The sequence below is a fragment of the Xyrauchen texanus genome, chromosome 25 (genome assembly GCF_025860055.1).
Source record: "Xyrauchen texanus isolate HMW12.3.18 chromosome 25, RBS_HiC_50CHRs, whole genome shotgun sequence".
Taxonomy (NCBI): Eukaryota; Metazoa; Chordata; class Actinopteri; order Cypriniformes; family Catostomidae; genus Xyrauchen; species Xyrauchen texanus.
In genome coordinates, this window is record NC_068300.1 from 25,762,411 (window position 1) to 26,050,768 (window position 288,358).

General features: G+C 38.8%; 13 protein-coding genes and 4 non-coding genes across 21 annotated transcripts in view; 9 read left to right on the forward strand and 8 right to left on the reverse strand.

Annotated features, from left to right (window-relative positions):
- LOC127619378 (kelch domain-containing protein 8B-like) overlaps positions 1-22,228 on the forward strand; it is a 169,979-nt gene extending 147,751 nt beyond the window's left edge. Inside the window, exons 4-5 of the mRNA XM_052092277.1 lie at positions 2,976-3,077; positions 15,672-22,228. Coding sequence (XP_051948237.1) covers positions 2,976-3,077; positions 15,672-15,868 — 299 coding nt within the window. The 3' untranslated portion in view covers positions 15,869-22,228. The remainder of the gene's footprint in view (positions 1-2,975; positions 3,078-15,671) is intronic.
- A 4,387-nt stretch (positions 22,229-26,615) lies between these two features.
- On the forward strand, positions 26,616-29,054 carry LOC127619226 (guanylyl cyclase-activating protein 2-like). Its single transcript, XM_052092042.1, is given in 5 exon segments — positions 26,616-26,816; positions 27,819-27,841; positions 27,843-27,966; positions 28,255-28,369; positions 28,561-29,054. Coding segments are annotated over 5 exon segments (591 nt in total). The 3' UTR covers positions 28,689-29,054.
- A 4,321-nt stretch (positions 29,055-33,375) lies between these two features.
- Positions 33,376-37,552, forward strand: oard1 (O-acyl-ADP-ribose deacylase 1). Of its 3 annotated transcripts, none has more exons than XM_052091465.1 (6): positions 33,376-33,515; positions 34,786-34,846; positions 35,309-35,477; positions 35,572-35,630; positions 36,781-36,893; positions 37,149-37,552. In XM_052091465.1, the coding sequence occupies exons 2-6, from the start codon at positions 34,802-34,804 to the stop codon at positions 37,249-37,251; spliced, it is 489 nt and encodes a 162-aa protein (XP_051947425.1). In that variant the 5' UTR covers positions 33,376-33,515; positions 34,786-34,801; the 3' UTR covers positions 37,252-37,552. The 3 variants fall into 3 exon arrangements, with proteins under 3 accessions (XP_051947425.1, XP_051947424.1, XP_051947426.1); XM_052091464.1 differs by lacking the exon at positions 33,376-33,515 and adding an exon at positions 33,522-34,021; XM_052091466.1 differs by lacking the exon at positions 33,376-33,515 and having other exon boundaries at positions 33,522-34,846.
- Positions 37,553-37,563: 11 nt separating this feature from the next.
- Positions 37,564-40,752, reverse strand: apobec2b (apolipoprotein B mRNA editing enzyme, catalytic polypeptide-like 2b). The gene is made up of 2 exons (XM_052091468.1): positions 40,387-40,752; positions 37,564-38,805 (listed from the first exon to the last, which is right to left on the reverse strand). The coding sequence occupies exons 1-2, from the start codon at positions 40,662-40,664 to the stop codon at positions 38,271-38,273; spliced, it is 813 nt and encodes a 270-aa protein (XP_051947428.1). The 5' UTR covers positions 40,665-40,752; the 3' UTR covers positions 37,564-38,270.
- A 2,419-nt stretch (positions 40,753-43,171) lies between these two features.
- On the reverse strand, positions 43,172-46,585 carry LOC127619244 (zinc finger BED domain-containing protein 4-like). The gene is made up of 2 exons (XM_052092075.1): positions 46,174-46,585; positions 43,172-45,894 (listed from the first exon to the last, which is right to left on the reverse strand). The coding sequence occupies exons 1-2, from the start codon at positions 46,321-46,323 to the stop codon at positions 44,152-44,154; spliced, it is 1,893 nt and encodes a 630-aa protein (XP_051948035.1). The 5' UTR covers positions 46,324-46,585; the 3' UTR covers positions 43,172-44,151.
- Positions 46,586-47,932: 1,347 nt separating this feature from the next.
- LOC127619197 (coiled-coil domain-containing protein 115-like) lies at positions 47,933-51,482 on the reverse strand. The gene is made up of 5 exons (XM_052092002.1): positions 51,235-51,482; positions 51,006-51,109; positions 50,812-50,915; positions 50,452-50,649; positions 47,933-48,274 (listed from the first exon to the last, which is right to left on the reverse strand). The coding sequence occupies exons 1-5, from the start codon at positions 51,340-51,342 to the stop codon at positions 48,141-48,143; spliced, it is 648 nt and encodes a 215-aa protein (XP_051947962.1). The 5' UTR covers positions 51,343-51,482; the 3' UTR covers positions 47,933-48,140.
- A 1,324-nt stretch (positions 51,483-52,806) lies between these two features.
- Positions 52,807-52,878, reverse strand: trnae-uuc (transfer RNA glutamic acid (anticodon UUC)). The gene has a single exon. It is a non-coding gene; the product is annotated as a tRNA-Glu (tRNA).
- A 383-nt stretch (positions 52,879-53,261) lies between these two features.
- trnah-gug (transfer RNA histidin (anticodon GUG)) lies at positions 53,262-53,333 on the forward strand. The gene has a single exon. It is a non-coding gene; the product is annotated as a tRNA-His (tRNA).
- An 11,377-nt stretch (positions 53,334-64,710) lies between these two features.
- trnan-guu (transfer RNA asparagine (anticodon GUU)) lies at positions 64,711-64,784 on the reverse strand. The gene has a single exon. It is a non-coding gene; the product is annotated as a tRNA-Asn (tRNA).
- Positions 64,785-65,296: 512 nt separating this feature from the next.
- On the reverse strand, positions 65,297-65,370 carry trnan-guu (transfer RNA asparagine (anticodon GUU)). Its single transcript has one exon. It is a non-coding gene; the product is annotated as a tRNA-Asn (tRNA).
- A 9,333-nt stretch (positions 65,371-74,703) lies between these two features.
- Positions 74,704-80,717, reverse strand: fkbpl (FKBP prolyl isomerase like). The gene is made up of 3 exons (XM_052092013.1): positions 80,666-80,717; positions 79,881-80,306; positions 74,704-75,758 (listed from the first exon to the last, which is right to left on the reverse strand). The coding sequence occupies exons 2-3, from the start codon at positions 80,283-80,285 to the stop codon at positions 75,021-75,023; spliced, it is 1,143 nt and encodes a 380-aa protein (XP_051947973.1). The 5' UTR covers positions 80,286-80,306; positions 80,666-80,717; the 3' UTR covers positions 74,704-75,020.
- Positions 80,718-84,675: 3,958 nt separating this feature from the next.
- pard6b (par-6 partitioning defective 6 homolog beta (C. elegans)) lies at positions 84,676-123,429 on the forward strand. The gene is made up of 3 exons (XM_052092180.1): positions 84,676-85,008; positions 89,721-89,943; positions 120,340-123,429. The coding sequence occupies exons 1-3, from the start codon at positions 84,946-84,948 to the stop codon at positions 121,212-121,214; spliced, it is 1,161 nt and encodes a 386-aa protein (XP_051948140.1). The 5' UTR covers positions 84,676-84,945; the 3' UTR covers positions 121,215-123,429.
- Positions 123,430-126,107: 2,678 nt separating this feature from the next.
- arfgef2 (ADP-ribosylation factor guanine nucleotide-exchange factor 2 (brefeldin A-inhibited)) lies at positions 126,108-165,205 on the forward strand. Its single transcript, XM_052091354.1, has 39 exons — positions 126,108-126,428; positions 128,992-129,022; positions 130,013-130,136; positions 131,061-131,207; positions 132,222-132,401; positions 134,129-134,429; positions 134,733-134,888; positions 135,330-135,448; positions 135,603-135,736; positions 136,126-136,360; positions 136,514-136,613; positions 136,735-136,874; positions 138,623-138,731; positions 138,916-139,105; positions 140,498-140,609; positions 140,729-140,934; positions 141,021-141,105; positions 141,623-141,794; positions 142,239-142,390; positions 142,677-142,805; positions 145,165-145,323; positions 146,929-147,076; positions 147,198-147,294; positions 147,394-147,434; positions 148,705-148,874; positions 151,252-151,403; positions 151,579-151,751; positions 151,841-152,001; positions 152,089-152,219; positions 152,323-152,452; positions 152,642-152,777; positions 153,002-153,140; positions 156,021-156,078; positions 156,206-156,320; positions 158,841-158,980; positions 159,622-159,793; positions 159,922-160,060; positions 161,513-161,630; positions 163,369-165,205. The coding sequence occupies exons 1-39, from the start codon at positions 126,263-126,265 to the stop codon at positions 163,531-163,533; spliced, it is 5,532 nt and encodes a 1,843-aa protein (XP_051947314.1). The 5' UTR covers positions 126,108-126,262; the 3' UTR covers positions 163,534-165,205.
- A 1,832-nt stretch (positions 165,206-167,037) lies between these two features.
- bcl2l1 (BCL2 like 1) lies at positions 167,038-206,310 on the forward strand. Its single transcript, XM_052091291.1, is given in 4 exon segments — positions 167,038-167,196; positions 169,211-169,919; positions 205,803-205,919; positions 205,921-206,310. Coding segments are annotated over 3 exon segments (741 nt in total). The 5' UTR covers positions 167,038-167,196; positions 169,211-169,337; the 3' UTR covers positions 205,963-206,310.
- Positions 206,311-210,067: 3,757 nt separating this feature from the next.
- LOC127618698 (cytochrome c oxidase subunit 4 isoform 2, mitochondrial) lies at positions 210,068-217,889 on the reverse strand. Of its 2 annotated transcripts, none has more exons than XM_052091293.1 (5): positions 217,773-217,889; positions 216,362-216,461; positions 211,433-211,597; positions 210,823-210,954; positions 210,068-210,448 (listed from the first exon to the last, which is right to left on the reverse strand). In XM_052091293.1, the coding sequence occupies exons 2-5, from the start codon at positions 216,459-216,461 to the stop codon at positions 210,315-210,317; spliced, it is 531 nt and encodes a 176-aa protein (XP_051947253.1). In that variant the 5' UTR covers positions 217,773-217,889; the 3' UTR covers positions 210,068-210,314. The 2 variants fall into 2 exon arrangements, with proteins under 2 accessions (XP_051947253.1, XP_051947252.1); XM_052091292.1 differs by having other exon boundaries at positions 217,693-217,841.
- Positions 217,890-255,293: 37,404 nt separating this feature from the next.
- LOC127618877 (protein FAM110B-like) lies at positions 255,294-284,723 on the forward strand. Of its 2 annotated transcripts, XM_052091549.1 has the most exons (3): positions 255,294-255,432; positions 255,841-255,957; positions 281,144-284,723. In XM_052091549.1, the coding sequence occupies exon 3, from the start codon at positions 281,624-281,626 to the stop codon at positions 282,965-282,967; it is 1,344 nt and encodes a 447-aa protein (XP_051947509.1). In that variant the 5' UTR covers positions 255,294-255,432; positions 255,841-255,957; positions 281,144-281,623; the 3' UTR covers positions 282,968-284,723. The 2 variants fall into 2 exon arrangements, with proteins under 2 accessions (XP_051947509.1, XP_051947508.1); XM_052091548.1 differs by lacking the exons at positions 255,294-255,432; positions 255,841-255,957 and adding an exon at positions 273,167-273,278.
- Positions 283,274-288,358, forward strand: part of nsfl1c (NSFL1 (p97) cofactor (p47)) — a 39,925-nt gene continuing 34,840 nt past the window's right edge. The window contains exon 1 of the mRNA XM_052090862.1: positions 283,274-283,338. Coding sequence (XP_051946822.1) covers positions 283,274-283,338 — 65 coding nt within the window. The remainder of the gene's footprint in view (positions 283,339-288,358) is intronic.

Below are 288,358 nucleotides of genomic sequence, written 5' to 3' on the forward strand. Positions count from 1 at the left end.
GCCCAAACATTGCTATGTCAGCATGGGGAAAATGTGAAATATTACAGATGCTACCGATTATTTGCATAGGTCTCACATCCCACAATAAAAAAAAATATTTCTCATAATATGACCCCTTTAAAGTGTTAAATCCTCACAGACAAAGTTAAACATGGTTAAAGACTGTGACTGTGCTGGACAGACCTCAGATCAGCTCCACAGATCGTGCCTGCAGTCAGGCGCCTTGAATTGGTTTACTGAGTATTCCTCATCCTCTTGATGAACAAATCACCTGATTCCTTGAAGAGCGCTATTAGTTCAGGGAAAGGACAGGTAGGAGTGGGCGGCTGAGGACACAGTGGGCTATAGAGTGTTTTCAATAGAGCGTATTTGAGAAGCTGTCGCTCCTTTATGTAAGGGCAACAGGAAGGAGAAAAGACTGGATGAAATGAAAGATGGTGAATAGCCTAAAGAATAGCTGAAAGTCTTGGCAGGTGGCTTGAAGGTTACCAGGGAGAAAGGAAATTTAGAGAACGGTTTTGAAGTGCACAAAAAATCTAAACATCAGGGAAGGAGACAGAGTGAGTGAGTGAAGAAGACATTTATTTGAACGTCTTAAGAAAAGTGATGGCATAAATTTCAAACAACAGAGGAATGTTTTGATAGTGCCACAGTGAATTTTCCTTTTTGTGTGAACAATCCCTTGAAGAAAACTGGTCTCAGAACAATTTGAAAACCCCTTTAATTGTATCCTCTGTATAAAGCCTCCAAAGCATTTTCCATTTTTCAGACTCAGTGTGAATGTCTTAATATTTGCTTTTTATTGCAGTATTTGCACTGGTGGTGTTTCTTGTCCCTTGGGATTTGTATCATGTTAGTGAATATATTTCCAAAAATATGATTGTTGAGTGTCAACGTCATTTTGGTTTGTGTTGGATGTTAATGCTGCGTTTAGTTCAAAGTCAGATGTGGGAAATTCCAACTTGGTATCTGTGATCTGAATAAAGGCTTTCTATTGACTGAAGATGACATATATGCAAACAAAACTGCTATTTTCATGTTAGTATTGCAGTTGTTCGATCGTCACCAGAGATGTCTCCTAGAAACCAAACTGATAAACTGTGCTGCAATACTAGCATTTGTTGTACAGGTGTACGATTATCAAGAGACCGTTTAATTTACCATATTTTACATTTATGCATTTGGTAGACGCTTTGATCCAAAGCAAATTTCAGTGAACTTATTACAGGGACAATCCCCCCACAGCAACCTAAAGTTAGGTGCCTTGCTCAAGGACACAATGTTGGTGGCTGCCATCATTGTTTTAACACCTGTCTCTACAAAAGTTTGCTAAACAGGTATTTTATGATGTAATGTAGGATCCTTGACTCATTGAATGATATTATATAATAAAAATGAATGTTTATCATAAACTTTGTACATATCCCTGCGTGCCACCAGGTTTGCGTGATGCCACGCACCTGCATCTCGGCGAAATCGGAGTTGAAGATCTCCGCACAAGTTTCCAAGTTGGAAGTCTGACATCAAGGAGCATTCCATTGCACTTTTCCTGATAGGAAATTGGAAATTCCAACTTTGCGAGTTGAATGGAACCTAGTCTTGACTACGGCAAAGGTCTGGGGTTTTTCGCTGCTTACACAGGCAATGAACCACTCACTAAGGCTGGAAAAGTCATCTGACATGTTAAGCGACCAATCGCAGTCGGGTTTGTCATTACGTGATGTTAAGGTGCGGTGTTATCAGCAACGTCTCATACCATAATAAAAGATTGGCATTATAATTTATATATATAATGGTGTGCGAGTCTCTGCAAGCAATTTCACAGAAAACATGAGAAATAGTGGACAATTTGTAGAGCGTGTAAGTACAGCACAGAAAACCTCATCACAGAGTATTTCACAGATATAAATAAGTAAACAAGGCAGAATATGCAGCTCTGCTCACGGATATCCACTGTACTTTCTGCCACGTGCCTCAAACCAAACGCTGAAAATCTTTAAAATAGTTGATGTCACTAACCTAGCAAACTTGGGCAAATTCTGTGATTATTTAGTCCTCAAAAGCGCTTATTGTATCAACACAGAACCTTTTGAACTCGACTCATGCTTCCGGAAATCCTGTAGATCTCAGCCAATCAGAGTGGACTGGCTGGACTGAGAACACGTTTCCAATTTTGTGTACTATAAGCATCAGCAAGATGTCGTCCTCTATTGTTGAGAATACAAGCTCACAGCTTGTTACACTTACAACAAATTTAACCATGGAAGTGGTATAAATTAAGTTGCCTTAACATTATTAAAATGATGACTTTGACAAATGTTTATCCAGTAGATGTGACAAAATGTATTTAAGTTTATACAATAAGACTTTACTGATAAGTTAAATGAGGTGTGTTAGTTAGACAGTGTTGGTTAGACATGGAAAACATGTACTTTTGGTGTCCCTTTATGGAATAGGGTTTGGAAACACAAGAATTGTCAACTAGTCATTCAGGCAGCCCATCAACTAGTCTGTTTTGAAAATAGGTGTTTTTGCAGATCCCTAGTTTGGACTGCATGTTTATTGGTCAGGTCTCAGAGACTGGCAAAGCAGGCATCTTAGAGCACTCATACAGTCTTTTCTGAGCTGTTTGTTCTTTAATAAAATTGTTTATCAGTCCATCTGTATTGCTCAGAGCAGATCAACTGAGTGTGAGTGAGGCTGATCTCTCTCTGACTCCTTTTGGTGGATGCTTGTTTTATTTTATTGCAGTCAGATTTGTCCAGTCCCCACATGCTGCCAAATGAAGACAAATGACCATGAGCAACACGACCCGTTTGGTAAAACTACGTAGAGTGAATCAGACAAATTTGGTTTATACAGATAAGTTTACAGAGAAAAGTAGCACGTTTTTCTGTTGACCCTTAAGCCTACATATGATTTTGACTTCTTCTCTGACCTTTGACCTCTCATCTATGTTTGTAACCTTTGTATAGGTGTATGGCTGAAGGCCACACGGAGCTGTCGCATGCGAGAAAAGCGAGCAGATTTCGTAGCTGGCTGTCTCGGTGGAAGGGTCATCGCTGCAGGGGGACTTGGTAAGTAACTACCGACAAGACAATGTTGAATAGATTATGCAAATGTTGTAGGTTCAACTGAGCTTAGAAAAGCAGGAAAAATGCAGTGCAAGGATTGTCATTTTTCATAACAACCTGCGGCAAAGACTGCTTTGTAATAAAATGGCATATAAAGCAAGTATATTCATTATGTCAGCTCTTTATGTGCAGCATGAGTAAGTGTTGTGCGTTAATGTCACCTAGCAACAAGAATCTACCACACTGAACACAATAATTACAAACCACTTCTGAAAAACTTTGTGAACTCTGTGACCCTACTTGAAGCAATAGGATTAATTGGTGTTGATTTTTTTTCCCGCTATATTGCAAAGGAAGTACAGTACATGAGCATTTCCTAAACATGTCTCTTATGCATAATGTTTCATTCCTAAGCAGAATTCAAATTTAATAGGAAAGCTGTAGAAACACAGTTAAAGGGAAAGTTCACCCAAAAATGAAAATTCTGTCATAAATTACTCACCCTCATGTTTTTCCAAACCCGTATGACATTCTTTCTTACATAGAACACAAAAAGAGGTGTTAGGCAGAACGTTAGCCTCAGTCACCATTCACTTTTAATTTATTTCCTAAAAACTCCTTTCATGCTCCACAAAAAAAAGCCTCAGTCACTAATTGTATAGAAAAGAGCAAACAGTGCATTCTTCAGAATTTTCTTTTTGTGTTCCGTGGAGAAAATAAAAGTCATACAGGTTTAGAACAACATGAGGCTGAGTAAGTAATAGTATAGTTTTGGGTGAATTATTCCTTTAACTTCATTTTAAACTACTTGTGGTATTACCCAACAACAGTCTATTCCCAAGAGTGGCATACAGTGTGAACTAAATTATTTGTTCATTTGGGTTTTTACACTCCAGTGAAGACACGATTGGTAAAGGCTCTGAATATCTGGCTCAAACATCCCTTATTTCATTCAAGTCTGTTTGTCTGTGGCTGCATTACTAGAGAGAGAGAGAGAGAGAGAGATTCCTTTAATAAATGTCAGCTCAGAGTGGGCGAAAAATGTCTTCGTCTTCCCAAAAAATTATATTTAGGGCAAAGCGTTGCAGATTATACATGGCACATTTTCACTTAATCTTTTCCCTATAAATGTCTAGAAATAGAATTCATTTCAAGCATCATATGAGTCAATGGAGGATTGTGATATGTGTGTGTTCTTGGGCTCTTTATTATTCATAGAGTGTGAGAACTGAGGGCAGGTACATTTAAGCCCCTCACCTGCTCTCTCTCTCTATCCTCTCTTAGTTGTTGTTACCTCGTTTTACCCTGTCTCCCCCTCTGGTCTTGTATACTTGCTCGTTCAAGTGTGTTTCATCCTTCCCCTGTTTTTAGTGTCGCTGCGGTTGCTGTTCACTTTCCTGCGTCTTTTTATCTGTTGTAGATCTACCATTTATTGCTCTGCTCCAAAACCTAGTGAGCTTGCTGCTTATGGAGGCATTCTAAAGGGATAGTTCCCTCCAAAATAAATACAAATATGTCATCATTTACTCACCCTCATGTTGTTCCAACCCCATATGACATTCTTCTGTGAAACACAAGAGATTTTTGGCGGAATGACAGCCTCAGTCATCATTCATGTTTACTGAATGGGAGAAGAAATGCATCACATTTACACTGTTATACAAGCTGTACACTCACTACTTAACATTGTAGCAAAGTGTCATTTCTTCAGTGTTGTCTCATGAAAATATATAATCAAATATTTACAAAAATGTGATGGGTGTACTCACTTTTGTGTGATACTGTTATATGACGTCTTTGAGGAACTTCCCCTTGGGAGTTGAAGAGAGGAATTAAATAATTTTTTTACAGCTTAAAAGAAAACATTTAGAAATGCTTTGTTTGAAAAAGCATAAATCCAATTAATACAGTATTACTTTGATGGTTTGTCAATGTTTTTATGTGGTTTGGTTATTTTGTACAAGAATAAAGGATGTTTATATGAGAAATGCTAACCAATGTAGCCTTACAAATAGTATACTGTATACATAGACAGTAGGCAGAAAGCTCATTAGGTTTTGGAACAGAACTTTTGTGTCTCTTTCATTAGTGGTTCACTTTTCTCCTCTCCTTTTTCTTGTATTCTTCTGTTAAACTGGCATGTTTGACCCTCATGACAATGACATAGCTAGACGAGCTACTTCGTTCCCTCATGCTCCTCATGTCTGTCCAGAATTAATGGCTGCTATTAGATCCACATAGGAGATGATGTTCTGTAAATTGCTCTCCCCATGATTCATTCCTGTATCATCTATGGCCTCTGCTCAATTATGACCATAGATAGTCATTGGTTCCTGGATTACTGCAGTTTTAGTGTCAAGAAAATATTAAATGAAAATTATTCCCATGGGGAAATGTATTAGGAGGTAATTAGGGTTAATTTACAGCTGCTTTACTTGTCATATTCGACTGATTCCATGTTACTGTTTTGCTGCTAACTATAAATTATGTTTATTCGTATCTTCTTAAACTACACTACAAGAATACTAAGAGGGAATATGAAGCTTGCTTTGTATTTTATTCTTCAGTAAATCTTACAGGTAATTACTTTGGTTTTGGTTGACGGTTGCCAGTTATGTTTGGTTTAGATTATTTTGCAATCGGTTGCCCAGGAGCGTTGAATATAAAGCTGTATGTAAAGATTTAACATTTACATTTTGTGTTATGATTTAGATTTATGTTTTATGTACAGTATTTAGAGACTGCTACTGAAAATGCTTCTGTTTTGAATTCTTTGCTTACTTAATTAAAAAAATATATATATTATTATGAATTACATGACAAATTGACAAGTTGGATTGAAAAATGTACATGAATTTTAGAATATCTTAGTATTTTGTATCTCCCCCTTTTGCTTAAAACACAGTTGAGCTGATATGGACACAACATGTTTGTGGAAAACCTTGATGATCCATGTTATCGTTGCATGATTTAAGAATCTTGCATCTTGTGTGCGTAACTCTTGTGCCGTGTTCCTTTTGTTCTAACACCTTTTGTGTTTCCAGTCAAAAATGACCGGCCCACTGTAATTTTTTTATAAATCTCTCATATTGCATATCACAAGGTATTGCATTAGATCTTTATAGCAACTTTTTAGTACTCATTTTTTCTACATATTTTTTTTAAAAAAAGATATTTTTTATTAATAGAAAGATTCATTGAACTGAGCTCATACTGGGGTGAGGGGCAATCCCTGCGGAAAACGCAAAATATATAATAATTACATAAATAAATTAATAACCATTTGCTTGATCAGAACAAAATAGGTATCATTTTAATTCTGGACTTTACAATGCATATAGCTGATCCTACTAGTGTGAGGACATTTATTTAGGTTACACACTAGTATTTACGAGGGTTTTATGCTATAAATGTGGTTTATGAGGACACCCCTAGTGTCCCTGTAAAATAAACGGCTTAAAAAACATAAACAATGTTTCGTTTTGTTTTTAAGTAAAAATACCAAAAGGTTTTTGTGAGTGTTAGGTTTAGGGTTATGGTATAGAATCTATAGTTTGTACAGTATAAAAATCTTTGTCTATGGAGAGTCCTCATAAGGATAGCCGCACCAACGTGTGTGTGTGTGTGTGTGTGTGTCGTGTGCGTGCGTGCGTGCGTGTGTGTTTGGATGGTTTATGAGGAATGTTTTTAGGTTACAAACTGGTAATTACAAGGGTATTACGCTATTAATGTGGTTTATGAGGATATTTCTAGTGTCCCCATAATTCAAATATCTTAAAATTACATATTAAACTATATATTTTTTCAATTGTAAAAATGCTGTTTTTGTGAGGTTTAGGGGTAGGGTTAGGGTTTTGGAACAGAACCTATAGTTTGTGCTGTATAAAATAATTATTTAAACATATTTGTGTGAACATATGTGTGCCTGAGGATTCATAGCAATGTGCAGGACATCTCCATGCACAGTGCAATGTGCCACTTTTGATTACATCAAGTGGATTCACCCAAGTGTTTATTCTACCAGGATATTATGATAACAATAGTCACCACACCAGCCTGTCCATATCATCTGCACTTCAATTTGAGTAACCATGGAAACTTAGTGGCAGGTACTGCATGATGATTTAGGTCTCACCACCAAAGGCAAGTGAGAGATAAGACTTTGCCCATTCTAACTGACCTGAGGGAATATGAGAAAATCTTCCCTCACTGCAACTGTACACTGTAAAAAAAAAAAACGATAAATTTAAGTAAAACATCCTTATTAAAAATAAATGCAAAAACAATATATTTACTGAAATTTTTATTAATGGTTTTACAGAGAAACACCATTATTTTACAGGTATTTCTTGATTTATTATGATCAAACACCTTCAATTAAGAGTTTACACATGCTAAAGATTGTAAAAAAAATTGGAAGACAAAATAAACATTCTCTAAAAATTCTGTATAAAACAGATTAAAATCATCTCAAACTTGACTGGCAGTGTTTGTGTTTAGATTAAAACCTGTTCAGTTTTTATAGAATTACAGTCAGTACAAACCTTAAATGAAATACAACATGAGAGGGGGTCGAATACTTATTTACCTCATTAAAATGCAATTCAATTTATAACATTTTTGACATGCGTTTTTCTGGATTTTTGTTGTTGTTATTCCGTCTCTCACTGTTCAAATTAACCTACCATTAAAATTATAGACTGATCATTTCTTTGTCAGTGGCAATGTACAAAAACACTTTCGTGTTTAGAGAAGGACGAATGCTGCATATGACCCCAAGAACACCATCCCCACCTTCAAATATAGAGGTGGAAACATTATGCTTTGGGGGTGTTTTTCTGCTAAGGGGACAGCACAACTTCACCGCATCAAAGGGACGATGGACGGGGCCATGTACTGTCAAATCTTGGGTGAGAACCTCCTTCCCTCAGCCAGGGCATTGAAAATGGATGGGTATTCCAGCATGACAATGACCCAAAACGCACGGCCAAGACAACAAAGGAGTGGCTCAGGAAGAAGCACAATAAGGTCCTGGAGTGGCCTAGCCAGTCTCCAGACCTTAATCCCATAGAAAATCTGTGGAGGGAGCTGAAGGTTCGAGTTGCCAAATGTCAGCCTCGAAACCTTAATGACTTGGAGAAGATCTGCAAAGAGGAGTGGGACAAAATCCCTCCTGAGATGTGTGCAAACCTGGTGGCCAACTACAAGAAACATCTGGCCTCTGTGATTGCCAACAAGGGTTTTGCCACCAAGTACTAAGTCAAGTTTTGCAGAGGGGTCAAATACTTATTTCCCTCATTAAAATGCAAATTTTTGACATGTGTTTTTCTGTCTCTCACTGTTCAAATTAAACTACCATTAAAATTATAGACTGATCATTTGTTTGTCAGTGGGCAAACTTACAAAATCAGCAGAGGATCAAATACTTTTTTCCCTCACTGTAATTCCCATATTTCCATTTATGTTATTCCATAGTTTTGATGACTTTACTATTATTCTAAAATGTGAAGAAAAAATTATAATAAAGAATGAATGTATTTAAAAACTTTTGACCGGTAGTGTATTTGATCAGATTTAGGCCAAATATAACTTCTCTCCAAGACAAGTACAAGCCATAGCATATATTTCTTTCTCGTAATTTTATCATCCATTGGTGCCACGTTATGTCAAGTGTTTTATCAAGTCTATTTTAATTCAAGCCACATGATAAGATGCACGGATTGACGATCTCAGATGCAGAGGCAACTAAGGTTCGTCCTCCGCCACCCGGATTGTGGGGAGTCACTATGCCACCACAACGACTTAGAGCGCATTGGGCATTCCAAATTGGGTAGAAAAAGTGGAGAAAATAAAAAAATTTAATAAAAAAGAATGATGGGAGGCCACTGTGCTCTTGGGAACCTTCAATGCAGCAGAATTGTTTCAGTTCAAAGACTGCTCCAACCTTGCACGCTTGCAAATTGTAAGGTTGACCGTTTTGTCGATTATAAGCAGGAGTGACAGTGTTAGAGACGGAAAATAACACCATTTGCATTTCGGATTAATGGGATTATGAAGGTTTATACATGTGTAACATCGTAAGTTCAGTAAGAATGCACATCCCTGCACACACTCACACTAAACTCAAGCGTCAGCTGCTAAAGGACGGATGCACACGAGAGAGAGAGAGAGAGAGGGAGATGATTTTGACTCTGATTATGATTTAAGCGTCTGTATTCACGGTCCAAAATGTAAGATCTCAGCAAACAAAATTTAAGCCTTCTTGAAAATTTAGTTAAGATATTTAAGACTTTTACAAAGATATTTTACTTTTAAGAAATTTAAGACTTTTTAAGGACCCGCGGATACCCTGCAAATCATGTCCATTGAATTACATTTGCCACAGGTGAAATCAAATCTAAGTGTAAAACATCTCAAAGATGATCCAGAGAAATGGGATGCACCTGAGCTAAATTTCAAGTGTTAAAGCTAAGGGCCTGAATACTTATCTCAGTGTGATATTTTCTTTTTAATAAAGTAACTACAAATCTGTTTTTTTTGTTAGTCATTATGGGGTATGAAGTGTAGACTGATTTGAAGAAAAAATAATAATGTAAAAGTGTTTAGAATAAGGCTGCAATGTAATAAATATGGAAAAAATGAAGGGGCCTGAATACTTTCTGAATGCACAGTATGCTTGTATATGTATTCATGTGTATGCATGAATGTTGCTGTTTATAATTACATTTTTGCTGTTTTACTTTGCAGTTTTTATGTAAAGCACTTTGGACTACTTTTGTATGAGATGGTGCTATACAAATGAAAATTAATTAAATTGGAACTTGGTTTCATGATCCAAATTAGAAAGAACAATTCCAATCTCTGTATGTCTTACCTCTGTTTGCTTACCTGTCCCTGGGTTTAATTCTGTACCCCACCATCCGGTGATATATTGTCACTCCTGGTTCTTCAGCCTTCTCATGATCTCACAGGTGATGCACTGCTGTGGTCATTTGCTGTGTGAAGTACAGTTGGACACAGTGAAGAATATTGTCATTTATATCTCAGATTACCTTGGAATATTGTACATTAATTAATCACTTCCATTTTGTTGAGGGATCAACAACTGCACACCACTCCTTTGATATACATATATTTATTTCTAGTCCAATAAATACGACAGTACTCCTCAAGAGATCTGTATAGTGTGTAAAGTCATAGTTCAGTAATGACAACTTTTAGAAAGATTTAGCGTTAATGTGGATATGACAAATTAACCCTTTTCACTGACCTGTTATGACACGTTTCCGCCTTTAACAACGTAAATTTAGCTAACGTTTTTATTTTTATTTTAGTGTACATTTATAACATTGTCCTTTGTATTATATTCCCCTGAAATCTGTTTTTTTATCAGTTAATATAGCTGTGATGAGGCTTCTAACACGGCTCCAGTTAGAAATGTGGCCTGTTTTTCTCTTCTTATTGCTGTTATCCAGCACTGTCTATTTTTGTCTTCTTTTGTAAAGCTGTAAAAGTGCATTTGTTGATTTTTCTTTTCTTTCTTTCTTTCTTTTTTTTTTTCAAAAATGTTATTTACTGTGGTCCCCCATTCACAGCCATTCTAGTTTAACCAGCTATGATGACTTCCGCTTCACGAACGTGTACGTGTGAAAAGGGTCCATTGATAGGATATTGGTCTTGGCAGACTAGATCTGCTATGCTACTGCTGCTAGAACATACACAGACATATGAATCAAGCATATATGGCATACTGCTGCACAATTTGACATAAATACAATCCCCATGTAGCAAATCTAGACAAGTGGAGCTGGGGAGGTGGGGGTTTTTAGAGAATACTCTTGCAGCACACTGCAGTAAAACCAGCTTACTTGCAAACTGAGCAAACTTAAATGTTATGCAAAGAGAGAGAGTACGCACTTGATTTGCTACCCGATTACACGTCAGAAATTGTACTTCTTTCATCATTTATTCACCATTATGTTGTTCCAAATCCATACAACTTTCAAAACTAAAGGAAATGTTAAACTGAGGCAGTCAGTACCTAATCATCTGCCTTTTGTGTTTCAAAAACAATTAAAGGAACGACTTGTGTTTGTGTGAAATATCCTTTTAAGCCAGGACTGTTTTCTAACTTACAAAGCTTTTATTTATTTGTTTATTTTTGCAACATTAGAGGAACATTTTCTGTTGAGGCATAAGCCACAGAATCTGTGTAACATAATTTGAAGAAATCTGCATGGTGCCACCTGTTCAAACCTGCTTTAGTCCCAAAAATCACCAGGTGGCAAGTGCTTCATCTGCAAGAAATAGCCGCAGTGTGTGTGTGTGTGTGTTGTGAGATTAAGAGAGCTGCGGTTGAGAGCATGTCGTGTTGTTTGGAGAGGCTGTTTAATGATATGACTATGCTCTCTGCTCACCTGCCAGTAAATCCAGCTCATATTTTCACACTGTGAAACCTTCAAACTCGTCCAAAATATTTAATCCTTCGTGTGCTGCTGAAAATATTTGATCGTGACTTTGACATTTGTCGGCTGGGAGATGAAGATCGTTTTGGTTTGTTTGAGGCGTAATTAACTGCAATTAAATTTATTTAAATATTTAAATGTCAATTGAAAAGAAAAAAATAATATTTCCTGGTGTATATCAAGATAAGCCATTGTTAAATTTTCATGCAATTGTCATACTGTCACGTTCCTCTGTCTACCCTGTGTTCTGTGTCTCACTATTCACGTTCATGTCATGTTTCCTTGTCTGCTCCGTGTTTTCCATTTGACCCGTCACCGTTCACGCTCCATGTCATGTTTTTCTTGTTGTCCGCCCCGTGTTTCACTGTCCTTGTCTAAAACTACATTTCCCACCATCCACCTGCCATCAGCACTGCCATTTTGGTTCATTGTTCTCACCTGTGTCTAATCCAGTCATCACTCCCTGTGTATTTAAGCCCTGCTTTTTGTTCACTCCCTGTTGATTGTTGAATGTTCATGTCTGGTTTCTTGTTGTGCATTTGCCCTTGTTTCCTGCCCTTCGTGTTCATTCTTCCAGCTGTGTGTTCGTTTGTGTTTAGTTAAGTTTTTCCCATCGTGGACTGTTCTTTTGTTCTTGTGTTTGTTTATTTTGCTAGTTTGTTAATAAAACCTGCTTTTGGATCCGCAACCCCTGTCTGCCTTCTCCTGCATTCGTCACAGAACAATCGACAACCTATGGATCCAGCGGTCATACGAGCTAGACGCCGCCTGCTCGATTTAAGGCAAGAGGACCGCCCAATCGAAGACCACATTCGGGACTTTCTCCGTCTGGCGTGCGCCGCAGCCTTTCCGGACTCAGCCTTGGTGGTCTTCTTTAGGGACAACTTGGACCCATCGCTGAAGGAGCGGCTGCCACAGGCGACGCATGGCTGGATACTCCGCGACTTCCTGGTGGCGACCCTGCGGGTGTGCGACTCACCGCTCTCTGTGGGCGTTGCTGAGAAGGACCCTACCTAACCATCCACAGGGGAGTCTCTTCAGCCACCCCGGCGTCCCCTGTAACACCAGTTCCACCTGTCAGCGAACTGACCCCTGTGCCAGTCGCGCTCCCAGAACCCCCATGGTCCACTTCGTCTGCCCGGAGGAGGGAGAGAAGACGGGCCTCTGCCTCCCGGTACACGCCTGCCCCGGTCTTCCTGCCAGAGCCACTAGGCCCCGATGTCCCTGAGCCAGCGCCTGTAGCCTCTACCGTCCCAGAGCCAGCGCCTGTAGCCTCTACCGTCCCAGAGCCAGCGCCTGTAGCCTCTACCGTCCCAGAGCCAGCGCCAGCAGCCATGACCGTCCCAGAGCCAGCGCCAGCAGCCATGACCGTCCCTGAGCCAGCGCCAGCAGCCATGACCGTCCCTGAGCCAGCGCCAGCAGCCATGACCGTCCCTGAGCCAGCGCCAGCAGCCATGACCGTCCCTGAGCCAGCGCCAGCAGCCATGACCGTCCCTGAGCCAGCGCCAGCAGCCATGACCGTCCCAGAGCCAGCGCCAGCAGCCATGACCGTCCCTGAGCCAGCGCCAGCAGCCATGACCGTCCCTGAGCCAGCGCCAGCAGTCATGACCGTCCAAGAGCCAGCGCCAGCAGCCATGACCGTCCAAGGGCCAACACCTCCCGAGCTTTCCAGAGCTCCACCTCCCGAGCTTTCCAGAGCTCCGCCTTCCGAGCCTCCCGAGCTTTCCAGAGCTCCGCCTTCCGAGCCTCCCGAGTTTCCAGAGCTCCGCCTCCCGAGCTTTCCAGAGCTCCGCCTCCCGAGCTTTCCAGAGCTCCGCCTCCCGAGCCTTCCAGGGCTCCGCCTTCCAAGCCTCCCGAGCCTTCCAGGGCTCCGCCTCTGGAGCCTCTCGAGCCTTCCAGGGCTCCGCCCCCCGAGCTTCCTACGGCTCCGTCTCCCGAGCCTCCTACGGCTCTGCTCTCAGAGACCCCAGAGCCTTCTAGGGCTCCGCATCTGAAATCTCCTATGGCCAATCCTCCTCCCAGGCCCTTGCCCCACGGCCATCTCCTAGGCCACCAAAACCGGCCTCTGTCCTGTGGCCACCTCCCAGGTCCCCTGAACCGGCCCTTGCCCCACGGCCATCTCCTAGGCCACCAAAACCGGCCTCTGTCCTGTGGCCACCTCCCAGGTCCCCTGAACCGGCCCTTGCCCCACGGCCATCTCCTAGGCCACCAAAACCGGCCTCTGTCCTGTGGCCACCTCCCAGGTCCCCTGAACCGGCCCTTGGCCCACGGCCATCTCCCAGGCCACCAAAGCCGGCCTCTGTCCTGTGGCCTCCTCCCAGGCCCCCTGAACCGGCCCTTGCCTTATGGCCAGCCCCCGGGCCATCTAAACCTGTCGCTGCCCGGTCAACACCTCCCACACCACCGAAACCTGTCCCTGCCCGGTCGATACCTCCCTGGCCCCCTAAACCTGTCCCTTTGTGCCCCCAGGGACTGCCTAATTGCCCCCGTGGACTGTCTCATTTCCCTTTGTGCCCCCGTGGACTGTCTCATTTCCCCTTGTGCCCCCATGGACTACCTAATTGCCCCTTTTACCCCCATGGACAGCCTAATTGTCCCTTGTGCCTCCTTGGATGGTCTCTGTGTCCCTTGTGCTCCCTTTCATCTGTCTGTTTTCCCCCCCCGGTCTACCCCCTCACTCCTTGGTAATTTTTTGTTTTTGGTATTTCTGTCTTATTGGTTAGGACCGTCTGGAATCCGGTCCTTTTGAGGGGGGGTTATGTCACGTTCCTCTGTCTACCCTGTGTTCTGTGTCTCACTATTCACTTTCATGTCATGTTTCCTTGTCTGCTCCGTGTTTTCCATTTGACCCGTCACCGTTCACGCTCCATGTCACGTTTTCCTTGTTGTCCGCCACGTGTTTCACTGTCCTTGTCTAAAACTACATTTCCGACCATCCACCTGCCATCAGCACTGCCATTTTGGTTCATTGTTCTCACCTGTGTCTAATCCAGTCATCACTCCCTGTGTATTTAAGCCCTGCTTTTTGTTCACTCCCTGTCGATTGTTGAATGTTCATGTCTGGTTTCTTGTTGTGCATTTGCCCTTGTTTCCTGCCCTTCGTGTTCATTCTTCCAGCTGTGTGTTCATTTGTGTTTAGTTAAGTTTTTCCCATCGTGGACTGTTCTTTTGTTCTTGTGTTTGTTTATTTTGCTAGTTTGTTAATAAAACCTGCTTTTGGATCCGCAACCCCTGTCTGCCTTCTCCTGCATTCGTCACACATACATTCATAACAGAGGCAGGGGAGGAAATAATTGACAGTAGAGACATAAAAAATATGAGATCAAATAGTTTGTAAAGCACACTTTTTTTTAAGTAACACTGTTCAACATCAAATGACTTCATACATTTTGATTGTCAATCTGAGTATAGTTAAGTCACAACTGTCTGTCACAGGACAGATCATAGTCTAAGATTTCAGTCATAACACAATATTAATAAAATTTGTAGTTACTGCATTTGCCTTTGCATGGCAGTACATTATTGTGTTATAAACATATAAACTTGATACTTTGATGTGACTTGGAATGAACAAATAGTATGTTACTATAATTTCTAAATATTAGGCTATTGTATTGTTTGCTTGTTGATTGTCCCAAATGTATGTTAAAATGGTCTTCCATATCCCCTTGCTAATTGCTAAACTTTCAAGCAGAAAGAAATATTTATAGTAGAACAGTATATTTGATAAATATGTAAAATAATGAACACTTACATGAGTTGAAGATGCATATCAGTCTTGGACGAAAAAGCTGCTTTATTTTCCACACCTTCATGTTGAGATTATATGACCAGCCAAATATTTGTTGCTTTATCTCAGTGATCGCACACTTTCACTCCCAGAATAAATCAATCATGGCTAACTGCAAATAGGGCATTTTTACAATGTCATCAGTAACTGAGAACTTCGTTATTTGTGTGATTCATCATTTACACAAATTTGACTGAGTGCACCCTTAACTCAGAAACTGTGTTAACATCAACATGTTTTGAGAACTCATCTGTATCAATCTTAAGTCCATTTCTATGTTTTTGTCTGCTCTTAGTTGTAGAAATCCTTTTGATTTGTTCTGTTTTGGTTTGTTGCTGTCAGGTAACCAACCATCCCCGCTGACTTCAGTGGAGAGTTATAACCAGCTGAAGAGAAGATGGGAGGCCGTGGCCCCGTTACCCACCCCTCGCTGCTCCTGTGCCTCCATTCAGATGCCGAACATGCTGTTCCTCATCGGAGGGGTCTCCCAAGGTCCGAGCAACGCTGTAGAAGCCCTCTGTCTCAAAGAAACTGTCTGACACATACACACTTCAATGAACAAATACATCACATCATCCTCACATTTTGTACTGTTCAGAGCACATGCTCTGCAAGCACACAGACAGACAAACAAGACAAGCTGACCTGTATGTCTCTTGGACATATTCACAGACTTTTCCTACAGAGATGCATCAGCTTTATACTTCGAATAGTGGAGAAAGTCTACAGGAGCTTGGACAGGAGACTCTTGATTGGAGATCTAAGACGAGCAAAAAAAAATATATATATATAATTAATCTAACTGTATTAACATACAGTATATATACAATTAATTAATATTTATTTATATATACCATAATAAATATAGTGGCCAAAAATGCATTTGGACACTTACAGTAAACCAGACTTAAAATACCTCAATGTCATTGCATTAGATAACAAATTATCAGAGCAAGCGGCCAATGAATGATGTATGCATTTTTTTTATGTTAGTCATTTTTGCTATTACTTTTAACTGACTGGTGTCAATGTGATTTTTTGTTCACATAATGGAGTAGTTCATTACATTGATAATGGATCCAGTAATGCTTGACAACCAGAAGTCTCCAAATAATTTTGAACAATATATTGTTTTGTAATTTAAAAGCTGACAAACGTAATTTTTGCTTGAGGAGTATTTGTTTGTTTGTTTTATAATGCAAAGGCATTCATACATTTTTAAGTGTGGCTAAAGTGTCCAATGAATTTTTGGCTCCACTGTGCAGTATATAGATGTGCAAACCTTCACAAACAGGCAAACACACAACCCTCCAGACGCCTTTGAAATGTTCAATATATTTCTGTATCCAAGCAGGGTAATTTTCTGGCAAACTAAAGAGGAACTTAGGGCCATATCCACCAAGCTGCCACAGCACCGGTCTGAGGTAGCATGTTTAGCACTTTTTGCATTGTAGACAAACAGAGGATGTGCTGTGTGAGAATTTAGATATAGGAGGATGCCTTTGTGTGTGTGTGTGTGTGTGTGTGTGTGTGTGTGTGTGTGTGTGTGTGTGTGTGTGTGTGTGTGTGTGTGTGTGTGTGTGTATGTATGTATGTATGTATGTATGTATGTATGTATGTATGTTTTTGTACCTTCACAGCCATGCACATGTGAAATTTAGAGTTTTTATGAGTGAAGAGAGCACTCTTATCCAACTTGTCTTATGACAAGTCTAAATAATAGCATGAGATGGCAAAATTGTTTACGAGTTGGCTCATACAAAAACATACAACTTTTTTTATTTAAAAATTAATAAAGAAACAAATGATTTTATGGCAATCTTTCCTAAGTTTAACCCCTAACCTAAACCTATAACCATAAAGCCTAATCCCCAAATTGAGTGCACCACGAAAGAAATAAAACATCAGGTGTTGAACGAGACAATGGAAGCATATTAAAGGTTATTGGCATCAGTATTTTTTATTGCATAAATAAACATAAAAATGAGTAACCATATTTGTTCACATACATTTCTATCTTCTAATAAAGTATTCGATAGGAGGCTAGCTAAAATGAAATGCCTGTTTGTTGATTTGCTGGTCTCGATGGGAATAAAAGTAATATCTTTTCGTACAAGCCATATCGTATGATTTCGCCATCTCATTTGAATTATTACACCAAACTATGTTGTCTTATCTCACTAATGCCTACACTGTAGCATGAGACAGCAAAGATGAAAAACTACATGGATTATCTTGCCAGTCAAAGGAAAGTTATGGGTAAAACACAAAATTAGCCACAGATGCTTTTAATTACCACAGACAATAATTTTTACTTCTCAAAAAAAATAGGTCAAAATGATTTACAGTAATGTACATACAATAGAAGTTCATGGGGGAGCCAAAATGTGCAGTTTGTATTTTTGTTACATTGCTAATATAATTTTTTCTGGACAAAAATGTTATTTGGGCTATAAAGTTGTCTTTGTTGTCTCTCTATAAATTTGCACAGACATGGTTATTATGCGATTTTATCATAATCTTGTGGATAAACTAACAGTCTGTGTTTTAATGTTTATTTTGGTGTAATACCTTCCCCATAGACTTCCAGATGAAGTACATTACTCTAAACTTCATTTAAAAAAAATTGAGGGATAGGTCTGAATGTTTTTCTGTAGTAATCGACAGCATGCCAGAGAACTTGCTTTTAAACCTTACTTTAAACACATATACAATGGTTTCTTATACCAATGAAGATTGTAAAAGGGGGGATGTCTGACAAAGTACGTTCTTTTCTAAAAGTACACTGTGGAAAGCCTTGACACTAAATTATTGCCATTTTGTAAATACTTTCAACTAAGTCAACTAAGCAAATTTTCAACATCGTTAAGCACGTTACAAGCACTGTAATTGTGTTTTACCCTGCAGCTCTAATTCAAATGATGCTGTGAGTAGTTGGACAGACAAGTGATGGTTTTCTGCCTTTTGGGGTCATATTTAATTGGAAGCTAATTCTTCAGGGAAAGACCTAATTAAATCTAGCCATTGTAGTTGCAATACAAGCCTCACAGACACATGTTAACTCTTTTTGAGTGACCCATTTACTGGATGAGATCTCAGAGGACATGGAGGAGGACAGAGGACTTTTTGATGAGATAAAACCCCTGACGCGGACTTCATATGCCTCATTCTTGGTTCACTGGTGCCCTGTGGAGTCCTGTATTCCTTCCACTGATGATCTGACATCTGAGTATCGGGTCACCGAGCTCATTTATCATGCGGAAAATAGAACTTGTGCATGTCAGGAATTTGGGTGACAGGTTTGGGTGCAATAAAACCAGGCGCATCTCACCATTTGAGGGTCAATATGGCTTTGATTTATCTGGTATGTGTGTACAATGGGTTTCAAAAGTCTCAGTCAGCTATTTTGCTTTTTATAGTTTAATAGCATTTTTCATTACACAAGATCAGCATAACAAATATGCTTATTTGATTAGTTTTTTTTTTTTTTCTCGTTTTTGTTTTTGTTTTTGACACCATTATGCTTCTTGCTTTATTAAATAATAATAATAATTAAAAAAAATCCTAAAACTGTCTGTTTATTTCCAGGTTTAATAAAGATTTTGAATTCTAGATTTTCAATCTGGGTGCAGACTTTTGAAACCCTAAAGAGAAGGGTTGTGACCCACAAACGATGTTTCGGTGACCCTTCATTATGAGCCGATGTAATGCCTGAGGGTGAAATAAGATGTTCATATTTGAAACCTTTGTGCAAGTGCATATGGCTGTTTGTTTATATGTGTCTTTGTTTGGTTTGGTTGTGTGGATTGGTTTTGAATGCTCTGTCTGTGTATGACAAAAGCATCCAATATTAAATATGACACATGCCTGCTCACAAATATGAGGATAAAAGGAACAAACACATACAATCCAAACACACACTCGCTTAACAAGCCTTTTTTTATTTCGATTTGCACCTCCCTAATGACTGTGATATTGTGCTTGCTGCCGGCGGTCTTGTGCAACATGTCACAGTGGAAATACAAACTATTGATGGACGAATATTTCTGGCTGTATGGAACCATGACAGTCACGCCTTCTCTGAGACAACAACAGAGGACTGGAAGATTTGTAACAACCCCAGAAGATGAGCAATTATTTTTATTATTTTATTTTTGTCACTGGTGTTGGATTACGCTCTGCTGCAGACGAGCTCAAAGAGTGTTAATTTTCACTTAAAAAAAACGTACGTTTCATGTGAGGTTAAATTTCACCATGGTTCACATTTGAAACGCTCTCAAAGCAAGGCAGGGTCGGCGATGTGTGAATAGATGATCTGAGGGAAAGAGATAATGCTGAAAGAAATATACCTCTATTTTTTCTTTTCTACAAATTCTGCAACAAGAAACATGACTCATCTTGGAGAGTATTTTTGGTTTTGTCCCTTTTTTTTCATCATTACTATTATAAAGTCACTGTTGTAAGATGTTAAAGGGAAGTTCAAATTGTGTCATTTACACAACCTGATGACTTTCTCCTGAGGAACACAAAAGGAGATGTTATGCTGAATGTTAGGGACTGACAGCCTCAGTCACCTGTCAGTTTCATTGTATGGCAAAAGATGCAATGAGAGTGAGTGGTGACTGAGGCTAATACACTGCTTAACATCTCTTGTGTTTCACAGAAGTAAGTAAGCCTTTGGAGTTTGGAACAACATGAGGGTAAGTAAATGATGACAGACTTTTTATTTTGGGATTTTGAATTAGAGGCTTCACATATTCACAAAATATTTTACTCTCATTTTTTATTTCAGAGGGTAAGCGAATGCTGTTCAAACCTCGACAAAGTGCTTTTAATTACTTTAGACATTATACCAATTCTTTGACTTAGTTTTTTTTTACACAATCATATTCAAATGCATTTGTCTTTTGCCCTTATTCGTATGTAAATCACTTCAGACTAAACACCGTGTAATGATCACCTAAACTCTAAGTAGCAGTTGTTTTGCTGTGAATTTTCAAGTTTTTCCATGTTATGAATATACTGTGGTGAATTTCGAGTCCGAGTCGGTGAACTAATGCAGCTTCTCCAGTGTCTTGTGGGTTTACCTGTGTGTTTTTGTTCATTTGTGAGGTGACAGGTTATACAAGGAGCTGATGGTCTGTTGTTTCTTTATGATGTTGTGCTGTCATATAGTGGTGTAATAGTGGTAGCTGATGGCCTCTGACAGTCTTCAACATGCAGTGCTGACACTCTGGGCATATGTAATCTCCATAGAAAATCAATGAAAATCCACATTATCTCGTTGCATAATCTCTAATCTGAAGATGGATAAATCTTGACTTTAGCCCTAAACAGAAAATACCATTTTAGTTCATGTTTTTTCAGCTATGAAATATTGCAACCCTTTTGGCATTAAGGATTGTTCCACACTGAGGTAGATGAGCAGAGACACACAGACAGCCCAGGGGAACTAACAAAGTCCCATGAGATTACAGTGCATCCATCTACACAGCGAAAGCTATTTAACTCTCTGCACTGTTGTCAACCATGCACTAAATCAATTTCTGTTGTAACACTTTGAAAAAGCAGGTAACTGTTATCCACATTCTTTATTCTATGATTGTTTGAAGAACTAAGGGACTATAGATCTGTTGGTTTATGAGTAATGTAGTCATGTACCTCTGTAAGCTGAGACAACATTCTGAGGCTATTAATGGCTGTTAATTGAAACTTTGTATAAAATAGATAACATTTGAAGCATTGTGTAGAAAATAGGCAAAGGTTTCTTCAGAAATGGCCTGCAACTTTTGTTGCAGATATCTCTTTGAAATATCTTAAAGGTGCTGTAAGCGATTTTAGCCTTTTTGCTAGCTTTCACCATTTTGCTAACTTAAAATACACATGCTCTCTCCAAAACACTGCCCTCCAAAGATGCGTTCACAAAACCACCACAAAATGATTGATGGGCAGGGAGTGTTTCTGATTGGCTAGTTTTACGATTGGCAAAAAAAAAAACGTAATTTTTGCTGTTTACATACCCTATGGCTTTCACAGAGACAGTTGTGATTTCCGTGATATCAGTCAGGTAGTTTGGACTTTTTATTTGTTGTATTACAGGTAAATAACTTAAAGCACCTTTAAAGTTGCCGTCAAGATGAAGGACAGATAGCAATATATAAAAACGCACCAGAATAGCTTAAAAGGGATAGTTAACCCAAAAATCCAAACCATCCCTTGACTCATCTCATGACTTTCGTTCTTCAACAAAACACAAATAAATATTTTTTAGAAGAATATTTCAGCTCTGTAGGTCCAAATGATGCAAGTGAATGGTGATCAGACCTTTGTAGCTCCAAAAAACACACAAAGGAAACTATATTCAGAAAGAATATGTTAGATTTGGGTGATAAATAGATCAAAATTTAAGTCATTTTTTACTCTAAATCTCCACTTTCACTTTTACATATGAAAGCCACATGTGGTGCCTTTAGTTATACTTTCACATGTGAAAGTGGAGATTTGGAGTAAAAAAAGGACTGATCACCATTCTCTTGCATTATATGGACCTACAGAGCTAATATATTTGTTTAAATATCTTTGTGTTCTAAAGAAGAAAGAAAGTCATACACATCTGGGATGCCATGAAGGTGAGTAAATAATGAGAGAATTTTCATTTTTGGGTGAACTATCCCTTTAACTTTGGTGGAGTGAAATCTGTGGCACTTGTTATACCCCCTATTGTATGTTAGCAGAGAGAACTTCACTTGAACCTGGCTAGATAGGTTAACATGCTCTGGATTTATATCTGAATTGTCTTGAAACGTGTTGACACACAATAGCAAGTCCAGTTCATTAGTTCAGTGCCTATATATGTGAGGTAGTGCCTCTACTACGATTTCTGTAATAAACACTTTGAACCTTGTGATCCTGTGTGATTCCATGTCTCTCTTTCTCGAACTTCGGTGTAACTGGTGGGCTGTGATTTTGTTTTTAACAGAACAAAGACAAATAAACAGCATTGGGGAGTACTGGAATACAAGTACATTTACATTTATGCATTTGGCAGACGCTTTTATCCAAAGCGACTTACAGAGCATTTATTACAGGGACAATCCCCCCGGAGCAACCTGGAGTTAAGTGCCTTGCTCAAGGACACAATGGTGGTGGCTGTAGCCAGCAACCTTCTGATTACCAGTTATGTGCTTTAGCCCACTGCGCCACCATCACTCCATAAGTAACAGGATGAAGTATTTAAAATACAAAATATTAGTAACTGTATTCCACTACAGAGTACAGTTACACTCAAAAAGTACTTTGATTACTGAAGAGATTACTTTGCTTGTTATTGTCATTAGTTTAATTAATAATTGATTTAGTTCACTTTTTTTTACTTTTTATGCATTTGGCAGACGCTTTTATCCAAAGCGACTTACAGAGACCTTATTACAAGGACAATCCCCCTGGAGCAACCTGAAGTTAAGTGCCTTGCTCAAGGACACAATGGTGGTGGCTATGGGGCTCGAACCAGCATCCTTCTGATTACCAGATTACCAGTTATGGTGCTTAGACCACTACACCACCACCACTCCATTTCAGACGGAAAACATTTAAACATGTCAATAATGCAATCTGAGAAGCATTTGAACAGCGGTGAAACACTTTATTATGATGCATTACATTCATGCGAGCTGACAGAGGTCGCTCTCACACTGTTATGAGTGAAAATGTGGATACGAAATCATTGAGGATTTAAGGCATGTTTTCTACAGCTTAACAGAAAACATTTATAAATATCAATTCAATAAATATACAATTAAAGGGATACTGGATATGCTTTGAGAAAATCTGCTAGTGCTGAAGAAGTAATCCAAAGTATTTAGAAAACTTTACTAACCTAGAGTAATCTAAAGAAATACGTTACAAATAACATTTTACATGTCGAGGAGAGTGGGGTAATATGAGCCGATTTATACCTGTGTTGTCTCTTGTTCAAGGAAAAATTAAACCGAGGTCAAATAAAAAGTGCTACCTTTAATTCAAGGTTAGGGGTTAGGTTATGATATTATGAAAATTAATCTGTGACAGAGAACCACAAAAAACTGGCCTTGAAAAAATGAGATCCGTTTGGGTCAAATTACAAATTGTTAGGGGTAAGTTGCTCCAGGTCAGAGGGAGCCATCTGGGGGCAAGTTGACCAATTTAATTTTTCCAGTGATACACTGAATCGAATTCCACAAATTATTTTTATCTATAATTTCTCATATATACTCTATTTATCCAAAAATAAAAATCTAATGTGATAAGGATCATTATTATTACTTTTATTTTATTATTGGAGCAAGATGTGCCTTCATAAATAAGACTCTTGTTAGCCACAAGGAGGAATGAATGAGGTGTTTATTCCTACAAAATAGGCAACTTCTGAATTTAAACAAATTATCTGAGCTATTATAAACTATATTTTGTGTGTAAATCAACCATCGTTAAGTCTTCAAACTAAAACCAGAAGAACATGATCAACCGACCAATCACAGTGTGAAATTGTAGCCTCTGTTACAGTGTCACCTAGAGGAATCTGTTAGTACTGCACTCTTTTCCCACCCTAATGGGGCTAACTAAAGGACTTTGTTTCCAACTAAATTGAATTTGTGCTTCCTCCTGTTATTCTTGTTTATCATTACATCTTCGAAGACTATATTTGTATCATAATAATACATTTAGTGTCATATCAAATTAGAGCACTGATGAGTGATTGTATATATTTATCATGTGTCTCCTGCATCACAAACAAAAATCTGCACTGTTCAGCTGTCCATTAAAACTGAAGATATTAAAATCCACTACCCACTTATGACTGGAAATTATTCATTAGGCCCGTTCAGGGGCAGAGCACTTATTTCCCCATCAGTCAATCCTGATTAGTGCCTCGTTTGCAGTTAAAATGACACTAAAATACACAGAATCATTTTCAGCTCTAATTGGTTTTTAAATGCATTGTAATTACATTTCAGGGAAAGATTTGTTTGTGCATGGCAAACATTTTGTGCATGACACAAAAGCAAAATACATGCAAATGATTGCTTAAATGAATAATAGTGCTAATATAAATTATTTGCTGCTGAAAACATTTTGCATTGCAAATACTAAAGTTGTGTACAAGTCTTCAGTAAATGCTATTGTATTGGGTTTTAATCAAATAAGGACATTAATTAATTGTGCAACGAATGGCCTTGATACCTTACGTAGTCAGCACATTGGAAAAGGTATTTAAAGAGCACAGACTAAACACTTGTACACTGTACTGTGTGTGCACACACTATACACACACTAACACACTTTTGAGTGGAATACACTTCAACACAATTGAGTCCGTCTCATTGTCACTTATTGTCAATCAGCACACTACACAAGCACTTTGAGCACTAGCCAGGCAATTTTCCACTGTTTAAAATATTTAAATGAATAATCATAATCAGTGACACTGATTGCATTCCTATATTAATATATCCTGTGTAATCCATTGTCATTGAGGTAGATAATGGATGGAGAACTTGTATCTTATTACACAACTGTCAACATCATAGCCTTGCAAACACAAACTGTAGGTCACTAACAGGGTCAAACTCATCACTGTAGCGTGTACAGTAGATTTTGTTTGCTGTGATACAACCTATAGTGTACTGTTTCCAGCTACCTCAGATAAGTGTGTTTCTCAAAGGGCAAAATAGTGACTGTGAACAGGATCTTGATCTATTTCTGGGTCATAGGAAGAGAATAAATAGGAAGAGCAGAGGGCAGAATGGATTATGACTTACAGTCAGGTCCATAAATATTGGGACATCGACACAATTCTAATCTTTTTGGCTCTATACACCACCACAATGGATTTGAAATGAAACGAACAAGATGTGCTTTAACTGCAGACTTTCAGCTTTAATTTGAGGGTATTTACTTCCAAATCAGGTGAAGTCTGGAACGCATAGACATCACCAGACGCTGGGTTTCATCCCTGATGATGCTCTGCCAGGCCTCTACTGCAACTGTCTTCAGTTCCTGCTTGTTCTTGGGCATTTTCCCTTCAGTTTTGTCTTCAGGAAGTGAAATGCATGCTCAATCGGATTCAGGATTCAGGTGATTGACTTGGCCATTGCATAACATTCCACTTCTTTCCCTTAAAAAACTCTTTGGTTGCTTTCGCAGTATGCTTCGGGTCATTGTCCATCTGTACTGTGAAGCGCCGTCCAATGAGTTCTGAAGCATTTGGTTGAATATAAGCAGATAATATTGCCCGAAACACTTCAGAATTCATCCTGCTGCTTTTGTCAGCAGTTGCATCATCAGTAAATACAAGAGAACCAGTTCCATTTGCAGCCATACATGCCCACGCCACGACACTACCACCACCATGCTTCACTGATGAGGTGGTATGCTTTGGATCATGAGCAGTTCCTTTCCTTCTCCATACTCTTCTCTTCCCATCACTCTGGTTCAAGTTGATCTTTGTCTCATCTGTCCATAGGATGTTGTTCCAGAACTGTGAAGGCTTTTCACTGATAGTGACCGCTCTTTGGATCTCATATTGAGAGTTGACAGCAACAGATTCCAAATGCAAATAGCACACATGAAATGAACTCTGGACCTTTTATCTGCTCCTTGTAAATGGGATAATGAGGGAATAACACACAGCTGGCCATGGAACAGCTGAGCAGCCAATTGTCCCATTACTTTTGGTCCCTTAAAAAGTGGGAGGCACATATACAAACTGTTGTAATTCCTACACCGTTCACATGATTTGGAAGTAAATACCCTCAAATTAAAGCTGAAAGTCTGCAGTTAAAGTTTAACAGTGTGAAAATAGTAAATGAGACATGATTAATTCACTGACATGTTCATCCATTTGAGATCCATGGGGAGCCCTTGATCCAGAGCGCTCAATGTTCTAAATGATGAATAATAGCAAAGCTTCTCTTGATCTTGTTTCAAGCTAGACGTGGATTGATATGAATAATCCAGCAGTCATGTGAATTCTGAGCCAGCTGGGCATCTGTGTTGAAAGGTCGTGGTTACTTTCACAGTTTGGTTAACACTAAAAATGTCAGCTTGAGAGGTGTGAAGGTACAAATGTGTATCCCTTTTAAAAAATAGTAAAATAATTGATGTTCAAAATGTCTGAATTTGATTTAGTATTGTATCATCAGTTTTATTGGAATGATTGGATCAAGGATAACTCCAGGGAAGTGTGGCTACCAGATGTGATCATGGACATTTTGTTGAAAGGCTAAGCTTTTGTTGTTCATTGACATGATGGGTCAGTGGCTGAGTGATGACTCTGATGATGAGGAGATTGATGTTGCTGAACTTCAGGAGTGGTATAAGAAGTTTGTGGTGGAATGCCCAAGTGGAAAACTCTTCATGCATGAGTTCAAGAGCTTCTTTGGTGTTACTGGCAACCAGGAAGCAGCGGATTACATAGAAAACATGTTCCAAGCTTTTGACCAAAATGGGGTAAGTGATTCAATTTCAGTTTCCCTGCCAAAAAACTCTAGATGTAGGCCTGTTTTTAACAATGCAGACTGTGTATAAAATACTTAAGTATCAGCTTAAGGAAGTTGTTTTTTGTTTATTCTTAAACTGTTCAACACCTTTTTCAGGTTCAATACAAGTTGAGCACAATCGACAGCATTTGTTGCATATATATTGATTACCACAAAGATGACGTAACCTTGCAAACACAAAAACCCTAAAACGACTGTAAAAACAATGATTTAAAGAACTTTACATCTCAAATAATACACAGGTTTTAACAGAAGAATTAATGCAAGTGCTTTTATAAAATTATAAGCTTCACATTTCTGTGTTTAAACTCTCAAAAAATTGGCCCCATTCACTTTCATTGTGAGTAACTCACATGTAACAACCATTTTTGGATTATTTATATATATATATATAAAACCTTTTTTTTTTTTTTTACCCTTTGGTAATCACTATTTTGCCACAAATGTTGTCCATTACAATTAACTTGTATTGAAACCAGAATATTCCTTTTTTTTCTGTACAAACGTTAAAAAGACTTTCACACATGAACATTAAAAAATGTAAAAACCAGTCACTTCACATTTATGCATTTAGGCACACAAAGTGTCTCAAATATGTATAGACAACAATTGTAGGTGCAGATCTGTGTGGGAAAAAGCCCCCCAAAACTCTTTTTAATGTTTGTAACGTTGTTGTAACAGATATTGATGTACAAAGAAAATATCATATTTCTACAAACTTTACTTGTACTGAAAATTTCCACATTACTCCCCACTTTCAAACTTTCACTTTTCAAAGATATTTCCACAGCGATGGAAACAATAAGACCTGACAATGAGATTTGTTACAATTTTCAGATTTAGGAAAGAAAATTGCCTCTTTGTCACTGCAAAAGGCTAGACCTTTGTTTTGGTAGGTCATTTTCTGGACAAAATTCCACTTTCATGTCTCATTTCCTTTCATGGTCCACAGGACAATACTATTGATTTTCTGGAATGTTGCAGCCTTGAATCTAGTGCTGTGAGGAAACCTTGAGTACAAACTGAAATGGACTTTTAAAATGTACAACAAGGACGGGAGTGGCTGTATCGACAAAACTGAGCTAAAGGAGATTGTGGAGGTATTTATCCCTGATGTCCTTTCCATTTAACATCCAGGTCAGACAATTATAAGACTTGCTCAAACATTGGTAGGATAATAGAAGGGGATGAGGAAATTAATAAAAATGCACATTTGTTCTGCACGTATGGTCTTAACTGGGCATTGAGAACAAATGCCATCTTGATTGTAATCTGAATACATATTAAAAGGATAGAAACTATAACTAAGCCACTCATGACTAAACATTAAACACTGTCTGTCTGTTCTATATTTGGCACACTGCGTAAAATTTACCTTAATTTTACAGTCAATTTACCGACTAAAGAAAGCTTGCCATGGTGACCTTGATGAAGAGTGTAACCTCCTGACCCCAGATCAGGTGGTGGACCGAATATTTGAGCTAATGGATGAGAATGGAGATTGTAAAACTTATATTGTTATGATTCATCAGTTATGCAGGTTAACAATTACTGAATGGTAAAAAAAGTTCCCAGAATTAGTCCTTTGTTAAAACCTGCATTCATTTAAAGTTTATCAATATACCCATATTTGTTTTACTGGACTGTGAAAGTGCTTTTCTTTCTGCTCAAATTTACATTTATTGTGTCCACAGGGGAGTTGTCTCTGGATGAGTTCATTGACGGGGCACGGCGGGACAAATGGGTCATGAAGATGCTGCAAATGGACGTTAACCCCAGAGACTGGATCAATGAACAGCGACGCTGCAGCGCCAACTTCTGAAGTCCATGTTACCCAAAGCAAACCCTTAACATGCTGGAAACCTTCCCCTTAATTATGAATAGTTTCTCAAAATGTTAGTCCTGGTAATAAAAGTGAACATTAACCCATCAGCTCTCTACGCCCAAGTGTAGAGAGGGATCTCTAGAGAAAAGAGAAATGACCTCTGGCAATATATTCTTCTTTTCTCATATATTCCCCATTGTATCTCTCCCTTGTCTCTGTTTTGAAAGCAACATTTATTTTATTTAAATGTATATGTTCATGTTCATGTTTTATTTATTATTTCTCTCATATTTGTTGTTATGAACTGTCCCTTTGATGATTGAATAAGTGATTGTGGACTCTATTGTTACTGTTACACTGTGGATGAGGTGGTTTTAAGTTTTATTGTCTGTCACATATTACAAAATAAAGAAAAAATAGCAGCCACTGACATCAATTGGACATATCTGAAGTTTGTAAATATATGAATATTGCAATATTTATTCAGATAAAAACACTTCAATCATATATTAAATGTGCTGTGCTATATTCATTAATTTATTTTCTTTTTTCTTTTATACAAGATCAAACTAAATAGGATTAAAAAAAAATTTAATTATTGATTGGCTGATAATGATGATAAAGAAGGTATTACAAAAACATAAATTATATCCATATCAGATAATCGCCCAGCCTATTAAGGTATATTTTTAACAGTGCTTTAGTTTGATTAACATTATAAAACCACTAATATTTCAAAAGGGCCTTTAAAAATCATGAGATTTTAAATCAAAATGTAAGCACCCTTACCATGTGGTTATTGCTGTCCTCTCACTGCAAATAACTTTAAGACTCAAAAAAGTGTTTTTTTACCCTTAAAGTTATAGTTCACCCAAAAATAAAAATTCTCTCATCATTTACTCACCACCATGCCATCCCAGATGTGAATTTCTTTCTTCTGCTGAACACAAATGAAGCAAATTAATGTTGACCAAAACATTGAAGCTCCAAAAAGCACATACAATGCAGCATAAATTAATCCATATGTCTCCAGTGGTTTAATAAATTTCTTCTGAAGCTATGCAATCACTTTGGGTGAGAAAAATATCAGTATTTAAGTTCTTTTTAAAATGAATCTCCATGTTCACATTCTGAAAGTGAAAGTAAAAGTGGATATTTAGAGCAAAAAAAGGACTTAAATATTAACCTGTTACTCACCCAATGTAATTGCATCGCTTCAGAAGACATGTATTAAACCACTGGAGACATATGGATTAATGTATGCTGCATTTTATGTGCTCTGTGGAGCTTCACAAATCTTTGTTTGTGTTCAGCAGAAGAAGAAAAAAAGTGAAACACATCTGGGATAGCCTGAAATTGAGTAAATGAAGAGAATATTTTCATTTGTGGGTGAACTAACACCTCTAGCACAACTAACACCACTAATCACTAACACCACTGATATTAAACATTTCTTTGAAATCTGAATAACAAATATTTACTGCATTTAAGACATTCTTAATTGTATCTCATTTATAAGATATAGAATACTTTTTAATGTATATATTACATACACCAGGGACATATGCAAGGATCCTTTTTGTGGACTTCAGTTTGGCTTTTAACACCATCATCCCAGCTATACTCCAGAACAAATTACACCAACTCTCTGTTCCCACATCTATCTGTCAGTGGATCACCAGCTTTCTGATGGACACACAGCAGCTAGTGAAACATGGGAAATTCACTTACAGCACCTGTACAATCAGCACTGGTTTCTCCCACGGATGTGTGCTCTCCCCACTGCTCTTCTCCCTCTACACCATTATAAACAGCACTGTGGAAGCAGTGGAGATGATTATGGACTTTAGGAGGATCATCCCAACACTGACCCCCCTCACCATTATAAACAGCACTGTGGCAGCAGTGAAGTCATTCAGGTTCCTGGGCACTACCATCTCACAGGACCTGAAGTGGGAGACCCACATTGACTCCATTGTGAAAAAGGCACAGAGTTTGTACTTCCTTCACCAGCTGAGGAAGTTCAACCTGCCACAGGTGCTGCTGATACAATTCTACTCAGCAGTCATTGAGTCTGTCCTCTGCACTTCAATAACTGTCTGGTTTGATTCAGCTACGAAATCAGACATCAGAAGACAAAAGGACAATTTGGACTGCTGAGAGGATTATTGGTTGCCCCCTGCCCTCCCTTCAAGAACTATACACTTCCAGATTGAGGAAAAAGACTTGAAGAATCACTCTGGACCCCACTCACCCTGCCCACTACCTTTCTGAACTGTTGCCTTCTGGCCGACGCTTCAGATCTCTGAGCACCAGAACCGTCAGACACAGGAACAGTTTTTTCCCTTGAACAGATCCATCTCATGAACAGATAGAATTGCCCCATTGAGCAACAATTATGTGCAATACACAGCTTAATCTATATATATTTATCCAACACCATACCACACCTTTTCCGCCATTACATTCCCTTGCATCTGTACAATAACAGATTTGTATTTGTATATATACACACCAAGACAAATGCCTTGTATGTGTAAGCAGAATGACCCTTGAATGTAGATTTATTAATGTATAACTTAAAAAACTCTTAAATAAATGTACAAATACAGAAGTTTCAGAAGGTAATTGACATTTAAATATGTTCTTTGTTTAGATTGAAAGAAAAAATTCTGTTCAATACAAGTTGAGCTCGATCGACTGATTGATTACCACAAAAATTAATTTTCAAAAGTAACAGTGATGCACTTGCAATAGAAGTAAATGGGACCAATTTGTAAACATTAAAATACTCACAGTTTCAAAAGTATAGCCACAAGATGTTGCGTTAATGTGATTTTATTGTGTTAAAGTCACTTTCTAGCCTTTTCTGTGGAAAGTTATAACCAATTTTACAATTTAGTTGCCATGACGACATAAACCCTAAAAAACGACTTTAAGCTCAAATAACAAGCCCTATATGAGTTTTCACAGAATAATTAATTTAAGTAGCTACTTATATACGTCAGATATTTTATTAAAACCCTCCCCAAAATGTATTTAATTTTTTTAATAATTTTTGTGTTAATCAACAATACAGGTGAAACACGAAAAATTAGAATATCGTGCTTAAAAGGTGAAACTAATATATTATATAGACTCATTACAAGCAAAGTAAGATATTTCAAGCCTTTATTTTATATAATTTTGATGATAATGGCTTACAGCTTATGAAAACCCCAAATTCAGAATCTCAGAAAATTAGAATATTGTGAAAAGGTTCAGTATTGTAGGCTCAAAGTGTCACACTCTAATCAGCTAAACACCTGCAAAGGGTTCCTGAGCCTTTAAATGGTCTCTCAGTCTGGTTCAGTTGAATTCACAATCATGGGGAAGACTGCTGACCTGACAGTTGTGCAGAAAACCATCATTGACACCCTCCACAAGGAGGGAAAGCCTCAAAAGGTAATTGCAAAAGAAGTTGGATGTTCTCAAAGTGCTGTATCAAAGCACATTAATAGAAAGTTAAGTGGAAGGGAAAAGTGTGGAAGAAAAAGGTGCACAAGCAGCAGGGATGACCGTAGCCTGGAGAGGATTGTCAGGAAAAGGCCATTCAAATGTGTGGGGAGCTTCACAAGGAGTGGACTGAGGCTGGAGTTACTGCATCAAGAGCCACCACACACAGACGGGTCCTGGACATGGGCTTCAAATGTCAAACGTCTTACCTGGGCTAAAGAAAAAAGAACTGGTCTGTTGCTCAGTGGTCCAAAGTCCTCTTTTCTGATGAGAGCAAATTTTGCATCTCATTTGGAAACCAAGGTCCCAGAGTCTGGAGGAAGAATGGAGAGGCACACAATCCAAGATGCTTGAAGTCCAGTGTGAAGTTTCCACAGTCTGTGTTGGTTTGGGGAGCCATGTCATCAGCTGGTGTTGGTCCACTGTGCTTTATTAAGTCCAGAGTCAACGCAGCCATCTACCGGGACATTTTAGAGCACTTCATGCTTCCTTCAGCAGACAAGCTTTATGGAGATGCTGACTTCATTTTCCAGCAGGACTTGGCACCTGCCCACACTGCCAAAAGTACCAAAACCTGGTTCAATGACCATGGTATTACTGTGCTTGATTGGCCAGCAAACTCGCCTGACCTGAACCCCATAGAGAATCTATGGGGCATTGCCAAGAGAAAGATGAGAGACATGAGACCAAACAATGTAGAAGAGCTGAAATCCGCTATTGAAGCATCTTGGTCTTCCATAACACCTCAGCAGTGCCACAGGCTGATAGCATCCATGCCACGCCGCACTGAGGCAGTAATTAATGCAAAAGGGGCCCAAACCAAGTACTGAGTACATATGCATGATTATACTTTTCAGAGGGCTGACATTTCTGTATTTAAAATCTTTTTTTTATTATTGATTTCATGTAATATTCTAATTTTCTGAGATTCTGAATTTGGGGTTTTCATAAGCTGTAAGCCATAATCATCAAAATTATATCAAATAAAGTCTTGAAATATCTTACTTTGCTTGTAATGAGTCTATATAATATATTAGTTTCACCTTTTAAGTTGAATTATTGAATTAATGAACTTTTGCACGATATTCTAATTTTTCGAGTTTCACCTGTATGCCACAAATTCTGTTGAGTGAGCTCAACTTTGAGTATTGAACCGGAATATAAACTTCACAAGGTTGCTCTTGCACACCCGAACTCTAGATGGCAGTCATACCTTCCAATAAACGAGGACTCAACGTGAAAAAGAAACCTACTAACGTCTGATCTTCTTGCTATTTTATTTACTGTTATTTAATCAAACTAAAGGAACATTTCGACCTCACTGGTATGGTAAGTTTTAGACAACCATCTCCAAACAGCAGCTAACGTAACCAGTCAAGGAATGATAGCATTAGCAAACATCTTAACCCGTGTAAATATTTTGTAGCCGTTTGCTTTACTATCAGTAGTTATTTTAACCAACACGCGTGGGTCCCCAGTATGAAAGCTCCGCAACAACCGATGTCACGCGCATATATATATATATATATATATATATATATATATATATATATATACACACACACACACACACACACACACGCACGCACGCACGCACGCACGCACACAGGCCTTCCGAACATGTTTCGCCCACGCGCGCTCATAGATACGTGCGAATGGATGTGTTGGGGGCGTTCATACCGAATGAGTTTTTGTCCGCGTCTGCTCTGTTTTTCCATTGTTTTCGTTTGTAAACACGCGCTGGACGAACGTCCATACCTGCTGTACTGCGTTTCAGTGTCTCACGGGACCGCCACGTTTTTAGACACTGCATCAAATGTAAACAAGAACTTCAGGTCTCAAAAACGCTGTTTCATTCTTTGCGTATTGACTGTTTTTAGCGCATGTGTCAAATATTGAATGTTCTGAACAAGTTCACAATAGGTTGCAAAGAGGTGACTGTTACAATGTTTACATTTATTAAAGGCTGTTTGCACTAAGCAAAGTTTCAGCGCTTTCTGCAATGTTTTCCCCCTTCTGCTCTAGTGTGCTGAGGGGTCGCCATGCTTTGTGTGTTTACTGTTGCAATACTGTACAGAATGTTGCCAACGATGCTAACATAAAATACAGCCTTTTGCAACATGGTGAACAATACACTGCAGTGTAAGAATATAAGCTCCTTGTGAAAGTAAATGTTGTTTTATCACTGTTCTGCGGAAAACATGCATTAATAACTTTTTAACTAGATTTTTATATTTCAGAAAACATTTTGAATGTACTTTGCTACAATGGCTGATAGGATGAATTTTCAATAATTATTTAAAATCAATTATATGGTTTTTTTTAAGCAAATATTTTCAAAATGGGGCCCTGTGATGATCAGTTGCTTGTGGCCTCAGTAATCATAAACACCTGTTTACTATAACCTATATTTTATAATTAATGATTAAAACACGATCATTATAAGCTGTACAGGGGATGCCAGGGTTTTTTGTCACTCGAAGAAAGTGTCATAAGTGCTATGTTTCAGTAAATATTAGGTGTTATGTCTTTGTGTCATTTTGGAGTTTGCTCTTTATGACATGTCTGTCTGGTATTGATCAACATTAACTCACCACAGTGAAGTCTCAGCTCCAATGTCAAAGGGATCTGAAGTTTGTGCCGATGGAGACCAGAGAGATGTAAGCACGTCTTTATTTGAGTAATTATACTTTTTAGAATTCACAGTAACAATTTACAATAGGGTTCCATTCGTTAACATTAGTTAATGCATTAGGTATCATGAACTAATAAAGAACAATATATTGTTTACAGCATTTATTAATGTTTGTTATTGTAATTTAATATAAAAAAAAAAACATTTTAGTTAATGTTAGTTCATAGTGCATTAACTACTCCACATATACAACTTTTGATGTAAAAATATATATATATATATTTTTTTTATATGGAACCTTATTGTAAAGTGTTACCAAATCATTTTCTTACGCTTTTACTTTTGTTAAAAAATTTATATAAAGATTGGCATCAGATTTCTAACAGAGACATTATTGGAAAGAGTTCATCAAATTTCCTTAAAAGATTATATAAATGAGAAATGAATTATTTGTTTGCATTGATCTTACTCATACTGTATATTACAGCTCCCATGCAGCTCAGGATGGGAGCTGCAACACATAAGAGGAGATTTGTTCACCTGTCCAGCCACAGATGCCCTGGCACACTGCATCAGTGAAGACTGCCACATGGGAGCAGGTGTCGCTGTGCTCTTCAAGAAGAAATTCGGTGGAACTGAGGAGCTTCTGGCTCAGAGTGAGTGGGCATTATCATTATGACTAAGAACTCAAAGCACACTATTTTTAACCAGCAAGTTTATTCTTCATTGTCTTTTCCTTTTTTTAAACAGTGAAGCGGCAAGGCCAGTGTGCTGTTCTTAAAAGATCTGGTCGTTTCGTATACTACCTGGTAAGATGACTTTTAGCATTATTTATTACTGCTCTGTTTTATGGCAAGCCGCATTTACTTTTAATCATTCGCAGGATATTAATTATTGATATCAGCAGTTACATTTGCACAAGTAAAAATGTCATTCTTGATATAAATAATAAAATAACTTGCAGAAATACACATTCTTGATATCAAAATTGTAATTTCAACTATTAACAACTGTAATTCTTGATATCTGTAACTGCATTTACACTAGTACAATTTCACAATGATCTGTCATCCACTTCAATTCAAAATGCAATTATGGATTTCTATAATTTATTTCTTATTAATTCCAGTTTTACATATCAGCAATGGACTTCTTACGAGTAAAAATTATAATTTTTTTAAATCAATTAAATGGTTACAAGTGTCCATTCTTGATATTAAGAACTGAATTGCAACTAGTCAAAATTCTTATTTTTGATATCAGTAATTTGGTTTTCACTAGTAGCAATGTTCTTTTCTGATCTCTGTAATATGATTGTAATTTGTAAAAAAGCCTTTTAGATATCTTTAATTGCTCTCCAATTTATTGATATCCAAACTCTATTTCCAGATATCTGAAATACTAAATCGAATATGTTTAAATACATTTACAGAGATCTGAAATTGGCATTTTCCCTAGTTGTAGATCAGTTTTTGATATCAATAATGGACATTTTACAATGGACAAATTAATGTGAAATTGGAATTTCAACTAGTAAGAAATATATACCGGTAGGTACATTTTAAGATAAATTTTAGATATCCGTAATTGTGTTTTTAATTGAAGTTGATGACATATCATTGGGAAATTCTACTAGTGAAAATGTAGTTAGAGATATCAAAAATTACTGTTTTTTTCTGGTTGAAATTATCAAAATTTTATCAAGAATCTGCATTTCTGCGAGTGATGTAATTTTTTATATCAAGAATTAACGTTTGCGTTTTTACTAGTAGTAATTTTATTCCTGATATCAAGAATTTGCATTTTAATTAGTCAAAATTGAATTGTTGAAATCAATAATGAATAACTTGCGAATGATTAAAAGTCAGTTGGGCTTGCTTTAAGATATGAGATTTTCTGCTCAGTTTTCTACAGATATTTGTTGAGCACAACTAATCTATTTTCATTTTCCTGCATTAGATCACAAAGAAAAAGTACTACCAAAAGCCCACCTATGACATTCTTAGAGCGAGCCTTGTGTCTATGAGAGAACACTGCCTGGCCAATGGTGTTACCAGAATATCCATGCCTCGGTAAACAGACATGTTTAATAATAAGGCATTGTTTTATTATATTTTTCAGTTTTTAAAGTAGATTTGGCTTTTAGTTTGCTGTGTCAAACTTACATACTGATTTAGGATATGATTCCAAATCAATTACTTTAAGCATAGAAGAAAAATATCACTTTTGCCAATGCTCAAAAATAGCTTTATCATTTAGAAAGAATTATGATAAACCTTTTATTTAATGAATAGACTGCAGTAACTTATCTGATTTTGTTTTGCTAGGATTGGCTGTGGGCTGGATAAACTAAAGTGGGAAAACGTGTCTTCCATTATTACAGAAGTCTTCCGGAACACAAAAACCTGCATCACTGTGTATTCGATCTAGACTATAGCAAGTCTGAAATTCACATTAATTGTTCTCAAACAATGGTTAAAAGGGACTCTCTTATTCCAATGGAATTTCACTTTTTTGTGTGTAGCTGGTTCCTTAGTCTTTTTGGAACCGGTTATAAGCTCTTAAAATTTTAAATAAAAGTTCAAACACTGTCCTAGAAATGTACACTCAAGATATGACCAATATTACAATCAATTGTTTTTTCCTGTTCCATGTTGTGTATGGATGTTTTTTCACAACTAGAGGGTGTGTTTTGATTTGTTTGAATCTTAAAATGAAGAAATTGTTTGATAAAATGTCACTGTCTACTTTAGTATTTATTTCATTACAGTATTACCAATGAAACAATATTGTAAAAAAATTTTAAAGTGCTATTTCATTAATATTATTCTTGTAAATATCACTTTATTAATTAGTAACTTTTATATCTTAGATTAAATCCATCTTAACTTATATTAAATTCACCACAGAAATGGCTGAGACTAATACCCGAACTTCATACTGGGATCTTTATGCCATGCTAGGAAATAGTCATATTTTACAAAGAGACTATTCAGTATGATGTATATTTAAAAAAATCATTTTGAATAGACAAAAACATTTAAACACAATAATTATAGCAGGCTATATTTGGGTTGCAAAATAACCAAATGAAAACCAGTTTTGAATATATACTTATTCCAACATTTGTGCTGAATTATTTCAATAATGATAACTTGTTGCATGCTTGCATTTAAGACTACACCCATATGTTTGGCCAGTTATTTGCAGAAAATGATCTGCAGTAAAATAAAAATAGGTTTTCCCATATATTTGAAACACCCACGTAATAAGTTCAAGTCTAAAATCCAAGCAAGAAAATCAAACGTGTGATGTCACACGACAAACTTTGACGAAACAGAAAGAAGACACTGCTATAGTTGCAGGGTGATTTTAATAATTTTCTTAAGGCTGTGGCCAGACTGTATTGACAGTATCAATCAATAGCCCGCAGCAATTCCTTACCTACCCTACTTAAGAATACCACACAGCTTCTCATCATAATATTCATAGTTTTCTTGACAGTCCTCCCAGGCTATAAAGTTATCTGCTTCGTTCTCTACAAAAGCAGACCAAACATAGGCAAAATCCAAAGGTCTCATCATGCGTAGTTTACACCCCGCCCTAACTAGTGCCTGTAGTCCAGTTTGTATCTCTGGCTCCTCCCACTGGAAGAGGCGGGAACAGTGGATACTCAGGCGCATCGTTTTGCGCGATCGCAAGATCTCTACAAGCTTAGCAGCACAAGTTGCACATGGACTTGAAGAAGTATACCAGGTTACTGTGTAGCAAAGTGACTTGTCATAAAAGGCTAGCACCTGTTGAAAGAAGACTTCTTCAGCGTGTGAGCCTGAATGCTCATCCTCTAGGTAACCACGTAGGCCATCTGCCTCTGTAGTGCCTCCTTGTATGTCTACCTGGTAGCACAGGAAGGTCTTGTTGCGCCCTGAAGAATATTCCACATTTTTAAATTGAAATTTAAAGAAGTTGGGGTTCATTCTGTCTCTGTGGGAAGAAAGAGGGATCATTACCCCTTTATCGTATAAGACAATTTGCTACCCAAAAACACAACGTGCGTAATATCAAGATGATGAAATCGAACTTTACAAGTTGAGCTCAATCGACAGCATTTGTAGCATGATGTTGGTCACCGCAAAAAAAATATGTATAACTCGTTCCTCATTTGTAAAAAAAAAAAAAAAATGGAGGATACAGTGAGGCACTTACAATGCAAGTGAATGGGGCCAATTTATGGTTAGTTTAAAGGCATAAATTTGAAGCGGATTACTTTATACAAGCACTTACATTAATTCTTCTGTTAAAACTCATGTATTATTTGAGCTGTAACGTTTAAATCGTAATTTCTATGGTCATTTTAAAATGTTAGGGTTTACACTATGTTGTCATGGCAACAAAGTTGCAAAATTGGATATAACTTTACACAGAAAGGGTTACAAAGTGATTTTAACACACTAAAATCATGTTTTAACATGCATATTGTTTATGTCTTGTGTCTATACTAAAAAGTGAGTATTTTAACATGACACACTGGAACCCTGATTGTTGAAGGAGGGGCAAGTCAATATTTCTTTTTGTATTAATCAACATTATGCTTCAAATTATTTAGATTGAGCTCAATTTATTGAACCTGGAATATTTCTATAATCAGATTAAGTGAAAGTATAATTAAAAACTTTAATGCATTAGCTTCCTTCAAAGCAGATTGTAGGCCTCTACAGCAACACGAAATGAGTTACAGACCTCCATTACAAAGATAAAAGAAGCGCATGGGTCAACACTCACAAACATAATATGCTTTTTTGAATCTGGCTTGTTCTGAGGTCTTGCTTGAAATAAATTCCTAAAATATCTTAAGAGTTTGCCCAAAAGCATATGAGAGACTCGGCAATGAGTTTAAAACATCGCTTCATGACAAAGAAGGAAAAATTAAGGTGATGAGTAGCCTACACAAAAATCCTTAAAAATGCCATTCAAAAAGGGCACTGAAATTTTAGCCAAAACAAAGCATAATCGCAGTGGATTGGCTTAACATTTTCTAGGTTATTATGTCCTGGATTGGTTCTGTCCATGTAAAAGTTAACTGAAGAACTGCTGTTCACAAAATGTTCCTGTCAACATTTGTGCAGTTTTGCCAACATCAGGATGTTTACATCTGATGGAGACAAATAGACTCTGTAACTGTCAAGAATTATTTTTGGAGTGATGAATGCTCACTGGAAAACCTATTTTCTATTTTAAAGTTTTAATTGATTTATTAACATTTCTGATGTTTTTCTTTAAATTATTTTGCAATAAGGTGTAAATAAATCTTTAAATATGTCACGATTTCATGCTGTAACAATAACATGTTTAAAGGTCCAAGAGGTGAATTCTTACAGTCAGCGTAAACGAGTGTCCAAAATGATTTGTTTATTCACAATACTGTTAGGTTTCTTTTAGATGATAAGTAATATTATTTACACATGTATGCTGTTTTTAATTTTAAAGATCAAGATATTTCTGTTCTCGTAGACTGATTTAAAAGCATAAGATCCAGTTTGTATTAATGAGAGATCTTTGACTTACCCTACAATGATCTCAAATGGAGGTAGCTCAATAGGCTCCAGCTGAAATTCCTCATCTTTGACAGGACCCTGGGCTCCTTCTTCTATCTCCCCATTTCCCTGAGGCTTATCGATACTGTTTTGCTGGTTTTCTGCAGTCTTTGACTTGATCTTCTCATCCTTATCTTTGTCCTTTTCTTTCTCCTTCTCAGGTTTACTTTCTGTTTTCTCCATTTTCTTCTCTTTCCTTTTAATCAGACCTCCTTTGCTGGGGGTCCTGCTGTCCTTTTTGTCTGCCATGACAAAGCTGTGCGATGAACTGGGTCTGTTTGTCAGTGAGTATGTTAGGGGTGCTGTTGATTTTGTATGTGAGTGAAAGAGATGACAGCTTGAATATGTTCCTGTTTGACAGTTAAAGATGACGATAAAGATAGATAACAGGAGCTGGACAGAGAACATGTGAGGGGGGTGCAGGACAGCTGCTCTCTCTTGTTACCATGCTATAAAAAGGCCCAAGGATAACGAAGAGCCATTGTTTAAACAAGTCACTGTGCAATTTCATTAAAGGTATAGTTCAGCCAAAAATTTAAATTACATCATTCACTCATCTGCCTGTTGTTCCAAACCTGTATGAGTTTTGTGGAGCAGCCTCAGTTGCTACTCACTTTCATTGTATGAAGAAGGAAAAAAAGGTTGCAATGAAAGTGAATGGTGTCTGAGGCTAACATTCTGCCTTTTATCTAATTTGGGTTCCATGGATGAAAGGACTTCATACAGGATTGGAACAACATGAGAATGAGTAAACGTTATATAATTTTCATTTTTGGGTAAACTATTCCTTTACTACCATTTACTTCTTGCTCTGTTTCAAATTAAGAAGATTGGCGCTGCATGGCACACAATGACACACTCATCTAGGTATTTCCCTCTCCTTTAGATAGGGATATTATTGCAGTTTACACACCAACAAAAGACAGATTATTAATAACTGTAGTTTGGCACATAGTGTATGCCACAGATCAGTCCAGGGTCTTGTTGCCCTCACAACAAGGTCATCTAAAGGTCAACATAACACTGGCCAGTCCTGTAGAAATCAAATTCATAACTCAGTCTTTTCTTTTGCACTCACTGACTCATTAAAGGAATAGTTCAACCAAAAATGTATATGATCTCATTATTTACTCACCTCATTCCATCCCAGATGTGTACGACTTTCTTCAGCAGAACACAAACAAAGATTTTTAGAAGAATATCTCAGGTCTGTATGTCCATACAATGCAAGTGAATGGTCACCAGAACTTTGAAGCCCCAAAATGCAGATAAAGCAAGTGTAAATGTAACCCATAAGACTCCAGTGGTTAAATCTATGTCTTTAGAATTTATATGATTTCATTTGTGAGAAACAGATAACGCTTTTTTTTTTTTTACTATATATGCACTCCCTGCACAGTAGGTGGATATATGCATTAAGAATGCAAATCGTCAAAAACAGTGGAGAAAGTAGAGATTGATAGTAAAAAAGGACTTAAATATTGTTCTTAAGACATATATTAAACTACTGGACATCTGGAATGGCATGTGTGTGAGTAAATTTCATTTTTGGGTGAACTATCCCTTTAACCACATGTGTAGTTATTATTTATTATCTCGGCAACCTTTACAGGTAAAATTACCAGGGCATTTACTTTAAGATGCATATATAAGATGCTGTTGTATGAAAATGGAGTGAAAACACTAGGTATCAAGCCTTAAAAAGCTAGCAGCAATACTTAGTGACACATTACTTATGAATTGTTTAAATATAGATCTGAGTGTGTAAGCAGTTTGGCCCTTGTGGAGTATGCATCAACTTGTAAAAGTGGACTTATGTTAAGTACAATACAACTGTATTTGCCCTCCTCTGACAGAAAGCCAAACTGATAACTATTTGGCTTAGTTATAATGATAATGGCCTTACTGGACATTGTAGCCAGCCTGGTGATTGTCTCAAAAATTAATTACTGTAAGAAGGCATATTCCTGATAAAATAGTTACAATTTCATTTCAGACTGATTGGGTTTTTAATTGCCAGTTCTAAATGCAATTTTTGTGTCAAATACAACTAACCATTTTTTCCTCACACAAACACACCCCCTCCTTAAAAACATCACATCCACAGCATCTGCTTGACAGGCATCAATTGTTGGCATAGAAACTGTAATTGCAGGCATTGGATTGCAATTTCTTTGTAAGGTTTGGTAAGGAGGGAGCATAACAATGAGGAAATGAAATGGCAAGCGGAGGGATTGCTATTGCTGTTTTAATATGGCTGAGCCATTCCCGCTGGGATGTTGAAAATAAAATGTCAAATGGACTTTGCTTTTCCATTTGAAATTTGGCAGACGTTGTATATTATGTGTGCACAAAAAGAAAATGCAATTGCAAATACAATGTCACCTAGATTAGAATATGATACAGAGTAGGAAACTGAAATTAGGATTGCCAGCCTCCGATGCACACACACGCTCACAAATGTTCATTACTGTGCTGCCTGTCCTTCCTTACACATAAATCTGCTTGAGACTGAGTTTATTGATTGAATGTCCTTTTTGCTATCATCTTCACCACATGATCAGAATACAGGCACATTTAAAATCTACTTGGCTTGGAACAAGCGCACACTGCTTATAACTATAAATGGATACACACTGATAGTAGTGGAATTATTGTAATATAAAAACAGTGAGATTGCTTGAACCCCTTGGGATATATTGTATGACCCAGCATTTCAGTTACGACAAAGGACAAAACATAAGGTTTGCTAACAAACACTTTTTACTGAAATGGAAAAGTCTATCTTTTTCCACACAAAAACAAAAAGTCCCACATCAACTACTGTATATATTCAAAAAAAAAAAAAACATTTTGATTGCTCTCCATTCAGCCCTCCGAGCTGGGAGAGACTGCAGTCCACCATCAGCTTTCTCCAATTCCCCACAGTCCTGAAATGTAATTATTTTCAATTACAGGGCCTGCTGCAGGCTTTCTTGCAGGCACGATTTAGGAACCCACACAAAATGCTTGTAAGCCATATTGTAACTCTATTTGACCAATTCATCTTTTTAATGATTACAAAGCATACCTTTATCCAAATGTTTAATAATGTTTAGTGGAATATTTTCCATTCGTTTTCTGACACATTTTAAGAAAGCATTTTGTTGCAAGAACGTTTTTTCTTGAATTATATAACATGTTGATTGCAAATGAGTTCATATGAAAATATTTAACAATTAATGATGGATATAGAGCATTGTGCACTGTACTTATTAGACTCTGTTGTGTTTAAGTATATATTGGGGTTAAAAATGAATACACAGAACAAGGTGTTTTATGTCTTTTGAGTACATAAGAACTCCGTAACAAAGGCAGTTAATAGGGTAACACTTTATAACAATCTTTATTAAAATATATCATACTTTCATAAATATGTGAATGTACATGAACTAGTGATCTGATAAACATCAAATAATATTTGCTAACGTATTAATAAAGGTTATTATAAAATGTGCTACCCATAATAGAATATAATTTAAATTAAGCCTAGCCTATTCTAGAATCAAACTATTCACTAATCATTTATAAAATAATGATTTGCTGACAATACAGATATTTTGTTACTTTTTAATTCTACAGTATTTGTACTGACAAATATATCAGGCACAATCCCCATTTAGGATTTGAGGTGTTTGGTTTTATATTAGTAAAAAGAAAGAAGGTAATAACAATTGCTGTAAAGCTTTCTTTGCAGCTAGGACCAAAGTATCCTATAGTTAGCCTTTAAATAAATCAGTGTGTCCAAGTTTTTTGGCAGAAGTCGACATTGCTCTGGTGCGAGGGTCTTGCTAACCAGGTTGAATATTTTATCCACTGCTGTGGTTGTTGCTGGTACAGTAAACACTTTCTTGGCCACTTGTGAAAGCAAAGGGAAATCTATGGACTTGCGTTTCCAGTATTGTAATGGATCCTCATCTGTTGGTTCTTCATGGAGATATGCAGACAGCTCCTGCTCCACAGTCTTGGCATGAGTAGATGGCCTCTGCTTAATGAATGAGAAAAGCTTGCAACGTTTGGATGGAGATGACTGAGCCTCTGAGTGATGTTCTAGTGGACTCAATGGCCGGATATGCTTTCCAACCTCTTCCAGCAACACCTGTTTGTGCCAGTCACTGTCACTGCTCCAGGAGAGCTTAAACTGTGGGTCCAGGGTTGTGGCTGTTACATATAGAGGGTCCTCAAGAATGCCAGTGAGTCTGTGGTCCAGAGCTTGAGACAATCCCATCACAATCCCTGAGCAATGGTGAGTTATGACCTCTGCCAGATGCTTGCGAAGACCTAATATGCAAGGCAGGGCTAGGCTGATGGACACGTGCTTGTCTCCCTGGACCATGTCTGAGGCCTCTTCAAAAGGCTCCAAAAGCTCAACCAGCTCCCGCAGTACAGCTTTTTCTAAGTTACCGAGGACTAAGTCATTTCGGTCCACAATGTCTTCAAGGAAATACATTGACTCTATCATCTGACGCAAAATTTTTAACTGCACATTCCAGTTCTTGTCTGAAGATTCTTGCTCATTTGTAGAGGCGCTACTAAAGCCAAACACATGGACAAGTTTTTCAGGAGCCACTGTAGCAATTATATAGTTGTACAGATGGGCTGCTTTGCTTAAAGGAACTGATATCTGAGGGGAAGCACAAACTCCTTCCTTAACACATTGATCTAGTAATTGAGCAAAGCAGTCAATCCTACTTTGACCAAGACACTGATCTAAAGACTTGTGATTCTCATTGCCCCCAATAGCCTTATCTCCTCCTGCAACTGTCTCTTCGCTACCATCGCTACCATCTTCTTCCTCACCATTCCCAATGAGATGGAACCCAGGAAGTTGAAAGGCAGATCTGTCTGCACAAGGCAATGGGTCAGCAACAACTCTGAACACCTTCCCAGAAATGTCATGGGATTCTGAGATCTCATCAAACTCTGTGAGCATTTGCTGGGGGTTTCGGTGGTCCGGAAGAGGTAAACATGCCAAAAGAGCGGATCTAATATGCCAATCTGCATTTATAAAATGGCAAGTCACTCCAAGATACCCAGCACTAACAGTGCTGCTTCTCCACATGTCAAGGGCCATACTGCAGGACTCTGCCCCTTTTAGAGCCTGCTTGGCGGCTAGCTGCACTTGAGAGACATAGGCTGGCAGAAGCTGCTGTTGGACATAATGGCATGGTACTGGAATGTATCGGGGCTCCAGGAGCTGAAGCAACTCACAGAAGCCCTCATATTCCACAATCTGCGCTGGCTGCAGGTCTCGGATGATCATCTTGGCAATGGCCTCAGAGATGAGCAACTGGCGAGGGTCACTATAGTCAAATTTGCTCATCCCAGCACCATTTTGAGAGATCACTCGGCCACCTGCAGGGCCAGCACATGTCTGCATTGCCTCCTTTTTTACATCTTTCTTCCTCACAAACTCATCATACATGGCCTGATGTTTGCGCTGTGAATGTGAAACACACTGATTATTCAGTAGAAATACATATAGAAACATATATAGACTTTCAATACCATAAGAATACAAAGAGCATTGAATATAAACTAAATGTTCATGTTGATTATAATACAGATAAAATATTTACCTATAAAGAATATATTATCACACAAAGAAAATAATATGGCTGATTATTTATCACATTTCCACGTCATATTCTTAAATTGGATCAAAAGCCCATTTTACGTTTTGATTGGCTTTCATTCAGACCAACAAATTAACCCTTACCTTTAGATGAGTAACAAAGTTAGAAGTAACAGTCCGTTTAGCCTGAATCCTGGTGCCACAAGCTTTGCAGTTTGATTCAATCTTGCCATTCTCCCCCTCACAGACGATATTGAAGTAATCCAGAATAGAGACCCTAGATTTTGACGCCATCGGTGATTTTCAAATCTCCCACGTCAGATGCAATAATACGTGAGAATAACACACTAAAATGAAAACGATTAGATGTCCCCTTTGTTTCCCAAAATATCAGTCTTGCTTGTGCGATTCTAATAGCACTATCTCTGTATGGCGATAACAGGGTCGTTATCTAACGTGATTTTGGTTGCATCGTCCCGTCATCATGTCAAAATACATTCTTCGCTAGAAGCACTAACACACACACACAAACGTCCGTCAAACCTGTGTAAACCCACAAACGATACGTTGGTCCCAGTATGAGCTCCGACTGTAAACATAACCCTATCCGCTAGGAGCTCTATTTCAATGAACACCAGGAAGTAGGCAGCGAACGGGGAATTTATTTATTTACGCTTCTTGCCTGTTTGTGTGTTTTGTTATTATTTACGAACAGGCAATACACGTAGGCTAATCTAATAGCATAATAAAGGAAAGCGCTAGTATTTCCTTTTACAAAAGAGTAGTAACGTATAATTTAAGCAATGATGTGTGCTATTTCATGTTAAGAAGAATACTGATAAACTGTAATGTTTGTGGCTCAAACAGGCGAGAACGCGCCCCACGCTTATTGCTCGTGCACATATTTCTCAAGTTTTTCTTTTCATGTTTTAGTATTCTTTGTCAACAATAGTTTTTTGTAGGTAGACGAAAATCACATTGTTTAAATTTAAACAAAGCATGGCTCAGAGTGTTGTAGTGTGGCTTACAAAAATAAAATAATAATAATAATTATGGAAAAGCAAGTTGACCGCATTTTCAATAACTTGGCAGGTGTGACCCATTAAGACATAAGACTAAGACATATTGCCTCCTATATTTTGAGATTACTCACTGACATGCTTCACAACTGCAAATATGACTGGAGGGGTATTTATATTAAAGGGATAGTTCACCCTAAAATGAAAATTCTCTCATCATTTACTCACCCTCATGCCATCCCAGATGTGTATGAATTTCTTCTTCTGCTGAACAAAAGCAAATATTTTTAGAAGAATATTTCAGTTCTGTAGGTCCATATGATGCAAGTGAATGGTGGCCAGAACTTAGAAGCTCCAAAAATCACATGAAGGCAGCATAAAAGTAATCCATGCAACTTCACTTTCAGATGTAAAAGTTGAAATGTATAGTAAAAAAAAATATATATATATATCTCACCCACACCTATCATATCACTTCTGAAAATATGGATATAAACACTGGAGTCATGTAGATTACTTTTACGGTTTCTTTGTGCTTTTTTGAGCTTCAAAGTTCTGTTCACCATTCACTAGCATTGAAAGGACCTACAGACCTGAGATATTTGTCTAAAAATCTTTGTTGTGTTCTGCTTGAGAAAGTCGTTCACATCTGGGATGGCATGAGGGTGAGTAAATTATGAGATTTGTTTTTATTTTTGGGAGAACTATCCCTTTAAAGGTTTAGATTATTCTCAGAGCAGTTTCTCAAAAAATACTGTACGAAAACAAATAACATTTATGTTTTAAATTTTTTCTTTTTTTTTTGTAGGGTTAGTCTAATGTCAACTGCATTCATGCTCAGATTTCACAATAGCAAATAGTCAAAATGACAACATGACTCATCAATCAACAATATTTTATAAGGAAAACAACATTATCTTTTTATACAAGTTAACAGTGATTTGATCGTTGTTTGGCATATGCCAAACACATTATTCAATTTGCATTTATAACAGATACATTTATTCCAGTGACAAGGAATACAGGCCCATTTTATGGTACATATAAATAAAGATTTAATAGAAGAAATAAATGAATTAATGAATAAGGTCACTATTTTTCTTTTACTATGTCCGGTTGAGTGTTCTCTGTCTTCTGTTGTTTCTCCTTCATCTGGGCCTGCATTTCTTTCCTTGTAGCCACTATTGCACTCTGCAGGGATCCAATCTCTGCTGAGAGAGAAATGACTGTGGGAAAAGGAGTGACACATAGTTAAATTGGTGATAAAGTGTTTCCACTGTTAAATTAATCCATAATGCAAACACATTCTGGGTTCTTACAGGTTTTTGTTTAATTCGCTTTATAACTATTTTCACAAGTGGTAAAGTCTTGGTACTAATATCACAACAGATCATCAAAAATGCATTTTTTTTTTTTTTTTTCAAACATTGCAGCATATTTTTATTGTATCAACATCTTAATTTCATTTTCAAAACAGGTTAAAAAACATAATGAATCTTACAATTTTGCCAATTTCATAAATGTAACCACTATTGTTTAAAGTACTGCATGTACCATATATAGTCAAAGTGTGTGTGAGTTTTGCAATTTGTCAACATGGAGCTGTTGAAAAATTGCTGTTAATATTACAGATATTATTAATTTACAGCAATGTCAATTTGGTAGGCCTATTTTCTAATGTGACTTTGCAGTACTTTAACATTTTGTTTATTCAACAACATTTAGGTCAATTTTGAAACCTGTATCTTACATTATTTGCTACTGAATTAACTGATTTCAAAAATAACTAAATTGAAAGAAGATTTTGGTGATTAAACCAAATGTTCTCATTACATGTCACAATAACTTTATGTTAAGAAACAACAATTACGTGAAAAGAAACGTGTATAATCCTAACGAAAGCATGATAGCAGTTTTTGAATGAATAACTATAGCTTTGTTACAAGTTTGATCAATTTGGTGTTTTGTACTAAGAATTTTGAAAATTAACCACTTCCATGTGAAAATACAAAAGTACCAATGCGATTTTTATATATATACACACACACACACACACACACACACACACACACACACACACACACACACACACACACACACACACACACACAAACACAAACACAAACACACACACACACACACACACACAACACACACACACACACACAGGCATAAGAAAAAACAAATACATTTCATTGATTCTTAAGATAAGGGACATGTCTTGCATACAAAAGTCACCTTTATTTTAAAAATCAAGAAATTCATAACAAAAAAAATACTGGAAAAGCTAAACCTAAAGGAAATGTGTATACTCGACATTTTTTTTACTTATATTTAAAAACATTCAAATGTTTTTTTTAAATGCATACTCTACTTGGAAGCACTTGCAAATTAACCTGTCCTCAGTAAGTGGTCACAATGTTAAACGGCTAAACAAAGAGTTTCAACCAATTCATACATGTACACATAAAATGAAAGGTAGGGATCTGTAAGATATCAAACAATATTTTCCATAAAAAAACTGCCTATCAAAGTTGTGTCCTCACTTTGCGTCAACTACGTAAGATTTTTTTTAATCCTGAATAAATCCCCTTTCCCACTTCCTGCTCATGGTGGATGCAACAGTAGGACACATGGTCTGGTACATTTGACATTTTTCATATTTTAAACAAACAATGTATAAGTCTCTGCGGTCACAGCTTCAACTTGTCACCTACGTCATTCTCATTATTATAATTTCTGTTAAAATTGTGGAATACATTTTGGCATTTCGTTTATAGAGGCATCTTCAACTGGGGGGAAAATGGCTACAGTGTACAACACATGGTTAAGATGGAAAAATATATATATATATATATTTTTTTAACTCTGTCAGAATTATCAGAATATTATTAAAACTGAAAAAAAAGGAAAAATAATTGAATGTATTTTATCCCTTAACTCCTTTACTGAACAATATTATGAGATAATTAAAGACTTTACACTTGTTGGATGAATCAAATTAAAATAGCATGCTTTTTGGTGTGTCAGACAGAGTTGACAAATGACAGTAAGAAGCAAGTTAAAGAGTAGTAGTTAAAGGAAAGTAGTTAAAAAAAAAAAAAAAACATGTTCGCTTACATCGTTTGTTAGAGGAGACCTTTGTCTACAAATGAATCCATTTCAAATTAATTTAGTATTAAAAAATAAAAAGTCTTTATCTCAAGAACTAGTAATTTACATTTAGTCAATAAGCAGATGCTTTTATCCAAATTTAACTTAAACAGAACAGATTCAGATTGAACACTCCAAATATAAGCCACACATTCAATGCACATCACAACAGTATGATTTGCTTGTATACAAAAGGATTTATGTTTAACAATATGCCACTTATAGTATAGCAGAAGAAAGCAATATTTACCCTCTTTAAAGGCAGTTTGAGCTTGTTTAAGATTCTGTGGTACAAGGATGCCAAACCATTTTAATGGATCTCTGTGCTCTGGAGTGGATGACTCTGCCTTTATTTTTATTTGATTGTCTGTCTCCTGTGGTTCGATAGAGGGATCTTCATCTTTACTCTCTTTTTGTTTGACATTTGTTCGCCTCCTAAGACCTGAAACTTAAAAAAAAATAAAAAATAATTACCAAAAAATAAATATATATATATGTTTTTTGTTTGTTGTTTTTTTTAACAGTGCAGTATTATCAGACCACAATGTAAACAACAGTCAGCACAAAGGAGCAGATTCCAACTTCATTAATTACAGGAAGTCAGTCATACCTTCCTCTTTCGCTCCAATGTCTTCTATGGGGTTATTTTTCAGCTCTTCTGTTTTATTTTCACTTCTCTCACATTTAAACTCAGCTTTCCCACTCTCCAACAAGCTGATATTAAGGCAAAACATGGATCTGAATAAATAACCAATACTTAAAAACAAGAAAATGACATTTATTTGCATATGATGACATACAAACCTGACATTAACATGAACAAGCGGTTCCATCACACTAGCGTACTGGAGAGCGGATACTTGCTTATTTCCCATCGAGTAACGTGCCTTGGCAATAGAAAACCATCCCTATTGAACAGAATTCAACACTGTTTTAATCTTCAAATGTTATATGTTAGTCGAAACGACAAATAGGCTTTCGTTCCCAATATTAATCACAACACAACCTTGTCAAATGTAATTATGTGTTTCACCTCTTCTATAAGGGAATTCAGTTTATCTCGTTTCTCCTCCAAAGCCTCGAGCTGGTCCATGAAAAGCAACAACTGCTCATCCAAACGAAGTTTTTCATCAACCCGCATTTCTGCTGTTTTGTCTGACTATACACGATTGAACAGCGCTGAAAGAAAATTAATGACTTTTGAAATGCACTTTTATTTTAACAGAGATTGTTTTGCTAGAATGCTTTCAAATCAGTCGTCGGATCCTTACCGGTCATGTGACAACCAGAATTTGACAAAAAGGTCACATGACATAGGAAGTCCAATGTTTTGTTACGTAGAAATCAGAGCCCTTCTACAAAAAATATAAAAACAACAAAAAATAGCATAACGCGGCGGTCCCATAAACATTCAATGAGCGGCACACTAGCGAGGAGGCAAGAGGCCGTTTTTTCAATGTATGTCAATGGACACACCTTCAGTGTGCTGAATAACTGGTTTTATGAGGAAACCTCATTTAATTAATTGACAGATAACATTCAACAGGTTGTACACTAAACAATGATTTTGGGACAAAAAATATTTGGAGTTTACTCCGATAAAATTGCTGTTTTATAAGAGAAAACACTGACAATTTTGCGACAGGTGTCAGTTTACGGCTCTCCCCATTCATATGTATGGTATACGCAAACGGCGATTTAATGTCGTAACACACAAGTTGAACGTTACACTCCTAAATAGAGCCGCGAAGGATTTTCTTTCAAGAAATATTCCGGGTTCAGTACAAGTTGAGCTCAATCGACAGTATTTGTATATTTGTATAGCATAATGTTGGTTACCACGAAAGTTAATTCCGACAAGGTTCCTCCTTTTCTTAAAAAAAAAAAAGATTGCAGTGAAGCAATGGAAGTGAATGGGGCCAATTTTTGAAGGGATTAAACACAGAAATGCGAAGCTCACACTGTTCACACTTTACACACGTCTTGGGTCTATACTTTTGAAACTGAGTATTTTAACGTTAAGAAATTGGGCCCATTCACTTCCATTGTAAGTGCTTCACTAGAACCTCGATTTTTGCTTTTATGAAGAAGAAGAAGAAGAAGAAAGGGATAACAAATGATGAGCAAGTCTAAATAAATGTTTTGGGCAATCAACATAATGTCACAAATGCTGTCGACTGAGCTAAACTTGTATTGAGCATGAAATATATATTTATATTCAAAATATCAGCAACAGGTAGCTGGTTGCAGTTGACTTAACGGCCAAAGGTGTCATTAATAGGGTTTCTGAATCTTACGCACTGGCCTTTAAGTAAACAAAATGATCTCTGTTAAATTGCAGAATATCTTTGTTAAATCAGTTTTTTGATGACTAAATCATTATGCAAGCACACATTTAACGTTCGAATTGTGTTGTTAAAAATAATTTATTGTGTGACAAAGGTTGTGCTTAATGAACTCCAAATGCCTCTCTAATGCAAATAAAAGGTGTTTTTAGTGTTCTAATGTGCCATTTTCAAGAAAGGGATATTTCTAACAGATACAGCATTATCCGATTATTTTTTAATCATCAAAACAAAATATATGGGGAAAAAAAAAACCACACTTCCCATACCGGGAGTCGAACCCGGGCCGCCTGGGTGAAAACCAGGAATCCTAACCGCTAGACCATATGGGAGCTATGCGTTTCAATTAAAGTACATGGTTTTTAAAAAGGTATGGAATTATTGCATGTAATTAAAAAATATATATTTTTTGTCGTTATTCACATTTGTAGTAATGTATCCATCGCTCTAATGTACGATTACTCCTTAAGCACAATGTTGAACATTCACTTTATTTTACTTTCTCTAGATACCCTGAAAATGATAATAAAACGTATTACTAGCATGCACATTGCATGATAACTAGATAACTGAATAAAAGTAAAGTTAAGAACAGGCAATGCAAGTTAGTACGCATCATCAAAATACAGAAAATCCGACTATATAAAACAAATCGTATGGTGACACAGTATTTATGCCCAATTCCACATCATGACAACAACGCCTCTAGTAGCTCGCCGTGATCGTATAGTGGTTAGTACTCTGCGTTGTGGCCGCAGCAACCCCGGTTCGAATCCGGGTCACGGCAGGGATAAATCCCTATCACGGCAAAGAGGCAAATTTTTATTTTTGCATTGTTAGCTTGGATGTTTTAGATGATACAGTACATAAACTCAACAAAATGTTTTGTCTATTTCACCCACGGAGCTCTATAATATCGCTTTCACCCAAGTATCCCTGTTAAATGGCAGCATCCCGCACATTTCTTCCCTGAAGTTCATAATGAAAACTATTCAAGTCCTGGCGCGCGACCTTATATGACGCGCTCGCGCAGTGACGCCATCCTCTTTAATGTGGATAATTTCTTATATGCCCAATTACCCCCTGTGGAGGAGGCGGTAGCGGCACACCTCTGCCCAGCGAGTAACATGTACATCCTTCCAAACCGTGTCGACAAATGTCCACACTGGCGGGAAAAGCTTACTCAGCAGCAGAACAAGCTGGATCAGCACTCCACACAATGGCGGCGCTCCAGGGCAGAAATGAGTGATAAAGATAAAGCCACTCTTATAGATGCTCTTGTGTCTCCAGCCGGCCTTTTTGGCGGCTCTATGAATAAGTTTGCTGAGCGTTATGTCGCGATTCAGCAGCAGTCACAGGCTATGAGACACTTTATGCCCACATGGAGTATATCACAGCCGGTTCGCCCTCGCTCTGTTTCGAGTCAGCGCGCGACTAAAAGCCTCACAGGCACCTGCGTATCATTACGCGCAGCAAAGCGCTCCTGACGGGCAATAGCAGTTGAAGCGGGAAGCAGAGCCCACGATTCCCTCCGGGTCTGCTTCAAAAAAGGCTCGATTGGAGAGACACAAAACACTGTTCCCCATCTCCCCACTTTTGTTGGTCGGGAAAGGGATATTGTTTTTCAAAATGTTGTTTCTGTGTCTTGCACTCAAATAAATGCAAAAATAAAAATGCAATAAGTGCAAAAAAGAATACAGCATTCGTTGCAAACGCACGAGATGCTCACACTTTCTCAATAAACAGCCCCCTTTTCCTCTTCAAAGCACACACATTATGCGCAACTGCTTCCCTAGAGTGAGCGTCGCATCATATCATACAGTGAGCAAACCAAACTGCCCTCTGTCCCACTATGCGGATGCGTGGCGATCCCTAACGGGTATTTCAGAATGGGTGCAAAAACGATCGAACAAGGATATACGATCCTTATTTGCACACCGGCCACCCCGTTTCAACGGCGTTCTGTCTTCCACGGTTTCGTCCGATGAAGCGCCAGTGTTACGAGCCGAAATACACCTCTCATTGTGAAAAATGTGATCGAGATTGTGCCAAATTGTCAAAACTGTATTGAGGATTTGGGAAATATCTGGCAAAGCAGAAATCTATCTATTTGCCTCAGTGGAGAATACTCACTGTCCCCTCTGGTACTCGAAGTCCCAAGTTGTCAGGCGAAAAGAGGTGACCACGGATGCTTCCAACACAGGTTGGGGGGCGGTGTGCAATGGACACCCAACTTTTGGCACCTGGACAGGTGTGAGGAGGGCGTGGCACATCAACCGCTTAGAGCTATTGGCTGTAATTCTAGCCTTAAAGGCTTTCAGTCTGAAATAGTGAGCTGTCATGTCCTGGTTTGCTCAGTCAACATGACAGTTGTGGTATATACAAACAGCCAAGGCGGAATTCATTCACTGCCACTGTTGAGAATGACGCGTCACCCCCTCCTATGGAGCGAGCATCATCTCTCCCTGAGAGTGACATATGTCCCAGGCTGCCTGAATTACTGTGCACGTCTACTGTTACGCTAAGGGGCGATACCGGGCAAATGGAGACTTCATCCTCAAACTATACTGAGGATTTGGGAAATATTCAGCAAAGCAGAAATCAATCTATTTGCCTTAGTGGAGAATTCCCACTATCCCCTCTGTTCTTCGAAGTCCCAAGCCCCGCTGGGAAGAGATGCAATGGCACACAAATGGCCGGTGAAAAACAAATATGCGTTTCCTCCAGTATACCTGATCCACTCTGCCATATGCAAAGTCTGAGAGGACAAGGAAAGTTCTATTAGTTGCACCAAAATGGCCAACCAGCCATGGTTTCTGGAAACGATGGAGATGCTGTACAGCTCACCACAGGAAATACCACTGAGGAGGGATCTCCTCTCTCAGGCACACAATTTGGCATCCCCAGCCCCAGCTGTGGAACCTGCATGTGTGGCTCCTGAATGGAGCATACTAAATGCACCAGAACTGAGGTGTTCAGTCATAAACACCATTTTACAAGCCAGAGCACCGTCCACTAGACGCCTCTATGCGCTAAAATGGAAGGTGTTCGCTGATTGGTGTCTCTCACACAGCAAGGACCTGGTAAACTGCCCCATACATGAAATTGTAATATTTCTTCATGAGCGATTAGACGCAGGATTCACCCCGTCAAAGCTCAAAGTGTATGTGGCAACTAGATCTGCGTATCACGCACATGAAACCGGCGCCTCTATAGGCAAGTATGATTTAATCATAAAGTTCCTTAAAGGATCAAGATGATTAAACCCATCTCGGCAGGCTACAGTCCCGACTTGGGATTTAACTTTAGTCCTAAATGCTCACATAGGGCCCCCCCTTCGAGCCTTTGGACTCTGTTGATTTGCGTATGCTCTCTATTAAGACCACACTACTGCTGGCTCTGGACTCAGAAAAACGGGTCGTTGACCTACATGCATTATCAGTCGACAATTCATGTCTGGAGTTTGGCCTGGTCTTTTAAGAGCCACTGTCAAACCCAGGAAAGGCTATTTACCCAAGGTCTTGACCACACCCTTCAAAGCGCAGGTGGTTCATCTTCAGGCCTTCTCCCCTCCTCCATTTAATTCAGATGAGGAAAAATCATTGCATTTGTTATGCCCTGTGCGGGCGCTACATACATACGTTGAGCATACTTGCCAGTGCAGACTGTCTGATCAGACCTTTGTATGCTATGGAGGATGTGCAAAAGGGATGTCCTTCTCCAAGCAAAGACTTTCTTACCCTGGCTTATGAATCGCAGGTTCAGACTTGTCCAATTGGTGTTAAGCACACTCAAATAGAGGCATGGCCTCCTTATGGGCATGGACGAATGGTGTGTCCTTACAAGACACATGTTTTGCAGCAGGATGGTCCTCGTAAAACACGTTCGCAAGGTTTTACAACCTAGAAGTAACATCTCTTCTTTCACAAGTCCTTGCTATTCATTGGCCATATACATATATATATACATATATATATATACTTATGCCCCCTTTTAAGTACGGGCTCCACATCATTGACACAACCGCCTGCATTCAGGCTGTTATAATGCCATAAATCACAAACACTTCATTATAAATATACTCCCTTCCCGGCCGGGTTCATAAGGAGTAATTCATACTATATGGCTATAGCTCATATATTCATTATGAGTGCTCTCCTCCTGGCCATCATGAGGATCACCCACTGCGGCATACACATGTCGGTCGCCATCCCATAAGACTGCGCCGCCATGTTTCCTCTCTAGGAAGTTATGTCGTGTAGTGCGGCGTGATGGGATTCTGTTCCCCATATGCGTTAGTAACGCAATGTCAAGTGGACTGAAGTCGTAAGGGAACGTCTCGGTTACGTACGTAACCTCGGTTCCCTGAGACGCAGGGAACGAGACATTGCGAACGCTAGCCGCACCACAAGACTCAGAGTTCTTGAGGCACGAGCAATGCGCTCCTTGTTCTCAGTCAGAAATTCTGAGGAAATGGTGTCTGTGCACCTGTTTTATAGCGGTCAGTTCGCACCGAAACGAGCGGTTAGTTTCGCGCCAAAATAGGCTGGCTCAAACACCATAGCCAATATTAGAATATTGCCGTTATTGTAGAGAGGTTTCAAATAGGTCGTGTATGAAGGCACTCCCCATATGCATTAGTAACGCAATGTCTCGTTCCCTTCGACTCAGGGAACCAAGGTTACGTACATAACCGAGACGTTCTGTGGCTCTTATTTGATATGAAATTGTGTTGTACCTCCAGTGTCATTTCAAACAAATGTAGTAGGACTGATTCGCTCAAATCAGTAAATCAAAACGTTGTGGAATTGCACAAAGGCTTCATTATAGCAAATGGTTAGATATACATGAATTATATTAATTATAAAATACGTAACTTTTTAATATCACCATAGAGTGACAAAAGTGTATCAGTGTTGTTATATAAACATTTTAATTTATGACCCAACATATGTTCTATGAAACAAAAGTTATGAAGATGTCATATAAAAGTATTTTCAAATATCCTAATATTGGGAGACAGAATATAAAACCCATGTTGTTCGTTCATTCAATCATTCGTTCATAGTGCTTGTATGCAATAGAAAATTCTCGAAATACCGAGAGCAGTTAATGTGCTATCATTCTCCCGGTTTCGGCCATAACAGCTCATCATCATGAGTGAATATTTTACATGAATAATAATAGTTTCTTTCACTGATAATGTTTGCTTTATGCATGCCCTCTGTATCTGCTTGATTTATTACGCTCATTTTAGGAATTTAGTCATTTTAATTTATGCCCTCAACAATAATAATCAGCTGATGAACTGATGAAAACTGTATATATGAGATAGTTGCAGTGCTTTCACTTGTATTCAATATTGAATCGTATTCTTTTCTTTGAAATTCATTTAGCTCCAAAAATGTGTGCTCTGTTATATAGTCGGCCTTTAAATTACTTTTTAATTGACGTGCACACAGAAACCAAATATTCCGTTAAAGGGGAAAATAACGCATATTGCATGAGGCATACAGGCAGGACCGTAGCAAGGTAATCTGGGCCCCTTTCCTATTAAAAAATACAGTTTACAATTTGTTGGTCCCCCTGGACCTTTGGGCACCTAAAATCGTTACCACCTTTCACCCCACTAGCTACTTATAGACCTGCATACAGGCTTTAAATGTTAATACTGTACTGACGTAGCGGTGCACCAAACACAAAAACACAAATATACATGCTTTTCAGTTGCCATTTGTTTAAGAAAATTTTCACGTCAGTTTCAGCCTTTATAAATCCCGTTTTGTTCCTCACTTTTAACACAGGATAAAATCCATGATACTATGTCCACCTGAGAGGGTGGTATGTAAAAAAAAAAAACAAGTACTATGATCAAATGGTTATGATCAAACTATTCATTATCTCTCAAACAATGATAACAGACCAGCACCGACGACCACATCTCCTATCTTGTATGTTTATGAAAGATGAACGAGCCAATGAGACTATGTTATGGGGCGTGTAGCTCCACCTCATTCTGCAGGCTGCAGCCAGGTCCTTCTCATTCCACCTGCATACACATTTCACAATCACATGTGACGATTTACATGTTCTGAGACGACCGTCCAACTGTAAGCTGTACATTTGTCATGAGGGGTTGGTGCACATGCAGAGCGTAATAATGATTGGGTAGCGTTAATCACATAGGCTCTGAAAGTGAAATCTAAAAGAAGCTAGGCCAGAAAAACAGGAAAAAACTGAGCTACTGTAGGAGAGAAAATATATATTTTAATAATATTTTGTAATTGTATAATGCTATTGATGGAGGAAAATAAGTAATGTTTATGGCAAATATTCATTACAGAAATGTAAATGTGATTGCTTTAATATTAAATCATTAAAATACTTCCCCAGCTGAGTTGCTTCATATTTACCTATTTGTAGTGTATAAAGCAACTATCAATCTGGGCATCTACTTTTTTCCAGGTATTTCAGAGATGTAGTGATCATGCAAAAAAATAATGTGGGAAGACTGGATAAAACCATCAGACATGTTAAAAATGTTCACAGTCTCATTTATCAGCCACCAATATACCCCGATTAATTATTGCAATATTGTACATCACAATCAGGGTTGTGCGAAATTCAAAATGAGCTCTCTTTCAATTCATGAGTTGGAATTTGAATTTAATTGGCCAAGCACCACAAGAATTTAATTTATGAAATTTTTTTCCAATTTGAATTGGAATTAAATTTTAAGTTGAATTTACTGAACTGCAATTCAAAGAAATTGAACACACAGTCACACTACATAATTTCATTAGTCCGAGACACATTTTGTGAAAAATAATAACGTTATCATTTTTTACCAAGTATGCTCAAGGCCGCATTAAGGTGATCCTGGGCCCCAGGGCTTATCGTTTTACCTTACAGCTAGAGTGCAAAGGTTTATGTGAAATGCCCTTGTCACAATGGAAAACAAAGGTGCGCTATTCCTTTGCATCATTATCATATAACGACCGAGATATTTACAGATATTTACTGATTCCAACCCCTACAAAACATATTAAAAATCTAGTCACAATGCAAGAGCATCATGCATAATAATAAAAGGCAGGAAAAATATAAATTAAGGAATGTGTCTCATGGAAGAACTTGCACAACAAAAATGCAAATGACAGATGGTGAACAACTGCTTGGAAACTGTGTTAAAGCTTTCCCTGAAACTTTTGCGTACAGTCCCCAAACAGTGTGTACAACTATGCAAACAGAATTTGGGAAAGACCGCTCAGCACACGATAGTTACTGCACAAGTTTCAGAATGCCTCCGGAATATTCTGGGATGGATCCAGTATCAGAGATGAACTTCAGGAATTAATTTCAGGGGCATTTTTCTTAACATAAAGCATTTTCTGTCATTCTTTAATTTGTGTATAATTTTAGAATCTATAAGAAATTTAGAAAACAAGTGTTTTAAAATGTCAATTCTATTATTTGGAATTAATAATCACATTTACAATCAAGGCAAATACTTCATAATTACAATTTTTGTCACAATCATGCAGCCCTAATTTACATACGTGTTCTTTTAACAGACCAGATAAACCAATCCAAACCGACTTGCAAATAAGAGATGGAATGAGCTTAAAATATTAGTAACATGGTTCTATTTTTCCTCAGTGTTAAATACAAAAAAAAAGTCTAACATTATTTTATAGCATACCCATTAAATAATACATAATTACCTTGTGCTTTTTGGATGTTTCAGAATTAAATAAACTCATGTTCCTTAAATCGTTACAAACACTACTCTGTAGTGCAGGGGTGGGGAACCTTTTTTCCATTAAAGGCCATTTGAGTATTTACGAAATAATTTGTGGGCCATATTATACTGTCTATTATATAATATTTTGTGTTGTTCAGTGGCAGGGCATGCATTTAAAGTCTAGGCCTTCAGTGTGATTCATACCATTAAGAAAACACAGTTTCACAATTAATTTGAAACACTTTGCCTTTGGGCATCAAACATATTTGTCGCAGCCAAATAGTAATACCAATTGACATTTAAAAAACACATCCACGCACGAAAGCCAGAACTTAAAATGAGCCTACAAGTTGTAATTCTGACTTCAAGATGCATTCCATTGCACTTTTCCTAGTAGGAAGTTGTAAAATACGACTTTCCGAGTTGAATGGAACGCAGCACTTTTCAAAACTTGATCCAACACTGAATGCTCAAGCAGCCTAATTTACACTTAGAAAACTCCTGATGTTGCTATAACAATGCAAAAAGCACTTACCAATTAGCTTGAAGTGAAAATCACCCCTCCTTTCATGATTAATAAATTAAGCAATCACACGGTCATGCAGAACATCTCAGGTATAAATCCATAAGGCTCTCTTTCTCAATGGCGATAGCAGCAGTAATGACAATCTCGCACTATTCGCTTTCAAATTACGTCACTTAAAGTATGATCGCGTCACTCAATGCCAGCTAGTAGGCCTCGACCGGGACATATCCTAAAGATCACACCCACCAAGAACAAATCAATCTGATTGGCTGATGAATCTGACAATCTGACTTTACTTGCTCATTCATTTGCACTTGTTGAGGGATTCTGTGGAAATCCTAAATGCCTGATGGGGTGAAGCTCAGACTCATGCACTGCTTCTGCTAACAAGCATGTGATTTGTGTAAGAGTTGTCACTCTTTGCTTGTGAGCATCAAGGAATACATTCTGACTGGATAAACATTTTGTTTTTCTCTATTTGTCTGTAGATTATTTAAGAGTGGAAAGCGATTAAAAATACACAGGCAAAAAGGTGATTCAATTCAAAACTTTTATTACAGACTCAAGGTCCAAATCTTACCCACAACAATACATTGAAAACACCATAACACACATACCTACATACCTACACTTAAAAACAAACAAAACAAAACAAAATAATAATAGAGAGTCATTGTTCTACCAAAAGACAGTTATACCAGTGCTTCCACATACGAGATTGGTAGCGTGTAGTACTTAGCCGTATGTTAGTTAAGCCCATTATTATTTCATTTTGTGACCCATTAAGCCGGCACATGAATTTAAACATTAGGTTTCTTAAAACAGCATGAAAGGTTCTCACTCTTGCAGCCACAAACATCTCACTTGCACTACACCATCTTGGTCTTGTGAGTAACATTCTCATTGCGTCGTTATATGCTACTTTCAATTTTAAAAGACTTGTCTTTCTATAATTTGACCACAAGTGAGCAGTATAGAACGGTGTGCAATATGCTTTAATAATAGAATATTGGCTTGTGCGTACATCATGCGACATTGCCTGTAGATATCTTCAGGGGCGTAGCACCAAATTTTGGGCCCTGGGTACAAACCATCTTGCTGGGCCCCCGTACCAAATATGTATATATAGAAAACTGACTTCTAAGGGGCCCCCCCTGCCTCGGGCCCTGGGTACTCGGTACCCTTTACCCCCCCAGTCCGACGCCCCTGGATATCTTCATCATCTGTCATTCTATCAGTGATAAAATGACCAAGGTATTTCACCTTATCACAGACACTAAGCTGATTGTTAGCCAATTGATAATGAAAGGATGAAAAATATGTATCTATTTGGCATGTTAGGCCAGCAGAGTAGACTTTGCAAGCCCTGAGAAATCACCACTGGTGTTATCATTTAAAATAATTTTTAAACATTATTTGAAAGGATTTTTTTTTTTGAAGGTTAATTGAATCAAGACCATTTTTTGCTTTTAAAATTATTTCTCAAATGGCCTCGTGGGCCGGGTAAAATGGTCTCGCAGGCCTTATACGGCCACGAGGCCGTTCCCCACCCCCACTGTAGTGTAGACACAATCATTTGTATAACAATAGTCTAAGAATACATTAGGAAATCTTCACATTAAAAGATAGGACTACTTCACACGGAAGCAAGCACACAAAATGCCGAAACCAGGGATCGTACCAGGGACCTTTAGATCTTCAGTCTAAAACTCTCCCAACACTATTTCGGCTTCAAGAAAAAGCCTTGGATTAAAGCCATGCTATTTTCTCAGTGAACAGCTGCTGATAACAGTGTTGTTCTGAAATTCATTTTTGTCCTGAATGAAGGTATTGTTGTTTTTTTAGTTGTAAATGACATAATACCGATCTTGATAGAAGCTACACTTATACATTATTCACGCTAGAGCCATCTTTGATTTTTAATGGAAATGACAACGAGGCTGTGAGGGAGAGACTTACGGTATCTTCAGTGGGTTGTAATACAGTTTAGTTCCACAGACAAAACATTGGTAAAATATCTGTCCAAGAACATTCTGTATACAAAGAACTCCAGACAACATGAATTGTGGTAAATCAGATGTGATCTAGAAGCTTTTTACAGTTCGTGCCACTCAGACTGTAAGTCTATCCCTCAAAGCCACGTTGTCATTCCCATTCAAAATCAAAGATGGCGCTGATAGCGTGAATAAGGTCTGTTCCTTTAAGAGTACATCAGCTTTAAGATAATGTCACACATTTGTGGGCAGGACCTTGTGGAGTTCTATTTAAAATGGCTGAGACAGAGACAGCTTTTTATGTTTTTTAAAATTTTTAGATTAATGTATGCAACTACCACATTTTTTATTATTGAATTTAAGCAACTAACTGTTTCATTGAGTTTTCAATAAAGATATTATAAAGATTAAATATATATATATGTAAAATTAAAAAATTAGAGATTCAGGCATATTGTGTTCACTCCATGCACATGTTTACTGTAAAACTTGTCAATGCAATTTTCTTAAGGGAATCACACCACTCAGAAAAAGAGCTAGGCTGTTGGCAGACAGGACATCCACTCCCCATCCCCCATGACCTTTTGTGTTTTTGCCATGGACATTATCTGAAAACATGAATATTTATGTCTTGTACTCAACAAAGCTCTTCAAAGAGCTTTAAATCTCTATTTTCAGTATCCAACAGACTCTGAAGTCTGGAAAAACCTGTCACCTATGGTTTTAATGTAATAACACTGTAGTAAACATGTTTTTTGATAAACCATGTTTTTTCTGAAGTAACATTGTAGTAAACATGTTTTTTGTGGAAACAAAGGTTGTACTATATCATCGTGGTGACCATGGTATATATATATATATATATATATATATATATATATATATATATATATATATATATATATATATATATATATAATTATTATTAATTGTGTTTACTATTTGTGCCTTTCCTTAGGACTTTTTTTGGTTAGAATATTTTTCCACACATTCATTCCCCTGTACTACTCAACAAAGAAATCTCCACATAAAGGTCTCATATCGCCCTCTACAGGATCAATACAGGGGCATGTAAAGATAGTAGTTTTACCCCGAGTTTGCCACGAGGTGTCGCTCTTTCATTACGCCTGAAGAGGCAACTAATTTCCCTTAAAAATGTGCTGTTGAATCATTAGTTCCGATTACAAATTATAATCCATTTCAGATTTATTGTGACTATAATTTCAGATAAACAGTTAAGATACATAACATATTTTCACAGTTTTACACTAAATAGTATTTAAAGTGAAGCTTTGTGTGCAATCTTTATTTCACATCAATCTTTAAGAGTAAATTAGCAAAATCCTCAAAGCAATAACACAAATTTAGGAAAGGGGCCTAGTTCAGTGATTCACAACCAGTGGGTCTGGTTAATAAGTAAAAGGTAAATTATTATAATTTGTATATAATTATTGTAATTCAATTTACTGAAAATGCAAAAATAAATACATAAAATAAAAACTCCCTTTAACAGCTTGATTTTTATGAAGAACATACAGTTCAAGACATTTCTGGAATCACAAAATATATCATAACGATAAATTGCTTTAATCCATTTATGCTAGTAGTTTCTTACATTAAAAAACTTTGGAAAAAAGCTTTGTCATCATTACAGTAGAAGTATCTAAGGAAATATCTTATAATAGATATATCTTATAATATGAATATCTAGCAAAAATTTTCTTCAACAATGGGGGGCCTTGGAGTCAAAAAGGTTGAGAACTACTGGCCTAGATGACTGATATGGTAATTGCAGACCTTTAATTTTAAATTAAAAGAAAAATGCACATTTGAAATAAAGACATCTTGTGTCATTCACTATTTTGTTATCATCAACAAATGTAAAAAAAAAAAAACTCACCGTCCCTGGGTGGGCTCGAACCACCAACCTTTCGGTTAACAGCCGAACGCGCTAACCGATTGCGCCACAGAGACTGGTGACTGCTCTTCCTGGAATGATCCCAATAAATCTTCTGGGAAAAATCTTCTGCTTCATTACCCAGAAACATATCTAATATTTGAAAGACTAAATTACATACCCTTTGACAATTGATCCCAAAAAGGCAATTCATAGGGCTCCCAATGGCATCTGTCCATAGACCTGCATGGGACGGTTGTCTAAATATAAAACAATAAAACACTGTGAATCCACGGATAAGCAATCATTAGGTCATTTACATGGATATATATGTTTCAATCAATATCTTTGACATCTGTCTCTAAAGTTAAATGTGAATCAGCATAAAAGTATAAACGTAATATTTTTAGGAAAGATTTATATGTGCTTTTTGTGAAAAGGACACTATAACATATAATATTCAGGCATTTGGTGTCATCATGCCTAATTAAGGTGATCCATTAGCAATGTCAACGCAACATCAACGCAACATTTACATGTATAATGTAAATGTATTACTCAAAACTACTGCAGTAAAACAAAAATGAATCGTCCCTGGGTGGGCTCGAACCACCAACCTTTCGGTTAACAGCCGAACGCGCTAACCGATTGCGCCACAGAGACTTGTGACTGATATAACTGGAATGATTACCTACATTCTTGTTCTTTCCAGACCATACCACTTCTTTTAACTAATATGCTTAGACATCAGCATTGGCAGGTCAAACCACTGAAAGAATTATCTGGAAAAAACGAATGAAAACAAAAAATATGATCCACTCAACAAAGCCACAACTCATACATGACAGTCTAAATGTTATACCCTATCTCACAACACTTACAAAAAGTAACCACAGTACTTGTAGTAAAACTCCAGTAACCACAAAATTAAGTCAAAGGTGTTACTACAATATTACTATAATAAAACGATTTCTATATGTATACTACAGTGTTACTGTAGTAAATACATGGTTACTTGTATAAAAACTATAGACTCTGCCAAAAAAAAAAAAACCTGGTTACTACGATGTTATAGTAAAACCATTGTTTCCACAAAAAACATGTTTACTACAATGTAACTACAGTAAAAACCATGGTTTATCAAAAAAACATGTTTACGACAGTGTTATTACAGTAAAGCCATGGTTTTCATAAAAAAAACATGGCTACCACAATATTACTATAGTAAAATCACGGTTTCCATCAAAAAGCATGTTAACTACAGTATTACTTTAGTAAAACACTTCTATATAGATACTATAGTGTTAGTGTAGTAAATATATTGTTAATTGAATAAAAACGTCTCTGTTACATACATAACCTCGGATCCCTGAGACTAAGGGAACAAGACATTGTGGGAGTGCCTTCATCCACAACCTATTTGAAACCTTTCTACAATAACGCCAATATTATAATATTGGCTATGGTGTTTGAGCGCTAATCTGACCGCTCATTTTGGCACGAAACTGTCCGCTATAAAACAGGTGCACAGACACCATTGCTCGTGCCTCAAGAACTCTGAGTCTTGTGGTGCGGCTAGCATTCGCAATGTCTCATTCCCTTCGTCTCAGGTAACCGAGGTTACGTATGTAACCGAGACGTTCCATTATGACTTCAGTCCACTTGACATTGCGTTTACTAACGCATATGGGGAACAGAATACAGTCACGCCACACTACAAGACAAAACGTCTTATGGGACGGCGACCGACATGTGTATGCCGCAGTGAGTGATCCTCATGATGGCCAGGAGGAGAGCACTCATAATGAATATATGAGCTATAGCCATATAGTATGAATTACTTCTTATGAACCTGGCCGGGAAGGGAGTTTATTTATAATGAAGTGCTTGTGACTTATGGAATTATAACAGCCTGAATGCAGGCGGTTGTTTAAATGATGCAGAGCACAGGGGGCATAAGTAAATAGATATCTATCTATCTATCTATCTAGCTATCTATCTATATATATATATATATATATATATGGCCAATGAATAACAAGTGCTCTAAACAGAGAGGTCTTGTGAAGAAAGAGACGTTACGTCTAGGATTTAAAACCTTGTGAACGTGATTTGCGAGGACCATCCTGCTGCAAAACATTTTGTCTTGTAAGGACACACCATTTGTCCATGTCCATGAGGAGGCCATGCCTCTAGTTAAGTGTGCTTTAACACCAATTGGACAAGCCTGACCCTGCGATTCGTAAGCCAGGTTAATTGCATCGACAATCCAGTGAGAAAGTCTTTGCTTGGAGACAGACATTCCTCTTGTGTGTCCTCCAAAGCATATAAAGAGCTGATCAGAAAGACTGAAATGGCAAGTATGCTCAACGCATGTATGTAGAGCCTGCGCAGGGCATAACAAATGCAATGATTGTTCCTCATCTGAATTAAATGGAGGAGGGAAGAAGGCCTGAAGGTGAACCACCTGCGCTTTGAAGGGTATGGTCAGGACCTTGGGTTCAGAGCCTTTCCTGGGTTTGACAGTGGCTCTTGAAAGACCGGGGCCAAACTCCAGACATGAATTGTCGACTGATAATGCATGTAGGTCACCGACCCGTTTTACCGAGGCCAGAGCCAGCAGTAGTGCGGTCTTAACCCTCTGGGGTCCTACTGGATTTTTTCATCATTACAGCGGAAACAACTTAAAATTCACCGTCATTTTGGGGCATACAGATAAGTGTAAGACATCATTAGAGACTATAAAGGGTCTACTTTTATTTGTGTACACTCACAATAACAACAAAACCTTGTGCTTTTGTAAAATAAAGAAAATATAAAGCGTGGGCTTTCAGCAGTCTGTGGGTTCGCGAGCATATATCTGAAACAAGTCACAAAAATAAACTGAATCTTATCACACAAACATGAAACATATATCTAAAGAAAGCTTAAAATGTCTACTTTTAAATAAAACAATTCAAATTAAAACAAATATTCTCCTACAATGTAATTTGTATGAAACATAGCGATGTACATTTTTTATTAGCTCAGCTAATTATCTCTAATGTGATCACACCCACCAGCAGAGCGTGTGTGCTGAGACGCTCAAGGCAAATGGTAAATGCCCACGACTGTGCCTTAAAAACAAAGTTCATTAACTTTTCTGCAAGTTTGAAAGACAGCACGATACACAAGTGAGAAAACTCCTGGATAGTGATGAAGAGGTAAAATTTTACTCCGATTAACGTTTGCATTTTGAAGAGAGACTTGATCCAGCCAAGGATACAATTTCAGACGAGTAATCATTTAGTTTTAATTACTTGACATGCTATTTTATATAAACATGTAATATTTTACTAGTGGGACTGTTTCCAGACTTGCCAGCCAGGATTCAGAGTATTGAAATTTGAAATGTGTCCTAATAAGCAAGTTTTAGTTACATTTAAATGCGGTTTCGACTAAAGCAGGTATTTAAATTGTATGCTGTATGATATAAATATGATATGTAATATGATATAAAAATAATATGAATGCTTAGATTATATTTTAACTAGTGTTTATGCTGCCTCATTATAATCAATGATTGTGCTTGCAAATATGTGTTCGGGTTAAATGAGTAAAATACACTTTATATATGACTATATTAGAAAATCACCATCTTATAATGATTTCTGAAGGATCATGTGACACTGAAGACTGCAGTAATGATGCTGAAAATTCAGCTTTGATCACAAATTGCATTTTACAATATATTCAAATAGAAACGGTTCTTTTAAATTGTAAAAATATTTCACAACACCACTGTTTTTTCTGTATTTTGGATCAAATAAATGGAGCCTTGGTGAACAGAAGAGACTTCTTTTAAATGGTAGTGTAGGTCTAAAATTAAGTTTTTATGTAAAGAAAAAGTATAGTCAGAATAACTTTAACTTAAAACTTGACTTTGATCATCAAGTCTCCTCACATTCATTCTCTTTCTGTCACATTCCTCAGTGATAGGCCCAGGGGAGGGGTATTTTGTCTCCTCAGGTGTGAATTACAATCAATATTCATTATAGTTCACACCTCCTCGCATATGACCTTTCTAACACTAAAAGTTAAATTACTATATTGTTTTGTGATCAGGATGGTTTTCACGTCATTTTGTAGCAAAAACTCTAGGCTACAAGATCCAGATCTCAAAAGTCTTGTGAACAAATGTTTATTATGTGTTATATGGCCTTATTTCAATGACATAAATACTGTGTTTATCAAAAACCATGCATAAACATTATTTTCTCAAAAATACAAACGTGTACACAAATGTTGCTCACATATTATTGTAGCCCAGTTTGTGCTGAATACTGTGTTATCAGACTTTAGCCATTAATGTGTTTTTAAGCAACTGAAAAAGCACAAATGTCAAGGCATGTCAAAACTTCTCCAGGGCCCAAAACACTGCCCTTGTCTCAAACCCTCAGACCCTAGAGTGTTAATAGAGAGCATACGCAAATCAACAGTCCAAAGGCTTGAAGGGGGCCCTGTGAGAGCTTTTAGGATTAAAGTTAAGTCCCAAGTCCGGACTGTAGCCTGTCAAGGTGGGTTTAATCATCTTGCTCCTTTAATGAACTTTATGATTAAATCATGCTTGCCTATAGCGGCGCCGATTTCATGTGCGTAATACGCAGATATATTTGCCACATACATTTTGAGTGTTGACAGGGTGAGTCCTGCGTCTAATCACTCTTAAAGAAATATGACAATTTCATGTATGGGGCAGTTTACTGGGTCCTTGCTGTGTGAGACACACCAATCAGCTTCCATTTTTCGTGCGTAGAGGTGTCTAGTGGACAGTGCTCTGGCTTGTAAAATGGTGTTCATGACTGAACAACTCAGTTCTGGTGCATGTAGTGTGTTCCGTTCAGGGTCCACACGTGCAGATTCCACAGCTGGGGCCGGGGATGCCAGATTATGCCTTGCACCTGAGAGAGGAGATCCCTCCTCAGTGGTATTTCCCATGGTGAGCTGTACATCATCTCAATCATTTCCGGAAAACATGGCTGGTTGGCCATTTCGGTGCAACTAATAGATCCGTTTCCTTGTCCTCTCGGATTTGGAATATGGAATATGTGGATCAGGCATACCGGATAAAATGCATATTTGTTTTTCACCAGCCATTTGTATGCCATTGCATCCCTTCCCAGCGGGGCTTGGGACTTCGAATAACACAGGGGACAGTGGGCATTCTCCACTGAGGCAAATAGATCTTAGTCTCAGAGGGGCGTAAACCGCATCAATGCACTTTTGTGAATGTACGAGGAGCCAAGACAGTCTGAAGGGCAGGACTCTGAATTGTCAAAACATCCTGTGATGTCGTACAATTTGGATATGAAAGTACACATCCTTCAGATCTATCAATGCAAACCAATCACGTGGGCGTACATGCAATAAGATCCTTTTCTGAGTAATCATTTTGAATAGGCGCTTTATAAGTGCGCGATTTAAATGTCTCAGATCCAGGATTGGCCGAAGCCGGCGTCTTTCTTTGGAACAAGAAAATAACGGCTGTAAAACCGTTTTTGTGCATGACAATTTGGCACAATCTCAATCACGTTTTTTACGATGAGACTGTGTATTTCGGCTAATAACACTGGAGCGTCATCGGACGAAACCGTGGAAAACAGAACGCCGTTGAAATGGGGTGGCAAAATTGGACCACATCACCATGTTCGATCTGAAATACCCGTTAGGGCTCGCCACGCATCCGCGTATTGGGACAGAGGACAATTTGGTTTGCTCACCATATATGATATGATGCGATGCTCACTATAGGGAAGCAGTTGAGCATAATGTGTGTGCTTTGAAGAGAAAAAGGGGCTCTTTATTGAGAAAGTGTGAGCATCTTGTGCATTTGCAACGAATGCTGTATTCTTTTTTGCACTTATTGCATTTTTTTATTGCATTTATTTGAGTGCAAGACACAGAAACAACATTTTGAAAAACAATATTCCTTTCCCGACAAACAATAGTGGGGAGCTGGGGAACAGTGTTTTGTGTCTCTCCAATCTATCCTTTTTTGGAGCAGACCCAGAAGGAATCGCGGGCTCTGCTTTCCGCTTCAAAGGGTTGTGCCCATCAGGAGCTCTTTTGCTGCACGTACTGATACACAGGTGCATGTGAGGCAGCTGGTATGGGCATTTAGTCGGGCGCTGACTCGAAACAGAGCGAGGGCGAACCGGCTGTGATATACTCCGTGTTGGCATAAAGTGTCTCAAAGCCTGTGACTGCTGCTGAATAGCAACATAACGCTCAGCAAACTCATTCATAGAGCCGCCAAAAAGGCCAGCTGGAGACACTGGAGCATCCAAAAGAGTGGCTTTTTCCTTATCACTCATTTCTGCCCTGGAGCACCGGCATTGTGTGGAGTGCTGATACAGCTTGTTCTGCTGCAGAGTAAGCTTTTCCAGCCAGCGTGGACGTTTGTTGACATGGTTTGAAAGGATGTACTGGCACTTTTCCACTGCACATTACGGTTCGACTCTCCTCAACACTACTCGCTTTACGTTTCCGATCTTGCATTTCCACTGCAGTATAGTGCCATCTCAACGTGGGTAGGATTATAGGCTGGTCGTCATAGTTGCGCCGCCTCTACTGCCATGACATCATGTTAAACAAGACACAATCTGACCAAAACAATAACACGACCACTAGCTGTTAGCTACTAGCTCATTGTGCCACATAAAGCAGTTGTTGCATGGTGATTTTACACAAGTCTAACAGTTAAATTGGCCTGGTTGTTTTAGAAGCAAGCTTCCCAGTAGGTGGTCAACTAAATAAAGTGAAGCATTCAAGCAGAATATAGAGTTAACGTACCATCCTCCATCGTAGACTCCAGCCGGGCACTCTCCCTCCTATTGCTCGCCGATCTAGGTAGCGTCCATTTGGTCGAACCACTTCCACTTGATGGTTCTGTAGTCACTTTTATGTTTTTTGTACTTTTCCCTATTGAGTAGAGTTGTAACATGCAGTGGAAAACCTCCAAACATGGTAATTGGGCAGAACCCTTTTCTTTCCCATGATCCACATTAAAGAGGATGGCGTCACTGCGTAGCGCGCCAGGACTTGAATAGTTCGTTATGAACTTAGGGGAAGAATTATGTGGGATGCTGCCGTTTGACGGCGTCCAGACTCCTGGAACCATTCATTGAGGCGAGACTGTTCAGGTTCCTCTGGGGAATACCAGTCAGAATGAAGTTCTTCGACTGCTTTTGTAATAATCGGAGCACCTCCCTGTCAGTGGCATGTGCACATTCCTCGCAATCGCTGGGGGGTGGGGCGGCAGCATCATCCACTGATCATTTGCCTGATGCGGCGAGAGACATGACATCGTCATCATCCCCAGCATCAGATCCACCAAAGGAGACCGCACGCTCCTTCAGAGGGCTGGCGCTCGTCTCGCATATGTGTATGGGGAAATATGTGCTTCGTGGAGATTGAGGGGCTCGTGGGGCGTGTGCCGGCATGAAATCTACCTCAAGTTCGTCCTGCTCTACCTCGCGGCCCCGCCGTGCCCCCTCTTGTAAACCCTTGAGTATCACAGAAGATTTATTTCGCAAGAGCCTGAATCGTCCCTCAGAACAAGGGCAATTCGTGAGCGAAACGACTTGAGACTCATGTCCTCACAGTGAGGACAGTCTGTCTCCATAAGAGCTGACTCTGCGTGGGCACGGCCCAGACAAAAAATGTAGCTCTCATGCTTGTCTGACGGCGGGATGTGTCTCTCACACAAGGAACACTTACGGAACGACATCTTGAAAAAGACGTGAACACGTAAGTGGCACTTCTAGATATATAAATATAGATTTATATTTATATAACTTATATTTACAACACACAAGTTAAATTTTACTTTAAGAGGATACTCTACACCTGCCGACGTGCTGCGGAAAATCAGGATGCTGAGGCCCGTTCACCAGCGAAGCGTCAAGCGACGAGGCAGAGTGATGTTCACCGGAGCACAGCAGGGAAGTGGAGAGTCTTCTCGCTGCTGTGAAGATTCTGTCCGCTGACTGGTTTGTATCGACGGCAAAGGTAGAGGGCTTCGAGACAAAATGTAATCGTTGTCTTGAAGGAAGAAATTCTGAGGAAATGGTGTCTGTGCACCTGTTTTATAGCAGTCAGTTTGCGCCGAAACGAGTGGTCAGTTTCGCGCCAAAACAGGCGGGGCTCAAACACCATTAGAATATTGGTGTTATTGTAGAGAGGTTTCAAATAGGTTGTGTATGAAGGCACTCCCATATGCGTTAGTAAACGCAAAGTCAAGTGGCCTGAAGTCGCAAGGGAAACATAGTTTCCACCACAAAACATGTATACTACAATGTTACTACAGTAAAATCATTGTTTGCTTAAAAAAAATGGTTACTACAAAATTACTGTAGTAAAAATATTTTCTAAAGGGAATGTTTGATAGTTTTCCCTTGCCAATGTTGCCAAGGGAAGTTCGATCTCTTTCACTAAACAGATCTGTTCATTTCAGCAATTCATTTCAAACCGAGGCATCTCCACGTGGCATTTTACGTGTTCTGTTATAAATTGAAGTAGTGCTGTTTACCATTATTTTAGATTGGTTGCAACTTTTGTTGTAATAAATGAACAATCATGTCTCCCAGTAAGTATTTGTTGCTGCCGTTTTTGTTATATAAGACTTTTTGATTTTGAACATGTCTTTGGGTCGATAAAAATACGAATTTGACAAATATGCTAATGTATTTTTCTTCAAGTCACATACATTGCCGTTTTACACATACCCCTGTGCAGACGAATGATTTATTACAAATATATATTGTATCGTACATGTGAGCCTCTCACAATGCTTCATCAAATTAACTATGCTAAATTTTAGGGTATTTCCACAAATATAATCAACATATCACTTTAAATTTCAATAAGCTAAATAATCAACAGTGAAGCCTTTTACATCTTTCCAATAAAAACATTTCGAACTTATTTTTTGTAATACGCAAGCATGTTTGTTTTTTGTTTTTATCTTAGACTTTCAATAACTGGTTAAAACTAAACTATGTTGCAAATGTGTTTCCGCACTCCTACGACTAGACAACTGAAAGATTTGTGAGGTACATTCGCCTCCATTCGCAGTAAGCGCAAAGAGGGGTTTTGCCGTCGACTCTTTGAAACTTTCCATGAGTTTCCAGCCATTACCGCCAAAGTTTGCCCATTGTGGGTTACAGCCACAAACTAATTTATGTAAAGTTTCTTTCTAATACAAATCGTGGAAAGCGTTAAAAGACTAAAATTCTACAAAATCTAATTAGAAAAAAAAACGAAGAAAGTAAACTAGTTGTTGACAAGCCATTTGAAATTGAACGCTTGTACATAAGAACATGTGATCGTCGGTAATTAACAACAAGTAAAACATAAAACACTGTTCATTGACATGTTGCGTTATTACTTGGTGCATTGTCTTACCTCCCCTCAGGTTTTTCAGCCATCAAGATCACGTCAGCAAGGTCATGACACTTCAACTCTCTCCCTCTCTCTCTGCTAATCAAAAGGTGTATCAACAAATAATACAGTTCGAATCGATAGTTTTTAGCTTAGTTAAGACATGACTACAACCTTCCTACCTCATTAATTGTTTGCTTTGCAATGTTGACGTGAAATGTATAGATGTTAATGTCGGACAAGCTGCTCAGCTAAATATTCCTAATGCGAATGTTTTACATGTTAAGGAGCCGTCCTCTGATTTGCTGCATCAATGTGACAGGCGTGACGCTATTGGCCACACAATTAACTTCATAAAAAGAGGAGGGGGAAAAAGAAGAAGAAAAAAAACCTGGAGATGCTACCTTAAAATAACCAATTCATTAATGTTTAAACTTGCCTTATTATTATTTTTTTCCTACAGCAGTTCGTCCGGAATTTAAAAACAATAATTGTTTTACAACAAAATATTAAATCAATGTATTTTTTATATATATATAAAACTACAACATGTTATTACATTCAGCAAATGTCCTAAGTACCCACATAACTTTCCAGAAGTTTCAAGTTAATATAGTTTTAAACATTGACATTAAGATAGTATATATACTACTCATACAGTAAACAGTACGTAAACCAGTAAACTAGTTTTATCAACTGCAACTAAACAACAAGTATAGCCCAAAAACATAACCTATGAACATTTCAATTTGCCCAATAACAAAACAACATACTGCAGCAATGGACTGTTGATAGACATTTTACTTTAGTCATCATTTTCATAATATAATTACTGTTTAAGACATATTCATTCAATCAAGACTGTTATCAACTCCATCTACAGCCTACATTTCCTAGTTAAACATCTTGCTTAGCCTCTGACCGAGTTTACTGTTTATGTCCTTTAATTTGGAGTTGACTTGTTTCAAGGCAGCACGAGCTGATGCAGAGTCAGGCTGGAGTTCCAGAATCTTTCCAAAGGCCATACGGGACTCCTCTAGTTCCCCCAGCTGCAAGCAAGCTTGCCCTAGTCGATACCAGGCTTTAGTACTCTTTGGGTTTAGCTCAGTAGCTTTGATACTACTATCTCTGGATTTTACAAGCAGCCCTAACTTAAGCTGGCACAAAGAGAGATTGGAGTGAAGTTCTGCTTTTACAGTTTTGTAGTCCTCCTCAGTCGGGATGTAAGAGTCACCAACATTTTCTTCCTCCTTTTTCTCATCATTGGATGTTGCCAAAGATGTATCGTTATCTCCATCCATACCTTCTTCTGACTCCTCTGTTTTTCCTCTTGTCTGGGCATTTAAAGTTATGGCCAGTTTTACAGCTCTGCAGTAGCAGTCTGCTGCACCCCAGATATCTCCCTTCCCAAACCGCTGACCACCCATCAGCTTGTAAGACTGTACCCAAGCCCATTTTTCTTCAGGAGTCATTTGCCATGACTCTTGACCAGGGGATAATGAGTGGAGCTGAACTGTGAAGCAGAGAGGCTGTTGAGGCAATCCTTGCCCTGTTTTATTTTCAATCTGGGTACTATTAGAATCACTGCAAGCAGCGTTGGAATCCCTTGCGTTCCAGGCACTTATTGTGAACTGAAATAACAAAAAGATTTGATTATGAAATTAGATTAGATATGATATTACACCTGTCCAGGCTTCACATCCAATATTAAATTATTAGGTCACCCAGAAATTAAAATTATGTCATTATGTACTCACCCTCATGTTGTTCCAACCCTATATAACATTCTTTCTTCCGCAGAACACGAAAGAAGATTTTTTTTTAAATAAGGCAGTGGTCTCATGTAATTTTGTCATATTTATAATCAGGGTTTGAAATGAACTCTTGTCAATTGTGAAAAAACTCAACCTTAAAAGTGACTGTCAACTCACTAGTCAATTTTGTAGATATTCTATCATGCTACAATATAACATACATTTTCCCTGAGAGTATTTCAAAAATCAAGTGCATGTCCTGTATTTTCTGTCAGCGGAGGGGTTAGGGGCCGTGCACAACGAACGTGTTTTAGCACTCCTCTACTCTGTTTTCCCATTGTTTTTCTATGTAAACACATGCCGGATGAATTTCTTTGAATGTTGCACAGCATTTCACAGTTTTTTCAGCATCTTACGCAGGACCGGAACATTTTTAGACACCATTTCAAGTGTTCATGTGGCGACAACTGCATTCTGTTTCATTCATTGCGCTATACCCAACTTGTTTTTAGCACAGTTGTCACAAATATTAAAAGATCTGAACAAGTTCAGGCTGCATAGAGGGAATGGTTACATTAACACCATCCACGTTTGCACTATTTTGTTATCGACAAAGTGAAAATGCTTAAATGTTTTAGCAAAATTTGCCATCTTCTGCCTGTTTCCATTCAAATAGCCTTTATCGCTAAAATGGTCCGTTATGTCATCATGCAAACAAAAACGATCTGAGGTAAAGAGAGTTCGATTTTAAAATATTTTAAAAGTTTTAAAATGTTCAAAAGCTAGTTTTCTGAAAGTGAACTCCGCATTGGACAAATAGTTATGATAGTTTTTAGTCTTGAAAAGTGCAGAACATCCTGAGAATGTCATTCAGCTGACTTTTTTCATCTACAGAACAGAGTAAGGCTAATTTAAGTTTGTTTAAAGAAAAGGCAAGTATATAGGCCTAAGAATATTAGTTTTTTGTTTGGTAATTTAATGCTTTATTTATTTGGTAATTTATTTTATTTAATGCAGAGAATGTTGCCTGCATTTTTTCAAAAGTAAACTAAACAATAATTTGATAGAATTGTGCTACAAGTTAGTGTTTCAAAAAAGCACATTGATGCTTTTCTCCTGGTATTGTGTATTTATTTTGAATGGTGTAGAAAATAAATTTTAATAAATAAATGGATGGCTACCGGTGGTTTTGTGGCCATTCATTTGTTCTCCGTGCACTTGTCGATTACAGGTGCATGAGAGATATTTGTGTTGGCACTCCTGGAAGTATCATGACGTAGATGTGTTTGCAGCATTGGATCTGTGCAGGTATGCCATTAAGACCAATCCATAAAAGTGCGAGTAATGCTTCACATACAATAAATTGTCTTTCAAGGATGTATACCTTATCGTCATGATTAACATCAGAGCTGACATCGTCACAACAGGCTAACAATTGGGGTAAATTCTGTCATGTTACACTATATTTTCTTGACAAAAAGTAGTAGTAAACTAGTTTTTCGTGACATTTGAAGTATCAACATAGTGTTTATTCACTAGAGTAAAACAGAAAAATATTATGTTGACACTTTTTTTTCCCCATCAGCTATATCAGTAAACGTTTTGAAGCGCTACATATTAAGTGACAAAAAATCCCTTGGATGGAAATGTAGTTAGAGTTTTATATTATACCAGATTTTTCTGCACAAAGCAAATTTTCAGTGCTTCATAAATGGTAAGGCAATGTTTTTTTCCTTTCTGCTCTAGTATACTGTATTCTTAAAACGGTGTATGTTTACTGTTACAATACTGTTAAGAATGTTGTCTTCAATGCTAAAATAATATTCAGCCTATTGCAACAGTACTTGCTAGGAGAAGAAATTATAAAGACAGAGAGCGATTTCGGGTTCAGGCTAAAATTCTAACGGTATCATTCAGGCCAAGTAGGGTCGGGCAACAGTCTCGGGTATGGGTCTGGGTTTCATTTTAAGGCCCGTGCAGACCTCTAATGTCCGATTCGTGAACAAATCACTCTTTTGAGTCGGTTCTTGTGAATGAATCCGTCAAATGGCTTAGCAAAATGGTCTGAATCGATTCATGATTCATATATGCACTGAATCATTTAGAGTGAGTTCTCACTCAGTAAAACAGTTACAGGATATTTTAGAACACTGTGTCTTAACTGGTGACCAAAAACTGGTCGCAGGTCTATTTGGATTCGATCTGGGTCTGTTTATAGGTCTTGTTTAAAACTCCTTTGTATAGACTTGCTTTTACTACTTGGTGAATTTTTGTTTTTACCTTGTGTTTTACAGAGTGTTCTGATTTAATATTTTGTGAAGCACTTTGTGTTAAATTGTTAAAAGGTGCTATGTAAATTACATTTGTATTATTATTATTATTATTGTGTCACAGACAGAAAAAACAATACCAGGATTCTTAGTGAAATTTTGTGCTGCCCCAGCAAATGTAATGATATTCATCTCGTAATTGGCGCTTTATATGCAATAAATGTGCTTCTCATCTGAAAACGTGATGTGATTGAAGCCCGGTTTTTGTGGAAGTGTCCACCGCTAGCATGACAGAACCTCTCACGCCAATGATCTGCTCTGCTCACTGTTTCTCTGGAGTGTGTGCACATTTTATTTAAAAAATAAAATCCCTGTTTATCAGATGCAATAGACAGTTAAAATATATTTAAAAACATTCAGATTTCCACATGTGCAGGTAGGTTATTTTAAAATATGCACAAATATTACTACCAGATTTGATACAGCACACAGAAGAATAAACTGTTTGGCAGGCTAATAAAAAAATGTAGCTAGCTAAACTACAAACTACTCTACAGAACAATTTGTTTGGCTAAAGCTTCTCTTCAAGAAAGTAGCTAGTTAAATGAATTACAAACTACATGACAGAAATGAGGAGTGTTTAAACCATTAACCAGGTACAAGGCACATACTGTTAAAGACAAAACATCTCTAAAATATTATTATGATTGGCTAATGTTGTGTACACCTATTTACCCAGAATGGTAAAAGGTCCGGCAGTTTATTAACTATTTCCTTTATTAAGTTATTTTATTGAGTTTACTTGCATGCAGAAATATAAATTGTAATGTACTATAAGTTCAGTTTGAATAATTTTGAATAACTTTTCTATAATCTCCTGATTATTTTAGCGTTGTACTGCACCCAGAGCTGCTGAGCTCAGTGTGAGCCACACGGCAAAATAGGCTCAATACCGAAAGTATCTGCTCACTGCCTCGTCTGGGACGCGTCAACTCACGACTCATGCTTGCAGTGGGAACGGTGTAATCTGACAACATGGGTGCCAAAACAAAAACACACCACTCACGCCTCACTTACGTTGGATGTGTGAACCTGCCGATATAGTATTTTGTTAAGAATTTTTTTTAGACATTTAGAAACTTTAGCTAAAACTGATACAGTTGTAAAAAAAGAAGAAAAAAAAAATAGAATATTAATTACAACATTTGTAGTGTTATGGTTAACACTGTAAATGTTAACTATAACATTTAAAGTAATCCAATGTGTCTTCTGAAACAATGAAATCACTTCAGGTGAGAAACAGATCCAAACTTCAATCATTTTTTACAATATATCTCCACTTTTTTTTTTAGAAACTGTTTCTCACCTATACCTATCAAATCACTTCAGAAGGCATTGATTATACCACATGGATTATAGGGCCTACAGAGCTGAAATATTCTTATAAATTATTTGTGTTCAGCAGAAGTCAGTCAGTCATACACATCTGGGATGACAAAAGGGTGAGTAAATGATAAGAACAAACATTATTTTTTTTTAACCTTTAAACAGACATCTGGGTGATGTACATGTGCTATCAGGGAAAGCAACCAGTACATTATTCAAAATGTCTTTTTTTGTGTGGTCCAAGGTCAAAAGGTTTTTGGAACAAAGTGCTAGTGAGTAAATGACTGAATTTTCATTTTTGGGTGAACTATCCCTTTAAACTTGCATGCAGCATTGTCCTTACCTCACACATCTCTCCAGCCCTCATTCCATCCAGACAGCCCTCTACAATGTCACACTGCCCTTCACCCATGTGCAACATGAACCATTCATCCAGTGGAACCTGCAGAACAGAGTCCTGGGAGCGAGGATATGAGGTAGCTTGCTCACTAGAATCAACACTGACTGTTGATTCAGGCTCGTTTAGTTGGCAGAGCGAATTACTTTGTAGTGTGTTCTGCTCTGTAATACTTTTTCGGCGCACTTTGACCTTACATAGTGACCCCATCATAGGCGTGCAGTCTCCTCGTTGTCTTTCTCCAAGCCACCTTCGGCGCACCTCCCACAGACCACCAGGACACGCCGAGATCCATGAAGTTTCAGCAGAAATGAAATCAACGGGTCTATCAGGCACTTGGACTGTTGTCATGACGAAACAGCTGTAAAAGACCTAAAGAAAAATGTTAAATGAAGGGAGGAAAAACTGTAAGAGAAGACAAATGACCAAGCAGAAAAGCACGGAGGACTAGTAAACATAGTGCATTTGTGAAAACGGGTTGGACATGAAAAATATTGCTAGAAAAGTACAATTGCTCTCTCGAATCATTCCAAACACGAACAGCAGCAGAGCATTTGCGAATTTTTCATTTAAGCATCAGAGGCGGTGGCTATCACGTCACTTGTCGGCTCTGTGCTGCAAACTTATAATTTTAAACCTATCATTAGCTTTCGGATTGCATTGGCATTTCTAACAGAGAAAATTGATAATGACACCGCACAAAAATATGAATAGTGAACGTGTGTATTTACTTCTCAGCCTGCGTTGTTGACAGATTCTCTTCCTCCTCAGCGTAAATCTCACACAGTTGAAGGTCTTCTGTCGCCCTCTACAGGTGCGGCATGGGGTGAACGTAATTATACTTCACACTCCTGGGTTTCACACTGCGTCCGAAACCGCGTACTGTCACAATATGTACTGTATTTGTTGAGAAACGCACTTCTGTTCCAGTAAAACAGTAGGCTCTTTATGAATGTACGGTGCCATGACCAGAATACATGATGTGAAAAAACAACCGTGAAAATAATCCACACAAGTTCAGTTAAACAAGCTCCATAAGCACAATGAGCAATGTTCTTTTTGTATACAGCACTTACTGTTGAAAACAGCCTTCCACCCTGAGGTTCTCTGCCATTTGTTTTAAATCCAGTGTTTGAACATTATGTCTCCTCAGCTCCCAATCAGGGGCGAAAATTTCATCAAAATGTTGGGGGGGGACAATAAACATAACAATTCTCAAGAGCAATATTTGAAGGGGACACCAAGGTTTTTTTTGTTGTTGCCCCATTTGCATTTGTATCATTTTATTTCTTAAACAATTATTTTATGAATATATCATTATATTATTTACAATACACATATTTGAATGATATTTTAGGGGGGGACAACCCTCAGATAGGGGGAGTCCTGACCCCCCCGACCCCCCCGCAATTTCTGCCTATGCTCCCAATGCATTGTGGGCAAGGGTGGACTGGGACGAGAAATCGGCCCGTGATTTAACATAGAAAAAGGCCCAAAAGTTGTTGAGGGGGTCTGTCTGATTCTGCATATTGCTGCCCCTTCTGCTAATCGTGGTGCCGTTTTGTGGCCTTTCTGCATAACGCGGATGGCTCATTTCAGTTTACCTTAGCCCATTCAGCCCGTTTCGTGGCCGGCCCACCCCTCCTGCCCCTGATCGTCCTCAAAGTGGTTAGTCCACCGGAAAATGCCCAGTATGCCAGATTACCAATCCAGCCCTGATTGTGGGATAGGAAAGTGTTCAACCAACCCACACATTGGATTATCGCCAGAAATAGTATTTCTAGTTTACTGTCGAATACTTTGGATTCGGACATACTACTCCACTGGCATACTGTTTTTGGCATACTAAATATTAGGGAAGTATGGATATTTGGATGCTGGTATGTCGCACTTTGACACCATCAGAGGAGGCTATAAGTTTGCTATTTTAAAGGAGTAGTTCACCCAAAAATACAAATTCTTTCGTTAGTTACTCACTCACATGCCATCCCAGATGTATATGATTATTCTTTTTCTGCAGAACACAAACAAAGATTTTTAGAAGAATATTTCAGCTCTGTAGGTCCATGCAATCCTAGTAAATGGATACCAAAAAGCATATTAAGGCAGAGTAATCCATATGCCTCCAGTAGTTTAATCCATGTCTTCTGAAGCGATCCAAATGGTTTTGGGTGAGAACAGACCAAAATGTAATAAATCTTGACATCAGCAGTCTCCTTGGCGATCATGATTTCAAACTCGATGGACTCTATGCACGGTACATAGCCTACATAATTCCAGTACAATCTCGGGCCGATAATGTGCTTCCGGTTCTGTATTTAGCCATAGCAAAGGTGTCAAGAGATTCGTAGTAAACTACTCTAATTTCTAAAAATATAACGATCGATCACAACATATAAATGTGCTATTATTAGGTAAAATATAAAAATGATCTCTGTAATGACCTCCAATAAGTGTAAATACATACGTTATGAAGCTTGCAGAATAGCCGAGTCCTGTTGTGTAAGACTTTCTCTGTGTGCAAAGTGTTTCAATTACATTTACATCCAGCAACTACTGCAATTTACAAGTGAGGAATACAACAACACAAGTGATTCATGTTAAAGAGAGCACAAACAAACACTATAAAACAAAGTTAGGGAGACAGTCCTATGCTCGGCATCCAAAGGGCGACGAAACATCACCAAGTACACTACAAGCTTAAAGGTGCACTCAGTAATGTTTTCCTCATTAAAAAAGTTTAACTCCTAAAGACATTAATTGTATTCTGCAACATATGTAGAAAATCATGTCCACTCACATTAAAATAAAGACTCCAGTCATATCAGTAGCCTTATTACATTTTGGTCTGTTCTAGCAGAAAAACTACTCGATAATTTACTCAATTCAGAAGACATGGATTTCACCACTGTAATCATATGGATAACTTTTATGCTGCCTTTATGTGCTATTTGGATGTTCAAAGTTTTGGTCACCATTCACTTGCACTGTATGGATCTACAGAGCTGAAATATTCCTCTAAATCTTTGTTTGTGTTCTTCAGAAGAAAGAAAGTCCTACACATCTGGGATGACATGATGGGGAGTAAATGATGAGAGAATTTTCATTTTTGAGTGAACTATCCAGTTGTGGTAAGTGCTTGTTGTCTCACAATATCAGGGCAAAAAATGCCCCATCTTTTTATGCATAAGTATACATATTATTAAAGTATGATATATATATATATATATTGGTTGAGTTTATGATTGTGAGGTAATACATTCTCAGTCTAGTTATTTATTTTGAGAATTTATGTTAATCAATTAAGTATTTGACAAAAAAGATTGTATTTTGTAGATTAGATTTAAATTTTGTATTTGTTTTTACAAAATTATCCTGAAAATCAAATCCAGTTGGAAAATATTGCCCCTTAATGGAAAAGTTATTTTCTGACCCTGATTGCTTTATATCTATCAACTGAAAATCACTTAGTATCAAATGTACATAAATCTGTCTATGACACCTGTATATGAGGGTAAATGTGTTAAAGCTTGAAAGTGTAAACTCAAATCAATACATTTTGGAAGATTTTGTTTGAAAAGAAGATCAACTATAGAACTTTCTGATTAAACTTAAGGCCTTAATTGAAAAATATGAAAAAGTTGCCTGATTACAAAGTAATTTGTTACTGTAATCTAATGACTTTAAATGTGTAACAAACTACATTATAAATTCTAGTAGTTCATCGATTACAGTTATAAATCTTCATTAGTATTATTAAACTACTTGGGTTACATATTTCTACGATAGTATTATTTATGTAGCTTTTAAAATCTGAATTATGTGCATATCTGTTTGCATTTCTGTGACAGCTGAAGGGCGTATGCCTCCAACTGAGTCATTGTAAGGGTGAAATGAGTGTATGACTTTCATGTGACAATGAAGACAATGAATACATTATTTTGGATTTGTTGCGCAAACTTAAAAATTTCTGTGAAGTGTTTTAGAAAGTAACTTAACAGTAAATTGATTGGTAATGTAAAACTTTTCTGATGAAGTAAACAGTGAAGTAATCAAATAAAAAATGTAGAGAAGTAATTAGTAATTTGTTGTAGATTGCTTTTTGAGTAACTTTCCCAACACTGACAACGGAATTCTCACAATGCCTGTGCCAATTCAAACCATGTTAACTCAAATAACAACAAAACAAATAGTAGAATTTTATATTTTTTTAAATGTAAACAGTCGAGTAATACATAGAAATATGAAACGTGCAATTAATACGGGATTAAATATTACAGTGCATCATTTGTGTGCAATCTATTGTTGATGTCTGTCTTTGATGTGCAAAAGCAAAGAAGTGGCTTCAAACAAATACTGATACTTTAAAGGAAAAAATATGCTTCAAAGTGTGGTATAGGGGGTCAGGCTGTTTGTCAGAGTAGATTTTTTTTTAAATGAGCTATTTGTGCTTCAAAAAGAAATGTTTTAGTTCCACTATCAGATAATACCATGGTACTTTGAAATAGGGCATATACCAGGGTACTAAATAATTAACATATATTCACATACATGCAGCATGGGTATATACATGATGGTACTGCAATGTACTTCAAAGAACAAAAAGTACCAGAAATATTATGGACTGGGCTTGGCAGAGGTCTCGATTTGCCTTTGTGACCAGAGGGGGCGCACTTGACAGGAGCGACTCTTCACTCTGTGAGCTGTTTCCTGTGTGCATTCAGTGCAGCGTCAGAGACAGACTACAGACCGTCCAGTACTACAGTATGTGAAGAGGGTGCATGTGAAATGCAGGGTTGGGCAGAGTTTCGGAGCACGTTCAGTTGACAGGCGTCGCTGTTGCTGCTCAATTCGGATAACAACACAGCCGAATACAAGGAGCTAGAGAGATACTCTTCTTTAACTGGATTAAGCCAAGACAAGCTGTTTTGGACGGAGCGAACTGAAGGCGGATGAGCGCAGCCCGCGGGAGTGCAAGTGTTTTTCTGTGGCGGGGTCCAGTTAGCGAAACATGAACAAAAACTTCCGCGTGCCGAGCAACCGAACTCTGAACGCCGTGGAGGTGAAAAGCAAGGTGCGTAGCCAACGAGACAATTACTTTAATAATTGTTCAATCAAAGAACAGTCTTTGTGTTTGAAGTAGTACATATCAGGTGTTTTGACAGGTGCTCTTTTATCTCATGTAGTTATGTGCTTGTTCTAGTATAAATGTGATTTTTAAAAGTAAGTTGTTATATAAAGGTGAGACTGCTGTTGAGGGAATATTTCCCTTTGATTTTGATTAACAAATATAATTCATAACTCAAATGACTTTTCCCGATTTTTTAAGAGTGTTGAAATGTTTGCCAGAATGTGTCTATTTTGGGCTTATCCCTTACACAGACTTTTTTAACTCTCTAAAATCATGGAATACAATTTGAAATTTGTTTTTAATAAAGAATCACTGGGCCTAATATTACTGTCATCACCATTTCGCCAAGCAATTGAGTTTCTCTAAAATAAAGTTTATATTTGGTTGTAATGGAAATTACTTGGGAATGGGAACAAGGGTTGCAAAGTTGAAGATCAGAAAAGTCATTCATTTTAAGATTTGTACATTATAAGAGTAGCTTCATTAAGTGTAATTACCAGACATGTTATAATTTGAGAATTTTAGTTAAAGGAATATTCCAGGTTCAATACAAGTTAAGCTCAATCGACAGCATTTATGACATGATGTTAATTGCCACAAAATGTTTGACTTGTCCCTCCTTTTCTTTAAAAAAGCAAAAATCTGTGTTCCAGTGAGGCACTTACAATGGAAGTGAATGGGGCCTATCTGTAATTGTTTAAATAATCACTGTTTCAAAAGTCTATTCACAATATGTAACCAATATGCGTGTTAACTAGGGTTGGGTGATAGGATGATGTAATCGGATATCGACGATGTCTTACAAAGATCCCGATTCCGATTGCGAACAGACGATGTTCAACAATATCTGGAAATGGCAAAACCATGGATCTGGGAAGTCGGCAAATATATTAAACAGTGGCCAGGGTGTGAAACTAGCACCTGCCACCCGCAAAATATGACAAGGCTGAATCCAGTTTGAATCCAGTTTGCAACTGTTTTTTTTTTTTTTTTACTTTCATTCATCTGAAAAATGTTTGTAAGAATAATATTGTCTATGAGAATGCTGCAAATTCTCTTGGATAATCTCATGTCTTGTGAACGCAAATCTGCAGGTTCAGTAATGTATATTTTTGTATTAAAGAAACAGATGAAAGTGATTAAAACATAAATGCAAGACATATTCATCGTGAACCTAAAATTGAGTTCTATTTTCTTTTCTTTAGGCAGCATTAACTGTAATACCAAAACGCAATACAAACACTTGTGAACACAAGGGAATTTATTTTGATTATTATTATGCATGTAGTGCTTAATCTGTTGGGTATTACCAATTTTCCACCTGTTGTCATTGACGGATACTTTCTTGATGGCAATTGGAGCCGTTGGAGATGTTAAATGTTTAAATAAGATTTTTGGATCACTTCGTAATTTTTTTTTACGTTTTTCATTTAGTTTAAAGTGCAATTTGAATTTAGAAATGTCTTTTGTTTATGTTTTCGTATTTCAATAAATTAATAACATTTTTAAAGCAAAATCAATAAAGCCAAAAAAATTCACTGACACTCGGCAGTGGCGTTGACGATGTAATTAGATATCGCAATATTTTTTAAGGCGATTATCGATCAAATGTTTTTTACATATCTCCCAGCTCTAGTGTTAACATGATTTTAGTGTGATCACAAAATCAAAATCAATTCATTTAATCCCAGTAAATGATGATTTAAACAACTTTACAGCTCAAAATAATACGTTTTAAAAGAACAATGCATGTAAGTGCTTTTATAAAATAAGCTTCACATTCTGTCATCAAAACTTGGCCCCTTTCACTTCCATTGTATGTGCCTTACTGTAACCTCGTTTTTTGCTTTTATTTTTTAAAGAAAAGGAGGGACAAGACAATTTTTGTAGTAATCAACATTATACCACAAACGTTGTTGATTGAACAACTTGTATTGAACAATATTCCTTGACAGTCAATTTATTTTTGTTTTTATTCTCTACATTCAAAGTTAATTAACTGCTAGCTAACTCGTGTTCACAAGTCCAAGAATGGAATTTTTTTAATGTCTGTCTCACAAAGTAAAACACACCATCACACTTTGCAAAATGTAGCATAACCACTGTTGTTCAAGGCCAGGTTTTATTCCAAGACATGTGGTAGATGTTTTAACATAGATAAAACAGATGAAAGTTTAAAGATTTTTCATAAGTAGTCAAAAGTGCCCCGTTTTAAGAATTACCCATACATGTTGTTTATTGTTGTTCTTGATTCCTGCTTCCCCCTATTCTTTTAGTATTTACTGTTAAACAAACCAATGATCATTGTTTTGGATTTCTCAAGTTTTCACTTCCACACAACAAACACAAGATCAGGTTCGAGGAAATTAAATATTGTCTGTTCTCAAGTGGAATATTTTTATCTAACCTGTTGCATTGGGAGTAGATAGGTGTTGCAGCTGAACAAGTTCACAGATATTTTTAAACATTTTCCGCTGTAGTCTGATGTATAAATCAAATATGTGTATTAAATTCTGTCCGCTGCCCACCTAGACAGTATTGCCAATGTGCATGTTCTCAGGAACCACACATATTGATGAAATGTAGACCTTGAAGTCACTTTGCATAAAAGATTCTGGCAAATGCATTTATGTAATATCAATGTTTTTGAAGGTAGGAGCAATTATTCAGAACCAATAGAATGCAGGTGCTGTTTCCTATGTTAATTCATGGGTCTTCCTTGTTGTGTTAATCATTATGGACAACACCGTAAACATGGGCCTGGTCATTCACTTCACCATCACAAAGATCTGCAGGGCTGCTTTGTCATGGACTAGTCATTGTAAGCTAGTCACAAGCTTTCGATTACAATTTCAATTTTTATATTGATTCATATATGTGTATATTTTAGTTATAATGTCCCTTTTGATTACATTTGAAATACATTTTCTCCCAGTTAATGCTGATAATTATACAGGGGACATTGTAATGTACTTTACGAAAATATTTATTTTAATAATTATATTTTAGTTCTTCATAATTCTCACATTTTGGCTTTTTAAAAATAATCAAATCCATGTATTCAATAAATAAGCTATTATATTTCATATATACATTTTTGTTACATGTTTATTGTTTAATTGCCTAATTTGTACTATTTACAAGTATTTACATTGATTTGTTGAACACGTGCTAAAGTGTACTGTCTCTTTAAAGAAACCCAGCTTTTCTGTAAACAGCATCTTTACCAGCCAGTAGCTCAAATGGCTTTATCTTATCTGTGCCTTGCATGATTAGAATAGAAAAAATAATGTTTTTGTTATTAACTCCATCAATATACTACACTGTTATACACATTATACTGAGTAAAATGTAAACATTTACCAGCCAGTTGCCAAATATACAATGCCGGCCAAAAGTTTGGAACGATGTACAGATTTTTCTTTATCGGAAGGAAATTGGTACTTTAATTCACCAAAGTGGCATTCAACTGATCACAAAGTATAGTCAGGACATTACATTTACCAGCCAGTTGCCAAATATACAATGCCGGCCAAAAGTTTGGAACGATGTACAGATTTTTCTTTATCGGAAGGAAATTGGTACTTTAATTCACCAAAGTGGCATTCAACTGATCACAAAGTATAGTCAGGACATTACCATCACTATTTGAAAAAAGTCATTTTTGATCAAATCTAGACAGGCCCCATTTCCAGCAGCCATCACTCCAACACCTTATTCTTGAGTAATCATGCTAAATTGCTAATTTGGTAATAGAAAATCACTTGCCAGAATATAAAACACAGTTGAAAGCTATTTGGTTTATTAAATGAAGCTAACAATAGACTTGCATATCTTAAGGTCAAAAATGGCAAAAAAAAGAAACCGCTTTCTCTAGAAACTCATCAGTCAATCATTGTTTTGAGGAATGAAGGCTATGCAATGCTTGAAATTGCCAAAAAACTGAAGATTTCATACAAAGGTGTACACTACAGTCTTCAAAGACGAAGGACAACTGGCTCTAACAAGGACAGAAAGAGATGTAGAAGACCAGATGTACAACTAAACAAGAGGATAAGTACATCAGAGTCTCTAAAATAGACGCCTCACATGTCCTCAGCTGACAACTTCATTGAATTCTACCCGCTAAACACAATTTTCATGTAAAACAGTAAAGAGAAGACTCAGGGGTGCAGCCTTATGTGAAGAATTGCAAAGAAAAAGCCACTTTTGAAACAGGAAAAAACTATTTCTTTCATAAGAGCAAAATCTGCACATTATTCCAAACTTTTGGCTGCCATTGCATAATTTGGTTGCAAATGCAATTGATTTCCTCAGACTGTAGAGGGTTGTGTATAGAGTAAAATATAAATCTTGGGATTTAAGAATCGAGATCATTCAAATGAAGATCATGATGCATTGGAAAATCTATATTTTTACCCACCCCATTCATTATTAAAATGTATAAATTATGTAATTATTATAATTGGAAATTTTATAAAATGCTTGTAAATGTGCACCCAATTTCAACACACTGATATAAAACAAATTATCAGTTGTCTGTTATTTCATAGTACAAATCTTTATCAAAAAAATATATTGATTTTCTCTTATGTTAATGTGTCTTTCTTTCTATTTTACCAATGTGTATTGATGACTGTACTCCATGTTGTTAGTTTGGAGCAGAGTTCAGGCGATTCTCTTTGGACCGGTCCAAGCTGGGACGTTTTGATGAGTTCTATGGCTTGCTACAGCACGTGCATCGGATCCCCAACGTGGACCTTCTCGTGGGTTACGCCGATGTCCATGGGGATCTACTGCCAATCAATAACGATGACAACTACCACAAATCTATCTCCATGGCAGCGCCTCTACTCCGCCTCTTCTTGCAGCGGAAAGGTGATGGTTTTGTTTGAAGTGGGTCACTGGTCCTTCACACCCGGTCAAACTTTAACTCCATATGCTACATGCACAACTATACTCTGCCTCAAGTTTGTTTGGATCTCTTGTTTTATGGTCACAATGCTCATGGTTTGTGTACATTGTTTGTCCATTTAGTATGGTGAAAATTCATAATTAAAGCCTTAAAATATCTTCATAATTTGCAAAAACATTTTATTTAAATTGATAAAATATGTGGGAGTGATGGCTGTGGTAGGAAGCTGTCAGACAAAAAGTTGTGCATTTGTTTATATATTATTGGTTATCAGATTATAATGTGACATTGCATGTAGCCCTAAAGGAATTGCCTGAAGACTGCATTTACTGAATGATATGATATGGTATGGTAATGATGTGGCTCTTGATCATTGAGCTTAAGTCCCAGATCTGTTTTGTTGCTATCAAAAACTTATAATTTGCCTAACACTGTCAGCTATAGCTGATGGGCCTGTTTGCAGTGAGGCATCTATTGCTTATTTATGTAGCTCATTTTGCTTTTGTCATTTATCAAAATTTTTGTTTGAGAAAAGACCCTATAGTGTCAGTACATGATATTTGGGAAGTTTGAGTATACTAGGTTTGTTGCATAATCTCTCTTGATCTGTTTTTTTTTTTTTACTCCTGTGGATGAGTGCTGCTTCATTTATGTTTAAAAGTAACTCTTATAACTCTTGACCCTTAACTGAGCACTCTTAGAAGTAACAAAGTCTTCTATGGGTTTGATTTGGTGGCACATGGGGTCTCTTGGGCACATTTTCCTGTTGTGTGTGTTTTTGTGTGTTTTTGTTCTGGCTGTGGCGCACCTCACACTAAGCTGTGTCTGTGTGCCATATGACCTATAGATGGTAAGCCACTTTGCCAGGTGGAGATTAGAGGGGTCAATGTGTAACACTGTGTGGCCAGCATTTCAATTACACGGTCGATGCTGGCGCCATGCTGTGACATGTTGCTATGGTTCTCACATGAGTGTCCACCCACTTTTTTAACTCAGCATGAAGAGTAAGCCCTATCTCATTACATTCAGGTTTGAAGTTCTTTAAGTGCACGTGTGTGGATATAGGAGGTACACATTATACAGATTATACAGAAAAAGATGGTAAAATATCCAATATATCGCATATTTTTCTACATCACAAAAATATTCCACGTATTTTGGCTAGTAAACATGAGGCTAGAAGCCTAAAGGCATAGATGAAGTTGCATTCTTGGCTTAGGCTGACAAAAGCACTATTCCAAAAATTGTTGAGCTACCTTGTTGTCTACTGCCTAAAAAACTGAAAATAGCGTTAACGCTCTGGTTTCATTTAGCCTCGGACTCATCGGTCATCAATGTGGGGAATAAACATGTGGAGGATTGGTCCTAACTAGTGTTGTGGTCACCAGAGAGGTGATTTTGAGGGGTTTGAAGTCAGTTGATGCACCCCTATTTCAGGAGTGGTGCTCGGAGATGGGGATTGTGGCAGCTTTAGAAGAATGAAAGAAGATTAGGGATTTTAGATTTGTTTGTTGGGAAATGGGTTGGATAATTGGTGTTCTTTGAGGGTTCTCGGGTGGAATAGTGGAGAGAAAGAGGTAGTTGTCAATGTGTGTGATTTTTTTTAAATTTTTTTATATAGATGTATTTTTTCTTTATTAGTTGTTTGGTTTTGTTTTCTTCTGTATGTGTTAATCATGTATGACCACAAGGGTGTTTGTTGAGGTTCGAGTTGGGGATGGGGAGGAGGAGGGTGATATTGGGTGTTAAAAGTTGATTTTGTGCATTTATGTTTTTCTTTTCTGTGTTTTAATAAAAATGTTAATCATTGAAAAAAGAAAATGGCACTACCAAAGTCCCTTTAAGGCAAGTCAGGCCACTCGGCCGCCATGTCTGTTACACCTCCAGGCAGCCTGCAGGAAGGTATTTTTTTTTGTATGGATTCATGTACAGGTACTATTTATTTTAGTTGGGAAAGAATGGAATCTCCAAAGCATTTGGTCAAGATTACGAGCAAACAACATATTTCAAATTGGCAATAACATCTGACAAAAACCGGATCATAAATTGCGCTTCTTTAAAAAATTAATTGCATACGTTTTTCAGGCTGGTTCAGCTACTGCACGTGGGGTTCTTGATGTAAACTGACAATGGCAATGTTTCTATTAAAGAGGTGATTGACTCTATTAACTGTTAGATGGGACTTCCGTTCCTAGAGCCGCCATATTCAGCTTTACAATAAGTATACCAGTGACCCTTCTCATCCTATAATCGCATCCTAAGTGTGCTAATGATTTGAAGCACACGTGAATAGTAGAGTTCGACCGAAGTCCCTTTGTGAGGCGTGCAAGCAGAGCCTGCACGTGAACAACGTGCAGCAATTAACTTTTTTCTTTAAATTATAATAAACTCTGTGTATCTATGAACCCATAAATCGGAGTAAATTACATAATATCAGACAGTTATAATGCTACTTTTCCTATTGGAAAAAAAATATTGTAGACTATATGTTTATCTTACTACATCGCACATTCTGCGATGTGACAATTGCGGATGCGCACATCGCGATGTCGATGCTGAATCGATGTATTGTGCAGCCCTAAATCACACTAAATAAATTATATTTTTTTAGGCTGTTCCAGATAATGCGCATGCACGTTCTCAATTAACTGACATGTCATATGTTATGTCTGTATCTAAAAGGTGACTGGCTTGTTTACGTGTAAGGCAGATCTTCCGTTTCTAGATTCACCATATTGGGCATTCCAATTTCTCCCATACACTCCCAGATGGTGTCTCACCTGCCTGTCTGAAAGTCTACACTGACCAACGGGCCCACATCTTCACACAGATCTTCAATAGATCACTGGAGCTGTGTAAAATTTCCTGCTGCTTCAAACACTCCATCATCATTCTGGTCCTGAAAAAGCCCAAAATCACAGGACTTAATGACTACAGACCTGCTCTCACGTCTGTAGTCATGAAGTTATTTGAGAGACTGGTTTTGGCCTACCTGAAGGACATCACTGGACCCCTGCTAGACCCGCTTCAGTTTGCTTACTGAGCAAACAGGTCAACATGGGACTGCATTATATCTTGCAACACCTCGACAGACCTGGGACTTATGCAAGGATTGTATTTGTGGACTTCTGTTCAGCCTTCAATACAATCATGCATGATCTTCTCTCAACCAAACTGACTTAGCTCTCTGTGCCAACCACAATCTGTCGGTGGATCAACAGCTATCTGACAGATAGCTAGTGAGCAGCAGCTATTGAGACTGGGGAAAATCACATTTGGAACCCTCACTATTAGCACTGGTGCTCCTCAGGGATGCATACTTTCTCCACTACTCTTCTCTCTGTACATGAATAACTGCACTGCAAAGAAGTTTGCAGACGACACCACGGTCATTGGCCTCATCCGTGACGGTGACGGGAGGTTGAACAGCTGGCTGTCTGGTTCAGTCACAAAAACCTTGAGTTCAAATCAATCAAATCAAATCAAATCAAATCACTTTATTGTCACACTACCATGTACACAAGTGCAACAGTAGGTGAAATTCTTGTGTGCAGTTCCGAGCAACATAGCAGTCATGACAGTGACAAGACATATACCAATTTACAATAAACAACATACTTACACAACACAATTTACATATCAAATGTACACATACTTACACAACACAATAATTATATACAATGTACAGTAAACAATACACACAATATAGAATACACAATATACAATACAATAAGTAAGGAGTATATGTATATGGAGTATATATATATATATATATATGAAGTAGTATATTGAGGAGAATATGTTGACAGTCCAGTGTGAGATTATAGATTAATAAAGTGCAGTGCTAATTATTGATCCTGATAGATCAAGTGTTCAACAGTCTGACTGCTTGGGGGAAGAAGCTGTCATGTAGTCGGCTGGTGCGGGTCCTGATGCTGCGATACCGCCTGCCTGATGGTACCAGTGAAAACAGCCCATGACTCGGGTGGCTGGAGTCTCTGATGATCCTCCGAGCTTTTTTCACACACCGCCTGGTGAATATGTCCTGGAGGGAGGGAAGCTCACCTCCGATGATGTTTCTGGCAGTTCGCACCACCCTTTGCAGGGCTTTGCAGTTGTGGGCGGTGCTATTGCCGTACCAGGCGGTAATGCATCCAGTCAGGATGCTCTCTACAGTGCTGGTGTAGAACCGTGTGAGGATGTGGTGGTTCATTCCAGTTGAACACACTCAAAACAGTGGAGATGATAGTGAACTTCAGGAGAAATCCTTCCGCACACCCCAGAGTGAGAAATCGTGCAGGTAGAATCACACTGGACCCCACACACACTACCCACTCCTTTTTGAACTGTTTAACGTTAGCATTTTGCTAAGCTAATGATGTGACACTCTTATAAGGAAATAAAAAAAGATAATATAATCCATTTTAATTAGATTAAACTGTTTTATTATAAATACTTTTAAGTGTTGAATTAAATATATCTATATAATTATATTCAACATTTCTCTTGACTCAATCTTGGATGGTGAATTTTTCGCTGATATTATGGAAATGCATTCTGTGATTTCCTGCTCCATGCTTTCAATTTAGCCAACTGAGGTATCTTAGAAAGGAGAACACCTAGCAAAACTAGATACTAAAGTATGTTGATTTGGAAATTGTAATCATATTTAGTGTGTTATTTAATGGAATCCATAACATACACACATAAAAAGTCTATGATGTGAATCAGGGTCTATGTTTGAAATCACATAAAGATGGCCAATAGTAAGATGGTCAACAGTTCATCTTTTGAGCAGAATCTCACCATCATTGAACGGGACACATTCAGTGATCTGGGCTAAGATAGCCTTCACTGTGGTAGTAGATCAGGGGTGGATGGGTGTTTGTTCTGAGGCATTTTTGAGCGGTGCACCTCATTTGTGGATTGTGTTTGGAAATCTGGGTTTTGTTCTGCCGTAGCCTGTTTTGCATATTCAAGTGGCTTGGCTTGCAGTCAGCTTATTGGATTTTTAATAGGGATGTTTTGTAGAGTGTGAATGATAAGCATACATGTATACAAACACTCAAACAAAAAGGGGGGGGGTTAAGCATTTCTATTTGTTTTATGTCTCAACATACACAGACACACGCACTTTCTCTAACAACATTAGAATGACCACAATACCAGCAGTCCCATGCTTGTGTACCTGTTACCATAGCAGCAGTGAAGAGGCCCAAGCTGGCTGGGGTCAAGGGGACAAGGAATTCTTGAGAAGTGATGGAAGCAGAAAGGCACTTAAAAAACCCATACATTAGCATACCTGCCTGTTGTGGATAAGCATTTGGTGGCTTAAGGGTGTTTCCACCTGTGTGTCGATTTACATCATGTGTTTTCCTGATCACACATACTGCTGAGTCGCTGATAGGGAATTTCTGTGTTTTTGTTTCTTTGCTTCTCTGTGCCATTCACTCATTTTTTTCATTCATTTCTGACTGATACCAGGAAATACGCTCCTCTCCTTGTTTTCTGCTGATCTGATGAAATCCTGAAAATGATCATCAACTTTAGTCAAGCTAACGTACTCATTATTAATGCTTGCATAAGTATTGCTCATACTCAGGGTTATGGCTCCTACACACTACATGACTTTCAAAGACTGTCGTATCGTGGTACCATTCATATTACACAACTTTCTGTCTTGTCACTGAAGTCATAGATTTTTCAAATTACATGACGAATCCACGACGGGTGAACACATTACAAGACCTTTTACTATTGACGAATCCCCGACGACTCTGTCTGGACTCCAAATTACATTTTAAAACAGAGTACACGCAAGAACTGATAAGAGATACAAAAATAAATGCATGATCATATGTTATGCATTTCAGAATATGATGTGTATGTTTTTAATCGCCTCAAGGCATCATCTATTTTATTGATTGCAATATGAAGAAGTACCTCCTACTGTAAAAGTTTACTATTTGTTTACCTGTCTGTCCAAGAGAATTAGCAATTTCTCTCCAACTCTTCTGTTTCTCCACCCGGTTGTTGTACAGTTCAGAAGAAACCTCAAATCTGGTGCTCCTGGCAATGTTCCACTAATTGTTCCTCCATTTCTTTGGTCCAATGAGACTTTCTTGATACCGCGGCCATGCTAGTTGATGTTCTATTGCAGGTACATCAGGACTTCTCCCACTGAAACCGTGCCCCGTTTCTTGCTCTTTCATTGGCTGTAGGTCAACACTGCTGTTGTATTCAGTAAAAACATATTTCAAATTGCACTATTTGGAATCGCAGACAGGTCAAGATATTTAACATTCTAGATATCTCGCTGACATCGGCAACGCACCTGCAATTCTCTCAAATCGCATCTTTGATAGTTCATACATTGCGATTGTCACTCACGGGAGCAAGCTCCGATTTGCCCACGATTTCAGGCGTTTGTCGGCGATATCCACAAAACTGTCGGCGAGCAAAAATCGGGCTTAAACTCGGCATTAGGGATTTAAACAAACACCTAACCTTAAATGGTAAACTTTGGCTTGTAAGCCCCACATCTGTTGACATTAATGATACCTTAAATTGTGCTTCTTGTTGAGGAGAGATGTGCTTATATTAAAGATTTATTCATTTCAGTGTTCTTAACTCACATTAACTGAATGTTTGGTCGATACATTTGTACATCTCTAATTGTAAATCTGTTAGCCTATGTTTTGAAGATTTGATCCAAACTATGTAACTTTTAGCCCTCATGGGGTTGTAGCATAAATATGCAGGTTACTTGCTGAGGAACAGTGTTTTGGAAATTACATGAGTTGGACTTCGCCTCCACTCTTCTTTTCGGATTAATCAACAAAACTTGCCCCCTCCCTTCAAAAATCAATAAATAATGAAAGGAAGGGAAAGACAGATATCCAAAAATATGTCTTAGAAGCAGGTAAGTACCATATCTTCCACTGTTGTTTTGATTTATTGAAAACAGTTAAAATAAATAGTGTTACAAAAGTTAAGCAACAATGACATTAGACATAACAATCGCTAGTCATATTAGATAAAAACAGTGGGAAGTATTATAAGTTAGCTAGCAGGCAAATAGACCAAGGTAGCAACTGGTTTAGAGATTGGCATTGTTACCAGCATAAAAGATTGTCCTTCGTTCCTCGAAAATGAAATTGAAAGCACTGCAGTATCACAATTCATAATAAATGCCCCATTAGAGTGCCTAGTGCTATTTAATTAACTACCACACTAAGAGAACTACCGGGCTCACTATCTGTCCAATAAAATATCTTACCTGTCCATCAAGAAAAACTTAATCTCTGAGTCGGTTTTAAATCCTTTTAGATCTCAGAGCCACCTCTGAAAATCCAATCCAATGTTGTTTTGTGTTTTATTACGGGCTCTGTCGCTTTCCCTTCTGACTCTTCTCGGTTATCGTTTTCTTTATTTTGAAAATGGGTGATTCCCCAGAGGGTTGTCTTTTCGAATGATCCATGGTCAATGTCGCTCATTTGTTGTGGCTACAAGCTTTCAGCTTCAAACTACTACCACACTTATCACCGCCTATATACATTCACTGGATCTTCTTTTCTTTACGGATATGATGTAAACACGCATGGATAAATGACAGAAGTATGCAATTTCCATTTCAATTTCACTCACCAAATCCATCCCAACAGCTCTAAAATATAAATAATTATTATAGGCTTACCGTAGTGAATCGGGGTAAGGCAAAAACATGGTTTGGAAAATGGATTGTTGGTTTACTTGCACATTTATGACATTATGTTCATTTCTAACAAAAAAATCTTACATAATGTAGTTTTAAGTTTAGTGTATCATTCATTACACACAATTTCCATTCCTCTCATAGCTTTTTCTTTGGGAACCTCCAACCTCCTGTTTTATTGACACATATGACGTCTGCGGCTTTTATTGCAGTTTCAGTTTAGGAGGAGCCGCTTTAATGAGGGAAAGGAATTCCAGGGTCAGAGAATGTCACGCTGATACATAGGAATGTTCCGAAGTGCTGGAAATTGTTATGTTATCAGGCCTCAGAAGAAAAGGGAACTGCGATTAGCCCAGTGCCTTTCAGGTGTTGTCAGTGAAGCGGAGAGGAAAATTAGGGAGATTAGAGAGAGAGAGAGAGATGAACAAGTAATGGATGAAGGAGGAGTGGAGAGAGGGCTACATGATTACAAAAACAAAAAAAACTTAATTAAGGATTTATTCCCCTGACATTATAAGTGCGATGAATTCAATTAGAATTTGCATTAAAATACTTTTGGGTGGGTGGTATCTTCATGCTATATTCTTTATGTAAGTTACGCATCTAAAACAAGCTGAGAACTGTGTTTCTGAATTACTTCGCTGCTATTTTATTCATCAGTAAATCAAGACCTGTTGCCTAAACTGTCAAGTTCACATTGGCACTCTTAGCTGCATGAATAACAAAACTGCTATTCAGATTTTGGAATAATTATAAACAGAAAGTTTATACGTCTGTGATTGGTTACAGTGCTCAACCGCTGCTAAAACAGACTTAAATAGAATGCTGTAATTTACAATTTTTACTATTATTAAATAAAGGGATGGGCTAGTTCACTCAAAAAATATGTCTTCATTTAATCATGTCTTTCCAAACCGTATGACTTTCTCCTGTAGAACACAAGAGATTTTAGGCAGAATGTTAGCCTCAGTCGCCATTCACTTTCATTGCATCTTTTTTCCGTGCTTTTTTCTGCATTTTGTGTTTCAAAAAAGAAAGTCAAAAGGGTTTGGAACAGTTAGCTGCGGTGGCAGCGTCACAGTCTGTGGAATGTGGTCAGACTCGGATCTACTCTGCTGGTTAGATTAGACTGGACAACAGGAATGAAGCAGTCAGTGAACATGTACGACGAGGTACAACAAGAAACCAGACAATGAGGCAAAGAAAAACATGGGAGGGAAGGACATACTGATATCATTTTCTGTTGTTGGGGAAAAACTGTAGGGATGTGCATGAGTATTCAATTAATCTTGTAATCATTCTGCACCAGCTAGTTGACTATCTCTTTTAGTTTTTAATATTTTAACCTGGAACTGCTATCTAATTATTTAAAAGCTACTCATTTGAAAAACAGGTGTCATTTGGAAACACTTAACTGCTTTTTTTTTTTAAGGAATAATGAACTTCTATGTAGTAATCCATTAAACCAAAATGAGGCAATTAACAGCGTGTAACGAAAATTAAACAGCAAAACTCGCAAAGCAAGGCTGTAGTCTCTGTATACCTATTGTAATATTTATACCAGCGCTGGTTTGAGTGTGTGTTGTACACTCACCGGCCACTTTATTAGGTACACCTGTACATCTTATTAATACGATTTATCTAATCATCCAATCGTGTGGCAGCACTATTATGTATAAAATCATGCTGATATGGGTCAGGAGCTTCAATTAATGTTCACATCAACCATCAGAATGGGGGAAAAAATGTGATCTCAGGGATTTAGTTCGTGGCATGATTGTTGGTGCCCGACAGGCTGGTTTGAGTGTTTCTTCAACTGCTGCTCTCCTGGGATTTTCATGCACAACAGTCTCTAGAGTGTAAAGAGAAGCGTCAGTTCTGTGTGGCAAAAATGCCTTGTTAATGACAGAGTTCACAGGAGAATGGCCAGACTGGTCCAAGCTGACAGGATGGTGACAAGTAACCCAAATAAGCATGCGTTACAACAGTGCTATGAAGAAAAGCATTTCTGAACACCCAACACATCGAACATTGAGGCAGATGGGCTACAGAAGCAGAAGACCCTTCTGGGTACCACTACTGCCAGCTTGGAACAGGAAACTGAGGCTGCAGAGGGCACAGGCTTACCAAAGCTGGACAGTAGATGATTGGAAAAACATCGCCTGGTCTGAAAAATCTGGATTTCTGCTGAGGTACACAAATGGTAGGCCAACTGCAGCCTTAGCTTTATGTTCTTGGCTGACAGAAGTGGAACCAAATGTGGTCTTCTGCTGTTGTAGCCCATCTGCCTCAAGGTTAAACATGTTGATGAGATGCTGTTCTGCTCACTACAATTGTACAGAGTGGTTATCTGAGTTACCGTAGTCTTATGTCAGCTCAAACCAGTCTGGGCATTCTCCGTTGACCTCCCTCATCAACAAGGCATTTTCGTCCACAGAACTGCCCCTCACTGGTTGTTTTTGGCACCATTTTTAGTTAACCCTAGAGACTGTTTTGCATGAAAATGCCAGGAGATCAGCAGATACAGAAATACTCAAACCAGCCCATCTGGCACCAACAATCATGCCATGGTCTAAATCACAGAGATCAAATTTTTTCCTATTCTGATGGTTGATGTGAACATTAACTGAAGCTCCTGACCCATATCTGCTTGGTTTTATACATTACACTGCTGCAGCACATTTGGCTGATTAGATAATTGCTCAAATAAGTAGGTGTACAGGGGTACCTAATAAAGTGGCCGGTGAGTATACAGTATGTGCACGTGAACACACATGTCTCATTCAAAGACGGTTATTGAAGCGCTCATCTGTGGCAGTTTCATTGTAGAACTTATGAAATGTGATCACAATCATAGTGTAAATAGGTAAAACCATCATTCACATTGAATATCGATCGAGTTATAACTTTTTATAAAAGTGTCAACTCGTAAAATACAATAAGCACATTGGTTTCAGTCACAAACTAGCATTTTTAGCCATCAAGTCACTCTGATGCAAGACTTAAGATTACTTCAAGTTTTATACACCATATTACATTGTGTTTTAGCTTGTTTTAATTGTGATCGTTTGCTGTCAGTAACAATATGCTATTTTTCATATTCTGTTTATGTTTCATGAAATAATAAGTGACAATGATTGCCCCAATAACAAACAAAAATGTTTCTGCCACGTTTTCATCATTAAACAAAAACCAAATGTGGGAAATGGCATTTCGTTACTTATAGCAGATTATCTCGATTAAAACCAGCTCCAAAATAACATCAATGATTGAAATAATCCTCACAGAGAGACACACGAGGTTGCAACACCAGTCTGGCTCTAAGTGGCACCGCCAAGATATCGTACATCCCTAAAAATTACTCAATAATGCCCATCCTTAGAAAACAATTGTGCAAGACCTGGTCACAGGTTAGTCCTGTTTTAAATAAAAGAAAAAGTCATTCACAAAGAAAGTGTTTCCAGTACATTCCTTGTTTATTGTGATCTTTGTAGACTTGCGTTTTTACATTTTAGGAGAGTGATTCATAGAGCATATGAAATAGATCCCAACACACAAGGCTTGGCTCTTTATTACCTTTGTCATAAGTTTTAAATACTAATGACAATGACTTTAGTGTGCTTTAGTGCTTTATGATTCAGTGATGTATAATTTACCTCAGAGCAGTAAAATACCTTCAAAACTGAACCCTGAACATGTGACCTTTACCTGTCTGTAATGTGTTCTCCTGCAAATGCTTTTAAATTATGACATTTATTAAAAATTGATTTTACTTTGTATCCAACAGAACTGGTAAAACCTGGGCACCCTAACTCCTAAGTTGCATATAGACAAACAATCAATCAAATCAGAGTTTGATATTTTAGCAAGTGCTTGCCATTTTTCTTTGCTGTATGCTGCTTCAAACTCTCAGTTTTCTGTGCTGTCTAGGGCTGGGCAATAGGATGATGTAATCGGATATCAACAATATCTGAAAAATAGCCAGATGCCAATTGCAACACTCATTGTTATCGGGAAATAACAAAACCATGGCGCTGAGAAGTCACCAAATATATTAAATAGTAGCCCAGGTTATGAAATTAGCAACCGCCAAATGCTGGTAGCTTAGGATATGTCATACGCATGGCAACTATCCTCCTGCCACTGTAGCGGGCTAACTGTATGACTTCTCATGATACATGACAATAAATATTAGACACAAAGACATGGCTTGAAGAAACACTATGTGTGGGTAAATACAGATTTTCCGATGCATTGTGATCGTAGTTTGAATGATTTTGATTTTGATATAGATTAGATCTTTTACTATATGTGCAACCCTCTACTACAAAGAGGAAATCACTCACATTAGCAAGCAGATTTCATGCTATGCGACTAAAATGTATATTAGCAACTAATGTTTACATTAGTTATTCAGCAGTGAGATCTTTACACTGCGTGTTGAAAGTAAAAGTAGTTCCGTGTACTGTGTGTCCGAATACGAGATCCATGCAACCCATTTGTCATTTAATAATGTCTCTTTTAAAACCCTTTCTGTTGATCAAAAATAACAAAAAGGAACATTGAATTCTAATTATGCCTAGGACAGATGAGATAAACCGTTTTAGTCTCTCTCGTTAACATGCGCTCATTTACAGATGCTCTTTACAGAATTTCCATCTTTCTTAACCCTGTAAAGCCTGACATAGGAAATAATTTTCAGAAGATTCCATTTTTTTTATTTGAAACTGTTTTTAGTACCATTAAACAAACATAAAAAAAAATAATTAAATGTGCAAGTTTTTTAATAAATGTTTTTGTGTCATATTTGATACATTAGGCTTTAAAGGTCATTTATACAGAGGGGCCTGGGTAGCTCAGGGAGAAAAGACGCTGCCTACCACCCTTGAAGTCGCAAGTTTGAAACCAGGGTGTGCTGAGTGACTCCAGCCAGTTCGGTACATCAAATACAATATGTATGTTATAATATTTTATTATTATCATATCATATCAAACATTAACTAAAATGTACCCATATGAATCGATATAGAATCAAATCAAATTGATATCAGAATCGAATCGAGAGCTTGTAAATCAATTAGAATCTGGGAATATGTATCAATACCCAGCCCTAAGAAACACTCTTTATTATATTTTGTTGAACAGATGAAAGAAAAGCCATCGATGCGTGTCTCTGATTTGCATTAGTCATTTTCCACCTGTTGTAGACGGGTACTTGCGTGAAGCAAATGTAAGGGTGGTTATATAAGATTTCTTTGACCACTTTGTCATTTTTATTTCTTTTTCGCTTAGTTTGAAGTGCAATTTGAATTTTAGAAATATATATATATATTTTTGTTTCAATAAATTAAAATTTTAAAGCAAAATCAGTAAAGTAAGAATATTCACCGATCCCTTGACCGGGGGTTAGCGATGTAATCAGATATCACGATCTTTTTTATATAAAATATTGTGAACATATTTCTTCTATATTAACCAGCCCTAGTGCCATCTGCACCTGAGACTTGTGTCGGCCCAAACCAAGCCCACAGAACCAAGCCCAGCCCAACTGCACTAGCACATACCAGGTATTAAAACATCATGAAAGCCCATGAGAGACAGAGACTGCATCAGAAAGATGAGGCACAAAAAAGACATGAGTGGGAGAGAGGAATGAGCACCATCACCATCAATAAAACTGAAGAATGCAAACTGCAGCAGCATGCATTGCTTTAATGATAACCATGTGAGTTGCATACACTGTGCACCTCCTCTCATTCTTCCCACATTTTGTTTCCCACATTTAAGTGTAGCTTATCCTCAATGGCTTTTCCCATATAAGCATTTTCTAATAAGCACTCATTATAGGCCTCTTTCCACCCCCTCTTCTCCTGTCTCCTCTATCATGCTGTGATTGGAACGGGGTGGTACACACTCACCATGTGGGAGACGTCTGGACTTGAAGGAATGGTTCACCCATAAAATGAAAATTCTGTCACCATTTACTCTCCCTCTTGTTGTTCCATACCCATATGACTTCATTTCTTCCCTGGAACAGAAATATAAATGTTTGTAGAGTGAGACAGTAAACCGAAGATAGCACAGAAACCACATGCAAAAAAAACTGAATGAGCCATTGCAGCCTTTATTTTGCCTGCCACAAAGCTGCTGAATATTGGTTGAGATTAGTCTGTCTCTCAGTTTGCATGGAGCAGAGAAACGGTGTGCCATCTCTATTGTTTTACACTCCTCTTGGGATGCTGCTCACAAAATTGCCTGTATACTTTGAACTGAGAGTGAAGGCTCAAATACGCAGCATCAACAACCATACCATGTGACATCTGGATGGATACAGATGAGGTGCACATTGCTGTTTGTGATTTATTCAAATGAAAACTGATATTCATTGTTTTATTTGTTTAGTTTTTAGGAGCTAAATGACATTTTTTCAGTCTAAATGACATTTCTTGGCCAAAACCGAAACATTCTGTAAACACCGGGGTGAAAACCAAAAATGATTATAAGTGCCGTACACTTTACTCGTGTAAACATGCGGCTCTGTCAGTAAGCTTTCTCCAGAGTAATGTAATTACCCCATGACGCTTGTGTAAATAGCAAAAATGGTATCCGAGTAAGACTTCACTATTTTGCTCTATTGCTTTGTTTTATTTCCAGATATTCCAGGGTTGTTGCTGTTTGTTTCCTTAACTTTTTATCTCTTCAGTGGAATTGCGCTTCAATAGCGGGGTTTCCCTTTACCTAAAACTCCCGGATTCCCTCAATGTACAAATGCATATATGTGAACGTGAGGGACCTTTGATATTTTACAGCGTTTTTTAGAAATGGGTATAGTTATATGTACTTTTCCAACTGTACTCCCAGAAATGATTTGTTGATTTGTTGTTGGGCTCCATCCTATGACTTTTGTTATTCAGTCTGTTCCACATGCTTCAAAAACCCGTTAGAACACCACATGTGTGTTTACATGGCCACATAAGCAACTTTCTCTTAATTCCTTAAATGGCATAAGGAAATCGCCGTTCTCATTTACAGTACATGACGTTCAGAACGGCACTTTCCTCAAAACCCTGGAATAACCCTCTTCCTTAAGTGCATGTAAACGTGGTCAAAGCAAGGCTATGGGATTTTTGATCATCTGCTGTATGAAAACCATTATTTCGTTCAGTTGAAAAATATACAGTAACACGAGTCGGCACTGTCTGAAGGTCTGTACCAAATTAGGTAAACGGCTTGAAAGCTGTAGGAGTTACAATTGATAATGTTGGTCTTTGTTTAGGGATTTTGGAAAAATCCTAAACAAAGTCTGTAGAATAACTATGTTGGCTTTGTCAAGCCAACATAAATATTACATAGTGCACCTTTAAGACTGAAAACCCCTAGTGGACAGTTCAGAACACCTGACCTTGGGCATACCATAAAACCCTGTGTAACGGGATACGGATCATCTATGCAAAGGTGACACACACACACTGCTGTCACTGGTTGACATACAGAAGCAGATTAATCACACCTGGTTTCATCTAACAGTAAGTGAGATGCTTCCACTGCCAAGGCCAACAGTTACCACAGTGTCAGATAAAGCCAGTGTCAAAGCTAAAGTCAATAAGTAATCCACACTTCTTCATTGTAAACCCCACTGATTTTAAAGGAATATTTCACCCAAAAATTTTAATTCTCTTACCATTTACTAGTATGACTTTCTTCTGTGGAACAATAACAAAGATATTTTGATTGAGATATGATTTGAATATAGCCATACAATTCAAATCAATGGGGTCAAACACTTCCAAGCTCAGAAAGGGACATAAAGGCTGCATAAATGTAATCCATATGACTCATTAATCCATGTCTTGTGAAGTAATACGATAATTTTGAGGTAAGAACAGACAAAAATGTAACTCCTTTTTCACTATATATCTTGCTATCTACACGCTCCTAGCCATGACCATGATTTGAAGCTCGATTCCTCAAGCTTGACGCATGCGTAGAGTGCTGTACCCGTGCTCTGCTTATGCGTCAAGCTTAAGGATCATGCAAAAGAGCAGTGTCCAAGCACAATTGACATACAAAGAAAACAATGTTCCTCTGCAAGTAACTTGCAATTTTATGTTTCATGCACAGATGTCAATAAGAGATGTCGTAGTGTACATTTAAGGTATTTTATACAGTTGTATATAGCAAAGTATGTAAAATGTATTTATGTAAATATATTGGAATTCGGACATGCTGTCTTTGTGCACAGTGGTACCATGGTAATACCATGGATCTTTAATATATACCATAATACTGAATGATTAGGCCTAACATATTCACGTACAATGATATTTGCATGGTACTTTTGGTACTCTAGTTTTGTACTTCCTTGGGCCACAATTCAGAGATAATTGATCATATCTCCTTGGCTGCCTATAATGATCCAATAGAAGCCAGTGCATGATGAGCATTAAATAGTTGCCTGCATGCCCATGTGTAGGACATATGGCTTTTAGATGTTTCTGTGTTATTACAACACAGGACTGTCTCCATGTTTGTAATGACCCATTGAAGCCTGGTTTCTGTAGTGAGGGCGCCAAGTTTCACAAAGAGCCACCTGTCCTTTGTTACGAAAGTTAGGTTTTGTGTGCGACCGCATATTCATTAATGTGTTGCTGTAGTGTCCTGTAGTATCATAGGCCGCTTCAATGCTTGCTCTCACTTTTTTATTTATCTTTCGGTCTCTCAACCTATGAGTGAACGGAAAAGCTAGTTTGTGCCTGTTTGAGTAGCCCTCAGGGAATTCCCATGCTGCCCTTCAACAGTGACTATGAAGCCATTGTTAGGCTCCATGCTTTAATATGGAGCAGATAAGGGAATGAAAAGAGATCCTCATGCATGATCCACTGCTCCAGCCAAACGTGCATTGCTATATGTGCATCATAGTACTTGACAATGTGTGTGTTTGTGAATAAACCTGAGCTCTTTTAAGCCCAAATTAGATTTTTTTATTATGTCTGCTGGTACTTAAGGCAGATTTTTAAGATTTCAAGAGGGCTGCATATTTTAAATAAACACAAGAGGATTCAGGTAGTTTTCTGTTAAGAACTGGAAAGGTTGAACCTTTGCTCTCTCACTGAACAATCAATCTTGTATATGTTTGAGTGTGTTTGTGTGTTTTGACTATATTTGGGCTTTGAGAGATTGTTCACTGAAATCAAATGCATTCACATGAATTAGTTCAATATAGAGGTCCATTCAATTTATTCTTCTCAACTATAATTCATGTAAATCCATGAGTAAACAACAAACCTTGTCTGATCCAGATAAGAAAGATCAATAATTGTGATGGTAGTAATAATCTCATAACATGCATGGTTTTTGTTAATGATTATAACTCCTAGGTTAAATATTGTTCTGTTCAAGTTAATGGGAGTTCTTAAAATACAGGACTTTTTTCCACATGTTCCTGCTTTGAAATCATTTAGATCCCTATATTTCCAACTTTTACTCACATAGAGACATACTTAATATCAAAAAGAAATAGGGTAGGAAGGCAGAGAGAGTATGTCTTGCAGGTGAAAGTCCAAACTACACTGGCTGTGATTAAACCTCTGAGGAATTCTTACATGGCAGCTGAAACAGAGAGAGATTGAAAGGAGGCTTGGGTTTACAGTACATTACACATTAGCTGAGGTATGGAGGGAAACTAACAAGCAGGCATTCTCTGCCACGGTATCCCCTATAGGTCTCTCCTTACAAAACTGTGGGAATAGTCTGACAAATCAATTTGACAATATGCACATGTTAAAATACTTAATCTGCACAGATAATGAAGATTTGAGGTGAAGGTTAATCATTTTTTTAATTAAAATGTTGATTTGTTTTATTATTATAATTCTTTTTACATTTTCTGTTCTAGTTTATTTTATTTTATTATTATGTCTGAAATATAGTTTTACAAAATAAGAAATAAGTTAAAATAGTTAATCCAGAAATGAAAAATCTGTCATAATTTATTCACCCTTATGTTCCAAACCTGTATAACTTTCTTATGTGGAACACAAAAGGAGATGTTTTAATTAATATCTTGTTCCGTCTTTTTAATACAATGGCAGTTGTGCGTGGCGTTAGAGGTAGGCTACTAAGCTTAAGCCCTAAATGTTTTTATCATCTTGTAGTGATGTCAAAAGTACCAGTGCTTCAGTATCAGTATTCAGTATACTAAATATGAATATTTTTCTTTAATATGAAGTAATGTACACTCACTGAGCACTTTATTAGTAACACCTGTACACCTACTTATTCATGCGACTATCTTATCAGCCAATCATGTGGCATCAGTGCAGTGCATAAAATCATCCAGATACGGGTCAGGAGCTTTAGTTAATGTTCACATTAACCATCAGAATGGGGAAAAAATTAGATTTCAACCGTAGCATGTTTGTTGGTGCCAGATGGTGGTTTGATATTTCTGTAACAGCTGGTCAGCAATATAAATGGTTTTTAAAGTCTTGGGATTTTCACGCACAACAGTCTCTAGAGTTTACTCGGAATGGTGCCAAAAACAATAAACATCCAGTGATCGGCAGTTCAGCTGACAGAAATGCCTTGATGAGGGAGGTCAACGAAGAATGGCCAGAATGGTTGGAGCTGACAGAAAGGCTACTGTATCTGAAGGCATATGCATACATGTTTGAAATTAGTTTTGTAGACAAAAATATAATTGTGTCATGATATTAATTTATTTCATTATAAAACTCAAATTTAATAAAAAAAAAAAAAGTTTTTGAAATTGATGGCTTGGACCAAATAATAAAGAAAAGGAGCCAATAAGTGCCCAACATATATGGGAACTCCTTCAATACTGTTTAAAAAGCGTCCCAGTGTGATATCTCAAGAAGTTGGATTTTGTTTAGTCACTACATAATTCCCATAGTTCCATTTATGTTATTCCATAGTTTTATGACTTTACTATTATTCAAAAATGTGAAAGAAATTCTAATAAATAAGGAGTGTTTCAAAACTTTTGACCTGTAGTATAATATATATATGATGTAGGGCCATATAGCACTCTTGCTCGTGTGATATTGCTTATATACAACAGTTCAATGAACAAGTACATTTTAAAAAATTAGGAAAAACTGAGTACCGTCATAAAAACGCATTTGTGCACTGAACTACTTTAATACAAAACCGATCAGAATCTGCTGTTGCTTGTTCCAAACCTCTGTTAGTAATTCAAAATGTTCACTTCAGAAATAGTATCATGGCTTGTGCTGTTTCTAACAAGTCATTGGAATAAGTCAACAAGGATAGGTGGGTGTGGGTGTGGGAGAGAGTGTGATTGAGAGAGAGAGAGTGATGGAGAGAGAGTGATGGAGAGAGATGGAGAGTGTGTGTTCCCTCTCGAGAGGTCTCTCCTATTGCGTAAGTAGCTTACGCTATGGGAAAACTCCGTTTCTCGAGAAATATTGAAGTCTTTATGTAAAACGCATTGCAGCTGCACAGCAGACAGCAATGAGCGAGGCAGCTCGGTCATTGGCTGTGCTGCGGCAACTTGCTTGAATCAATGGCGGGGCGACTCTGAACGCGCGATCAACGGGCCGTCGACAAGCCTACAGCAGGACTGCTACGAGGACGCCGGTGCCTTCAGCCGCCTTCAAAGCCTTCTGCTACGCCATCCGGCACGCATCACCCTGATATCCTTTTGCTAAGCTACTTTGCAAGTGTTCGCCTCTGCGACGTTTTTTGTATTTTAGTAAAAGAGCATTTTCGAGGCGTTGTTCCAAATGCCTTCCACCTGCGCCTCGTGCAGAGGCCTTCTTCCTGACGGGGACCATCACATTATCTGCACTCGCTGCCTGGGACCCGACCACGCAGAAGCTGCTCTCACTCGAGGCGGATGCCCCGAATGTGACTCCCTGGGCCTCACCGAGCTGCGCGCTCGCTTCGCCGCCTTCGCCGCGAACGAGCCTGCTACCACCGTGCTGCCGTCCCCTCTGTTCGAGCCGCGCAAGAAAAAGCGGCGCTCACAGAGGCCGCCAGAGCACGCGGACTTCAGTGACGTCATGCCGGGCCAGTCCCCGCGTGCTTCACCACTACCCGAGAACTCCCCGCCGCCAGTCCATTTCACGCAGGCGGACCAGCACCCCTCCAACAGAGCGGTGGGTCTCGTCTCGTTCGGCGTATCAGGGGACGACGGTGAAAAGGATGACAGCCTTTCCATTGACACTGCATCCGACAACTGGCCGGGCTCGGCCTTCGACCCCGCGCCGTCGACATTAGCGGACACGAGCACGGGCACCGCCCCTCGAGGAGGCTGTGGCCAACCATCTGTGCCCACCCTCCACCGCTGGATGGAAAGCCAAAGCTTCTCATCCCTCGAAGCCCTGCCGATCTACCTCAGCTCTCGCCGGTCGCGCATACGCCGCCGCCGGCCAAGCTGCGTCAGCGCTTCATTCCATGGCTGTTCTGCAAGTTTATCAGGCCAAACTTCTCCGCACCATGGACGAGTCTGGACCTGAACCTGAGGCTTTCAAGGACCTGCGCAGCGCCACTGATGTAGCCCTGCGAGCCACAAAGGCCACCGCCCAGTCCATCGGCCGGGCCATGGCTGTGGCTGACGCTAACGGAGATGAAGGACGCGGATAAGGTGCCATTCCTCGACGCGCCTATCACTCCAAGCAGCCTGTTCGGACCGGCGGTAAGAGAGTTCGCGGAACGCTTCACTGAAGCTCGGAAGGATTCGCAGGCTATGCGTCACTTCCTGCCGAAGCGCTCCAGCTCGTCACAGAGCCGCCAGAGACCGCCTCAGCAGCAGCGAGCCAAAACGTGTAAAACATTACCCAGTCCCCTTACAGGCGGCTGGAAATGTCTGTACAGCAGTCAATGGGCCAGTCACAGAACTCGCTCACCTGCAGTCAAACGCCGTTTTAACGGCGACACACAAAAATCACAAAAAGAGTCATTTTCTGCTTGTGTCACTAAGGGGTCACGTGTCCACACTAAAGTGCGCATTCCCACATATCAATACTGTCCAAACAGTGCCGAATAATTCCCCAGCTCCAGCTGGACGCCCCATAAATGTAGATTGTGTGCCTATTGTCATGTATGCACCACTACACACAAGCACTGTTCCCACAGTTATAAACACTTCCCCAGTAAAAGCGGGAAATACTATAAAGGTAGCGCGCGTGCCTGCTGTCATGCATGCACCACTACACACAAACACTGTATGCATGGCCAGAAACCCCCGCCCATGGCGTGAGGCTTTATGAAAGTGGCGCGCGTGCCTACTACAGTGTATGCACCCCCACCCATAAGCGCTGCCCATACAGTTTCAAACAGTTCTCTGGCTCATGCCGCGAGCATCACAGATGCGACGCGCGAGCCAAGAAACTCCCCGCTAAGAGCGGGAAGCTTTATGAAAGTGACGCGCGTGCCTATTACAATGTATGCACCCCCACCCGTAAACACTGTCGATACAGTTTCAAACATTTCTCCAGCTCATGCTGCGAGCATTATGGAGATAGCACATGTGCCTGTAATCTCACACGCACCCCTGCACTCGGCACTCAACAAAGCTGCTCAGCGCGCGCCCGCGCTTCTGAGAGCTGTAAGCTCAGTGTTAGCACAAGGCGATTCGCCGGTGGGGCCCATACGTCACTGCGACACGCCCCCAGCCAGCATTCAGCCCATATCTGTGCGAGCAAAAGCCTTGGGAAAAAATCCCCGACATACCGAAATGGGTTTTGAACATAATAAAACACGGTTACTCGCTTCAATTCGCTCGCAGACCACCCCGCTTTTAAGCGGTGGTCGAGACGAAAGTGAGGAAAGATGTTTCACATGTTCTACGCACCGAGGTGCTCAAACTGATAGAGAAGGGCTATAGAAACTGTCCCTCCTCTATGAGCGAGGCAGGTTTTTACAGCCGCTATTTTCTCGTCCGAAAAGGACGGTGGCCTCCGCCCCATCCTAGATCTCAGACATCTGAGCAAAGCTTTAATGATTCGCTCGTTCAGAATGTTAACGACCAAACATATCCTCGCGCAAGTTCGCCCGGGATTGGTTTCTATCAGTGGATTTGAAAGACGCTTACTTTCACATTCCGATAGCGCCTCATCACAGGCCTTTTCTGAGATTCGCTCGAGGGACAGTCATACCAGTACACAGTACTACCATTCGGCCTATCATTGGCCCCCCGTACATTCACGAAATGTATGGACGCAGCACTTTCCCCCCTGAGACAGCGGGCAGTGCGAATACTGAATTACCTCGACGATTGGCTAATCATAGCACAATCAGAGAGTCAGTTAACAACGCACAGATCTTGGATTATCAGCCATCTAGAATGCCTGGGTCTGAGAATCAATTTTGCAAAGAGCGTGCTATCCCCAGCCAAAATATCTCTTTTCTGGGAATAGTGCTAGACTCAGTGCAGATGACGGCGCCTCTCATCAGAGCGCTGCCGCTATTCGGCGCCTTGCAACATCATTCAGAGCGGGCGCGCACGCCCCCGTCAAACGATTTCAAAGGATGCTCGGTCTCATGGCCTCGGCATCAGCTGTACTCCAGCTAGGATTGTTGCACATGCGTCCTCTCCAACGCTGGCTCAAGAGCCGTGTCCCCACTCATGCGTGGCGCTCGGGCCACTTTTTAATCAGAGCGAATCACGGCTGTATAAAAGCCCTGACGCCCTGGAAAGCCATCGACTGGTATCAAACCGGTGTGAGTCTGGGTGTGAACACACGGAGAAAAATGATCACGACAGATGCCTCCAAAATAGGATGGTGGGCCCTTTACGAGGGCAGGCCTGTCTCCGGCTTTTGGTCAAACCCGGAAAAGTGCCTACATATAAACTGTCTGGAAATGAAAGCGGTCACCTTGGCTCTCAGAGCCCTGCTTCCGTACCTGAAAAACGAACACGTCCTGGTCCGAACGGACAACATGACGGTAGTATCGTATATAAATCGCCAGGGTGGACTCAGGTCGAGCTCCCTGCACTCTATGGCCAGGGAGCTCATCTTATGGTCACAGCACAACCTGCGCCGCTGAGAGCAGCACATGTGCCAGGCGTCCTGAACCAGGGAGCGGACATGCTGTCCAGAGACAAAGTTCTCTCAGGGAATGGTCTCTCCACCCCTGACGGCTCAGTGGTTATGGCAAACCTTTGGCGAGGCAGAGGTCGACCTCTTCGCCTCCAGGGAAAATGCGCACTGCCCTCTTTTCTTCTCAAAAGCACGGACGCTTCGCCCAAGTCTGGCCGAACCGCCCCTTGTATGCTTTTCCCCGATCGCGATGCTACCTCAGGTCATCAGTCGGATCAGGGAAGTGAAATGTGCAGTGCTCCTGGTAGCCCCACTCTGGAAGGACCAGACGTGGTTTCCAGAACTGATGCAGATGATGCAATCTGCCCCATGGCCGATTCTGTTGAGGCTGGACCTCCTCAGGCAGGCCAACGGGATGATTCTTCATCCCCGCCCCGATCTGTGGGCCCTTCATGCATGGCCCCTCAACGGGTTCCCGAGAACCTCCCCAGTGGAGTGTTGAGAACCATCACTGAGGCGTGGCGCCCTACTAGGCGCTTATATGCCCAAAAGTGGAAAGTGTTCAGTGACTGGTGTGATACCAAGAGCTTGAACCCCAAATCATGCGAGATACCAAGTGTACTCGCCTTCTTGCAAGAGCTGCTGGAGGCGGGCGCACACCCTCCACGCTCAAAGTCTATGTGGCTGCCATAGCGGCGTCACACAATCCTGACAAGGGACGCTCATTAGGGAAAACGACCTAATCATTCGTTTCCTAAGAGGCTAGGAGGATGAACCCTCCTCGCCCCCTCGGTGCCGATCTGGGACCTGGCCATGGTCCTGGACGCACTCAAGAGTGCCCGTTCAAACCTCTCCAAACCGTGCACCTTAAACAGCTCTCGCTCAAAACTGCGCTCTTGCTGGCGCTCGCCTCAGTCAAGAGAGTGGGCGACCTGCACACGCTGTCATCAAGCGCTGCTTGCCTGGAATTTGGACCTAACAACTGCAGAGTTGTCCTTAGGCCAAAGCACAAGTATATTCCTAAAGTGCTCTCCACACCCTTCAGAGTACAGGTTATATCTCTGGCAGCGCTATCGTCTCCAGCAGACGAAAGCGACGCTAATTTACTCTGCCCGGTCAGGGCACTCAGAGTATATTTGGAACGTTCTGCCCCGTTCAGACAGACGGAACAATTATTCGTATGCTTTGGCGGGCGCACTAAAGGTCTCGCAGTTTCAAAGCAAAGAATATCGTGCTGGATAGTGGATGCTATAGCGCTGGCTTATGAAGCCAAGGGCCTTCAATGCCCCTTAGGTGTCAGAGCTCACTCTACGAGGAGCATGGCCTCCTCGTGGGCATGATCGAGTGGGATACCCATTGAAGATATTTGTGCGGTGGCAGGCTGGGCCTCGCCTTCGACATTTATCAGGTTTTATAACCTACAGGTCTCCTCATGGCATTCCAACATTCTATTAGCCTGACTGTAGTATGAACTGGAGTATGTATTTGCTGAGCATTATCTCCTCCCTTATAAGGTCCGTCTCTGACTGACTTAGAGGGTTTTTTATGCATATCAGTAAGTAGAAAAAATCAGTACATAAGATATGTGCTTGTGTTTTTACACCATGGGCCACCTTGGGGCAAAGGCGCTCTGTATTATCCCATTATATAGCTCGCCGTTGGCCGGCTCGTTGAATAATCACTTTGCTTTAAGGCTCAGGCATCTGCCTCTGGCTTTATAGAGCGAAGTCAGCACGCACGGCGTTTTGCATGGTGTTCCCATAGCGTAAGCTACTTATGCAATAGGAGAGACCTCTCGAGAGGGAACGACTCGGTTACTAACGTAACCTCGGTTCCCTGAGAGGAGGGAACGAGTATTGCGTAAGCTGCCGTGCTTGTGCTTGGTCAGTTCGCCTTCAGTCGATTGAACCTAAAGAACTCTCATGACGGGGCACCTAATATATAGCCCTAGCCACGCCCATCTTGGCGGGCTCTGAGCGCGTGAGCGCGAAGCACGCGCCCATTGGTCGTGCGTTCAGAGTCGCCCCGCCATTGGTTCGAGCAAGTTGCCGCAGCACAGCCAATGACCGAGCTGCCTCATTCATTGCTGTCTGCTGGATGCGTTTTACATAAAGACTTCAATATTTCTCGAGAAACTGAGTTTTCCCATAGCGTAAGCTACTTACGCAATACTCGCTCCCTCCTCTCAGGGAACCGAGGTTACGTTAGTAACCGAGTCGATCACCTGTTGCCACACCCAATCAGAGATGCTTACAGCTTTCTGAAGGTCAGTTTTCTCAGTGGAATATAGAGGTCCAAGCGGGGCATTCCTCTCTATTTTGGGGAATCTGGTAGGCAAATATACACTATAGAAACAGCGATGTCCTCCTCCATTTTAAACGGTATGTATCCCATGTGGAAACTCACATAGCGCTGTTCTATGTAAACAATGACCAACGGATTCACTTTACGTCACCAACTGGCTCATATTACACACAAAATGATCTTTTGCCACCACCTTCTGGCGAACATATGTAATTTCACAAATAAAGACCGTACATCCTAACACATATGCACAACACTTTCACTTTAGTTTAGAACAGCACAAACACAAGCTGAGTGATACACACAGTAAATCTAGACGTCTGAACGTCTCATCCAATCAGATTCGAGGACCAGAACTAATTGTGGTGTGTGTGTGTGTGTGTGTGTGTGTGTGTGTGTGTGTGTGTGTATATATATATATATACACTCACCTAAAGTATTATTAGGAACACCATACTAATACTGTGTTTGACCCCCTTTCGCCTTCAGAACTGCCTTAATTCTACGTGGCATTGATTCAACAAGGTGCTGAAAGCATTCTTTAGAAATGTTGGCCCATATTGATAGGATAGCATCTCGCAGTTGATGGAGATTTGTGGGATGCACATCCAGGGCACGAATCTCCCGTTCCACCACATCCCAAAGATGTTCTATTGGGTTGAGATCTGGTGACTGTGGGGGCCATTTTAGTACAGTGAACTCATTGTCATGTTCAAGAAACCAATTTGAAATGATTCAAGCTTTGTGACATGGTGCATTATCCTGCTGGAAGTAGCCATCAGAGGATGGGTACATGGTGGCCATAAAAGGATGGACATGGTCAGAAACAATGCTCAGGTAGGCCGTGGCATTTAAACGATACCCAATTGGCACTAAGGGGCCTAAAGTGTGCCAAGAAAACATCCCCCACACCATTACACCACCACCACCAGCCTGCACAGTGGAAACAAGGCATGATGGATCCATGTTCTCATTCTGTTTACGCCAAATTCTGACTCTACCATCTGAATGTCTCAACAGAAATCGAGACTCATCAGACCAGGCAACATTTTTCCAGTCTTCAACTGTCCAATTTTGGTGAGCTCTTGCAAATTGTAGCCTCTTTTTCCTATTTGTAGTGGAGATGAGTGGTACCCGGTGGGGTCTTCTGCTGTTGTAGCCCATCTGCCTTAAGGTTGTGCGTGTTGTGGCTTCACAAATGCTTTGCTGCATACCTCGGTTGTAACGAGTGGTTATTTCAGGCAAAGTTGCTCTTCTATCAGCTTGAATCAGTCGGCCCATTCTTCTCTGACCTCTAGCATCAACAAGGCATTTTCGCCCACAGGACTGCTGTAACGGTTACCCTGTCTTGTCTCACTGTTGCCCTTTGTTTGTAATTTTGTCACTTTTGTTATTCCTTAGTTTTCACTTTTGTCACCCTTGTACCTCCAAAGTCTTCCTGTCAGCCCTCGTGTTCACTGTTCATTGTTTTCACCTGCCCTCGTTAAGTTTCCATTTGCTTCCCTCGTTATCTTGTTTGGTGTTCTGTTTGTTCATTGGCCCCTTAGTTCTATGTTCATGTATATATATCCTGGTTTTTGGTTTAGTCCCTGTCTTTCGTTGATTGTTTGTGAACGTGGTTGTATGTAAGTGATGTTCGTTCCCATGCCTGTGTTCCCAGTTCCAGTGTTTTCGTGTTTTGTTTTCATTTTTGCCCATCGTGGTAGTTTTGTTTGTTCATCTCTGTTTGTTTCCATTTGTTTAAATAAAGTTAACTGCACTTGGATCCTCAACCTTTGTCAGCCTCAGTCCTCAATCGTTACAGAACGAAAGACTACACCATGGATCCAGCAGTATTACGCGCCAGATACCACCTGCTCTGCCTGAGGCAAGAGGACCGTCCTATTGAGGCCCACGTCCGCGACTTCCTTAAACTGGTGGCTGTTGCGGACTTCTCAGACTCCTCCCTGGTGGTCTTCTTCAGGGAAAACCTGAGTGGCTGGCTGAAGGAGCGGCTGCCGCCGGCATCACGCGGTTAACCTTGCTGTTGTGCGGCTCCCCGTTCACGCCTGCCCCGGTCTGCGAGCCAGAGCCTACGCCTGCCCCGGCCAGCGAGCCTGAAGTCACGCCGACCAGGAACAGCGTTCCAGCGTCGCCAGTCGCCTTCCATGAGCCAGCGCGGCCCACTTCGTCTGCCCGGAGGAGGGAGAGAAGACGGGCTAGAGCCCACACATGTCACGGTGAGCGAGCTAGAGCCCACGCATGTCACTGTGAGCGAGCCTGAGTCCTCGTCAGCCACGGTGAGCGAACCTGAGCCCTCGACCATCCCCGAGCCAACGCCAGTAGCCTCAGACGTCAGTGAGCCAGAGCCGATAGCCTCAAACGTCAGTGAGCCAGCGCCTGTAGCCTCGACCATCCCTGAGCCAGCGCCTGTAGCCTCGACCGTCCCTGAGCCATCGCCTGTAGCCTCGACCGTCCCTGAGCCAGCGCCTGAAGCCTCGACCGTCCAAGAGCCAGCGCCAGTAGCCTCGACCGTCCAAGAGCCAGCGCCAGTGGTCGAGCCCGTCCTAGAGCCAGCGCCTCTCAAGTCTCTCGAGTCTTCCAGGGCTCCTCCCGAGCTTTCCAGAGCTCCACCTTCCGAGTTTCCCGAGCTTTCCAGAGCTCCGCCTTCCGAGTTTCCCGAGCTTTCCAGAGCTCCGCCTTCCGAGTTTCCCTAGCTTTCCAGAGCTCCGCCTTCCGAGTTTCCCGAGCTTTCCAGAGCCCCACCTTCCGAGCTTCCTGAGCTTTCCAGAGCTCCGCCTTCCGAGCTTTCCAGAGCTCCGCCTTCCGAGCTTTCCAGAGCTCCGCCTTCCGAGCTTACCAGAGCGCCGCCTTCCGGGCTTTCCAGAGCCCTGCCTTCCGAGCTCCTTGAGCCTTCCAGAGCTCCGCCTCCCGAGCTTTCCAGAGCTCCGCCTTCCGAGCTTTCCAGAGCTCCGCCTTCCAGGTCTTCCAGAGCCCCGCCTTCCGAGCTTCCTGAGCCTTCCAGAGCTCCGCCTCCCGAGCTTTCCAGAGCTCCGCCCTCCGAGCTTCCCAGAGCTCCGGCTCTCAAGCCTCTCGAGCCTTCCAGGGCTCCACCCCTCAAGCCTCTCGAGCCTTCCAGGCTCCACCCCTCAAGCCTCTCGAGCCTTCCAGGGCTCCGCCCCTCAAGCCCCTCGAGCCTTCCAGGGCTCCGCCCCTCAAGCCCCTTGAGCCTTCCAGGGCTCCGCCCCTCAAGCCTCTCGAGCCTTCCAGGGCTCCGCCCCTCAAGCCCCTCGACCCTTCCAGGGCTCCGCCACACAAGCCCCTCGAGCCTTCCAGGGTTCCGCCCCTCAAGCCCCTCGAGCCTTCCAGGGCTCCGCCCCTCAAGCCTCTCGAGCCTCCCAGGGCTCCACCCCTCAAGTCTCTCGAACCATCCACGGCTCTGCCTTCCGAGCCTCCTCCAGAGCCTCCTACGGCTCCGCCTCCAGAGCCTCCTGCGGCTCCGCCTCCCGAGCCTCCTACGGCTCTTCTCCTTGAGCCTCCAGAGCCTCCACAGCCTCCCTCAGCTCCGTCTCCAGAGCCCCTCTCAGCTCCGCCTCCGGGACCTGTCCCTGTCCTGAGGCTGCCTCCCAGGCCTCCTAGACCTGTCCCTGTCCCGTGGCCACCTCCCAGGTTCCCTGAACCGGCCCTTGCCTTGTGGCCAGCTCCCAGGCCACTCAAACCTGTCCCCTTAGTGTGGCCTTCTCCCAGGGCCCCTGACCCGGTCCCAGTACTGTGGCCTCTTCCCAGGCCCCCTGACCCAGTCCCTGTCCAGTGGCCTCCTCCCAGGCCCCCTGACCCGGTCCCTGTCCTTGCCAAGTGGCCAGCTCCCGGGCCATCTAAACCGGCCTCTGTCCTGTGGCCACCTCCCAGGTGCCCTGAACCGGCCCCTGCTCTGCGGCCATCTCTCAGTCCACCTCAACCCGCCCCTACCCGGTGGAAGCTCCCCAGGCCACCCGACCTGGTTCCCAGCACACACCCCCAGAGACTGCTTATCTGCCCTCTCGCCCTCCTTGGTCTGTCTCCGTGTCCCTCGTGCCCCCCGTGGACTGCCTGTCTGCCCCTCGTTGCTCCCTGGACTGCCTGTCTGCCCCTCGTTGCCCCCCGGACTGCCTGTCTGCCCCTCGTTGCCCCCTGGACTGCCTGTCTTCCCCTCGTTGCCCCCCGGACTGTCTGTCTGCCCTTTGTGCCCCCAGTCATTGGTCATTTGTTCTTCCCGTTTTTTGTTTTTGTTGATCGTCTGGTATCCGATCCTTGAGGGGGGGCTATGTAACGGTTACCCTGTCTTGTTCTGGAGATTGTCTTGACCAGGACCACACCCCTAAATGCATTGAAGCAACTGCCATGAGATTGGTTGATTAGATAATTGCATTAATGAGAAATTGAACAGGTGTTCCTAATAATCCTTTAGGTGAGTGTATATATATAAAATACATTTTTCAAGTGAATAGCATTAAAGCCACAAGTTCTGATCTTTGAGTGTATCTGAAGCTGAGACAGGTGGTAACTATTAGTTGTAGTTTCAGTAATATTTAAAGATTTACTTCAGAAATAACACCTCAAAGATTTAACATTAAACTTTTTTTTTATTTAAGTGTAAGAAACAACCCAAAATCTAAGTAATTTTTCAGAAAAGATCTTGATCTCCATTGCGTTCTAATCAACTACCTTTATGAATGTTATGGGTTCTTTTTAAAGTGAGGCACTTTCCACTGACATAATAATAATAATAATAATAATAATAATAATAATAAACATTATTTTATAGAGCACCTTTAAAAGCAGCTTCTCAAAGAGCTGTACACAAAATAAGCAGATATTCTGAAGACAGATCAAGATATTCATTAAAACATCTCCTTTTGTGTTCCGCATAAGTCATACGGGTATGGCATGAAATGAGGGTGATTTAAATTATGACAGAATTTTCATTTTTGGGTGAACTGTTCCTTTAAAATTAGGGTCAAGATTGTTTAAAGGAATATTTTGGGCATCTATGGCATGCTGTCGAAACCACAGAAAATAATTTCAACTCGTACCTCAGGTTGTAAAAACAAAAGAAAATTACAATGAAGGTCTAGGGGGAAAGTTTACAACCTTTGGCCTACAGACAAAAATCTGCCAACAGATTTTTTTTACAACAATTGTAAGTGGATTTACAATTTTACACCTCCCTAATAACTGACAAAAAGATGCTGTCCACAGAGTTTAACTTGTATTCAAGTTAAATCCTTTGATATGCATTGTCTGACACAAGGTTTACATATTTACATTCTCTCTTTGTCTTTTTCCTTTCTGTGCAGAGGAGGCAGATTACTCCGCATTTGGCACGGACACCGTGACCCGTAAGAGGACCCCAGTGGCGCTTGCTGCAGTACTCCTCCGTCCGGACGCCAACAAGAAGCCTCCTATTATCATCAGCCTGCCCAAAGATTTCCGCCCAGTTTCCTCCATCATTGACGTGGACATTCTCCCAGAAACGCACCGCCGTGTCCATCTCTACAAACACGGTCAGGAGAAACCTCTGGGCTTCTACATTCGCGACGGCTCCAGCGTGCGTGTTACACCCCAGGGCCTGCAGAAGTTTCCGGGTATCTTCATCTCCCGCATGGTCCCTGGAGGCCTGGCAGAGAGCACAGGCCTGCTGGCCGTCAATGATGAGGTTTTGGAAGTCAACGGAATTGAGGTGACCGGAAAGTTCCTGGACCAAGTAACCGACATGATGATCGCAAACAGCCACAACCTCATTATAACTGTCAAACCAGCCAATCAGCGCAATAATGTGGTACGCAACGGCAATAGTGGAGACGGGGCCACATCTGGCAGCTCAGGACGATCCTCTGACAGCAGTACCAGTTTCTATGGATACTCTGCTCCGGGCTCCATGGCAATGACTCCATCCCATATTATTCAGAACTATGAGCAAGATGATGAAATTGAGGATGAGGAGGATCTGGTGATCGAGGGCAATGGAGAGACTAAACTCATTCCACAGGCACCAGCTCGGGCGGCAGCCAGCTCCAGCATGCCCACTCTCCCCAGATATGAGCCCCACCTCAACCTGCAGCCCTCCAATGGTGCCATGGCAACAAGTGCAAGTGTGGGGTCTTTGAATGCCCATGACGGAGGTTTTGAGGGGCGAAATCTAGAGGAGGACGGAACAGTCATTACTCTGTAGTAACATGAGAAACACACTTAGACACAAAAACAATGACTGAAGCAACATACACTATATGGCCAAAAGTATGTGTGGATACCTCCCTCTTTTTTTTATCTGGTTTGGTTATTCCATTGACAGCAAATCTTAATGTGTCCTCACAGAAATTACTGGAATAGCAAACCCTGTTATTTAGATGGGGGTATCCAGAGGGCGTATTTTGGGTCATATTACTGTATAATCATCCACAAACAGAATCACATGCCAATACACACTCTTGTGTGCCACAGAACTGACAATGTATGTATTTTATTTGGGTGAACAGTGAATATAGGACCAAGAGGGGTGGCCAGTCACTACAGCACCTTACAGCACTTATCTATAATCATAGGACCAGGTCGTCCCCATAATCAATGGAGAGCAGCACAGAACTAAAAAAAGCTGCTTTATGAGTAATAATGAACTTCCTGAGTCAGTGTGAATGAATGCAGATGCAAGGTATTAATGTCTGTCACATGACTAAGAACGGGTCTACTTGGGCCCCATATGAGTCACGACAATCTTTGTCTTTGACAACCACTCCATTCAAAGCCACATGGCCTTAGCATTATCAAAGAGAACAAAGTGTAATGGTATACCCATCCTTTGTGCTACCATAGTAACTGACTCAGAGCTGTGTTCTGTGATGGTACTTTTCAATTTTAGGAGGAATGCTGAAATATGTGCCGTATAATTTCCTGTCTACAATACTAACATGCCTCTCGTGATGTCAGCTTACTAGTTCTTAATGGTTTTCAAGGGAATCATGAACATTTGTGGAGGCTAGACTGAATGTTTAGGACACTTTTAGAATTTTTTTAGATATCAGATATTTCAGTAAGGTTTAGGGTGCTGCCTCATTTTAGATACATACATATTCTATGTACAGTCTCTCTCAAAAGTTTTTAATCATAGCCAAAAATACAGATTACTTTAATATTTTTCATACTGATATTTTTTTATTTGTACCACTTTTAATTCTTTATGACAACGGCTATCTACCTGCAGGTTATTTTTCCCATCGACCTTTATGGCACATGTGATAAGGCTTGAGATCCCTGTCTGTGGTTATCATGTTTCCATTGAGTACTCTGAAGTCAACAGTGGACTGCTTCATGTATGAAGAGTGTCTCTAACCTTCTGAATAATAAGCATTTTGAGTGATTCATAGAGAAACAAAGTGTGATTTGCAGTGATTTTTAAATTACAATGGTAGACCATTACCAAAATATTCTCCCTTATCAATATTTTAGAGGTGAGAACTTGCTTGGAGATCAGCAAAGGCTAAAACCATCAATATGAGCTTTTGAGATCTCAGAGTTTGTGTGAACAAATGCACTGAAAGAGACTGACATGATTCGATAGTGCCTCACTCTAACCTAGGACCTGCTGTCAGAGATTCAGCCAAAGTAGCCTTTCATTGGCTTCTTCTTTTTATTTTCTGTTTTTTTAATCTCACTGCTGTCTCACTTTCAGATTAACTAATGAGAATCCTAAACACCGGAGATTTATAAATAACCAGACTAGATCTGCTGTCTCCCCCAAAGCATTGAGTAGCACACGCACTGTAGCTATTATCCTATATGCTTTATTCAGATCATCCTAAATGTTTAAACGACATGTTGAATGGAGTCTTTAGCGGTGTTAAAAAATAAATTTGTATAACCACTACACATGATTTGGGATTGTAACCACAGACATTGTATTTATTTTCAATATGTATTTTTACTTGATTTGTTTTAGCTGACATACAAACCTCATGATTTAGAAATTATTATTATTATTTATTTTGGATCTTCTCTATAAAATTATGTTTTAATGGGTTTTCTTTACCCATCGTCTTCTTTTTTGCTCCTACTTTTTTAGGGGACAGAAATATTAAGAAAATAACTTGCTTTTTTCCAAACTGTGAATATCTTTGCATTTCTAAAGAAGACCATATATCTATGACCACATGCTACAGGAGACCTAGAAATTAGCTTTTAAGCATTATCGTTCCTGTGTCAATTCCTCTTTTTGATAATGAGCTAGCCAGATAGATCTTAAGGTATAGATTTGTACTGAAATTTTCTGTATTTTCTTATTAGTGCTACATTATGTAATTTTGTTTCACATAATGAAATTTTAAAAGGATAAATACTATTTTAAGACAGCTGCACATGTAGTAAAATGTTGGATGAAATAAACTAATATGTATAAAATCATTGATGCTCCTCCATTCTTAATTGCTTTGTATCAGCCATGAAGGACAACAATTGTATCTCTGAGAGATAAGTGGTGTGTGTGACAACATGAAATTTACACTGGATGACCAGCATTAACGTAACAGAAGAAATGAAGGGCTTAAGGTATTTCCTACATTATTTGAAGTAGACATCAAAGTTAAAGTGTTTTCCAAAAGCATTGTTTCTCCAGGAACACTAGACAGTCACTAATGCGAGTATGATCAGTTTCATGAAACCTTTGGCAACTATTTAGCTTGTTATAACATTATTAGTTTATTATGGGAAGCGATTATTATAAATACAAAATAGGAATTTTCATGATCAGACACTAATGCTGTTTTGATGCTGCTTTACAGCCCTTTGGAAAACCTTGTTATGCAACTTTTACCTTAGTCTTATTGAAAACTGAACAGTATGATGGAGGCAACATTGCTTCTCTGCCATATATTGTGCTGATGAGAGGTGTAAAAGCACTGTTGAAGAAGAACTCTGATGTTCATGATGCCACACTGTGGTTAAAGCAAGTACCATCAACATGAAAGCTTAGACTAACTTTGAAAGGATTAATTTTCTGAACTTAAATATACTGTATTTTGTCTCTTCCTTTCCATTGTTTAAAATACCCATGTTCGGTTACTTGTTTGTGTCATTTACGTAATAAACACAGTAAACAAACACATGCTTTCTCCCAAGTGCATAAAAATCCCTTGCCCATATAGTCCTATGATAAGTGACCTATTCAGTTGAATAATTACAGTATGTTCTGAATTACTTTTTATTCTGAATTATCTGACATCAAATGTCTTTATAGGACTATTCAATCGCCAGCATTTGTGGCATTATATTGATTACCACAAAAAATATTTTGACTCATCACAATGAGTTTGAGGCACTTAAAATGGAAGTGAACAGGTCTCATTTTGGAGGGTTTAAAAGAAGTGCTGTTCAACCACAAATAAAAATCCTCTCATTATTTACTTACCCTCATGTTATCCGAGATGTGTATGACTTTCTTTCTTCTGTAGAACACAAACAAAGATTTTTAGAATTTTACTTTTTGGGTGAACTATCCCTTTAAAGACAGAAATGTGAAGCTTGTAATTTTATAAAAGCACTTACATTAATTCTTCTGTTTAAACTTTTGTATTATTTGATCTGTAAAGTTGTTTAAATCATAGTTTTAGGGTTTATGGTGTTATGTCATCAAGTTGTAAAAATTGATCTAACTTGTGATTTTATCACATTAAATTCATGTTTACGTCTTGTGTCTATACTTTTGAAACAATTAGTATTTTAACGTTTACCAATTGGCCCCATTCACTTCCATTGTAAATGTCTTAATGTCTTATTTATTCTTTTAATGAAAGGACGTTTTTTTGTGGTAATAATGCCACAAATTCTGTTAATTGAGCTTAATTTATATCAAATCCGGAATATTCCTTAAAATAATTTTCTGCAACAACCATGTCTTGGCAAATAGTCCCAAGTATTATACCCCTGGATATGAGAATGCATATGTTTGTATCTGAATGGTCTGTAATTCTTTAAAAATGTTAATGTGGTTCAACCAAGGTAAGTATGAATCTTCCTTTGAACAAAGTTTATCCATTCTGATTTTGACTGGGCAAGTTGACAATTAGTTTTAACTAAATTTGACCTTACCAAGATTAAGTTTACTTTCTTAAAAATAATTTGTATAGAAAATTATAATTGACTGTAAAGCCAATGAATGAACTGAACTCTCTGCCACATCCTCCAAAGTTTCAGCAATAAAAATGTTGAGCTAATAAGCATTATTTAAAAAACAAATGGTATATGTTTATATATATTAAAAAAGACATCATTTATATGTTAAAAATATATTAATTTAAAACATTTTCTATTATTTGTCTTTTATCTTATTTATGTATATATTTTGGATGGTTTATACATATTTTTTTTATTTTGTTATCGTTTTATTCATTTAATTTGTGTCTTTTTTCCTTCACCTGTACTTGTCTTTATGATTGCATTCATACATTGTTTGATCTTATTGAACATTTATATAGAAAAAAAATCCAGTTTTAACACGATTTGTGAACTTTTCAGATGGACCCTTGCCCACCGTAGTAAAATTTTCCAACTTAAATCAATGTTAAATTGGCGACCTGGAACGATTTCATTGTGATGCAATCTGAAAATACGGGACAAATCGCGTCCCGTATTTCATATTTATCTTACTCATTATTTTCATTCATAGTTCTCATTTTATCTTTAACAACGAGACGATCCGTATTTTACGGCTCGGGTGTTAACCCTAACAGAGTAGTCTATAATTATGTGATCTAGTGCTATCTTGGAAATGTCACTTCCCTTTGCAATGTTTTACCCGAAACCAACTAACATGCGACCCATTCATGTCCACTTCATTTAAATCATGATCTAGCTCTGAATGTACTCGCCAGTGTAAGCGTCTGAGCAGGGCCGTAGCAAGGAATTATGGCACCGTGAATATATATTTCTCTGGGCCCCTTACAATAATACAGCTTTGAATTTGTTGTGGGCCCCCAGAATCGTTACCACCTTTCACTCTACTAGCTACCGCTCTGCTCCCGAGGGTCACGTGACGCGACGTGACGTGACGTGACGTGACGTGACGCCAACATGGCGACGCAGTGCTGAGACGGCAGCAGCGTTCAAACTGCCCCCGACTGAACCAGCAACAACGTTGGCCCGCTCCTGGCACCCTGACACATACCTGCTGAATCGCAGGAAACGGGCCAGCGATGACGGCCTGAAGGACTATTTCCACACGTCGATCGAGAGATGAAAGAACAGGAACAGCTGGAAATACATCGACGGCATACGCAGACAGAAAGCCTAAGCACCAAGAGGATGTTTCTGTCTCGGGCGCTGGAGAAAATCCTCGCGGATAAGGAGGTGAAGAGGAGCCAGCACAACCAGCTGCGCAAGGCTTGTCAAGTAGCGCTGGGTGAGCGCTCTTTATTAACAATTATTATAATTTCTGTTTCTCCACGAGGAGAAACGAACCTATCGCTGCCAATGGCGATTGCTATCTTAAAAGCCTTGTTCGCGAGCCAATGTCATTCCAGTAGACAGACATCAGTCAGATCAGACTGTAATGTTTATAATATTCTCCTGGTAGTTAGCCATTGCTTCCTATCGGCTATATAAAGCTCCTTTATAGTGAATGAGATGTTCGCGTCAGTCTAAATGACATGTCGGCGTGTTCAGCCCCTCTTGTTTTGGTTAACGGGCTGTTAGCATGTGTTAGCTGGATTCAAACAAGCTACTGGGAGATGTTACGTTTACACTTACAATACGATTTTATTCTGTAACATTAGTTAATACATTAGGTTTCACGAACTAACAACGAATAATGATTTTTACATCATTTATGAGCTGGCAGATTGGTGTTTTGCTGCTCTCTTATTAATTAGAGATTAGTTAATGATCTACAGATAGTATCTATTTGTATTGTAGAAGTGCTGTCAAATACAAATGAACAATATAGTATTTTTAATATTTTAACAATATAATATTTTTTTTAGATGCCATATAGTGTCATGAAATTCCCGTGGTTGCTGCAACTTCCGGAATATTTATCCCACTGTCAGTTCATACTTTAGCTGGATATATTCGGCTCGTCCCGCCTCTGTTGCATTACTTATTTACTAAGTTAACGAACACTTGTTGAGACCGGAGGATGTAGTTACTTAGCGAGCTTTTCCAACGTCTCACCTTTGTTCTGGAGCTTCCTGCTTGCCAAGGACAAAGATGGGTTGCCTAATATGAAGTAAATGCCCCATTACAATTGCAATTGAATTTGATCTTAAATTTAATGTTGATGTTTATTCTTTAGGTATATTTGAGGTATAGTCCTGATAATGTTTTAAGAATTGCTTGCTCAGGCATTTTAACAGTTGATGTAATGCTACTTTACCATGGGTTTGTCTGAGGCAAGTGTATACTCTTAGAGGCACTTTCATTCAAACAGACACTCCCTCTTCCCTCATTATGTGAATGAGGTTGATTGCCAAAGACCTATTTACACAGTTCAGCATACACCCGGATTCACTGGTAGGCAATTGCTTATACAGTATACACAATTTCTGTTTCCCTACTCAGCACTGAACACTTTGCTACCTGAGAAAATACAGTACATTTCAGGTAGTCAGGTACGGTTTTCTTACAACATGGTCAAACGTTGTGAGAATGCATCTTGTGAAATGTGATGTTGCTTAAGTTTAGTTTCCTGTGCTTTTGTTGCATGCAGATGGCTGCCTGTTAATGAATAATAATGGATTTTAAATTCAGAAGAACTTGTACTTATCAGCATCCAAACCAAGGGGGTTTGTTTATTCCTAATAATCGGTGGAAATATTTAACTGATAAATGGTACTAATGCAACTTGTTCCATCTCATAACCTCTTACTTTGCCTATGTTGTCCATTTTAAAATGGAAAAGCTAAAAATATGCACTTCATTAACTACTGGTGATATGGGAAATATACTTAATTTGCCTGCAAATAGGCCTCATTTCAATGAGTTGGCAGTCTTATATGGTCAGTATTACTTTTTAATTTTTTAGAGATTGACCGATAACTATGGTGGTGGAAAAGGCAGATAACCGATTAATCGGCCGATATTTAAAAACATTATTTCATAGATTCATATAATGTTACAACATTTTATTAGTCGGCACAGACACAAGAGGCTGCAAGAGTCCAAAATGACCAAAATCCCAATAATAATCAGAAAAGTTAAGTTTGAGTACATAATTTGGGACTTTTAACTCTAAACATGCCTGAAATACACTGGGGACTCTTATTTTGAATTGCCAGAGACTTGGCTCTGTTACAATGCTCTCTTTAATATTTACCAAATTAGGCTTTTTTTCTATTTGCCTATATATTATTATTATTCACAATTTTATGAAGTTGAAGACATGATGTATGTGCTGACGAGGAACGTTTACATATAGTCAAATGTTTTATGCATGCCCTCACTTTAATTTAAAAAACTTAATTATAAGAGGAATAAAAAAGAAAATTATCGGCATAGACTTTTGCAACTATCATCACCATCATTAATCGGTAAAACTGATATATCGGTCTACCTCTAGTATTTTTGCTCTGCAGTATTAGGACACATATTCCCAGCTGAAGATGTTATTTCTACCCCATCTCCACAATTCACTCTGGGAATTTCAGTTCACATAAATATCCTACAGTACTTAGACTGAGCACATCATTTTACTTAATTGGCAAAAGCTAAAAAAAACTGTAGGCCTAGACAGCTTTGGTTGTGTAAATTGTAATAAGACACTACACTATGTTGATGCATGATTATGTCAGAGCATCTACCTGCATTTGTGAATTTGTGTGATTGGCCATTTTCTGAATTAGCATTCCTATCATTCTCTTCCCTTTCAGGTTTGTTTGTTTTATGGTGGGGTATCATCACCAAAAGCCTTGAGTGATACAAGGGTGTCTTGTGTTAATTTGTCTCTCCTTTTGCCTGTTTTCTTATAGATGAAATCAAGCTTGAGCTGGAAAAGCAGAAGTAAGTTTACAGCTCATTCACAAAAAAGGCATCATCTATTCATCCATCATCTTTATTCAGAAACATTGTGGTTATGTAATAATTTCAGATGCTGGTTATACTCATTCAAGTCTGTGGCTGTTTATTTCAATGCTGTAAACTCCATCAATATTTCTTATTTGGGTGTTGACAAATACATTTGTCAGAAGTGATACAATTTAGAAATCTTTTAAAAATCAATTTTAAAACACACATGTCAAGTTCTTTAAAATATAAAGTTTTTTCCATTTTGGTTTTTACCAAAAATTACGACTTTAAAGAAAATGTCATGTGGTGCAACCATCAAATACAATTAATTAAAATACTTTCCTTGCATGTGAGAGTATACACACCTTAAGCAGTAATTCCAAAAAAAAAAAATCAAGGTAAAATATATATTCTTTACAAATATCATACATTTTTTTAGTCAAGAATACTGTAAAGTTTCTCAGGGTTACACCACATGACCTGAAGAAAATATGCTTTTCATTTGCTGTTTCATAAACAGCAAATTGGCTACATACATGTTGGTTACACCACATGACTTTGATTTATTGGATAAAAGTTTTTCAAATATTAATCACGTTTTAAAATACAATTGTGTTTGTAACCTTTTTTTTAAAGAAATGTTAATAAAAGATTATTCTGCACTACATTTCATTTTTTCACCTTTTAAGGAGATTTTTTTTATTCTGGATGGTTACACCACATGGCATTTTTTTTTACTTTAAACCTAAGAAAACAAATAAACATGACTTTGAACTCAGAAATTGAAAACATGTTCATCATAGAAGATGGGTATTCAAGTAATTGTATTATGTGAATTGCATTTTTTATGTATTATTGAATCATTTAATAGATCTGGACAAAAAATTTGTGTCACACCATGGACCAATTTGTTAACTTTAAATAAAATTGGTGTATTGCAGTACTGCATTGTAATGTGTTCTGTGAATTCTGTGTGTGCGCCAGGGATTGCACTGTTGTTCCACCTAGAGCCAACTACATTGAAGCTGACAAGTACGTCCTGCCATTTGAGCTGGCTTGTCAGTCAAAGTCCCCAAGGATTGTCAGCACCTCTCTCGACTGTCTACAGGTATGCAGTTCTCAGTGTCCTGTGTTCTTGTCCACTTGGTATTCACACATCTGCAGTGTTATACGTCATACTGCTCTAATTTAAAACCGTCACCATTACAGACAAGCCTGCTGCAGAATTTCATTTGAAAATGCTTTAACCCTTTAAGCTCTGAGGGTGTTTTTAAAGATTTCCTGTTTCAGTGGCATTCCCAATATTAAAAGCTTATAAGTCTACAAAAAAACAAGAAGGGTTTGGTATAATAATACAAAATTTTATATAAATTCAAGAAACTACTGAAAAATCACACAAAAAAAAGAGCCACAAATGTACTTTTTTCTTAATTTTCTGAATTGAAATTTTATATATCTTGGTGTAAATTATATATCTCTGGGTGTAAATAAGGTTGCTCTGAAAAACAGCTTTTTTTGTCTTAAATAGTCTCCAAACAAATAAAAAACAGTAATTGTACATAAGAACTAATTACACATGCAAACACAACAATGACTAAACGTCACATCATGCTGATGTGATGTTAAGCAATGAGTTTTCACAGAATGAGTGCCATTTGAGTCCTCACTGAGTCTGTGTCATGTACTTGGCACCATATCCTACTGGCCATATTTAACAGTCACCAATCTCATGTCTCTCTGCCCAAATATGGATGACTTTTTCACAGATCTGAACCCAATCCCAGTGGTTCAGTGTTCCATGACACGACATCATTTCTGATGTGGTGGACAGGACGTAACATGACATGTTGTAGATTTTTCCTGTGTGCTTGAAAGTTCAGTAATAGCAAGAATGGTTCCGCTGGAGCAGCAGAGGGTTTCTTTGCTCAAGGGCATATAAGATAGACTCTCCTGTTCTGTAACTTAGTTTTTATACTTTCATTCATGATAAGATCACATAGCACCTCACTTACTTTCTCTCACGTCTCCACAGAAACTCCTCGCATTTGGCCACATCACAGGTAATGCCCCTGACAGTGGAGCTCCAGGAAAATGGCTGATTGACCGGCTGGTGGAAACCATTTGTAACTGTTTTCAGGGACCTCAGACTGATGAGGGGGTACAGCTACAGATCATTAAGGTGATAACATTCACCATTATGTCAGCTTGTATTTACAGACCACAACCCTTCAGTTTTCTTTTGAAGGTAATGGAAGTTGGCTAATGTTTCAGTGGCTGACACTGAAACCTAGAGAACTAGGTAGCCTAGGTAGAATTATAAACAAAATATCAAACCAAATGGCATCTGCTACCAAATGATGATACATATGATCCCAGAGCTAACTTCTCCTTTCTGGTCCATTTCTTTTGCAATTACTTTTCACCAGGTCTTTTTAGTGAAGCTAATGCCAAAATAACAGTGGCTTTTGTATTCAGCATCAATGTCAGACTCAGCCAAAAAAATGAGTTAGCTAAATGTTCAGTGCTTAGGCTCATTATTTCTGGTGGGGCACAAAAAAAAACTTGCCTAACCCAACACGGTGCCCCGCACAAACATCCCTAATAATTTAATCTCAACACACTAAAACATACACATCTCAATAACTTGCCTTGACAGCATAACAAAACTAATCAAAATGAAAGTGTATTATTCAGTCATTGTAATCTATTATAATCCAATGCATCAAAAACATCTCAAAGGTATGGCATACAACGTATTTAAAAGATGAGTGGTGCACTTTAATTTACGCCACCCGGCAACAGTACACATTAAAATAAAGTTAGCTTGACTTGCCAATTAAATTCACTATTTCCAAAAAAAAGCAAAGTACTGTTGTTTTGTTTAATGGACATAAAACAAGTTTAAGATGCAGAAATGATATTTTTTTCTTTAAATAAATGTATGATTTTGCACAACAGTGGATTATTTTAATTACACCACTGTAAAACTAAGATTTAGTTTTTCCTCTACGATTGTTTAAGAGGGCTGCCCATTAAAGAGCTCATGAGTGCATGTTATATGAATTGATTAGTTGTAGTGTCAGGATTTACCAGCAGAAACCTTTGGTATTCAATTTGGATTCAATTTGTGTTGATGTATCTAATACAGTATATAGCACAAGAGAATGACACAAAGCTTTGTGTCACTTTGCAGGCTCTTCTCACAGCCGTGACATCACCACACATAGATATCCATGAGGGAACAATTCTCCTCACCGTGCGGACCTGCTACAACATCTACCTGGCCAGCCGCAACCTGATCAACCAGACCACGGCAAAGGCCACTCTAACACAGATGCTTAATGTCATCTTCACCCGTATGGAGAACCAAGCGGTTAGTACTGTTGCACTGTATAGGTTGGAAAAACCTATTTTGTGTTGTATGAGTGTTGTTCAAAATATCCAGAAAACTATATAAGGAATAGTGTACATTATATAAGGAATAGTGCACATAAGGTACAAGTGACCATTATCACAAAAATAAACCAAGTCACGGAAAACCTAAAAGAATCAGTGAATTTTCAATTTGGGATTTCCAGGTCTGAAAAAGTCATGGAAATGAATGAATTCTTAAAACACCATAGAAAAGTAATCAAAGTTTCTGTAGTAAATGGTTAGTGTAAATTTGATTTATATTTATGCTCGGCCCAAACTGAGCATAAATATAAAAATTTACATTAACCATTTACTACAGAAACTTCTGTAATATCTCCGTGAGTATCGACACTGACTACCAACCCTGGAGTCATGAGTTTGAATCCAGGGTGTGCTGAGTGACTCCAGCCAGGTCTCCTATGCAACCAAATTGACCTGGTTGCTAGGGAGGGTAGAGTCACATGGGATAGCCTCCTCGTGGTCGTGATTAGGGGTTCTCACTCACAATGGAGCCCATAGTAAGTTGTGCGTGGATTGGGGAGAATAGCATGAGTCTCCACATGCTGGGAGTCTCCATGGTGTCATGCACAGCGAGCCACGTGATAAGATGCGCAGGTTGATGCTCTCAGAAGCAACTGAGACTTGTCCTTCACCATCCGGACCGAGGTGAGTAACCACGCCACCAATAGGATCTACTAAGCATTCCAAATTGGGAGAAAAGGGGATACAAAATTAAATTAAATAAAAATATTTATGCTCAGTTTAAAAAAATGTTGAAATCAGGGAATCACCCGAAATGGATCAGTTATGAGATAAATGATCAGATGACTGTACATAATCTTGCTCATTACACAGCTACTGAAATAAATAACTCTGTGGTGAGCAGGGCGTAGCCGAGCGGAGTCTGGGCAGAGCGAGGCCGGGAAGATAAGTGGTGAATGACTTCCACCTGCGTGCCACACCGGTCTCGCGTTCCAGCGAGGGGAGGTGGGAGTATTTAAGGAGAAGAGACAGCGGCAGATGAGAAAGAAATGCACATAGCTTGTCCGCGTTCTTGTGTGTGTTTTAAGATTTGACGTATCTGGCTGAAAAGCAGAGCGTGTTTTTGTTTGTGTCTTTTTAAGTTTTCATGAAACATTATTTTGATTGTTCAGCCGGTTCCCCCCGCCTCTTTGCCCATCCTTAACCCTTTTACATTGGTGCCGAAGCACAGGAAGTAGGAGGGATACGTTGTCATGGAGTCCTCACCACTGCCGTCCGCCCAAAAGAGCAGCCGCCATCTGCGAGGGGAGGAGGGGCTTGCTGCCAGCTGTCTGGGGTGGTGGAGCCGGTTCCAGGGGTGGCAGGGCTCGCTACCAGATGCAGAGGGGTGTTCCATCCGCCAGGGGTCAGAGGACTTGCTCCGGTCTTCCTGGGGAGGAGAGGCTGCCATCCGCCAGAGGGTGGAGGAGTGGTCGAGGACCAGGTGACGCGTGTCTGGGAACCGGCGAGCAATTATTTCTTTTTTTTGACCCCCCCCCCCCCAGTGGGCGCAGCCAGAAGGCCTATACAATGTTTGTTTATACAGTTTGGTGGTCATTATACATAAAAATGATCTATTGTCAATTACCGCAATTTACCATATATCAAGTTTTAACTGACAATGAATGATGTCATGCTAAAGTTGTTATACCTGCTGTCTTGTAGGCTCTGGAATTTCAGGAAGCAGAGAAGGACAGACAGCGTCTGCAGCTGGGCAATCCCTCACTGGTATCCAGTAATCCTTCACCTGTCACCCAAAACCTTTCCCTCACCCCAGGTGGAGGATCTGGATCGTCACGGCTTGATCGAGCCCACTCAGAACAGAACGGTTCACCATCCCCCTCTCTTAGTCCTCCTGGGGTCCCATCCACTCCCTCCACCCCGCAAGACTCATCCTCCATAAATGGCCAGACAGAGGAGGATTTTGACATGAATAAACAGAGCACAAAAGAAATTCCACATACAGGTACAGAAATTAATTATATATGAAACATGAAACCACTGGACAGACTTCCTGTACGTTTTATGGTGTTTTGATGCACAGAGTGAAGGGTTCCTATATCGGTTTATAGTAGTCTCAGATAAGTGGATAGTTTCCTTTTTGTTATGTCATTTCTTAAACTTTTGTTTTTAATATTGTTTATAATTATGAAAATATTTACAAATTTTAATATATTGGTATAGTAATAGGAAAGGAAGAAAAGGCTCACAGAACAAAGAACTCAGACACCGTTATCTTCTGGGCTCTTTTTTTTGTCTTTTCTTAAAGACTCAGAGACTCAGGAGTCAGAACAATTACCTGTCGAGTCATCAATATCAGGAGGTGTTCAGGAAGAGGAGGGCCTTCCGCAGTCTGAAGCAGCCAATGAGGTTCTGCAAGAATCAGAGCCAGACAACGGCCTTGGAGATACCTCTGTGGAAGGAGGTGAGTTGCAATGGAACCTGCATTTCTGTGTGCGTATAAAATAATTTACTATATCTTTATACAGTTGCAAGCAAGAGTACAGTCACACAAAACATCTAACATCAAGATGGTCTTTTGCAAACTTCAGGAATGCAGCAATGTTTTTGTTGGAAAGCAGTGTCCTTTTATGTCATCTAGGCTGGATGGCCACTTCCAGGGAGAGTAGCCACAGTACTTAATCATCTTCTTTTAAAGACAATTTGTCTAAATGTGGACAGATGAATGTAAAAAATCTTTGAGATAACTTTGTAACCCTTTTCAGCTTTATGCAAACCAACAATTCTTGAGCGTAGGTCTTCTGAAATCTCTTAAGAAGATCAAACCTGATTTTAAGGGTTCACATACTTTTTCTTGCCACTGTAATAGTTATAACATAGTGGTAACTCTTAGCTTCTCCAACAGGCTTAGATCAGCATTCAGATTCAGAAACCAAAGTGCAGCCCCCTGTTGTACAGGTAGACACACAACAGATGAATGGAATGGTGGATGACCGTGGTTCCGAGTCCTCCACAGACATTCTGGTACGTCTTTTAATTTTATTTTAGTTTACAATTTTATGATGTTGGGGTGAGTGAATACATTTTAAGAGTTTTCATTTAAGAGTTTTCATTTTGTTTAATATGAGAGATATATCAAACTGTGATGTTACTGGTCTGTTGTTCGCTGTATGAGCAGGATGCAGAGAGCATGCAGGGCAGTCAGACAGCTGCCCGCTTCTCCCACATCCTTCAGAAAGATGCCTTCCTCGTGTTCCGCTCCCTCTGCAAGCTCTCCATGAAGCCCCTGGCAGATGGACCACCTGACCCAAAGTAAGAACTGATGAAGAAAATGCATTTTCAGTACATATCCCTGAGATATTAGACAATAAATTAATCAAGCAAGTATCTTTAGGTTTGTTTATATGCATTTTTATGTGAAAGACAAATTTATAAACTTTTTTTTGGATTGTTAATTACTTTTCCAAGCACAGTAAACAGGGATTAGTGTCACTTGTGTGATCATTAAAACTGAGACTGAATGTAATGTATCTTGCAAAATTTGGCATAATCTTGCTTCACAATGAGGTACAGGGTAGACAATGTTTTTATTTTGTTTCTCCGTAGTTTTATAAGAAATACATTTTAGGCAAACTTATCCACAACATTCCGATAACCGTAACTCAATGCTCTACTTTTTCTCTTCCCTTTGTCTCTATCAGGTCACACGAGTTGCGTTCTAAGGTGGTTTCTCTGCAGCTGTTGCTGTCAGTGCTTCAGGGTGCTGGACCTGTGTTCAGAACCCATGAGATGTTTGTGAATGCTATCAAACAGTACCTGTGTGTGGCGCTCTCTAAAAACGGGGTCTCCTCCGTGCCTGAAGTATTCGAACTGTCTCTTGCTATCTTTCTGACCCTCCTCTCCCACTTCAAAATTTACCTCAAAATGCAGATTGAGGTAAAGACTTATGATAATGGATGTTTAGATTAATGAACTAAATCACTGTTTATTCTGATACAAGGGTCAAATATTCCTATGAACTTAAAATTTGACATGCACAGAAGATCTTTTGCTTGTTCCTCATCTGAAACTACACCACATTTCTCTCAGGTGTTCTTCAGGGAGATCTTTCTTAACATCCTTGAGACGTCATCCAGCTCCTTCGAGCACAAGTGGATGGTCATCCAGACTCTGACTCGCATCTGTGCAGGTCTGTTTCACTCCTTGTACGGTGTGACCTTTGCACTCTGCTTTAGTACATAAACACTTTTCTGAAGTTCACAGATTGTGAGAGTCTAAATAGTAAGTCAGTCCTGCTCCTTTTCTTGCAGATGCTCAGTGTGTGGTGGACATTTACGTGAACTATGACTGTGATCTAAATGCTGCAAACATTTTTGAGCGGCTTGTAAATGATCTTTCTAAAATTGCCCAGGGAAGGAGTGGACAGGAGCTCGGCATGACACCTTTACAGGTAGCTATCACTGTGTTTTAAATAACATGCTATTATACCACATCCTGGCTACTGTATCAGTATACACTTTAAACCATGACAGTTTTTTTTAAATGGCATACAAAAATAGTATACAATACAGTGCAAAAAGCATGTAGTTTCCCAGCTTAAAGGGATAGTTCTTCCAAATAATTATTCTCATCATTTACTCACCCTAATACCATCCCAGATGTACATGACTGACTTTCTTTCTTTTGAACACAAATATTTTCTAGAATAATATTTCAGCTCTGTAGGTCCATACAATGCCAGTGAATAGTGGTCAAACCTTTGAAGCCCCAAAAGGACAAAAGCAGCATATCATTTATCCATACAACTCTAGTGGTTTGATATATGTCTCCTAGAGATATCTGATAGGTGTGGGTGATAAACAGATAAATATTTAAGTCATTTATTTACTATCAATCTCCACTTTCACCTTCTACTTTTTGTTTTTGGCGATTTTCATTCTTTGAGCATATTGAAACCTACTGGCCAGGCAGACTTAAATATTGATCTGTTTCTCAGATATTATATTGCTTCTATAGATATAAACTCAGCAAAAAAAGAAACGTCCTCTCACTTTCGACTGCTTTTAATTTTAGCAAACTTAACATGTGTAAATGCATTAAGTACTGCAGTGCATCTCCTCCTCATGAGCTGCAGCAGATTTGCCAGTTCTTGCTGTGAGATGTTACCCCACTCTTCCAACAAGGCACTTGCTAGTTCCCAGACATATCTGGGGGGAATGGCCCTGGCCCTTGCCCTCACCCTCCGATCCAACAGGTCCCAGACATGCTCAAAGGGATTGAGATCCGGGCTCTTTGCTGGACATGGCAGAACACTGGCATTCCTGTCTTGCAGGAAATCATGCACAGAACGAGCAGTATGGTTGGTGGATTGTCAAGCTGGAGGGTCATGTCAGGATGAGCCTGCAGGAAGGGTACCACATGAGGGAGGAAGATGTCTTCCCTGTAACACACAGCATTGTGTGCGTATAAGATTTAGATTGCCTGCAATTACAACAAGTTCAGTCCAATGATGCTTTGACACACCGCATCAGACCATGATTGACCCTCCAAATCAATCCCGCACCACAGTACAGGCCTCGGTGTAACACTCATTCCTTCGACGATAAGCGCGAGTCCGACCATCACCCCTGGTGAGACAAAACCGTGACTCGTCAGTGAAGAGCACTTTTTGCCAGTCCTGTCTGGTGCAGTGAAGGTGGGTTTGTGCTCATAGGTGACGTTGTTTCCGGTGATGTCTGGTAAGGACCTGCCTTACAACAGGCCTACAAGTCCTTATTCCAGCCTCTCTCACCCTATTGCGGACAGTCTGAGCAGTGATGGAGGGATTGTGCATTCCTGGTGTAACTCAGGCAGTTGTTGTTGCCATCCTGTACCTGTCCTGTCCCGGTGTGATATTCGGCCACCATTCATGTGTATTGTATGGACCTACAGAGCTGAAATATTATTCTAAAATACTTTTTCAGCAGAAGAAAGTCATAAATATCTAGTATGGCATGAGGGTGAGTAAATGCTGAGAGAAATGTATTTTGAGTCAACTAAAAGTAAGCCCTTTGCAGGTTGTTTTTAAAAATGAGAGACCTGCCAGCCCCACACAACAATACTGGCTTAACCAATGATGTGAGTTTGGGGCAGGACTAATTGTTCGTACAACCAATGGAAGACGGTGGGGAGTGTTGATGGTTAAAATTTTTTTTACAGGAGTTGAGTTTGAGAAAGAAAGGGCTGGAGTGTCTGGTGTCTATTCTGAAGTGCATGGTGGAATGGAGCAAAGACCTGTATGTCAATCCAAACCTGCAGGCCAACCTCGGTAAGTTGGTTGTGGAGAGTTTCTTTTTTTTAATTTTTCAAGACATTTGAAGTATGACCCCTGTAGTGTCTTTTACAATAGACCTTGGTAGCTATAGGCACACTATGCTGCATAAGTTTAGTTGTTTGTTTTGTGTTGGGTTTTGATACTTTGCGATTAAATAGACTGGTGTACTGTGCTGTAGGTCAGGAACGTCCAGCAGAGGGTGACGTTGCAGATGGAAGGCTCCCTGAGCATCTCTCCTCTCGCAGAGACAGTGCGAGCTCTCTGGACTCCACCATGTCGTGTGGTGTTCAGCAGAATCAGTCAGATCACCCTGAACAATATGAGGTCATCAAACATCAGAAAGAGATTATTGAGCATGGAATTAACCTGTGAGTGTTGAATCAGCTTCTTGCTGTCTTCTTGCTTTGGAGTTATTTTTATATTTTACACATGACTGGTGCACTCAGTAATTAAGTTTTACTTCTGAAGAAATTAATTGCAATTTTAAAATGTATGTATGATGACTCACATGAGATGAAGACTATAGTCACATCAGTAACGTTATAAAAGCTGTAACCTTTATTCTACATGGAGAGGGTCTGGACATGGGGGCTGTTATTTGTCACTTTCACAAATAATGGCTGACTGTATAGTGAAAAAACCCATATTGGTCAACTACTAATTATGTACATACGATCAAAACATCGCACCGGTCGTAAAGGTAGAATACAACATATATTGTTTCACTCAAATACCAACAGTGCTGGGTAGATTACTTCTGAATTGTACTTTGGTACTGATTACAGATTCCATGACTAAAATGTTATTTAGTAATCACTTTGATTACATTTTTAAGGTAATCTAATCTGATTACTTTTGGAACTTCTGACCTAGTTTATTTAAGTAATGCTGCATGCATTTGAGTAGGATAAGCTTCAAGCATTTTGACATTATTGCTTACATGTGAAAAAGTTAAACATTTTATTATTGGTCAGAATATAAGAATTTGTGCGTTTTACATTCTTCTTGACTGTTTCTGACTGAAATAAAAAGGCACTTATGCCTAAAATGATTTACTCAACTTAATTTTGGCATTACAAATGTCATTAATGTGTGATAACCGATCAAACCAGTTATATTTGTAAATTAACGTCACAAAAAAAGTCTCAAAAGTTGTCGCAAAATCACCTATATGTAAATTTTTTAAGCAGAGTACAAAAGCAATTTGCGACTAAACTTTACTGCACTAATGCAATCGGTTCTGCATTTGTGTAGATTACCCCTCCGTCTTCAGTGTAATTATGGCTGGTGGGTAGTATCAGGTCTGTATGTGTAATTTCACCCCCGAACACTCACCCAACCCTAGATTACATGTAATCCATTACTACCCAGCATAGCATACCAAATATAGATATATATATATATCGCATAACTATAGTTTATAAATTGTATACAGATGTGTCTTTTGTCTCATTGCTTGTAACATGAAATACATGTCCAAATAGAATGTGACCCGATCACTGAACAGTTGATATTAAGCATAGATCTTTTGCGACTCTACCTCAGAAATCTTTTTATCATCCTGGGGGACTGTCTGTGGTTTCAAAGCGGACCAATCACTGCTATTGTGGTCTGCGTTGACGTGACGCCTGGTTACTTTTTTGGAGAGGAGCTACAGGATTATTTTTGTTTTCTGCCCCTTTATTGTCTTTTTTTTTTTTCTTTTTTTTACTATTTTCTATTTCTTTTACTATTCTTTTACTATTTTCTGTTTCTTTAAGGTTTAACAAGAAACCAAAAAGGGGATTGCAATACCTACAGGAGCAAGACATGCTGGGAACCACACCAGAGGACATAGCCCAGTTCCTGCACCAGGAGGAGCGTCTGGACACAGCAAGTTCACTCACTTTCCATCCATGCTTGCATTCTGCAAACTGACACATTTTGTGTTGCATTATCAGTCACTCAATCTGTTCTGTAAACTCTGTCTCTCTGCTGTATCATGTGATCAGACTCAGGTCGGGGAGTTCTTGGGAGAGAATGTGAAGTTTAATAAGGAGGTGATGTACTGCTATGTGGACCAGTTGGACTTTTGTGGCACAGACTTTGTATCAGCGCTCCGTGTCTTCCTTGAAGGCTTCAGGCTTCCTGGTGAAGCCCAGAAAATTGATAGGCTCATGGAGAAGTTTGCCGCACGCTACCTGGAGTGCAATCAAGGGTGAGAAGTACAGTCTGAGGAAGAGTTTTATTTTTAGCAGCTCAATAGTGTTTTTTGTGTGTGCTTACCTGTCTGTTGATCTGTAGGCAAACCCTGTTTGCTAGCGCAGACACTGCTTACGTTCTGGCCTACTCCATCATCATGTTAACCACTGACCTGCACAGTCCACAGGTAAACTCCTTTCTTACTCACTCGTTCACCTTCCTCCTTTTGCTGTATTCATTAGTTGTTCTTGCTTAGGCAAGCATCTCTCTTAATGTTGCTCATACTTAATGCTGAAGTATGTACATTTTTCAGTCTTAAAATACTTCTATCCCAGATTAATATGGAGAGACTACTATAGTAAACGATTCATAGATAAATTTTCTCGAAAACCGTAATCGCTGTGTCTCTGTAGCACTATAAAATAAAACAACTTAACTCAGTCAATGGATTTATGGGTGAATTTATTCACCTGTAAATGAATATTGTTGTAATTTACTCACCCTTGTGTTGTTCCAAACCTGTACGATTTTCTTTAATCCATAATGTTGACCTCAGTCTCTATTCACTTACATTGAATGGAAAAAAATGCTTTGAAAAAGCCTTACTTTATCTGAGCTTTAAAAAACCACCTATAACATCTTAGCATAGAGTTGGCAACATTTGCAAGGACCACTTACATTTTCTTTTGTTTTCTCCTCTTCAGGTGAAGAACAAGATGACAAAGGAACAGTACATAAAAATGAATCGGGGGATTAATGACAGTAAGGACCTGCCTGAGGACTATCTCTCCTCCATTTATGATGAGATTGCAGGCAAAAAGATTGCCATGAAGGATAGCAAAGAGTACTCCATCACTCCTAAATCCAACAAACAGAGTAAGATCATCTACATGAAATTCCAAAATATGTCCTTGTGGAATTTTGTGTTAAAAGGTTACATCACCCAAAAATGAAAATTCTGTCATTTACTCCACCTTATGTCATTCCAAACCTGATTGCAATTCTTCCATGGAACACAACAATTGTTGTTCAATGCAGCCATTTTGTGAAAAAGTGCAGTAGTGAAAAACTTCCATTTTGCATTCCATGGAAGAAAGTCATATGGGTTTGTAATGAAATGAGGGGAATTAAATGATGACAAAGAATTTGCATTTTTGCTTGAAAAATCAATTTAATAGCATCAGTGGGTTTGTTTGCTTTTGAGTCCTCCATGGTTCTGCGTAGAGGTTGCAAGGCCATTGATTTTTAATAGTCGACAAGTCAAACCCATTAGTCAAGTCGAATTCAACTAGTTGTGACTTAATTTGTGTTTTCTGTAAGATGTATCCAATGAGAAGCAGAGGAGGCTGCTGTATAACATGGAAATGGAGCAGATGGCCAAGACAGCTAAAGCTCTGATGGAGGCTGTAAGCCACGCTCAGGCTCCTTTCTTCAGTGCCACTCACCTAGAGCATGTCCGGCCCATGTTCAAGGTAATTACATCTCTCTTTGGTTTTTCAAGCATTGTTTGCATCACAACAAAGTGGAAAAGATTCTTCATATATTGTGAACTGGAACACAGATATTGCTGGGTAAAAATACTAAAAGGTGGTTCATGGACAAGACCAATCTGATAATGTTACAGAAAGTGGTGTCCCACGTCTATAAACTTTGATCATATTTATGTCAAACTTTTAAACAAATGTTATGTTTTCGCTCCATGTTTGTTGGTTAATTTATCGGCATGTGTCCCTATGTGTATGAATTTATGTACAACAGCTGGCTTGGACACCCCTGTTGGCAGCGTTCAGCGTAGGACTCCAGGATTGTGATGATCAGGAAGTGGCATCTCTCTGTCTGGAGGGCATCCGCTGTGCTATCAGGATCGCCTGCATCTTCAACATGCAGGTTTGTTATTAGCTGCCAGTTATTAGCACTTTTCATATGACAAACTTCAAGCTATATTATTTAGTTACTTCTTTCTGGCTTTGGCATTATTTAAAAGTAAAAGATGTCCCTCTACTCTTTGCCATGACTGATTTTCTCCCCACCACTATATAGGGCTGGGCGATAAAACGTTATAGATATATATCACGATAAAGAAAATCCACGAAAAGCTTTTGAGGAATTTTCTATATTTATTGCGTGTCGCTAAAACACAAGCAGTTCGGCTTTCATAGAAATTAATTGATAACGCTCTCAGCTTCGCTCACAATGCGCCAATGGTAACGTAGGGTCAGACTGGATGAACTTGCTAATGCTAGCTGCCTTGCTAACAATTAGGTTACGTCAGACACCGGATTGATTCCATCCGCACTGCAAGACTTCATGACAACGGTTGCGCCTGCTCGTCGTCTCTAGTGAAGAGCGTGACAGAACAACAGGGATGTGAACAACAGCTCTGATCTTTCTGCGCTGTAATCTTGAATATTGTTCTCTAGCAACAAACATGCATAATGTCTGCCCTGTCCCACTCCGCACGCGTTGCCTCTTTTCCCTGCATGTGTGTAGACATGAATCGCCGCATGAGTTAACGTGGTTTCAAACCACCTTTTATTACGTTTTTCCCTTCTAAATATATCTTTATTAATCAGCATGTTACAAGCCTTTAATAATAAACAAATCGATTTCTGTTCTAATTTTGTGAAAATCTATTGGATGTCTGGAATGGATAAGGAAAGACTAAAATTACTAGTTGGTAGACTAGTCTCTCACTTAAATGAAAATATACAAATGTTTTTTACATTTTTTTAAAAACGTTTTCAAACTTTTCTCTCGGGACACCCCTGAACCCACATTCAGCATCATTCCAAAGTCACAAGGGCTTCTATGCCCTATACTTGGGTATCTGAATCTAAAGAAATATAAAAAATATTTCATGTTAACGTAAAAATATTCCAACAATCAGATCAAACAGATGATCTTTTAACATTCATTTTCAATTGATAAACGGTAAAAGACGGTCAAATTGGTAAAAGATCCTGCAGACCCCACTGCTTTGGCATCCTCTGGACCCCCTGTGTAGTTTTGTAGAGACTATTTTGCCTGTTTAGAATGTGTATTTTTCTTCTGTCAACTTTGAAATAAAAAAAAAAGAAAGTGCAATGTGTAAATGTATATCGTCCCAGCCCTACCACTGTATGAAATAAGTCTGGTTGTGGTGTGTCTAATAGAACAAGCATTAAGCAGGAGATATGCACTCCTTATTGCCATTCCGTGCATCACTATCCTTTCTACTGAAATCATAAAACAAAATACAAACTAATGTCTCCATTTCTGATAGCCATATCACTCTGCAACTCTTGCCTGGTTGCCCACTATAGCTTAGCAGGGTTGAGCCTTGCCAGTACCTGGATGGGAGACCTCCTGGGGAAAACTAAGGTTGCTGCTTGAAGAGGTCTTAGTGAGGCCAGCAGGGGTGCTCACATTGTGGTATGTGTGGGTCCCAATGTCCCAGTATAGTGACAGGCACACTATACTGTAAAAAGGCACCATCTTTTGGATTAGACATTAAACCAAGATCCTGACTCTGTGGTCATTAAAAATCCCAGGGCAATTCTCGTAAAGAGTAAGGTGTACCCCGGTGTCCTGGCCAAATTCTCCCCATTGGCCCTTATATATCATGGACTCCTAATAATCCCCATTCTTGAATTGGCTACATCACTCTACTCTCCACCAATAGCTGGTGTGTGGTGAGCGTTCTGGTGCACTTTGGCTGCCGTCGCATCATCCAGGTGGATGCTGCACACTGTTGGTGGCTGGGGAGATTTCCCCTATACTATACTATGTAAAGCACTTTGAGTGCCTAGAAAAGGGATATATAAATGTAAGGAATTATTATTATTAAATATTATGAATTAATAATTAAACTGTATATGGTTTATTAAAATAAAAGGTCAGGTTAGTACCTGGAACCCCCTTGTACTAAAAATGAAAACCGTTTCAAGTCAAAATGTATATTACATTTTTTATCCATGCATTTATCCACTGACCCTCGAAATCCTGCAGATGCAGCAGTGGTAATTAAATGTTATTAAATTAAATCTTTTTCAAGTTAATTTTAGCACTTTAATTGGTCAGAAAGGATGGGTGCTCACTCAAATCACTGAGTTTTGTGTCCTAATTAATATTTGTATTAATATTCATGAAAAAAATCATAATATTAATTTTCAATGTATCCATGCTTCTAAGCATGGTCTCATGTGTACAGTATGTATTTCGTTTATTTCTAATATCCCTCTCTTTTTCTCTTTCACCATATGGGTAGTTGGAGAGGGATGCTTACATCCAGGCCTTGGCCAGGTTTACGCTGCTTACCGCCAGCTCCAGTATCACAGAAATGAAGCAAAAGAACATCGATACCATAAAGACTCTCATCATGGTCGCACACACTGACGGAAATTATTTGGGCAACTCCTGGCATGAGGTTAGTCTCAAAAAGCAAAAGGTCTGGTCTACATTGCGCCTTATTCAAGTACTGCCTACTTGGATGGGAAGAGATCGGCCGATCAACATGTAGACTGACAACCACAGTTTGTTTAGCTTTTTATGGGCTGCTTCTCATATCTGGAATGGATTATAGCTCAATAATAGACCGTTGTGAAAAAGTAATAAATACTTTCATCAAGAGGTGGTCCAATAAATCTGTTTTACCGATTAACCCTTTAATGCATACCAACCCCTGTACCTCATCCATTTTTTGGAGTTATGCCCACACCTCTTTAGTATTCCTCAGCTTTTCGCTTCTGAATAGTGTAACAGAATTTTGTTTTGCAAAAACAAATTTTAGATTGCCAAACGTGTATAGGGTCATTAAAGATACTAGATATTTGGGATGCACCGATACCACTTTTTCTCTTTTGACCCGATTCCGATATCGGAAATCTCTGTATGTGCCGATACGATCCCAAGCCGGTACCAGTGTTGTTTTTTGCATAATCAGTTTAGAATATCTTTACATTATTGTGTGGAACTAATTGGGAGTACTCTTTAATATGTAAAGAAACACAAACCTCAAACTACACATTATTTCTATATAAATGTATAGCTTATTAAGAAACACTTTATTACTGACAAGTATACTGGATAATGTAGCAGCAAAATTAACAGTAATTCCAGTCTTCTGTAGAAAAGAAACCAGAGATTTATTTGTAACAACACCTGCACAGGATCAGTACATCTGAATATCACACCTGCGGGACAGGTACAGGATGGCAACAACAACTGCCCGAGTTACATCAGGAACGCACAATCCCTCCATCAGTGCTCAGACTGTCCACAACAAGCTGAGAGAGTCTGGACTGAGGGCTTGTAGAACTTGTCTTGTTCTACAGTATACCAGTGGCCTCTAGAGATTGAATAATAGCAACCACTGTATCTAAATCTTTTATCATTAACTGTATTCATCCATATTGTTATTGTTCTTTCAATTCATGTTTTGTTATATTGATTAGATAATCAATTGTTCTAAATTGAAATGTGACTATACGGAAACGTGTCCTGTCAGCACAATTAAGAGTCCCTAGTGTGTTCTGTGCTTGTTTATAGTTAAAAGACCAAATTGTAACTACATGGTGATTATTGGGATTTTGCAAGATAAACTGCATCTGGGATTTCATAAATTTTTGACTTGTGTAGCCTCTGTCTTTGCATGTTATAGTAAGGAAAGATTTAGATTTTATTTTTAATTTATTGACCGATTAAAACAATTCAATATCGTAGAGTTCTACTTCTGTCCATACGATAGTATTAAAAACGGATTAGTTTGCTGACATAACTCTGAGAACAAAGCGTAATGTGTATTTCTGGATATCTAGTTAACTTGCTACTAAGTTTTTCAAACAAAACTCTGAATATCTTTTAAAGATTTGACGATGTAGACTCCTGGATGTTGCGTAAAGTCGGCAAATCAGATTAGAGCTTGCCAGTCCCTCAAACATTCAGCACCCTCATTTTGTGTTGAACTGATAAAGTGTATGTGGTTCTTTTCTGATCTGTACATGTCTTTCTGGTCTTGTGATCTTCTGTGTAGATTCTGAGGTGTATCAGTCAGCTGGAGTTGGCCCAGTTGATTGGGACAGGGGTGAAGACACGTTATATCTCTGGTGTGGTCCGAGACCAGGGAGGCAGCATAAAGGGCTTCCCATCAGGTGGAGAGGAATTCATGCCCCTTGGCTTAGGTAAGCTATTGTATGACTGCTGTTAATAGCACTCGGAAAGGGTAGAAGTGTTCAGACCAGGGTGTGTGTTGTTGTGTGTTTGATCCAGATGGACCAAAACAATATTATTGGTCTCCTGCAGGTACTCTGGTCGGAGGTCCAGACAAGCGTCAGATGGCTCATATCCAGGAGTCAGTAGGAGAGACCAGCTCCCAGAGTGTAGTGGTGGCAGTGGACAGGTGATATGGGCGATTACAGGACAATACAAACATACTGTGTTTATACTTATACTGTTTATTCTTTTGTCTGACCCTCCTTTTCTCTACATTGTCTGTTAGGATCTTCACTGGATCCACCAGACTCGATGGAAATGCAATTGGTAGGTTTGTTTTTTAATGTTTGTTTGGTTACATATTTTGGAGCAGTATTGGGGAAACCATTGTTTTTCAAAGCTACAAGCTTCTCTCTGTCAAGCTACCCTTTTAGAAAAGTAGTTCAATAATTTCAAGTTTCTAACAAATAACTACATGAAGCCAACTACATTGAAGTTTTTTAAGGAGCCTACAGATTATAATGGTTGTCCAGTTTGTAAAGCACATAAACTTAAAGCCTTTTGGTAGCTGTAGTCCTCATGGAGCAACTTGAAAGCTTTTTTTTTAAGCACACAACAGTTTCAAAATTCATGTTTGAAGTACTGTCACGCTACTGAAAAATGTTGTTACCTTTGTAGCTTCGTTATTTGCAGGTAGTTATTTCACAACACAGTTTGGGAGCAAGTCTGTGTAGGTTGCTCATGACTAATGGAATTGTTTGTTCTCAGGAAACAAAGCAATTTTATTTTTCCTAATTTCCTTTTAAACTTGTGTCAGTGGGTTGAGTTTTAGTCACTTTTACAAAGAACAGAGCGAGAACGACTGCATTCCAAACGTATCTTTGGTTCACTGAATACTGCAAAATTTGTAACTTGATTATTTGCATTACAAAAGTCTGTGACAGATTAATTTGGTCCATTACATCATAAAAAGTAACTAACAATGGTTGGGGTTATGCTGACTGAATGTTTGCAATTGAGCTTTCTGGGCATTCAAAGAATTTACCTGGTTCCCAGACTCTAAATTTAAATAAACCCAATATTCCTTGACAAACATTTTTGTTTTCATAAAAGACAATTGGCCTTCTTGGTTCAGAAATTATGTAAGAATTTGCAAATACATATGTAACAGTCATAATGTCAATATTTTAAAAATGCTGTCTCATCCTCCCAATGATTGCTACATCTTGCTGTAGGTGTATGCATTTGGTAATCTTTTTCAGACTGCTTACTTGGTTACCAGGTTATATAGCAAGAACTTGCCTGAGACTGAACCTTGAATTGTGTTATCAACCCAGACTCCTAACCATACTAAAACTCAAAATGGCTCTCTGTATTGTCACTGCTCACCTACTCTTCCAACCCACATCATGAGCTAACATACAGCTGATTTACTTTCACACTTCTTGCACACAGATAATGTGTTCTGTAACCACTGAACTTCCAGAAGTAATTTGTTCTACCAGTTGACAAGTGGACATCTGTTCATGTACATAATAAATCTGTTTTGAAGGCTAAATGTTTTTGTGTTGATTGTGAAGTCTTCTTTCGTCTCCAGTGGACTTTGTGCGCTGGTTGTGTGCGGTGTCCATGGACGAACTGGCCTCTGCACACCAGCCACGCATGTTTAGTCTGCAAAAGATAGTGGAGATCTCCTACTACAACATGAACCGCATCCGCTTGCAGTGGTCTCGCATCTGGCAGGTCATTGGAGATCACTTCAACAAGGTCAGTAGCCTTCACAGTAAGGCTTAATAACTGTGGCCCAGTTTTTGTAACCTTGCACATCTGAGCGGGTCGTGCACATTATCTGCGCTTGCGCCTGGGGTTGACTGTATTAAAGAGCAGCACAAAGCAGTTGTAGCATGGATGTCCATGCAAGCTCGCACTCAAAGTATACTTTGAAAAGTTATAACGCCCGATCGTGCACAAGATGTAATGGCACATGCAAAATTGAATTATTCCCTAGCCTTAATGTGTCTTGAAACCCCCATGGTTTAGCACCACTCGTTCACAATATAAAAAAGTTGGAAGGTAGTGGGTGTGAAGGGGCTAAGTCAAGTCAAGTCAATTTTATTTGTATAGTGCCTTTCACAACACACATCGTTTCAAAGCAGCTTTACAGAATATTAGCATTAACAGACAATAAGAACTGTAATGTCTATAAAGTCGATTAATCATCATTGTGTAATTTAGATAAAATAGGAATTTTAATAGTGTTTATAAATAATTAAATGATAATTGTATTAATAACCCCAGTGAGCAAGCTGTAGGCGACTGTGGCAAGGAACACAAAACTCCATAAGATGTAGATTAATGGAGAAAAATAACCTTGGGAGAAACCGGACTCACTGTGGGGGCCAGTTCCCTCTGGCTAACATTATGAATGTAATGTAAATATTAATTATGTATAGGTAAAATCATGGTTTAAAATTATTAAACTAAGTGATAAGGGTCATTGATTAAACATAGATTGTGTTTGAACTGTAAGATTAATGACCAAAGTCTTTGAAGTCCATCTTGATTAATTGCAGAAGTTCACATAGATGCAATTGTCCTTGTTAATTGGCTGATGAAGGCTTTTGTTGACAAATGTTAGTCTAAGCATTTCATTTCAGGATCGTAGTCCATAAATAGACCGAGGTGATGCAGGTTGGAGTTGGCATAATTTCATCCTCTGAAGTCCGTCATAATAGATTGAAGTGATGTTAGGACAGGAGGGGGTCAAGCACAACAACTCAGTTTCACAACACACTCACAATAGAGATGGCTGAACATCAAAATATGTGTGGAATCAAAATATTGATGTTGGGGCAAAAATTTTACAAAAGTGTCAAAGAGCGAAGATGATACAGTTTGCAAATCAAAGATTTGGATGTTTTGTTCAAACTTTTGAAAAAGATGAGAGCAAAAATTTTGAGACAAATTCGTAGATATTTATTCTTTAAAACCATTTTTAAGATTTAATACAGGTTAAACTCTGTTGACAGAGTTTGTGGCATAATGTTGATTGCCACAGAAAATTATTTAGACTCATCCATCTTTTTCTAAAGGAAAAAATTCACATTCAGTAAGGCACATATAAAGAAAGTAAACGTGTTCAATACACATTAAATACCCACCAGCTGGATTTCCATCCATGTATTTTATGTGCATTTTGGGATATTGCATAAAACTGCTGGATGGAAACATGAAGATGTGAATAAAATCTCCATCAAAACACTTGTAAACTTGCTTGAGGTGGATACATTTTTTATTTGATAAGAAGAAATGCACGTAAACTGTGATGGAAACACATTTACCAAATAAACTACTATTGAATTTTTTAAGAATACAAGATGCGCATAAAAAAAAAAAATGAATGTCACTGAATATTTTGGTCATAACTGGACTAACTAGCACACCAATCCTCGCATCTGATGTTGCTCTGGTCATTCTGAAATGCCAGTGTCCTGAAAATCCAAAGTCTGTATAGAGTTTGCACAGAAAAATAAGTTGAGTACAATCTTTAACTGTTCCTCAGAGCAGGTTTATTGACACTTTTGAAAAATATCAAATAGATCCACACGGTAAAGTCAAAAGTATGGAGAAACGCACACACTGCTCTCCCAAAAATGTATGACGCACTGATGCTCCCAGACATGGGATTTTGTCTGCACGCTATAAAACAGTCTAATCTAATAAAAAAATCTAATATTTGAGTACAATTTCTTCAGATGTGATTGTTTTGATCTTTTGAACACATGGGATGGCTTTATTTGCACATTGTTCTTGTGATATTCAGATTTTTCACATACATTAAGTTTGCAACTTGGATGGAAACATCTTCTGTTTCAAAAGTATAGCCACAAAGTATAGTGTGAATCACTTACAAAACATTTCTGTGTAAAGTTATCCAGTATTCCAACTTTATCCAACGCAATGTGATATGTGCATCTAACAAAGAGCTGCTGTATGTTTGGAGCACGATTATCAGAACAAAATAGTTTCAGACATTCCAGAATTGTTCCGGGAGGTTAGGTCTGAGACTTCAGCAACAGTTTGATGCTAAATCAGTGAAGCTTTTGTATCTGATTTGGGTTTTTTCTGTTTGCTGGTTTGGCAGGTGGGTTGTAACCCCAATGAGGATGTGGCCATCTTTGCTGTGGACTCTCTGAGACAGCTTTCTATGAAGTTCTTAGAAAAAGGAGAACTGGCCAACTTCCGCTTTCAAAAGGACTTTTTAAGGCCGTTTGAACACATTGTGAAGAAGAACAGGTGAGTAGATTTGTGTTAGAGAGGAACAAATGTCATTGATTAAAGAGATGAAAAGAAAACTGTTAAATTGTGCAATTTCATGAGAATGAGGAAAGAGTGTTCAATTTAAACCCCTGAGCCTTCTCAAGAATTTCAGTGTTTATTTCTATGCTAATTTCCTTTATTTATTCTGTAGGTCACCCACTATCCGAGATATGGTGATACGTTGTGTGGCCCAGATGGTGAACTCTCAGGCTGTGAATATTCGCTCTGGATGGAAGAACATCTTCTCTGTGTTCCATCAAGCAGCATCAGACCATGATGAGAACATTGTGGACCTCGCCTTTCAGACCACTGGACACATTGTTAGTAAGTATCAGCCAATGGCCCTTTTTCAGTTTATGAATGGTTTTTTTTTTTGTGCTTAAACCATCATCATCTCATCATCTTCCCCACAGTGAACACATTTCAGCAGCACTTTGGTGCAGCCATTGACTCGTTCCAGGACGCAGTGAAGTGTCTGTCAGAGTTCGTTTGCAATGCTGCATTCCCTGACATCAGTATGGAAGCCATCCGACTGATCCGCCATTGTGCTAAATACGTGTCTGACCGGCCACAGGTAAGTGCCATTACCGCAGTCTCTCGGTTTCCCATGATTCCAGAGCTTAAAAGATTGTTGCATTTCAACCACTGTTCCCCTTTCTAGGCACTGAGAGAGTACACAAGTGATGACATGAACGTCGCCCCTGGTGACCGTGTTTGGGTGCGAGGTTGGTTCCCCATCCTGTTTGAACTCTCCTGCATCATCAACCGCTGCAAACTTGATGTCAGGACCAGGTGGGTCCATCTCTACATCCCAGCTAATCTCTTCTACAAAAACAAGCTAAGATAATGTGGCTTAATGGGAAGTTTATTCAGAGTTTGTTTTTGTGTGATGCAGGGGTCTGACCGTCATGTTTGAGATCATGAAAAGTTATGGACACTCTTTTGAGAAGCACTGGTGGCACGATCTCTTCCGAATCATCTTCCGAATCTTCGACAACATGAAGCTCCCAGAGCAGCAAACTGAAGTGAGTCAAAGGGTGTTAGTTGCATCATTAAAGTTTGTATCATCCCTGATGTCCTCTTAAAGCGTTTGTCCTCTTATTTATTTTATTTTTTTCGTAATGTAGTTTTCCATGACCATTTTCCATGAAGTCAACATTAAATCAGCAATAAGTGAACAGAAGTCTGATTATTTCTTTTTTTGGTTTACATAGAAAACAGAGTGGATGACGACAACATGTAACCATGCCCTCTACGCTATCTGCGACGTGTTTACACAATTCTATGAACCTCTTAGTGAAGTGCTGCTGGCAGATATTTTTGCACAGCTGCAGTGGTGTGTGAAACAAGGTGGGGATTTGACTAATCTGTTACACTAAACATGAGGGAGAGTTTGGGATTTTTAGAACCTTCCCTGTCACTTTACTCTACAGATGGACATTAAACTGTGACACTCATGTCACATTTGGGAAAACATATTGGCCCAGTGGGTGGTGTTGTTTTAAAGCAGCAGGGTGTGGTAATGGAGAGAATGAGTTAGTGTGTTGCACTCAGAACTCCGCCTCTGTTGTCAGATAATGAGCAGCTGGCACGGTCAGGCACGAACTGCCTGGAGAACCTGGTGATCCTGAATGGGGAGAAGTTCAGTACGGAGGTGTGGGATGTCACCTGTGCCTGCATGCTGGACATTTTCCAGACCACCAGCCCTCATGTGTATGTTACCACTGTACACCACCATCTGTTTCAATGACACTTGACGGCCTTCCATCTGAATGTGTTTTGATTTGTAGGGATGCAGTAAAATTACCATTTTTATTTTATTGATTCCATACATAAATCATACAAACATAACATAAAATACGGAATCAAATATATACATTAAACCCCTCCCCCCCACCTGACACAAACACGCACTACAGTGGTCACCAACAAATAAAACATTAAAAAAAAGATATACTTTCAAACAACATCCATCTATTCTAGAATAAATCTTATGGACTGATGAAAGTAATGTATAGTCCCTCTCAGATGGTTTCAAAAGTCTCCAAATATCTGTAAGACCAAGATTTTTACACATCCTGTGAAGCGTCAGTGTTGCTCTAGGGGGCTTACACACTTTTGCTTCACTATGATCAAGGACTGAGTCCATCAAAAGATTAAAGTCTCCTTCCAATGTTATACCATGAGGGGTGCCAGCGCCTTGCAGCATCCCTTTGAGATCTATAAAAAAAAAAGCCCTGATCATCAATATTATATAAATATGTGCATAAATATTTGACAAAATAAGACATTGTCCCTGAATTTCTGCTAAAACTATCATGACTCTAAGTATGTTTACTTATCAATGTAATGACTCTGAGCCAGTACAAAAGAAAACATGCTCACCCCATATCTTCCCAAATTTTTCAGCTTCCTGCGAGGAAAGATTTTTTTTGATGTTGTCTGCCTTATTGTCTACAATAGACAAACACTTTTGGACATTGGTTCAAAAAAGTCCACGTACGCCTACGAGAGCCCCCGTGACAACTTTGTCCTAGGATTGCTCAAGTCTGGTGTTTCTATACACAAATACTATAAAACAAATTCCAGCCAATACACAGAAAAAAACACAAATGTGTAGATTGCCCCGAAGGTATGTTCCTCCACAAAACAATCTCCAGCCGCTAGCTGAACCAGTACAAAAAAAAAAGAAAAGGGGACCGTTCAGTTCCTCGGGCAGTCAAACTAATGTTCAGTGAGCCAGTCCATTAGGTCGTTACACGAGTGCCCTAATAACTCCAATGTCCTGCAAGAAATATTCCATAAAACAAACTCCAGGACACAGGAGGCATAAGCACAAAGAATGAGCAGATTCACCCATGACTGTCCGGAAGATGGACATTGTTTGCCGACTAAGATTCTCCAAATCCTCTAGTTTTTCCCAGATGCACTGCAGATCTGTCTTGGTCTCTAGTGGATTCACAGCTAATTACCTCTCCAATGACTCCAGATAATTGATCCATCTCTCGAAGTCAGACATTCTTGTAACCAACTCAAAGAATTTTGCCTCCATGGAAGTGATCAATCGTAGTATTACAGCAAGATCCTCCAAGTCTGCAACAACCTTCGTCAGGATTGCAGACACATTCATCAATTCACGCTGGATTTCTTTGTTCACCGTCCTAATTAAGTCCGGGACTTCCAGCCCCAGGAATCAGCCCGAGAATGTAAGTGTCTTTTAATATCTCCAGAGCCTGAGGATTTTGAATTCCTTGACATATTGTCTTCCCAAAACACCATTTTGTAACACAAATATCATTAAAACTTGCAAAGTGCGCAGAGCTCGCCATTCACACGTCCGACCATCGCATGGCTCCCATGGGCAGAATTTCCAGATTTTTACTTTTTGGATGAAATTAAAACATTTTAAGGCTGAAAATTGTAACTGTTAAAATCGTTACTTTAAAATATCCATTGAACATTAAAGCAGAATTTCAGAAAATTGCTCTGTTTGTATTAAGCCTGTTTTGAGGCCTGGGTAGTTCAGCGAGTATTGATGCTGATTGACTGTCTCAGAGTTGGAGGCAACTGAGACTTGAGATGAGTAACCGTGCCATCAAGGACCTACTAAGTAGTGGGAATTGGGAGAAAAGGGGAGAAAAAAATAAAGCGGTTTTGAAAACAGTAAATTCCAATTGGTGTCGCTAGTATCACAGAAATTACATTCTTCAGCTGTAAATGCAACATTGAAAAGGATTATTTCAGGTGCACACTGCTTAAAGCTCCAAGCTTAATTCGGTTTAATGATGACTTGAAAAAGCAACACAATTAAAGGAATAGTTCACTCAAAAATGGAAATTGTCATTTACTCACACTAATGTTGTTCCAAAACCATGAATTTCTTTCTATGCGGAACACAAACTTAGATTTTCATTGATATTCTGGTCCATCTTTTAAATAAAATGGCAGTTCAAAGCTTAAAAAGGACTCAAAAGTAAAATAAAAGTAGTCCATGCGACTAGTGTCACATTCCAAGTCTTCTAAAAACATACAATAGCTTTTTGGTGAGAAACAACCTAAAATGTTTCTGATTTTTCAATTTAAAACCTAAAATGTATTGCAAGTTTATAAGCGTTATGAGAGAACACTTTGCATTTTCTTAATTTTTTTTAGCACTAAAAGAGTTCAGAATACAGGACAAAAAAAATGTTGGAGCCTGGATGCCGTTGTCTTAACAATTGAAGGAAGATCATACTAGTTTACTCACTTTAAAACATATTACAACTTAAAAATGTATCATTGTTCCAGAATAATAATAATAATAATAATGATAATAATAAAATAAATTGCTTTTTGGTTTCAGTTTCGACAAAGTATTTTAATTTTGCTGCATCACTACTGATTTGTATTTCTAAATTTTCAGTTTTCATGAATCTGAGAGGTTATGTAGCCATAAATATCTCAGATGTTCAGTCATATTTCAGACATCCTGCTTAGCATAGGTGTTGACATTATCACAAATGTTTTAATCCGAATGTGTTTGAATAGGCTGTTTGTAAAGCGCTGCTCATTTAATGCTCTCTCGGTCTAAGAGTTTATCTTGTCTCTTAACAGCTTGCTGACATGGCGACCAGCTGGGCAGGAAGAGGAGGTGGGAGAAGGCAAACACATGGTGAGATGACAATGACACAAATATTTTGAATGTGTGCACACAAAATCAGCCACAAATAAGCACCTTCTAAGTCCTGATTCTGATATAACCCCATGCATCTCTGTGCATGTTTGTCATTGTTTTTTAGGATGTTGAGGTGGATTCTCAGTCCCAAAGCAGTTTTGAGAGGACTCTGTCAGAGAGAGCCCACAGTCAAATATCCACAGCCAGTGATGATACCTGGAAAGGAAAGTCCTATGCGAGTATGTACTGCAATGCATCTCTTACTAGTTGTGTGAAACTCACAAAACCTTTCAAGAACATGTCTAGGTCTATATAAAACCACAATCAAAAGAAAGAAAATTGAGCCTATTTTAGGACCATTAAGGTTATTTTTGCAGTGTGACATTAGTTTCATGAGAATTAAGCGCCATATACTCTCCCACCCATTTCTCATTACCATCAAGCAAAGAGAATTTTGAAGTATTAATACATCATTGTTGTATGTGCTTTACTGTACTGTGAACATGAGAATATGGTAATGACAAAAAAACTTTCCAGATGCATTATAGTACTTGGGGATGGGGGAGATGTTCTTAATTGTCATGAAAAATAATGTCACAATGTAAACACAACTTCCTAAAATACCCATCAAAATATTCCTAAATATAGGCTGTATTGCCATGATTACATTCCTGTCTGGGAAATGTTTTGACCAAAATTCATGATCCATTACAAACGTGGTTCCTAACTGGTTTTGCTTCAAGAACCAGATTTTACATTTGGACATCAAGTGGCAGCCCATCACAATACCAAACCATTAACCCTTATTTAATGTAGTCTGGATTTGTCTTGTTCATGGTTTTCAAGGATGAGGGCATGTCACACTACCTGGCTATATTGGCAATCATGAAATTGATTTACCAAAATATAGTGTAGTTTGACTGGATGCACAGCCTTTGATGTCAGCAACAAAATATATGCGATGTGTTTAAAGGGGTCATGTCATGAAGAATAAAATTGTCCTTGATATTTTGGCATACAAGAGGTCCTTTTCTATATATATATATATATATATATATATATATATATATATATATATATATATATATATATATATATATAAAAGAAATACTGTAAATTCCAAAGCTCAAAACTTAATTCCCAAAGCAATAAAAGCATTTATTGAAACCAAGCTGCCAAAATGCCCCTTTCTCTACACTGTCACTTGGGATACTCATTCATTCATGACGGCCTCTACAGCAACAACATCAACGCCTATTTAAAATCATTGCACCCATGGCCCCGCCCACTGGTGCTCACCTGGCTTGTAAAAAGACACAGAGAAGGACAAAATGTTTGTTTGTGGCCTAACTACTCCTGAACTGAAAGGGGACCCATCTGGACCATTTTTTTTATTATTTTGGTATACAAACATGTACTACACAGACGACTATGTCATCTCTCGGGCACGCTTTTAAAAGACACAGTGTCAAGTTTCAACTCCGAAGAGAAGATGCGTTTCATCAGCTGCTGTGGCTCCTGTTGTTTTGTTGCTTAAACTGCTCAGCAAACTGTTCTTTCACCCATCAGTGTGATTTTTTTTTTTATTGTTGGTGTATGTAAACATGCACTAGATGGATGTTTTTGACCGCTTTGATTGGTTTCCGGCGATGTGCACCTCAGTGCAGGGTGATAAACTGGATGTGTGCGTCTTGTGAAGCATAAAACGAGTCTTTGCCAAGGAATTGTCAATGATGGATATGGGGCAGTTACAAACGCTATTGAACGCAATCAAAACTGTAAGTAAACAGTTCCATTCAATAATATTTTTAATGTCATGATTGTTTATGATGCTGACACGCTGTCTACAATGGGCGCATCCGTTGACGCAACAGCTTGAGGCTGTTTACACTGGGCGCATCAAGAACTTTCTGAAACGATTCTTTGTGTTTTTGGCAGTAATATCAGCAGCGCAAAATGGAGCGTGACACCTGTTTGTTTATTGTTGGAGTGACACGCCGCAACGGACAACGGTCCAGTGTAGCCTGGGTGCGAGTATTAAAAGTTGTCCTTGAGATGAACAGTTTCATATATTCATATGCAGTGTGTTGGATGTGCATTGTGTAAACCTTGAACTGTACATTTCTAATGATTTGGTGCATGTTTATTCTCTTCTGATTGAGTTTGAAAAATGGCTGAATTTGAGGGGCTGCATGCTGTTAGCCAATAAGAACAGTGGACGTATACATTTAAGTTTAAAGGAGGAGCCGAGGCAAATATCGAGCTTTTCAGAAAGATGGTCAGAGACAGGGTGAAAAATATTATCTCATATTACAAAATTTTGACTGTTTTGGTGAATTTTTTTTTTTTGAACATTATCAGTTGACCTCAAGGAAGATAATGAAACTATAAAAAGAATTTTTTTTAAATTATTTCATGACACCTTTAAAATTTTAAAGTCTGTTTGTTTTTCTATTATATTAAAAGCATGATTATGTGGTTAGTGTATATATATTAGCAATATATTATTTGAATGTAGCATTTTTTTTCCCTTCTGTCCACAACCCTATCAAAACAGAACAGGTTTGTGACCCGTTTTTGTGTGGTGACCTACCAGTTGAGAACCACTGCTTTTAGATGGAGGGTATAGATTACCCCTCTCCATTAAAATATATTTTTGATATCTTATCCTCTTCACCTGTTTGACTATACTTTCTGTCCAGAGTTTTTCTTTCATCTGTGTGTTTTGACATGTTACTCTCTTATGTGGTGTGATCAAGGGGTCTCGGACCACAGGCTGTTTGCAGGGCTGCTTATAAAGTGTGTTGTACAGCTGGAGTTGATTCAGACCATAGACAACATTGTATTCTACCCAGCTACCAGCAAGAGGGAGGATGCTGAGATCATGGCCGCTGCTCAGGTTTGTTGGAGTCCCTGAATTTGCATTTATTTCAGGAAGTGCAGCCCAAACAACTGTCTTTTTGATATATTTCAATTAATATTACACCTCCACAGTAACACTACAGTGTTAGATACTAACAGCCTCAGTTTAACATCTCGTCTTGTGTTCCATTTAAAGGGATAGTTCACCCAAAAATGAACACTCAAATTTACTCACCCTCATGCCATCCCAGACGTGTATGGCTTTCTTCTGCTGAACTCAATGAAGATTTTTAGAAGAATATCTCAGCTCTGTAGGTCCTTAAAATGCAAGTGAACGGTGTCTAAAATTTTGAAGCTCCAAAAAGTACATATTGGCAACATAAAAGTAATCTATAGGAATCCAGTGGTTAAATCTATATCTTCAGAGGTTATATAATAAGTGTGGGTGAGAAACAATATTTAAACTGAAGTGCTTTGACATTAACAAACCTTTACTGACATTTTAAGTCGACTCGGGAGTAAAATAAATTGTGAAAAATTATATGTCATGGCCCCTTTAAAAGTGCAGATGTATATTTAAATTTTTCTGCATGTTTGAAAACTCCACCAACTTGTGTATATACTATAGTTTCAATACAGATGAATATGATTCAGAGTCTTAATGTCTTTGTCTGGCAGAAAGATGCACATGAGGAGGCAGAAGAGGGGGAAACGGAGCCCGATCAGGGCATGTACAGACACCTGTCATCACAGCACCTCTTTAAACTGCTTGACTGCCTCCTGGAGTCCCACAGGTTTGCCAAGGACTTCAACTCCAACAATGAACAGAGGACAGCACTCTGGAGAGCAGGTCTGCACTGCTACTTCCAATTTTCCATTTATCCAGTATTTTGTTTCATTGTCTGGGTTGTGGTAATGCAGTCTTCTTTTATTATTATTGTGCATGTATTTTATTAATCTATGCTTGTTTGTGTGTAGGATTTAAAGGCAAGTCAAAACCAAATCTTCTGAAGCAGGAGACCAGCAGTCTGGCCTGCAGTCTGAGGATCCTCTTTCGCATGTACTCTGACACGCAGCTGCAGGACTCTTGGCCAGACATCAAGACACGCTTGCTGCAGTGAGTGCAACTGTCTGCCTCATTCATTAGTCACATCCACTCACCAGGACCAACACACAAAGATAATTCATTACATACTGTACAGTATACCTGCATGTCACCTTTTATTAAAAATGCACTTGGTTTAATTATTATTGTATATTAGGAATGTGATATAATCAACTATCGGGTGTTAAATAAGTATGCTACAATCATAACTCTGATATGTACCAATCACAACTCCACTCAGAAATAGATACACTACCAGTATAGACAGTTTGGACACAATTTGTTTCTCATAGTCTTGAAAACCTTTTGATCTCAAGGCTTATGCTTGAGGTTGGTGTTGTAGACAAATATATCCATAATTGTGCCTACATATTAATATCCTTACAAAATTAATTTGAAATTGATTAATTGCAGCAAATAGAGAAAGAAAAGAAACCAACAAGTGCCCAGCATACATTCAATACAGTTTAAAGTACTGTTTGGCTGGACACTAATGTATTACATCATCATAATTGATGATGGTTGAGAGGATGCCAGAGCTGTAAACAAAGGTTGGCTACTTTGACATAGTGCTAAATAAAGTTAGTTTAGATTTGTCTTTTGGACACTTAATAATTCCCTATGAAATGTTTTATTCATTTACATTAGTGGAATCACTATCAATGAACCAATATGTTTTACTTCATTGAGAAATCATGCTTTATTTTAATTCATCAAAATACTACATTTCATTGTTTGGTTATGTAAGTTCATAATGCATCATCCGCAATGCTATCTAATGTTAATGTAAACAACTTTAAAGCTGACGTAACGTCATTTCTGTGACACTAGCGCCACTGAACGAAATTGCAAAAATAAAATGATTTAAAAAAAGCTTTCCGAACACCCCCTTCGTCTTCTCTTGTTCAGATAGATACACCAACTTACGCCATTGGGTGATTAATGTTGTTAGGGCGGGTCTATGCGGTCGCTCAAAACAAACAGGAATTTTCATAGCACCACAGCCACACAGTGTTTACAGTTTTAGAAAATTAACCTATGAATGGCTTACTTACATTTGTCTACATAATAAGATGGGATAGATTTATTTTAACACTGAAAAAGTGACATTCTTCAGCTTTAAATGTAAAAAATGTCTTAGTATATTTAGAAATTATCATTAGCCAAGATTAATAAATGTTGTGAAAGTATTGTTCATTGTTGGTTCATGTTAACTATTGTTTCCTAACTTTTTTTCCTTAACGTTTCCTTACCATTATTTAATAGTTTTTAAATGGTAATAAAAAAGAATGAATAGGTGTCTAAAAGCTGTAGAAACGGTCTCCACTGTCAGAGATGAGTCATGAGAATTGAAATTAAATGAGAACAAAGATTCTGATTTACATGTTCTGTAGGAGTTTATTTTTTTTTTTTTTTGGGACAGATGAGGTAATGTGTATGTGTATGTTTATGTGTTGATTTAAGAGTGTGTAGTGAAGCCCTGGCTTACTTCATCAGTCTTACCTCAGAGAGCCACCGAGAGGCCTGGACGAGTCTCCTGCTGCTACTCCTCACCCGCACATTCAGACTGCCTGATGACAAAGTAATAACAAACACATCCTGTCATTAAACCAGCACATTTGAACTTTTACCTTTCATGTTTAGTCAGACATTAAGTAGATTTGGCCACTTGATTTTGAATTTATTTTGGAAAATAATTATTTTTCCTCATCTGAGAGCTAGAAAAAAAAGAACAGTATCAGTAGTTTCTTTATAACCATAGAGTTGAGTCTTAAGGGTTTTGATAATAGGTGTGTTATATGGTTTGAATATGTCTCTTATTCTTCAGGGGTCTGTGTTAAGGCTTTTATTACAGAAAGCTTACTCCCGATACGCCAGCTTGTCAGTGTGATGACCTTTATATGTAAAAGAGACTCGCTTTTATGCAGACAAGCCACTGGCAGTCCTAGGGTTCTTCCCTGTCCAGAACTTAAATAGATTTTCCATTCATCACTGTTCTGATAACAAAGCCCTTCCTGACGATGTTCCATTTCAGATTGACACTCGGTTAAAAGGTCTTTCAGGCAACCCCTAAAGTGAAAAAACGAAAACAACTTTATTAAAGTCAACATGAGATCAAAATTGACCCTACTCACTTCAATGCATGTTTCTAGTTTTACTGTGAACCATTTGTTGATGCAAGCTATGTTTTCAAACAATGTCTTCATAATCTTTAACCAAAATGTAATAACTTGCACCTCCTCTGGGATGACTTTACTTTTCCACTGACATCACCACAGCTGCATGGGATACTGGATCATGTTTACCAATAACCAGGCCCATGGTTGATCTACATTTGATAATACTTATAGCTCCCAGTAGCTAAAATGCATTTTTTGCCGGTTTGAATTAATTCTGCCGAATCCCCAGAAAATGCAAACAAAGTATGCCGATTCCATCTGGGGCTGCCAATGGACCTTATTCACTATAGCACCATCTTTAATTTTTGCTTTATACAGCCTTCTACAGTGATGAGCCAAAACATTATGACCACTCACAGGTGAAGCGAATAACGTTGATCATCTCCTAACAAGGCCACATGTCAAGGTCTGGGTAGATTAGATGTTTAGCGAACAATCAGTTCTCGTAGTCAATGTGTTGATGGAAAGAGTAAAGACCTGAATGACTTTGACATGAGCCAAATTGTTATGTCCTGACGACTGGGTCAGAGTATCTCTGAAACGACAAGGCATATGGGGTCTCCCGGTCAGAAGTGGTGAGTACCTACTGACAGTGGTGAGAGGAGGGACAAAGTGTGTGCGAGAGAAAGCATGTGCCTGGAATTATTTGCACTAATTAGTCACTCACATTTGAGCTGTTGATGTCACAAAGCGCTAGGAGTTGCAATCGTTGATAAACAACATGAACAACATTGGATGCGCATGTGTGAGAGGGTCAGGAGATACCTGCATTTAAATAACTCGAGCATTACTGTGAATAAGTTCTACAGTCAAAATGCTTTTTATACGTTGTTGTAGAAAACTCCCATTTATGTCTGGCCCCATTCCAGTATGGAATGCCCACTTTACAATCAATTCCCACCCTTCTTTTTTTCTTGTTAAATGTTTCGTTTCATTCTAAAATATATAACATTACAGAAGTAAAATGGGTTGCGACCACCATTTCACGTTGACTTTAACACTTAAATATACTTAAAATAGCTATATTTCATCCAACCATTGCAGTTTTCCATGCTCTAAATACACTAAACAAGTTGAATCTCTTTTAGAATATTCTCCAATTGAATATATTTCACTCTAATGTTCTCCTCTCTTCCTCAGTTCAAGCCTCATGCCTCCTGCTATTACCACCATCTGTGCGAGTTGGTGCAGTTTGACCTCATTCCAGAACTCCGTGCTACTTTGCGGCGATTTTTCCTCCGTATCGGTTCTGTCTTCCATATCGCCACTCCTGAATTGGGCCAAGTGCAGCCTTCATCAACCTAAAGTAGATCAGGACTGGGGTCACAGTTCTGAAATGAACTGGGAAGAAAGGTGGGGCTGAAAAGTGGGCAGATGAATGGTCAGAGCATAGAAGAACCTCCTGTACAGGAAGGCTTTGATTGATGAACAAACTATGTGTTACTGTCCCATACTTTCCTCTGACTCTGCCAGTCCTGACTCCTCAAGCTTCAGCCTCTTCCCCCATGAAAGAACAGCACTGTGACCCAGCAGGGCCCCTACTGTGTCATCTGTCTGAGTTATTAAAGTCATGAGTCATAATTGTTTATTTTTATTTTTCCTTTCCTTTGGACGGCTGCAACAAGAATAATTTATTACCAGTACTGCTGTATAGTATTGGTTTCTGATTGTCTGTTGATTTCATTTTGTTAGCTTTTGTCTTATCTGTTGAATTTTCTGTCTGTTTTAAAGGCTGAACAAATATAGACATCTAAAAATAAAATACAGAAATGAAATCAACCCCCATTATTATGAGTGTGTAAAAGACAGCTAAAGTGCAATGAGCCTTTGTCCATGAACAGTGGCATATTTGTTAACGATTGGTCCTGAAATGTGCATCATCATTGTCCTTGACTGAATCATCATGAAATTAAACATTCAACTCTGATTCAAATCTAAGTCATAGTTCTTAAACCCATAATCAGGCTGGCCCTAGAGATTTTTTATTTTTCATTAAAGTCCTTTTTAGTTTGGCATAAATTACCTTAATTTGGGTTGAGTATATTCACACTGCCGCCTAAATTGTCCTAAGAATGTAACGGTTGCTTTCAAAAACGTTCTGTGTTTATTATACAGTAGTCAATATTCACTCTTGTTAATCCCAACCAAGTTACACTATTATTCCTTGAATGCTGCACATCATGCTCATTTGGGTTACTTTGAGGGTTTGTTCATTCTGCGTTCCAATGTTCTTTATCATCGAAATCTTAAGACATCTAATGAATATTTAATTTTAGCGCACAAAATTTTGCTTAATAGCATAGCTTAATTATTTTAAGTTATTTTTCATTTTTGCATTCATTATGATGTTTGCATTTCTTAGTTGGATCGAATCTGCAAGTTTACATCACAGATGCCAGTCACTGGTGTTATTATCGATAAACGAGAGAACTAGGAGGAATGCAAGTATACTGTATAATCCAGGCGTATCTTCATTGAGCCCCAGCAGTGTATGGCTGCTAATTAATCCCAATAATTTTTGTTTTGAATGTTTCATTCTTGGAAGTGCATTTGAATATTTTCGGAAAAGCATTCCTTCCCTTGCAACTACGGATGTCTACTCTGCCTCACTTGAGACTGGGAAATATAAATATATACAGTATATGAAGAAACACAATGTGTAAAGTTTTCATGTAAATTATACAGAATAATGTTCAACTCTACACATAATGTGATGTAATCTTCCAAGCATTTGGTGAAGTAATCAATAAAGTGCGAATTCTGAACAGATACGCTACGCTTTCTTCTATGTTCAATTACGTCATTATATTTATTTTATTGGCAACATCAAAAGTTGATGAACTAATGCTATTATAGCCTACATATGTGTCTCACTTCAATTTCTGGCACTTTCATGTCCCAGGGGTTGATTTTTATAAAAAACAAATGGATTTCAACTTTTTTCTTTTTTGTTATATGAAGTCTCATTAAAAATGAATTGGACACTTTTTACCAGGCCTCCATTTACTTAGACTTTTATGTATAGATTTTACTGTTCTACACATAAAAGGCATGCGTACATACATTTACCATAAAAATAGTTATTGTTTGAAAAGGATCTTAACATTTGAAAAAGAACATTTTTCAATAATTAGTTTACTTGATTACCAAGAGTCTTGTCATATCTGTGAGGTCACCATGAATGCAGACAGATATGTTCACATTTTGGAGCAGCATATACTGCTATCCAGCACAATCTTTTCCAGGGATATCCTGGAATTTTCAGCAGGACAACTTCAAACTGCAAATATTACAAGTGCATGGCTGTGTAAGCAGAGAGTGTGGGTGCTAGTTTGGCATGCCTGTAGTCCTGACCATCTCCAATTAAGAATGTGTGGTGCATTAGATTGCAACAGATTTCCACTTTCTTAAACTTGTGTCTTCAGTGCCCAAATGCTCAATAAGTGTTATTAGAAGAAATAGTGATGTTTCACAGTGGTAAACACTCGACTGTCACAACTTTTTTGGAGTGTGTTGCAATCATCGGATTTAAAATTACTGTAATTTAAAAAAAACAAAATTAATTTCACAGGGTAGAACATCATATAATGTGTAGTTGTAGAGCTTTCTTTATATCAAAGGGTGAATATAATTTACAAATTTCTCCTTTTTGTTTTTATCAGCATTTTTGGAATTGGGGTTGTAAACACATTACAGAGAACTTGAAATGTGGTGGGAAAATATCCATTTCCATTTAAACTTAATCTTTGTACAGAGATGATCGTGCCACACGGTGTCACTGTTACAGTTAAACCGCAGCAAGAGTGTTTTGGGGGTAACAAAGGTTACCATAGTAATTCTGCCACTCTTTGTTTAGTGATCTCGAGCCGTTTAGGGTTAATGGTATTTGCATTCATAACGTCAATTTCCTTTGTATGTTAGAACATTTGTAGAAACATTTTCATATCAGTAATTTAACCACCCATAATGTGTAAAAGTTGCGAATCATACTGTATATGATATATACATTTCGTTTTAGGATTAGCAATTAGGTTTATCTTCAGTTTACATATCGAAAACCTGACTGAAGAGCACCTGGATTTTTAAGCGGTGTTGCCTTTCAAATAGTGTTTGTGGCACACATATAACTCCATAATGTAGCTGCTGTGTGAAATGAATAGGCCGTTGGTTTTCAGAGCGGTTCTAAGGGGCGGAACTCAAAGCTTGTGCCGCTGAATGTATTGAATGCACTGCTGACAGCGTCTCTCCGCACTGTTCGAGGAGAAACACACCGAAATCGATCATGAGGGAAAACAGGACTTTGTATTTTCAATTATCCGAGTAAGTATTGGAGTGTGAGGCGGGGTTTTATCTTTTAACTCGCTTCAAATGATTTAGTCGTTCCCTGAACAGCCAGTCCATCTTCCATGACGCTAGCTTACACGGCTAGCTAGCCGAAGGGGGAAAGACTGACGTTGTTGGCTTGGATTTTTACAGGAAATGTATTCTTGGCCAGCAAGACACATAAATTACATAGGGCTTGCAATTATTTTTCTCTCTTACTAGTATTGGCGGTTCCTGTGACGGCGTTGCTTGCAGAAATAAGCAAATGATTGTCGGAGATCACTTTACTCTGAATGTGATGATGTGTCTGCTTTCCATACAGAACTGACTGGTTGTTTCCGCTCGGCCTCTGTGATGGGCCCTTACAGAAAGATTCAAGCTTAGGCTACTTTTATTACGTAATGGCCTTGGTAGGCAGTGAAGGCGTTATTGCCATATGCGTGTGGTTATATCCTATCACAGGGCAGGGGAGGTCTGTTTAAAAGATAAATTTCTAGCCCAGTCACTTTTTTCCTCACAAACATTATTACTTGTGATCCACCGCGGTGTCTATTGATTTTGTCGCTTAACCTTTGCACTGTTTTCAGTTCACGCGCACACTAAGAGCTGATTCTTGGTTGACTTGATCTACAATGTTGTGTTATGGTAAGCAGAATGCTCTTTTAATCGAAGTGTTGTCATAATGGTAAACACTGTTATCAAACACGATCAAGTAAGATAAAGTAGAGATTAGCTTTCGATCGATTTTTGTTTTGGTCAATTTCTAACTTGGTTGAGAAAAGCTTTGTTGCTAAGTGCAAATATATGTACCAGACACTATATAGAGCTATAAAAGCTCTCTATGGTGTGTTAAATGTTTTTTAATAGTTTCTTCATATAAATACACTGAAAAGCTGTCTGGGAGGCATTCCTTCACCCTTGCGGTTGCATCTGTGCTGTATGTGGGAACGTGTTTGTGCTTTCTGAGTTGGCACTGTGTTTGTAAACACAGCACGTATGGCTCGATCATTTTCATTAATTCACGCGAAGTTTTGTCGCCGATCAAGCCAGCGACGTCAGAAAGTGTTATTACATAATGTAATATGTTAAATAAATCTGTTCTTCATAATTTAGACAATGATAGTTTATATATATATGGACTCGAAAATGTGTCATTCTTGTTTAAGTACACTGAAATCGTAATTTAAAATACTCGATATTAAATGTCGATTATTTATCATTTTTCTGAACCCCCAGCTCGCCACGCCACACACCGAGCTGTATTGAATTGGCCATGTGTTTTGCCCTGTGCTCCGTTGTTGTCAGCACGTGTCTGGTTGATTCCTGAGAGCTTGCGTGTCCCCTGCGCGATGCCACGAGCGATCAGATAAAAGACCTGCGCTGACGATGTAGTAAAAAGAGAGAGTGGCAAAAAAATTTTTTTTGTTACGCATTTAATCTATTTAATTTAATAATGAATCATACATGAATATTTAAATATAAATGTTTCTAATTAAAATTCCGTTTGTGTCTCAGTATATACATTATATCTAGATAGAGACAATCACTGAGTGCTTTATTAGTAACACTATGGTCTTAATAAAGTGCCCGATGTAGTCTTATGCTGTTAATAACTCATCAGCCTCAAAGTTCGATGTACAAATTTACAGAGTGGTTATCGGAGTTACCGTAGACTTTCTGTCAGCTCGAACCAGTCTGGGCATTCTCCGTTGACCTCTCACATCAACAAGGCATTTTTGTCCACAGAACTGCTGCTCACTGGATGTTTTTGGCCCCATTCTGAGTAAACTGTTGAGACTGTTGTGCGTGAAAATCTCAGGAGATCAGCAGTTACAGAAATACTGAAACCAGCCCATCTGGCACCAACAATCATGCCATTGACAAAATCACTGATATAATTTTTTTTCCCCATTCTGATGGCTGATATGAACATTAACGGAAGCTCCTGACCAGTATCTGCATGATTTTATGCATGCCACATGATTGGCTGATTAGATAAATAAGTAGGTGTACAGGTGTTCCTAATAAAGTGCTCCCATATCTATGATTTATCTTCATTATGATCGTAAAACTGTGCTTTGTAGATTAGATATAATAACAAATGTATTTAACTATAAATTAATGCGTTGTTTTTTATATGTTGTATCTGTTAGTATAGAAATTATACAAATATATTATGGAGTAAATAGGCAATGCACAAGTTATCAGAATGATTTAAAGACATTGATAACGAATAATGCTGTGAATCAGACATTGATAACGAAGAATGCTGTGACTTTTTTCTGGTTCTTCTGCCACCACAATTACAGTCCATTAAACACAGATTTGTTCAAATCATAATTCTAGCCACCCTGGCTGTTCATGTTTCCTGCTGTTTAAAATGCACTCATGTCAAGGTCAGTGTACATTTTGCCTTGTCTTGAAGAGAGGAAAATGTCAATTTTTGTGTGTGTAGTAGGCAGGTGATGAGAGGCTACCATCTGTTCCTTTGATCAAGCCACTCAATTAAGTAAGAAGGGTTTTAGAGGGTAGAAAATCTGTTTATTTGTAGTGCCCCTTAACCTTTTTCCAAAGTTTAACCCTGACCCCCTCCTCTACTTGTTTGTGAAAACGATTGCGTATTTACAGATCAATTCATTGCACTGTTGTCTTACTACAGGGCATGAGCCATTGCACCATCCCTGAGCATCGGCAGAAGCCAGAGAAGGACTCATGGGTGTGCACTGTGTTCTGAGAACAAGCAAGTAGAAGTAATAACCAGACATCGGAGAGCAACAACGTGAATTATGTCTTACTATAACAGAGAACTGGTGGTATCTTTTATCAAATATAAACTCTCACAGAGGAACTACCCCTGCAACCACATTGGACTTACAGAAGACACAAATCGAACTGATGGGGGGCAGGCAGCTGAAGAGAATGGCGAGGGGGCGGCAGGAACGACGACCCTCATTAATGGCTCCCTAAATGGAACGAGTGCTAATTCCACTGGGATCCAACCAAGATCCCCTACTTCATCCCCCCAGCCTCAGCTAAATGGGACTGGGGGTTTGGACGCGGTGAAGGATGCACTCCGTGATTCTGCCAAAGAGTTTGAGCTGCGTTTTTCCCAAGCTTTCAGTGATCTCTCCTCACAGCTCCACATCACACCTGCAACTGCGTACCAGAGCTTCGAGAGCGTTATGGATGAGGTGTTCCGAGATGGTGTCAACTGGGGCCGCATCGTGGGTCTGTTTGCCTTCGGAGGGGCTCTGTGTGTCGAGTGTGTAGAGAAGGAGATGAGCCCACTAGTGGGGCGCATTGCAGAATGGATGACCGTCTACCTAGACAACCACATTCAGCCCTGGATCCAGAGCCAAGGTGGATGGGTAAGTGGAAAGTTACTTAGACTTCTTGTCTATACTGTTAAAAAATACACAGCTTTTTCTTCAGTGTGATCACTGATGAAGCAAATTGTATATCCAATCTTGCTGCAAGGCAGTATTACAGAAACACCCTATCTTAATTCTTACGTTAATGTGTGACAAGTTAAATAGAACATTTCTAGATGCTAAATAAAAATAAAATCGCAATAGTTACTAGCAGTTAAGATGGGATTTTAGAGTAGCATGTTGCTGAAATACGGCTCCTGGTCTCAATTATCTATTCAATAATTATTCAATATTTTTTACAAAGTTAAAGTTTAGTGTGAAATTGAGTAAATATAGTGCTATATATCAGCCTATCGGCTACTCTCTGGATATCAGCATCGGCTGTTACAGGGTGTTACAGTCCAGAGCAAAAAAATCTAAGTGGATGTTATTGATTAAGGTCTTTTGCGAGTGTGTGTGTGTGTTGCCAGATCTGCTGGCTCCCTTGGGTCCAGACAACGGCTGTTTTTAGCGCCTGTCTTCTCTGGGGCCTGGGTGGGGATGCTCTAACTCTGTGGAGGGGAAAGGAATGGGAGATAAGATAGCAGAGCAAGATCCGTTGGTCAGCTGATTATTGATCTCCACAGTCTTTATTCCAAATCGAAACTCTGCAGAGCACAGAGTGTGTTGGAGATGAGCACAAATGGTTGGGAAAGGAGGGGCATTCACCGTTTGTTCATTGTTTTCCTTTTATCCATTGTCTTTTATAGTATTCACCTTTGCTTTCCATTAGTTTTTTTCCCCTTGGTCAGCTGTCCAGTAGATGAAAGGCAAGCAAGAGCAAAGTCATGAAAAAAACCTTTTGTGCTGATTGGTGTTGTCAAAAGTACCGTTACTTCGGCACTAAGTCGATACTAAAATAAAAAAAGATGTAATGATACCAGTGTTTCTGCAGTACCAGTAGTACAGAGCACCAACTCTATCCTGTACCAGCGAGCAGTATGACTGGCACACAACAGCTTTAAAATGCTCACATGCTTATTTTGAATGCATGCTGTTACTCCTTGTACGCTGAAATGGACAATTAATCAAATTCAAATCATGACATGTCCTAGTGTGATTAAGCGAACCGCTAAAAGCTGCAATCTTACTGTGGAAGAGCTGCGTACTTTAAATCTGACCACTCATCCACTAGAAACTCCACAGACATTGAGAATAACTCCTGTTGTATGAGATGACACAGCAGAGCACTAATCCACTGTGAACCACACAGCACATGTAAACTATATATTTATATAATTAAAAATACAGCGTTTGTGCTTTAATCTCAGCACATCTTTATTTATATTGCATTTAAAACAACAGAGTTGACCAAAGTGCTTCACAATAATAACATTTCAAAATGACCACATACACAAACACCAGTAATCTAAAATACAAACACTCTAAAACTGTATCCTGCATTACATTTGTCAGACACAAAGGCCAGTGAGATTTCAGATGTGACTTAAAAGTCTTCAATGATCACACTGGGCCGTGTCGTTAACAGTTTATCCATAAAAGTGAAGCATTCTGCAAAAAACACAAGTCATTATAAAAGCACGATTCAAAATAAAATCTAGATGCCTGAAATTGAAGACAAATATATTACAACTGTATAGTAAAATGTAATATTCACTGTAATAATAATAATGAATCAAAATATCACAAGCAAGACAGCTGTTGAATAGAAGTTTGGCAAAAAAAAGACATGTTGTACATTTCTATTTTCACTTGTTAAAAGTTTAAATGTATTGATTAGACACCATTTTGATGATGAAATTAAATAAAACTTAAAAAAATGTTCTGGAAAATAATAATAAACTATAATTATTACAATAATTATTAAATGATAAAAAATAACTAAACTGGTGTGTTCGATAGCACATTATAATATTAGCATAATTTTGCTGTGGCATCGAAATTGGTGTCGAGAACCGTGAAATTTCACTGGTATCGGTACTGACTACTGAAATTTTGGTACTGTTACAACACTAGTGCTGGTCCTATGCTTTATGTGCTGGATGGGTGGAAGGTAATGGAGGTGTCCTGGCCAAGTCAGCTCTTTCTCTTTGTGGTCAGAGACTGGGATCTGATTAGGTGGGCAGTGAGGGTGAGATATGGAAATCATTGTCTAATTATAAAGGTCATTTTTAATACAGCTTGTTCTTTGGAAAGTACAGAGAACAGGCGGGTGTCTTCTCATTTGCAGATTGAAAACACTTAAACACATCTTTGTTTTGTATACTATAGTGCATAATTTTTTTACCCTTGTCATTCCTTTCTGGTATCTTGTGATTTCTTCATTGCACAAGGATTCCTGAACATTGCTGAAAGCAAAAGTCAACACATTTCTTAATCTATATATGCATCTTGAAGTCATGTGATCTCTGGAATGAGAACATTACAGCACACAGCATGAAGTCCTTAATTAACCTCAAATTTTCATCACATGTGAGTGTTTAAATATCATTCACTGAACTGACTAGATCAGTGGTTCTCAACTGGTTGGTAAGGACCCAAAAATGGGTCCCATATCTGTTCTGATTGGGTCACAGATGGCATGGAATAATAGTGACATAAGCAAATAATAAAATGCATCTCATCATATAATCATGCATAGTAAGCATACCAAAATGAATAGACTTTTTAAACGGAAAAGAAAGCACTTCTCATATCTCCTTTTGTGGACATAAACTGGAGGCTGTTCTTTAAACCATATTCTTCGGTGCAAATTTATCTATATATAAGCAAAAGGTGCTGTTATATTAAAGTACTTACAAAAGAAGTGAATGTGGCCAATCCATAAATGCTAAAATACAAGATATAAATGTTAAAAAGTTAACTTGAATTTAGTTTGATTTAAATAGCTTACAAACCTTATCTGTGTAAAATTATACAACTTTGTTTTCATGACAACGAAACCCTGTATTCATGTTTTTTTTATATAGCTTTACACAGAAAAGATCAGTAAGATTCTTTTTTCACACTTAAATCATCTTCTAGCTATACTTTTGAAACCGTTTATTTTAGCATTTATAGATTGGCCCCATTTATGACATTAACTAATAATGAATGAAGTCACATCCTGAGGTTTTGCACTCAGCTGCAATTTTGGTTCATCTTGAGCAGAAACTGCAGGAGCAATTGATGTCACTTCCTCAATGGGGAAGGAAAATGAGGTTTGCACATCTGACATACAAAAACCAGACACGCATGTGTTACATGCTCACAATGAATGTAGGCCGCCTGCCTATCTGCAGACACCCACTCAAGCCTGTTCATCTCACTCGTGTTCAACATCAGTTATCATCTGCCAGCCAAACTTCACCAGTGGTTGGCTAGCAAGAGGATGCTCTGTTTCAAACAGGCCACTGTAGTTGATCTGTGAACCGGAGCAGCAGGGGGTATGCATACGCACGTACATGCTCGATTTCACGGTCAAATTGGATGCAGTCTCTCTAGTGAGAATTTTCCTTGCATCAAAGCATTTCGGTAGCAGGGGGGTTCACACACTACTCATTTTATTTTCTGCTTTGTAGCGAGATGGGGATATTTAAAGGGACAGTTCACACAAAAATTATTTCTGTCATCCTTTACTTCCCCATATTTTCTTTCCAAACCTGACTTTCTTTTTTCCATGGAACACTGAAATCTCAGTCAACATTCGCTTTCATTGCATCTTCTTTACTTATGATAAAAGTGAAAGGTGATTGAGTCTGTCATGCTGCCTAATGAGAAAAAGGCCATCATATGGATTTGGAATTATATGAGGGTGAGTAAATGATGACAGAAATGTCCTTTTTTGTTTAACTATCCCTTGAAAAGCCACTGACACAAAACTGCATTGTACTTTGTGCAGGGATGTACCCTTTGCTGTGGGGAGAGCTATGGCCCGTTTCTTCCCTCACACTCACTTCTCGCATTCTCATATTCAGGATTTTTATGCGTGTGCATATTTTTCCCCTCCCACTTACAAGCACCTTTTTCAACCACACTTCATTCTCATTCTCTTTGCCTACGTACATAGTGATGCAGTGAAATTCGTTGGCAGCTGTTTGATGCAGATGTATTGCTGTACCTGCACGTCTGGTTGTGTTATCACTGAATCTCTCCCTTCTCCTCAGGGGAGATGGGCTCTGATACAGTAATCATGCCCAGAGGTGCAGTCACGCCCAGGTCTGTTTCCTCATGCTTGTTCACTCAGATGGTTTTGAGACTAGGACTGGGCGATATAGCTACAAATATTATTACAATATATGAATTTATATACAATTATTTAGAGTAAATGCTTTCCACATGTTGCAGGAATGTATGTAAACATAACTTGTTTGTTAAAAAGTAAACCCCAGAGGGAAAACTACCTTTAAAGTATACTCGGGGTAGGATTTAATCCTGCATAAGGTGTGTGTAACCTCTTTGATAAAATTTTGCCAATTCCATCATTTTAGCTGAAGTGATCTTTTATTTAGGACTGCCGTGGCAGATTTAATCATAATCTCGCAAACGGCTAAAGCTGACATGGGCAACATACGGCCTGTGTGCTGGATCAGGCCCTCCACATGGTTTAATGTGGCCCGCGGCTCATTTATCGTAAAAGCGTTTTATTTTATTTTATTTGATATTTCAGGTAACTTGCATTGGGACATAACGCATCTCTACAAGTGTTTAACATGCTCAGGGTTGCCAGATAAGATATGCAACACCCCCAGTTTGAGATTTATACTTGCGCAAATTGGAAATATTCCACCTAATGTTATACTTAATTTGTGCAATCTGGCAACCATGCACGTCTCGCTTTCCACTTTGATCAAATTTAGCGATCTGTAGTGCAATATTCTGCTCAAGGAAAAGTGTTATACAGATATTCTGTGTCCATTCTTGAGGCTGCTTGTGATGTTTTTTTCAATATCTGTTTGTGTGAGCTTATAGGTGCACAGACATTTCAAAATAAGTATATTTCTCCATTTTGTTGTTTCTAATCAAAAGTCCCACGTTATGAACCAAATCTTTTTCTTTTCTTTTTTTCTGGCTATTATTGGAATTTTTATCACACATTAAATTGTATCTTGACATTTCATTGAATGTGGACTAGTCTGCGCCATCCTGTCACAGTTAGGAAAGACAAAGAAAATGTTTTTTTGGCAGCCAAAAGTTTGGAATAATGTACAGAATTTGCTGTTTTGGAAGAAACTTGTGGCATTCAACTGATCACAAAGTATAGTCAGGACATTACTGATGTAAAAAAACAGCATCATCACTATTTGGAAAAAAGTCATTCTTTATTAAATCTAGACAGGCCCCATTTCCAGCAGCCATCACTACCAACAACTTATCCTTGAGTAATCATGCTAATTTGGTAATAGAAAATCACTTGCCATTTATATCAAACACAGTTGAACGCTATTTGGTTCATTAAATGAAGATTAACATTGTCTTTGTGTTTGTTTTTGAGTTGCCGCATTATGCAATAGACTGGCATGTCTTAAGGTCAATAATGGCAAAAAATAAACCGCTTTGTCTAGAAACTCGTCAGTCAATCATTGTTATGAGGAATGAAGGCTATGCAATGCTTGAAATTGCCAAAAAAAACTGAAGATTTCATACAAAGGTGTACACAACAGTCTTCAAAGACGAAGGACAACTGGCTCTTATAAGGACAGAAAGAGATGTAGAAGACCAGATGTACAACTAAACAAGAGGATAAGTACATCAGAGTCTCTAGTATGAGTAATAGACGCCTCACATGTCCTCAGCTGACAGCTTCATTGAATTCTACCCGCTCAACAACAGTTTTATGTACAACAGTAAAGAGAAGACTCAGGGGTGCAGCCTTATGGGAAGAATTGCAAAGAAAAAGCCACTTTTGAAACAGAAAAACAAAAAGAAAAGTTTAGAGTGGGTAAAGAAACAGACATTGGACAACAGATAATTGGAAGAGTGTTATGGATCTTAATCCCATTGAGCTTTTGTGGGATCAGCTAGACTGTAAGCTGTGTGAAAAGTCACATCTATGGCAAGCGCAACAGGAAGTGTGGGGTGAAATGTCACCTGAGTATCTGGACAAACTGACAGCTAGAATGCCAAGGATTTGCAAAGCTGTCATTGCTGCACATGGAGGATTTTTTGATGAGAACTCTTTGATTTGAATTTTTTCAAATTGTCTCATTTTTCACATTATTAATGTCAGTTAGTAATAATCAGTTGAATGCCACTTCAGTGAATAAAAGTACCAATTTCTATAAAAGTACCAAGTGCAAAATCTGTACATTATTCCAAACTTGTAAAATATATAAATTGTAAAAATGTTACAATTATCAGCTTTCTTCCAACACCCTATGATCGGTATTGGCAAAATCAAATATTGGTCAACCTATTTGTCATTGCACTAGACTGGAGGAGTTCAGAGCCTGAGGGGTTGGGGATATTACCAATTAGAGTTGAATTATATGTGAATGCGCTCTGGCTAACAGCCTTTGTTCAGATAGGCTAAATTATTGTCAGTCAATGAGAGTTTGGGAGCAATAACTAGAGGGAGGGCAAAATAACGATACAGAGGGGGATGTGGGGGGGAAGAGACTCTACTTTTCACTCTGATTACACCTGCTTTGTTCATTACATCTTTATAGTGTGTGTGTGTGTGTCTTGCAGTACTCCCCTTAAGAAACCCTCATTAGCAATGTGTCCAGCCAGATTTCTTTACCATCGACCCTGTTTCTGCTAACTGGAAAAGTGACTTGCAATGAATAATTATTCAAACTCACAGATCATATACTTAAACACACGGCAGTGATGCACTCATGCGTACCGATAAACAAAGACCTGCCTTTTATCACATTTTAATCACTGCCACCACAACAGGAGTCTTTGTATGAAGTATGGCTATTATTCTTGAGTTTCATCAAACGTATACACATGCATATGTAAACACATGTATACAGTATGTGTACACAGACACCATCATCCCATTGTCTATCATGTTTGCACAAGGAATACTCATGGGGGACCCCCCCTCCAACTCCCCATCCTCCATTACTTTTACTTTCTCTTCCTCATTTCCCTGCCTCCATCTTTTCATTGTGTCCTTCCTTTTATTTCCATTTTCTGTTCATTCTTTTGGTTGTTCTCCCCCGCCTTTCAGCCTCACGTGGGTGGACGTGTTGCAGATCAGACATGCAACAACATGCTTGCATCACTACTGTATGTGTCCCCATTCACCTCTTCATTCTGTGTCGTTCGTTCTCAGTTCATGTATCCATCCATCATCCCTTCAACTTACTAGTCATCTGTCTCTTTATCGATTTGTTAGACGTGATGGAAATGCATGCTGGGCAGATGTGTTTGTGATGCGCCTCTTCACAACACCTCCCGCAGTCATTCGTCAAGCTCCAATACATTAGCACCACCCCTCACTGCGACTGTGCTACTGTTTGTGTGTCGCATGACTATACGTCTGCCTTTGTGCTCCTGGTCAATTGTGTCTGGGTTTGGATCACCAATGTACATGAGCATCGCAAATTTGTGTGTGTGTGTGTGTCACATTGAAATTCTGGCAGTTAAAATTCTGTCATTATTTACTCAAGCTCATGTTGTTCCAAACCAGTATGACTTTCTCTCTTATGTAGGAGATGTGTTAGAAAGGAATATTAGCCTCAGTCACCATTCACTTTCACTGCATATTTTTTCCTAACAATGATAGTGAATGGTGACTGAGCCTCATTCATTCTGCGTAACATCTCCGTTTGTGTTCCATGGAAGAAAGAATGTCACAGGTTTGGAAGCAACATGATGGTGAGTAAGTGAATTTTTGGGTGAACTATCTCTGTAAAAAGCAATGTGTATAATTGTTATATTTTGTGCATGTTTGCAGATGCATTCTCGGTTATGTGATTATATGGGCGTGTGATTACCTTAAACAAAGGAGGTGCTGTTGCACACACACATACATACATACATACATACAGTGTGCAGTGTCCAGGTAAGGCACTTGGCTGTAAACACACACTGACAGCAGTGATGGAGACCGTGATACAGATGTGATTCTGTCAAACACAAAATGTGTCTCTCTGACTTCTGCAAACACACACACACACACACACACACACACACACACACACACACACACACACACACACACACACACACAGGAAAATAAACCAAACAATCACCTTTACAGTTATACACCAGGCATTTAGCTCAATGTTTACATGTTGGCACTGCACATGCTCCCTCATTACTATTCTCAAGGTCATGTTTCACTCCTGACTTCTGACCTCATAACAGATGAGATGCCAGATCTAAACGATTTGAGATGTTTTCTAAGTTCCGAAATAGAATTCAAGTTTACTACTTATTGAATAATACAGAGTATATGCTTATTTTATTAGTGAGACAGTAGACATTATGGACCCTTTTCACATTTCCAAATTTGGAACACAGAATGACTTTCCATAAGAGGAAAATTAGGAAACAGAACAGTAGATTTAAGGCAATCAGACGAGAGAAAAATGCCTTTACTGTCACTCCCTCAGCTGCCTAGAAACATCGTTGCAGCTTTGGTAACTAGATTTTTTTAAAATTTATTCCAGGGTAATATAATACAAAGTATAATGTTATAAATTAACATTAAATAATTACATTGATACAATATAAATATAATACATTTGGCTAGATTTACACTGCTAAATAAGGTAGAAAAGCTGTCACAGTCTGCGAAAGGGGTCCATTCCACAATAAACAATGTAATTTCATTACATTTGTCACATGACCTCATCATTTTGCATGTTTAATTTAGCAAGTGAGGTCAAGTTAGCAACTTGGAAATTAAAATGCATAGTTTTCATGGTTGTCCTTATTTTGAAAATGCTTACTTTTGGCAATCCGATGAAATAATGAGTAAAAAAAAAAAGATGATGTTCGAAAAATCTAAGCTATGTCTGGTAATTTTGGTAAATGTAGTGGGTCATCCGGGTGTTTTATGCATACAGAAAATGTGCAGACTGAGCAGCTTATAAATACTATATACTGCAACAATAGTAAAAGTAGTATGGTAGTATGCTATTTCAAACATATCTGTTTTCTTCTGTTTCTAAAGGTAGCTTAATTTTTGGACAGTGCATTATGCATACATGATGCTTTTACATGTGTGTGCGTTTGGTGTTTGTGTGTGGCTGACTGAGTGAAAATGGCAGTAAACAGATGGTGTGATTCGGTCTCTTCCACTAGCCTTGTCACCAGCGAGAGTGACCGAAGGAGTGGGGGAGAGATGGACTAACGCTATGGCAATGCATTCCTCTTATATCATAGGCAGGGGCAGAGAAAGGGGGGCTTTGGCCTCACCTTCGAGGAAGGTCGGACTGATCCATTCTGTCAGGGTCATGGGGGGGATACAGAGTATTCCAAAAATTAGAGAAATAGAGGGATGAAAGGATTGAGCAGGGGGAGAGATGAGAGAATGCTTATCTTTTCACTGATATGTCTGGTTTGATCCATGTAGCTAACAGCAGAAAAAAAAAATATATATATATACACACACACACACACATTTCCCTCACATGCACATTTAACCCTCTCATGTATGAATTATTACATTACAAAGGAATACAAAACAAATATATTTTTTCGCTTTAAAACAAGATTATAATATTTTTTTAAATTATTTATTTTGAGAGTTACAAATGCCTTCATTACAATATTATAATGGCACATATTTCCAGAGTAAATAATAGAGATAACTGTTACAGCTCCCAATGTAAATTAATCATAAAAAGTGTCTATTGACACTTAGCTAAGCCCTGCCTTGAAAGCTTTTCCGGCCAATCCTTTCTTCGCAACTGTTGCGGTCCACCATTTCTCCTCCCTCATTCCAAAATGAACATGTATAACATCAGCAAGGATATTTGCATTTGCTCCAAGCTAAAATAAATCTAATAACTGAAAGTTAATTCATTTATGTGCTGTATTGATTCAGGTCTTGGTTAAGACAATAGTAAATAAATAAATAGTTCACAGCATCATAGTGAGTGTGTTATAAGCAGCTCTGTTCTCTTACACTGTTATCAGGTGTGTAATCACAATCACATTACACTTTTTTTTTCTTTTTTTAAGTGACCGTGGTAGTCGTTGGACTCAATTCTGATTCAGTCTCTACATTTTTAATCAAATTATTGTGTAATTTTAACAGTTTCAGATAAATATGCTTTAAAATGTCACTCTTCATTCTAGCCCACCTAATAATTTGATCAATTCAGTTAAGGAGAATATTTTGCCAAAAACTCCCCGTTCATGGCAATCTCCCAGTCATTTCATATGGAAAGTTCTGCAAAGCTTGTCAGAGCGTGCAACTGTAACCAAGGGCGGCTTAGTGAAGGGTCAATTATGTTAATGTAGGTCTACTCGTGTTGCGTCAATATTTTTATTTTCTCTTTTAACGTGTGTTTTTGCAGTGGCTGAGCATTGTAGCCTTTTGAAGAATTAATTCAAAATGTGTTCCTTATGCTTCAAAGAGTACCAATGTTAATTTGAGAGGTTGTAAACTAGTTTTCATTTACTTATAAAAAAAATAAAAAAGTCTGGAACACCGTTCTCAGCTGGTTTTGGAGGTATAGCCAATATAAAGAACATAGCATGGAGTTGATCCACCCAAAATAAGTATTTGAATCTAAATTATATTAATCAAAATTAATCACCATTACAATATCAAGAGAAATAATCGACCATCCCAGAGGATGTCATCACTTATCAGCACTTTAGTCAGCCATGTTTAATTTGTCATAAAAACAATGACTTTTTAGAAAGAGGACATATAGTCATATAGAATTATAATTAGGGATCAAAAGTGGACATTATGGACCCAGGGTGGGTTGGATGTAACATATTTAACCCTTAAATATGGTTAAAAATGACTTAAATAAATGTTCACTCTAGTACAAATGTATCTGAGGGTTAAAGCCCATTCATGAATGTGTCTGTTAGCCGCCAAGTCGTATGTTTTTCTGTCACCTAAGTGTTAGTGGATACACCTACCTTATTTTTAGCAAACTCTCCCTCTGTGTTACGTTGGTTTTTCTGTCATGTTCTTGCTAAGTTGCCAGTTTGTTTGTGTATATGCGTGATGTTCAACTCCAGTGGATTTAGCTTCTTAGCTGCAGCTCCCCTCATAGCTAATTAATAATCTCTACACAAACACTTCTGCCTGTACAAGTGTGGTAGTCATTTGTGCGCTCACAGAAAAAAGTACCGTTTATGGTATAAAGCCGTCACTGAGTTGGTCCCCTAGTTTTGGGTACAAATTTGTACCATTAAGGAGAAAAAAAGGCAAAGGTTTTCCCCAAAGAAACACAACATACAAATGTTCCTCTAAAGGTACACAATAGGTCCTTAGGGTACAGTTATGAACACAAAATTAGTTTTTGGATAGCAAAATCGAACCAGCATTAACAAACTACAAAACAATTAGCCCCCAATAACACTGACTAAATACCCACTAAAAAAAATTCTGTAACCTTTTAAGTGGCTCTGTCACCATTCCACAGAGCAGTGGATAACATTAAGCTGCTTGTTCATTTGACAGAATTATGACTTAAAAAGCAAATGTGATTTGAGTTCTTGTAAAGTGGTCATCTGCGCCCTTCCACTTATTGAATGTGTTGTGCCTCTAACTATCCATCAGAGACCAAAACGACATTGATTATGTATTATATTTTTTACTTTGATATATTTTTTTGTGAATTTAGCAAGCTGAGACATTCAATATGCACATTTTTCTGATTTCTGACTAGAGGTCGACCGATAACTAAGTTGGGAAGACAAGACGATAACCGATTAATCAGCCAATAGTTTTAAAATTGATACTAAATGAAAAAACAACATATAAAGTGATGCACCGATACCACTTTTCTCTTCAGAGTCCGGAAATCTCTGTTTCGGCCAATACCGATCCGATACCAGTGTTGTTTTTTTGCATAATCAGTTTAGAATATCTTTACATTATTGTGTGGAACTAATTGGGAGTACTCTTTAATATGTAAAGAAACACAAACCTCTAACTACACATTATTTCTATATAAATGTATAGCTTATTAAGAAACACTTTATTACTGACAAGTATACTGGATAATGTAGCAGCAAAATTAACAGTAATTCCAGTATAAATTAGCAGTAGAAAAGAAACCAGTGTTTATTTTTTATTTTTCTTCCCTTCTTTTTTTTTTCCTAAAAATGTTCAACTTATATCTGAACTTTAAACGATTATGATCTCCATTTTGTTCAATTTAGTTGTAAGACATCGGTCCACTTTTCATTCACAGTTATTTTTTAGAACCCATTACACTTAAATATTGTTATAAATTGTAAACAAATACTAATGATGACAATAATAATAATAATAATAAATTGTTGTTATTAGTATTATATGATTATTATTTTAATTTAAAATACAACAGTAATATATTTAAATTGTGCACTTTTTTTAAACCCTCATGGTTTTATTTACATTCTAAACTCTCCAGGAAGTCCTGTAAGTGTCTGTTTGTAGTCAAGTTTACAGTAGTTTAATTTGCTTCTTGTTCAAATTATGGTCAAATGCACCTCCAGTGCTTTTCTAAATGCATATTATAAGTGAACCGAAATATTGAGCATCTACATCGGAGATGTTATTCAGGAGTAGCACTCCATATTGCACAACGCGTGAAAGACATACGTGTGTGTGTGTGTGTGTGTGTGTGTGTGTGTGTGTGTGTGTGTGTGTGTGTGTGAGTGAACGAACAGAGCAGCACCATTCACTAACACGCTGGCACTGTACATACTATATATTTACTTATTAAACACAGCCTTTAGTGAATCACAGAGCTATTGCACGTCTTCAAGTGGCTGATCACTTCACTTCTGGTGAGGGGTTTTAATGTGAAACTAGAGCAAACTAGTGAATTGCAATGTCTTATGATTTTTTTAACACTTATATATTTTTGGTTGTACTTTGCGCTGTTACGCTCGTTTAAATTCTCCAAGAAACTCGTCACACACACACCGATCACTTGATGATTATCTAATAAAAATGACAAAAATCTGTATTACTGTGAGGATAAAAAATTACTTCAAATCAGATGCGTTTCTGATTTGTTTATACGTTTCTCTTGACTGCATGAAGATATTTTTCTCAAATCTCTCACTACCTTTAAATATACAACTTAGATGGCTAAAGCATCAACGTGACTGGATATAGACTTATGCAAATAGATGGTAATACATTTTATATAAACATTTGGTAGGACTTGCGTGTTTTTTGTCACATTGTTCTAACCGCTTGAGGTTAGCTTTAATGTTAGCATCCTCTCAGCCTTGTCTGCAAACATATGCTGTTCTTTACTAATGCAGCATCTATTCAAGAAATCAATTACTTTTATATTGATATGACAACATGTACTGTGTACATACCTTTTAGTTGTTGGTGTTTTAAATCTGCATTGTTCAGCTCCATGCAGTGTTCCGCTGCATTCAACGTGTGCAGTCACACGTGTCAAAACAACCACCACGAGGCATCAGTGATAGTTTTTATTTCGCCTCTAGAGGCCGCTCTCATACTGTATAATGACAGCGCACCCTTTCCAACCGTTCCAGCTCCGGACACAACGGGGGGTGGATTTTTGCCGATACCCGATAGTTCCAGAAATCGTTATCGTGCCGATTAATCGGCAAAACCGATATATATGTCGATCTCTAGTGTCAGCTACTGTTATGTGGCGTTTTTTTTTTTTTTAATTTTTTTTTACAGTTTTTAAATAAAAATTAAAATATTAAAATAGGTATTTAATTGCTTTAAACAGATGTTGCAATTCTGCTAAGCTGGATCTTTGATAGCAATGTAGTGTGTTAGAACCAAAAAGCATCTTTCTTTATTGACTAATTTTCAGAAGTAGGGAATTATGACAGTTTCTTTTTTTTGCCAGCAACATTTTAAAACACAAATAATTCATTAGTTTTGCCAAAAACTGTGACCCTTTTTTTTTTTTTTTAGAGGACCAATGGCATAGTTAAAAGGATAGTTAACAAAGTTCTGTCATTTTTTTATTCACCCTCATATTGTTCTAAACCCATATGACTTTATTTCTTCCATGAAACACTATAGAGTGCAACCATGCCTGGACACTTTTTCAGCTGTCTGGGTTCCGGAATTATTTTACCCATTCATTTTTTCCATAGACTTTTAATAAAATCCTTCTTAAAAGTGTTGTGAGCCATGAACCAAATCAACAAGCTCTGAGGAGAATCACAACATCACAAATGTATTTTCCTATAATGCATTGCTAATGATGTCATTGAATAAAAAACGATGGGAATATATAAAACTGTTTATTATAAGTACAGAAACAATATATTTTATGTTTATTGCAAAATGTACAAATATACAAGTAGTTTAAGGGTGAAATGAGACAGACTCGATTTCGTCATTCACTGTGTGTCATTGGAGTAAAAATAGGTTTATTTTATCATTTTCATTAAACAAATTACATTTTAATGAACATTTCTGTCCTTAATATTTTTTATGTGGTAGCTGTTTTATAAAAGCAATAAGGAACTCAAGGCTGTGCCATATTGTGTTATATAGTCACGGCTGAAGGGGTTGCAGGCACTCCAGGCCTAACAATGCCCTTCAAGACTTGACAATATCCACAAAATAGCTCTGCTTCTCGTGCCTTATTGCTTAAAAAGAAAATTATCATATGGGTTTTGAGCAACATGAAGGTGAGCAAATGATGTCAGAATAATAATTGTGTTGTGAACTGTCCCTTTGAAAGTGTAAAATGGGCTTATATTTTTGTTTTGAGTTGCAGCTTGTACAAACTCAAACATATTTTTGTACTCTTGAAATGAAGTCGTCGAGTCATTGGAGACCAGAGCTTACTGCAGGGATTTTGACATGAATGACTCTGGTTTAACTAATTCAGAGTGGAAGCTCAGTCTGAGTGTCTGAAGCAGAGCTGCTGCTAGATTAGGAGCAGGGGGGTAGAGACTGGCTTCTCATCTGTGCTGCTCTGCTCTGAATGAGCTGGCTTTCAGTTGGAAATCAAGTCATGAGCAATTCCCTCTAACTGTCTCTCGCTCTCAATATTCATCCTCCATCCATGCCCCCTGTCCATCTTTTATATTCTGTCCATCGCTTTACCTCTGTCCTTTTTCTGTAAAGCTCCTCTAGTTTTCTCAATCTTTACCTCATTCCCATATAACTCCTAGATCAGATTATGGTGGGAAAAGGCCACATTAGTGGATTAGTGACAGTCATGAACAAAGAGGGTGATGGTCACGGAGTCGCATGGATAAAGTGTGGATGAGCTCAGTGTATCATCTGTGATCATCTTTAGTCATATTGTTAAAGAGATAGTTCACCCAAAAATAAAAATACTCACCCTCATTTTACTTTCGTATAAAATGTGATGTTTTGCAGAAGATCCAAGGTGCCCTTTTCTATAAAATGAAAGTGAATGATATGACTTGGTGCGATTATCAAACCGTAAAGGCTGCGATTTAATTACATTTTTAATGTCAAAATACATTCTACTATCGCATTTTATTGTTCATTGACAACTATAAGTCTATAAGGGTTTACCTCCCCTGTTTAAAGTTTGAGCAGCCTGCTCAGCCCCTCCCATCCCATTCTAACTCTACCTATAGCGTGAGTTTGGGGTGTGGCTACAGGTAATAAGCTGTTTATCTGGGGGAATATGAACATCCATGGTAGACCTTTGCAGAGGAAAAGACACAGAGACGGAAAACTGAGTTATACCAGAGTGAACATTAGCAACGCATTTACAAGATGGAGGACTTTGAGGGAATTTTTGCGGTTCGATGGAAACGCTAGACTTGTCGAGTTGTTTCTCGAGAGGTAAGCTACACTCAAGGTATTGCAACCCAAATTGGCTCATTACTTTCGAGCTCCAGATGAATTCACAAGATACTCAGAATATGTGTTATGTTTACTAGTTACCAGTAGAATCATCTTGTCTCATATGCTTGATCCCCTGAACACTGCCGTTCAATTTGGCGATGTTATCAGACAACATGATTCCTCTGTTATAGTGGTCTTGTTTATTACGACATTAAATGTTTATTACCTTATATTTTGTATGTCCTATTTGTCTCAGTTGCCTGAGACCGAATCTCAGTTGCCTGAGACCGTCAGTCCGCACATCATATTACGTGGCTTGTTGAGCGTGTTACCGCAGAGACGTAGCACGTGTGGAGGCTCAAGCTATTCTCTTCGGCATCCACGCACAACTCCCCATGTGCCCCACCGAGAGCGAGAACTACATTATTGCGACCATGAGGAGGTTAACCCAACGTGACTCTACCCACCCTAGCAACCGGGCCAATTGGATTCGGCATGCCCTGGATTCGAACTTGTGACTCCAGGTGTGGTAGTCAGCGTTTTTACTTGCTGAGCTACCCATACCCCTGTTCTTTGCAGTGTTAAGCAGGTCACACACCAGACAAGTAGCACCATAGTGCGTCGCTGGTAGGAAAAGGCACATGTATCGCACACAGGACACGTCGATGCATTGCAGGTGGCAGTCCAAAGTTGAGAATCTAGTCACCATACACACAAATGTTAAAAGGGTTTTTGTACTTCTTTAAGAATGAACAAAGTGACATTGGTGAGTTTGCAAGTGTCTTCCTCAAGCTTCTGCCAAAATAAAGGCCCACATAGCTATGCTGCTTGCAGGTTGGAGAAAATAATACATATATACGTTTTTATAATATTGATAATAATAATAGTCACTGTTAATATTATATAAAACTATATTTCCATAATAATTTCTTCACTTAATAAAATGTATTATAGCTAGCTACACAGTGAACAGATACTATGTGAAGATGTTGTAAACATCGGTCAGGAGCTTCAGTTAATATTCACGTCAACCATCAGAAGAGGGAAAAAAATGTATCTCAGTGATTTGGACTGTAGCCTGATTGTTAGTAGCAGATGGGCTGGTTTGAGTATTTCTGTAACTGCTGATCTCCTGGGATTTTCACACACAGCAGTCTCTAGAGTTTACTCAGAATGGTGCCAAAAACAAAACATCCAGTCAGTGGCAGTTCTGCTGATGGGAATGCCTTGTTGATGAGAGAGATCAACAGAAAGGCCAACAGAAAGGCCAGACTGGTTCGAACTGACAAAGCCTACAGAATGCTATTCTGAAATGCGTGTTGGTGCAGTTTTGGGAGCAAAAGCAGACACAAATAAAAAAAAAAAAAGTTTAATCTGCAAACTGTCCTGCAAAGATAATCACTTGTGGTAAGTACAAGCAGTCTGTTTTACAACTTCAAAATTAAGCACACAAAATAATATTTTGATAGCCAAAATTTCTTTGTTGCATTGCTTTAAAATCTTGAGTTTCCTCAGGAAAGTTTATAATAATAATGATAATAATATTGGTCAACACTGAAGTGTGGCATAATATGAAATTTAGCATTATGGTATGGTTTAATTAAAACCACGTTTAATGTTTTTTTTGTTTTCTTTGACTATGTTTGTCAAGTTCCAAATAAAGAGAAAAATTATATAAGAAGTAGAATAGTATTCTATTACGAAGTATTTAACTCAATGACTGGATTATCCAAAAATAGGCACTACAATATGATTATTTAATATATAAACCCATTTTTATAGATAAATATTTAACTATATTGTGATAAAATTACTCATATCATGTAATAAAGATTTTGATCACATCACCCAGCACTACACTAGCACAGAGGGGGCCTCAAAGCAAACAATCATTGACTAAAAGGCACAATACTCAAACTCTGATTTCAGGGTTTTTTTATACTGTTTTTGCCTCTTTTTCTTTCCCCCTCTGTTGCACTCTCCATCATCCCTCCAATCACATACTGGAAATTCTGGTTTCAGCTAGAAGCCTGAGTGACTCAGCAGAGATTTGAGCGAGAAGGCCTGCTCTCTCTCTCTCTCTCTCTCTCTCTCTCTCAAAGCTTTCTTCATATCAGCTGATTTCCACGGGGCTATGAGGGTGTCCAACATTCCTCAGTGATTGTGAGGAAATCCTGCCCTTCCGGCCTCTCTGTAATTGTTCTGCTGTGAGCTGGTGTGTGGCCTCACTGCTGAAAAAAAATTCCTGCTGGTTTCCTTTTGTCTCACCACTCAGGCTCAATGCATTTTTAAGAGGCCAGAGGGCATCTCAGGCAAGGAGGCTGTTCTGAACAACCACCTTAACATTGCAGCTTTGGCTCTCAGCTGCTTGGTTTTGTTGTCAGTCTCCAGTTGAGAACTTTCAATAGCAATACTTGCTAAGGCAAGCATCATTATTAGTATTGCTCATACTAATGCTTAGGGATTTTAATAAACCCCTATCACTATGTTTTAAATCGTACTGTTTGTGCAATGGCCATGAGGGATACTTTTTCAATTATGCGGCTTGTTGATGAGAAAGTGTGATATTACTTTTCTAAGCGATCTGATTTCAAAATTTTGCCTGGTCAATGATAAAACCCATGAACTTGCATTGACAGAGGATCCTGAGCAATAGCTATAGGGTCCAGAATATGACAGACTTGTGGTTGTGCTCTTTTGACTTGGGCTAGTTAGCAACTAGGGGTTTAAATTGGTACTTTCATCACAATACAATCTTATATCGAGTCTCTTATCCAGCTATCCAGTGTTTTCTGATACCTTAAAGTCTGCCACGATACGATTTAGGGATTGCAATCTATTTTATGATATAATGTGCTCACAAATGCAACCAAAATGTCATTTGAATATTTAATTGAATACATTGAGACATCCACAACAAAATAAGGTACTTCAGTAGCTCATTCAAATAAAACAGAAAAATAAATAATTAAAAAAATAAAGTCATACATGTGATCATCAATTGTTTGATGGCAGCTTATTGCCTTGTGGAACAAGTTAAACACTACATTGACAATTTGTCATTTCTACAAGCAAGTCTTTCAATCCAAAATACTTACTCACAACAGCAGAGTATGTACTAATGCATTTTGGTTTTTTTTCCCACAGTTTTATTGAAAAAGTCTGTTACAGTTTACTTTGATAAATGATAGTAAGGGTGTTTATGTGTAGATGTGAAAATACTTTTTTCTTTCCCACGTTAGCGCTGTTTATAATATCGTGGCTCTCGAATTGCTCCATAGTGCTTTAAACTAGAATATTCTCATTTAGAAATCAAATGTGCCATGATATCAATGGTAGCCTGATGAAATCACACATGTGATCAGCTTTGCAATACCTTGTCACCAGAGCTCACAGCCCTGTTGATGCACTCGCACGGATGGAGCACAGTGCACCTTCAGATTTTAATCACTCCACACACATCTGTGTCCCACATGAGAAGCATATTTAGCACTTATAAAGCAAGATGAATATCATAAGGTTGCTGCATCGATTGACAGAAATTAGTACGGATGTGGCTGGCATTAGTGTCTATAAAACATGCATCTTAAAAAATAACATCTATGTTTTGCGCTATGTATTTGATTGATGCATTACTCCCCTATTAGCAATCGCCCAGATACCTTGACAACCACAGGAACATTCTAGCAAACACCCAGAAAACCTTAGTTACTGCATAGAAATGCATGTAAAACCACTCAGAATACTTAAGCAACCATATGGAAACACCCTTGTATATAGAATCAATTCCATGCCACATATATTTGCAAAAATATAAAGTATTGCAAAATAAAATAAAGTTTTGGATCAAACATAATGGCTGAGCAAACGCATGCAGGTGGATCTCAGGTATATAAAGTTGATTGTTTAAGGAAACTCATTTTAAAATATTCAATGGGGTATACCCGTCAAGTGAATTTTTAAGACAACGGTTTAATTTTGAAGAAAATGCCTGTACTTCTTCAAACGTTTCTCGTTTTTCTTCAAATACTTTTTGGGAAAATATGTCTTATTGGTTGGAATCAAAGATTCACTCACTGCCCACTTTTGCTAGGAAACATGTTATGTTTGGAGTGCTGTTGAACGAGAAAATAAATGAATTTCTTATTAATGTAATGTTGATACTGGGCACATTTTTCATTCATAAGTCCAAATATATGAAGACGAAACCTTATTTTTCTGTATTTAAAAGAGAATTGATTTGTAATTTCTTTCCAGCGTTGGAATGTATGTAAAGTAAAAAGGCCCAGAAATTGGCTGGAATAATAAGAGACCTTGAGCTCTTAAAAGTGGAATAAAGAGACCCCTCTGTATTTGTATTTTATACATTGAATTTATTTATTTTATTTTAACTGATACGTGCCTTGCTTAATACTCATTTACCTGTACTTACCAATGCCATTGTAGATGTACATTCTGTTTTTTGTTCTGTTCTTGGTGTTCAATAAAAAAAAAAAAAAATTGTTTCCTTTTATTTAATTAGCATTAAATGTGTTTTAACAGCGTTTGCTTCAGATAAAGAAGTTAGAGATCAGTTAAAGCGGTGGATTTATTAGCCATACTCGCTAACATAGCCAGCATCTGCAGTTTTTTCTCTCTCAATTGATTGGACTATTGATTGATTCTTATGTTTACCTTATAGATTATAATTGTCTATACCATAGTATGTTGTCTTCTAAAAAAATGTAAACTCCATATTTAAAAATATATAAATAGATGTTACATTTTCACTGTTAAAGGAGACAATAAATAGATTACAAATAAAAAGTTAAACGATCGTAACAAATAAGCATCCCAGGAAACGATCTACAAACAATAAAAGAACATCACTTATAAAGTTAATTGTGCAAAAGCAAAACAAATTTAACAGATTGATTCTTAAGAGTAGGTGCTGATAACCTGGTTATATCCTGCTGAGTATAGGCCTACTCAAGGCAGAGAAACAGCAGGAGAAAGCTGTTGTTGTTGCTGCTGCTGACCCTGAGCTGCCTGAATATGACCGAAGCTTTGAGTCAGAACACTAATAAGATTCGTCACGACATCTGGATATTCTCTCTGCTAAATGTGACATGGCAAATCATTACATGAGATGACCTAGATACACGTACATTTACTGTGAGCATTGTAAGAACTTAAGTAGCTTGCGAACAGGTTCGTTGAGCAATGGAGGAGTCAGGAGACAGCGAATCAGGTTTGAAATCAGCACTTTAATTTCTTTCACGAACATACGACGGTCACCGCCGTAGAAATGTAAACCTAAACAAAACAAAACAATATCACACTCAGTCTGTGGAGCTTTCTGAATCCACTCTCTCCCTCTCGACACTTGGCGTCCCTTTAAATGTCTCTCTCCGTATCACTACAACAAGACACAGGTGTTACAGATAATTACAAACCAGGTGACAAGCCTTACCGCTCTCTCTCTCCCGCAGACTGACACACGACCACGCCCCCCATGCCACATAGCTGTATAACGCAGGGTTAAGAATATAGGGGATGTGAACATTTTATATTTCAAAACTTTATTTTTAAAGACAGAACACATGCACGTTTGTTACGATCGTTTAACTTTTTATTTGTAATTTATTTACTGTCTCCTTTAACAGTGATAATGTTACATCTAAATATGGAGTTTACATTTTTTTAGAAGACAACATACTATGGTATAGACAATTATAATCTATAAAATAAACATAAGAATCAATCAATAGTCCAATCAATTGAGAGAGAATAAACTGCAGATGCTGGCTATGTTAGCGAGTATGGCTAATAAATCCACCGCTTTAACTGATCTCTAACTTCTTTATCTGAAGCAAACACTGTTAAAACACATTTACTGCTAATTAAATAAAAGGAAACAATCAACTTTATATACCTGAGATCCACCTGCATACCTGTGCTTAGCCATGATGTTTGATCCGTGTCTCAAGCTAATGACGTAACTTCCAGAGAGGCATCACTGAGCCCGTTGTACACGCCCCAATCCCCTGACTCCACCCCCACGTCAGAACAGTGCCATAAAGTGAAACGCAGAGAAAAGTGAAGCGCAAAGGCAAAACGGTATCACGAGCTCACACGTGATGGAAATGCAGATTAAAAGGAGCGTTGCAAAATAATTAGTAGGCATTGCAAAGAAAAAGATGTGTGGCAAAATCATTGCTGCCTAAAAATCTGTTGCAGAGATAAAAAAGGATAAAAGATCTTTAGATTATTTTACAACAGTCATTGATTTTTGCAATTAATTACATCTTGGTTTTTGCTATATTTTATTTATATTTTGAAATTCTTTATTTTTGTTTGCAAAACTTTATTTTTTTTCTCTCGATACTTTATTTTACGTTTGTGATACTTAATTTTTGTTTTAAAATTTTTTTTTTTTTTGTTTGCTCAATACTTTTTTTGTTTTGCAAAACTTTATTTTATTTTGCAATACTTTATATTTTTGCAAATATATGTGGCATGGAATTGATCCCATACTTGTAACCACCCAGAACACACCTTGGCATCCACTTAGGCTTTTGTTCAGACATACCTCCGTTCTGGTTTCTATAATCAGCAAATATGACTGGCCATGCAGTTTTTTATTAAACACATTATGTTCTTACTGTGTGTATAATTAATCATCTGGTTGAAGACTGAATAAGCTGTTCTGGAAAGCTTGTCATTGGCTTTACAAACGCCATGGTAAGGGTAAGGGGTCAGGATGGTGTAACGATGGAGAAACCCAAAGCTTTGACTCTATTGAGCCAAACTGAACTCTCTGTATGACACTCTTTACCTCCAAAACAAAACCTCTCTCACACTTTAACACATTTCTCATCTTCAGTGAATTACATAGTCTTTCAGCCCTCTTCCTCTCAGATGTCAACAGAGCATCTCAGTAGCTGAAAATGTCAACCATACCATGGAAAAATGGTAATTTCAATCTAATTTAAATTAACCATGCACCCTTGATGGTTATTATAATTTAATATAATATATCTCAGAGGTCGAAGTCTGCCGATTTCAAAGCTTTTGAATGGTTTCCTCTCATGATGTAAGTGCTTTAACAACTGTCACGTCCATAATTGGATTTTCCCCATTTAACTGAAAACGACAATTAATAAAAAAATTTATTATATGTTCTTAGGAGTGCCAACCCTTCTAAATTATGTGGCTATTGTTATTTCTGGATTGTGTATTTCAATTCACAGAGTTTGTACAAAGTGTGTGGTCTTCCAAAAACTTTTGTCACATCCATAACGCAAGCTCATTTCCTGATCTTAACTGGAAAATCTTGTCCTGACTGAAACCTTTCTGATGTCTGGACTATCTGCAGTGGTCTCTTATCATACATAAACATAGTTTGATATACTGGTAATGAGCACTTTATATTTGAAGTTAAATTTCACATTTTCACTGAAAATGTCACAACCATAATGCTGGAATTGCCCACCTGGTTTCACTTTCTCCTGTAGGTCCAGGTTTGTATGTGCTCTTTGTTCACATAGGGCTGTGGAAAACGCCTGGCAGTCATTGCTGCCTAGCAGCCAGTATCTCTTGGGAGTGTTCGCACAACCTCAGCTGTTTTTGGAGCCAGTAAAAATCTGCTTTTCTTGACAGTTTTTGTGTACATTTGTGGATCATCAGTTATGCAGTGGGTGTTTTAAGGGTAGGGTTTTAAGATGCACAAAGAGTTCTTTGGTTAATGAGCTGTAAAAAAATTTATTATAAAAAAATTGTCAAAATACTGCCATGATGGTCAGGCATTATGAGGTGTGTTGTGCTGTATCGTTAGAGACATGTCAGGAAATGTGCTGTACCTGGCTGCGGTGGGCATGAGATCGATAATCCCCTGTGTTTTACTGTATGTTAAAGGAATGGTTCACTCAAAAATAACAATTCAGTCATTGTTTACTCATCCCTGTGTTCATATAACCCTATATGACTTTCTTACTTTTTCTTAACACAAAGGGAGAAATTGTGAAAAATGTGATGCTCCGTGATGTCAGACAATGGCAGTTTATTGTTGACCACCATAAATTGGTGGTCACCATAAACAATAAGCTTTAAAAGGACATAAAAGTATATTTCAGAAGTCTAATGAATTTTTGTATGCAACTTGTATAACTTATTGTAAAGCAGTTCAATGGAAAGGAGGCGGCGAGAACCGGCCTGGCGATATAAACAATATTTTAATGATTAACTTAAACAAAAGACAAACACCCACACATGACAGACATGTCCGTAAACAATCTCCCTCTCGTCACACCACCTTCTGCAATCGGCCTTTATCCCTCTCGGAGGCTCAATTAGCCTGATAAGGGCCGGGTGTGTATAATCTCGACCCGGATCACACAGCATGTTTTCATCAGCTGAATGGGAAACTAAACACTATTAAAGTGTGAGGAGACGCGTGCAAGCCATTCACGCTGCACAAGCCGATCAACTATTTAGCCCTTTTCGGTGAATCTCATCTGCAAAATCCTAAAACTTTATTTCCAGGTTTAATTTATATTTTGAATAGACTTATAGACTTTTTTGAACCCCACAATGTGGGTTTATAGTTTTTCTTTTAATCATTGAATGTAAATTTGAGTGTGACCATGGTTTAAGGAGGGTGTACCTGTATGCTGGGATGGAAATTTAATTGATTCATAGTGGTGTTTTCCTTAATACATCACGTATTATTCTGAAAGTAAAAAGAAACAAATGAAACTGGGTATGTAGGCTGTCATCCACGCAGCCTGACCGAAGAAAGACTGACGCGTTTACTCGCAAGATTAACCGAAAGTGAAGCACTGCAAGCTTGTGATGTGTGAATGGCTTGCACGCACTGCACAAGTTTGTTGGGTATACTGCATTCTCATCACGTTAACTTTTTGTTTAGCCTCCCATTCAGCTCATGAAAACACAGCGTGATCACGAGGAAGGATTACATCAAGATGTAGATGTGAATGCAGGTGCGGAATTTATATAAATAAAATAGACTACTTCTCTCTCGCCGTTGCTGGCGTGCCAGTGATTTACCCCTCTGCGTGCCAATGCTGGTACGTGTGCCATAGGTTGCCGAACCCTGCTTTACACATAGCTTTAGACACCATAATTGTCTTTACATAGGGCTCTGTGATGTTTCAGCAAATGATTAGTTAATTAAGGCTTATTGTGCATGACACAGAATTATTTTGCTCTGCTTACTCACTTTAGCATAATAGCTATCTACTCAAATGTCTATAACGGCCACTCCTGGATACACCTATCACATACTGACTGTGGCCTGTGTTTTATTGCGTAGTCACATATAATACATAAAAACACTGAAGGCTTTTTTGTTACTTCATTGGCTCACAGCCAACAGGCATGCCTTAACATGTTTTTAGTTTTTACAATGCCTCTCATACCACTCGACCTGCTCACAGCTTGTTCTCACAGTTTTGCACACTGATACTCTCTAACAAAGCACGTGTGCATGAGGCTGGGTTCTGTTGTCAGAATTAATGATGTTGGCATTCCTTTAGAGGTTACTCATGTACCTGTTAAATGTGCCTTGAATTCTTCTACAGTCATATATTGACTGTAGCACACCCTCTCGGTTCACCATTCTTTGTGACTCATGAGGTTAGCATGGGTCGTGTTTAAACAACCCAAAGTTGACAATGGTGTGAATGAAAGAAAATATAGTCGCTGTATGTGTTGAAATGGTAGTTTACTTTTATGTTTCATTGTTATCTTATGATATGTGTTTCTCTTAAGGATGTAGATTGTGTTGAATCATTGTACCTGCTATGTCAAGCTTAAGGTATTTGAACAAATGTGACATTTTGGCACATCATTTGGAAATGTTTGTGCTCAAGAACATGATCTCCGGAGAGGTGTGCTATTACTTTTCTAGGATACTTTTTCCCATGGTGGATGATTAAATGGGTGAAAAGACCCGAGCCATATCCAGGAGGGTGAGATATATATATATATATACACACACACACACACACACACACACACACACTTTTACACATTTAGCAGACGCCTTTATCCAGAGCGACTTACAGAGCAACCTGGAGTTAAGTGCCTTGCTCAAGGACACAATGGTGGTGACTGTGGGGATCGAACCAGCGACCTTCTGATTAACAGTTATATGCTTTAGCCCACTACGCCACCACCACTCATATATATATTACATATAGGACCCCCCCCATCTGAGGGTCAGGACCCCCCCCATCTGAGGTTCCCCCCCCCCCCTAAAATATCATTCAGATATGTGTATTGTAAATAATATAATGATATATTCTTAAAATAATTGTTTAAGAAATAAAATAATAAAAATGCAAACAGGGCAACAACAAAAAAAACCTTGGTGTCCCCTTCAAAAATTGCTCTTGAGAATTGTTATGTTTATTGTCCCCCCCAACATTTTGATGAAATTTTCGCCCCTGCATACATACAAACACTGCCTGTTCAAAAAAACGTTGCCGTTTGGATTTAAATAAGCAGATACTTAAGAGCCTATGATTGGATTATTATTGCAGTGGTTAATATGTTTCAGCTGGCAACAATTCTTTTAAACCTAACTGATGCAGTGTGTAAATTATAATTTCTTAAACAACAGAAGACATATCCCATGGTCCTGGAAAAGATGTTACTGTGTTTCAGAAGAGGCAAATTATTGGCCTGCATCAAGTGATCACGATGCAACGATAAATTACAGAATTTAGACTAAACATCTGTGGCCACAAGAAAGCCACTTGTTAGTGAGGCTAATCGAAAAAGAAAAACAAACTTTAAGATTGCATAAAGATTGGACTGTGGAGCAATGGAAAAAGGTAATGTGGTCTGATGAGTCCAGACCTAAGTGTAAGAAGGGAAGCGATGCACCCGATACATAGTGCCCACTGCACAAGCCTCTGGAGGCAATGTTATGATCTGGGGTTTCTTCAATTACTCAGGTCTAGGCTCCGCAACGTTATGTGGCAATAAAATTAAGTCAGCTGACTACCTGAATGTACTGAATGACCAGATTATCCCATCAATGGATTTTTTTCTTCCCTGATGGCACGGGTATATTCAAGGATGACAATGCTAAGCTTCATTTGGCTCAAATTGTGAAAGAGTGGTTCAGGGAGCATGAGGAATCATTTTCACACATGAATTGGCCACCACGGAGTCCCGACCTTAACCCCTTTGAAAGTCTTTGGGATGTGCAGAAGACTTTACGGAGTGGTTCGAATCTTCAATACAAGATCTCTGCCAACAATGCCATGACGAATTCACGGCTTAATCAAAGCTAAAAGTCGGTCCAACTAAATATTAGAGTATGCAACTGTTGTGTGTGCGTTTTTTATATACAGGTCCTTCTCAAAAAAATTAGCATATTGTGATAAAGTTCATTATTTTCCATAATGTAATGATAAAAATTAAACTTTCATATATTTTAGATTCATTGCACACCAACTGAAATATTTCAGGTCTTTTATTGTTTTAATACTGATGATTTTGGCATACAGCTCATGAAAACCCAAAATTCCTATCTCAAAAAATTAGCATATCATGAAAAGGGTCTCTAAGCGAGCTATTAACCTAATCATCTGAATCAACTAATTAACTCTAAACACCTGCAAAAGATTCCTGAGGCTTTTAAAAACTCCCAGCCTGTTTCATTACTCAAAACCGCAATCATGGGTAAGACTGCCAACCTGACTGCTGTCCAGAAGGCCATCATTGACACCCTCAAGCAAGAGGGTGACACAGAAAGAAATTTCTGAACAAATAGGCTGTTCCCAGAGTGCTGTATCAAGGCACCTCAGTGGGAAGTCTGTGGGAAGGAAAAAGTGTGGCAAAAAACGCTGCAAAACGAGAAGAGGTGACCGGACCCTGAGGAAGATTGTGGAGAAGGACCGATTCCAGACCTTGGGGGACCTGCCGAAGCAGTGGACTGAGTCTGGAGTAGAAACATCCAGAGCCACCGTGCACAGGCACCAGAAACAGCGGCAGAAGCGCCTGACCTGGGCTATAGAGAAGCAGCACTGGACTGTTGCTCAGTGGTCCAAAGTACTTTTTTCGGATGAAAGCAAATTTTGCATGTCATTCGGAAATCAAGGTGCCAGAGTCTGGAGGAAGACTGGGGAGAAGGAATGATGGTCTGGGGTGCCATGTCAGCTGCTGGTGTTGGTCCACTGTGTTTTATCAAGGGCATGGTCAATGCAGCTAGCTATCAGGAGATTTTGGAGCACTTCACGCTTCCATCTGCTGAAAAGCTTTATGGAGATGAAGATTTCATTTTTCAGCACGACCTGGCACCTGCTCACAGTGCCAAAACCACTGGTAAATGGTTTACTGACCATGGTATTACTGTGCTCAATTGGCCTGCCAACTCTCCTGACCTGAACCCCATAGAGAATCTGTGGGATATTGTGAAGAGAAAGTTGAGAGACGCAAGACCCAACACTCTGGATGAGCTTAAGGCCGCTATCGAAGCATCCTGGGCCTCCATAACACCTCAGCAGCGCCACAGGCTGATTGCCTCCATGCCACGCCGCATTGAAGCAGTCATTTCTGCAAAAGGATTCCTGACCAAGTATTGAGTGCATAACTGAACATAATTATTTGAAGGTTGACTTTTTTGTATTAAAAACACTTCTTTTATTGGTCGGATGAAATATGCTAATTTTTTGAGATAGGAATTTTGGGTTTTCATGAGCTGTATGCCAAAATCATCAGTATTAAAACAATAAAAGACCTGAAATATTTCAGTTGGTGTGCAATGAATCTAAAATATATGAAAGTTTAATTTTTATCATTACATTATGGAAAATAATGAACTTTATCACAATATGCTAATTTTTTGAGAAGGACCTGTATATATATATATTGCAAATAGGGGTGTAAATAAATATTGTTTTGCATCGTACGATACAACGCTCACTGTACAATACCATCGGTATCGTACGATACATAAAAAAAACACATTATAGTGTAATTAAAACAAAGCAGCTTTATATTGGGAGCTTCGGAACAGTCACCTCCCCGGAGAGGCTTCGCTGAGTGCTTGCAGGAAAACAGAGGGACACACTTACAGTACATACCCGAGAAGATCGATGGCAAACACCAAGTAGATTGTACAGTAGAAGTACAACTTGTCGAATTTGCCAAACAACGGTGTCATGTCCTGGTGCTACAGTACATCAAACATGTTGTTTTATTTACACGGACATCACCGCACAAATTGGTGGATTTTTGAGGCAGAAACAGCAGCAGTAAATTTAACAGCCATCTCTCCCAGCCGACATGGACTGTGCACAACAAGACGCTCATAAGTTATGAGTCATAACTATCAAAAAAACAGCTCATTCAAAAAATGACAACATAAGATACCTGTGATTATATGAGACTTATAATTATCTGCTTTTTACTTAAAAATGTAAACAACTTTGAGAACAACTCATGCTCACATATTATAAGCCGGTAATAACGGCAGTAAAATTTACATTAGGGCTGCACAATTAATCGAAAACTAATAGCAATTATGGCTGCCATGATTATGTAATGGTGAAATTATTTACGATTACAGCATTCAATTTCAATCCTGTTGCGTCAATGGTTTCTATTTACAACATGTTTTTGCAGTGGTTGAGTGGTCTAACCAATCACTAACATGTCCGTTGAGCAATTAAATGGCAATGGCCAATCAGAGCCGCTTGGATTAGTCCTCCGTCCTATCTGTAATGACAACTGATCCTAATGCGCAAGTATTAAACCATCTGAATGCCCAGATGCTTGCTTTATGTTCTTGCTCTGTTCGCGCAGCACACGAAAATTAATACTGAAAAAAACATCACCAAAGTGCGAAAAGCACTTTGTAAATATTTTGGATTCATTGCATATTGCACCGCTCGCTTTAAACGTAGATTTTAAATACACTGCAAATGAGCAACACGACAAAGCCTAAAACTATCCCGTTCTAATCGAGGCACAGACGCGGTGTAAATAATTAGATTGTGCTGATTAGACAGCTTTGTTTTTAATGAGAGCATTCGCGAGAGTGCAGAACATTGTGTGGAGCGTCACTGAGCTTGCGTCGAAAAGCAGATCTCAAACAGTGTAAACCTACAGTGAGTGACAGCTGTCATTGTAATGGGAGAGTTTGTTGCGCTGCTCGATTTCTGTGTACAATTTATTAAAACTGTAATAACAGTTTTTGTTTTGTCATGTTAATAAGTAGGCCAATGTTAATTTGATTTGTACAAAATAGCAATAAAATAATTCCGCTTAACTGTTCTAAGTGTGTTTTGGAGGTGAGCCAATGTAAGGAATATGGCATGAATAGCATATGAATAGCATATCGCGTCTGCTCTAATAAGACTAATTTGCCACACAGCTGGTATTGGTAGATTTAACATATTCACGAATCGCGCAAACTCCGATCGCAAATGACTGTTATTAATTTCCAAAGTGCACCACTGAGGCCAAAGATGATCTTACAAGAACAAGATTACCATTGAAGATCTAACGGGATGAATTGTCCCCTGTCTAGCCACCAAAGGTCTTACTGAACAAAGTAACTTGGTCGATTTAAATCAGCTGTTAATAAGTTTGAATATTGAATATGCCATATTATTTAGTGTACGTGGACTAATAATTTTAGTAATTTAGCAATAATTCAATTTATTCTATATCATAGATATCAATTTACAATAATTTGTATTTGCCTTACCTTAACAAACATTATTATTATGATTATTACTATATAAAATACAATATAATGCTTAAAATAAACTGGAGTGCAGCTCATATCCACCATTGAAATCTGCTACTCTGAAGAACCACACGGTGGCTTACTTTGTGACGTCATGGTATTTACAAATAGTTTTAATCTACATTAATAATCGCGATTACAATATCAAGAGCAATAATCAACAACGATGATTTTTGCTATAATCGTGCTGCCCTAGTTTATATACAAAGTGAAACTGGGAAGAGGGCAAATAAAACAAATCAATTATGGCTATCGGTTTTTACTGAAGCCGCAAAATAATTTTGGAATATGTACATGTATCGTAAAACCAGAGGTCAGGTTAATCTAGAGTTTTTATGTTTTTTTTTGTTTGTTTGTTTTTTCACCACTAAATTAACCTTGAAAGGAATTTTTTTTTCCCCTTGCTACAGTCACTTCAGCTTGTTCACAGGGGGCATATTTGAAGTGCTTTTCAAATATGCAATTTAAGTCAGAAGTTTACATACACATTAGCCAAATACATTTTAAATCAAAAACATTCCCTGTCTTCGGTCAGTTAGGGTCACTACTTAATTTTAAGAATGTGAAATGTTACAATAATAGTAGAGAGAATTATTTATTTCACCTTTTATTTCTTTCATCACATTCCCAGTGGGTCAGAAGTTTACATACACTTTGTTAGTATTTGGTAGAATTGATTTTAAATCGTTTAACTAAGGTCAAATATTTTGGGTAGCCTTCCACAAGCTTCTCACAATAAGTTGCTGGAATTTTGGCCCATTCCTCCAGACAGAACTGGTGTAACTGAGTCAGGTTTGTAGGCCTCCTTGCATACACATGCTTTTTCAGTTCTGCCCACAAATTTTCTATCGGATTGAGGTCAGGGCTTTGTGATGGCCACTCCAATACCTTGAATTTGTTGTCCTTAAGCCATGTTGCCACCACTTTGGAGGTATGCTTGGTGTTATTGTCCATTTGGAAGACCCATTTGTGATCAAGCTTTAACTTCCTGGCTGATGTCTTGAGATGTTGCTTCAACATGTCCACATAATTTTCCTTCCTCTTGATGCCATCTATTTTGTGAAGTGCACCAGTCCCTCCTGCATCAAAGCACCCCCACAACATGATGCTGCCACCCCCATGCTTCACAATTGTGATGTGTTCTTCAGCTTCTAAGCCTCACCCTTTTTCCTCCAAACATAACAATGGTAATTATGGCCAAACAGTTCAATTTTGTTTCATCAGGCCAGAGACATTTCTCCAAAATGTAAGATCTTTGTCCCCATGTGCACTAGCAAACTGTAGTCTGGCTTTATTATGGCGGTTTTGGTGCAGTGGCTACAGCCTTTCAGTTTATGTCGATATAGGACTCATTTTACTGTTGATATAGATACTTGTCAGCCTGTTTCCTGTTCTGGGATTGATTTGTACTTTTTGTACTTTTTGCACCAAACAATGTTCATCTCTAGGAGAAAGAAGGCTCTTTTGACTTTGGCCAGTAAGCAACCATCTATTAAAAATAAATAAAAGAATAAAAATTAGGACACCTTAGCAATCGCATAGCTATGCCCAAGCAACCACCCACAACACTTTAGCATGCGGTGGCAAATCTGAATGGGCAAGCACCACACACATTATCTTCAAATATAGTTTAAAAATTAAAATATAGTTTATTATTATTATTGTCTATTATTTACATTAACTCTCATCGATTTGAGTGTTCATAAGCCTGATCTATTGGCTCATGTGGGGTTTTTAGGTTTATGGATACTGTTTCAAACCTCAAGTGGAAGCGAGTTTAGGTTTTGACTTGAGATGTCATGTGCTGCGTCACTGGTAGTGATAACCCCTTTGCACTGGAACTGGACATCTGTTATCAGCCTCTGCCACCCCCATCACCCCTCCCTCGCTCACAAATTTCTAATGAAATTGCTCATCAGTGCACACGTCTTTGAAGCATGCATCACCTTGCCTACAGCTGTCATACATTCCAATGATTTCATCTACACCTATATGACACTGATATGTCTCTAAAGTTTTTCTCATTTGTTTCTGGTGCTGGCTTTTTGTCAGCAATGTTTTAGCTTTTAATAGTTAATAATTTGATTTGCATGCTGTTGCCTAAATAGCTCCACCTCAAAGCTCCACCCTAAGGCTTTCTGGAATTTGTACAGTAACTGTGCTGATCGACTTCCCCCTCTACCAAAGTGTTTTAAAAAATGTAATTATAATTGTATAATTAGTCCGACTTCACAAAGTCAGATTAGTGTTTATTTACAATATTTAAAAGACTAATAATTTTTTTTTAGTCAGACTAAACTGCAAGTTTTAAAATGTATTTAAATATATATTGCAAACTTTTGTTTGCTTGTTTCTCATTAATCTTCATTGGACTTCTTAATCGTAGAGCCATAGAAGTAGCATAGAGCAAAAGTCAGTGTCAATCAATAAAACAACATGAGGAAATGGCACACATTTGTTCCAGTGTGTACAATGCATTCCACAAAAACCATTGCAGTCTAGCTGTAAGGCGGATGTATACTGAAATCTTTACAATTGAAACATGTTATAGACTTATTCTTAGCTTGTTCTTAATTTGCATTTTGTCGGAATAGAATGTGTTTGTTGAACTAATAATAATGGCCACAATATGTTTAATTTTCTCACACACTTGCACTTATGCCTCCTACTCACTACACGACTTTCAAACGGATTGTGGTACCGTTCATATTACACAACTGTCTGTCTTGTCATGGAAGTCATGGCGTTTTCAAATTACACGAGGAATCGGCGACAGGGGTGAAAACATTAAACAAAATATTTAACTATTGACGAATCCCTGACGATTCTGTCTGGACTCCAAATTACGTTTCACAACAGAGTACATGCGAGAAGTGATAAGCGATACAAAAACAAATGCATAATCATATGTTATGCATCTCAGAATATGATGTGTATGTTTTTAATCGCCTCAAGGCATCATCTATTTTATTGATTGCAATATGAAGAAGTACCTCCTACTGTAAAATTTTACTATTTGTTTACCTGTCTGTCCAAGAGAATTAGCAATTTCTCTCCAACACTTCTCTTTCTCCACCCGGTTGTTGTACAGTTCAGAGGAAACCTCAAATCTGGTGCTCCTGGCAATGTTCCACTAATTGTTCCTCCATTTCTTTGGTCCAATGAGACTTTCTTGATACCGCGGCCATGCTAGTTGATGTTCTATTGCAGGTACATCAGGACTTCTCCCACTGAAACTTCCCGTGCCCTGTTTCTTGCTCTCTCATTGGCTGTAGGTCAACACTGCTGTTGTATTCAGTAAAAACATATTTCACATTTCACTATTTGGAATCGCAGACGGGTCAAAATATTTAACATTCTAGATATCTCGCTGACATTGGCGATGCATCCTCGCTTCTCTCAGACCGTGTCTTTGATAGTTCATACATTGTGTTCATTGATCACGGGAGCGAGCTCTGATTTGCCTGTAATTTCGAGATTTTGTCGGCAAGTGAAAATCGGGCCTAAAATAGTGTTGTGTAAACTCAGCATAAGAGTTGCTCAATTATATGTTGATTATTGTTAATGTGATTAAATGTCACTAAAAAGTCGATTTGTGGTTTTATAATATCACTACAGTATTGTGATGTCAAATATCAATTTTTTTTTTTTCCACCTTTTAATATTGATTTAGCATAAACTCAAACATATGACTGATTGCTAGCACAGGTTATAATTGATGTTGAAAAATCGCCACACAACTAGTTGTGCCCTAGAAAGCATGCCTGCTGGTGACTTACTGAACTGTGGTGCTCGAATGGGGGCCACGTGAATTTGAATCTGTTTTGTATCATGTCCTGACTCTCGATACTCTTCGTCCTATCATTTCCTGTCCACTCTCGACTGTCTTATAAAGTCAAATTTATCAACTTATTTAATTTAACCTTGAGTATGTTTAACATATCTGCTGGTTTTATCCAGTCTTCCACATTCTTCTTCCCATATTTTCAAGCCTGTGTAGATAACTAGGGCAAAGGGAAAGACTGGAGGATGACATCAGTCGTCTTGAGTGGAAAATGGGTGGGAGTCTGAGGGTTGAGTGTGTGTTTGCGACTGTTTTGCAATCAGCTGTGTGTACTGAATATATTTGGAACAATCACTACATTGCTCAAATACCTGAAACAAAAATGTGATGCAAATGAATCTAGTTGCATTGACCCTTAATCTGCATTAAAGAGCCAACTGAGACATGACTGGCTCCTTCCTCACAGAAATTAAAGGGGTGGGATGAACATATCCATGTTTATGAGTCATATTTGCTTTTTGCAGCAGTACTCAGGCAGTTATTCAGTCTCCACTGGTTGTCATTGTGCTCCACTTTTGTGTTGTTCCCTGAGGAAACGGGTTAGTTATAAAGCTTGAAATCCCCTCTCAGCTTTGCAATTAAAATTTGGGTTGTTACAGAAAACGGCTGAGAAACGATGTTAGTGAAGTTAAATCTTGCCCCCTGGTGGTTACTGAATGAAAAACGCATTGTTGTGCACACAAATATTCCACAGGAAGGGGTAGGTTTAATGGCCTGAGAGGAAAGGAATACTAATGGAGTTTAGGGATTGGCTGAAATGACTGTCAGTTAGTGATTGGTTGGTTGAGCATAGTTTTCCCTCTCCTTTATAATAGCTTGTACAATATTTTATATAGTTTATGAAGACTATTTGGGACTGTAAAGCGTTGTTTTGGCAGCCAGGGGACTTCTGTGAATGTAAAGTTAATATTATGTAGTATATATATATATATATCCATGCAAGTAGCTTTGGTGCGTAAACTAGAAAATGACATTAAATCTAAGAAGATAAGGCACACAATGTCCATAGAAACAATCTTACAGGAATTTATTAAGAGGCCAAAAAGTGAGCTGAGCACTTTTTTTAATATCATGAAAATAAAACCTGTTTTAGGTTTCACATTTCACTTAATGTCACACATTGAAACATTATTTTCAAGACAATTCAGCAGATTATTACCGTAATGCAAAAATAATAATAATAATTAGTGACGAAAGAAAAATATAGCATTTGAATTGTAATGTGTTGATGCATCATTGCATAAAGTTTTTATTGCAACGCAGTTATTAAATATTGTATTAAGAATCATTTATGAGAGTATTTGCAATCACAATAGGGCTTAGATTCACCCTGCTGTAAATGTTAATATACTGTTTGTTTATGTGCAGGAGCGCTTTGCTGAGATCTTCGGGAAAGATGCAGCGGCGGAGAGCAGAAAGTCCGAAGAAAACTTTAAGAAGTGGTTGCTGGCAGGAATGACCTTGCTCACTGGTGTCATGGTGGGATCATTCATTGCACAGAAACGCCTGTGAGGAGATGGATAACTGAAATTTCAACTTCACCCTCTGCTTCATTTAGACCTCTAGTGAACATGAAGGAACTTACAAATATTTTGTTTTGGATTTGTTCCTTTCCCTTTTATTGCCAAGAAATGTCCTGTTTACATCCTTCGTCCCACCATGTACTGTTGACTGAGTGACATGCACCTGTGATGTGACATCACATGACCCAGACTCCATGAGGGTGCATTGCATTTTCTCAACTTCAGAAATGCAAAGCCCCATGTATAATTGCGCCCTGTTTAACAAAATGAAAAAAAATGACAAAGAAATAGTTTGACCAATCTTTCATTCTCTGTAATTATTATTTTTAAATAAATAATTATTTTCAGCTTTATTCTCAGTTTTTAAGTATCCTTATTATTCTCTCATTTTCAAAGAGATTGGCAACTAACAAGGATACAAACTTTTTATTTGTAAGTCTAATTTAAGCTTGTATGCGATCCTTGAGTTAGTTAATTACCCAATAAAATTAAGGAAGTTGAATCTGAAGTATCCAATTGTAAAATCAGCTCTGACATGAAACATTGCTGTGTCAGATAAAAGGTGCAAGAGCTAAAAAGACACTACACCTTCAGCACCTGCTTCCTCTTTAGACTAACTGTCTGTCAGTCTGTGATCTCTCTTTACCATTAGAAGGCAATGTGGAAAACAAATGTCAATTCCCTTTGTTTATTTCATTATTGTTCTGTTCATTTAAAGTTTCTCCAGATTTTACGAGCATTTAATGTGTGCATGTAAGAGCATCTAAATCTCTGGACCAACAGCTTCTTCTAACATTGCCGGTTTTGTTTTAAGAGAGAGTTTTGTATGTTTGTTGACATTTAATATTAATTAAATTTAAGTTTGAGCTTGAGTCTGATATTACATATAACTCTTTACACCTTTGGGATTGTTGTAACTAGAACTAGCCGAGACATGGATACATAAGTAGTTGAACGTCATTCCTAATGCATCTTGCACTACCCTTTCACTGTGTTTTATACACAGACAATGTTAGATAAAACCATATTGCCATGAGAGAGCTTGGTGTCTAGAATGGTTTTGGGGATACTGATCAGGCATTTGTACGGTCACCGTACAAGAGAGCTTATACAGCTGATAGTCAATGAGTTTTTATTTTGAATTTAAGGTAGCTTAAACATTTGCAGTTGCGTTACAAAGACTGAGACTTTTATACCGTGCAGCACTTTTAACTTTCCAGAGCAAAATTCCTAAATCCTAACATCAATTCTGAGTTGCCTACCATTCACATTTCCTCTTAGTGTAAATGTTTGTCCACACAGATATTGGAGCATCCTTGGATTTGTTGAGTGAAGCCTTGCATGTAATGGTTCACCATATTTTAAACACTGGCTTAAAAATATCCTGGTGCAGATAATTTCATGGTTCTCTCATGAAAATGAAAAACAGAAGTACTTTATTGAACTGCTCATTGTTTGTTAGGGTTTACTGTTGAGACAGGATTATGGTTTGTTTTTACAAACAAACCTTAGAATTGTCAAAAATGACAATTCTTGTAGCATTCACTCACCCTTGTGTTGTTCCAAACATGTACGGTAACATTCTGCCTAACATATTTAGAGTTCCATGGAAGAAAGTAAGTCATATGGGTTCGGAACATGAAGGGTGAGTGAATGACCACAGAATGTTCCTTTTTAGGTGAACTACAAGTCCTTAACTCAGTTTACCATTCTTTTTTGGTTTTTACCTCTCCATTTTCTCATCTCCTCACAGCTCCTGATTCCCACCTAATTCTAACCGCTGTGCTGTCAGAATGACTTGGCGTGAGTGTCAGCCCATGTGCGCACCTGCTGCTTCCCGTGCAGCTTGTGTCAAAACTGTCAAAACGTACTTAGATGTGGAGAAACGATCTTTAGGCTTCAAACCATGATTAATTCAAATAGGATGTCAAGTTCAATATTCCTCACCTTTTCTTGTTGATAATGATTGACGAGCAGGTTAATTCAAACAGAAGCGATGAAAAGAATAGTAGGACAGGTGTATCTCCAAGCTTCAACCCAACCCACCTTGTGGGAAAGATAAGATCTGTTGGTGTGTCAATCAAAAGATACCCATCCTAAACGTGACTTCCTTTGAGACCTAACCTAGAAAAGAAAAATCTGGTGTAGTGCTTGCGGTTTTGTTAATATTAATCTGAGACACTTAAAGGATACATTAAAGGGATAGTTTACCCAAAAATGACAATTCTCTCATCATTTACTCACCCTCATGCCATCCCAGATGTGTACGACTGACTTTCTTCTGCAGAACACAAATTAAGGTTTTTAGAATTTTTCAGCTCTGTAGGTCTAAACAATGCAAGAGAATTGGTGCCAAAACTGACTAATTTATTGACAGGCAGAAAGCTTCTCAGACGCTGTCTGATTGGCTACAGAACTAATATGTCCGCTATTGACTATTTACAGAGATTACTCCGTGAATGATGTGATAGCTCAGGGCAGTTATTTCAGTGATATCTTTTATGGAGTAGGATTATTTTTTGCATACCTTTCCATGAAAACAATCGCTTACAGCACCTTTAAGTCAATTTTTGCTAGAAATTATTCTCCCTGCCCAGTAAGGGCATAAGCATGAAGAATGTGAATCACCAAAAACACAAGAAGAAAGTGAAAGTTTAAGTGGAGATTGGCTGAGCAGGGAGGAGAATTTATAGTAAAAGTTACTAAAATATTGATCTATCAAATTGCTTCTAAAGACATTGATTTAACCACTGGAGTAATATGGATTACTTTTCTGCTGACTAATGTGACTTTTGGTGCTTCAAAATGTTGGCACCCATTCACTTGCATTGTATGGACCAAAAGAGCGGAGATATACTTCTAAAAAATCTTGTGTTCTGCTGAAGAAAGAAAGTCATACACATCTGGGATGGCATGAGGGTAAGTAAATGAGAGGATTTTCATTTTTGTGTGAACTATAACTTGAATAATCCAAGATTCACTACCAAATTGAAATTCTTTGTAAACATGAAAGACAATGAATTACTTTTTAAATATACATTCCTGGTCTTTTTGTACACGATTCCTCAGCGCACTTTATTCTGAAGAACAAAAGATGGGTGTAATCAAAAGATGTTTCGTAGTGTTTTGGGCAACTGTTAACTGTAATCAAGCCTTTCTAAAGTCTTGCAGGTAGTTAACGCAGTAATTAAATCCATTGAACAAACTGCCAACTTTTCACGATCAAATCCAGATGGATAGAATCAAGTCCCGTCCTACCGTTTTTTTCTTGTTTAATATCTTTTTCCACTTGGAAATCCATCCCATCACAGAAGTAAAATGTAATTTCATGTTTGAAAAGTAAAACGAGATTTAATTGGCAACAATGTTATAAACAATAATGAAGTTTACCCCTTTACAAGTGAAGTGTTTTAATAGAAATTTAACAATTACAGTTGGTGTGTCTCAGCAGATTCAAATAGCTGACATTTACACTTTTGCTGCTGTGTAGACACTGATTTTACAGAATACATTCCGTGTTATGGACATTTGCTGCTTGCATGCTTAGTCTGTCTGTCTGTCATGTTGCAGATTTTGTGTGAGTGTGTTTGTGAGATGCTGTGTGGTATGAGTTTTACAATATGCTTAAGGGTGAAATGTACCAGCATTGGACACTATGTAAACTATTTAACTTAAAGGAAAATTAGACTAGCTCATCATAGCTTAGTGGAAATATTTAATGCATTCTGATGATTTGAAAATATTATTTATGATATTTGGTGTAAACACATGGTTCCTTCCTATGGCCTTAAACTCCATAATTTCTTTTAAGTGTATTTGTTGCTCATTGTGTTTGTATTTCGTATTTAGCCAACTTAAACCTAAAAAAGGAGGACAAAAACAAACAAACAATTTTTTTAAGGTTTTTGGGCTTATTGGAACAGCTTCATCCCTGAATTCATTGTTTTATGTTTTTAAAAGCATTTTTTTTCTTTTAAATGTCTGATATCATTTAAATTAAATAAAGATCCATTTGAATTCATAAAACTTGTCTTCTCATTTGTGATCATTAATATGAGTGTTTCATTTATGTCTCTCATTGAATCAATACAAAGATACACAGAATGGTGTTCTTTAAATATTTATTTCCTTCAGTCAAGATTTGTCAATCAGATCAGTCAAGTTGTGATTCTTTCAACAGAGCAGATCAGGGGATTAAAACAATCCACTATCAAATCTTACATATGCCATTTACCACCAGATAACATTATTATGGTCACATACTGTAAGGGATGGACATCATAGTAATATATGAAGACTATCAAAGGTGATAGATAAATGACAAGGCTTAGATGAGTAGTGCTCAACTACAATTCATTCATTTCCACTGGCCCTTCTCATAGTCCCACTTGGCTGAGAAGCTTTCCACTGGGTTCACCCGCATGTCCAGCATCCGCTTCACCTGCATAGCTTTCCACTCGTCATCAAGAGTGCGAGGATGAGGGGGATACACTGAGAAACAAGCAAATGTAGGAATTACCAATCACTAGTATAGTACTAGCACCTTGAATTGTTATATATCTTTCTTACTAGGAACCGAAGTTCCAACAGTCATGGAAAACTTTGAAATATCAGGTCATTTCTAGGCTTGAAGAATTTATAAAAATGAATAAAATCTTAAAGAATCTTTTTTTTTCCTTCTTCTAGTTCAGCTCTAAAATATTCAATCAAATAAATAGCTTTTTGTGTCAATTAAATGATTGTTTAAAATGCTTGTCCAGGAATCACAAACAACTTAAATTGCATTGGACAAAACGTGTGGGAACCCTGACCTTTAAACCTAAAGAGATAAAAATTAAAACATCTAAAATTAAGTTCTCCCTCACCATAGAGCCTTTGCCAAAGGACAACCAGGCCTGTGAAACCAATGAAGAAGAAGATTCCTCCAACCACCGTCTTCCATTCACTGGATGGTTTCTTCATCTCTGCATATGTCTCTTTAAACATCAGTCTATACACTGCAATTCAGAATCATAGTGGCATAATATGTTTTTGGGGACTACAACAGATTTGAAGTTTTCAAAGGATCTGCTCTTTGCTATCAGACAGCTTTCTCGTATGTACATAATTTACTCTACACTCTTAATTCTGTCATCATTTACTCAACCTTATGTCATTCCCAACCCCTAGGACTTCCTTTCTTCCATAGCACAAGAGGAGATGAAAAGGAGGCAAAATGTTCACAATTCACTTCCATTGCATTTTTTCACCATATAATGAAAGTGAATGGTGACCGAGGCTAACGTATCCTATTGTTTCTATGGAGGAAAGAAAGTTATATGGGTTGGGAACAACGTAAGGGTGAATAAATTATGATAGAATAAAACATTTTGGGTGACCTATCCCTTTAAGACTCCCTTCTGAGTGTACATAAGAACAGAAAGGGCCCTGGGATGTGACAACAGAAGAAAAAAAAAAAGAAGCAGAAATACCTACAGGCAATTTTTTCCTCTTTAGTAAGGTAGTTCCAGGGTCCTTTCTCCTTCTGCTTCAGGCTCTTGTCTGCAGCACTGAGGGTATCCTGGTATGGTCGGTCTGGTAAAGGAGTGTCCAGACGGTCCCAGTACATGGGAATAGACATATCCGCCTGCTCTCTCACCTCTGAAAACAAAAACAGATATTGACAATATAGAAATTAACTTTATCTACAGTTTTCATGACTAACCACTGGGTGGAGCCATGATTGGCGCTGGACTGTTTTCTGGTTTTGGACATGTAAAAACGACCAAAATGAGCGATCCAGAAGGAGAACATCAACTGTTTTAAGAGTTAGTTGGAGTAAAAATTAGTTCAGGTTCAGAGTCATAACAACTCGAAGTAGTTAATGATATCAACGTAAATAACCTTGGGCCATCACTTCATGTCATCTACACAATCAGCTGAGGCACTGTCAAAACATGGCCATCGTAACTCTGTAAAGAATGGGGACTATGGCATTTTTTATTTGGCAATTTAATATGCTAAACATCACATTATCCGCTAAAAACATACGTCTGGACACCGAAAAAAAGGCTTTCGTTATGAATCATGGAAGACTTCCATGTTATATATTTTTTATCAACTTGTTTAATTGCTTTCAATCAGCACAGGTTTTGTATTTCTATTTGGAAATTAGTGATCGTAGGCATCATTGACCTGAGCTTATGCACCTCATTTCTGAGTGAAAAAAGCAATATTTGTGGATCATTTTGTCAATATTAAATAAAAAACAAAAGCATGCTGTACTACATATCACAATAATGTGCTTTAATGTTTAAACAGGAAGTTTGTTTTGAAATGCTTTTATTTAGTTAATAATTGCACAAAGTCACACTTGTGGTAAATGGTAAAAAATGACCGGCCTATTAAAAATTTCTTATAAATATCTCATTATGCTATATTATCACCAAATATTGGATTCAATGTTTTTGTCAACATGTTTTCCTTTCAATTAGGACAGGTTTTGTATTTCTTTTTGGAACTATTGATCATAGGCATCATTGACCTGAGTTTATGCACCTCGGTTTTTGAGTGAAAAAAGCATTCTTTATGGGTTAATAAGAAAATATCTGTATTTTTTATGTTTAAAACATTTTTAAGCACTTTTATTTATTTTTATAAAATGATCAAAAAATTGCAAAAAGTCACACTATTGGTGTTCCCAGTCAAAAATTACTGGCCATTGAAAATAAATGGGGAATATCACAAAAACAAAACTTTTATTTTGAAATGAACCAATCAAGTGATCTACCATGATCAATGATGTGATCAAGAGCCTCATGCACAGAGACCCACTTGGCCATTATGCTGCCACAAAGTGAATGATGAGCAAGGCCCTATGAGGCTTTATATACCTTAGCTGTGGGAATGCTTCTGTATATTAGTAAACATTTGCCACATTTCCACTATAGGGGCAAATGAGGGCATAGTGCTGTGCCAGGGACAGTTGTGTACCCACAGACCATTCTGGGGCTTCATCGTGCCTCCTCTGGGCTTTCTCTGGACCAATGGCCTTTTGCCAGCCGAAATGCATATTACAGGGGCCATAATAATTTATAAAATATTATAATTTCATCAAACACTTTAAATATTGAAGAATTTAACAAATACTCCTACAGTATCTGTGTAAGGGTTTGGTAAAATTCAGCAAAGAGCTCAGGCAGTTCTGGCTCGTGCTGCTATATCTTTTCTAACTCATCTGAATGATGAGGTGCGTTCCATTCAGAAGTGATCATCCTAAACCCTGTATAGACTTTAACCTCCAGGGGGGGGGGGTGTTAACGCTGACTACCACCCCTGGAGTCATGAGTTCAAATCCAGGGTGTACTGAGTGACTCCAGCCAGGTCTATTAAGCAACCAAAATTGGCCCGGTTGCTATGGATGGTAGAGTCAAACGGGATAACCACCTTTTGGTTGCGATTAGTGGTTCTTGCTCTCAATGGGGAGCATGGTAAGTTGAAAAGATGAGTTCATTAAAACATACTGGTAGCTATTTTGGAAAATTACAAAACAAGGTGTTCTACTTCCAGTACAGCATTTATTTTCACCAGGGGACAGTAGACATCTCATACACAATGTGATGTAGAGTGTTTAGAAAGTAATGTATCAAATATGATACATGTGGTGTTACAAGGTTAGAGTTGGCTGGGTGCCCTCATAGTCACAGAGCCCTGTTGAGGGGGTCTTGAATAAGCTCTCACATATTTAAGTATATATAAACATTTGTTTTCAAAGTTGATGGGCTGTGAGACCTTGCAGCCCAGGCACCCCTGCATTGGCCGATAGTGGAAAAGCGGCTATTGATCTGCTTCTTTGTGAGAGTATGAATATTCCAAAACACGCTGTCATAATATTTTGTGTGAAAGGTGTGATGAAAGAAAGATCAGAAAAGAAAGAGTCTATTGGAGAGGGGTCACTGTGGGGCAAAGAGTTCAGGTGTGTGTGTTAGTGTTGTCAAAGGTAGACATCTACTTCAGTGTCAAGTCGATATTAAAATAAAAAAGATGTAATGATATCAGTGTTTCTGCAATACCAGTAGTACTGAGCAACGACTCTATCGTGTACCAGCGAGCAGTATGACGGACACATGACGGCATACAAAATTCTCACAAGCTTATTTTGAATGCATGCTGTTACTCCTTGTACACTGAAATGGACAATTAATCAAATTCAAATCATGACATGTCCTTGTGTGATTAAACAGCTAAAGGCTGCAATCTTACTGTGGAAGAGCTGCATACTTTAAATAAATCTGACCACTACATCCACTAGAAACTCCACAGACATTGAGAATAACTCCTGTTGTATGAGATGACAGAGCAGAGCACTAATCCACTGTGAACCACGCAGCACATGTAAACTATATATTTATATAATTAAAAATCACAGCATTTGCGCTTTAATCTCAGCTCAGCTTAATATCGCATTTAAGTTTCACAATAATAACATTTACTTTTAGTAACAACTTTTCACTTAAGTTTTAAAAATGTATTGATTAGACACCATTTTGATGATGAAATTAAATTAAACTTAAAAAACATTTCTGGAAAGTTCTGGAAAATAATAATAAACTATAATTATTACAATAATTATTAAATGATAAAAAATAATTAAACTTGTGTGTTCAATAGCACTTTATAATATTAGCTTATTTTTGCTGTGGCATCGAAATTGGTATCGAGAACCGTGAAATTTCACTGGTATCGGTACTGACTACTGAAATTTTGGTACCGTGACACTAGTGTGTGTGTCTGTTATAATGTTGGATGGATCAATGGATGTTGGATAAAGTTCAGGGTAGGATAAAAATCCTCTGTGAAAAAGAAAGCATGTGTGTGTGTGTGTGTGTGTGTGTTAATGTTGGATGAATGTTGGATGCAGTTCAGGGTACGATAAAGTTAATCTATGTGGAGTTTGTGAGTATATATGTGCACGTGTGTGTTTGTGCACGTGCACAGGTTCGAGACCTTTATGTTTGCAAGGACACATGCACATATGTGCTCATCTAATGGATGTACATGCTACTGAACACAATTTTTCTCTTATTTTTTATCTCCCCAATTCATTTTCAATGGCTGGTCATTTTTGACCGGGAACACCACAATTGTGATTTTGTGCCATTTTGTACAAAATAAAAGCATTTGAAAATTAAATTCCAGGTTAAACATTAAAACACACTAGTGCAATAAATAATACAGAATGTATTCATATTTTATTTAATTTTGTCAAAATTATCCACAAATATTTTTTTTTATTCACTCTGTAAATTAGGTGCATAAGCTCAGGCCAATGAGGCCTACAATCAGTAAGTTCCAAATAGAAATACAAAACCTGTGCTTTTTTAAAGAAAACAAGTTGACAAAAAGATCTAATCCAATTTTTGTTAATAATATACCAAAATGCGAGATGTATAAGCTATTTATAATAGGCTATTTATAATTCTAACATACTAATTCTTATTAATTTCTTTTGATAAGCTGTGTAGTAAGAGAACGTGTACAATCAGCCAGTTGTAATTGCAAAATAAACCCAACATGGTGATCAAGACCCCGATGCCAAGCGGAGGGGTCTTGTATCTCCCTAAAGGGTTTAGATTTTGCAATAACAACTGGCTGACTGTACAATATTTATTTGCATTGAAATTATATAATTATGTGAGAGGAAATCGCTGAACAGTTATGTTGGTGTTTATTTTATGAATATAACCATATCACTCCTCATAATCTAACCTATTACAAGACTACTTGCAAATAAACAAATAAATGGACATGAAACGATTTGAGTTGAAATTATTTTATAAGCTTACTTGAAGAGATTGTACAGTGATAAGATGTGCGGTTGTTACTGTGAAATATCAGACCATTAGATGGCGCCATTGACCAATCAGAATATAGTATTCCAGAGAGCCGTGTAATGAGTAGGGATAATCTACAATGAGCCGGTCATTCAGCGCATTTACTCGATTGTGCTTAAGCCAACAATGGGTAAGAACTGATCAACAAGGTCGATTTATGCCCATTACCCTGATTTAACATTGCAGGTAAACACCTTTACCGGCATTTTTACCAGCTTATTAAAGTCTAAGCATGACTCTTCATGGTTTGATGTCAGAAGCAGTGAATAACTTGATAAATTCAAGTCTCTTTTAAACACAGTTTTCTTGCATTGTTGGATTTTTACAATGAGCAAATTTTTGGGGGATTTATCAGCATATTGGTGTGCATGTCAATGGTCTCATTATACTAATTTATATTGATATGTTTTAAATAACTATTATGAGGGATTAGAAAAGATACTAATGAACACATACTGATATAATGCTGATGTGTCAACCATTGATCACACATCATTTCAGAATCAATTTGTTTTCAAAGAAAATGTATTACCATGCCCATGACCGGCAATCCTGGCACTGCTGGAGCTGAATGCAGCCACTGCCCATCTGGATAGAAGCCCCCCTACACGCCCAGGAGTCAGACGCAGCATCTGAACCACAAGAGAAATCAAGAACACACATTCAAAACCCTTCATGAAGACCACAACACCTGGCAGGCTAACGTTAACTATAAGGAAAGCAAACTGACTATTGCATTTTTTTTTACTACTATTCTTAATCACTTCCATGTCATCTACACTTTGTAGGTCATCCTCTTAATGTATGTGCCTCAATATGCTTGCGAGTATTACATACAAATCCACTGTTTAGAGTTGTTTGAGTATAATGATTTTCAACCAATTGTTGGTGTTGCCAAAGTCTTACATTTAGAATTTTTTGCCATTTTACTATGCATTTCTGAGGTTCAACCATAATGCGACAGTCTGAATCACTTCTGAAATTGTAGGATAATTATGTTGAATATAGTTTCGAAAATTTAGATTTTCGTGTCTCCTGGTGAAATGATGTAAGTGAACTTTATAAAGGTAGATTACTACATGCTGCTTTGTTCCTCCTCCAGTTCTGGACCAAATCCAAATCTCAGCTTGATCAGTCTGGTCACATAATCATCTTTTCCAGTTAATTACAGCAAGTCTCCACCAACCCTCCTTGCACAGATACTCTAGCTCTGGATAAACAACAGCCTGTGTTTGTGTTACACACTCCCAAGAAGCTTTGTTGACTTGGCATTGCCACATTAAAAACTTATTCTGTATTTCTCAGATCAGTATTTTTTTTGAATAAATCATCATCAAATATGTTTTATTCATTGAAACAAAGTATGAACTTTCTGTATGTGCAGAGGCAGAGAGACAGTCATGCTGTAAATAAAATGGATGAAACTGGCAATAGTTCAAGACAAGAGTTTGCAACAACCTCTACAAATGTGAAAACAGAGAAATAAAAAAATACTTAAAATATTAGCTCTTACATTTTTGTCTACTGCTCTATCAAACTTTTTATGCTTTAAAGAGTGCAGTTTCTACTAAAATGTGGACACTAGCACTCTAGCAGCATTGCTTTATTGCAGAGATTGTGAGAAAAATCAAAACAGTCATTATATAAAAGCCTTAAACTAATTTGTTGCTCGTTGTTAGTTGAAGAATATTCAGCAGTTCAGCAAACATTGAATCTTTTGAAACAATTTCCAGACCATTTTCACAGTTAAATGCATTCTGTAAGAATACTGTAAGAACACAGATGCATTTTCCCCTGCCTTTTTGGTCTTCGTGTTACCCTTCTCCCCCTGCCGTTTCTAGATAGTTTGCTCATCATACTCACAGTTTTCCTGAGAGGCGAGACGATAAGGCAAAATCAAACACAAAAAAGAATACTTGAAGAAACAAAATGTGCACTCTTACTTTGTTTTATGCATATGTCACTGCCTGGGATTTTGGCACACAGAGGCAGGATACTTGACCATGGGAACACAGGGGTGGGTGGGTAATGAAAGGAGAGAGAGAGATGGTGGGAGGTATTGGGGTTAGAAGGGATTTTAAACTGTGAGAGACTGTGTAAGTAAACAATCTGTGCCGAGCACGTGACTGCACTGTTAACTGGGACATTAGTGCAGAAGTTTATCTCTTAACATATCAAATGTGTTCCATGCTTGTTCTGTTGGTTAGGGTTAGCTTCAGACAGCAGAGAAAATGGAGCAGATCTTGAAAAATAAAAGAGTAAAAAGAGGAGGGGTAGAGAGAGGCAGGGAGTTTATCTGGATCATGTCCAGTTCTGAACTGGGGTTTAGCACAATGCGAACCTGAACTAAAGTCTGCTTCAGTAGTCAGGCAGTGAGCCTGCCTGCTGGTATACATTTCACCGCCCAACCAATGGTCACCAAAACTGAACAGAGGGGAGTAGATAGCAGGGAGTAGACTGCCATAGTGTTCAAATAAGGACAAGACTGCTGTGAAATATTCCATCTCCTCAAGCACTTGAAGATGGAAACACTGAGCACACAGTGTCAGACACTACAGAGTGACTTATGAGAGAAGCATTGAATAGTGAACACAGAGAATCATATTATTAAATTGGGTTAAATGATGCTCTTACATTTAATTTGTTTCCTTGTTTTGCTCTGCTCTCCTTCCGATCACAGTTTTAAGACATTTAAAGGATTGTTGTACACTTTAAGTTCAACCATGTCTATCATTTCAGTATGTTTTCTGTACCTTTATAAATGTATTGGAAAGGTGAGAATCTAATCACATCTGCCAGCAATAACAACATTTTTGTTCTCACATGTTTTAATTATTATTATTTATTTTTTTTAAATCATAGGCATTAAGCTTTTTCAACAGCTGCTGTGACATATTGCTGATTACAAAAAAAATAAAATAAAATAAAAAAAAAAAAAAAAATCTAACCTCAGTTTGTTAATACAAACAAAAATCTATGGAAATCTATGGGGCAAGGCATTCACTAGAATTAATGTAAAAAATATTTAGAAAATACAGCCACCAGTCAGGCAAGGTAAGATTATTTATATAGCACATTTCATACACAAAGAAAATTCAAAGTGCTTTACATATAAATTGAAAGAAAATACAAGATACATAAAATAAATAAAAACCAATTAAGAACATGAAGAATAAAAGGCAATAAAACACATTAATTTTAACAACAACAAAAAAAAAAAAGTCATAAGAAAAATAATTTAAAATGGTTTAGACCATCCATAACTTGCAACATGTTATATTTATCATATTCATACTGAATAAATGGCTTACATTGGTATGCTAGATATGATATATCTGCATATCTTGAAAACTCCCCCCTCATTGCGTCGCGGTATGCAAGAATACCGTTCGGTTCTGTGGAATTGCCCATCATTGCAGATGCGTCATTGCCGGCCGAATTCGAGTATAAAGTATCTGTGCAATTGTGCAGTCAGCTCCAAGGGGCTTTTTTATGTCACATTTGACACTGTTAGCAAGGTTGAGCTCATTTGCTAAAAAAACAAAAAAACATAATGCAACAATGTAAAAACAGGTCTCTACCTTGCGAGCAAATGTGATTGAAAATTACTGCGAGTGAATGTCTGACACTTGTCATCAAATCTTATGAACTTATACCATCATAATCAAAACTCCCTATGCATCTAACCTTAAATACAAATTACGTTTTAAACTGCGAAAAAACTCAACTAAAATCATGGACGACTGACATGTGCGAGTCTGGTAAAACAGTGAAGTATTTTACTTGCTATCACTTACGTCACGAAAAAATATACTTGTGTGACGCACGACACATTTTTTAACCGCAAAATATCGGGTTATTTCATTGCATATTTGTCTGACTTTATGACAACCATTTTGGTGTTTCTACACTAGAGGGCACACAAAATAATTTTTGCCAGTGAGAAATACATTAACTGGGTTTGAATGTTATTTTATGACTGTGATGAAATTGAAAGAAATCTCAATGTCATGCGTGTACCCCCAATGTCACCTCACGTACCCCCAGGGGCAACCCAGTTTGGGAAACACTGGCATAGGCGATAAAGCCCATCATAAGCAGATGCCAGTGTGCAGTGCTGGTGTGTGTGGCAACGCTAGGTCACCCTGGCAATATTCCTGTGCAAAAAAACAGCAGGGTTACTTTTAAAATGTATTCCACTCACTGATCTATTATCAGTGATTCCACTACAGATTACAGAATACATGCTGTAAAATGTCATTTGTAACGTTTTTCGATAGATTACTTGTCAATAATGTAATCTGATGGATTACTTAAACACTAGCAGATTTTTTCACTTGTTTTTGACTATAAACAATTAAAAAGTATACCAAAAAAATATACCAGTACAGTATGACAAAATACACATTATTTGAAAAAGCCTTATCTTATGCAGTGTTGCTTCTCAAATAAATGCATTTTAAGGATGTAATCGATATTTTTACATCAAAAATACAAAACATATCAAAATCCTAATGCCATAATATCAAAGGTCTTACAAAAAAAAAAAAAAAACGTAAATAAATTAACATGTATTTTCTTTACACAAGATTAACTATTTCTGAACTTCAAAACTGCAGTGTACACAACAACTCTCTTTATCAAGTTTCCAAAGGTAAAGTTCTTCACTGACATGTTACAGTTTTTCTCAATTGCTAAAACACTAAACCCTATTGTATGAACCAAATGCTCAGTTGCCTGAACCCACTGATTGAATCAATCACTCTTTTGGCAAAACCATAAGCACTTTTCACCTGTTTAGACACAACTTGCCAACGCATTTTCATTGTGCTGCATAATGGTGAGCACAGGTGACAAAAGTCAAACACAATTAAAGCACAGGTGTCACCACTTGAACACAACAACTCAAAATTGAGCACACTTTTGGCTAATGATGTGAGGGAACATATACAGTAAGCCAGGTCAGAGAGCACTGGTTTGTGAGGCCCTACAATGGATAGAAATCTGAGAGGAAGAGTTCGTGTGAGAGGAGGTCGAGGTGGTCAGCGAAGACAAAGAACAGTAATATCTGATGAAATCAGAGCTACTGTGATTGACCATGTTCTTGTCCATGGTATGAGCATGAGGGAGGCTGGACAAAGGGTACAACCAAACATCAGTAGATTCAATGTGTCCACCATAATCCGAAGATTTAAAGAGAACAGGTAATTACCTTTTTTTGACATTATAGTACAGTATGTAAATGTTGACAGCAATTACTGTATGACATACTATATACTGTACCACAGTATACTGTAAGTAAATATATGTTTCAGTACATCACTGTACCAATGTACTGTAGTATTGTAATGGAGGGTTGGTCTAACTGTTTGTAGGCCTAGTATTCCATGTATATTTTTTGTAACTCCATGTTCTCTTTTTGTAGAAGAAAGACTGCCACATGGGGGTGGGAGGACAGGTAAGTTCTCCCCACACCAAGAGACCCTAATTGTTGATATGGTCCGTGAGAACGATGTCATTACGTAAACTGAGTGAAATTCAGCACAAGATCATTGAGGACCATGTAAATTTTGAGGGTATCAGCAGTGTCAGCCTCTCTACTGTTGATCGTGTCCTCAAGCGCAACAGACTGCGCATGAAACAGCTATACAGAGTGCCCTTTGATCACAACTCAGACAGAGTCAAAGCGCAAAGATTCCAGTATGTACAGGTTGGCATATATCCAGACACATTCAATGTTGATTACTCCAAGTAGTGATTTACTGTAGTGGCCTAAATCACTTTTTCCGTATCACTTACAAAAGTATATCTATTTCTACAGAGGCTTTTTCAACTGGATGCAATCGAAAGACCCCATGAATACATCTACATGGATGAAGCTGGGTTTAATCTCACCAGAAGGAGAGGCCGTAATGTGATTGGCCATCGGGCCATTGTTGGTGTTCCTGGGCAGCGTGGTGGCAATGACACATTACAGTTTTTTTTGGATTGCTTAAGCACGATTTTCAAAACAGGGCCCGTGTTTTCAAAACACTACACACAATTAGCACAACCACACACCCAATTAGCAAAACAGTACAGATCCTTTGCATAATTATTCAATCTTGTAAAAACTATACACTTCTGTTTAAAAACCACTCTTTGTTACCATATGAAACACACACGTTTCACATTACTATACTCTGTTTGCATGAGTTACACTCTGCTGTGATAAACCTAAAACACTTTTAGCACTTCTACTTCCCTATGATTAGAGTAGGCTACCATCAACAAAATACAAATATAATGTAAATTCACCAAACACTACACAAGACCAATGTTGCAGATTGAAGAAACTCATTTATTTCTCAACACGTCCAAAATGTTGACATTGAGATTCATAATACTGTAACAAAATGTCACTTTACGTATTGTACTGTAAGTTTACTGTTTACAGTTTTTCTCAATTGTTTACACACAAATTCTGGTACTTGAGACACAATGACCACAACATGTAACTCATTCACCAACCCCCTGAACCAATTCTGCTAAACTACAAGCACAATTCCTGATTTACACTTAAATTGCAGTTCTAAAACACACTTTTTTCAAAACACTACACACAATTCTCTGCTTTTGGCACAATTTTCATGCAGAAAATATCTTGTTTTCACAAGGAACACACTGCCATTCAAATATGCACACTGACTCATCACAAGGGCAAACGCCCGTCACACAGTTTTACAATTAGCAATCAGAGCTTTAGCATAAAAGGGCAACAGGTGAGCTATTCAATGGAGCAATGGATGCCAACATTGGAAACAGAGGCAGAGGAGTGAGAGTAAGAGGAGGAGGATGACGAGGCGAGGAAGGCCAAGGACCGTAATCTCTGATGAGAGCCGAGCCACTTTGGTTGATCATGTGGTCAACCATGGTCTAACAATGAGGGAGGCTGGGCAAAGAGTACAGCCAAATCTGAGCAGGTACACTGTAGCATCCATCATCCGGACTTTCCGAAATGAGAATAGGTAAGAAATCTACTCTCACTAGAAAATTGCAGTACTGCATATCAATACAGTACTCAATGAGTACAGTAGTACAGTATTGCCTGTGGACTGTATCTGTAGGACTGTAAAAATACTGTAAAGTATGTTTCAAGTATTTAGAAAATATATACCTACTTGTATTTACAGTATTTTACTATTTGTTTGGCAGAACTGAAAGATTACCAACACAAGGTGGTCGGGAACGTGTTCTGTCTCCTGAACAGGAAACTGAAATCATAAACATGGTCCTAGAAAACAACGCCATAACATTACAGTAAATACAAAGAAAAAAATAGAAAACAATGACATATTTCAAAATATTGATAGGGTAAGCTTATCAACACTGGACCGTGTCTTGCGCAGAAATCATCTCAGGATGAAGCAGGTCTACAGGGTGCCATTTGAACTCAATTCAGAAAGAGTCAAAGAATTACGATATAACTGCAAGTGAGTCCCACAATCGATGCATACTCAACACTGTATACAGTAAATTATACATATTTCAATATTGTAATCATAATGATTGTGCTTCACAATAGTGACCACTCATGTCTATTTCTGATATTGTCATGAGTGTTTCAGAGAGTCCTTGAGCTAGAGGTGGCTGCAGTGGAGCACCAGTTCATCTTCATTGTTGAGGTTGGGTTCAACCTCACAAAAAGACGAAAGAGGGGAAGGAATGTCATCGGCCAGCGTGCCATTGTTGAAGTCCCTGGCCAGCGCGGAGGGAACATCACAATGTGTGCAGCGATTACCCACCACGGCGTCATCCATCACCATGCTACCCTTGGCCCCTACAACACCGCCCATCTGATCACATTCCTGGACACCCTACACAACACACTCATTCCACCAGATCAGGTAGATGGCCCAGAGCAGCTCAGGTACGTTGTCATTTGGGACAACGTAAGTTTCCACAGGGCTGCTCTGGTTCGCTTTTTAGTTGTTTATCTCCCTCCATATTTTCCATTCCTCAATCCTATTGAGGAATTTTTTTTCTGCCTGGAGATGGAAAGTGTATGACCGAAATCCACAAATGCGTATACCTCTTCTCCAAGCTATGGAGGACGCATGTGGAGTTATAGCAGCTGATGCTTTTCATGGCTGGAATCGCCATACTAGGCGATATTTCCCCCGCTGCTTGGCCAGGGAAAACATTGCTTGTGATGTGGATGAGGTGCTGTGGCCAGACCGCAACAGAAGAGAGGATGCAGCATAGTTTTTTTTTTTTACTGTAACTGTGTACAGTAAATCCTTCTGTTGTTTTGTATGTAGTGTATGTGCAACATTTTGTTGGTTGGGAATGGGATGTACACTGTGTACATTGTTTTTGTGGGAAAAATAAAATATATTTGTTACCGTGTATTTGTGTGTTCTGAGTATAAAAACAATATTCTCAAATATTTTACAACACACTTATGTATGTACTGTCTGTAGTAAGTGTAACACTGAACAAAAAAAGGCCTAAGTGTTTTCCATTCATCATAGTGTTTTACATTGAGCACATCAGTGTTCAACTGGTTCTTATAAATGTCTATTCATATGATGGTTTGTGTGTGTGTGTCATTTGAAAACAAAATACCATTTTGAGAAGAAATAACATTGTTTTGAATGAAAGTTTCATTTTGCAGGAGAATTGAGGGGTTTTGCAACAATTGTGTAAACAATCGAGGAAAAACTGTATAAAAAAAAAAAACCTAGACATTGTCTCTTCACCTAGCTGGATCTGGCCAGAGAATTTCATCAACGTCGCAGGCAATGTTGTCATTAGCAAGACACCTTGGAAAGAAACGTCTTGAATGACGAATCCATCCTTGCATTGCTGCTACCTCCATCTGGTCACAGGCCTCCTCCATGGCTTGGATGAGGGGTACCTCAGCCTGGAGACGGAGATCATATACCTTCCACTGCCATGCCGAGAAAAACTCTTCTATAGGGTTGAGGAATGGGGAGTATGGTGGAAGATATAGGACGGTGAAATGTGGATGTTGCTGAAACCAGTTCTGAACCAGAGCAGAGCGGTGGAAAGACACATTGTCCCAGACAACAATGTATTGCATATGATTGATTTGATATGCTGCCGTTATGTTGTGCAATTGGTCCAAGGATGTAAGTATGAGTGCTGTGTTGTAAGGGCCCATATGGGCATGGCGGTGGAGGACCCCATTCTGTGTAATGGCTGCACAGTGTGTTATATTACCCCCATGTTGCCCTGGGACATTGACTATAGCCCTGTGGCCAATGATGTTTCTTCCCCTCCTTCGCGTTCTCGTCAGGTTGAACTCAGCCTCATCTACGTAAATGAACTCATGCTGGATCTCCTCCATCCATTCTTAAAACTCTCTGAAGAACAGTGTCAGGCAAGATTGTGTAGCTCAGTGTAGATCTAGTATACATATTACAGTACAGTAAAAGATTATGAGACAGTATGCAAGATCACATTGCTAAAGTGAATACATACCTCTGCATAATCATGCCGCAGTCGTTTCACCCTTTCGGAATTGCGCTCGAAAGGCACTCGATAAATTTGCTTCATTTGAATATGTTTTTTTTTTTAGGATGTGTGCCAGTGTTGATGTTGAGACCTGATGGATATCGTTGAAACTGGCGTGTTTATTGACAATGTTAGCTTGGAGCTGATTGAGTGTTATAGCATTGTTGGCCAAAACTATGTTTACTATCTCCCTCTCTTGCTGTTCTGTGAACATAGGAGGCCTTCCCCCTTGTCGTTCCTGACCCTCAATCATATGTAGAAAAAAAAAAAAAAAAGTATACAATAGTACAGTAATTTCACAGGAAAAGGTAACAGAAGTGCTGATAGTGCATAGAATACAGTACTGTAAGCAGTTACTGAAACCATGCAGATGTTTTTGATATGATGATATTTTTACAATACCTATTTTCCAGTCGAAATGTTCTTATCACACTTGCCACTGTGTATCGGCTTAGATTTAGCTGTACTCGCAGTCCAGCCTCCCTCAGCGTCAGGCCGTGGTTGACAACGTGGTCAACCAGTGTTGCACGGATCTCATTTCTCAGATTCAGTCCTCTTTGAGCACCTTCTTCTCTACCTCTTCCTCTACCTCCAGCATGGCCTCCACCTCTTCCTCTTCCTCTTCCTCTGTTGATTCCTCGTTCTCCTCCTCGTTCTCCTCCTCGTTCTCCTCCTTGTCTTACTCTTTCTCTGACTCTTTCCATTGTGCTTGAAGACCGATGAACTCACCTGCTGCTTTTTATAGTGCTTATACACCTGATTGGTGTGTCTACAATTAAGCAAACAAGTGTTTGCACACCTGATGACTGTTGAACCAATTGGTTGGACAGTGCGGTAATTTGACAGTCAGCGCTTTGGTATTGCAAGGAAGTGACTTCATGATAGATTTTTGTGTTTAATGTATGTTAAGTGTGTTTAGTGTTTTGCAAAACACTGTGTGTAGCGGTTTGCAACAAGTGTGAGGTTGACAATGTGCTTATAGTTGTGCAAATATGGGCTGATGTTTTGCTTCTTGAGTGTAAGGTTTTGCTAATAGTGTACTACTTTTAATTTTAGTGTGTAAGCAATCCAAAAAAACTGTATGTGCTGCCATCAGCAATCATGGGGTTTTCCACCATCATGCCAACCTGGGGCCCTACAACACTCACCAGCTCCTCATTTCCCTCAATCACATGCGAGATGCTCTGTTAGGGCAGCAGGATGAGCATCCCATCTATGTTGTTGTTTGGGACAATGTGAGTTTTCACAGAGCCCTCCAGGTTAGAGAGTGGTTCAATATGAACCAAGGTTTTATCAGTCTTTGCCTTCCACCGTACTCCCCTTTCCTAAACCCCCATTGAGGAATTCTTCTCCTCATGGCGGTGGAAGGTATATGAACGCCAACCTTACACCAGGGTAAATCTCCTGCAAGCCATGGGACTTGCCTGTGGTGACATAGGTGTGGAGGCATGCCTGGATACGGCATGCCAAGCCTGGATACGGCATGCCAGGGGATTTTTTTCCCCCGTTGCCTGGCCAGACAAAATGTGGCCTGTGATGTGGATGAAGTCCTGTGGCCTGACCCAGTATGGAGACATGATTCTGTGGCTGAGTAATGCACTTATTTGTATATTTTTTACTTTATTTTTACATGGGCTTACTGTACACAAGTGGCAAACGCATAAGATTTCTGTTTGTTTTTACAAGTGCTACGTGTAAATGCACAAGATTTCTGTTTTTGTACAAGTGCTAAATGCACAGTTTTTTTTTTTTTGTTTTGCAACATGCATTTAGCCTACAGTGAACAATAAACATTTTATTTCTCCAACTTCATGTCCTGAGCATTGTGTTTTCTATTTTTCTACGTGGTGTTTAGTGACTGTTCAGTAGTGTTTTTCATTTTGATTGACTCGGGGCACGATTTGACAACATAGATCAGTTTTGAGCACAGATTGAACTGTTTTGAGGTGAAAGTTTGGTTTTGCAAGAAGAGTCTGAGGTTTTGTGAATGTAGCTTGAAAATTGGGTTTTGTGTTCACAGTTTAGAGAAAAGGAGAGCAGCTTTCAAGAAATGTGTCTTGGCAATCGAGAAAAACTTTAAAGCGCCCTCTGTCTGCTCGAGTGAATGCATCAAATCATAAGTACACACACACACACACACACACACACACACACACACACACACACACACACACACACACACACACACACACACACACGTTGTGTTTCCATGTTTTATGGGGACTTTCCATAGACATAATGGTTTTTATACTGTACAGACTTTATATTCTATCCCCTAAACCTAACTCTACCCCTAAACCTAACCCTCACAGAAAACATTCTGCATTTTTACATTTTCAAAAAACATAATTTAGTATGATTTATAAGCTGTTTTCCTCATGGGGACTGACAAAATGTCCCCACAAGGTCAAAAATTTCGGGTTTTACTATCCTTATGGGGACATTTGGTCCCCACAAAGTGATAAATACACGCTCACACACACACACACACACACACACACACACACACACACATATATACATTTAATAACATAAGAAAGTGTTTCACCTATATTCAAACGCTCATCAGATCGCATCATTAAAATACAGTATGTGAATGTTTCATTTTAAAAGTAAAGGTGAATTGTGAAAACCTTAAATAGCCTCCAGGTGGTAGCAGTAAACCTCATATGGTTCAAGCTGCAGGTCTTCCATCATTCCTACAGTTGACACAGGGGGCAGCAGCGGGTTTGAGTGCTCATGACTCCACTGGCTGTACACACTGGCTGTGTCTCGTTTGGAAGGCTGCGTGCTAGGTAGGACGCCTCCTTTGAAGGCTGCAGTATACAGAGTGTCCTCCTTTAAAAAGTCTTGTTTTGTTAGGACAAACGGAAACGGAACGTAACATGGTTGCTATGACAGCACGCCACTCTTTAACAAGCGTGAACGCTTTGAGTGAGAAGGAACAAAGTCCCTCTGGAAGGGAATGCATGATGTACATTTTAGGAGAGTTATAATGATGTAAAGAGAAAAGAAAATAGATTTTACAGGTGTACTTTTAGTCTAATACATTATTTTAAATATATATTAATATAATTATACATATTATATACTCTGCACTCATCTACTGAGGTAGCCTACTTCAATTTTGGAATTAACATGTCTTGCGTTTGAGCATCATATTTACGGGCAAACTGTTTTTTTTTTTTTTACATTTTCGTTGAAGCAATGAATTGTGAGTGCCCTTGAAGGATACAAATCTTGCTTTTCTCGTTTTTCTGAAACAAGACAGCTTTGATGACGTATGCGGCCGACAAATGCGACCTCCGGAGGACGCATCCTTCCAAACGAGACACAGCCACTGTATGGCAAGGTTCCCCGATTTGGGCCTTACGTTCTCAGGCCCTGTCCCAATACCCCACTTGTGGTCTTGCTTACTTACCTACTTGTCTTACGTATTTCCGTGTTTGCCACTGGTGTGCAAGTAGACGTGAAGACTGCAAGTGTTTGGGTGACTTTTGATTGCACGTTGGGACAATCGTAGACTTAAAGATGTTTTTGTCTTTTCACTGAAGACTGATTGTTTTTGGTAGCAGTGACTGTTATAGCCTCCTTAAAATAATAAATAACTGAAAATTTTCCCAACGTTTCATTTATTAGTTCACTACTGGTTGTTGGATGTGTATTGTGCTGTAGAAAATATGCAAGTAAAAATGTTTATAATGTTTTTATTGTGTGAAAATAATGGTAAACGTTAATTATTTTTACTCATTTTGATTTTCAATTCTTTGCACATTAAAATGTTTTAACTGTAAATTTGCGTCATCCATAACTGCTGTAAAATATGAAATATAATAAACCATTTCTTTCTACTTTGTTTCTCAATACACTGCATACAACTTAATTTAAAAAAATTCTGCAAACCTGTGTGATCATTAATAGTTACTAATACAAACCATTAAAATTATATGCTTTGGCTTATACAAGTCATTTATACAGGATGACCAAAGACTGCTTTACACAACTTATCAGTTTGTGGTTTCATACAACAAATTAAAAGCATCAAAACGTATGTTTTAAATGCATTTAAATGCATTTATCATAGATGATAAAGAACCTGTGGTAGTAGTTGATGCATTTTGTATTTTAAAACAACATTTACTAGACCACATATTGTATGCCACACTGGCTGATAAATGACCAAAATCACCAGCAGTATTAGGCAAGAACAAACAAAATAAGTTGATTTCTGGGCGAGAACAATAACAAAGATGTATATAAATATACATATAAATAATATTTTATAATTATGATGCTGACATTAAGTCATCCCAAACATGTTACGTAATGTTGAATTTATTCATTTAAACTAAAATAAATAGATGCTTCTGTATCTGATTATAATAAATAACTTATGTTAAAAAGCTTCCCTTGATGTCATCATGGCAAAAAATAGACCGATCAATCAGTTAGGCGGGGTGTGGCTCCTGATGATGATGAACTCTGGGATTCACTTAGCCTAAAAGACCGCTACGAAGTGGTATTCGCACTAGTGTGGATTTGCACTGAGCTTTGGCATGTTTTAGACATGGGACAGTCTTAAACACTTGCTTCCTGTAGAGTGCACGCACACTCAAGTGGCCAAGACTGCAAGTGCGGGTATTTGACAGGGCCTCAGTATGGTTAGGATCATGGGGGTCAGGAATTGGCTGGTTAGTAGGTCCCTGTTAGCGCCTGCTGGTAGATGCTGGAACTACACCACCCGATGGCAAAAAGTACGTTTCTCCATAGAAAGCCATTCAAAAGTAGCCATGTTTTATGACTAAATGTTTTTTTTTTTTCAAGAACCATTTCAATTTAAATTATTTAATTACATTATAGCACATCGTCATCCAGTGACGGGTTGTTTTTGAAGGGCTCTTAAAAGTGTGAAATTGATTGAAATTTTTCCCTATCTATTCCCATTGACGAGTGATCAGTCACGTGACATGATCAAAGATGGCAGCCTCTATTTCGGTAGCTTTCTGGGAACCCTGTGCTAGCTTAGCACAGTCATAGAGATGAATGGAGATGTTAACGGATAGTTCTGTCCAGGTAATTTATTGCTCCATGTTTAGGATTGGTGGTAGAGTTATGGCCCGCCAGACTGTTAGGCACAAATCAGGGCACTTTCTACAAATGGGCATTCCAGACTCAATCTCAATGAAGCACCAGTGACAGACAACATAGAAACAAGTTGAATCAAACAAATAAGTTGAATTCAACTGCAAATCTGCATTGAAAAGGTTGATCTACTTTGTGAATACAAAGGGTTGGTTTGCTGTGAAGACAGGAAAAATGACAACATCTAAATTTCTTTTCACAACCAAAGCCCAATTCACTGGTACACCCAATACGATACCTCTATTAATTGGAAAGTTTTTGAGATTTATGGCGATAAAATGGGTAATCATAGGCATTTAAAACTAAAAAGCTATTTTTAACATTAAATTGGCCTAAACTGCACATGATCAGACTGCTTTTTGTTTTCTAATTAACAGTAGTTATAGAACATGAACAATCATTTAACTTCTTCGACAGTTTAAAGTTATATCAAACACCATCAAATCCTATTAAACTGTAATATGTCACATTAAGCTTAGTCATTGTTCGAGTGAAAGAACTCCAGATGATGCTTCTTTGTGCTACTTTTTCTATGCAAAATAAATAATAATAATAAATATGTATAAATATATACACACACTCAATACTACATCAGTATCAGAAGTATTATGATTTCAAGATCAGTTTGCCTATTCCTAGCAGAGAGCTCTGTGGACCATTAAGGAGGTAAGTACTCTGTTGAGATCCACTGATTATCTGGTATTGACTGTGACACCAACAGCTGGCAGAACAAAGCGCAGGTCCGAGCTGGGCACCACTGACTCTGCACCCCCAATTCCACACTTCACCTCCCACAAAGAGCAGCACGTGTCCCTCCCTTTTCTGTTAAGTAAAAACCTCACAATATTTTGTTTGATTTATGGTTAATCCTCCTGTTGTTTATGGGTACTTTTACGCAATTATACAATAAAAATTAGTTTTTAATCGGTTCTCCACAAAAATAAATTAATGTTTACTAAAAAAACAAACAGTCCCCAAATATCTGTTATATCCTAATCACTTGATTTGCATATTTGGCAGATGCTTTTTATCCAAAGCAACTTACCATTCAACATATAGTTTAAAAAAAAAAAAAAATCTGTTTGTGTGCTCCCTGGAAAGTGAACTCATGATATTGGCTTTGCTAGCACCGGTTATGCTTGAGTAACAAAGCAGACGAGGAGATGCGGATCCAAACGCAGTTGAACTTTATTAAATGAACAACAAAGGAAAAACACAAAGTAACAACCCACGATGGGGAAAAGAAACAAACTGAGTAAGCTGACCAAGGTAGACACGAACAGGGAACTCGGGAGGGAAAGATACACCGGGTTAACATCAAACAACGATCGACAAGGACTGAACAAAAAACCAGGGTTTAAATACACAAACATGGGAAAAGGGGCCAATGAAAGAACAGAACTCAAACAAGATAACAAGGTGATTAACAGAAACCAAAGGCAAATTAACAAGGGAATGAGGGACACCTGGAAGAAATAATCAAGGGAACACCAATCATAATAACAAACTACAAAAGGACTACAAAAGACCAAACAGGAACTAAACTGAACTTCAAAATAAGAGCACGAAGACAAAAGACACCAATGAACATGACAGAACCCCCCCTCAAAGGATCGGATTCCAGACGATCCAAAACAAAAAAAACAGGAAGAACAACTGACAAATGACAGGGGGCACAAAGGGCAGACAGGCAGTCCAGGGGGCAACGAGAGGCAGACCGGCAGTCCGGGGGGCGACGAGGGGCAGGCAGGCAGTCCAGGGAGCAACGAGGGGCGGACAGGCAGGCCAAGGGGGGCACAAGGGACACGGAGACAGACAAAGGAGGGCGAGAGGGCAGATTAGCAGTCTCTGGGGTGTGTGCTGGGAACCAGGTCGGGTGGCCTGGGAAGCTTCCAACCGGGTAGGGGCGGGTTTAGGTGGACTGGGAGATGGCCGCAGAGCAGGGGCCGGTTCTGGGGCCTGGGAGGTGGCCACAGGACAGAGGCCGGTTTGGATGGCCTGGGAGCTGGCCACAAGGCAAGGGCCGGTTCAGGGGACCTGGGAGGTGGCCATCGGACAGGGACAGGTCCAGGAGGCCTGGGAGGCAACCTCAGGACAGGGGCAGGTCCCGGAGGCGGAGCTGAGAGGGGCTCTGGAGACAGGCTGTGGGAGGTTCTGGAGGCTCAGGAGGCGGAGCCAAGGGGGCGGACTCCATGGAAAGCTCTGGAGGAGCAGGAGGCAGAGCTGGGGGAGGCTCTGGGAGCTCAGGAGGCAGAGCTGAGGGAGGCTCTGGGGGCTCAGGAGGCGGGGCTGAGGGAGGCTCAGGAGGCGGGGCTGAGGGAGGCTCAGAGGAAGGCTCAGGAGACGGAGCAGAGGAAGGCCTAGGAGGTGGAGCCGAGGATGGCTCAGGAGGTGGAGCTGAGGGCGGTGGCGCCGTAGGCAGTTCTAGAGGCGGAGGCCTGGAAGGCTCCGGGGACGGAGCTGAGGAAGGCTCAGGAGGCGGAGCCGCAGGAGGCTCGGGGAGAAGAGCCCTAGGAGGCTCGGGAAGCTCTGAGGGCGGAGCCATCGAAGGCTTGAGTGGATCGAGAGGCGGAGCAATAGGAGGCTCAAGAGGCTCGGGGGGCGGAGCCGTGGGAGGCGGCGCTCTGGAAAGCTCGGGAGGCGGCGCTCTGGAAAGCTCGGGAGGCGGCGCTTGAAAGCTTCGGAGGCGGCTCTGGAAAGCTCGAGGCGGCGCTTGAAAGCTCGAGGCGGCGCTTGAAAGCTCGAGGCGGCGCTCTGAAAGCTTCGAGGCGGCGCTTGAAAGCTTCGAGGCGGCGCTCTGAAAGCTTCGAGGCGGCGCTTGAAAGCTTCGGAGGCGGCGCTTGAAAGCTCGAGGCGGCGCTCTGAAAGCTTCGAGGCAGGCTTGGAGGCGCTCTGAAAGCTTCGAGGCGGCGCTCTGAAAGCTTCGAGGCGGCGCTTGAAAGCTTCGAGGCGGCGCTCTGAAAGCTTCGAGGCGGCGCTTGAAAGCTTCGAGGCGGCGCTTGAAAGCTTCGAGGCGGCGCTTGAAAGCTTCGGAGGCGGCGCTTGAAAGCTTCGAGGCGGCGCTCTGAAAGCTTCGAGGCGGCGCTTGAAAGCTTCGGAGGCGGCGCTCTGAAAGCTTCGAGGCGGCGCCTGAAAGCTTCGAGGCGCGCTTGAAAGCTCGAGGCGGCGCTTGAAAGCTTCGGAGGCGGCGCTTGAAAGCTTCGAGGCGGCGCTCTGGAAAGCTTCGGAGGCGGCGCTCTGAAAGCTTCGAGGCGGCGCTTGAAAGCTTCGGGAGGCGCTCTGAAAGCTCGAGGCGGCGCTCTGAAAGCTTCGAGGCGGCGCTCTGAAAGCTTCGAGGCGGCGCTTGAAAGCTTCGAGGCGGCGCTCTGAAAGCTTCGAGGCGGCGCTCTGAAAGCTTCGAGGCGGCGCTCTGAAAGCTTCGAGGCGGCGCTCTGAAAGCTTCGAGGCGGCGCTTGAAAGCTTCGAGGCGGCGCTTGAAAGCTCGGAGGCGGCGCTCTGAAAGCTTCGGAGGCGGCGCTCTGAAAGCTTCGAGGCGGCGCTTGAAAGCTTCGAGGCGGCGCTCTGAAAGCTTCGGGAGGCGGCGCTTGAAAGCTTCGGAGGCGGCGCTTGAAAGCTCGAGGCGGCGCTTGAAAGCTTCGGAGGCGGCGCTCTGAAAGCTTCGAGGCGGCGCTCTGAAAGCTTCGAGGCGGCGCTTGAAAGCTTCGGAGGCGGCGCTCTGAAAGCTTCGAGGCGGCGCTTGAAAGCTTCGAGGCGGCGCTCTGAAAGCTTCGGAGGCGGCGCTTGAAAGCTTCGAGGCGGCGCTCTGAAAGCTTCGAGGCGGCTCTGAAGCTTCGAGGCGGCTCTGAAAGCTTCGAGGCGGCTCTGAAAGCTTCGAGGCGGCTCTGAAAGCTTCGAGGCGGCGCTCTGGAAGCTTCGAGGCGGCTCTGGAAAGCTTCGAGGCGGCGCTCTGAAAGCTTCGAGGCGGCGCCTGAAAGCTTCGAGGCGGCGCTGAAAGCTTCGAGGCGGCTCTGAAAGCTCGAGGCGGCTCTGGAAAGCTTCGAGGCGGCGTCTGGAAAGCTTCGGAGGCTGGCGCCTGGAAAGCTTCGAGGCGGCTCTGAAAGCTTCGGAGGCGGCTCTGAAAGCTTCGGGAGGAGGAGCCCTGGAAGGCTCGAGAGTGCTGGCTCTAGGATGGGCACGACCACTGGCGCTGGCTCAGGGACGGTCAGCGGCTACAGGCGCTGGCTCAGGGACGGTCGCGCTACAGGCGCTGGCTCAGGGATCGGTCGCGGCTACAGGCGCTGGCTCAGGGACGGTCAGCGGCTACAGGCGCTGGCTCAGGGACGGTCGCGGCTACAGGCGCTGGCTCAGGGACGGTCGCGGCTACAGGCGCTGGCTCAGGGACGGTCGCGGCTACAGGCGCTGGCTCAGGGACGGTCGCGGCTACAGGCGCTGGCTCAGGGACGGTCGCGGCTACAGGCGCTGGCTCAGGGACGGTCGCGGCTACAGGCGCTGGCTCAGGGAGGGCGACTGGCGTGGGGACGGGCTCGCTGACAGGTGGGGCTGGCGCGACAGGAAGCGCCAAGGACGACTGGGGAGTCACCACAGTGGGAGGAGAGGTGGAATCCTCCTCGGCGAAGACCACGGTGTAGGGTGAGCCGCAGACCAGTAAGGTCTCCAGGAAGTCGTGGAGAGTCCAACCAAGCGTTGCCGGCGGCAAACGCTCCCTGAGCGAACCGTGTAAAGTGTCCCTGAAGAAGACCACCAGGGCTGAGTCCGGGAAGTCTGTGAATTTCGCCAGCGCGAGGAAGTCACTGATGTGGTCTTCAACAGGGCGGCCCTCTTGTTTGAGGTTGAGCAACCGGCAGTTGGCCCGTATAACTGCTGGATCCATAGTTGGTCGATCGTTCTGTTATGCTTGAGTAACAAAGCAGACGAGGAGATGCGGATCCAAACGCAGTTGAACTTTATTAAATGAACAACAAAGGAAAAACACAAAGTAACAACCCACGATGGGGAAAAGAAACAAACTGAGTAAGCTGACCAAGGTAGACACGAACAGGGAACTCGGGAGGGAAAGATACACCGGGTTAACATCAAACAACGATCGACAAGGACTGAACAAAAAACCAGGGTTTAAATACACAAACATGGGAAAAGGGGCCAATGAAAGAACAGAACTCAAACAAGATAACAAGGTGATTAACAGAAACCAAAGGCAAATTAACAAGGGAATGAGGGACACCTGGAAGAAATAATCAAGGGAACACCAATCATAATAACAAACTACAAAGGACTACAAAAGTCCAAACAGGAAACAGGAACCAGGAAACAGGGGCTAAACTAAACTTCAACATAAGAGCACAACAACAAAGGAAACCAATGAACATGACAGCCCCATGCTCTACCAGTTGAGAGAAAGGAACCCCTTGACACAATCCCTTGATCCCTCAGTGGAAGTCTATGGGATTTTTCACTCATTTTTCTTCTGCCAAGCAGACATTTATATTCTGAAATATAACACTTTACAATAAGGTTGTATTTGTTAACAGTAGTTTATGTATTATCTATTATGCATTATGTATTATTATAAACTAACCTTGAACAATATTTTATTAAGCACTAATTAATTTTGGTTCATGTTTATTTATGAAAATACAATTCCTTGTTAATTCATGTTAGTTCATAATGCATTTTGTTAATGTAAACAACTTGATTAAACTTGATTTAAAAAAAATGTATTGCTTTATGTTGCAATTAACAATAAACAACATTAATAAATGCTGTTAAAGTACTGTTCATTGGTTGTTCATCTTAACTAATGCAGTGATCTAATGTTAACAAATACAACCTTATTGTAAAGTGTCACTGAAAATATTTGATAAGAATACAAAAATGAGTCTGTATTTATTTCAAACGGATACACTGTATAAGTGTGCCAAGTATAAGCTCAAAATGGAGAGTTTACGGTATAACTATTGTAAAAGGATATCCCACCAGTTGAAATGCTATAATACCTTAAAACAAGCCTATGTCAATGTTGCCATGTTCATGTTTATAATCAATGTTGGGTGTAATCCAATTACAAAGTAATACATTACTGTAATCTAACACATTTTAGTCCAAAAGGTAGTGCAATGCGTTACATTTTAAATTCTTGTAATCTGATTACAATTTTAGAAAAATAATTAGTCATTTGTAGTGCATTACTGCACTGGCTGGCCAAAAAAGTTGCATACTCTAATATTTTGTTGGATTGCCTTTAGCTTTGATTACGATGTGCATTTTTTGGGGCATTTTTTCGACAACCTATGCAACATCACAACATTTATATCCATCCAGAGCAGCATTCATTTTTGGCCGAGATCTTGTATGGATGACGGGAGAGTCGAACCACTCTGTAAAGTCTTCTCCAGCACACCCTAAAGACTTTCAAAGGGGTTAAGTTCGGGACTCTGTGGTGGCCAATTCATGTGTGAAAATGATTCGTCATGCTCCCTGAACCACTCTTTCACAATTTGAGCCTAATGAATCTTGGCATTGTCCTCCTGGAATATCCCCTTGCTGTCATGGAAGAAAAAGACATTGATGGAATAATCTGGTCATTCAGTACATTCAGGTAGTCAGCTGACTTCATTTTATTGCCGCATATGTTGCGGAGCCTAGACCTGACCAACTGAAGCAACCCCAGATCATAACACTGCCTCCAGAGGCTTGTGCAGTGGGCACTATGTATCGGGTGCATCGCTTCATGCGCTTCCCTTCTTACCTGACTGTCCAATTTGGATATGCATTGGACAGTTCTTAACCCAATTCCAGTGATTTCAGCAATCTCCTTAGTCGTATTATTTGCGTGATGCAGGCATCATTACTTTATGTATGTGTGTGGTTCATTCAGCCTTGTTACAGAAATGCCTTCTCATGCCAAAATCTGCAAGAGCACTACTTTAGTTATAATATATAATTCACTCCCTTAACGCCAACTCTTATTAGGCCATAAATATGAGGGCAACCCTAACAAGTCCTGCCCTCAAAAAAATGGCCAAGGGCAGAAGCCATACAAACACTGCCAAATCTGACCTACACCTTCTTTTGCCAGTGTCCTGGTTTGCTGTGCCACCTCTCTCTCTTTCGGTTTCTTTCCTCCTTCCATTCACATCCAACCTACTTTGCATACTGGCACCATAAGACAATCTTTTCCATTCACCTCCAGGGCATACTGAGCAAATTAGTCTTTCTCCAAATGTCTTTCGTTGGAAGTGTGGTTGCTCTTTTTGTTGCTAATTTCAAAATTTTGTGTGGTTATAGCTTTGTGTTTGATCTGGACATTCACATCCTCTGCTAACTTGTGTAAACTAATCTAATGCTTCCAAGCAGAGGCCATGTATGTAGTGTAGGCCCTGTTGGATAATTGGATGGGACACTGACCTGTATTACACTTTAATTAGAGCATTACTCTATGCCAACTAGAACTGCTAAACATTCGTCTATAACAGGGGCCGACAACCTTTTGACATGAAGTAAAAAACAACAACAACCCCCCAATCTAAATTCTGTCATCATTTACTCACCCTCATGTTGTTCCAAACATCTCCAAGCCTAATCTCAAACAAGGAGATGTTTGGCAGAATTTAAGCTTGAGTCACCATTCATCAAAAAATATGCATTGTAAGTGAATGGTGACTGAGGCCTAAAATACACCAACTGTGTTGTTTCAAATTTTTTAAACAAATAATAAAAAACAAATAATACAAAAATACATGTAATATTCATCTCTCTCGCTTTTAATGTGCATGTCAATGAGTATGCCTCTTTGCCTAATAATACAATTCTGCAGTATAACTGTAACAGTATTATCAGGCTGAGCTAACTTGCTTGCCGTTTTCCATATTATCTGTAGGCAGGAGACGCAATGAGGCAAATGAGGTTAAGCATTTGGCTTAAGGGTATGCGATCACTGCTTTTCCCCCCAAACAACTACTGTGACATGAACATGTACAACAAGTTCAGCATCATACCAGAGCTTTTAATCATGCACTCAAATTATTTCCATGTCCACCCACTTATACCTGGTATGACATCTGTCTTGGGTGATCAGATCACAATTAGACAGTGCTAAAGACAGGTGTAAACAGGGTCCAAAAAAAATATTTTATTATATTGTAGATGTTTTGCCAGCGCATAATTTTTTGACGTCTCTTAAAAACTTGAAATGGACATATTTTTCTGTCTGCTGCCTTGATGTCACAGCTCAGTAGTTGTTATTGAAAAAGTGCTTGAGACTTTGCACATCCTTGTGCTGCCAACAGTCTTTGTTCTTATGTAATTTTCCTGTGGCTCCAGATTAATCAGACACATGCCATTTAAAACTAAATTATGGATGTATGCAACTCTGAACTCAGGATGACTCTCCATGAGCAAAGATGGGAGCATGCTTGAATATTTGCTAAAAATTGTTATTGACAGATGAATTAACATGACTGCTAAACCACAAACCATCAACAATGAGTCATGGTCCAATGTGCTCTAGTCTAGACCATATTTATTACTCCACATCGACAGTGTCAAAATATATTGAAAAATGTAACCTATGGAGTTCCATGGAATCGTGTTTTCAATTTGTTACTAAACCTGTTGTTTTGAGAGTTAAACACATTGTTATTCTCAAAGTTCTTGTGAAGGAAGAGTTTGGTCCTCAATTGGTTTTATGTTCCATTTTGTGAGGAAGTTCTGTGGAATAGAATATCTGGAAAGTGTTGCTCAGCGCAGTTCTTTCTGGGTAGAGAAGTAGTATAAGGAAATACGTTTCCTTTTCATCAGAAGTGTATGCGACAGCTACTGAATACACATGAGTATATGTTTATGAGAGGTTTAACCTATAGAACAGATTCCATGGTGTCAAAGTGCAAAAGCGTTTGTTCCAGCTGGACAGAGTGTGGAGGAGTAGGAGTAGAACAGAATAAAGGGCTGTTCACAAAGAAAGTTTTATTGCATTGAAAAAAGCTTGGCACAGAAGAAGTAAAACAAGTTAGTGCAATGAATGGAACAGAATGCAGATGTCTCTAGATGCATTTGGTAAAAGTTCTTCTAAGGGTTCGTTCAGACAGAAAGAGATCTTGTGCTAATAAAACTAGCAACAAATGCTAGCAAAAAAAAAAAAAAAAAACCTCCACGTGGTCATTATAATGTGGTTAGGTCTCAGTGGGGCACGTGGTGAGTTGTTCGTGGATGCCGTGGAGAATAGCTTGAGCCTCCAAGTGCGCTAGGTCTCCGTGGTAACGCGCTCAACAAGCCATGTGATATGATGCACGGATTGAATGTCTCAGACGCAAAGGCAACTGAGACTCGACCTCCGCCACCCGGATTGAGGCGAGACCCTATGCCAACAAGAGGACTTAGAGTGCATTGGGAATTGGGCGTTTTATAGATTAAAAAAAAGACACATATTAATATGTTTCTCACCCACACCTATCATATCACTTCTGAAGATATGGATTTAATCATTGAAGTTATATGGCTTACTTTAATCCACCCTTCATGTGCTTTTTAGACCTTCAGAGTTCTAGCTACAATTGCTTTCATTGTATGGACCTACAGAGCTGAGCTATTTTTTCTTCGTTTAAGTACTGCAAAGGAAAGAAAGTCATACACATCTGGGATGGTATGAGAGTACGTAAATGATGAGAGAATTCTAATTTTTGGGTGAACTATTCCTTCAAAGTCCCATTGGTCAAAGATGTCCATCTAGTGCATGTTCACATAGAAAAACAATTCCAAACCAACACTGATGGTGCAAAACATGTCCTTTCTTTACAGTCACAAATTGATGTCTAGAGTGTTGCTCCATTCCATATCTAACAGGAGGGATGAATCTAACTAACTTGTGCCCTCTTCATCCATCACTGCCTCCATTTTCATGTAAAGTTCAACTGACATCTTTCATTCACTCCACACCACTGTACTTCTCTAAGGTCTTATTCATGATACTGCCATCTTTGTATACAAAAAACTCTTTACAACATGAGTTGTGGAAAATCAGATGTGATCTAAGAGCTTTATACAGCTTTACACTGTTTGTGCCATTGAAGAGATAATAAGTCTATCCATCACAGCCTCATTTCCATTCCTGTTAAAAATCAAAGATGGTGCTAGAGTAAATAAGGTCTAAAATACAAAGTACAATGTTATAAATTTACAGTAAATATTTTTATAGTGTTAGTGTGGTGCTTACAAAAATATATAAAGAAAAAGAGAAAATAAAATAAATAGTAATTAGTGTCATCAAAAATATATAAAGAACAAGAGAAAATAAAATAAATATAATTAGTGTCATCAGAATATGTACATAGTATTATTAATGTGCATTGTAATCCTAGTGTCTATTGAAATTTGTTTAATTTGTGGAAACAGTACCTGATGAGAAGCTGTATGAGAGTAAATCTGTATTTTTCTGTATGTTGTGACTTTGTCTGAAGAGATAATCTGTTGTTATACGTTTATTGATAAATGAGAATGCAGAAATATTTGCATTAATCTCAGACAATACAGAGACTCAAATAATGTTGCAGCAGCTCCGTGTTATGTGTCTTTGTTTACTGTTCTATCTCCCCTTACCAGGTGGTGAGGGTACTACATTTTGAAAGGCCCCAGCGAGGATGAATGCAGTGTGAGTTGGCTTCCAGTGCCATTCAGCCTTCTACTCAGCCCAGGTGACCAGTGGAGTGAAGACGTTCGGTGTCCGTGTCTAGCCAGGAAGGAAAGTGTAAGCAATCTGAGGTTTATCTTCCATACCAGGAGCGCTGCAGGATTCCAGCCTGCTAAGGGGATTTCTTCTATCACATTGCACACATCTACACTGAGTAACTCATGGATCAAGTAGAGGATCTGAAGCTTGAGGTGATAGGAGCAGGATATGCTCTTTCATAAGAAAATTTGATTGAACTATGTGAATTCCTCGGGTTTGAGTGTGAACATGTCAGTAGCAAAAGCCCATCATTTGTTATTTCTGTGATTGTAAGACACATTGAGAGAGAGGCGTTAGAGGAGCTTGAAGATGCGGGTATGGCAGAGCTTCTGTGTCTAAAAGACAAAATCAGTGAAATTCAGAGGGTTAATGAAAACAATGATTCAGAGAGCCAAACAGCACAGACCACTAAGAGAGTGAATGTAAATCCAGTAGCAGAAACCACAGTAGCAGGAACCACAGAACAGGAAAAACTGCAAAAAGAAATTGGCACATTACAATTAGCACTGCAAAAGTTAATAGTGCAAAAACAGAGAGCAGCTAATCACACACCACAAAAAACAGGTACACAACAGAACATAAGTACATTACAGAGTTATCCCACGTTGCCAAGTCCAAATGTTCAGCCAGACACAAGCTCCGATCTGCAGTTAATGACACACAGACCAGTCATGCCTCCCTGGAACAGAGAATTCAAGATATCAGGACAGATAGGTGAACCTGGACAAAAAGATAAAATCACCTTTTCAAGTTTGGCCCATCAAATCGAACATGGATTGAGCAGGGGAGTTTCAGAGCTTGAAATAGTGGATGGAGTAATAAGAGCAATCGTACCAGGCATGCAGCTGCGTAGTTACCTGGAGGGAAAAGCAAATTTAACCCTACCTGTGCTGAGACGTATATTGAGAGCGCATTATCAAGAAAGAGGTGCAACTGAATTGTACAAACAGCTTACCTCCGAGGCGCAAAGTAGTAAAGAGACCCCACAAAGTTTCCTCGTTCGGTGTCTTGATTTGAGGCAAAAGTTCCTGTTCACATCTCAGGAAGCGGAATCCAGTTTGAAATATGACCCGAATCTAGTTCAGAGCATGTTTCTTCACACTGTCCTTACTGGCCTGCAAAATGACAGTATCAGAAGTGACCTGCAACCTTACTTGACAACCATTGAGGTGAGTGATTAAATTATTTTTGTTAAAGTCAATGTTGCTTGTGCAAATGAAACCGAGCGGCAAAAGGGCAGTTGCTGTTGAAAAGAAAGGAAAGACACAGTGTCACAAAAACACAGAGAAACTTGAACCTGACATTTTGAGTGAGTTAAAGGAAATGCGGTCTGACATGGCATTGTTGAAGGATCTCAGTGCGGAGGTGTCTCAAATTAAAGAATCCATTCGACAACCTCAGATCATGTCCACACAGTTTTCTGCCAATGGGAGGGATCAAACCAACATGCTACCACCCCAGCCTCTTTACCCACCTTAAAGTTATTTGCAGCAATATGACAGGAGAATGGGGGCAGTCCAGCAGCCACAGTGGCTCCCTGCACAACGCTTCCTTCCTCCCTCAACTTGTGTGAGAAAATGTCTGGCATGTCAGCAAAGCGGATTGGATGTATACTGAACTCACTGCTATAGGTGTGGCAATAGCGATAATGTTGTGGCTGGTTGTAGAGCATGAGGCCCAACAATGTACAGAGAGCAGTCGTTAAATGGGACAGGGTCACGACTGCGGGACGAGGAGTGACCAGATATTCAACGATGTCCCCACAAAGCTGCGTACAGTGTGGTATCACAGGTTCGGACTTTAGAGTGCGACAGTGCGCTGCCTGTAAACAAACATTGTATTGTTCTAAAGCATGCCAAACTAATCACTGGACAGTCCATATGAAACAATGTAACCAGACAGCAAGAGTATACACCAATTTTGCAAAGCACAGAAAGAAATGTGAAGCTGACAAGTCTACACGTGCCGCCTTTGTAGGAAAATGGTGTCTAGTGCCATGTTACCTTCAAGGGTTCCTTGTTGATGCATTGTGGGATACAGGATCTCAAGTTTGTATAGTGGATGAATTGTGGAAAAGTGAGCACTTACCAAACATCAGATTGAGAGATGTGGCCGAGGTAATTGACACACCTGAAGGATTCCATCTAGTGGTGGCAAACGGACAGGAAATAACTTATATTGGGTGGATGGAAGTGAGTTTTAGTTTGGCATCAAATGAAGTGGAAACAGATAAACTTTTCATACCTGTGTTGTGATGAGGGGTAGTCAGCTTCGTCATCCTATCGTCGGATATAATGTGATCGAGCAAATGGTGAACACCAAGAGGATAATGCAGCCAAGCACAGGTGAATTCCAGAGAACAGCCTGTCCTAGTGCAGCAACAGGAACAGTTCAAGCTTTCATCAAACAAATCCATGCTGAAACACCATGTGAATATACAGTCAAAACAACAAAGGAAATTGTTCATGTGCCGAAACATACATCGAAGTGGAATGTAGAGTGCAGACATACAAACCAAAGCAAGAATCTTTGCTCATTTTTGAGCCTGACGTTAACCCACAGTGGGCAGAGGGGTTGGAGTTCTGTGAGATGATTGTAACCTTGTGGCAACATACATCTCCACACATAGTTGTCAGTGTTCAAAACCCTACGGATCATAACATACTGTTAAAAGGCAAGATGGTAATAGGCACAGCACAACCTGTGCAGGCTGTGTATCCAACTGCCGCTTTTGAGGAACCTGTTTTAACTTCTGTGATGGTCAATCAAATAAAAAATGAAACCAGCAATACCTCCAGCATCGCCTGGGTTCCGCCAGTCAACTTGAGCCATCTCAGTGAGTCTGAATATCCATCAAGGAGGAGACAGGTAACCGACAGGCTAAAGGAAAGAAAAGGGGAGTGCCTTCTCACAGGCCGATTGTATGGATGGACGAGCACCAAGAGATAGTGGAGGGACTGATCGATTGTCTAGTTGAGCCACCAGGACTTGCGTTCCCAGACTTCTCACAGCCGTTCATACTTCATACTGATGCATCAAATCAGGGTAGCAGTTCTATGCCAAAAGCAAGCGGGAAAGCTTAGAGTTATCGCTTATGGGTCCCGAACCCTGACAGTCGCAGAAAAGAAGCATCACCTCCACTCAGGGAAATTGTAGTTCCTTTCCCTGAAGTGGGCGGTCACCAAAAAATTCATGGATTATCTGTAATATGCCCCACATTCACTGTGTATAGTGATAATAATCCACTTACTTACATTTTAACCAGTGCAAAGCTGAATGCGACAGGATGTAGATGGGTAGCGGAACTTGCAGATTTCCATTTTAACATCAAGTACCAGCCTGGCAAAGGAAATGTGGATGCAGACACCCTATCCAGGATGCCACTGAATATTGAGACAGTAATGAAGGAATGCACGGAGGAATTGCCATCTGACTGTGTTGAAGCAACTATCCAATCTCCTGGACTGCAATGATTTCTCTTGACGACGCCATGGCATCTGAGCATGCATGCAAGCCATTACCTGCGGAGGAGATCAGACAAGCACAGCGAAATGATGACCACATTGGACCTGTTCTACAGTTTAAGCTGTCCAATAAGAAGCCAACAGGACATCTGTTTAAGATCTTGAGTGCACAAAGTAAATGCTTACTGCGCAGTTGGGACAAACTTCTCCTGGGAGACGATGGCATCCTCCATAGAAAGACGAACACCCAGACACAGCTAGTCTTACCTGCAAGGTACAAGCAGCGTGTTTTGAGAGAATTTCATGATATAGGGGTCATCAAGGTCTTGATCGAACAATATCTTTAATTAGAGAAAGGTTCTATTGGACACAAATGCACAATGATTTTGATCACTATGCCACAACAGAGTTGTGTTTGCCTGAAACAGAAGAAACCATGTAGGGAGGCCAGAGCACCGCTCCAGAATATGGTCACTACTTACCCGTTCGAACTTGTTTCCATTGACTTCTTACACATGGATAAATGTAAAGGAGGGTATGAGTATATCCTAATCGTAGTTGACCACTTCACACGTTTGCACAAGCCTATGCAACTACCTAAAAATCGGCTAAAACTGTTGTTGACAAGTTGTTTAATGACTACACTCTGAAGTTTGGGTTCCCGAAATGAATTCATCATGATCAAGGAGGGGAGATTGAAAACCAGCTGGTTGCTCAGTTGAAGAAGAGTTGTGGACTTGCTGGATCAAGAACCACGCCGTATCACCCCCAGGGAAATGGGCAGGTTGAACGGTTAAACCGAACGTTACTTGGGATGTTGAATACATTGACTGAACAGCAGAAAACCAATTGGAAAGAGTCATTAAACAAACTCATCTTTGTATACAACAGCACACGATGTGAAGTTACAGGATTTTCACCATTTTACTTACTGTTCGGAAGGTCCACCTAGATTACCCATTGATCTATTGTTCAGTTTGACATCTGAAACCGGAACTACTGATTATAAGGAGTATGTGAACAGATGGAGACAAGAAATGGAGGAAGCATTGGAAATCACCAGACAGACTGTAAAGAAGGTGGCAGAAAGAAACAAGAGGAACTATGATGGAAAAGTGAGGGGTTCTATGTTATGTCCTGGAGATCGCATCTTAGTGAGGAACTTGACACCTAGAGGTGGAACTGGGAAGCTTAGAAGCCATTGGGAAGATGTTGTACACACAGTAGTCCATCAACTAGGAGGAAAAGGCCCGGTTTTTGAAGTGAATCCAGAACATGGTAAAGGGAGATCACGTGTTCTCCACCGTAACCTCTTGATGCCTTGTGATTATCTACCTTTGGAGACTGATCTTGGAAAGGAAGAAAAGACAAAGGGACCAGTGAAAAGACCAAAACCAGTAAATAGAGGTGTACCAGGTCTGGAAGAAGAAGAGGATGAGGATGGAGATTATCCTTACTATAATTACCTACCTGTGGTCCATCCTCAACAACCTGGGCGTGAAAACTGGCGAGATGAATATGTACCTGAAGTCCAGTTTCAGCAACCTAGGGAAGGAAACGGAGAGTTAGTAAGTGGAAACTTGCCAGTCATCCTGCACATTGAACCTGAAAAGGAAAGGGAAGAAATTGGTCAAAAGGTAGCAAAGGATGGTGGAACAGAAGTTCGAATGGAAAATGAGGAGATACCTCAACAGGAAGTTGATGCGATGGAGGAGGAACAACCTGGAGGAAGACCTGATGAAATGGAAGATGTACCTGTAAGACTGGGTGAGAATGACAGGAAAACAGGACAGGAATACAGATGGCCAAAGAGAGAATGGAGACCACCACAGACATTTACTTATGATTACTTGGGTACTCTGGCATGCTATAATGTAGAGCACACAAACACAACAGCGTTTCAATCCATGGACTTACCCAGCACAACATTATCAACCAGTATACTTGTATGCATGAGGAACTGAGGAAATAAAGAAAAAAAGAATGGGGTTTGAAGAAGGAAGACTATGCAGTTTCAAACCCATGCCCTTATTCACAGTTAACATGCAGTACACATAGGCATTGAGACATTGCATAAAACAGTACAACATTGAGATAAAACAACATTATCAGGATAATTTTTTAATTTTTAATTTTGGGTTGAAGGAAAAAGAGAGTAATGTCGGGATGACATTTATTTTTGACGGGGAGAGTGTGGTGGTTACAAAAATATATAAAGAACAAGAGAAAATAAAATAAATAATAATTAGTGTCATCAGAATATGTACATAGTATTATTAATGTGCATTGTAATCCTAGTGTCTATTGAAATTTGTTTAATTTGTGGAAACAGTACCTGATGAGAAGCTGTATGAGAGGAAATCTGTATTTTTCTGTATATTGTGACTTTGTCTGAAGAGATAATCTGTTGTTATACGTTTATTGATAAATGAGAATGCAGAAATATTTGCATTAAGCTCAGACAATACAGAGACTCAAATAATGTTGCAGCAGCTCCGTGTTATGTGTCTTTGTTTACTGTTCTATCTCCCCTTACCAGGCGGTGAGGGTACTACATTTAGGCAGAAACGTGATAATAGGTCTGTGAAAAGTGTCCATTGTTTTGGGACAAACTTGTGCCCAGAAGTGAGCTAAATCTGAAAAGATGTCTACATTTAGAAAAATTCATAAAAAACTAAATCTACATTTTTCCATTCTAGTCATCTTTATTTCTAAGGCACATTTAACACACCTTAGAAAAAACATCCTTTACATTTATTTATACATTTGGCAGAAGCTTTTATCCAAAGCGATTTACAAAAGAGGAATACATTATATGCAAATCATCTTAAGGAGACAGTGGTACAAAAAGTGCCTTATTACAAAGTTTCACTAGCATCAGAATAGTAGTATTCAAGACAGATTATAGTGCAATAAGAATATTTTTTTTTACTGGTTAAGTGCTCATAAAACAGAAAGTGAGTCAGCTTCACAGATGGAGTTGGGAAGGTCATTCCACCAATGTGGTATGATAAAACCGAAAGTGTTTTGGTGCCTCTTTGTGTTAGTACAATAAGGCGCCATTCCTTAGCCAACTGCAGGCTTCTGGTGGGAACGTAGCTCTGCAGAAATGATTTTAGGTATGCTGGAACAGACCCAGTGACTGTTCTGTATGCCAGCATCAGAGCCTTGAATTTGATACGTGCATCAACCGGCAGCCAGTGAAGAGAGACACGGAGTGGTGTAACATGCGCTCTCTTTGGTTCAGACCAACCGTGCTGCTGCATTCTGGATCATTTGCAGAGGTTTAATTGCACATGCAGGAAGGCCTGCAATGAGAGCATTACAGTAGTCCACTCGAGTTATGACAACATGAAGTTGTGTGGCATGTTCAAAGAGGAAGGGTCTTATCTTCTTGATATTGTAGAGTGTAAATCTACATGATCGTGCTGTCTTTGTGATGTAGTCTGTGAAAGTTAGTTGGTTATCGATGGTTACCCCTAGATTTCTGACTGTTTTGGAAGGTGTTACTGTAGTTGAACCCAGATTCAAGGTGTTGTGTTCAAGAGCAGGGCTGACTGGATGTCTGCCAAACAGGCAGAGATTCGTGCAGTCACTGTAGTGTTGTTGGGCTGGAAAGACAAGTAGAGCTGTGTGTTATCGGCATAGCAGTCATAAGAGAAACCATGTACCTGAATGATGGGTCCCAGTGGTGTTGTGTATATAGAGAAGAGAAGTGGCCCAAGCACTGAGACCTGAGGTACCCCAGTAAGTAGCTGATGGGACTTGGACACCTCACCTCTCCAGGCTACCTTGAAGGACCTACCTGAGAGATGGGAATTACACCAGTCAAGCACAGTTCCTGTGATGCCCATAGTTGAGAGGGTGGAGAGTAGGATCTGATGGTTAAAATGGTACTTAAATGGTATGAAATGAAAACGAGTACAGATACGTTTTAAGGGAAGATTTAAAACTTGATAGAGATGGGGCAGACCTCACGTGAGAAGGGACACTGTTCCAGATTTTGTGGGCAACAACAGAAAAGCTCGATCTCCTTTCAACTTACAATGACAGAGGGGAACCGATAGAAGTTGACTACAAGACCTCGGTGTTCTAGGAGGTGAGTATGGGGGGAAAAAGTTCACTAATATATTGTGGAGCATGATACATAGATCAGCGGCCCTGTCCACATAGATCGAAATTTTAAAGTTAATTTTAAACCTGACAGGAAGCCAATGAAGTGAAGCCAGTACAGGGGTTTTTTTTTTGTCCTGGTTAAAAATCTAGCTGTGGCATTTTGGACCATCTGCACACGAGATAGAACAGACTGAGGCAAACCAACATACAAAGAGTTACAATAATCCAGGTGTGAAATAATAAGCGCATAAATCAAAGTTTATTCAAAGTTTATTCAAAAATTATTCAATTTAGCAATAGACCTTAAATGGAAGAAACTTCCCTTTGTCACTCCATTAGGGGTAGAGTAAGATTATATTAGGTTTGGTCTAATTGAAAAAAAAACAAAAACATTTTGTTTTGATATGTCCTCAATTGGAATTTTTTTAATTTTTTAATTTTTATTCTACAAATTTAAAAAGTTTTCTTTCAGGGGTTGAGTATAGCTTTTTGATTTAGTCTGGTAATTATTATTAGCTTTATATAAAAACAATATACTTTTTTGGGATGTCCTGATATAGATAGCCAAGTAAATGTTTTTGTCCGTTTAAGTATGACTTGTAGGTGTGTGCACTTGCATCACTAATATATCATAAAGAAATCTGGCATATGCAACGTCAACCTTTGACCTGTAGCGTCTAGTCTCGCTCATCCTCTTGCCCTCTTCTCTCTTGGGACTCTCCATTCAGAGCATGAAGGACAGCAGCTGCTTGTCTAGATAGAGAAAAGGAAAGATGATTTGGATTTCGTGGGATGGGTGTGTAGGACAAGATGAAAGGTAAAAGACAGGAAGGAAGAAGGAAAAGGAAAAATGGCATGTTTATTGCAACCTGTATCACAGTGCTGCTATTAAACTAGAGTTAGATCATGTACACTGTACAGCACTCTTGTCTTTAAGTGTTGATTGGCTGAGAAAACAAATTTAGTTAAAACAGCATTGCTTTGTCCTCTATGAACATGATGTTTTGGTAAAACATTTTTGTCATTTGTGTCACAAACAAATGTTTGGTGTATCCATCCGTCCATCCATCCATCATTCAAGTATGCCCTTAACTTTCCAAACAATATATCTGTAACAACAGTGGTTTGGATTTGTATAAACACATGCTAGCTAATGTAAAATTAGACACAAATATACCCAATATAAATTAGAACAAAGCAGCTTTGACTTTGGAAAGCATTGTTTACATTGTCTCTATTTCCTAATAAAAAGTGACAGAGAGTAGGTGGTGCATGAGTGTGTGTGTGTGTGTGTGTGTTTAATTCAGTTTGCTTCTTTGCTGGCTGGCATCTGCTGAACCCATGTTCCTGATGGGTGGACTCACTCCACTGGGACAGAGCAGGAGAACATGAGAAGGTAGAAGGTAGTGCATTGGGAGAGAATAGGAATCAGACACAGAAGTTATGGTAAGGGACTGTTCATCCAATAATGAAAATTCTGTCAACGTTTACTCACCCGCATGATGTTCCAAACCTGTATGACTTTTTTTCCTTTGTGGAACACAAAAGGAAATGTTAAAGGGATAGTTCACCCAAAAATGAAAATAATTTACATACCCTTATGCCCAGTAAAGACTGCGATGACAAGATAAAAGTAAAAAATTACAGTTAAAAAATTAGTTACAGTTTGGTCTGTTCTGATCCTAAACCGATTGGATCTCTTCAAAAGACGGATTTAACCACTGCAGTTTCATGTATAGCTTTTATGCTGCCTTTATGTGCTTTTTTGAGCTTCAAAGTTTTGGTCAACATTCACTTGCAGTTTATGGACCTACAGAGCTAAAATATTCTTCTAAAAATGCTTGTTTGTGTTCAGCAGAAGAAAGTCATATACATCTAGGATAACGAGGGTGAGTAAATGATAAAGAATTAAAAATGTTGGCAGAATGTTAGTCACCATTCATTTTCATTGTATAGAATAAGAAGTAAAGGTAAGTAAATGACAACAACATTTTCATTTTTGGGTCAACTATTCCTTTAAAGGTTGTATGCAATGTTTGGTGTGTATGTATGTGTATACTGTATGTTTTGAGATGGGGTGAGATACTGATAAGACACAAATTCCATTGATCTTTCAACTCTTTCTCTTGTAAGCTTTAGGAAAAGTCAGTATAGGCTGTGGCCTTATGCTCACATACTAGGCAGTTTATTTTTGTATACTTTTAAAATCACTGAAGCTGTTATGGTTCAAACATATTGAATGTTTTATCATCTCAATTAATGTTTTTCTCCTTGTCTGTTCAGACTCTCTTTGTCTCTTGTTTCTGTTATCCAGATCTTGTAGTCTTATCTTCCCTGTTTTATCTTGCCGTTCCTTTCAATGTCACCTAGTTTTCTTTTAATCTCTGTTTTAACCAGCGAGATAATGGAAGGTAAGAGATAAGAGAACCTTACCCATCTCCAACAGCATGGGTCCTTTCCCATGGGTCCATCATCCAATGAGAGTGAGTCAGGGTGCTATGAATAGCTGACAGGCAGGAAAGGGAAAACATTTATTTGTTTATATGAGAATGAAAAATGTGAGAGAGACTGTCATTGGTGATTGAATAGCAGTATCCTGAACTGGCTTTTTGCCAGTCTCTCGGCCTCAGTGCAAGGAAAAGATGCAGCACACACCTAAATTTAAATGTGGTTTGGTAAGATGATAGATTGACATTAAAATTATGTGTATACATGTATGTGTTGTTTCCTATTATTTAAATATAAAATGCAGAACAGCCATAGCATTTTTGAATATCATTAGCTTCATATGACTAAATGATTAAAGGGCTGGTATGATGCCCATGAAGTGTCTCATTTAAACACTTAATCATGTTACAATCTGTTGGATCATATGAGATTATATGACCTGCCTAATACTGTCAAATTGGTGCAGACTACCAAAAGTCAGACTTAGCAAGAGGTTCCAAAAACATAACTAACCTGAGAACACAATTTCCAGAACAAGATCTGTGTGTGAGAAAGCTTTATACCTCAACAAGTTTCCAAGGGAGGAGATTAGAAAACAAAAGAGGATGCCTTGGGAGTGTATCCGAGTTGTGTTTTTCCTCTCCTATAATTGTAGCCAATTTTGGACCTAGATTAAACAGAGGAAGAAGTCCTGGCTCAGTAAACTGGAAGTCATTGAAAGAAGACAATAACTTGGCTCTCGCCAAAATAAAGTATTAGGCTCCAGAGTATTATGAGGTACACTTTCTCAGAAGTGATGTAAACCAAATTATTCCTGTTAATACCAAGTATATATTTTTGCCAGTGGCTGGTTACATAATTTTCACTGGCTAATTTTCTGACAGCCTGTTCCGAGTTTTATTCAACCTAATTCAACCCATAGACCAGAACTTCAGACAAAATCTACCATGCACCATATGTCAATGCCCCGAAAACCACTCTTGTCTTTGACGTCAAATTTCCCTAGCGAGATATTACATTTGCAAAGAAGTAAATAAAAGACTGTTAGGGTTATGATCAGGTTTTGGTTAGAGCTATATGTTTGGCTCAAATGTTTTAGTTCTATTATGTTTGCTTAGTTCCAGCTTCTGCCATTGGGTGTAGCTTGAGAAATGTTTTAAGAGAATTAGTGAGAATATTAGTATATTGAAAAATAAATAAATATAACAAATGAGATGGAAACAAATTGGCATGGTTTTTAAACTTTTTACTCACACTTTGCAGTATTTAAATAAGGCACCGCTTTTGTTATTTGGAAAAGCTTTCACTTCTTATACAGACCAAAATAAGAATTAAATGATAAGACAAAGCTTAAACGGATAGTTCATCCAAAATTGAAAATTCTCTCATCATGTACTCCAGATATGTATGACTTTCTTTCTTCTGCAGAACACAAAGGTTTTTAGAAGAATATTTCAGCTCTGTAGGTCCATACAATGCAAGTGAATGGTGGCCAGAATTTTTAAGGTGCAACAAGCACATAAAGGCATCATAAAAGTCTTCAGAAGTGGTATGATAGGTGTGGATGAGAAACAGATAAATATTTAAGTCCTTTTTTACTATAAATTATCCTCCCTGCCCAGTAGATGGTGATATGCACAAAGAATGTGAATCTCCAAAAACAGAAGAAGAAGAATGTGAAAATGTATTGGAAAAAAAGGACTAAATATTTATCTGTTTGTAACCCACACTGATCATATCTTAAATTTCTCATATCTTCTTAACATATGGATTTCACAACTGGAGTCGTATGGATTACTTTTATGCTACATTAATTTGCCTTTTTTACCTTCAAAGTTCTAGCCAATATTCGCTTGCATTATGAGGACCTACAGAGCTGAGATATTCTTCTAAAAATCTTCATTTGTGGGGGCCTGGGTATCTCAGCAAGTAAAGACGCTGACTACCACACCTGGAGTCGCAAGTTCAAATCCAGGGTGTGCTGAGCGACTCCAGTCTGGTTTCCTAAGCAACCAATTGGCCCGGCTGTTAGGATGGGTAGAGTCTCGTTGGGTTAAACTCCTTGTGGTCGCTATAATGTGGTTCTCGCTCTCTGTGGGGCGCGTGGTGAATTGTGCGTTGATGCCACGTAGAATAGCGTGAAGCCTCCACACGCGCTAGGTCTGTGCGGTAAAGCGCTCAACAAGCCACGTGATAATATGCTTGGATTGACTGTCTCAGACGTGGAGGCAACTGAGATTCGTCCTCTACCACCTGGATTGAGGCGAGTCACTACGCCACCACGAGGACCTCGAGTACATTGGGGATTGGGCATGCAAAATTGAGGAGAAAAGGGGAGAAAATGAAATTTTTTAAAATAAAAATCTTCTTAAATCTTCTAAAAATTTCTGTCCAGCAGAAGAAAGAAAGTCACACACATCTGGGATGGCATGAGTGTTAGTAAATGATGAGAGAATTTTCATTTTTAGGTGGACTATCCCTTTAACAATAAAGGTAAAAGAGGTTATAGTATATAAAACATTATGGCACAATTTACATTACAGCTGGCTCTTTTGTTTTGTTCATGTTTCAACATGTAACCACATACTTCTGTTTCAAGAGTCAGCAGTGAGTATAAAAGTGGAGCTGATACTCTTCCCTATTTCAATTGTTTATTTTCTTTGGAGAGACAGATGAGCAGTAGCCTGAAGTTTAATGAGATATGTTGGTAATTGGAGTGGATTGACGGTTGAGGTTCATGGCCCAGGGGACTGTGTTTTGTGTGTGTCTCAGAGATCTCTGTTTTCCTCTGTCATGGCTAACTGTTAAACTCAGCATCGAACAATGGATGCAAATGGCATCTCTGAGCCTTTAGTGAGTAATGGGGGCTTAAACATTGTGCTACTGGCAGTTTCAAAACAGCTTTCTTATTTTTTTTGCTTCTCCTCAATAATTAAGTCAAATCAACACAGACATCATCTTCAATTAGCAGTAGTTTATGATAGAACTTTCTTTTTTTATTTGATTGATAAATGAAAAACAGAAAACCTTCATACATACACATTTTATATGTAATTTATTTGAATAATAGAGCTGAAAAATAACCAAATAAATAAGTATTTTGTTTAGCTGAGATGAAATAAATCATAGTTTTTTCTTTCTTTAAAAAGGATGGAAAAAAGAGAAAGGCCTCGTAGGTTAATCAACTACTATGGTTTATCAGTAAACCCATTGTATACGCACACAAGAACAAAAACACTGCTATAGTGAATCTGTGCCAGTAAATGAATTAACCCCATCCCCCCATTATAACCCTCTCTGACATGTTGGCTGGGCTTCAATACGTTATGTAGTCAATGTAGTGCAATTGCTTTAAACACATGCAAAAATGCAGGTTTCTCCACAAGTGAATGTTGTTGTAGTGAATAACTAACATAAAAGTGAAATTACTTGCCCTGGGGTGGATTACTGAGTAGCAAAATGGATATTAAGATTTACGAGGCACATTCTTCTTCAGTTTTTAGTTCTTCCTCTTTTTACACTTGCTAACTTGTGACACCACCCTCAAATTACTTCTTCTTTCAACAAGGTGAAGTTAACAAGGTTTAGGGCTTGACACATTAGTATAAAATGTTTAAAATTTTTATTCAAGAGCATTGTTCTTATACATGAGAAAAATAAAATAACTGCAATATTTTCCCCAAATGTATACTCAATGAACAATTGAGACACTAAAAGGCCCAATTACGTAATAATACGTTGGAGCGCTGTTACCTTGGAAACTATTCTGCGTTTTCCAAACTTGGAAGCGACCAATAGCGGGATTCGGCTCATACTATATTTTCAACAATAGGGGTGATCAAGCTCCGTGTAGTCTCTCTAACGCTCTTTTGTGTTTTAAACAATCTGCTTTATTTTCTTATACGAACTCGTTAAATTTAATTTAGTTAATAGCAGTGTGAAATTTAAGACATACATTACCGTCGACTACGTCCTACTTATCTAACACAAACATATCGAGCCTTCATAATTCATTGTCGCGCAATGGTTTGTTCCCCGCAGATATTCAACCTACTTTCTGTGGCCCATCATGGGAAAGAAGCTACTCTCATATTTGAACTCAAATACATTTAGCTAACAACTAAATTCAAACGTTACAGTATTTTAGTTTGTACTTCAAATATCTGTGGTCTGCTCTGGAAACTTTCGCGGAAGGTAAATTCGTACATTTGCAAATCGACCAAGTGACAGCTTGTGTTAACCAGCACAAATGAAATGTTTTGGATATAATGGAAAGATGCAGGAACACGTTTTAAGCTTTTAAACATGTCAAACTCACTGAATTGATATTCTAAATGTCTATTATCTGTGTTTAATGGGTATTTTCACTCGGTGTTGACGAAGTTAGACATTACCGATCACATGTTAAAATCATCGCTTACTACTTGCAGTTTTTAATTATTATGTACATTAAACTAGATCAAAGATGATCGTTAAAACCTTATAATAGTGTGAGATATGATTAAGATGGCTTTTGTTCTAAATGATGAGCACTTTTACTTGAGGATGTCGTGTTTGTAGTAGTACAGTTATTTGAAAATGAATGTGTTGTCTTGTTAACAGTGGAGCCAATGGCGAGCCCTCGAGTGAAGGTCTACTGCAGATCACATATCCTGTGAAGTGATGATGAGTCTTTGACTGCTGTTCCGCTCTCTGAAGAAACAAAATAGCTGGACTGAAGTATGAAATGACAGATGCTTCTTATCTATTTCAAGTTTGTGTCTCTTTTGCACTATTTTTATGTACAAGTGACCACTGTGGAAGGGAAGGGCAGATGTTCTTAAATGGATAGTTCACACAAAAAGTTTAATTCAGTCATTGTTTACTCACCCCTTTGTTGATATAACCCCATATGACTTTCTTTTTCTTAACACAAAAGGAGAAATTGTGAAAAATGTTGTCCTCAGTAATGTCAGACAATGGCAGTTTATGGTGACCACCTCTTCACGCTTTAAAAGGACGCAAAGTATATTTCAGAAGCCTAAATAATTATTGTATCGTTATTAAGACATGCGACTCATGTCTTATTCTGAAGGAATGTGATAAGGTTTGGTGAGAAACAAACCAAAATCGAATGTATTATTGACCAACTGTTTATCTCCTGTGCACGTTCATGAGTCTGCAAGCGAGCTTTACCGTACGTTTCCACTGGCGTATTGTGAGCGAAGGTGAGCGAGCGTTTTCAATGCATTCCTATGGAAGCCGAGTGCAAAGCTCATGAGGTGGATTGTGGTATTGACAGCAGTGTAGAGCAAGCTGTTCCCTAGCATTGTGAGTGACAATGAGCGGATTTCTATCACACCAGTGGAAACGTATGGTAAAGCTCATGCACGTGCACAGGAGATCAAAGGTCGGTCAGTATACATTAGATTTCGGGTTTGTTTCTTACCAAACCATATCACATTCCTTCAGAACAAGACATGAGTTGCATACAATAATTTATTAGACTTCTGAATTATAGTTTTGTGTCCTTTTGAAGCTTGAAGTAGTAGTCACCATAAACTGCCAGTGTATGACATCCCTGAGCACAATTTGGTTTTCACCATTTCTCCCTTTGTGTTAAAGGTGCAATAAGTAACTTTTGTATTTGTGTCATCTTGGACTTACAGTGACACCTAGCGGCTAGGATGCAGAATCGTTTAAAATCAGTAGTCTTCAGTTTCTGATGCCATCATAGAAATGTAGTTTTCACAGTCAGCCATTATAACAGGACGGTTACTGAAATTAAGCGAGTAGTATTTGGCTGGTCATGTGATTCTAATATGGCCGCCCTCATGTACGGACCTTCTCCATGTAGAATAAATAGACAAGCAGCGTTCTTAATTTTTGGTCGATAATGATATACAGAATATGACAATAAAGCCTAAACATTTTTAAGTGATTCCGAAACTTCTGGAAAATTATTACAATTCATTTATTTTTAAACTATGTACAAAGTAGTCTATTGGTATTTCAGTTGCAATGAGAACATAAATAGTTATTAAAAATCATATTCAATCTACTTTGTATAATTTTTGAATCCATGTAAAAATTAGGCTTCTCTCTTGTTGAATACAAGCGTTTTCTTCATTTAGGACGCAACTGCTCTCCATCACATATTTATTTTGGATTTAGCCTTCTGTTGGATACTGGAAACCTTCTTGACAACTACTGTATACTAGATATAAATGTGCTTTTGGCAAAGGTGGTATTTAACAATTCCTGAGGTAGTTTACTCCGTAAGTGCAATCAACTTAAAACAACATAAAACATTAGGACACACATGCAGCATGGCCGCGTACATCTCTCTCTCTAACTGTTGTCTCCAGCTCCCCTTTATCTTGCTCTCCCACTGATCACCTGATTCAGTGCTGGCCGTGCGTCCTCACGGCCTTGCCACACCCTCCTCATTTTCACACTCCTCCCCTGCTCGTTTCAGGCCGGGGCGCCACCGGACTGACCTACTCCCACCCCATCTCAGGAGGGGACACACTGCCCTTCTGACCGTTCTGTTTGCCGGTGGTCCACAGGGCTCTACGCTAACTTTTCCTAAGTAGTACATGCGCAAAAAAATTTAGGAGCACACAAAGAAATTTAGGAGCACAGTGAAAATTAAATACAGAGTTTATTAACAAACAATTTATTACATACATATTTATACTGCGTGTATGAATGTGCACGTGTACTAAGGGACACACATCTGTGGAACAGCACATACCTCCCAAATCACACATTGAACCCATGCCTACTAAAATCAAAGGATATCAGTTGTCCAGCTGCTTTTGTGTGTTGACCGTCTGGCATACTTAGAGGTCAGCCAGCAATCTCTCATTATGTTAGCAATTTGACCGATCATCTCCACACATTGTCGTGTGTGGGATTAATGTAAACTCAGTTTTTGTGGTGGAGTCTGATAAGCGGCCCAAATTTGATGAAAGGTTATTCTTTATGCAATGTTTATCTTTATTTTCAGCTGCTTCCACTTCTCCTCCTCAGACTGCAGCACTTGCCTCCTCAAGGCTGCTTACACAGAGCCTGATGGTTTCTCCTGGTCTCATCCAGAGCACTGGATATGCCGCCGCGAGATGTTTCGCTACACTATCTCTTTTCAGATTAGCGATGGGCATTCCGGCTCTTTTCATAATTGTGTTAAAAAAATTCTAATTAAATTATTAAATGAAATTATACTCTACCTTAACCACAATGTATTTAAAAATGCATTGATTTGTTAAGAAAAATAATACTATTAAACATCTGCATTTAAAGTATAACTTATTGTATATAAACAAAGTGCATATAAATCTAACCAATCAAAACTAATACAATCTGAACAGCATAATAGACAGGGCCACCGCTGGCCAAATTGATGCCCTACGCGTGATATTAGCGTGAAGCGATCGTCAGTGTTCCGCGACTGCTTTCGGGTCCTTGAATAACGTATAGCGAACGAGTAAGGGCAGCCGGTGGACTTTCTGGTGCCATCCTAGGGTAAGATGGTGCCCCCCTAGGGAGTTGATGCCCTACGCAAACTGCGTAGTATGCATGTAGGTAGCGGCGGTACTGATAATAGAATAATGCACCATATCAAAGAAAAATAAATAATTTGAAAAACTGCATCATCCCACAAATTGAAATAAATGTAAAAAAGATGGATATTATTTCACGTGTGCATTTAAAGTATAACTTTTCAGTGTACATAACAAAGTGCATATAAATGTAACAATTCAAATACAATCTGAACAACATAAGTTGGCTCCGCCCTCCCTCACGCATCGTTATTTTTAAATCTTTTGATTATTCGTATCTTAATTTGTTTTTAAATATTTGTATAAATAGATTCTGATATGGGATCCGGCTCCCAATGTTCACCTACAAGAGCCGACTCGTTCGCAAATGACCATCACTATTTCAGATGCGGGTTTCCTGACACGAAGGACGAGATGCCCACCTGTTTCTGCCCTCTACAATATTTGCAGAACATGATGTTGTTTTTGAACTCTAGCCATGGGAACATTTTGAGCCAATTTGCATTGAATCTATATGTTCTCCCTTCATCGGCTACAGTGGACGTTGAAGTGACAGCTGTGGTCACGGTAGCTTTGCTCTCAGCATCCCTAACGTTAGCCGTCTCCGGTAAACCTTGTGAAGAGACTTCATTAGTTGAATCTTGCGAATCCCCCTCGCCAAATTCCTCTTTCTCCTCATCTCTTTTTCACTTAAAATAAAATGCAATGTCGCCTTTTATTGGACCACGTCATCACAGAAAACTCTGCTTGTGGAATGTGGGTTTTGTAATTTTTAAACAAATATCTTAAAAAGGGGGGGGGGTTACGCTTGTAATCTTTATTCGCACACTGTGCTCGTAAATAATTTTTCCAGTTCGCACATATCTATTTTTAGGGGCAAATGCGAGTGAAATACTCGTACTGTAGAGCCCTGGTCCACCCCGCCTCCTGGGAATCTTGGGGCGAGACGTGGGGCAGACGCCCTCTGGCAGACGACAGCTCGCAGCCTTTCCGGCGGACGGTAGCGAGTCCTCCGGCCCCTGGCGGACGACAGCCGGCAGATACTCCTTTGTCCCCAGGCAGATGGCCGCGGCTGCTCCCCTGGTGGATGGCAGTGGTGAGGACTCTGCAACAGCACATACCTCCTCCCTCCCAGGTTTCAGCCCCACTGTAACCAGTCCTACTCGACCCGCACTGATCGGGTTTCGAACCAGTGTTTCCGGCACGGGAGGCGGGCGCGCTAATAAGGAGGCTAAAAGCTACAGCCTCTAGCATCAGTCACTAGTGCGCCTCTTGAGGGCAGGAGAGTGAAGGATACACATGCAGCACTGCCGCGTGCTTCTCTCCTTACTCTCCATCTCCCTCTCCTGTTGATCACCTGATTCAGCGCCGGCCGTGCATCCTCACGGCTCAGCCATGCCCGCCACAGTAATTTTATGTATCAATGCACTTGTGCCACTTGACATTATCCTACATACAAACATTAATTTGAAAAATCAAGTACATTTAGTGAGGACTGCAGATTTGTGGGCTTATCTCAAATGAAATAACCACAATATTTAGATAAACATGCCCCCTGAATAAACCAGTACTGGCTGAAATGATTCCCAGCTAGCCTTTTCATTTAAAGTAATTTTGCTTATTGTCTGGGCTCATTTACATAATTTGTCTTGATCAATTTAATTGCTGTCTGATTGGAAATGCAAATTCCATATTTATGCTTGGTCACATACACTCACCTAAAGGATTATTAGGAACACCATACTAATACTGTGTTTGACCCCCTTTCGCCTTCAGAACTGCCTTAATTCTACGTGGCATTGATTCAACAAGGTGCTGAAAGCATTCTTTAGAAATGTTGGCCCATATTGATAGGATAGCATCTTGCAGTTGATGGAGATTTGTGGGATGCACATCCAGGGCACGAAGCTCCCGTTCCACCACATCCCACAGCTGCTCTATTGGGTTGAGATCTGGTGACTGTGGGGGCCATTTTAGTACAGTGAACTCATTGTCATGTTCAAGAAACCAATTTGAAATGATTCGAGCTTTGTGACATGGTGCATTATCCTGCTGGAAGTAGCCATCAGAGGATGGGTACATGGTGGCTATAAAGGGATGGACATGGTCAGAAACAATGCTCAGGTAGGCCATGGCATTTAAACGATGCCCAATTGGCACTAAGGGGCCTAAAGTGTGCCAAGAAAACATCCCCCACACCATTACACCACCACCACCAGCCTGCACAGTGCAGTGCATGCAAGGCATGATGGATCCATGTTCTCATTCTGTTTACGCCAAATTCTGACTCTACCATCTGAATGTCTCAACAGAAATCGAGACTCATCAGACCAGGCAACATTTTTCCAGTCTTCAGCTGTCCAATTTTGGTGAGCTCTTGCAAATTGTAGCCTCTTTTTCCTATTTGTAGTGGAGATGAGTGGTACCCGGTGGGGTCTTCTGCTGTTGTAGCCCATCCGCCTCAAGGTTGTGCGTGTTGTGGCTTCACAAATGCTTTGCTGCATACCTTGGTTGTAACGAGTGGTTATTTCAGGCAAAGTTGCTCTTCTATCAGCTTGAATCAGTCGGCCCATTCTCCTCTGACCTCTAGCATCAACAAGGCATTTTCAGCCCACAGGACTGGCGATACTGGATGTTTTTCCTTTTCACACCATTCTTTGTAAACCCTAGAAATGGTTGTGTGTGAAAATCCCAGTAACTGAGCAGATTGTGAAATACTCAGACCGGCCCGTCTGGCACCAACAAACATGCCATGCTCAAAATTGCTTAAATCACCTTTCTTTCCCATTCTGACATTCAGTTTGGAGTTCAGGAGATTGTCTTGACCAGGACCACACCCCTAAATGCATTTAAGCAACTGCCATGTGATTGGTTGATTAGATAATTGCATTAATGAGAAATTGAACAGGTGTTCCTAATAATCCTTTAGGTGAGTGTACATTTCCCCCCAAAACAGATGTGTTGTAAATCCGATTTACTATGCATGAAGTAACCAAGTGTAAATATCCCCGTGATAGTCACCAATTACATGTTTTTTATTCCAATAACAAAATAAGTTTTGGGAAGGAGTTATGAAAGTTTCCAAAAGTATAGAAGACCTTTATGTGGTCAGTAAAACAGATAGTTTGGAAATCTCAAGGTTTCCAAGTCCAGGAAATTACCATTATTCACTCTAGACACTTATCACACCAGAAGCGGCAATGGTATCAATTGTCAAATCTGTAGTTGAGTACACGGCTGATGTCAATGTTGTGGAAATCATTTTACTCCCACAATGTTGTGAAATGTGGGATATGTCTTGATGTCATATCAGTCTGAATCCATGACTTCAGTGGTCTCTCCCCATCTGGCTGAACTTTGTGGTTTTCAGGATGACAGTTTGTCTGTGCTACAGGTATAGATTCTCATTTCCAGGCACATAGATAGCAGCAAGTAAAGGTCTATCAGTAGAGATAGAACCCGGGGACTGTAAGATTAGTATGTAGTCTGCTCTTCATGTGGGAAGTCAGTATTTCTCAAACCAGACATGCAGAGGGGGTACACACACCCTCACCCACAGACTAGCCACTTGTCCCAAAACCAGTTAGTTTGCAAACCAATACACCATTTTAAAGTACTACAGTCTCTCTCTCTCAGTGATTCTTGACAGTTTGACTGCCTCAGGGCTTCAGCGGATAAATTGTTCATATTTTCTGCAGTCAAGAAGATTAGAAAGAAAATCCAAGACATTTTTGGTTTCCAGAGTGACTTCATAAACTTGCCTAAAGCGAGTGCCATTCCAAAGCTTTGTGCAAACAAATGTTTCAGGCAGTTTCAAAGACAGGTGGAAAAACAAACTCATGATTAAGAATTTTTGGAGATGCCTCAGGGTTAGAAACATATTTGAATCAGCAAAATTTTTAATTATATCAACAGCCATTTGAATAGGTGTCTGTACAAACAAGTAGTGTAGCTCTTTGTGATTATTCAATAGCTAATGGGTTGATAACAGGGGGCGTATACACACATGCCACTGCAGAATATGACGATGACAGACACTGCTCACTTCGACCAACTTAATGATTCATCATGAAATTTGATCAACTGAAATCAGCAACAGTCTGGTTCTAGAAGGATAAATTCCATTAATTTGTCCCATAGACTAACTGATTTTCAATGATAACTTATAAACCTTTAAAGACAGAGCTATTTTGAGCTACAAGGTTGTTTATTGATGGTATATGCTTCCATCCGTCTGCGTTATTTCAACTTCATTGTTTAAAAATCGTGTTTGATAGCGGATTCATGGTAAACAACTACATTACCCATGTTACATCAAAGAAAGCTCCACCAAACCGCAGTACCAGTACCAGCTGCACATTTAACCACATACAACCACATTTGAGAACCGCAGCCAATGAAACCCTCGAAACATGCCTCGGAGCCACCGTGTGCTCCCATGATAGGGTTGTGCCGATGGATGATATCATCGTCCATCGTGATGGCTGACCAACATCACGATGTAGAGCCACCATCGTGATGCCACGCCCCCTTTTGCGAGTCTTGCTAGTGTGACTCACTATTCCTAGTCTCTTCTATAGTTAACCTAAAAACTTTGCAGGGATTGCTCTGTAAATTAAATTGAGAATATAACTAATGCATATATGCTATTTTAAATACTGTAGTATATGCCAGAGACGTGACGTGTTAGTCTGTGAAAATACCGTGTCAGGCAGGCTACACAAATATTGATTGTTAGCTTCTTGTCTTTTTTTTACATGTCTTACACTGTACATTTAGATTAAAATATTTTATGTTGTAGGCTACAAGAAAATAGCCTTTATTAATTAATTATTAGTAGTTGTAGTGTCTCAGAAAATCTTGCTCATTGTCACATAGCTCTTGTATACACTGAAGCGGCAGTGATAAACCCAGACAGGCGAACGTCAAATAACTTTTGTCTGGTTAATACTTTTAAAGAAAAATTTCCTTGGCCATAAATCCATAATGTCAAATCAAATGAAAGAAACAAGTTGAATATGAATAACACACATTTATTAAAACATAGAAGAACAACAAATAGAACAAGAAAACGGGAACAACACTCAGACCGAAACTCGGCATTAACATTTCACTTATAATTAGCAGCACAATTAACTTCAGCACATGCTACAAAATAAATTATGTTATTGAAATATTGTAAAGTGGTCATATGAACTACACACATGAACGTTTAAAAAATAATATGCAAAATCGAATAGCTCCGCAACGGATGGCGAAATATGCGTAAAGAAGTCTAATATCGTTCACCATAGACCATGTTTAAATTTCGATGTTTCTGGCCAGAAATACCAACATATTCACTTTATCTGGTTTTAATAAGCTGCGGATTGGAGTAACTACACTACCCGCTGTGCTGAAGACCCGCTCTGATGGAGTACTGGTAGCACATATGCACATTTCCGTGCTAATCTTGCCATGAACGGAAACCTTTTGTTGTTCGTTTTCCACCAAGTCAGCAGGTCCTCTTCCCCATCAATGATCATTTCCTGCAGGTACATGGTCATTTCTGCCTCGACCTTTTGCTCATCAGTGAGCGTGGCTGTGGCTGCTCTCTTCGCAAGAAGGCTGCCCAAAGACGACTTTTTTTCCTTAGGCGCAATATATTAAAAAGCCCGGATGAGTTGGGTACTAATTAGTTGGGCTAGTAAAATAACAAAATTAAAAGTGCTTAAAAGTGCACAACTCTTCTTAAGTGGAAGAAATATTTTTCCCCCTTACGTGCAACCTATTGGGAAGCGCGGATGAGTCAGTTGGGATGGTAAAATAATGAAATTATAGTTTTTAAGTGGAAAATAGTATTTATGTAAAGAGATATATTAGAATAAAAAAACTCTTCTTAAGTGAAAGCTAAAAAAAAATGCTTCACGTGTCGTGCAACCTACTGCTAAATCGCCGACGAGTCATTAGTTGGGTTAGTAAAATAACTAAATTATAATTTGTCATATAATTTTTGAAAATTATATGAAATTATATAACCCGCCCCACCCCACCCCACCGACGATATCATCGTCCATCGCGATGTTTTACTGTCAACATCGTCAACTGCCAATTTAGGGGACATCACCCAACCCTAACCCATGACACACTGTGAATGTCGTAATCGAGTTGGTCTACCTTATCCCTTAAACTACATATATATTTAAGCAATATTTAAGAGTGCGATTATGGCCCTACATTAGCAGTGCTGATGTGGGGCCATATAGCATGATTTCGAGTGTGATATTGCTTATATACACAACAGTTCAATGAACAAGTAAATTTTAAAACATTATGAAAAACTGAGTACTGTCATAAAAACGCATTTGTGCATGGAACTACTTGCTTATAGGACGGATCAGAATCTGCCATTGCTGGTTCAAACCAAATGATGCGTACAAGCCTCCGTTAGTAATTAAAAAATGTCACTTCAGAAATAGTATCATGGCTTGTGCTGTTTCTAACAAGTTATTGGATAAACAAGGGTGAGTGTGAGCGAGAGACATCACCTGTTGCCACTTCCAAGCAGAGATGCTGTCAGCTTTCTGAAGATCAGCTTTTTTTTATTACTGGAAAAATAGCCATCCACACAGGGGTATTTCTCCCTATATCGCTGTTGCTGGTGCTCAAGAGTCATTCACTATAGAATCACAATCTCCTCCGCCATTTTAAACAGTATGTCCTCTCCAATGTGGAAAGTCCAGTAAGATTTTGTGTAATTAATCTGTCTGTTGTGTCTCTCAGCTGTGATGAGCCGTAATGCTGAAGTTGTTAATTTAAAGCCATTTAAAGCTATTTCCTAGCTTTAATAATGTAGTAGTATTACAAGCGATCACTTAGTGCTGTTGTATGTAAACGCTGACTGACGCTGACTTCACATCACTTAACTGGCTCATAATACACACAAAAATTATCTTTTGCCACCACCTGCTGGCTAACATATGTAATGTCAAAAAATTACATATAAAGAGACATATATACATTAGCTCTTATCCCATCTGCACTGCTCTTACGCTTTAGATTAGAATGGCACAAACACAAGCGGAGTGATACACACAGTGAAGCGTCTGAGTGCTGATGGTGTGAGACCATCAGTACTCGTTGAATGTCTCTTGTCCAATCAGATTCGAGAACCGGAACTAACTGTTGTATATTTGTAAATATCTGAATATTTTGCAATAAATGTAAAATATATTGTTTCTATAGTTTTAATCAACATCCTAAAATCAATAGTTTTATGTATTCCCATAATTTTGTAATCAATGTCATCATTCGCAATGCTTGTAGTCCATGCCCTTGTGAAAGATGGTAAGTACAAAGCCTTGTACCTTTGTCTTTATTTCCGAGTAAAAATGTATTTTATTATTATTTAAGACAAAACAAAGGTTGTGATTCACCTCGGAGTTGGATGATTTGGTTAATGGCTTACAAGTGGTTTTTTTTAAGGATTTTATTAAAAGTATATGGAAGAAATGAATGGAGAAAATATTTCCAGAACCCAGATGGATGAAAAAGTGGGTGGACACTGTTGCTCTCTATATCTTGCAAGGATGCTTTCAGTGTACCAATGAGAAAAAAGTATTTGTTACAATAGAGTTTGAATAGGTGTACTTTGGACAGCTCAGTGGCCGCAAAGAAGGATCCCTTTAGCCTGGAGGGATGCACTGTTTTTTAATTTTATTATTGCTTTATTTATTTCAAAATATTGTATTTCCTTTTTTATATTAATAAGGTAAGTATGCTAAACATGCTTTTACATATTTTAATATATTATGGAAATACATTATATAGACTTTAGCTTAATTCTAATAAAAGTGAGGTTCTTTGAAAAAACTAACTAACTAACCAACACCGTTGGTTACACCGTTTTATCAATACACAGCACTGACCCAGCACTCATGTATCAAAGTAGCTTATAATCAGATTTATATTTGCATCTTCACAGTTAATTCATTCTTTACATTCCTTTTTGCAGGGGTGCAAGCCTTTTTTAAAGCGTAAATTACAAACTTTCATACCTCAGATATGAGTTTTGAAGCTGTATTGAAATGCATTCTTTAAATAAACCAAACACAGCAGCTCAAAATTCGCGTTTGAGGTATGAACGTGTGTAATTATGTTGTAGAACAAAACACCCACGCATCTTCAAGTAATGTTTACCACAGACCTTATTTTACACATAAATTGAAAATCCCCATTATAAAAACCCATAGGAGAGTCCAGAGGGAACCCATGGCAAATTAGCCTTCCAGGTTCGCCTACAAATTGACGTCATTGCTGAACACCTCCATAACTCACAAGACGATATGTGATGAAACCGCATTATAAACTCAAAGCGTTTCCAACGGTCACCATTTTTAGATTTTCCTACTGTCACGACTAGATTTAAAATTATTGTTGCAATTATTTAGTGACCATTTTAGCCCCCTGACCATAATACTGAAGATCCTGAGAAATGCAAGCTTGTAGTACCACCTGTTTACTCCAGAAGGCAGTAAGTGGCATTTCAGCTGTATGTGCAACACAAAGTTTATACAGTGAAGAAAACACTTCAGTAGGCAGAACGACACAAACAAGTGTTACGTTCTTGTGTTCAAAACACTTGAAGGAGTGCAAATGCGAACTAAGGGATTTCAAGATGTGTTTAAAGATTAAGTATTAAACTATATTTAACTTGAAACAGTGACCTAAACATTTTATGTTTATGAGGCAACGCACCCGAGACACTACGCAAGCATGTCTGACGAAGGTGTAAATTGACAGGCTTTTAAACAAGCCCTCATAATAAATCTCCAACTGATTGACAAATTCACTTGTGAAATGGATTGCTGTGAACTGTATGCCAATGATTGACTTATGATCAATAATATGATAGTAAACAATACATTGTATTCTAAAGCCACTTTTTGTATTGTCTTATCAATGATTAACTCTTCTGCTACAAGAATGTAATGCATTTTATGTATGTATATATATATATATATATATATATATATATATATATATATATATATATATATATAATATACAATATACATACATACAATATATATATATATACACATACACACAGTGGGTAATGGAAAGTATTCAGACCCCTTAAATTTTTCACTCTTTGTTATATTGCAGCCATTTGCTAAAATCATTTAAGTTCATTTTTTTCCTCATTATTGTACACACAGCACCCCATATTGACAGAAAAACACAGAATTGTTGACATTTTTGCACATTTATTAAAAAAGAAAAACTGAAATATCACATGGTCCTAAGTATTCAGACTCTTTGCTGTGACACTCATATATTTAACTCAGGTGCTGTCCATTTCTTCTGATCATCCTTGAGATGGTTCTACACCTTCAATTGAGTCCAGCTGTGTTTGATTATACTGATTGGACTTGATTAGGAAAGCCACACACCTGTCTATATAAGACCTTACAGCTCACAGTGCATGTCAGAGCAAATGAGAATCATGAGGTCAAAGGAACTGCCTGAAGAGCTCAGAGACAGAATTGTGGCAAGGCACAGATCTGGCCAAGGTTACAAAAAAATTTCTGCTGCCCTTACGGTTCATAAGAGCACAGTGGCCTCCATAATCCTTAAATGGAAGACGTTTGGGACGACCAGAACCCTTCCTAGAGCTGGCCGTCTGGCCAAACTGAGCTATCGGGGGAGAAGAGCCTTGGTGAGAGAGGTAAAGAAGAACCCAAAGATCACTGTGGCTGAGCTCCAGAGATGCAGTCGGGAGATGGGAGAAAGTTGTAGTAAGTCAACATCACTGCAGCCATCCACCAGTCTGGCTTTATGGCAGAGTGGCCCGACGGAAGCCTCTCCTCAGTGCAAGACACATGGAAGCCTGCATGGAGTTTGCTAAAAAACACCTGAAGGACTCCAAGATGGTGATAAGAACTTTTTGGCCTTAATTCTAAGCGGTATGTGTGGAGAAAACCAGGCACTGCTCATCACCTGTCCAATACAGTCTCAACAGTGAAGCATGGTGGTGGCAGCATAATGCTGTGGGGGTGTTTGTCAGCTGCAGGGACAGGACGACTGGTTGCAATCGAGGGAAAGATGAATGCGGCCAAGTACAGGGATATCCTGGACGATAACCTTCTCCAGAGTGCTCTGGACCTCAGACTGGGCCGAAGGTTCACCTTCCAACAAGACAATGACCCTAAGCACACCGCTAAAATAACGAAGGAGTGGCTTCACAACAACTCCGTGACTGTTCTTGAATGGCCCAGCCAGAGCCCTGACTTAAACCCAATTGAGCATCTCTGGAGAGACCTGAAAATGGCTGTCCACCAACGTTTATCATCCAACCTGACAGAACTGGAGAGGATCTGCAAGGAGGAATGGCAGAGGATACCCAAATCCAGATGTGAAAAACTTGTTGCATCTTTCCCAAAAAGACTCATGGCTGTATTAGATCAAAAGGATGCTTCTACTAAATACTGAACAAAGGGTCTGAATACTTAGGACCATGTGATATTTCAGTTTTTCTTTTTTAATAAATGTGCAAAAATGTCAACAATTCTGTGTTTTTCTGTCAATATGGGGTGCTGTGTGTACAATAATGAGGAAAAAAAATGAACTTAAATGATTTTAGCAAATGGCTGCAATATAACATAGAGTGAAAAATTTAAGGGGGTCTGAATACTTTCCGTACCCACTGTATATATATATATATATATATATACACACACACACACACATTTATTTTTTTTTTTTTTTATATTTAAAGATAACTATGTATAATTATATATTGATATAAATATGTATAATCTTTATATATTGAATTATTGTTATATGAGGGGCTTTCTTAGCAAATATTTGTATATGTTATTAATCGTGATTAATTAATCGGTACACCATGTAATTCATTCGATTAAAAAATGTAATCGATTGACAACCCTAGTAATTTCAGAATTATGAATTATTCCACTGCACTCTAGTAATCAAGTCACTAAAGTTTAAAACCGTCTATATTTTTACTCTGGATAATGCCACATCAACCACCCGCATGCAGTTATATATCTAAATTTAGCTTCTTCAAGCAGAACTTCAGAACATGTTCAACCTTTTCCCTTTTCCTTCACACACTCACTTTGTGCTCTTTTAAATCTCTATTATATTTTTTTTTCTCGAGAAATATGTGTTGGCTGTTTCATGCCTCTCCCTAGAAACTACCCACCCAAGATAAACCGCACTAGTCCAGCCAGCCCTCCACCCTTCCCAGAGGGCCAAGTTTTCCTCCAGCACATGAGAGAGTTGGTCTGGCCTTTTCCCCTCTAAGGCAGGCCTACAGTTGCTCTGCTGTGACTGAGTAGACACTAACCCGTGATCTCCCTCTCTCTCTCTACACATTGATTGGCTCAGGTGCTCTTGTTTGTGTGTAATGTGTCCAATTCTGGTGTGTTAAATCTTTAGTGGGCTGTTTAACCTTTTCGTGTGTGTGTGTGCAGGCACTATTTCAGACAGTTCACTTACAGCAGCCTTTTTATAACTCCACCCTTGAATTCAGCAGGAATTTGACTGATATCTCTCTGTTAATTCTTCTGATAAGGAGTATAATCCATATGCAAATGTTAACCATTTATTCAAACACCAATGTTAAGTATGTATGTAAACATTTCAAAAGGTGACCTCACTAGAATCCAAGAGATAATGTGCAGTCCGCGGACATTAACGCAACATAAACCCCTTCATGATGATGCAAGACCTGATCACCCTGTCAGTGTTTAGTTAGCAATAATGACAATGACTATTCGTCATTCTGCTATTATTACACTGCTACTTAACCAAATTTGTAAACAAATAGACATGAAATATTGATGTAAGTTTTTATTATTTGAAACATGTAGGACATTGGTTGCCAGGGACAATGGTCAAATAAACAGTTTAGCAGTCATTGTAAATGCAGCAATTGACCAATCAGAATCAAGTAGTCCAGAGAGCTGTTTAATAAGGTTTAGAAATATTGTCTCTTTTTGGACTTGTTGACTGGTCTAGTCACAGAGGGGTGTGTTTGTGATGATTTAGTGTTGTGAAAGCCTGTTTGGGCATGTCTGCGTGTAACGGGAGTTGTAAATGGAGATGTCCGTATATAAGTTTGACTCTGTGTGTGTGTGTGCATGTGTGTTTCTCTCTGAGTTTGCAGCATGGTGTGATCTTCAAAATGAAAGATGGGCAGCAGCAGTAATCCTGCACTCCTCCATAATTCTCTTTTCAAAGTTACTGCCATTCTTCAGCAGCTCAGATGAGCAGCCAGACAGATCAGTGCTGACAGCTTTACCAATGTGGCACACCGGAAGTCAGGCTCTTTAACATTAGCGTTGATACAACAGAAGTTGAAAGATCAGAGGTCTGTGAGAAGATCCAGCTTCATGTCTGCTGAGAATTTGCAGTGATTGCAGTAAATATACTGTAGTAAAGAGAACATGATGACCAACAGGAGAATGTCTCAATGGCCACAACATTTTATATAAAGTCTTTATAGTTGATTGTTATCAAAGTACATTCAATCAACATTGTACAGACGTTAGTTCCGTTCTTCTAATCTGATTGGACAAGAGGTGTTCAAAGAGTGCTGATATTTAGCATAACGACACTGGGGCGCATCACTGTTTGTGTCACTCTGTGTGTTTTGTGTTTGCGGCTTTGCAGACAGGCTGTCGGTCTCTGTGTTGTTACATCACGCAAGGATTGATTCTGCTTTAGTTTGTTTTGGAACTGTTTTTGTTTGAGTAGAAAAAGACAAAATAAAAATTCAATGTTAACTAAAGTTTTAGGCCCGCTGCCTCATGCCAATTTCCATATCACAGCTGATATGACATTCAGTACAACAGCACTCTTGCTTGTCATATTGCTTAATTATATAACATGCTACACTGTAGCTTCAGTGTCAGTAACATTAATCGATTCCAGAGATTTTCATACCTTTGGTCCATTCAGTCTTCTCTAAACAAAGCTAAACTCCATTCCCATTGAGATCTGTTACCATAGCCACAGGTGCAAATTCTGTGGGTATTGTGATTATGGAGTAACTCAGGTACAGTAGGTCCCCTTGGCATGAGGGTGTGGGTTTCAAAGGCAGCCAAGTGGAGAGGAATTGGTAAGAATCTACACCTGGATCTGACAGAATGAATATGCCCATAGCTGTGGCGTGGAGGATGTGTTTGGGGTAGAATTGATTATTTGTTGTGCATCTGCTTGGCAGATGTTATCTGTTTTAAGGAGAACCCTCACTGTCTCTTCTTTGCCTTTGCACCACACCAAGGTGGTTTGCCCTACCACACTTTAGCTAATCACGCCTTAAATAATCCTTTTAATCCTTTCTAAGATTAAGAGGCGGAGTCCTTAAAGGTGAAGTGTGTGTGTTTTTCAATGTTACAAATATTTTCTCATATACCAACTAAATGAAACCTTTATAACAATTGATGACAAGTTGATAAGTTGATTCTGCTAAAAACTGTTAAACGCTAGCCACACTGTGGCTCTTAGTTGCTATCAAAACATAGCTGTTTGTTTGAGCATCCTGACCAGCCTGACACAGCAACATTGACTCAAACAATGCCGTGAGTTTGTGGCGGAATTACCTGTTCGATAAATTGCGGTAATTACTGCCTGGTGTGTAAGTAAAACTTTATAGTTTCATAGCTTTGTTTTCTTTCTGTCCCTCTGAGCTGGATCCAATCCACTCTCTGGACTTATGGGATTTTATGTGATGCAATTCTTCAGTAAAGAGTCCTATAAAACCCTTTCTTATATTATGAGAGTCGAGAAACCACACATGAATTCTGGGCAACTTCCAAGAACAGTAACATCCATACTAGACGGTTCTTTCCAGTCTTTCACAGGTAATTCCCTGGAGTTCTCCCTGAAATTGTCTGACCTAATGACGGGATATCCTTATGGCCACCACTGCTTGTCTTTTTATTTTCTGTAACACCCCTTGTACTTTGATGAAACCGACAGACCCTCTTATATCACTTCCTCTCCTGTAATACAGCGTTTAGATGGTACATGGGAAAAGAATATTGAGAAGTGTTTTGGGAAATGACTGCGCCACAAATAGCGAGGAGGTGAATCTGGAACTCTTCAATCAGAAATAAACTCCAATCGGAAATCACTCAAGGCCAAGAATAGGCAAAGGACTAGAGGAATTGTGGTGTTAATAAGACATAAACACACTCTGGCACATAAATTAGTTTATTTGGTCACATTTCCGGTTAGGAAGTGTTGTTCTTCCTGCTTGTATTTCTCTAGACCAGAACTTCCAGAAAGGGTGGGCTGGGAGGAGCTATGTAGGGAAGAGGGAGGTGGTGAAGTATTTGAGTTGCTGTCTCAGTTGCACACACATACACATTCACTGGAGCACTGACTCAGCTGAGCTCTGTTCTTCAAAAGGCTCTTCAGCTTGAGAGCTTCCTACTGCTTCTTTTAGAAAACACGTATTCCTTCTTGCATCTCAAAGCTCTGGTAAGTTAAACAAGCTGTAACAGAGATGGATTCATTTAATTTATATATAGAGGATTAGTTTCATGTCCACTTCAGATAGTTTGTTTTGACTATACGAGAAATTGCTTGAGGCATGTGAGCCTCTATTTGTTTTCTTGATATCTTTTTACCTTCTTAAGATACTTGGGTAACTACAATCATGATAGAAATGACAGTGTGGCTCTTGTATCACTCTACTCTCTTTTCAACATTCATTATTAAGGATGCGAGTCTAATTTGAGCATGTTGGGACTGGACTGATTAACTAGTAGAACATAATGATTGTTATGGGATCAGTAAGAACTGTGTGAGTGTAAAGTGATTTTGGTAAGGGTTGGGTCAATTAACTACAGATAAACTGGTATTTTCCCATGTCATTAAGGCTTTTATGATGTGTTAAAACAGTGGATAACTGTCACTTTGCATTTAAGATCCCTGTTGCTCTCAGTTGTTTGATTATGTTGTTAGATTGGTTTTTGCATTTGGGCTGATACTGTTGGTTTGTGTCATTACCATGTGGATCTTGATAAAAATGAATATCAATAGGGTGTAAAACAATGATCACTAAGAAAAAAGGAACTGACTCCGCTTGTGAGATGTGTGAGGGTAATAACAACTGTGTGGTAATTGTGTCATATTGGCAAGTCCCTCCCTATACAATACAACTTAATTAATCCACAGGTGACAATTGTTTTTTGAGCATATAGAGTGCAAGAGATAAGCAGATGCAGACACTTGTACAGATACTCTTTGTAAAAATATGCAATATATAAAGAAGATGATAAATAGACAATGTGTTAAACTTAAAGAAATGAAGAAAAATATATCTTAACTCTATAATGTATATTAAGTTGAATAATATCAAGAACAAGCATTACTATAATTATACGGGAAGAGATGACATCTCTCTCTCAGATCCATTAACTCAGATATTCCAGCTTAGCTGTTGGTCAAACTGGGTTAGTAGGTGACCTCTGCTTGTGTGTGTGTTTGGATGTGATGTCTGTGTAGTCCTCTTGTTTTTTTTTTGTTTTTTTTGTTTTTTTTTATTGTACTCACTTGTTTGCTGTCTTGTGTTTTGGTGAGTGTGTGACTGTGGGAAAGCGGAATTGGTACCTGCAGTGGAAGAAGTTAAAAACAATACATCATTTCATCTCTGTGATTACACACTGTGTCCATGCGTATATGGTTTGTGTGTGTGTGTGTGTGTGTGTGTGTGTGTGTGTGTGTTTGAACAAGCTTGTTTGTGTAACAGGTACTTTATAGGCAGGCATGTATCTGCAAGTGTGCATTGTGTCTTTTGTTTCTCCAGGCGTCGTGTATAGAATGCGAGTGACATTTCTCATCGTTACTTTGGCAGGCCACGGGGTCAGGGTCCATTTAAAGGGCACATGGGTCATAGATTCCTGAGATAAGTCTGACATAGACAAGGTTGCCGTGGTTGTAATGATGGGATGATCAGGCCATTTATCTGCTGTTTTACTTGATCGATATATCAGTGAGAAGTGTCTCCCTTTTGTGTGATTGAAAGGTACTGGATTGAGAGTGAGTTTGCTTTTAAGTTTAGATTGACCTCTAGCATCACAGTGACATTTTTCAAATGTGCAGCTGGTACTGCAAAGCTTTATGCAGGGGAAATGGATAAATCACTGATAGTTGTGTAAGTGACAGATCACCCAGGCCTCTGGGGTCAGATACATCTGTCTGATCAGCTTTGTGCTGTATGAGCATTCTGATATGTTATGTTGTTCAGCCCTGATCTGAAAACTCTAGGCATCTGATTTGGTGTAATTTGGATCCTCTGATTGAAGTTTTATAGTGATAGAGGAGAGAAATTTGTGTGGCCCGTGAAAGACAGCTGGACTTATTCTTCTCATTTTCTTATCTTATTGCACATACATGGATATTGCACATTTGATGGTTTCATATCATATTTGATAATTTTTTGTAAATATTGGGACTGTCCATTTAACTTGGCAGTGAGTGCGTTTACATGCACATTCTTACACTAATTATGCTTAATACGCTGACGTGTCCGGTATACCTTTCATCGGGGCATGGTCATAATTTAAGCAAAAACTGATCAGCACAAGTATATATTTTTGGCCATTACCTTGTTTCGCTTGCATTTTTTACACCTTTACTGTCATTCGTACCAACTTATGCAATGTACACAAGTGTTGTGCATAATATGCCCTTTTAAAAAGTAAGGAATAACACAATGATTTCAAATTTTATATAAATGTCGGTTTCTTAAATGCATCGACTGTTGAAAAACTTCTATTGGTTGAGCAATAATTTCTACATTTTGTCCTCTGACGTGTTGGGAGTTAATCTTCTCCATCCCATAATGTGAACGCCAAACTTTTCAAACTGTAACTACATGTTCTAGTTCACTCAAATACAACCATATTACATTGTTATTGCTCATAGAGGTGGCAAACTTATTGAAAACAGTGTGTATGGAACTGTGTGATGACTGGCATTGAGGGCAACTGTATTTACACCTCTTTATGGATCCATACATTCGCCGTTATCACAAATGGAAGGTAAATGTTTATAATAACCTGAGGGCTCAGTTACACCATTAATGGAAGTTGTGTTGGTGTTTGGCACAATACCATCTCTGTCACACTCTGATGATATTGTGTTGAGAGCTGTTCTGTGCTTTGCCACACATTGAGAAGAAAAGGCTGTAGTATAACCCTTTATAACTTGCTATCCCCTACTGATAGAGCTTTGCTGCAGTTGTGGATGGTGTCAGTGTGAAAGGTTATAAGGCTAAAGGCTTGAATCCTCTAGGGTGTATTTATTGCTGTGGCTGATGCTGGTTGAGTGAGAGGTGTGACTCTGTCAATGCTGTAAAAATGTCAGGGAAAGCCCTTGGGAATGATGTTTGTTAGTTAGTACTTACGCGAACACCTTCCAAAGTGTAATGAGAGAGGTCAAATCTTTCCGGGTGCGGTCACACAAATGTGATTCACCCATAGGGCACAGCCACTCAGATTCACTCTAAACAACGCTGCAACAACCCATTATCAATGTATCAATTGAGAACTGTCACATAAAAAACACTGGTAACATGGCGCTCCTTGTTGCAGAATAGTAGTTTGAGGACAGAGCCCAGGGTTGAGGTTTTTTTTTCTGCTGGCCTGGTCAGGCCAGTAGTTCAGATTTGTACTTGCCCTGCTGACATTTTCACTGGGCCCATGGTAAAAATTATACATTTTATTTTTTAGTATCCACAGCTTCATATTATATTTTTCACTGAACAATACATTTTCTTTATAAAAATAGTCCTTATTGCTATTGGTGAGCCCTAGTGAAATCTTCTCAGACAATCCTTATCAGTTTTACTACTTTGCCAGCATACCAAATTAAAAAAATTCAGTACAGACAAGGATGGACAAAAGAGAAAGTCCTTGCAAAGGTAATATTTTTCTCACTGTCTCTGTAATTCAGGGGTGGTCATAGTCTCAAACTTAGATTGATATGAATTTTTTCTCTCTTTGTCACCTTGCATAACTTCAGATTTCTCAACAAGATGGCTCATGTTTCCATTTGGGAGAGATTCCTGAATTTCCACTTTACTCATCATGACGTCAATCAGGTCTTCTTTACTCAGTCTTTCCTCAACACCTGAGAAGATTTACACAAGCTTCCTGGATATTGACATGTTAAAGGCTGTAAAGCATTTAGCCTGAGGGAAAGACCCATAACTGTATCTTTGCACAGGTGACTCACTCTCAGAATGAATCTTTCTGGCCTGAATGGAGCTAGAATTGTTTGTATTTGATCAATGGATAGGGAGAAGAGCTATCAGTCTCCAGTTGCAGAAAGTCTAAAATACCTTCACATAGACAATCTAACTTCCTGGTGCTCTCATCTGCACTCCAAGCCTGGTAACTGTTTACCAGCTTAAGCAAGCATCACTTTTACTAATACTTGTGTAATAGTTTTTGGAGGTGTTTAGGTTTGTGTGGTTTGCATGCTAACCCTAAACCTATCCCTCAGTGGAAGGAGGATTAATTGTTAATTTTATTAGTGCACAGTGTGCTGTAAGATGAACATGATTTCTAACCTGCTGGATATTCATTGCTCTAAAATTGATACGACTAGACTCTTATTATTACAATTTTCACCGGCTGCATTTTAAACCTATTCAAGTCTCAGGTTTAAAGGAATACCCAAAAAAGAAAATTCTCTTATCATTTATTTACCCTCATGTCATTCTAAACCTGTATGACTTACTATCTTCTGTGAAGAAACACAAAAGGAGAAAAAGACAGCATACAGTGGTTACATATTTACATACATATTTCAATCTATACTTCTAAAGCCATACAATAAGTTTTTGGGAGTAGCAGACCAAAATTTAAGTCATTATTATTGAAAATCTTTCACTATGCTGTAGCTCTCAAATTTCATTCGTGAATGCATGTTTTTGGCGGGTCAAGACATGTCGCATCATGTTTGACGTCAGTGACACTTCTTGCAAGGGCTACACAATCACATATTGCGATTTATTAAAAAAAAATATTTCAATTGAGATTTGAACTGCGATATGATTTAAAAAAAAAACTAGTAAGTGATTCCTTTTGACCAAAATTTGGTAAGGTTTTGCCCATTTTCTACTGTCAATAACAAAATTAGGCTTCGCTTTGAGGGTTCACGCTTGAGTCCCCTAAAAAGAGCTAAACTCAGACTTTATTCACTTCAGCCACAAAAACAAAAAAAACAAAAAACTGAAACTGAGAAACAAAGTGAAAAAACACTGTCTTCATCTTATTCACATTGTACCTGTCCACTGTGTACCTGTTTGTGAGCAGTGCACATAAACTTAGAAGTGATCAGCGAGAATAGACCATTTATTTATTTATTTATTTAATTCAATCACAGCCCTTTGTGGTTTAATAATCGCACAAGGTTATATCGCAATTTCAAGTTTATTTTGATTAATTGTGCAGCCCTACTTGATGCCTTTTAGTTTCTTGCATGTCTCATCACCATTTGCAACATGCCAAATGGTTGAGTGGAGGTTATGATACTAACCGTTTTTACCTAATTTTACCAGCTACTTGGATTTTTACAGCCACCTTTATCTGATTAATTTATGCAGTATATACAGTTTATGTATAGTAAAATGCAAACTGCTGAATTTAAAGTGATTTAAACTCAGAAAGCATCTTCTGAGATGGCCTGAGATAATTTGCAGCAATCAAAAAAAGATCAACTTTTTACAGGCCATTGTCATAGAGAAGAAAGAAAACTCTTCGTTCTGTGAGAAGCACTTGAACTGCACTCATGAACAGCTGAGTGCCATTGAACATCTCAACCAACAGCAAATGTGCAATGGCTGCTTTTCTTTCCTCTGTTCTTCAAAATAAAATCAAATATGTTTCTTTAAGCGCACATCTTAGTGTCTAAGCAATGACATCTCTTTTCAAATGTCACTCTTGACCTGTTCAAACCTGGTATTAATATCCTTTCGGGAGATCCAGTCACAAATGGACAGTGCGAAAGGGATTAGAAAAGTAATCTGCAAGAAGATGGACTAAATTACCTCCCATTGTTCAGAAGGTATTATAAAGTATCAATAATGATGATGGAGGATTATATAATTTCATACCCTGGTAGCAGTCGTCATGGTGGCGCTGTTTTGCTGTTGCGCACCATCTCTGTGCTTATATCGCCATCTCCTGCTGAACCCGTTTACATGCGCGTCCTCTTGCGAAAGTCGACAGGGATGAACAGGGTGGCGGATGTGAAAGGCTACACTTACGTTTAAAACAGCTGCATTGATACGAGCATCAACAAGGACAACATGATGATGTATCATCGTATCAGTATTTTGAACACAGCTACTGTATGTGTCTTTATCTTGCTGAGGCCTGAGGCAGTTAAACTGATCTGAGAGAGGAGTGTACCACTTCTGTTGGACCCTGATGACTCGACAGCCTAGAATTTCTGCTATCTGTTGCTTCGTAAGCCCTAACACTCGTGATCTTTGGTTTGAGTCCTCCGTATTGATGCCTGCTAAAGACCAGCAGAGCTCAGGGAATACAGAGTTTTGCAATGGAAGGATTGATGATCCATTTTGGATCTTAGACACTAGAGCTTCCTCACCCCTAACAGCATGACAGGGTCCTGAGCAACTGTGACTTCTATTAAAAGCATGTGTTTGTGTGTGTGTGTGTCATCTAAAGGCACCACAGAATTTGACCTGGATATTTATTGCATTACTCCATCCATAAGCCTCTTATGAGACACAATAACATATAGAGGCAGGACGAGCATGTTAAAATAGTTATTTCCACAGTAATGGCTCACTAACACCACGAATAAGACATTTTTTAATGCCAGTTCTAAGATACTTTCAACTTACCTGCCATTGGAGTCTGAGTCACGTATTCATAGTGATATATTTTGAGTAAAATATTTAAAAAAAAGAAAGCAATCACTGTCGACAGCAGTAATGGTTGTTTTTCTCGTAGAGCAAATATCCTCTTCAGAATCGATAAAACAAAACATGCCACACAGGCTTTGTCCGATATTTTATTTTATAAATTTTTTTTGCAGCAATTTGCATATTCAATTATTGCAGGGCAAGGACCTTATTTAAGCATGTATTTACGTTTCAGTCTTTTGGGCGAATGTCAAAAATGACATTAGCGAGTTTCTCTATAAAGCAGTTTTATTACATTCTGTAATGAGTTTAAAGCTTTAATTAGGTTTTCACATGGACTGTTGCTCCATTAGAGAATACCTCTCATACTTTGTATTGTATTGAGTCACTTCTATCTTGTTAGAGGGAGAAGGGGAGGGGGAACTGTAATGGGAACACAGGGCTAGACACAGGCATGCTATAAAAAGCTTAATTAAAAATGGGTATTTGAATGTGATGATGGTGAACAGCAATGAAGAAGCCTCGCAGCACTCTTGATGATGTAATCCAAACCTTAAATACGGTAACAAAAAGGAGAATAGGGACGAGAAATCAAAGGCAAATTGACCTCACTCCATTGGTAAAAGGGATCAAGGGAATATAAGAGCATTTAATGTTAAGATAGAAAGAGAGTGAGATAAGAGTAAATTAGAGCAAAGATTTGTCAATCTGTTTGTAGTCTGCTGAAATCGGTTTTGCTGCATTTTATATATATATATATATATATATATATATATATATATATATATATATATATATATATATATATATATATATAACCAGCTTGTAACCAGGTTGCTATTGAGTGTTACAGTAGGATTTAAATGAGTCTGGGCTTGGATCTAGTCTAAGACCAGAATATAAAACATCATTATCTGCCTATAATGTACACTGTAAAGACACAGCACGAAGCTAATTTGTGTGCTAACAAACACTGAATAAGTGGAACAGCAGAGGGCATTTCAATATTTTCATGAAGCGCCACTGTTTGATGCAACTAAATGTAAAAGATTGCAGCTGCTCCTGCTTTTTTCCTGTTTCTTTTCAAAGAATCACATATGAATGAAAAATCAGGAGGAGTGTTTGTTGTGAGTAGGGGGAAGGATGCAAATGGTCAGAGTCTCAGCCATCGACCATTAGTAGCTTGGATGTTGTCTTACTCCCTTCTCTCCTCTTGTGCTGGGAATGCTGGTCTCTTTCCTGATTGGCTGTTCATACATGCAGCATCTGGTTCTAAGAATGTAATGGGAGGGGCCAGACTGCATTAAATCCAAACATTTGCCCCATTTGCTCTAGAGTGCTCCAGTGTCTTTTATATATGTGTAGCAGAGGGAGTGAGAGGAGGTAATCTTTTTGCTTGCCTATGTCTGACAGCATCTTTCTCTCTCTCTTCTTCCTACAGGAAAAGAGTCCGGGATTACTAGAAAAAGAAACTTGGTTTTTAAAGGAGTGTTTTATAAGTCTGGAGTGTGAGGGAAAAAAGGACTGAGTTGCTCCGGCAGTATTCCACTAACCTTTCAGCTGCAAGGACTAAGCATCGTCACTCACTTCAGGATCTGCCCAGTCCTGGGGTGTCACGACCCTTTATGACCCCAGCCAACAAGCCACTATTCAGTGAGCTGGACTAAGGATAGAGCAGATAATAGAGGCAGGAGGCTTGCACAAACAAAAAAGTGAAGCAACAACAGCAGTGGTGTTCAGACTGGTAAGAAAGTTAAAGGGCCCCTTGAAGATAGGGAAAAAGAGCTGAAAATAGAAAGAAGAAAGAAAAGTGTGAATACAAAAGACCTTCTTGGGACTGCTAGGCATTCTTGAACGCAAAGAAAACTTTGACCCTTAACCTTCATTTCACCTCTTAAATTCATTTTAGTGCTACCCAATCATGTCTGTGGAGACCCTTCGTCCCACACATGGGCGTCATACTGGGGGTGCTTTTACCTCTGCCATGCCTTTTCGCATTCTCATCAAGGGCCCAGAATACTTCCGCAGGGCACCTGAGACCGGAACGCGAAAGTTAAGCGCAGTAGAGCGTCTGGAAGCAGACAAGGCTAAGTACGTGAAGAGCCAGCAAGTAGCACTCACTAGACAAGAGCCTGTCAAACCCCCAATCATCCGTAAACCACTGCTATCACCAAGCATGATGATGCAATGTAGGATAAACACTCCACCAGCGAAGACGACTACTCGCCGGCTACCTGATGCAGAAAACAGGGGACCAGTACAAGGAATATGCAGGGGACCTCAACTCAATCTGGATATCCTTAATAATCTAATCAATGTCTGTGATGGGTCACTTGCATCCTCCCCTACCCCTTCCTCTCCATCTCCCTCTGCCTCCTCTCCTTCATCCGGAGGTCAGAGTGTTGGTAGTGGACTATCTGCAGAGCCTCAGCAATGTGTCAACTTCAGAGTACACCATGCTTCTAAAGAGGCGAACTCCTCTTCGCCTCTTTACAGTCAGCCCTCCCCTGCAGAACCCAGCCGAAGGCCACCACCGGTTCCAGCCAGAGCTCCCCGACTGATGCCACAAGGTAGTTACGGACCTCCTAACTCTGTAACTGTGCGACGGGTGGATGTGCGACCGCAGGCAGAGATACGGAAGCCTCAGAGGTTGCCTCTACAACCCAAACCCAGACAAACCCAAACAGCTCAACCACAGATAGCTCAGCCACAGGCACCCCCACCACCCACAAATTCAGCTAAGCACCAGCCTAAGTTTGCTCAGCCTCCATCCCCCTGCTTGCCCCAGAGCCCCCTACTTCTGCGCTCTTGTGTTTTACCCCCAGCCTCCCCCGCCTTCACCCGTCTCTCCTCAGCCAGCTCACGAGGTTCACATCCTGGCTCAACACGGAAACACCCCACCCTTCACCGCTCAAAGTCTGACTTGAGTGACAGATACTCTCGGGCCACAGCCGACCTGGAACGATTCTTCAACTACTGTGGACTGGATCCTGAGGAAGTGGAATGCATGGGTGGCGTGGAACGTTTTGCCCGAGCCAATTCGGACATTGTTTCAGTCTCCAAGCTCCGTAGTGTTAGTACGCCAAGCTCAGACTGTGGTGGGGATGGACGGAGAGGAGAAGATGAGGATGACGAAGAAGATGATGGGCCCATCAAGCCCAGTGAGCGTGTTCCTTATGGCATCTCGGTCATCGAGAGGAACGCACGTGTCATTAAGTGGCTCTATGGAATCCGACAAGCACGGGACACTTCGCAAAACATGTAGGATTTTCTCTCTGGCTTTCTACTGACAAGGGAGTACCAGACAAAGACAATATAAATGGGACAGAAATTTGCAGCATTGTGTTGATTATTCTGTTGATCACACACAATATTTATTAAGTTCTTGTTGAAGATGTTTGAACTTGGCTCTGACAAATATTTGTTTAATTTGTTTTTGCTTTACTATAAGGATATTGTTCATCAAGTTATTATCAGATGTGGCATACTACAGAATCTCAGCACTGTGACTTAAATACATATTTTATTTAAGCAATAACACTAATGCTAAAGGCATTAAAAGAGTGACTGAATGGATGATGTTGATGTTGATGATGATGAAAGCAGCAGTCGATCTGCTGTGCTGATACTGTTCAGGTACAAAGTCTTTATTAAACGGCAGTGCTGTGGAACTCATGGCCTAAGCTAATTTCAGTAGGAACCATAGGAAAATCAAGCAGGTACTTTCTAGCTTTAGAAATCTTTGTATTGGTTGAAAAATTGCAGAATGATTGAAAGCCATTTAGGATATGTGTTTGTTATGAGGTATGAGATAATCATGGTAGGATGGTCTCAGGGATGCGCTCAATAAGCCACAGCTAGAACAAAGAGACAGCCTGCAAAATACACACACACACACACACACACTTAAACACACTTCTCACTCTATACACACTTTTGATCTACATGTGTCAAATTCAAGTGTGTCAGATGTTTCAGTTTAGATGTTTTTGAAGGTGAGGCTACAATACTGTGAAGAATTCAGAGCTTCCATGGAGGCACTGCTCCTCTGCAAATATGGCTGGTAGACTGTTCATTTTGAATTTATGTTTTGAAGTTAAAAATATAAGCATGTAAAACCATATTGTCAGCATGCACACATGGATGTACATCTGCATCACTTGGCAAAGCACAGTTGCACGATGTGCAGTCCCAAAACATGCATTCCTAAACAAATAGACGTACATTCCATTCAACATGTTTATATATGATATATGTGGCTTTTGTTGTTTGTGACTGTTCCTTCTGCTTGTCTCTGTGGGTTTATACATTCTGAGGAGAAGTGTGTCTTGTTTTAGATGGATAAAACAGGTAGAGAATGAGAAAGCAGAATGATCTGGAAGTGTGATTCAATGCTCTCAGTGGAATTAAAGCTGTTAAATCTATATACTGCACAGTTTTGCACTTGAAGTGGAAAAGAAAAGATTATCAAAGTGATAGAAAACTGAAGTTGATGCAATCTGTGCACAATGAAAAGTCATGAGGCCACACAAATTTCCCCTTTTGGTAAGAATGTTTTGCTTTGTTAAAGGCACAATAATATATATATTTGTTTTTCTCTCGGCTGTGCAATCTAACTATACATAAAAAAAAATAAACACAAAACATTTCTTGATTTAAAGACATTGCTCTGCCAGCACATTCAGAAAGTATGCACACAAAGGTACAAACCCTCAAACGGTTCAGTTCAGTAATCGTTGAAGTATGACAGAGTAACATTGTGGCTCTGCTTGTGTTCAGGAGTTCACTGTTGACTCAGTGAGAGAGTCTAAAGCAAAATCGGTGATCTGAAGAAGTCAATAAAGAGATAATCTTTTAAAAAAAATAAATTTGGGATTTCTTCTTTCATTTTAGATTAGTATTTTGAGGTTATTTTTTAGTGCTTTTCAATAAATTGCTCAAACCAGTTCACAATATGATCTGAATTATTAATTTGTGAATCAGTTTGAATCAAAATGGTTTTCAAAAATGCTTATCCAGTACTTAAGACTGACCTAAATGGTGATGGAAATGAATTGGTCAAAAAGTTTGGGACCATGTTATATGGATTAGCTAAACTTGAAAGTTATGTCTGCTGTGAGAGGTAATCAAGTAAATATTGTGCCCTCAGGACAGGGCCGTAGCTTTGTCACGGCAGGCTGCTACACCAGTGAATTATGACTAACCTTCAGCAGACAGACACAGAATTATAACCAGAGGGAAAGAGAGGGGGATGTGACTGTTATGATGAGGAGAGGAAGTGAATAGTGAACATCAGAAGAAGGAAAGGATGAAAAGGGCAGCAGTGTGATGCACAGCATTTTCTGCAGGCCAATTATATTTATTAAAGAATCTCTTACTATAATCAAGACAATGAAACTGATGGAAGAATGAGCAAGGAATTAGGAAAATAAAGAAAGATTAGTAGGCTGTATGGTAATGCTGTTCTCTAGTAAGGTGGTTTAGGGTAAATGTGTTTATACTTTATAGTGATCTCTTGTGTGCACTGACCTCACAAATACAAATGAGAGAGAAGGGCCCAAGAGACACTAAGGGAGACATATGCTCATATTTGTGTATCATCAGCTGGGATCTGCTTCATACATTCAGGAACAACACACACAGACAGAACTGTAAACACTTCTGCTTGAGCCTCCAGCAATACATTTTAATATTCATTTTAGATTAATCAGCACTCTCTTGGCGTAACTGACTGCATAATGCACTGCACAGTAATAATATATTTTTTGTAATCAACGTGTGTCTTGTTTTCTATACTCTAAAAATTATTTTAAGATTTATGCATTTCATAACAACATTTCTGGAAATTGAATTGAGTAATCTTTAATAAAAAAAAAATATTTAAACAAAATATTTAAGTTATATATTTTGTTAAATTAAACAATTCAAATTCATGGAATTTTGTTATGAAATCAAAATGCGTAAATCCTAAAAAGTGGCAAAAATAGTTTTTTTGTATGCAGTAAAATTGTTTCAATTTCAATTTTGTTTCAACAAAAATTATAAATTTACTTGTAAGCAAAAACCTTGCCTTAAGATTATGTTATATATATGATTATTTTTCTTTCCCCAATGCAAATATTTTTTTCTAATTTTCTTCTTTTTTTTTTTGCATTGGAGTAAGAAAAAAAAACTTAATTCAATTAATATACACCAATCAGCCACAACATTAAAACCACTTGCCTAATATTGTGTAGGTCCCCCTCGTGTCACCAAAACAGCATCAACCCGCATCTCGGAACAGCATTCTGAGATGATATTCGTCTCACTACAATTGTACAGAGCGGTTATCTGAGATACCATAGACTTTGTCAGTTCGAAACAGTTTGGCCATTCTTTGTTGACCTCTTTCATCAACAAGGCATCTTGTTGATGAAAGAGGTCAACTGAGAATGGCCAGACTGGTCACCTATAGGCAGGTGGTTTTAATGTCATGGCTGATTGGTGTAGTCTAAAAACAAGTCTAAATGCCTCATGCAATTGTTTCTCAAGTAAATTTTAATTTTAATAAAATTATTAAAAATGCTAAGTAGGAAAATTTTGTTTTTGTAGTGTAGTAAATAGTTCTTGTGCTTATTAAAAACCCATCCTTTCCCCAGATGCTTATAGTGACTTCTCATAGTAAACAGATTATAACTATAATTCTGGGGTGTGCAGTTGTGAGTTGTTTTGGGAGAGTTGGGGATTATGCCAGTGAAACAGGAAATAGGGTGTGTGCTAAACCACGAAGCAATAGACAGCAATTTATGTCACTGCCTGACCCATTGGTTCTCTCACAGGCGGTCGGGGGATATGTATTAGTAAGCTGATTAGATGCACAGGGCAGATGCGTTGCATATCAAATTGGATGTGATATTTTATTACATTGTCTACACTGACCAGCTTCATTTTCAATAAGGATGAAGCCACATAAATCTGGATTGAGTAAAGCAACTGAATTCAGGGAAATAACTTATACAGATCCATGTCAGTTATGACCTATCCTAAACAAAATCTATTGGAGGTGGGGTGAACTTTAGTAGAGACAGTATGGACCTTAGTCAGGGTAGATACCATATTTCCTTTGACACAAATTAAACTGATGTTGTGAGGGATAAACTTAGTCAGTTGAATGGATTGTGCTCTTGTGCGATTGATCAACTGACAAAACCTTGAAAATACATCTTTCCAAAAACTTTTCCATGGACAAAAATCTCCAGAACACAAGTAAAAAAAAAAAAAAAAAGACAAAAATCAAGTTTAATGAAGCTCTTACAATGGAAGTAAATGGGGCCCATTTGTGGAGGGTTGAACGTGAAGATATTTTAAACTTAGAATTTAATAAAAGATCTTACATTAATTATTCTGTTAAAACTCATGTATTATTTGAGCTGTAAAATTGTGAAAATCATTGATTACAGTGTTTGCAGTGTTACATTAAAGTCATTGCAATCAATTTGTAAATTTGGCCATAAGTTTTCACAGAAACAGTTAGTTAGCAATAAAATCATGTTGCTTATGTCTTGTGGCTATACTTTTGAAACTGTGAGTATTTCAAAAGGAAAGTTCACCCAAAAATGAAAAATCTCTCATCATTTACTCACCTTCATGCTATCCCAGATGTTTACGACTTTCTGTCTTCTGCTGAACACAAATTAAGATTTTTAGGAGAATATTCAAGCTCTGTAGGTCAATACAATGCAAGCGAATCGTAGCCAAAACTTTGAAGCACCGGCACATAAAGGCGGCATTAAAGTAATCCATATGACTCCAGTGGTTAAATCTATATATTCAGAAGTGATATGATAGGTGTGGGTGAGTCCTTTTTTACTATAAATTCTCCTCCCTGCCCAGTAGGTCGCGATATGCACAATAATGCATATTGTCAAAAAGAAAAGAAGAAGAATGTGAAAATGGTGATTTATATTAAAAATGATTTAAATACTGATCTGTTTCTAACCCATTTAAATTTAAGCAACATCTTACAAAGTTTTTTTTTTTTTTTAGCCTGAATTGAAATAAAGAAGCAATATTTCTGAACATTTTGTCAGATTTGACATGTTATTGAGATATAAATTTAGCAAGTAGTTTTAGAGACTTCAGTCTTCCCCATTTAAGTACACCAGAACTGAACTAGCATGGTTAGAAAATAGCTGCCAATTTAGATAAAATTACCATGATGATAGATGAGTGAGCAAGTCCTGTATATGTAATTTGATCAGATAGATCCAGACTTAACAGATCACTAATAAAATGTGAACTATAATCTAAAAATTGGTTTTAGGACAAACGGTAAGAGGAACCAGTAGTAAGTATAGCTCACTTGTGTCACCCAGGAAGGCTTGAACAGCAGCTGAACTCTTGTCAGGTCTCTAAGACGCCCGCTGTAAAAGAACACTATTGCTGTTAATGGAGAAGATGCACACACCAAGACCTGCTCAATATTTTATCACCCTGAGAGATCTGAGAGAGGAATAAAGAGCAGGAAAGATTCACTATTCATGAGGAATAAATTCACCTTATTGACATTGATTAGATTTTTCAGTCAACAGAAACATCTTTAAGACCTTAGAGACGCTGGTCAAAATTGTGGGATTCTTGGATCAGAGTAGCTTGTGAATGTGAGCAGTAAAATATG

Coding starts and splice junctions, on each gene's coding strand:
- LOC127619244 (XM_052092075.1), bottom strand. CDS start 46,323: ATGGCGTCAAAATCTAGGGTCTCTATTCTGGATTACTTCAATATCGTC. Junction 45,895..46,173: donor ACTTTGTTACTCATCTAAAG/GTAAGGGTTAAT, acceptor TCACATTCACAG/CGCAAACATCAGGCCATGTA.
- LOC127619197 (XM_052092002.1), bottom strand. CDS start 51,342: ATGCGGGTTGATGAAAAACTTCGTTTGGATGAGCAGTTGTTGCTTTTC. Junction 51,110..51,234: donor TGAATTCCCTTATAGAAGAG/GTGAAACACATA, acceptor TCTGTTCAATAG/GGATGGTTTTCTATTGCCAA. Junction 50,650..50,811: donor CATTGGAGCGAAAGAGGAAG/GTATGACTGACT, acceptor TTTTTTTTTAAG/TTTCAGGTCTTAGGAGGCGA.
- pard6b (XM_052092180.1), top strand. CDS start 84,946: ATGAACAAAAACTTCCGCGTGCCGAGCAACCGAACTCTGAACGCCGTG. Junction 85,009..89,720: donor CCGTGGAGGTGAAAAGCAAG/GTGCGTAGCCAA, acceptor CCATGTTGTTAG/TTTGGAGCAGAGTTCAGGCG. Junction 89,944..120,339: donor CCTCTTCTTGCAGCGGAAAG/GTGATGGTTTTG, acceptor CTTTCTGTGCAG/AGGAGGCAGATTACTCCGCA.
- apobec2b (XM_052091468.1), bottom strand. CDS start 40,664: ATGGCAGACAAAAAGGACAGCAGGACCCCCAGCAAAGGAGGTCTGATT. Junction 38,806..40,386: donor CCATTTGAGATCATTGTAGG/GTAAGTCAAAGA, acceptor TTCTTCCCACAG/AGACAGAATGAACCCCAACT.
- arfgef2 (XM_052091354.1), top strand. CDS start 126,263: ATGAAAGAACAGGAACAGCTGGAAATACATCGACGGCATACGCAGACA. Junction 158,981..159,621: donor AGATCATGGCCGCTGCTCAG/GTTTGTTGGAGT, acceptor TTTGTCTGGCAG/AAAGATGCACATGAGGAGGC. Junction 160,061..161,512: donor ATCAAGACACGCTTGCTGCA/GTGAGTGCAACT, acceptor TGTTGATTTAAG/AGTGTGTAGTGAAGCCCTGG.
- oard1 (XM_052091464.1), top strand. CDS start 33,666: ATGAAAGCTCCGCAACAACCGATGTCACGCGCATATATATATATATAT. Junction 34,022..34,785: donor AATGTAAACAAGAACTTCAG/GTCTCAAAAACG, acceptor AACTCACCACAG/TGAAGTCTCAGCTCCAATGT. Junction 36,894..37,148: donor ACCAGAATATCCATGCCTCG/GTAAACAGACAT, acceptor TTGTTTTGCTAG/GATTGGCTGTGGGCTGGATA.
- LOC127618698 (XM_052091293.1), bottom strand. CDS start 216,461: ATGCTGCGTCTGACTCCTGGGCGTGTAGGGGGGCTTCTATCCAGATGG. Junction 210,955..211,432: donor TAAAGAGGAAAAAATTGCCT/GTAGGTATTTCT, acceptor TCTGAATTGCAG/TGTATAGACTGATGTTTAAA. Junction 210,449..210,822: donor CCTTTGGCAAAGGCTCTATG/GTGAGGGAGAAC, acceptor CTTGTTTCTCAG/TGTATCCCCCTCATCCTCGC.
- fkbpl (XM_052092013.1), bottom strand. CDS start 80,285: ATGACAACAGTCCAAGTGCCTGATAGACCCGTTGATTTCATTTCTGCT. Junction 75,759..79,880: donor GGGCTGGAGAGATGTGTGAG/GTAAGGACAATG, acceptor TTGTTATTTCAG/TTCACAATAAGTGCCTGGAA.
- LOC127618877 (XM_052091549.1), top strand. CDS start 281,624: ATGTCTGTGGAGACCCTTCGTCCCACACATGGGCGTCATACTGGGGGT.